Source organism: Pongo pygmaeus, chromosome 12 (genome assembly GCF_028885625.2).
Source record: "Pongo pygmaeus isolate AG05252 chromosome 12, NHGRI_mPonPyg2-v2.0_pri, whole genome shotgun sequence".
Lineage (NCBI taxonomy): Eukaryota > Metazoa > Chordata > Mammalia > Primates > Hominidae > Pongo > Pongo pygmaeus.
The window spans coordinates 57,806,973-58,095,330 of NC_072385.2; the positions used below are offsets into that span (position 1 = coordinate 57,806,973).

The following is a 288,358-nucleotide window of genomic DNA, read 5'->3' on the forward strand; positions in this document are numbered from 1 at the left end:
ATAAAGATCTAAAATAAGATAAATATATTAACAAATATAAAATTCAGTATTACTGTCATACTGTTTTCTAACTCCACTTTTTATTTCCTAAATGATTTAAAAGACAAACTCATACAAATAACTATAAATTATTTATTAGGCAATTTGTGCCATCAATAACATAAGGGGGGCAGGGACAGAGCTTTACAGGAGTAGAGATTTTGTATGCTATTGAAGGTAAATTGGTATCAGTTTAAATTAGATTGCTTTAAGTGTAGGATGTTAACTATAATCCTCATAGCAACCACAAATAAAATATCTAACAAATATACACAAAGGGGAGTGAAAAGAGAATCAGACTAGTTCACTACAAAAAAACAGAAAAGAAGGCCATAAAGAGGAAATGAGGGGCCAAAAAAGTATATGACATATAGAAGAAGTGTTAAATGGTAGAAGAAAGTCCTTCCTTAATTACTTTAAAAGCAAATGGATTAAATTTTCCAATCAAAAGGCAGAAATTGGCAGAATGGACAAAAAAAAAAAAAAAAAAAAAAAACAAGATAGTGATATGCTGTCTACAAGAGACTAGATCCAAAGACACAAATACATGGAACACATAGAAAAAGATACTCTGTGCAAAAATTTTTTTAAAAAAAGAGAATCTCAACACATTATAAACCACCTTGAACTAAGAGACATATAGAACACTACAGTCAACAATAGCATGATACACATTTTGCTCAAGTGTATGAGGAACATTCTCCAGGACAGACCATCTATCAGGCCACATACCAATTCTCAAAAACATTAAAATCATACTAAGTATCTTCTCTAATCACAATGGAATGAACTTGGAAATCAATAACAAAAAAACAGTGGGAAATTCATAAACATGTAGAAATTAACACACTCAACCAGGGGATCGAAGAAGAAATCACAAGAGAAATAAAACATGACATTATCTAGCAATTCTACTCAAGATGTATACCCAAAAGAACTTAGAAACAGGCAATCAAATACATACTTGTTATGTCAGTGTTTATTGCAGCATTATTCACAATAGCCAAAAGGTAGCTATATCCCAGTGTTCATCAGAAGATGGATGAACAAAATGTGTATACATACAATGGAATATTATTTAGTCATAAAAAAAATGAAATTCTGACACATGCCACAATATGGATGAATCTTAAGGACTACCTGAGGCCAGGAACTCAAGACCAGCATGGGAAACATAGCAAGACCACATCTCTACAAAAAACAAAATCAGCCAGGCGCAGTTAATGTGTGCCTATAGTCCTAGCTACTCAAGGAGGCTGAGGTGGGAGGATTGCTTGAGCCCAGGATTTTGAGGCTGCAATGAGCTATGATCACACCACTGCACTCCTACCTGAGTGATAGAATGAGAACTTGTCTCAAAGATAAAAAGAAAGATTTGAGGTTACCTGGGGTTGGGAGAGATACAGGAATGAGGTTATTGCTTAACAGTTACAGAGTTTCAGTTTGGGGTGATGAGAAAATTTTGGAAATAGTAGTAATAATTTCACAACATTGTGATGTAATTAATGCCTCTGACTTGTAAATTTAAAATGTTTACAATGGCAAATTACGTTATATATATATATATGTCCTACCACAATAAAAAAAAACTTTAGATTATGCACATTTAATTTTATTTCTGGGGAAAGATTTGCTTTACTTCTGGGGAAAAATTCACAAGAATTTTAAAGATATTCCTACAGAGTAAAAAGCATGATTGTTTACATGTTTTTGAGCACCTGTACTTACAAGCTGATCATACATTTGCAGAGCTTTAGGTCCTAAAATACACCCATCTACCATTCTACCAAGATTGAAGTGTGTTTATCAAGACAGAAAAAGAACAAGTTTTAATAGCTATCTTCTAACAAGATAAAGAGAAGAAAAATATAAGATATAGGCTCTTGTTAACCTTTTATTTTGAGAGGTTCTTTTGAGAGGTTATCTCAGCAAATAATCTAAACAAGTGAAGGACAGATATCATATCTATTACTTGCTGACAGTAGTTAGATGACTATATAATCATTAGTGAAAAAGATAAAGGAAGTAGCTGAAAGCTGCTGTCTGACAGACCCCTAGACAATCTCCTTCCTGGACAGACCCCTCCAGGAAGGAGATTGGAAGCCTCTATTCTAGGGAATCTGACAAAACCAAAATATTCATGTGGAGGAGGGGACTCCCAAAAAAGCCCATTCAGATAATCCTAAAGACAACCCCTTCCCACAACCCAAAGGCTTTCCAAGCTTTTTAGTCCCTCTTTCAACCATAAGAAGACAGCCAAAGATTATCAGATATCATGGAAAAGTCTGAAATATAGACAACAAAAAATAAATACAGAAAGAAATTTAGAGGAAATAGATGTGCAAACAATTTTAAATGAAAAAAATACACTATATTGAATACCCCTTATCTATGAACAAATCCATAGATAAAGGCTTTTTGGTTATAAGAAAAGGAACTTCTACAAATCAAGAAGGGGTCTTAAGATTTTAAAATACAATAGCAAAGAGTTGGAAGACGGAACTAAAGAGCTAAAAAACAAAGAGACTGGGGTCAAGGGAGGGAGGTAAGAAAATAGATACCCAGTGCTGGATATCCAACATCCAAATAATAGTTTGGAGAACAAAGCAGCAGAGAATAAATCATCAACCAATGCTAAGTGTTTCCCAGAACTGACAGAAATGAGTTACTATCTGGAAGGGTTCACCTAAAACCCAATACAATGGATAAATATAGACCCACACCAAGACACATCATCATGAAATTTATGAGAAATGGAAATCAAAATGGCATTGGATTTCTCAATACAACAATAGAAACAAAGAAAATGGAGCAACAATATTTTTAAAGTCCTGAAGGAAAATTACCTCCTACCTAAACGTATAAAGTATCAATCAAACATGAGACATGCAAGGTCTTAAAAATTTTACCTCCACACAAACTTCCTCTAGAAGCTACCAAAGGATGTGCTCCAGCAAAACAAGTTAGTACTCAATAAAATGAAAAACATGGAATCCAGAAAACAGCTGAGCGCAGGAAAGAAGTTAGTCCCAAGATAGCTAGGAACCAGAGGGCAGATCTGAAGGTAACTCAATGGATAGGCTGAGAGTTGCCTTCAAGATTTAGGATAGTACTGTACTTTTTAACCTGAGGAACAGTATATCCAGGTAGGTGAGTATGGACCAAATTACATGCTTTTCTTTAGCATGTGTGATTATACCCCAGCTTTCCAATCCATGCTGCATGGATCAGCAACAACACTCATATCATGCCAAAGGTATTGTTTTAACCTAATCCTAAGATAGAGTTTGATTCATCATGCTGTGAGCATCAAAAAACAGTTTACTTCCTCTAACCACATTTCTGCAACATCAAGTTACCCAGTATAATCCTGCCAGATACCTTGTGGTGAGCCTTCTGTTTAGCAAAACTCACTCATATCCTTAGCCATGAATTTGCTCAAAATTGGCCTCTGTAAACTCTCAGAGGAAGCTGAAGCCAGACTATGACCCAAAGACTGTAACATTTCCCTTGAAGCCTTCATGCAATAATAGTAATACTGCCCCTTTATACTTGCTAACAGGTTTTTCTTTTTTTTTTTTTTCAGGTTTTTCAAAATTAAATATATTGTCGAAGAATATATGTGTTGGCAGTAAACTAAAAGAAATGCAAGGGAATGATTAACAAGTCAAGATGATATTTACATTTAAAAAGGAGAGAGATACAATTGCAGATATACCGGAGTCTTCTGAGATCTTAATAAATGTTTTATTTCTTAACATTCTTAGATATTAATAAATGTTCTATTTCTTAACCTGATAGTGGGTACCTGAATGTTTATTTTATTATTCTGTAAATCATACATTGTTGTGCTTATGAATTGTTTCACAATTTAAAAAAAATCATCCCACCTATTCCCTTTGCTCAGGTTCCATGCTTATTAGAGACCATTCTAGTGATGCTCTGACTTCTATTGTAGCTTTGCCTCCAATAAGCAAATGGACATCGGACCATTTGGCATGTGTAATTCTCTTTTTAGAGTAATAAACTGGTGTACAAGTTTCATTTTAGAAAAAAATTATTAATAAAACAATGAATGCTTAGTTCACTTAATTACTATGTTCTTATAAAAGAAATTAAATTGGTCTCAAAATATATCCTCTTAGACCCAATGTATCTTCTGCAACTAACCAAATTCATTCTCAGAATCAAGACCTTTTTGACGCTTCAATTTCCTTCCATATTGCAGCTTCAATTTTTGAAGTATCATATTCCCTCATCATATCAAATTCAAGCCATGGCTGACTCCACTTCTGAGCTTCTTTCATTTGCTCTTCAGTTAAACAAAGATCAAATCTGATTCCTTTAATATTAAAATTTGGACGTTCCCAGCGTTTAGACCAGGGCTTAGGCTTCATTTTTACTTTCAGCTAAGGAAGATGAAAAAAAAAAAAAAGCAATAATTAGGCTGATAGGCATGAGCAAAAATTCTTCTGAAGTTTCATTAAGATGATTCTTTCTTCCTTATTTTATACTTGAACTTCTAGTTTCAAATGTATAACCCATACCTCATTAACAGGAACTTCTTGGTTAGGCTCTTGTACTTCTGGCTTCATATTCACATCAAAAGTGCTATATTCAGGAAGGGCATCTCGTAAGTATAGCAAGCTATCATCTAGCCGTTTCTCTAATTTGACCACTTGAATCTCCTGGACCCGAGGATTATAAAGTTCAAAGCAAATCTCGACACCTAAATAGAACAGAAAACATATTCTTACAATCTAAGTCCACATTCCTATACATGTTTCATACTGCAGTAAAAGCATTTCATAAAGGAATTAGCACAAAGTTTTGCATGTAGAAAATGTGCTGTTAATTTGAAATTTTTAAGATAAAGATTACTGAAAGAAATAGAAATAAGCTAAAATTCATTTAAATATAAAGTGAGAAAGTCTGAATTGGAATGATAGTCTAAAAAAGAAAAAATGGCTTCTAGAAATATGTTGAGTCACATATCTCTTCAATCCTCATAGTAGTAACTTCAGAGAAAGTCTGAATTCATCCCTATGTCATGTTTTTTATCTCCCAATTACTTGAAGAAAAATCAATCTTCCATGTTAAGAGTAATAGGATTAATGGTACAAAAGAAGTAAAATATTAAGTTCCAACTTTGGTTAGAAGCTCCTTTGATTAAGGATTAGTGGATTAAAGGGCTGGAGAGAACCAGTTTTGCCTTTTGCCTTTCCACCTTTCACCATGTGAGGGCACAGTACTTGGCCCTTCCAGAGCACACAGCAACAAGGCACCATCTTGGATGCAGGGAAGGAGGCCTCACCAAATACAAAACCTGCCAGCACCTTGAACTTAGATTTCCCAGCCTCCCGAACTGTGAGAAATAAATTTCTGTTCTTTCTAAATTACCCAGCCTGTAGCACTTTGTTACAACAGCATGAACAGAATAAGCCACCAGAAATGTAAACCAGAGAGACCGCACAAATGCAAGCAGATGATGGTGACATGGATGAGGGTGATAGCAATGTAGAGGGAAGAACAGACAAAATTGTGATATATTTTTTGGAGACTGTGCCAAGAAAACTTGATTGACTGCATGTGTGAAAGTAAGTGGGTAGGCAGAGTGGTACCATTTATGGAAATAGAAAAGACTGTGAATGGAACACGCTGCAAGGGGAAATAAAGAGTTCTGCTTTCAACTTATGCTGATAAGACATCCAAATAGAGTGTTGATCAGATGGCTGCATATGCACATCTGGAACTTAAAAAGGGTCAGTCCTGGAGTTATAAATTTGGAAGTTATCATTATACAGATGGTATACAAAGCCACTGAACATGAAGGAAACACTAATGCAGGAAGTAGTGATGGGGAAGGTTGAAGCAGGTTACAATAGTCAGACATACTTTAGAGAATGGCAAGAGGGAGCTAATCCTTTTTGAGTATTCTGTGTCCAGTACTTCAAATACAGTATCTCATAGTTGATTGGCTAGAACCATGTAGAGTAGAAACTATTACTATCTTAATGCTTAAAGAAAATCAAATGACTCATCACTCCTATACTCATTTACTTCTATTACAAGGCCTCTCCAAGTATTTGACCTGACTGAAGGCACAAATCAATTAAGTCCTGCTGAATTCCTGCACGCACAGCCCACTAGGTCATTACAGAATAAGCAAGATAGCAACTGCTTTCACATTTTCAATTTCTTTGAAAATAAGAATACTTTGTTGTTGGAACTTCATGAAGCATACAACTTGATAAACGTAACTGTTTCTGCCATTTTAATTAATAATCTTGCTAGAGTTTTACTCCTTGTTCCTCTGCCTATTAGGCATAGTATATAAACACAATTTTGCCTTTTTAAAATTCCTCCAAAGTCATATAAGACAGTGATAATTTTGTTTTGTGTCATAACATAAAGTAAAATGTGGGTATTCATTTTAGGAGCAAGTAATTCATGAAGACATTATAGGTTTGTCTTAAAGTTTTACTCATGGGTTATTTGCTCCTAAAACGAATATCCCCATACTGCTTTATAGTAATTTATTCCCCCCTTTGATGTTGCCATGGTTTGCAAAGTCTACTTCTAATGACTGTTGTTCCAATAACATAAGAAGCCTTCAAGAGAAAGAAGTCCATCAACCATATTTAATCATTAACTTCAAATCTCAATCCATTCTAAAGCTACAGGCTCCACATCTTCCCTCAGAGTCTCCTTTTACTTTCAAATTTCAGATTTCTTATCTCAGGATGCAGAAACAAAAAGGAATCCTGAGATAACATCTTCTAGACAATGAAAATGATGAAATATAACTTACCTTGTCCTTCGATAACATTCCTAAGAATGAAAGTAGCTCCAAGTCCTCTTCCTGATCTCTGGATGCAAATCCCCAGAAACTGGCTGATTTTTCCACTGGCATATGGGTCAGCCGTAGTAACACGAAGAATACTGCCTACAAATTCAAAAGAGAAGTGAACTTTTTTTTCAGCACACCCAGCTGAGAAGTAAACTTTATATAAGATGCAGAAACAAACAAACAGCATTTCTAGATAACTTAACTTCCTAAATGTTTTAATGTAGGAATAAATACTTCATATGAGCATAACCCAAATATGTAAAAGACAATCTTCTTTTGCTTTTTAAGAAAACTAACCATCCAATCACTAAGCAACTAGCCATCCTAATTACTAATAATAAAAACATACAGCTCTTACTGACCAACATAGAACTCTGGAATGTGGAGTACTTTTCTCCTTTCTAACATATCTTTTCTTTCCATTTGAAATTTCAGAGGATCTGTTCTTCCTCTTGGAGGAATGAATTCAGGACTCAAGAACCTGTGAAAAATACAAACAAATAATTAAAAGTAAACTCAAAAGGCTGCTAGAAGAAAAATTGTTGCTTTTCAAAGAAATTAAAGAATATGATATTGATGTGTTTTATTCTTCATTGTCTAAATAAAAGTCAATCTTATTTCTAAAATTGTTAATGCTCATGAAAATAGCTAACAATTCCTGAGTACTCACCTGGTATTTTGTTAAAAGCTTTATGAAACATCTATAGCATAAATTAATCCTTCTAGCAACCATGTGGGTTTGGTGTCATCTCCTTTTTACAGAGCAAGAAACTGAAGCTTGAAAAAGGTAAATAACTAACCCATTGTTACATTAGCTATAAATCTGTCAAAACAAGATTTAAATGTAGGTATGTTGGTCAGTCTCCAAAGCCTATAACCATTACTACAGGCCTCACACTGAGCTATACATGCTATAAAAATTATATCAGAAAAGACACCAACATATAAATCACTAATTATAAACTGACTTTTCAAATGATCTTCCTGATCAGAGAAGATGGCCCTGGAGATGGTGCTGAAGGACCTGGGGCATCTGCAGGCTTGTTGGCTGTGTTTGCTGGTCAAGACTATAGACCAGTTTGAATATGATGGTTCTGACAGCTGTGACACCTATCTACAGACGAAGAGTAACCGAGATGGTATATGACTGCACTAGCTCTTCCTTTGACGGAATCATTGCAATGATGAGTCCAGAGGACAGTTAGGTCTCCAAGTGGCAGCGAGTCACTAACTTTAAGCCAGGTACATATGCGGTGTCATTCACTGGTCACCTGCCCCAAGGAATCATGTAGGAGCTGAAAAGTCGAGGAGCGACCTACAAATCCAGAGACACAGCTGCAGCACATCATGTCCCTGAACCATTTTCTCTTCCTTGGATGACAGGTGCGGGTGGGAGAGATTTGGGTTGGTGGATTAACAGATTGAACTGAAGAGAAAGTAGGACGCTGATTTTCCTATCCATGGCCCAGGGCGGCACCTTGCCCATGGCAAGGACTCTAGGTCAAATGCCAATAAATATGAACCTCTAGAAAGTTCTTAAGGCCCTGATACATTCCTTGCCTCCCTCTCCCTTTCTCTTAGGCACAGTAAGAGCTTATTTATGCTGTAAGAATCTTCCCAGAGCAGCAGAGGCCCTTCTACTCCCTACTGACTGTTTCTGAGCCTTCTGTACTGCAGCCTTTCTAGTATGCTTCCTTGCTTCCCATGGGAAGGTGCTGTCCAGAGGCTAGGTAATCCCATCAGCTTGGTAGTCCTGGGGTCTTGTGGTTGTATCTTTCTGCCCTCTAGACCTGGCACAGCAGTATCCCTTGAAGAAATCCTGAGGCTTCATAGTGCTCTTTGCTCCTTGACCATGTTTAATAATTCTTGCTTTTCCCCCCCCTCGTCTGTTTTCTTCTGTTTACTGCTCTTCCTATACCTTAGGCCAGTCCCACGTCCTTGCATTTCACATTCTCCTAACTGCAGACCCTTGGGCCTTAGGCAACTGCTGGGTCCTAGTCTGCCTTGTTTGTGCCTCTGTAGAAGGTAAGTCCTTCCTTTTCTCCTCTGCCCTAGTAGGGGACCTTGGGTAATGTCCCATTTTGGCCAAGGTGAGGTATTTGTTTTAGAATAAAAAATTCACCATAAATTCTCATTTACTTAAATTTCCACAGAAATCCTGTTAGTGTCCCCATTTTGATTTCCCTAAGTTGCTGGTTCTCCCTCTGTAAAAAAAGAATGATTAGACCCTGCCTGTTTACCTCAGGATTGTTGTGATTATAGAAATGAAGCTATGTGAAAATTGTGTAAGTCTTACAAAGGTGAAATCCTTTTGCTTAAAAAATAATAATCTTCCTTTTTTCTTCTTTAACTGATTTTAAGCTCATTATGAAATATTTAATCTACATAAAAAGTATAAATGACAGTACAATGAATATTCATGTCTCTACCACCCACCTCAAGAAATAAATTATCAATACTGTGGAAGCCCCTGTGTATCCCCTTCCTACTCCGTAGAGTTCATTACTATCCTGAATTTGGTGATTATTCCCATGAATTTCTTTCTCTTCCTCAATTTTCCACTTTGAAAATTTTAAAGCCTACCAAAAAATAGTAATACAATGAACACCTGTAGATCTTTCATCTACTTTTACCAACTGCTAAAATTTTGCTATATTTGCTTTATATATACATATCATTTTTTTCTGAGCCATTTGAAAATGTCAGCCAGGTGTGGTAGCTTACGTCTGTTATCCCAACACTTGGGAGGCCAAGGAGGGTAGATCGTTTGAGCCCAGGAGTTCCAGACCAGCCTAGGCAACACAGTGAGACCTCATTCTACAACAAAAAATTTTTAAAAATAGCCAGGCATGGTGGCGGGCACCTGTAGTCCCAGCTGCTTGGGAGACTGAGTAGGGAGGGGCCCAGGAGTAGGAGGCTGCAGAGCCAAGATCATGCCACTGCACTCCAGCCTGGATGACAAAGCAAGGCTCTGTCTCAAAAATATGGAACAGCAAGGCATTTCGTTCCTCAATAATTTAGAAGGCTTATGCTAAGAATAAGGACTTGCTCCTATACTATCACGATACCCTTCTGAAACCTATAAAAGTCAGCATTAATTTGATAACATAATCTAATACAGAGGTATCCAATCATCTGGCTTCCCTGGGACACACTGGAGGAATTATCTTGAGCCACACATAAAAGACACCAACAATAGCTGGTAAGCTTAAAAAAAAAAAAGTCACAAAAAAAATCTCATAATATTTTAAGAAAGTTTACAAATTTGTGCTGGGCCACATTTAAAGCTGTCCTGGGCTGTGGGTTGGACAAGCTTGGTCTAATATAGAGTTCATACTCAAATGTATGTCATTATCTTGGGAAGGTATTTTACATCTATTCGTTGCCCAATTCAAAATACAATCAAGCTTCACACGTCATATTTGGTCGTTAGTCTCTCAGACTAGGACTTTTCTCCATCTTTGTATTTTTATAACATTAACTTTTTTGAACAGTCAAGGCCTACTATCTCATCTCTGAATTCTGGATTGTTTCCACATGCCTACACTAAGGTTAAATAATTTTAGTAAGAATATTACAGGGAGACGATGTGAACAACTTATTCTGTCACATCAGGAGACACATAATATCAACTGGTACCATTACTGGTAAAGTTAGGTTTGACTGTTTGGCAAAGTTTCAGAAGGTCCCCCTTACATTTCTTTTTACTTTTCATATGCATGTATGTCTGGGCAACATATATTGTTTAGTATAGTTTTTTTTTTTTTCTGCGATGGAGTCTTGCTCTATCGCCCAGGCTGGAGTGCAGTGGCACGATCTCGGCTCACTGCAACCTCTGCATCCTGGGTTCAAGCAATTCTTCTGCCTCAGCCTCTCGAGTAGCTGGGATTACAGGCACATGCCACCACACCTGGCTAATTTTTTTTTTTTTTTTGTATTTTTAGTAGAGATGGGGATTTCACCATGTTGGCCAGGCTGGTCTTGAACTCCTGACTTCGTGATCTGCCCTCCTCGGCCTCCCAAAGTGCTGGGATAACAGGCGTGAGCCACCGCACCTGGCCTATAGTTTTAAAACTTCATAAAAATAGCATCCTACTACATTAATAATTCTAAAGGTTTTTTTACACACAGATTTGTGAAAATTTTCCATGTTTAAAAGTTAGCTCTAACTCACTCATTTTTCACTGCTATACAATATTCTGTCATATGAATGTATTTGCCTCTTCACCTACTGATGGATATCTAGGCTGTCTCTAAATTTTTGTTACAAAAAATCCTGTTACATTCATTCTCGTGCTTGTCTCCTTGTACATACATGTTAGGAGTTTAAGTTGTGTGCTTTCTGAGTGAGAAGGTATACACAACTTAAACTTAGTAAATTCTGTCAAATTGTTCTCTACAGCATATAATTTACATTCCTATTTAAGTGAATTCTATTAAATGCCACCGTTTAAAAGAGATATTCCATTTCTACCTTCAAAAACAAAGTTTTATAAAGAAATATTTTCTGAATCTCTTAGTTCTCTAACTCCAAGTTTACTTCTATTTAAATCCGTGGAATATTTTAAACGTTAAAAAAAAAAAAAAAAGTCAGACGTGGTACTGGTAGTTCCAGCTACTCAGGAGGCTGAGGCGGGAGGATCACTTGAGCCCAGAATTTGAGGCTGCAGTGAGCTAAAATCACCACTGCACTCCAGCCTGGGTGACTGAGAGAGACTCTAAAAAAATTTAAAAAATAAAAAAATAAAAAATCCCAGAAGTAATCCAATCAACAATCTACAGCCCTTTCAAGAAGCCTATAATCATATCAGGTTTTTCCTCTGAAAACTGGCTTTTTAAAAAGGTTGCTACACAGCTCTCTTTTCAGACCCTAAGTCCTTTAAATTTACATGTACCTCCAAGATTACCACCATTCATATAAGTTTTTATTCACACTGTTTTGATGAGTAAGTTTCAGACACAATTTAGTGGCGGGTTTTACTGTGCTTTGTCTGCCAAAACTTCCAACCTAAACCACACCAAATTTTTTAAGTTGGCCAATCGATTCCTATCCAGGGTTAAGGGTCTTTTGAGAGAAAAGAACAGCTCTTGGACGTAAACAGGTATAAGCAGGATGTACCTCAGAGAAAAACTCTGGTACAGGACAAATACTACAGAGGAAAGAGTTTAAAATATGGGGAATCCCTACTTGAAGTTCTGACTCAATAAAACTGCAAAGAAGTTCAATGCTGGCTTGGGGAGAAGTGAGAAAGACAGAACAGTGTGGTGCGCTGGCTCTTGAATCCTACACACCTGCTCGTGCAGGGGGAGGTGCAGCCCCCACCTTAGAGCCGGGACCTCGAACGCGAACGCCCTCACGCGCGCACCGACCCCAGCTGCCGGTCTAGCGCCAGGGCAGTGCCTCACCTGCGTTCCAGTTCCACGGGGCGGCGCTTGTCCAAGATGACCGGTTTCGGCGGCGGCTGGAACGCACCGGGCTCGGAAGGCCCAGTGCTCTGCTGCCGGACAGGCCCCGCGTGGACCCCTGCGGGAGCGGACGACGGAGGTCAGGACTCTCGTGCCAACCCTGAGATCCCGCAGAGCCCCGCAATCTCCCCCAACCCGGCGTCCCACGGGGGACCAACGCCGGGGTTGCCTCTGATCTCCAGGTTCGCCTCCCCCATCCTGACCCTGGTCCCCTAACGCGCCCCAGCTCGCAAGTCCCGCTCCACTTACTGCAGGCGATAGAGGCCGGCTTGGGGAGCAGAGTCCTGGCGGCTTGGAAACTCCGGCCTAGGCCCATTGCAGCACAGTACCCCGCTGCAATACAGGCCGCCATGCCAGCTAGCTAACGTCAAGACTACAGCTCCCAGTAATCAGTGCGACGAGGTTGCTGCAGTCTGCCACTATATGGCGACTGCTATGGGACAAAATGGATAAGTCTCTCCTCGCTCCTTCCTGATGTCTTAGGAAAAGTGCACATTTCTCTAGTTCCCCGTAATGCGCCAAGTTACACCCCTCCACAGGGGTGTTCTCCCGGCCTAGAAAGCTTTTTCCTCCCTCTATGAATCCACTCTATCTTCTCAGGCAAGCTTTCGCTATGCGAAAATCCCATTGTAGGCCCTCTTTCCCACTAGGTGCCTTCGATTGGCAGCTCTGATCTCATTTGCAATTCTTTCTTGTGTAATTATTAGATTAGTATTTAAATCTGCCATTATACTATAATGAGGCAAGGGAAGGGAGAAAGTCTTCTTTTTGCTCACCATTTTAGCCCAGCACCTAGCACCTACCTGGGCCCTCATTAACTTGTTTTGTTTCGTTTTGTTGAGACAAGGTCTTCCTCTGTTGCCCAGGCTGGAGTGCAGTGGCGCGATCATGGCTCTGCAGCCTCCAACTCCTGAGCTCAGGAGATCCTCTCACCTCAGCCTCCCGAGTAGCAGAGACTACAGTCTCGCACCATCACGCCCAGCTAATTTTTCTAATTCTTTGTTGTATGCACAGAAAGGAGAATAGAATAGTTCCTGAGAGAACTGCTGGCCCATAGTCCTTGAGACTACAGAAAGCATTAACCCTTTGAGGAACCCAAATGAATTTGGGCTGGGCAACTGTGGGTATGGATAGGTGGGAGAAGTAAAGCTGGAAAGGTAAATTGTAAGTCTTGTTAAGAAATTTGGAAAATGACTGGGCGTGGCCAGGCATGCCTGTAATCCCAGCACTTTGGGAGGCCGAGACAGGAGGGTCCCTTGAGCTCATGAGTTGGACCAGCCTGGGCAATATAGTGAGACCTTATCTCTAAGAAACAAACACACAGCCGGGCGCGGTGGCTCACGCCTTTAACCCCAGCATTTTGGGAGGCCGAGGCGGGCGGATCGCCTGAGGTCAGGAGTTTGAGACTAGCCTGGCCAACATGGTGAAACTCCGTTTCTACCAAAAATAAAAAAAATTATCCGGGTATGGTGGCAGCCTCCTGTAATCCCAGCTACTTGGGAGGCTAAGGCAGGAGAATCGCTTGAACCTGGGAGACAGAGGTTGCAGTGAGCCGAGATCGCGCCATTGCAACAAGAGCGAAACTCCGTCTCAAAAAAAAACAGAAAAAGAAACACACAAAAAAAAGAAATTTGGAATTTGTTATTTCAGCAGTGGTTACATAAGGATTGAACACTTAGAGTAATGTGATAATTTAACTACATAATAGTCATTCCAGTTGCATTAATGTCCCAAAGCTACCTCAAATTCAGCATATCCATACTGCGTTCATCTTTTTCAGCTCCAGACTTCCTTCCCAGTATTGGGTATCTCAAGGAATGGATTCAGCATCCACTCTCTTGCCTAAGCCAAAAATCTCAGTGCCATTCTTGATTCCTCCCTATCTCCCCCTGGATGAAGTTCCAAAAACTATGCCTGGCACCATCATATTTCAGGAATCCATATACTTTCTCATCCTCTCATCCATATTTCCAATCTAGGTCAACATTTTTTCTGTCTTCAGGATCCCTGGAGATCCCTGCAACAACCTTCTCATTAGTCTTCTTGCCTCTGGTTACCTCCAGTCCTTCACACAGCAACCAAAAAAAGATGGCTTAGAAATGCATACCCTGTTCTTGTCTTTCCCCAGTTTAAAGCCTTACTGTTTACTTTTGACAGAAGTCAAATGCTCAAAAAAGCAACCAACCTCTGCAGCTTGGCTCCTATGCTCTGGCTTGCCATCCTGAAGAACATAAGCTGTTACATCAGCCTGAGGAACAGCGCCATGTTTCGAGCACAGAATTCAAGATGCTGTGAAGAAAGACAGGGCCTTCTATTTTAACTCTAGCTTCTTTGATTAGAACAAGAATTTATTCTGTAAATGACAAGGAATCTCACAACCAAAATTTCAGATGAGCAATATTTTGGCTTTTCTACCTACCCAAAAAAGTAGACTTCAAGCCCTTAAGAGTAAAAGGAGAGGCAAAGATAATCATGACTGGCAGTAGTGAAGATTTTTCTGTATTAACCATGCCCAGAACACGTGGCCTTCACTCTTGCTAGGATTGGTCCTATGGGTAGGGGCAGAGAAATAAAAGACAGACCTTCACAGGAGGACAGCAGGATTTACTAGACATTGCCAAGCCACGCCTGCTGCCCTCTCCTCTTCTACAAATGAAGGAATAGTTGTGTAGAGTTTTACAAAATTGGAAGAATGAACCTAAAGAATCTTATCTAATTTTCTCCCATATTCTTGCTCACCTAACATCTATCAGGCCGTTTTGACCTTATCTTAATTTGGAGAACAAGCTGGAGTTTAAATTATTCCACCTTAAGTTGTTATTAAACAACTTCATAGAGCAAAATCAAAGAGCACAGAGCTGGCTCAACCATTTTGTGAGCTGATTATAGGAATAGAACTTTAATTATTTACTTCTGTGTTTTACACCCTTGGAAAGGAGATCATGAGCATCATTACATAATGTTCAGCCAAGGGAAGAAAGTATTCCAGGCAAACTGGCTGCTTCAGGTTATTGTGACATCAGGATCCTTCTCGGTTTTGCTCGTTATTACATCCTCTATATTTAGTAGAGTATCTGGCACCCAATAAATATTTCTAAGTAAAATTAGATAGATCACTCTGATTGTACTTTAGAAAATGGCTGGGAAGCAGAAAATTATTGAAATATTCCAAAAGAGAGATGGTGCTAACCTGGAACAGAAAAAAAAAATGGTTCTTAAAGTGTGAACCCTTGACTAACAACATCAGCACAACCAGGGAACATGTTAAAATTACAAATTCTCAGGTCCCACCCCAAGACTTACTGAATTTAAAACTTTGGGCACAGAACCCAGTGATCTATGCTTTAACAAATCCTCCAGGTGATTCTGATAGTTGTTCCAATTTGGGAACAATTGAGGTAGAGGCAATAGAGATAGAAAGTGGTATTTTTTTTTCTGTCTCTCCATCTATTTGTGAGGTAGAGTCAGTAAAAAAAATTTCTGAAATGTACTAACTGGAGTCTGAGAGAGGTTCCCATCTCTGCCTTTTCTTCTTCATGGGTAATAGGATAGAGGTATGCCTACCTCATTGGGTTGGTATAGGGATTAAATTGCAATAATGCATAAAGTTTGCAGATAAATGTATAGATCATAATAAATTCTTTTTTTCCAACTTTACTGAGACATAATTGAAAGATAAAAATTTGTATATATTTAAGGTGTACAACATGATGATTTGATATATGTATGCAATGTGAAATGATTACCACAGTTGAGCTAATTAACATATCCTTCACCTAATTAAAAAAAAAGCTTTTTGTAAAACTTATTTTAAAGATGCCAGCAAGAGGAAACTATAATCTGATTCATGTATTAACACATCCAAAAAAAGAATCTCCTATACCTAGAAAACCGTAAAGATGCTACCAAAAGACACCTAGACCTGATAAACAACTTCAGTAAAGTTTCAGGATACAAAATTAATATGCAAAAATCAGTAGTATGTCTATACACCAACAGTGTTCAAGCTGAGAACCAAATCAAGAATGCAGTCCCATTTACAATAGCCACCAAAAACATAAAATACCTAGGAATACACCTAACCAAGGAGATGAAATCTCTACAACAAGAACTACAAAACACTGCTGAAATAAATTATAGATGACACAAACAAATGGAAAAACATTCCATACTCATGGATTGGAAGAATCAATGTCACTAAAATGTCCATACTGCCCAAAGCAATTTACATATTCAACGACATTCCTATTAAATTACTATCATTTTTCACAGAACTAGAAAAAAAAACAATTCTAAAATTCATATGGAACCAAGAAAGAGTCCAAATAGCCAAAGCAATCCTAAGCAAAAAGAGTAAAGCAGGAGGAATGACGTGATCTGACTTCACACTATACTACAAGGCTACAGTATCCAAAACAGCATGGTACTTGTACAAAAAGAAACAAACAGACCAATGGAACACAATAGAGAACCTACAAATAAAGCCGCATACCTACAACCAACTAATCTTCAACAGAGTCTACAAAAATTAGCAGTGGGGAGATGACATCCTATTCAATAAACAGTGCTGGGAAAACTGGCTGACCATATGCTGAAGAATGAAACTAGACCACTACCTCTTACCACATACAAAAATTAACTCCAAATGGGTTAAAGACTTACATGTACGACCTCAAACTACAAAAATCCTAGAATAAAGCCTAGGGTATACTCTTCTGGACATTCACCTCGACATAGAATTTATGATTAAGTCTCACAAAGCATAGATGGAGTGGTGAGATTAAGCGTGTTTTTCTCTGCTTTTTCAATTTTTCTAGCTACATTTTCTGTAATAGGTACATTTTGGTTTTACAATGAAAAGCAATACTATTTTAAAAACACAGCTGAGCGTGGTGGCTCACACCTGTAATCCCAGCACTTTGGGAGGCCGAGGCAGGCAGATCACAAGGTCAGGAGTTTGAGACCAGCCTGACCAACATGGTGAAACCCCGTCTCTACTAAAAATACAAAAATTAGCAGGGCGTGGTGGCATACCTGTAATCCCAGCTACTTAGGAGGCTGAGGCAGGAGAATCACTTGAACCTAGGAGGTGGAGGTGGCAGTGAGCCAAGATCGCGCCACTAGCGTGCCAGCCTGGGCGACAGAGCGAGACTCCATCTCAAAAAAATAAATAAAATAAATTTTAAAAAATAAAATAAAAACACAAATGCTCTGACTATGATAGTTCTTACTTCCTTTGCTTCACTCCGAGGGAAGCCAGGTACCTGTTACGAGCTGCCCTATGGAAAGGTCCATATGGCAAGGAAACAATGTCCCCAGCCAACAGCCAGCAAGGCTGCTTCTAGCCACAGGAATGAGCTGGCAAGCAGACCTTCCCTTAATTGAGCCTTAAGTTGACCATAGCCCCAGCCAACCTCTTGATTGCAGCATTGTGAAAGACCTGGAGTCAAAATCACTCAGCTAAGCCACTTCTGGGTTTCTGACCCACAGAACCATACAATAATAAATGTTTGTTGTTTTAAGCTGCCTAATTTAGGAGCAATTTGTTAAATAGTAATAGATAGTGAATAAAGGAGTGTATGTGTGGTGGGGGTGAGCTTATGAGGCAACATGAAGTTCCTTCATCCAGGCAAAATATATACTTCAAGGCCTCACAGATAATATTGACTGGAGAATTTGTCATGGCCCTGGGTCTGACTTGATTTTGGAAGCCCAGAACCTGATTTTCAGCACAGCATTAAATAGATACATCATTTAGGGCAGACTTACATGAACCAAATTTTTGAAATTGATATGACAAAACTAAATGCTAGTTTATTAACTTATAAGTGAACAAAAAATAATATGCTGACCAGAATACCAGAACATTTATGTCTTTGTGACCATGACTTTCTCTCTTGGAAGGCAAAATTTAATGTCAAATATGGAAGGGGTTGCTTGATGAACATGGAACAAAGGGAGTTTAATATAGGTTTCAAGTGTTTATTGGCAACAAGCTAAGTCTCCTATTAGGGAGGATTTCATCAATGGAATCAGAGAACTTGACAGCTGTTGTCTACAACTTCCTTCATTTATGTCTGCCCCAGAATGGACTCATCAGTGGGCCTGGAAATTCCCCAAATTACTTGGCTAAGGCTCTTTCCTTTCCTGGCTGGGCACTGGCCAACTTCCTTTGCATTTTTCTCTACAAAATGACTAAAAAGATGCATTGATTTCACATTAAGCAGATACCTGCAATGACAAAAAATGGTGAGACTAACTCACAGGAAACAGTTATAACAATCAACTTATAATGGGTTGGAGATAATGTAATATATTTGACAATGATTTTCTTCCACGTGGCTGGAAGAAAAAAAATTGTTTCTCAGTTGTGTGGAAAACATCGCACCCTCAGGGCTCTGGAAGGCAGAGTTCCATAGCATGTGGTTAGGCTGTCCTCTGGTGGCCACAGCACCACACAGTAATGCTGGACGGTCTAGGTCCCCTCAAGCTTTTCTTTCTTCCCTTATTAAAAAGTCTCTCTCTTTCCTCTCTTTTAAAAATTGGGACATCATAGTATACATTTTGGGGATACATGTGGTATTCTGATACACTTATACAACACGTAATGATCAGATCAGGGTGGTTGGGATATCCGTCACCTCAAACATTTACCTTTATGTTGGGAACATAGCCATTTTGAAATATACAGTAAATTATTGTTAACTGTAGTTTCTCCACTGTACTATTGAGTACTAGAACTTATCCCTTCTATATAACTGTATTTTTATACCCCTCAACCAACTTATCTGTGTCTCCCCGCTCCCTCAACACATACACCCCTCCCGGACTCTGATAAACCACCAGTCTATGCACTACCTCGATGAGACCCACCTTTTTAGCTCCCACATATGGTGATAATATGCGATATTTGTATTTCTCTGCCTGGATTATTTTACTTGATATAATAACCTCCAGTTCCATTCACGTTGCTGCAAATGAGATAATTTTATTCTTTTTCATGACCGAATAGAGGTCCATTGTGGTTGAAATGAGCAGCAGGGATGCAGAGAAGGAGCTGTCTGAAAGAGAGACGAAGGGAGTCGGGAAGGCAGTGAGCTGATGAGAGCGAGGTGGTAGGAGAGGGCTGGCTGACAGCCAAAGATGTCCTGAGATGCCCAGGCAGAGGAAGCTGAAAACTGGCCTTTGGATATATAATTGTTCCCGTCCACATCACTCTTTGAACTGTATGAGTCCAGTTATATGCAAATTTTCTTCTCCCTCTGCTACCCCGTGACAGCAATACTAACCCCTGCGCTTCCTCCATCTCCTCAGCCTACTCCACGTGAAGACAATGAGGATGAAGACTTTTATAATGATCCATTTCCATTTAATGAATTGTAAATATATTTTCTCTTCCTTATGATTTTCTTAATCACATTTTCTTTTCTCTAGCTTACTTTTTTGTAAGAATGCCATATATAATACCTATAACGTGAAATATGTGTTAATTAACTGTTTATGTTATCAGTAAGGCTATTAGTAAAGTTTTTGGGGAGTCAAAAGTTATACACAGATTTTCTTTTTTTCCTTTTTTTTTTTTTTTTGAGATGCAGTTTCACTCTTGTTGCCCAGGTTGGAGTGCAATGGCACACGATCTCGGCTCACCGCAACCTCCGCCTCCCGGGTTCAAGCGATTCTTCTGCCTCAGCCTCCTGAGTAGCTGGGATTACAGGCATGCATCACCACACCCAGCTAATTTTGTGTTTTTAGTAGAGATGGGGTTTCTCCATGTTGGTCAAGCTGGTCTCAAACTGTCTACCTCAGGTGATCTGCCTGCCTCGGCCTCTCAAAGTGCTGGGATTACAAGCGTGAGCCACCGCACCCGGCCTATACACAGACTTTCAACTGTGTGGGAGGGAGTTGGTGTCCCAACCCCCATATTGTTCAAGGTCAACTGTAGTGCCAGAGACTTGAATGATATCATTAGTGTGAGAACTGTTTAGTTTTTAGTGTTGGTACTATTTAGTTTCCATTTATTGCCAGTTTTTATGTATTTATTTATTACCTTTACTTTTTAGGGAGGGCACAGGAGTTGAAGAATAAAACATTGAGTACAGATGTTACAGAGTAACTTGCTGAGATAGAGGTTCATTGGTTTTAGCATTACCCAAGCTGAGCCCTAGGCAGGCCTCCTTCGAGTTTCTAAAAACATGAGTTGGTGGGTTCCTCCTTCCTACCCACCTTCCAGAGCTTATGAGTTTTAGGACCCTGAGAAGATGATGCTTCTGCCTAAGAAGAAACGATAGAGGTCAATGTTTACAGAAGGCAAGGTTGAAGCCCCTGGACCTAGGAAAATTATGCAACTTTAGCTGCCATTGAATAATGAGGGATGGGGGATGAGGAATGCACAGTGTGTGGACAGAGACCTGTGCCCACTATCAGGCATATATGAGGCTAGATGGGGAGCTCACTGCAGATGCCAACCATGGAAAGAGATGGCTGCAGGGCCCACCCTCAGTCTAAGCAGGAGAATTATTTTTACTAGAAAACTGAATTTTGCTGAGAGCTGAGGAATACGAGCTTGAGAAATACAGTATTTTTTAAAATCTGAAATGAAATATTAAATATAATGACTTAGAATCCCATTTTTTGTCTTTTGTTTAGAGAAACATACCAGTGCTTTTTAATCAGGGCTACCAAGAGAATCTTGGAAGGAAATAACAATTTGTTAGAAAAGAATATTTTCTAATTTTGTAATCATAGCGACTGATTTGCTATGATAAAAGTAACACATAATTAAAGGAGCTGGGATTTGATTTTACCCTACTTAAAAGTAAATAAGTTAGCACCTTGTTTCATAAACGCTGGTAGAAGACATAGACTCTTGGGTCGGAGACAAAGCACTTTATTATTCATGACATAGCATGAGCATCAGCATGTTTGCAAAGGTTCCCCTTGTCCTCAAGTCCCAGATGGGTGACACCACAGGCCAAGATGAATGGTGCACAGATAGTAGGTTCACTTCACAGCAAAGGAGCACTAAGCTTAAGGAATACGCTGCTTTTATAGGAAGCAATAAACACACCTATTCTTTGTTTCAAGTGACACAACCTCATCCTTCATGGTTGGCCACAGCAAAGCCACACCTGAGGAATGTCCTAGGTAAAGAGGGCCTTGCATTCTTGGTGTACCCCGCAAGATGTGTGGGAGCTAAACAAACAAATAATATTTACTATAGGAAGAGTGCATAATAATAATAACAATAACAAAACCCACTTCCTACTTATATTGCCCAGAAACTACAAATGGTTAATTTAGTCCTACAAACTAGATCCAGAGTTCAGAGAAGCTTATGGCAGCTGCTGGAGTCACACTTGAAGTTCAGGTGATAATATTATTTTTTTCATGTCAAATGAGTAAGGTGTCAAATGTTGTAATAAGGTTAGAGGGAGGCATATCTCACACAGGAGTGTGAAAACTCAGTCATCATGCTTATGAATCACAAAAGGATCCAGGTGATAATATTTCTGAAGCAAATATTCCTGTTAGGACAGCTGAAGTTCATCAAATACCTTTGAGCTCATACTTGGGGTTCGGATTAGTCTTTCAGGTTGAAGTCACTGAGGAACTATGGTCCATTTCCTTAAATTTCAAGGACTGTCGTTCAGATGTCTCAGAGATAGCACTGTCTGTGAATACAGTGAGGGCTTCCTTGCATAACCGGTCTAAGATTGTCTGCTTCTAAGCCCTTGCCTCTTCCCAAGCATGTAGTGAAATCTGAGCCAGTCACAACAAAATGGGTTAGAATAAGGCTTGATCACCACAGCAGGCAGGCTGTCCACCTCCGTTTTTTTTGTTTGTTTGTTTTGTTTTTTTTTTTTTTGACGGAGTCTTGTTCTGTCCCCAGGCTGGAGTGCAGTGGAGTAATCACGGCTCACTACAACCTCTGCCTCCTGGGCTCAGGGGATTCTCTCATCTCAGCCTGCCGGGTAGCTGGGACTATAGGCACCTGCCACCATGCCCGACTAATTTTTATATTTTGATAGAGACAGGATTTTGCCATGTTGGCAAGGCTGGTCTCAAACTCCTGCCCTCAAGTGATCCACCCACCTCGGCCTCCTAAAGTGCTGGAATTACAGGCATGAGCCACAACACCTGGCCTCTACCTTCAATTCTGAGCTCAGAAAACTCCCTGTTCCTCAAGCTTTGAGGCCTATTTACTTTGCTTCATCATGTGTTCGTTATTAACCCTTCCTTCATCCTGTTTAGTAAATATATACTGAATTACTACTAGGCTGGGAGCTCCGCAAGGCAATGAGGGCACATTCTTCCTGCCCTCGGGACACCAAAGCCGAGGAAATCTCATGCAAGCATTTCTTTGGATGAACTCCGGAATGTTGTGTGGAAGCAAACCAAGTGTTTGCTATGCTGTTAGTCAACTATGATATGTAATTTGTGTGTGTGTGTTTTTAAAAAATAGCCAAATAAAACCCTAAATTACCATGCAAAATTAAATTTGCAGGAAAAATAATTGCTTGATCTGTGTAAAATGCTTGAACATGTTTATATCCCTTGAAATTATTAGCAAAGATGCACTTGCGATTTTAAAAATGTAACAAAAAATGAATTAAATTATACAAGAAAACATCAATAGATCTCTTGATAGTCTTTTTTAAAAAAGGATGAAAAGATTGAACAACTAACTGAAACTTAGATCTTAGAAATTAATGACTTAGGTTGTATTCTCTGCCTTTCACTTGCCCAAAGGAAAAAGAGAACAGTACTTAGATGACAGCCCAGGCTAGCCATGTGCGTGTTCTCAGCATTAATGCTGAGGTATGGGTATTAATGCTGTTGGTATGAGTGAGCTGCAGGTCCAGAAATACCTCTCCAGTAACACACTTTAGAAATAATCCCTCACAGGGTAGCCATGTCACTTGTATTAGTTGTAAAACACACCACTCATGTTTTGATAGTCATAAAGTGATTTCTTCATTGACATTTTGGAAAAACTGCAGCAACATACTGTCTTAGCAAATGCTTTGAAACAACAAGTTTTTTTATTTTTAGAGAAAAGTGTTTTGGACACTATTGATTCGTATTTATTTAAGAAAGTTTTATGGGCATAGTGGCTCATGCCTGTAATCCCAGCACTTTGGGAGGTCAAGGCAAGAGGATTGCTTGAACCCAGGAGTTCGAGACCAGCCTGGGCAACATAGAAAGACCCCCATCTCTACAAATCATTTTTAAAAAATTAGCTGTGTGTGGTGGCATGTGCCTGTGATCCCAACTACTCAGGAGGCTGAGGCAGGAGGATTGCCTGAGGCTGGGAGTTTGAGGCTGCAGTGAGCCATGATTGTGCCACTGCACTCAAGCCTGGGTGACAGGGAGAGACCCTGTCTCAAAAAAAAAAAAAAATAGCTGATTACTTAGCCAATAGCACCAACATTCCTTAGGCCAACTTATCAGAAAAGATGTGAAATGCTGGCAATTGTAGGGACAGAATTTTGTAGTGAATAAACCTTTGACGTGGCAGAAATCTAACTAAACAGTATTTGATTGAGGCTATGCCCCACCCTTTTCTCTACTGAGGAGACAAAAGCTGAGGGCTCCAGTCTGATGGGCCTTGGTACCCAGCCAACCAAGGGAATGCGTTCAGGTCAAGGGCATGCTCGAGAGAACTCTCTGTGTTAGCTATTATTAATGGTTCCCAATTTATAGGAAGAACATTAGTTTGATAACTTGTCCAAGGTCACTTTGCTCAGCTAAATGAGTGATGAGTGTTTGATTCAAACCAGGGCTATCAAATCCCTAAATCTGTGCTTTTCAGGGCCAGGAAGAGAGAAAGTTTGTTAAGGCGGAAATCAGAGGGTGGAACACCAATCCTTATCTCTTCCCTCCCCAGCCAGAGCAGCTCTGGCTGAGATCACATTTGAAGAAATCCTTTTGCTGTTAAGAAGAAAAGAAAAGAAAGAAAATAAGAAAAAAAAAAGGAAAGAAAAGAAAAATTCCAGCCTTGCACTAGTCTGAGAGATTTTGAGGCTGAATTAAATAAAACCAGATGTTAATTTATTGTCAAAATTCTCAGCCTATAACAGTTCTCAAATCTTGTGTACTTAGGGATCTGCTTGAGTGCTTGTTTAACCTGGAGAGTCTTAAGCTCCACCCTCAAGAGATTGGATTGAATAGGTCTGGTCTGGGGTGAAGCACAGGAATTTGCAATTTTCACAGGTGTCCCAGGACAATTGGATACAGATGGTTAGAGAACTGCATTTTTGAAAAACTGAACAAAGATGTTTTGAAAAAAAAGAAAAATGAAAGCAGAGAGCACCAGAAGTGGTTCGATCTCACCCATTTGGCATAAGTGCTACTCCCTTTGGAAAGCCCTCTGTGAATGACTCAGCAAGACCTGTCTTAAATCGTGGGTCTCTTCCCTGGTTTGACATTGGAGAGAGAGTAGTTACCATCACGGAAAGGAGAAAGTGAGTCTTAGGACTCAACCCTTGGCCTGTAAGGGAGACTACTGAACAAGGGAAAAGAAGAAAAAGCTCAAGAGTGCTCCAAAGCCACTGGAAGAATATGTGAGCAGAAACAAAAGAAATGAACAGAGCAATTTTCCTCCTGAACGATATTGAGTAGAATTTCTTAGGAAGGCAGAGGCAGGGGGCACATTGCTACCCATTAAATCATGGCCTGACAGCCAGTCACAGGCCAGTCCCTTTCAGCCAAGAGGAATGTTCTGAGACCCCTTCCTGCTTGGACTCAACATCACATCCCTGGCAAGGCTTCAGGACAAGAATATGGGCTCCAGGAAGCATCAGTGATGGGGTTGGTGGCAGCCTAGATTTTTGTTGCCGAAGAACTAGATGCAGTAGTCTGTAGGTAGGGAGAAGATGAAGGTGAATTTGCTGAGGATTTCGTATAACACTGAAAAAATCAGAATCCATATCAAGTTCATGTCCTTGATGACATTAAGTGAGATCCCATAGTTGTGGCCACCCATGCACATGTGATAGAACTTGAGGATTAGTTGGTTTCACTGTCTTTCCTAATCCCTGCTGTTTTCCCTAGGAGAGACATGGGTTATGAAGGCTCCAGTGTTACTGAATTTGTACTCGGCTTGCCAAGGTTTGATTCAGCTCCACATCAGGGAGGGCCCACATGGAGAGTCAAGATCAGCCTGGACTCTCTGCATGCTGGATTCTCAAGGTCCCAGGTAAGCTGTCTTGGGGAACCATGGCTGGCTTAGGAACCAGGGATCTGTGTGTGTTGCTGGAGCATTTCCCTCAGATGCTACTAATCCATGTGAACATGTAGGCCATGAGTGGTTTCTAAGCCTGCCTGTTCCCTGTCTCTCGTGTGTGAATTTTTTCCATACCTGTTTCTTACATGTGCAGAAACTCTTGGTTTGCTGGGCATCCCCATACAATCTCCCCACAGCGACCTCAAATTCACAATGTTCTAAACTAAATTAACATTTCCCACCTGTGTAGACCTGCTTCTGTATTTCTATCTTGGATGAAACAGCCACCTAGCTGCGCATACCACATCCTCAGGAATCTTCATTGACTCCTCCCTCTTGCTTACCCTGATCATCCAACTGAGACCAAGTCATGTGGAGACTACCCCATAAATAATCCTTCAACCCATTCTCTCCCCTGGAGGCTTTGCCACTGCTCTGGTTCAGTCTTCATTTTCCAGTAGATTTGCAATTGCTTCCTTACCAATCTCTCTTCTGGGGTTTCTCAAAGAACGTGTTCTTGGCATTTTCAGAAGGACAATTGTGCATTTGTGCAAAATGTTTCCGACATTGCATTTTTTTTTTTTCCCCAGACAGAGTCTCCCTCTGTGGAGGCTGGGGTGCAGTGTGCAATAGCGCGATCTGTCACCCAGCCTGGAGTGCAGTGGCACCATCTCAGCTCACTGCAACCTCTGCCCCCTGGGTTCAAGCAATTCTCATGCCCTAGCCTCCCAAGTAGCTGGGACTACGGGCGTGTGCCTTCACGCCCAACTAATTTTTGTATTTTTAGTAGTGACAGGGTTTCAGCATGTTGGTCAAGCTGGTTTTGAACTCCTGACCTCAAGCAATCCACCCACCATGGCCTCCCAAAGTGCTGGGGTTACAGGCATGAGCCACCATGCCCCGGCCCCATATGATTTTTTTGCATCTGTGGCCTGAATGCTGTAAATGTTGATAGTGCCTTTCAATTGTAAGAACCAACCTCTCCTTCCGCAAGTGGTGCTAGAAAGGAGTTAAGTTCTGGTCACGGACTCAGGGATGTGAAAGGACAAATTAGAGCCACCGGAGCCATTGGGGTGATCTGAGCAAAATCTGAAGGCAGGAGCCTGTGCTTTGGGTGCAGCTTCTATACCCTCCTAGCGTAGGAATGCAGCTCCCACAGGGAGCTTTGATGCAGCACACATTGTATCTTTACCCCATGCCCTGTCCTCCTTCAATTGTGTCTTCTATCACCTTTATTTTCTTCTAATTCTACACAGTACCTCTAGGAGACTGATTTCACTTGTTATACCCTCCAAATATCATGTAAATGCCAATTTCTTCCAAACTTGCATATCTACTTCAAGGTGTCTCTTCTCAGGGCTAGGCACAGTGGCTCATGCCTGTAATTCCAGCACTTTGGAAGGCCAAGGCAGGAGGATCGTTTGAGGCCAGGAGTTTGAGACCAGCCTGGGAAATAGAGTGAGACCCTGCCTCTACAAAAAAGAAAAAAAATTGGCAGTTGTAGTGGTGCATGCCTTTAGTCCTTACTTATCAGGAGCCTGAGGTGGGAGAATCACTTGAACCCAAGAGTTTGAGGCTGCAGTGAGCTATGATCGTGCCACTGCCCTCCAGCCTGGCTAACAGAGTGAGAATATGTCTCTAAAAAAATAAAAATTTAAGTTGGGCATGGTGGCTCACGCCTGTAATCCCAGCACTTTGGGAGGCTGAGGCAGGTGGATCACTTGAGGTCAGGAGTTCAAGACCAGCCTGGACAACATGGTGAAACCCCATCTCTACTAAAAATACAAAAATTAGCCAGGTGTGGTGGCACATACTTGTAATCCCAGCTACTCAGGAGGCTGAGACATGAGAATCGTTTGAACCTGGGAGATGGAGGTTGCAGTGAGCCAAGATCACACCACCGCACTCCAGCCTGGGTGACAGAGCGAGACTCTGTCTCGAAAAAAAAATTTTAATAAAAATAAAAATTAAAAAAATAAAAAATTAGATATTTCTTCTCAGCTGAAGACCTTTGAGTATATTAAAATTTAGAATGTGAAAAAAGTGCCTATTCAAATCAGTTCAGAAAGGTAAACTAGTCAACAAATAGTGTTTATACACTCGGGAAAAGGTTAAGATAGATCCTTGAACCATTTATGGAAACATATACTTGATTGTTAAATAAATATAAACATAAAGTCATAGAAAAAATATAAAAGGTACATAAAGTCTTCTTAAAACACAAATTTAAAGAAACATGAAAGAAGAGATTGATAAGCCTGATTCTGTCAATATTGATAACTTCTGAATATCATATCGTAAACAAAATTAAAGACTAGACTGGTCCAACCAAGAATTAATATTCAGAATATACAAAGACCTGCATGCAAAAAAGAAAAGCATACACAATTCAGTATTGAACTGTATACATATATTAATAGACATTTGCAGAAGAAAATAATATGAATGACCATGAAATATAATCATTTCAATCTAGTTAGTAAAAAGGGGAATTAAATTAGAGCAGTAATAAGATGTTATTTCTTCTGTCCAGGTTGAAAGAGAGAAAGAGTGAGATTAAGAGAAAGAGGCAGAGAGAAAGAACGGAAGTGGGGACCAGATATATACTCCACACACTGTTGACGGGGGGTATAAAATCTCAGTGCTGAATTGAAAGACATTTTGGTAGTAGCTTAGAACTTAAAGTATAGATACTCTTTGACCCAGCAATTCCACATCTTATTTACTATTAAGGAAAACTCATGGATGTGCAGAAAACATACAACGACGTTCATTGCAAGCACTGCTTGTTCTAGCAAAGAATTGAAAGCACTGAGAGAAAACCAATGGTTAAATATACTATGGCACATCACTGGCTAAATAAATATACCATAATTTATTCATATCTTAAGATACTATACAGAAGATAAAAACTAATTAGATACATATGTACTAATGTGGATGTTTAGTGAGAAGACATGTTTAAAATTAAAATAGTATCATATATTCTTATATAAAAATAAGCAAAGAACTGACTGCTTTACTTGAAAAAGGAAGTTTTTGGTAAAGGGTGAGCAAGCCAAGAAAGAGATACACCTTCAATTTATCTTTTTGAGAGTTTTGTTGTCAAATACATCCTTAGTATGGCCATAAGAAAACTGAAATAAAGAAGATACTAGATGTTACCCCTTTTCTTTATGGAAAAGTGAAAGGAACAATCCCTGAGAGTGAAGAACAAAATACAAGCAATCACAGCAGCTTGTGTTCTCTCTCTCTCTTATCCTTGTCCAAGGAGCAAAGAACAGTCATCGACAGCAAGCAGTGGCTACCACCAGGTGGCACCACGTGCCAGCTTCATGCTCAGGAGAGCTACTGCAGCTTTTCATCGAGATATCTCCCCACTCTGTTCAGAAACATTTCTCTAGTAACCTACTATAGAATTGATCCCTGAAAGTATAAAGATCTACCCTCTACCTTAGTTGGCACTAGGAATTTTATTCCTATTTTGTTGATGGAGAGATGTCTCCCACCTCCATCCCTACAACCAATATACATATTTTTAAAATGCATAATTACATATATAATAAATATATTATGTATATATAATATATAATTACATAAGTTATGTAACATATTATATACATATACATATATACACATATGTGTATATATGTATATATTATATATAGTATCTATATCATATGTTATATACATATATAATTACATTCCACAAATTTAACATATATAATAAATAATATGTAATATATTTAATTATATTTTATATATTATATGTGCATGTAATTATATGTGTATCTATAATTTATATTTTATATACATGTATGTACATATATTTTTTTTATATATATATAAAATTCCATTCCACAAATTTAACAAATACCTTGGGCTCTTAATTATCATTTCTTGGCTGGGCATGGTGGCTCGCACCTGCAATCCCAGCACTTTGGGAGGCTGAGATGGGAGGATTTCTTGAGGCCAGGTGTTTGAGGCCAGTCTGGGCAACATAGCAAGAACCTGCCTCTACAAATGTTTCTTTAATTTAAAAAAATATTTTTTAAGTTTAAGTCACAAAGTTCCTAATTAGCATAGCACCCTCCAACTGACAATCAGAAGCCATCACTATCCACCTGACAGCACTCCCCTAATGCTTTCAGGACGTTACTCTGTGCACACAGGACCCAGGTCCCCAGTTCGTGTAGGGCTCTTCTCTGTGGTGAGGAGATACTAGAAAGATGATGTTTTCTCCACAGAAACAAACCATATATGTCTTGCTCAAGTGTAGATTTGAGTTATTTCTAATTCTCCTTTGTGTCAGAAGTTCAGTGCCACTGAAAATTTTTAATGCTCAAAAGGGCAAAAATCACATCATATCATGTTCCCTTGGATATCCAAGTGGACATGGTGAGTTGGCAGTTGATATAAGAGTCTGTTTGGGGTACAACAGAGTGATCTGGAGATACAACTAAACACAACTATTAGAATATTTTGAGATACTAATTGATGTTTTCTTCCCTTGCATATTTCATTTAAAAAATTCTGAACTTTCCCCCTTACCACCTCCATTCAAGAAGGTGGACCTGTTTAAATCAACTGCCTTAGGGGAGGAGCACAACAGCAAAAGACCATCTGCTGACCTCTGGCTAAAGCCTACACTCAGATGCCTCTGAGGCTGAACATCATAGCAGAGGGAATGCGTTTGAGTCGAAAATCAGAGTTCTCTTCAGTGGTGTGGGGCTGGGAGGAAGTCTGATGTTGGAGTCTGAAAGGTTAGGAAGATCCCAGAAAGGAATGGCCATAGCCTCCTAGTGATTTCCAAGCCCCAGAGGCGCAGAGCAGTGGGTAGGTCCTGAGGAGACAGGCCATGCATGGTGCTACCTGGGCAGAGTTCTTGGGGGAGTGGGGAAGAGCAAAGGATGATAGGACTCCAGAAGGTCTTAGGGGGCCTGAGGCCAGTGAGCAGGCAGCAAGGGAAAATAAATGTTTTTTGTTTCTTTTTTTTTTTTTTTTTTTTGAGATAGGGTCTCTTTCGGTTGCCCAGGCTGGAGTCTAGTGGCGCAATCTTAGCTGGGACTACAGATGCACGCCACCACGCCTGGCTAATGTTTTAATTTTGTGTAGAGATGGGGGTCTCACCATGTTACCCAGGCTGCTCTCGAACTCCTGGGGTAAACTGATCAGCCCACCTCCACTTCCCAAAGTGCTGGAATTGCAGGCATGAGCCATGCCGCCCAGCAAGATAAAGTTGATGCTCAAGAAAGGCACAGAGGAAGTAGAGGGCTGCTGCCTCAGTTGAAAGGACTAAGGTGACCTCTGTACAGCTGGGGTCAGGGTAAACCTGAAGATATTGGGATTCAATTTCTACTCTTCCCATGGAAAAGAGGCAAAAGTAGGGCTCACATAGAAATTAAGTTAAATATAAATGAAGATATATTCCTTTTACATAAATCTAGGGACTGAGAGTCCTCCTTAAAACAGAGACAGATCTTTTTTCCTTATCAGTGCTGCACAATAATGATAATTTATAGGGAACCTCTCAGAACATTTATGCTTTTTCCATTATGAGGTGGCCAGATGGCTCCCTGGTTTCCTGAATGAAGTCTGGAAAAAAAATTACGATGTGGAAGGAGACAAAACAGTCTAAAACTATGAGCAACAGGAGGCACTGGGCATTGGAGGTTGGCTGCAAGTAAATAATAAACATAGAACGCTTCAATTAAATGATCATATATTCACTCATCCTTTATGCTTTGGCATCTTTTAGAAAGTCTTCCAGTGCTTTCACCGAAGCCTTCTTATCTTCTTAGCAACACATTTCGCTTAGCTGGTATCCTATTCCTATCTTTGGCTTCAACTAATACCTCTTTGCTGGTGGCTTCTTGCTCTACTTCTTCCCAAACACCTAAGCCAAGCTTTAGGTACAGACCTGAAACTGCCTGCTGGCCTCATTCCAGGACACATCCTATGGGCAATACAATTTAGCATGTCCAAATCATAACTCGTGTTGTTTAATTTTTCTGGCCAAATAATAAGACAAAAACCACAAGAGCATTGGAAAAAATAAAACATTTATTAAAGTGCTTGGCAAGGAGTACACATCAGTGAATACATCCACTGAGAACTTTGCAGAGGGGAAAAGTTAGGAGGGTTTGAGTGTTAGGAAAGGGAGAGTTCAGGCTAGGATGCTAATCAAGGATTGAATGAGTCCATGTGTCTCTTCCATTGTTCACTGGTCAGCAAAGATCTTCCAGTAGTTCTGTTAGGTCTGTCTTCTTAGAGTCACTCAATTTCATGGTTCTTTCTCAATCAGTTGGGATGAAATATCTAATTTTATGTTGTCATCTTCTGGGGCAAGTGTAAGTGGAAAATTTCCCTTTGACAATTTTACCTCCTTTTGCCATTAAAATCATTGTTTGTTTTGCATCTAAACACTGCTTGTTTTCTATCTGTAGAATAGATCCTCAAAATGAGATTTCTAGTCCAATAAGTATGTGGATTTGTGATTTTATTAGAAATTGTCCAAGTAACGACTGGAGGCGGTGGCTCCCACCTGTAATCCCAACACTTTCGGAGGCCAAGGTGGGTGGATCACCTGAGGTCAGGAGTTTGAGATCAGCCTGGCCAACATGGTGAAACCCTGTCTCTACTAAAAATAATAATAATAAAAAATTAGCTGGGCATAGTGGCGCGCACCAGTAGTCCCAGATACTCGGGAGGCTAAGCCAGGAGAATCACTTGAACCCGGGAGGCAGAGGTTGCAGTGAGCCAAAATCACGCCACTGCACTCCAGCCTGGGCAACAGAGTGACACTCGTCTCAAAAAAAAAAAAAAAAAAAAGAAGTCCAAGTATCTTTCAGAAGTGTAGGGATTCACTCACCACCAACAATCACAGGCATTTTTATTTCCTTCCTCTTTGTCAGTTCTGCATGTTAGCTCTTTTAAATTTTTGTTACAAATATGCAACTAGAAGAAATAAGATCTGGTGTTCAATAGATCAATAGGGTGACCATATATAGTTAATATTAATCTATTATACATTTCAGAATAGCTAAAAGAGAACAATTCGAATGTTCCTAGCATGAAAAAAAGATAAATGTTTGAGGTGATAGATATCCCAGTTACACTGCTGATTGTATGAACATATCAAATTATCACAAGCACCCTGAAAACATGTACATCTATTATGTATCAACTTAAATCAATACAAATAGAAATCTTTTTTATTAAAATTATTTAAATATTTGCCAATCTTAGATGTGAAAACTATTTCATTTTTGTGTTAATTTACATCTCCCTACTAGTGAGATTGAGTTTCCTATTGTAGGTTTGTTAGTTATCTGCATTTCTTCATTTTATCAATGGCCTGTTCAACTCCTTTGCCCATTTTTCTTTTAGTCTATTTTAAAATAAATTTGTAGGCATTCTTTGTATATTAGGTATACTAACCTGTGTATCACAAGTATTAAAAGTATTTTGTCTGCCCTATCATTTGCATTTTCTTTCTGGTAACTTTTATCATAAACATTAAAAAATGATAGTATAATATACCAATCTAATCATTTATGACTTCTGGATTTTATGTCTTCTTAAGGAGTCCTCATTCTCAAAATTTTACACCAATTCTTCAAATATATAAATAAAATACCCTCATCATATATGATTTTCTTTTTTTTTTTTTTTTTTGTAGTGTTCTTCTTGTCTGTCTTGGTAGGGCACCCAAAGATATGAGTTGATTTCTTCCTGCAGCCTGGTAGCCCCTCGGATTCTTGGAGATGCTTCAGCTGACTGGAGCTTCCTATCTGATTACAGCAGTCCATGTGGGGATGTCAGATGCCAGTGCAGAGCCAGCCTTTGGTGAATGGAGATGTGAATGGGAAAGCAGAGAAGGGAGGCACAAACATGTGGATGTAGCTAGATACTGCATGGAATTCAACCTCCTAGAGTGGAAGTGAAGTGGAATAAAGTGGGTGCTGAGGACCTACTTCAGGAAGGCCTCAGGTGCCTGCTGCATGTGGGGTCAGAGTGACTGATGCTTCGTGTCTCCGAATGATAAACCTCATGGAAGGTAGTGGAAGATCAGAGAGTTCTTCCTCCCGATCTGAGAGAATGACTCCTTTCCTTGCTAATGCCCATAGTGTGGGTGTTTAGATTTTTTCTGCCTTACAGGTGCATGTGATAGAAGAGGCTGCATTTCCTTGTTTCTCTTCATCCCGGATATCAGCAACACCTCTAGCGACTCTCCAAGGTGTTGGAGTTGCACCCTGCCCTCTGGCCGTGTCTACAGTGCTGAGATACTCTTTAGACACTTACTTCTAGATAAAGACCTTGATACATATTGGGCCATTAGGCAGCTTGTGGATTGCTTTTTGCTTCACCCTAGCTGGCCATGTGTGAGATAGGGCACTACTGACGAGCAGCTGTCATTTGGGGGATGCACAAGGGAAGGAACACACAGGCTGCTGTGGTTGGTCACCTATTCCCGGTGTTTTTCCTAGATCTTTGCCTTTCCAACCTGGAAACTCCCACCATCACCTCAATTATCTAGATTCAAACCTTCTGCTGAGCTGTGGAGTAATATAATTCTGCCAAAGACTGTTTGGCTGTATCCTTTGTCTCATTCCTGAAATCCTACACATGAATCTAGCATAGAATGTTTCTGCAGCAGACCTCAGGAGAGCTGCCTTCATCACATAGCAGATGACTAGCCTTGCCTCCCTCACTCTGTCTCTTCTTGCTCAATTCAACTCCCCATTTTGGAAACACTTCTCTTGCTACGCCTTGGAACCCTCTCCAGAACATGATGCTTCTCTATTTTTCCTTCAGCTCCGTTTGCATGGCAAAGTTTGGGCAAGGGTTGCTCATGTAAGTACCTCCTTAGAATCAACTAACCATGTCTACTTCCTGACTAGTTCAGGGAAGGAGTCTATCACATGGAAGGGGGAACTTTGGAAGGAGGCTAAGGAAATACAGGTAGAGGCAGTGGAGAAAAACCAGGAGAGAGTAGTGGCGTAGAAGCCAATGGAAAAAAGAATTCCAGGAAGGAAGAAGTTTTCTATCTTTGGAAAATGAAATCTCCCTGGCAGAGTGGATGAGAACAGTGGACATTTCAAGGTGCCTGCATGTTTTGTGTTCCTAACTGGAGCAGTGCCAACCAAGGTGGAGCAGAGTGGGCAAGGGTACCAGTGGGAGTGGGTCCTACTGGGCAAGGGTAACAGTGGGAGTGGTTCCAGTGGGGAGGAGTATTTTATTGCTGAGATTGTTAGAATTGCTGGTACATGGTGATAATAGAAAGCAGATGAATATTCAGTTGAGTTTATTATTGCTTTTAAATTATTTACACCCAGGCACTCCCTTATTGCACCCAGGGCAGACCACTCCCATCCTCCATCACCCCCTTAGTACACTGCTGAAATGGAGAAACCTAGTATGAACAATTTATTTTGTCCATAATGGATGAGTTTGGGGCAGGCAGAGAGGCCCAGAACTACAAGGAAGGCGAACTCTGCTATTTTCTGCTTAATAAAGCAAGCTATTGATTTTTAAGGCATACCAGAAGAGAAAGGCATGCCTGACCTAGAAAACAGAGAAGCAGATAATATTTAGGACGAAAAGAACAGCTAGACTTATGGTGACATACATCTTCTCCATTATCCCAAATTCTGGGGAAAAGCCTTGTGGATTGGCTTGGGTTGGGGTGAATGACGAATCCTGGAAATGGGGTAAAGAAAAGAGACAACTCATCACAGGAAACAAACACAAGTGATATCACAAGTTCATGAAAAGCTAGGACTTAGAGCCAAAGGGACCATGAAGAACCTCGGGAATCTTGGAGGGGCACTGGACTTCACATGGCATCATGTAGGAGAAGAACCTTTGGAATGTGAGTGTACAGAGGCAGAAATCCATTTGTTTTTTCCTGGCTTCTCTGTAGTAAGAGGGACAGGCGAGTGGGCCCGGGTACACTCAGAGAAAGGAAGTGTAGAGCAGGCAGCCCTGGCCTGGCCTCTCGAGGTCTTAAGCTCACGTATGGAAGATCCTTGAGGCTGATAGACCAAACAAAGAGATTCACAGCGGAAGCCTACCAGCAATGCAGTGTGGGTTTGAATGGTGGGTCCCTTCTGATGAATTTCTTAAGAACCAAACATGGCAGACAGAGCAGTAGAAACAAATTTGGGATCTTGGTTTCAAACATTAACCACAGTATACCTTCAACAAAAGTCAGTTGCATTAATTAAAATGACCCAATAGGAGTGAAAAGTAGTGGGAAAAAATAGGATATAAGAACTCAAATTTATGTATTTAGGGGTGGGTAGAGTTGGGCTCAAATAGGTCCTGGAGCAATTACTCAGTGGACGCATAACAAACAATTACTGAGCAACTACTTTGTGTAAAACATTACACTAGGGACTAGAAATGAAAAATTTCTTAAGACCTTATTCTTAACCTGTGGAGTTTCTGTTACAGAGCATGTCATTCTGACATGGGTTGAGTTGTGCTGTCTCCCCATTTTTTTTCTCTACCAGGATTTCCTGACCATCTTTCAAGATTCAGTTCAAATCTTACTTTCTTGATGAAACTACCCAACAATGCCATGAAAAAAAAATTAGCTCTATCCCTCTTTGCTTCTAAAGACTTCTTTTAAACTTATATCATTTAAACTTTATTGCTGTTTCTGTACTCATCTTCCTTGGTAGACAGTGTAGAAGAGAAACATTTTGTGTTGTTTAGATTTGAATCTGTTAGATTCATGATGTTTATTAACATATGTGCATTGACCCATAAGTGGGGTGTGAAATTGGTAGATTTTTGACTGGTATTTTAAAAAACTGGAGTAGAAAAGAACAGAAACTGTCAAAGTGATTCACACATTAAGAATGAGTAATTCCTCATGAAATTTGTTTCTATTATTTATGTGAGTGTCTTGAGTCACAATGTAAAATATTTTTACCAAGGATCATTTAAAAAATCAATAAAACACTGGAGGCTCAGTAATTTGGGATAGACTATAGGAAGAAAGCTAGACCTAGAGATTCTGAAGTTTTCAGATTATAAACAGATCTATACTATACATGGAAAGCAATCGGTTACACAACTTTATAGCTTAAATAAACAAATAAAATAGCAAACATGTCTACACATTAAGGCAGGAGTCAGCAAACTATTTCTGTAAAGATTGTAAATATTTTAGGTTTATAGACTATAAGTTTCCTGTCACGACTCTGCAACTCTACCATCATAGCACAAAAGCAGCCACAGATGATGTGTAATGGAATGAGTTTGGCTGGGTTCCAATACAATTTGAATTTTACATAATTTTCATGTGTCAGGAAACAGTCTTTTGATTTGTTTCAACCATGTATGAATGTAAAAGCCATTCCTAGCTCATGATGTTTCAAAAGATAGTGTATTAATAGAAAATTTGAGCTCCAGTAAGGCCAACAGATTGAGAGATGATTGCCTTCAAAAACAGTTTGTTGACCAGGTGCAGTGGCTCATCCCAGTAATCCCAGCCCTTTGGGAGGCCAAGGTGGGTGGATCATTTGGGGTCAGGAGTTTCAGACCAGCCTGGCCAACATGGTGAAACCCTGTCTCTACTAAAAATACAAAAGTAGCTGGGTGTGGTGGTGCACACCTGTAGTCCCAGTTACTCAGGAAGCTGAACTAAGAGAATCACTTGAACCTGGGAGATGGAGGTTGCAGTGAGCCAAGATTGCACCACTGCACTCTGTCCTGGGCCACAGAGTGAGACTCTGTCTCAAAACAAACAAACAAAAAAGAAGAGAGAAAACATAGTTTGTTACTTGTTACTCGCAGCTCCCAAGAGAAGGAGGCATGTCACACCTTGGGGGCCCACAAAGGGCCTGTGTGTTGGAAGCACTGGGGCTGGTCAGGAGACAAAGGGAGAGGGAAAGATTGCTAGAGCCTTTATTGTGATTTTTGTGGGAAGGAATGGGGTAAGCTAGATATGCAGGTTTAAGCTTGGCTGGTTTGAATAATTACAGTGGGCTCTGGGGATAAAAGCTATGCCTGCTTGTCTGATACCTGGTCCTGGGATGATTAGGGCAGATGGATAAATGCCTGGAGTGTGAAAGCTCAGTAAAGGAGGTGATTGGGGTTGTGGGCTCTGGATTTGGTTGGTTTGTGTTTGAAAATCACACTCATGGGTGAATTTATCTTTAGGAATTAGCTAATCCTAGGAGAGGCAGTCTCCAGTGTCACCAAGGCTCCAAATGTCAAAGCCTCAGAATATAGAAAAGATGAGGTTAATACACAAGGGCTGTGTACAAATAGGTGATGGGCTGGGTTTGGCTCATGGGCTATAGATTGCCAACCAATGGGCTAAGAGAAGAAAGATAATGTCAAATACCAAACATGCAGTTGTAAAAAATAAATTAAGAGTAAATTAGGAATATCTCATGAAGCTTCTTATCTTTGCCGGTAAACACTGAAGAAATTGTTATTTATCATAAACGTTGAGCATCTCTAATCTGAAAATCCAAAAACCTAAATTCTTTTAGCACTGACATGACACCACAAGTGGAAAATTTCACAGCTCATCTCATGTGGTGGGTCCCAGTCAAAACACAGTCAACACTTTGTTTCATGCACAAAATTACCTAAAATATTGTATCAAATTAACTTCAGGCTAGGTGTACAAGATGTATATGAAACGTAAGTGAATTTTGCATTTAGACTTGGGTCTTATCCCCCAAGATATCTCATTCTGTAAATGTAAATACTTCAGAATCTGAAAAACCTCAAATATGAAACATTTTTGTGCCAGAAATTTCAAATAAGAAATACTCAACCTATAATAAGAAACAGCCTGTATCCACTTAAACTTAAGGAAGACTTTTCCCTGATTTGGCCAATTATTCTGTTCATTCTGCTCCTGTAGCCCCCAAAACATAAATATTTCCTAACCTGCCCTTTTCTTATCTTCACTGAGAAGGGAAATAGCCAGAACAGACACGGAATTCTCTGATTGTTTAGTGTCACCCTGATTATATCTTCCCAAGCCCTGTTTTAAAATAGTAGTATGATCTCTTTTTTGTGTTCTCATCATTTTACCCAAGGCTAAATTAACATTTTTGGAGCTTCTAATCTAATTATACCATTGTGAATTCCTTGAGGGCAAGGATGATTTTTTTTTCATATTACTTCCTTGCTCAAATTCTCTCACTGTCTTCTCATTGCAGTTGGGGGGCAAACCCATGTCTGTTCATGGCCCTACACCCTCCCCAATCTAGTGCCTTTCCCTCCCTGTTGTTTCAGATGCATCTCTTGACAAGTTCTCCCATTTTCAGTAGCCATGTTGTTGGTCTTCTGATGGAGAAATGTGTTGGGCCTTTTTATTGGCCGTTCTTTCCATCTGCAATAACTTCTTCCACCCTGTCCCCATCTCATTCCTAATTCTTGAGGTCTTACCCTTCTCATCAAATTGTTTCCCTGCATGTCTTTCCCTCAGCTGCCTGTGAACTTCCTTCACAGAACATTTTACAGTTTGTATCTGTACAATTATAAATGTCATCACATTCTGATGCTGGTCTTTTCCATTAGGCCTCAGGTCCTTGAGGGCTGAGGGCCTGGTACACAGTAGCGACTCAATAAACATTCATGGAATGAATGAATGAGCAAAAGCAAATGCAGGGCCCCTTGAGGAACAGTGAGGAGTCTGGAGCGCAGGGTGAAGAGTGATCACTGTGCTGTGTATATTGGTTCTCAGATATTTCTATTAGTTTTGCAATCCTCATTCATATTTGACAGCATTTTGAAGCAATAGCAGCCTAGCAGAAAATGCTTCATGCAAACTCGGTGAAAGAATTCTCAACCTGTATAGGAAGATAAGGAATCAGACAGAACTTTAGGGCATTTTAAGGATGATCATAGGTGTGCATGTGGGGGTAGGGCAAGACCCCTCAGTGATGATCTCGCCACTCAGAGAGCAGGGGAAGGTGAGGCTCATAATCCTTATTTAGTGTAGTTTGGCAAAACTCTTAATAAACACTGTTATGGTTTGAATGTGTTCCTCAAATTTTATGTGTTGGAAACTCAATCCCCAAATTTATGTCTTAATGGCATTTGCAGGTGAGGCCTTTGAGAGGTAGTTAGGATTAGATAAGGTCATCAGGGTGGGGCCCCCATCAGGGGAATGGTGGCTTTATAGGAAGGGGAAGAGAGCCCAGAGCGGATACACTCTTGCTCTTTCACTATACAATGCCCTTCCCCATGTTTTAGTGTAGTGAAAAGGCCATTGCCAGATGCCAGTGCCATGCTCTTGGACTTCCCAGCCTCCAGAACTGTAAGAAATAAATTTCTCTTCTTTATAAATTACCCAGTCTGTGTTATTCTGTCATAACAACAAAAAATGGACTAAAACAGACACTTTAGACATTTTCCCCAATAGTATTCTTGCCATATTTACTTCAACATCATCAAGACATCAACTTATGGCTTTACTGATCAGCATAATTGCTCCATTATTATCTTACTGGATGTTGTGAGTAAATGAGAATGTTTACACTGGTTGGTGGACCCAGGGTTCTCCCTGTTTTTCATTATGTTCATATATACATATACATATACACATATGTGTATATATACACATATATACATATATACACATATATATACATACATATATACATATACATATATATATATGCTCATTATAAAATGGAAACTTCATTTCTAAGAAACGAATGCACTGTCAACACCCAGATCTTCACTCCATCATGTACTTTTCTTTGCATAATGCTGATCAGACAGCTGAAGTGTAGTGTGAGCATGTAGGCTCCAGAGCTATGGTGCTAGGGTTTATATGTTGTGATTTGTGGCCTTGAGCACCTCATTTAACTTCTCTGGACCTGTGTCCTCATTGGGAAAACAGGAGTAACAATAGCACCTATTTTCTATAAATGTTATGAAGACTTAATAAGCCGATGTAATACAATATTCAGAATGGTGTCTGAAACATACCAAGGCCAAGGTAAATATTAGCTAACATTACAATTTGTATATGAAGTTAATACCTAAAAAGATAAAACACAGTGAGCCTAACTTGACACACAATGGTTAGAAAACTCATTTACAGTGTTGTATAAATTTACACAGTTTAGAAAGCTTTCTATTCAAAATAATTAAAACAGTTTTGTTGCTCAAAACAGCACCCTGCAGTATTTGGGAAAACCCAGTTCTCCAAACCATGTAGGGGCTCAGAAAGGCCAAGGTTTGACCCTTTGGGCTGCCTCCAGTGGGGATCTCTCAGGAGAGCTGGTGGCTTAAGGATAACTATAATTTTTTTTTAGACAGGGTTTCCCTCTGTCACCTAGGCTGGATAGCTCACTACAGCCTCAAGCTCCCCGGCTCAAGTGATCCTCCCACCTCAGCATCCTGAGTAGCTGGGACTACCAGCATGTGCCACCACAGCTGACAATTTATTTTTAGTTTTTATGGATACAAGGTCTCACAATGTTGCCCAGGTTGGTCTTTAACTCCTGGGCTCAAGCCTCCCAAAGTGCTGGGATTGCAGACATGAGCCACTGTGCCCAGCTCATAATCTTATTTAACACAAGATAAAAACACATACACACAAGTCCTCTTTACTGCTTGTACAAAGTCATTTTTAAAGTGAACTTTCTGTCTTATTAGCAAATAGCCCAGAGCAGGGGCAGGAAGAAGAAACCTGTGGTGTGGACTCCAGGCTTGATGTTCACATCTGCCCTTTCTGTGAGGACCATTGTGTCTCTACAGTGTTCTTCTCTGCACAAAACATTTGTTTAATCCTTACAGCTACTCCTGGAATGGGCACATTTATGCCCTTTTTAATGATGAGGCCAGTGAAATTTATAGAGGGGTGATGATGTGTCCAATGCCACACAGCAAAGTGTTGGGTCATTCATTTATTCAATGTGTCAAGTAGACCTGGGGACAAGGAGCTGAATAACTCCCTCAAAAGGGCTCATACTGTGCTACGAGGAAACCATCACAATACCCTATAGTGGTTGCTGGAGTGTAGGTGCTGTCAGTGGGCTGGGGGAATGCTCGCAAATAACATTTTACTTGAGCAATAAAGGTCCCCAGAAGTGGAGTAATTGTGCTAAGTCTTGAAATAGAAGAGGCACTTTGACACATGATGAAAGTGAGGAATTTAGGCCTCCATACTCAAATTGTAATATATGTAAAGGTGACCCATGACTCACTTACTAAAATATATATATTTAATCTTAAATTACTACTTTTTCCACATATAATTTGCTTATTATTAAAAATTTTGAAAAGTACAGAATAAAGAAAAACAAACATTTTGGTGTACCTATTTTAGCCCTTTTTTCTGCACAGAAAGTCATGTGTGGCTGGGAAGGGTGGCTCATACCTGTAATCCCAGCACTTTAGGAGGCTGAGGCAAGAGGATCTCTGGAGTTCAGGACCTTGAGACCAGCCTGGGCAACATGGCAAAAACCTGTCTCTACAAAAAAAAAAACAAAAAACAAAAAACAAAAAAAAATTAGCCAGGTGTGATGGCGTGCACACCTGTCCCAGCTACTCAAGAGGCTGAGGTGGGAGGATCGCGTAAGTCCAGGAGGTTGAGGCTGCAGTGAGCCATCATGGTACCACTGAACTCCATTCTGAGTGACAGAGGGAGATCTTGTCTCAAATAAATAAAAAGTCACGTGTATGTAACTTAAGAGGCTATCATGAATATTCTCCTGTGTCAGTAATCATGCACCTTCGACACTGTTGTTAATATTTGCCCAGTGTTAAATCATGTGCTTGCACCACACTTCATTTGGCTGAGGCCCTATTGGTGGACATTTAGGCCAGAGAATGAACAACTCTGAAGCTATGCCAAGCTGCACTGGAGAATGTGGCGAGTAGAGGCAACTGGGGACAAATCAGGTATAATTATTTGTGACCCACCTCTGCCTTTCTTATAAGCTATTTGCTTTAGATTTAGCTGCAATTTTGAAAGCTAATCTGGGTGTTTTGCAAGAAAAAAAGATAAGCAGAAGTACCTTCTGGAGCCTGGCAAGGTAGAAATTGGTTGTGTGCAGTGACATCTCAGAGCTTGCTGAAGTGGCCTCTAGGAGCAGGCGGAGATAGGAAAATGCCAGGGAAACATCATCTCCCTGAGGGCGAGTTCATCATGCCATGTGGGTAGATTGTGAAATGCAATATAACCGTGAAAGAAACCATAGAATATTTACGTTGAAGATGAAATTTATATTCACAAAAGTGGTGTGCTTACATCTTAATACAACTTTGAAAAGTTCTCTGCATTCCAACATAAACATGAATATTTTCAAAAGTTGCAGTGGTATGACCTTGAAATCGACATACCTTGGCTGCTTCTTGCCTATCTTCCTCCCTTCTCCACCCTCTTCCAATTTTCTGAGTGCCTACTTTGTGCCGTGTGCTTTGCAGGCACGAAGGATACATAGGGTAAACATGCAGGCATTCCCTCAAGGACCTTATTCATAGGTCCTTGGGAGCAGTCGGCTGAAGAAACAAATCCATAAATACATGCATTAAGTGCAATGTACAAAGGTCCCAGAGGATCATAACTTCACTTAGGGACATCAGAAAAGTTCACAGAGTAGTTGACTTTTGAGCTGAGCCTTACCAGGGAACAAGTGAGAAATGCTTGTGCAAAGGCACTGACAAGAAATAGTGAGCACTATGTGCACAGACAGAAGTATAGGGCGCCTAGAGTCTCAGGGGTAGACTGGAGGTGGAGCTGAGGCTGGAGACAGCAGGGCCTTCTACTACCTGGAGAGGGTCTTAGATTTTCTCCTATATGCAATGAGGAGCCACCAAAGGATTCCTTGTGGAGAAGTCATGATCTTTCTCTGTCCCTTGTCTTCAAGCATCCTCTACCCTAAAATGGTCTTCCCAAACCCACTCTCATTTTCATCTGGTTAACTGATTCATCCTTTGCATTTCAGCTCAGATGTCACCTCCTCTGAGAATCTTTACTTATCTGTCCCCCCTGCAGGCCCTTCCCAGCACCACATAGATCCCTAATCCCTTAACACACTGAACTGGAACTATTGGTATAGCTTATGGGTGTCTCTGGGCTGTGATTGTCCAGTTTGATTTTTTTCTGCCCCAGTTCCCAGCACAGAGCCTGTCCTGGAAAGACCATGTTTGCTTTCAGATCCCCTCAGCTTCTCTGCTCTGCGTCACAGAGGCTCACCCTTGCAAGCTACATTTCCCAGGATCACTTGCGGGTTGGCTTCCTGCTGGGTTTGGCCAATGGGAGGTGCTGGTGGGAGGAAGGGAAAGGTCAGAGTATTTCTCTCCCCTTCACTCTGCTTCGAGAGGCACCACTGACAATTACGGCATCTCCTCTAAGGCTCCAGCTCCTACTGGACAACCCCTGTCTCCAAAGCTCAAGCTCCTGCCAAGTGGCCACTGCTTCCAGCTCTGACAACACATCTTCCTCCTTTTGTCCCTTTAGCATTGGGGATGTTAATGGCCTCCTGCTGTTGCCAATTCTGGCTTCATTGTCCCCTGCTTGGCTTTTTAGCTCTCCCTACACCATTGTAACTAGTTCTTTGTATTCAGTTTCCTCTGTGGAACTCCCTGGCATGGCTCCTGCATCTCGACTAGACATTGATACACGTAGTGCCCAACAGATAGGATTGCTCAGTCAATGCATATTGAGTGAATGCTTAGGGAGGACACTCCTTGGAATGGGGAGCCAGATGAGTGAGGGGAGCAGATTTGATGTAGGAAGAACATTTGGGAGCTACTGTATTTGTTAAAGTGGTGAGGTCTGAGCTGAGGCAGAAGCAGCAGAAACTAAGAGGAAGGGAGAGAATCCAAGAACGCTGATGATGTGAGGGGTAAGAGACAGAGGCAGCAGCTATGACAGCTCTCAGGGTCTGGCTTGGGCCCTTGGGTGTAAGAGTGTGACCATTCACTAGGACATGGAACACACGAGCAGAAGAGCCTTTGCAGGTCTGGAGGTGCTTCAGAAAGGCACTTCACTCTCTCCCCTTCTCTGCGGCCTCATCTCTAAACTGCAAGTCATGCCTCAGCTGTGCAGGGTAGGACCCCGGCCCACTGTGCTGAGTTAGAAATGTGGGGCTACGGTTGATAACTGAAGAAATGTGAACAGTTGAGAAGTAGAACAATTGATGGAGAAGATTTAATAATGGAATGTGTTCTGTTAAGTGAATATACCCCAAGCCAGAGACACCCTTTGTAGTTCTGACACCACTAATCGGCATTCATAAGTCATTGCCCACCCTGAGTAGAAGATCTGGTCTCCCTCACCTGTAACACGAAGATAATGGCAGGGTCCCAACTCTATGCAGGGACAGGATGAGAGGTGGGAGGGAAGATGGACTTCGGATGATGGTGATTACTGATTGATCTGTCCCAGCAGCAGCAGGGAGGATGAAGGAACTAAGTCAGAGAAGAATGGATGCTGGAGAGGCTACAGAGGCAGGGGCGGGATGTGAGCAGAGGGGAGACGTGAGGCACTGGAGAGGGGCTGGTACCACGAAAATGGTTGGAGGATGGTGGTGGGAGATGGTTGGAGGATGGTGGTGGGAGATGGTTGGAGGATGGTGGTGGGAGATGGTTGGAGGATGGTGGTGGGAGATGGTTGGAGGGTGATGGTGGGACATGATGGAGGATAGTGGTGGGAGATTATTGGAGGGTGGTTGTGGGAGATGGTTGGAGGATGGTGGTGGGAGACAGTTGGAGGATGGTGGTGGGAGATGGTTGGAGGGTGATGGTGGGACATGATGGAGGATGGTGGTGGGAGATTGTTGGAGGGTGGTGGTGGGAGATGGTTGGAGGATGGTGGTGGGAGACAGTTGGAGGATGGTGGTGGGAGATGGTTGGAGGGTGATGGTGGGACATGATGGAGGATGGTGGTGGGAGATTGTTGGAGGGTGGTGGTGGGAGATGGTTGGAGGATGGTGGTGGGAGATGGTTGGAGGGTGATGGTGGAAAATGGTTGGAGGGTGATGGTGGAAGATAATGGAGGATTGTGGTGGGAGATGGTTGGAGGATGGTGGTGGGAGATGGTTGGAGGATGGTGGTGGGAGATGGTTGGAGGATGGTGGTGGGAGATGGTTGGAGGATGGTGGTGGGAGATGATTGGAGGATGGTGGTGGGAGATGGTTGGAGGATGGTGGTGGGGGATGGTTGGAGGGTGATGGTGGGAGATGATGGAGGATGATGGTAGGAAATGGTTGGAGGTTGGTGGTGGGAGATGACTGGAGGATGGTGGTGGGAGATGGTTGGAGGATGGTGGTAGGAGATGGTTGGAGGACGGTGGTGGTAATGTAGGGGCTTTATCTTCTCCTTCTCCTCTTCTGTCCTTCAAAGCCTCAGCACAGACAAAATTCCAGAAAAAGATTTGTTGTACATACCACAACCTGAATGCTGAACAAACGTAAGTGTGTCCTAATCAAAACCCATCTTTAGTTTTGGCCTCCTACCATCCTTTCAAAATGTATTTGCCCTGGACTCTTGACTTTTCTGCTCACAATCAGGTAGTAACAATATTGCAGTTACTTAGTTGCAAATAGTCTATAAAAGGCTAGTTTGTGTAATAGTAAGAACTCAGAACCTGGCTGAACCTGTAATTCCAGCACTCTGGGAGGTCAACGTGGGAGGATTGCTTGAGTCCAGGAGTTTGAGACCAGCCTGGGCAAGATGATGAAACCCCTTTCTGCAAAGTAATAATAATTTAGTCAGGCGCAGTGGCATGCACTTGTAGTGCTAGCTACTGGAGAGGCTGACGTGGAAGAATCCTTTGAGCTCAAGAGTTCAAGGCTGCAGTGAGCTATGATTACACCACTGGGTGACAGAACGGGACCCTGTCTCTTAACTGGGAACCTAAATTACCATTCAATCTTGTCCCCTCCTTCTAGCTGGAGAGAGGGCATGGAAAACCCTGCTTTCTGAGAAGACATAATGGTCAGCTTATCTCGTTCTCAGCTCATGTTCCCCAAACTTGCTAAAGAAGGTTGGCAATGAGGCTGGAGGCAAGGTCATTAGGGAACAAGGGCAGGGTCTCCTGCAGTGGGGACCTGTGTCTGATGGAGCCTGCTTGCAAGGCTGATATCTGAAGCTGACTTCTTCTCCAGTGGTTCATTCCTGGGTTCTTTAGAGGCTCCCTGCCAGTGGCTCTGACCACAGCTCTGTGATGTGGGCAGTGCGTTCAGGCTTCTGGATGTCTTCTTCCTCTATTCCTAAACCCCTGATTCATTGATGGCCCATTCAGCACTGAATCTCACTGTTGGGGGCCCCTCAACTCCCCAGGCTGTGCTCTTAGGCAGGTCTTGCAACTGCACCATCTGGCTTTCCCACCTCTTCATGGTCTGGGAAACACACATCCCTGTTCTGAAGAATTCTGGGAGTGCAGCCCAGTTCCAGAGAAGTATTGTCTATCCTATTGCATAGACTTTCTCAGTCGTCTCAATGTGAGTCAGACACACATTTTCTGTGTCCCCAGCCTGTGGGAACACAGTGCAAGGCCGCTTACTGCTCCCAAGGAAGCCCCCTCACTAGGCTTGAGTGAAGGAGGCATTCCCTCCACACTCCTCCAAAGGGAAGTGGGGACTTGGCAACAGTGCACTCCAAAGAACCTCTCACAGCTCCCCTCCCTTCCCTCCTCTATGGATGCTTATACAGATCCTTCTATATTCTCAAGTAGGGGACAGTGTTCAAGTATTGTTTGAGCTGTTCCTGGAAATTTTTTTTGTGAATTGTACATAGTTTGAGCCGTCTCACACTCAAACATACCTGTGCCTCGGTGGAGGCAGGGAAAGTCCCGTCTAACAGATCTGCAGTGGGGATGAAAACCCTAACAGGGTTCCCGATGGCAATTCAGAAAGTCTCAACTCACTCACTCCTTTCCTCGTTCACTGATTTGCTCGCACGACACTTGTTCTTTGAATCAGGAGCCTAGAAACATCCCAGGGCCTGGACATCCCAAATGTTCAAGCAGTCTTTATTTCATTCTATTTGAATTGTCTTTAAGTCATCCATTTTTAGGGTGGGGCTACTACTGCCTGGGACTAAATTCAGCTGCTCCACACACTTGGAGTCAAAATGTGAGCAAACCTCTCTCATTTTTCCAAATTGCATAGCAAATAGTGTCCCGTTACCCCGTTATCAGAAAACCAGCATCTCCTCGAGACTCACCTGTCCTAGAAGGTCCAGGTGTGTGTGAGAGCCGGGATGCGCCGTCTGCCGCTGCCCGGCGCTGCCACACGGTGGCGTCGTTGGACGGTCCCTCAGTCTTCCACAAAGCGGCTTTTGTCCGTATCCCCGCACAGCCGCCGAGGTTCTCTAGGGAGGATGACCCCATTCCCTCAGTTGTAACCTCAGCCAGGGGTGACCCCCCACTAGAGCTCACGAGGTTGCAGCTCAGCTGAGTTCTGCCGCCAGTTTCCTTTCACAGCCGCCTTCCAGGTGCCAGCTCGTCCCAGGAGCCCCAGGGCAGCGCAGGCTCCCACGAATCCCAGGGATCCTTTGTTTTCAACTCAAAACACAAAGGGTCCTGTTACCCCCTCCCCTTCCTGGACAACAGAGCTACTTGCTATCCATCTAGACGTCTGAGAAAAATACCGTCAGTGACCTCTTAGGGGATCTCAGGGTGCTCGACCTCCTCCCCGCCCCTTCTCCTCTCCCCCAGGTTAGCACCCCTCACGGAAGCCAGGCTGATTTTCCCTCCTGGTCTACAAGCCAAAGAAGCTATTCTCACCAGGAAAGGGGACTACAGATTTAATTTTTAAATCTTTTGCAAGCACCCCTCTTGTAAGTCACTTGCCTTAGAGAGAGTAACAATGTGTCTAACATGCTTTGAAATCTAGAACAGTCTGTAGCCCTGACCTTCAGAGTAGACCTCTGGGAGCACATTTGGAAACCGTGTAGGAGGCTGACCCTTCTGACTGTTAAGGAAGTGACTTTGGATTCCAAGAGCTTGTTCATGCATGACAATTAGTTTTTAAAGCTTCTAAGAGCAAAGGGTAAACTCCATGGAGATGCAGAGTGGGGAACCCAGTGTTTTTGCATCAGAGATGGAAGTCACAGAGAGTCCTGGCTGTCACACCAGGCACTAAGCCACATCCCCCCTTCGCTGAGTAAGAGCCAGTCACTGAAGGGAGCAGAGGGCTCTTAGGGTGAGACAATCCAGCTCACAATCAGATAACATGAGCTGCAATCCTTGGACATAAGCTATATGCAAAGCATTTTGAGGAGCACTTTATATCTGTTATTTCTAATCCTCATGACCACACCGTTTGGAAAGTGTTATTATACCTATTTTACACACGAGGAAAACGTGGCTCAGAGAGGTTAAGTAACTAGTCCAATGTCACACAGCTAGTTATTAGCTGAGCTGGGATTCAAGATCTTGAGACTCTAAAACTCATTCTCTTCTCACAGTTAAATGTTGCCTCTGAGAATGGTGTCCATGTTGGAAGAGGAAGGCAAAGAGAAGGTAGTTGGGAATGGATCTCACCAGATAGTAGATTTCCTTGTGAGATTTCTTTTTTTTTTTTTTTTTTCTAATGTGATTTTGTTTTTATTTTGAAGCTAAAGACGTAACCAGTGGCCAACTACCTTAATTGGGAAATTTAACACATTGCAATTGTTGTTGGAAAATAACAAAGTGATCAGTTCTGTTTGGGGTTACTCTTGCTGCTTAATTTAATTGCTTGTAAGAAAGCTTTCATATACTAAACAACTTTAAGTTAATTGCATTGAGTACTTGTGTACTATCTCAACCCGTAATCTAATAATTGCTTTTATTAATAAATATGCATAGCAGTGTATCAAATATTGAATAGAAGCTTATACTGGGCCTAGCTAGTACTAGATTGTGATTATCTCTTTCTATTTTTTTTTTTTTTTTTTTTTTTTAAATTTATGAAGTATTTATTGATCGTTCTTGGGTGTTTCTCGGAGAGGGGGATATGGGAGGGTCATAGGATAATAGTGGAGAGAAGGTCAGGAGATAAACACATGAACAAAGGTCTCTGGTTTTCCTAGGCAGAGGTCCCTGCGGCCTTCTGCAGTGTTTGTGCCCCTGGGTACTTGAGATTAGGGAGTGGTGATGACTCTTAAAGGGCATGCTGCCTTCAAGCATCTGTTTAACAAAGCACATCTTGCACCGCCCTTAATCCATTTAACCCTAAGTTGACACAGCATATGTTTCAGAGAGCATGGGGCTGGGGGAAAGGCCATAGATCAACAGCACCCCAAGGCAGAAGAATTTCTCCTAGTCAGAACAAAATGGAGTCTCCTATGCCCACCCCATTCTACACAGACACAGCAACAATCTGATCTCTCCTTCCTTTCCCCACACTTCCTCCCCTTCTCTTCAACAAAACCGCCATCGTCCTCATGGCCCGCTCCCGATGGTCGCTGTCTCTTTGGAGCTGTTGGGTACACCTCCCAGACAGGGCAGCCAGGCAGAGGCGCTCCTCACGTCCCAGACAGGGCGGCCGGGCAGAGGCGCTCCTCGCTTCCCAGACGGGGCCGCCCGGGCAGAGGCGCTCCTCTCCTCCCAGACGGGGCGGCCGGGCAGAGGCTCTCCTCACATCCCAGACGATGGGCAGCCGGGTAGAGGCGCTCCTCACATCCCAGACGGGGCGGCCGGGCAGAGGTGCTCCTCGCTTCCCAGAAGGGGCCGCCCGGGCAGAGGCGCTCCTCGCTTCCCAGACGGGGCTGCCCGGGCAGAGGTGCTCCTCACTTCCCAGACGGGGCCGCCCGGGCAGAGGCGCTCCTCACTTCCTCCCAGACCGGGTGGCAGCCGGGCAGAGGTGCTCCTCACCTCCCAGACGGGGCGGCCGGGCAGAGGCGCTCCTCACCTCCCAGAGGGGGCGGCCGGGCAGAGGCGCTCCTCACTTCCCAGACGGTGTGGCGGCTGGGCAGAGGCGCTCCTCCCTTCCCAGATGGGGCAGCCAGGCAGAGGCGCTCCCCACTTCCTCCCAGACGGGGTGGCGGCCAGGCAGAGGCGCTCCTCACTTCCCAGAGGGGGCGGCCGGGCAGAGGTGCTCCTCACTTCCTCCCAGACGGGGTGGCAGCCGGGCAGAGGCACTCCTCACCTCCCAGACGGGGCAGCCGGGCAGAGGTGTTCCTCATCTCCCAGACGGGGCGGCCGGGCAGAGGTGCTCCTCATCTCCCAGAGTGGGCGGCCAGGCAGAGGCGCTCCTCCCTTCCCAGACGGAGTGGCCAGGCAGAGGCGCTCCTCACCTCCCAGAGTGGGCGGCCGGGCAGAGGTGCTCCTCACTTCCCAGAGTGGGCGGCCGGGCAGAGGCGCTCCTCACTTCCCAGAGTGGGCGGCCGGGCAGAGGCGCTCCTCACTTCCTCCCAGACGGGGTGGCGGCCAGGCAGAGGCGCTCCTCACCTCCCAGACGGGGCGGCCGGGCAGAGGCACTCCTCACCTCCCAGAGTGGGCGGCCGGGCAGAGGCGCTCCTCACTTCCCATAGGGGGTGGCAGCCGGGCAGAGGCGCTCCTCACTTCCCAGATGGGGCAGCTGGGCAGAGATGCTCCTCACTTCCTCCCAGATGGGGTGGCGGCCAGGCAGAGGCGCTCCTCACCTCCCTGACGGGGCGGCCGGGCAGAGGCACTCCTCACCTCCCAGAGTGGGCGGCCGGGCAGAGGCGCTCCTCACTTCCCAGAGTGGGCGGCCGGGCAGAGGCGCTCATCACTTCCCATAGGGGGTGGCAGCCGGGCAGAGGCGCTCCTCACTTCCCAGATGGGGCAGCTGGGCAGAGGTGCTCCTCACTTCCTCCCAGACGGGGTGGTGGCCAGGCAGAGGCGCTCCTCACCTCCCAGGCGGGGCGGCCGGGCAGAGGCGCTCCTCACCTCCCAGGCGGGGCGGCCGGGCAGAGGCGCTCCTCACCTCCCAGAAGGGGTGGCTGGGCAGAGGCGCTCCTCACTTCCCACATGGGGTGGCAGCCGGGCAGAGGCGCTCCTCACTTCCCAGACGGGGTGGCGGCCAGGCAGAGGCGCTCCTCACTTCCCAGATGGGGCAACCGGGCAGAGGCGCTCCTCACTTCCTCCCAGACGGGGTGGAGGCCAGGCAGAGGCGCTCCTCACTTCCCAGACGGGGCGGCCGGGCAGAGGCGCTCCTCACTTCCTCCCAGACGGGGTGGCGGCCGGGCAGAGGCGCTCCTCACCTCCCAGACGGGGCGGCCGGGCAGAGGTGCTCCTCATCTCCCAGACGGGGCAGCCGGGCAGAGGCGCTCCTCACTTCCTCCCAGACGGGGTGGCAGCCGGGCAGAGGTGCTCCTCACATCCCAGACAATGGGCGGCCGGGCAGAGGCGCTCCTCACTTCCCAGATAGGGCGGCCGGGCAGAGGGGCTCCTCATATCCCAGACGATGGGCGGCCAGGCAGAGACGCTCCTCACTTCCTAGACGGGGTGGCGGCGGGGCAGAGGCTGTAATCTTAGCACTTTAAGAGGCCAAGGCAGGAGGCTGGTAGGTGGAGGTTGCAGCGAGCCGAGATCACACCACTGCACTCCAGCCTGAGCACCATTGAGCGTTGAGTTAGCGAGACTCCGTCTGCAATCCCAGCACCTCGGGAGGCTGAGGCGGGCAGATCACTAGAGGCCAGGAGCTGGAGACCAGCCCGGTCAACACGGCGAAACCCCGTCTCCACCAAAAATACAAAAACCATTCAGGCGTGGCGGCGCGCGCCTGCAATCCCAGGCACTCGGCAGGCCGAGGCAGGAGAATCACAGGAGCCCGAGGCAGGGAGGTTGCAGCGAGCCGAGATCACGGCAGTACAGTCCAGCTTCGATAACAGAGGGAGACCGAAAAAAGGGGAGAGGGAGAGGGGGAGGGGGAGGGGGAGGGGGAGGGGGAGGGGGAGGGGGAGGGGGAGGGGGAGGGGGAGAGGGAGAGGGAGAGGGAGAGGGAGAAGCCCTTGTGAGATTTCAAGTTTTGACAAATGATAACTTTGAATATGTCAGTCATGAAAATGGATCTGACATGCAGTCCCTGGGGAAAGAGAATCAGTGGGTAGGAGCAAAGGGTACAGAATAAACCTGACCACATGTTTTCCTTGGCAGTGGGTGGGTTTCTTGTTCATCTGGCTGTCCTTGTCACATATCCGTGCCTTCATCCTCCCACCCTGATCCCCCTGCAGAAAGTCTGACAAGCCACCTTTTCTGGAGAAGGCTTTCTTCCCCTGATGCCTCCCAGCAAACACACCTCCTCGGCATTCCCATTGTTCTTGCCCGTGCATCAGTACAGCAGGTATTATTCTAGGTACAGTCATTGTTTGTGTAGGCCTGGGGCTGCCACACCTGGAGGGGAATCTTTTACCCAAGACAAGAGCAGATGCCAGGAATCATCAGAGCTCCACTCATTCAAGAACAAGGAGCTCTGAAGGGAATCTGCAGAACCCCACAACCAAAGAGGGCTATGGTCACGGGTGAAGCAGGGACCATGAATAGGAACTTGGACTGGTCAATGGGAGCAATACTAACAAGTTAGGCCTGAAGAGGCAGCATCTAGCATGGCGCCAGCACATGGATGGTCCTCAGGAAGTGAGTGATAAATCGGGGAGGAATGGATGGTACATGATGAACAGTCTTTATTAAGCCGAATCTCAGGCTGTATTTGTTACAGGCAGTTACCGCAGTCTGGGTTGAAGTCATAATTCTCTCAAGAACTTGTCATGCTCCTGGAACTTCCCACTATATTTCTCAACTGATTTCCCCATGAGTTTGACTAAGGATGTGGACCACTTGAGTTGGTAAACCACACTGACCATCCCGGCCACACTACAAGCAGCAGCAGCTCCCTATCCAGGCTTCTGTTTGCAGAGCTGGAAATGGCCGAGCCCTGCATGGTGGTTCAGCATGACTCAACCTCCTTGTTTGGGGGCCAGCCCCCACTCCTGGCCATGAATCTAACTGAGCCTAAAACCCCCTTGTTTTTCTAAGTGGGTGTTGGGAATTTCCTTGGTTAAGCCTCCAGGTCTTCCCTCCTTCCGGATTTAATGAGCTCATTTATTTTACTTTTTCACTTAGCAGGTTTTAGGGCCAGTTAATGAGTGGTGGGGTTCTCTTTAAGAGCCAAGTTGGGCCGGGGCTCAGGGCACTTTTCTTGCCATTTCCCACTCTCAAGTCCCCTGTGTCTCTGGAAGTCTCTCCACAATGCTGGCAATTGCCCTTCCCACTGCAATCCCCGTATATGGAACTTTCTGTAACATAAGGACAGGGAGACCTCCAAATATTTTTGTGGTTGTTGTTTTGTTGTTTATTCTGCTTTGTTTTGTTTTTTCCCTCCACACATTTTTCTGGGATGGTTGTTTCCATATGAGCTTGTGCTTTCTAAAAAAAAAAAAAAGGAGGTGTGGATGTATCAGGAAAAGAGATCCATTTTTAAATGCAGGGCCTCCACTCTTGAGTTCTGTCTGAAGTATTTGGTAGATTTTTGGGGTGGGGCAAGCTGGTTGTGAATTCCAGGGAGACTTGCCAGACGCTGTTTAAACCTCCTTTGTGTAAAGTTGGCTGTAAAGAGCCGTCAGGAGGGCGCACTAGTGGAAAGGAACTTGGAAGCCAACCTTCAGCCCAGAGAGAATGAGAAAGAATCCAGGGTCCACATGGCGAGAATGCATGCCTGCAGCACATCAATCACTGACTCAGTTCCTAGAAGCTCCTCTTGGTAACGCCTTCTCTGCTGCTAGGTTGAATCATATACTGAAGAAAGCTTAGTCCAAAGAGTCTCCTGTTCTTTTGTCCATCCATCCACCCATCCAGTAAATAAAGATTGAGCATTTACTGTGGGTCAGACACTGAGCTAGGCACTAGGGCATCAGGAGGAACAACTGGCCACAGTCCTAACGAATGCCCACAGGTCAGAAGAGTGAGGATTCCTGTGTTGTGGGAATGACAGACAGTGGGGGTGGCACTAGAGGATAAGTCATAGAAACCTCAGCATGTCATGCTTGGATAGCTTGCAGAGCAGTTGCTAACTGCTTGTTTACTGCTGAAGCACCAAAGCTTGGATACGATGCTCCCAACTGGGAAGGCAGAGCCCACGGCTTGCTTCTGCCTGGGGACCAGGCTGTGGGTGGCAATGGGAGCCTGAGTTTCTCTGCTAAACCTTCATACCAGGCAAGAGTCTGGGGCCAGTGTTATTAGCCAAAAATGCATTTTGAAGCTTGTTGTGATCTGACTCCCTACCTGACCCCAGCAAAAAACAGAGAGAAGGGCTCAGGTGGGGGAAGGTAGCCCACCTTCATCTGCATTGGGGTGCTGTGTGTACTGGCTCCCTAGAGCTGCTGCAACAAAGTACTACAGACTATGTGGCTTAAACAACAGAAATTTATTTTCTCACAGTTCTGGAGGCTAGAAGTCCAAGATAAGGTAGCAGTAGGGTTGGTTCCTTTTCAGCACTATGCAAGAGAAGCTGTTCCTTGCCTCTCCCTTAGCTTCTGGCGGTTTGTTAGCAATCTTTGGCATTCTTTGACTTTTAGAAGTGTCACCCCAATCTCTGCCTTCATCTTCATATGGTGTTCCCCCTGTGTGGATGTCTCCATGTTCAAATTTCACCTTTATGTAAGAATACCAGTCATATTGGTTAACCACCCCCCACCACGACTTCATCTTAACTAATTCGATCTGAAATGACTCTATTTCTAAATAAGATCATATTCTGCAGCACTGGGAGTTAGATTTCAATGTATGAATTTTAGGGGTATACAATTCAACCCATAGCACCATGATTCTGACATTATCCTTCTCCTCCAGCCATCAGCAGTACCTATGAGGAGGAGGTCAGGGCTGAGTCCATCTCAAGGAGGATCAGGAGCAGTGTCCTAGGGAAAACCAAAGGGTAGTCTACAAGCAGGGAAACAACTACTAGAAGGAGAGTTTGGGCTAGAGAGGAGTCTGGCACATGGATATCTCATAAGCAGCTGCAGAAACATAGAAGAGCAGTTATCAGGGTGCACAGATTTGGTCCTCTACCCCATTGTGCTTGGAGATAGCAGGAGCCTAAAGGAGAAGAAAGCCCCAAGCAGGCAGCTATTTTTAGTCTGGGACAGAGTTGTCAGAGGATGACAGGGGGCAGAAAGGCCCCTGGGATCTGGGTGAGAAGACCCTGGGACTTGAAAGAAAGGGCAGAATAGTTATCAAGGTCCGGAGCTCCGGAGGACTTCTGAGTCGTTTAGTGTGCAGGAATGCGAATGTGAGACTGTGAGTGAGGGCACCTGGGGTGACTCTGCTTGCATGAATGACTGGGTGTTCATTCATAGCCATCCAGGATTAGTTAAGACTCTTAGCCACTTCCTCTTTGAAACACAAGATTAATTTAATTAAAAAGCATAATTGTGGTGGGATATTGTCATATAGCCTTGTAGACTTTGGCAGATAATTCTGAAAAAGAAAATAGAATACACTTGCCTTACCAAATATTGACATTTAAGATAAAGTGATTTTCATCAAAATAATATGTTCTGGCACATGAACAAGTGGTCCACTGGAACAGGCTAGAATCCAGGAATAGGTACCGTATGTTTGCAAAATTAGTATTTGATAAAGACAACATTTCAATTCAGCAGGAAAGTTAGGATTGATTCAAGAAATGGTGCTGACCTAATTGGCTCTTCATCTGGGCAAAAAAGTGAGATGGGTTTTGGTTAAATATATAAATGTAAATAAGTAAACACAAAGGATTTGAAGAAAATCTAGTGGAAAGTTTCTGTAACTTTGGCATAGAAGGGATAAATTTAATGGTAGTGAGAATTCCAAAATCCAACAAGGAGAAAACAAGTGACACATTTTCTCACTTTTTTTTCAAATTACAAGAAGAAAACATTATAAGCAAAGTCAAAAGACAAGCTATAGTCTCAGATAAACATTTGCAGTATATATGAAAGGATATGATCCTTAACTTACCCAAAGCTCATAAAAATTGGTAATGAAATGGCCAAAAGCAACAGGAAAAAATATGAACAAGCAATTCACAAAAGAAGAAATAAAGATTTAGATGGGATAGAGAAGTCAGAGAAAAGAAAATTTAGTTCTTTATTCTGCATATTGGCAAAAATTAAAAAGACCAGAAACATCCTATGAATGAGCACTTTTGTATCTTGCCAATGGGAATGTGAACTACTCAAGTCTCCAGGGAAAAATAATCTAGCAATGCCTATTAAAGCTCAAAATGCACACCTATTAAATCAGGAACCCTATTGCGGGCAGTTATTCCAGTAGATATAAAGTCATCGGTACCCAAGAATATATTGACAAGGATGTTTACAGTAGCATTGTTCACTGTGGCAGAATACTGGGCAATGCACAATTATTCACCAATAATAAAATGGCCAAATAAGCATGGTAATTCCATGCTGTGGGCTATCCTGTAGTTATCACAAAGAAAAATGAATGAGTTAGATCTATAAGTATATTCAAATAAGCCAGCTGCAGTGGTGGGTGCTTGTGATCCCACTCACTTGGGTAGCTGAAGTGGAAGGATTGCTTGAGTCCAAGAATTCAAGATCAACCTGGGAAAAATAGCAAGATCCTATTAAAAAAATACACACACATTCACACACATATATACATATTCTCAACATGTGAATCTATAATGTTATATATTACATATATATGTTTATGCATGGAGAGACATGCTAGTCTTATATTAAATGAAAAAAGCAAGTTATGAGAAAATGTGTATACTATGACTCAATCGTTATAAAAATGTTGAACAAGCAAAACAAAACTCAACACACATGTCTGTTCTGTGTTTGCATGTATTTATACCAATTTGGATAAGCACAGTTTAATGGTGTAAGTTGCCTCAGGACATAGAAGTAAGAAGTGATTTTAAACTTCCTGTTTCTCTATGTTTGGCTGTTTTGCCTATTACAAGGATTTTTTTTTTTTTTTAATTAAAAGCTATTGGATACAGGCAATTTAAAAGGGAAAAAAAGGACAAAATGCTTAAAACACTCTTATGACTCACTGGGCCCTCAGGATAAAGTCTGCTCTCTTTAGCTGACTGACAAGGCCCTTGGGATCTGGTCCGTGCATACGGCACCAGCCGTTCCCTTGTTCTGCCGTTGCCCTCTGTTCTCCAGCTGTACAGGACCAGGAGCATTCTTGACACAGGGCTGCCCTCTCATACACCTGGACCTCATCCGCCTTGGGAATCTCTGAGGCTCAGCAAGGTACTCCCTACCTATTCCTATAGCACCTTGTACCTATCTCCTTGGTGGTATTGTTGGCTTCCTTGTGATCACCTGTTTACTTTAGTCTTATTCCAGATTAGACTGTATGTTCCAGGAGGGCAGGCGTAGTGTTCCCCATGGTGTTCCCAAAGACATGTTTAGGTAATTGTAGGTGCTAAATGCAACAAATATTTGTTGAATGAATAAATGAAAGAAGAAAGAAATTAATGCCAAACATTAGAGATACAAAAAAAGAAACCCCACAGTCTATTCCCTTAAAATTGTGTAGTGCAGCAGCAAGCATGTAAACAGCCTAGTTAGAGTATAAGATAATTACTGTCATAGAACAGAGGGAATATAACCTACCCAAAATAGCCTGGGGAAAGTCTGGAAGCAGTCACCACGGAGAAAGCACTTAATCAAAGACCTGAAGGATGAATAGATATTTACCAGGAAAATGAGAGGATAGAGTGATGTTTCTGTCATAAGGACCAGCTCCTGCAAGAGCAAAGAGAACGTATTCTGAAAATCTCAAGAAATTTAGTCTTGCTTGAGCATAAAGTTCAAGGTTGAGGGAAGGAGTATATGAAGGATAATAAATGGAAGCAATCATACTGAAACCAAATCATTCAAGTAGGGTCTTGCAGGTAATGCCCATGGGTTTAGAGTTTATATTGAAGGTAGACACAGGGAACTATTGAAAAAAGACTCAAGCAAGGGTGTGACATGAAGGGCTTTGGATCACACTGACAAAATAAAGATGGGTTAGGGTGGGGATAGGAGATGATGTCAGATAAAGGGAAATTGGCCAGGGGCACAAAAGAAAGGAGTTTTCTACAATCTCCCGATGAAGTTATCAGTCTGAACCAGGGCAGAGAGAGAAGTGAGCTCAATAGAGGAAAGATTAGCGAAGTACAAAGGAGAATCAAGTTGGCATGACTGGGTGCTTGATGGGCTGTGGTGGGGATGGGGAATAAAAATGACCCTTACATTTTTGATTTGGCAACGCGTTTCATTTATTATAAGAAACACTGGAAAAGAAGGTACTTTGAGAAAAATAAAAATGAACTCAGCTTAGGCCACTCATTTCATAGGGCTGACATAACAAGGTTACACAAACTGTGTGGCTTAAACAAAATAAATCTTCCCTTTTCTCACAGTTCTGGAGGCTGGAAGTTCAAAATAAAGGTGCCAGCAGGGCTGTGCTCCCTCTGAAACCTGACAGGGAGAAGCCTTCCTTTCTGGCCTCCTCCCTGGCTTCTGGCAGTGGCCGACAGTCCTTGGTGTTCTTGGCTTGCAGCTGCATCACCCCAGCTTCTGCCTCTGTCATCACACAGCCTCCCTGTGCATCTCTGTGCATTTTTGCAAAATGTCATATGACATTTTCTTCTTCTTATAAGGATACTGGGCATGTGTTGGATTAGGACTCACCCTAATGACTTCTTGATTACATCTGCAAAGACCCTATTTTCAAATGAGGTCACATTTACAGGTACAGATCAGGCTCCAACACATCTTTTGGGGAGGGGGTACCAATTCAACACCTAATAACAGTTTAAAGTTCGAGTTTGAAGGGACATGGGACCTTTGGGGGAAGATGTCCAGGAGGCCTTGGATAGATGGGGGAGAGGGCTCAAGGGACAGGTCTGGGCTTCATAGCTTTAGGATCTACAAGCAAGGAGACACAGCATGGGGTACTCACAGCAAGTAGGTGAGTGACCTGAGAAGAGAAGCCTTGAGGAAGGTTGTGGTTAAGAATCCCACATAGGGAGTGACTGTGAAGGAAGAACCAGAGCATGTGTGTCTGCCAAGAACCCTGTGTGCTGGCTGTCACTGAGCCGGGCTGTGTCCCTCCTTTCCTGAGAGCTGACCTTTGCCCCTTAGAGCCCCAGACGCTGTGTTTTCTGGTTCTTCCACATGTGAATTCCTGCCTTAATATTTGACACTGCTTCTCATCCTGTTCAGCAAGCACTGGTGAGACCTGCAGCCACCTCTCAGAGTCAGCAGGGCTATTACAAGATGTTGGGGCCAGCCGCCTCCTTAAACTCAGCACTACAGTACAGCATTGATAAAGCAAACAAGACATGCTTGTTTGTACTTCGTATGTCTTCAGAAATGAGCTGGCAGTTTTGTAATAACACTGAGGAATTACACTTCAGTGCATCACTGAACTATTCCTGCATGTCCATACAAGTGTTGTCCACAGAGTCCACATCTTCCCCATCCTATCCCATACCCCCAACCCCAAGACAGTCTGTCAAGCCAGCTTTCAAGTATCAGAGAAAGCTGCAGATTCTATCTAGAAGGTGAAATAGGAGGTCAGAGCAGACCAGAATGAGTCAGCCAAACGCCTCTATACCCGTGCCTCTGAAAGGGGTGCCTTTCAAGTAGGGTAAAGCAATGGAACATGTTCTCCGTGAGGGCAGGACGCTTGGCTGGCTAGCTCGCTACTGTAGCCTCAGCACATTCAGCATCTGGTGGGCTCTTGGTAGACACTCAACAAATCTGTCCAGGCTCTGGGTGGCCTAGGATATGAGATGTTTGCCCACACTGGGATCAGAAAATGACTGACCAGTGATGCCTGGCTAATGTGGGATTCCCACTCTGATGCTTGGAGAGCAGGAGTGAGATGCTAACTCTGTCAACTTTTCTTTTCTCTGGGGGTGTGGAGGGGGCAGTGGTCAGTGGCCAGGCCTACTGCAGTACGGCAGTTCTGAGCCTCCTACTGCTTGCTCCCACAAGGTCCACTCTCTCTGCCTCCGGGAAGTGAAGAGCAAACAATGGTCAGGATGAATATTGCATTACGACTTAGTAAAAACAATGGCTAACATTTATCAAGTGCCTGTTAGGGAGTAGGCTCTATGCGTCTTATATGCATATCTCAGGTAACCCTTGGTACAACTCTATGAGGTAAATTCTATGTCTATCACCATTTTTTATTTTATTTTACTTTATTTTATTTTATTATTTGTCTAATTTTATTTTTTTGAGACAGAATCTTGCTCTGTTGCCCAGGCTGGAGTGCAGTGGCACAATCTCAGCTCACTACAGCATCCGTCTCTTGGGTTCAAGCAATTCTTCTGCCTCAGCCTCCCAAGTAGCTGCGACTATAAGCATGTGCCATCGCACCTGGCTAATTTTTGTATTTTTAGTAGAGATGGGGTTTCATCATGTTAGCCAGACTGGTCTTGAACTCGTGACCTCAGGTGATCCGCCAACCTCGGCTTCCCAAAGTGCTGGGATTACAGGCCTAAGCCACTGTGCCCAGCTATTTTTATTCTTGAGAAGGAGTCTTGCTCTGTGGCCCAGGCGTGAGTGCAGTGGCGCCATCTTGGCTCACTGCAACCTCCGCCTCCCAGGTTCAAGCAATTGTCCTGCCTCAGCCTCCTGGGATTACAGGCGCGCACAACCACACCCAGCTAATTTTTGTATTTTTAGTCGAAACGGGGTTTCACCACGCTGGCTAGGATCTTGAACTCCTGACCTCAAGTGATCGGCCCACCTGGGCCTCCCATAGTCCTGGGATTACAGGCATGAGTCCCTGTGCCCAGCCTTCTATTACCATTTTAAAAATGGAAAAAATGAAATTTAAAAAGGTGAAGTCACTCTACACCAGGTTTCACAGCTAGGATGTGATGGTGCAGGTGTTTGGACCCAGACTGTCTGGATCTAGAGCCCACTCATTGAACCCTTTCATTCCACTTGCGAGCTGTGTTGATCTCTTTTTGAAATCTCCTCCACTGGTTACACGTTTTGCTTATGAGTTATTACCCATGAGAAAGGGCAAGAATGATGTGGAAGGTTAGCAAACCCTCAGGGCAGGTGTTGTCAGGTTCCAGGAATTAGAAGACGACTTTGGCTTCGTGAAGAAAAACAGCAGTGAGTTTGGAGGCAAATGCAGAGGAGCCTGGGTGCATAGCGTCGTTGCTGCCCGGGACCTCTGTGTGTCTGGCTGGCTGAGATCAGCTGTCACCATGTACAAGCCTACAAAGGATGTGGAGTCACCGACTGTGCTTGTCAGTCAGCAAATTATACATCAGAACTAGTGATTCACAGCCTTTGAAGATTGGTGAGGACCTCAAAGATAATCCAATTTGACTCTGATTTCACAGGTGAGAAGCCTGAGGCCCACAGGTCAGAGCAGGGATTATGGTGGATTAAAGATGACAGCGAATTGGCCCAGGTACACAGGGCTGCCCTACATGGTGGGCGTCCTGTAGGCGTCTCAGTTGGCTTGGAGGACCTGGGGCTTATAATTGGGCGCCAGGGTTGGGGGTGGCTGCTTCTGCGGGGCGCCGCAGCCTTGGAGAGGTGGCTGGTAGTTGGAGGGCAGCGAGTAGGCATTCTGGTGGGCTTTGCGGAAGGAGGGCGGGGGTCATGGAGTGCCGGGCGTTTCTGAAGTCGGCCTGGACGGCTTGCTCTGCCAGGGAGAGGGGCCCCCCACGACGAGGCCATCTACTTGGCCCATAGTCCTACTTGTACTTAACGTGCCGGTTCTGGAACCAAATCTTGATGTGGTGCTGGCTGTAGTACAGCAGGTTGGCCATCTGCAGGCGCGAGGCCCACGCAGGCGGCATGAAAGTGGAACTCGCTGTCCAGCTCCACCCACTGCGCGCTCCTGGGACTCGCTGGGACTCGTGTCCCGCCGCTGTCGTCCCCTGCTGGATGCAAAGGGCAGGGGTGGGAAGGGGAAAAGTAAAATATAATAACTCGGGGGAGGGCCGGGGAGGCGGGGAAAGGTGACTGGAAAACAAACAAGGTGACCGAAAATGCCTTGACATTTCTCTCATTTAGTGGTGGGAACTACATCCCTCCCGCACCACTTCGCCCCACCCCACCCCGATTCTGGATAGGTTCTGTAATTGCTTGGCCTGCCTAAGTGACACTGTGCCAGTTTCTGGCCTCAGGCCTTACGGGACCAGCGGCTTCCACTTCCTGCTCTGGGAACCTGGACTCTCGGAACCCAAATGCCATACTGCGAGGAAGCTTCAGCAGCCCCAGAGACACATGTGGGAAGGAGTTACGGTCCCTGGTCAGTAGCCTCTGCCGACAGTCAGCATTTTGGAGCCAACTAGGAAGTGGATCCTCCAGCTCCGTTCAAGACTTCCTTGTTGGAAATACATGGAACAAGAACAGCCGTCTGCTCAGAGTTCTTCCCAACATGCAGATTAATGAGCAAACTAGATGTTTGTTGCTATGTGAAGCCACTGAGTTTTGGGATTTTTGTTTGTTTGTTTGTTTTGTTTTGTCTTTTGAGACGGAGTCTCACTGTCGCCCAGGCTGGAGTGCAGTGGCGCAACCTCGGCTCACTGCAACCTCTGCCTCCCGGGTTCACGCCATTCTCCTGCCTCAGCCTCCCGAGTAGCTGGGACTACAGGCGCCCACCACCACGCCTGGCTAATTTTTTGTATTTTTACTAGTGACGGGGTTTCACCGTGTTAGCCAGCATGGTCTCGATCTCCTGACCTCGTGATCCGCCCGCGTCGGCCTCCCAAAGTGCTGGGATTACAGGCGTGAGCCACCGCGCCTGGCCGGGATGGTTTTCTACATGACACTAGGTAACCAGAACAAGGACCGAGTTGTGGGCATTCTGACTCTCAGCCAGTGTTTCTTTCACTCTGTTTTGCTGGAGCTCAGTGGTTCCCTGTCAGTCTCCTGGTCACTCAGTAGTCTCAGCGCTCTGTGAGGTTGGACATGCTGGTAAACCACCCTGCATAAGGACGGCTGGAAGGAAGACTCAATGTCTTCAGCAGAAGTCACCAAATCTAATATGATCATGAGAATCCCTGGGGTGTGAAGTAAGAGGTGTCCTCTACTCAACCAATTCTCTGACTCACCTATTAATTCAATTTTGACACTAACTGCCTGGAGTGAGTGTCAGGCCACACAGGGTTAAGGTCTCAGTCCCACAAGACTGCTCTCACTTCAGGAGCCAGTCACAAGTATCAAGCCCCCAAAGTTACCAAATTGGCCACAAACTTGGGGGTTCTCATAGCTTCTCCTGGCCCAAGTTTTGATAATTTGTTAGAACAATTCACAGAACTCAGAAAAATGCTATATTTACTGTTGAAGTTGATTGTAAAGGATACAAATGAACAGCTAGATGAAGAGGTACATAGCACAAGGTTTGAGAGGGTCCCAAGTGCAAGAGCCTTTGGGGATGTGTTTGCCAATTTGGAAGCTCTCTGAGCCCCATCTTTTAGGGTTTGTTTGTTTTTTTTTTTAAATGGAGGTTCTGTTACAAGGGCATAATTGATTAAATTATTGGCCATTTGTAATTTGACTCAATTTCCAGCTCCACTCCCCTCCCAAGAGGTTCAAGAGTGGAACTGTGTAGCTCAAAGTTTCAACCCTCCACTCACATGGCTGATCCCCCTGGAACCCATGAGAAGCTATTTCAGGCCCACCCTGAGTCACCTCATTAGTATAGACTCAGATATGTTTGAAAAGAGCTTGTTATGAATAACGAGACATCCCTAACACTTCTATCAGTCAGAAAATTCCAAGTGTGTTAGAAGCTCAGTGCCAGAAATGGGGGACAAGGACCAAATAAGCCTTTTTATTTTACTACAGAGGATTAAGTATGTAGATTCTTGGGACCTATTCCAATTGTATATTGAATTAAAATTCTTAGGAGTAAGACTCAGACATCTCTTTTTTTCTTTCTTTTTTTTTCCTGCTGGTTTGCTGATCTTGGACATTTCTAGTTTCTAAAGCATCCCCAGTGATTCTCATGACCAGATAGCTTTGAAAACTACTGATCATGAATCATTTGTGAGGAATTTGGAGAAACATCCCAGCATCACCTACATGCACAGATTATTCTAAACTAGACATTACTGGATTTTTCCACTTATGTTAAGATTCTTGGGCAGGATGAATTTTTTCTACTTCTTGGTTAAGCCAACCTGAGGCCTCCAGGTTCTCTCCAGACCTGTACTTCAACTTGGTGTTGGCCTGTGATCCTCAATATAGATGTCTCTGATGCCCCTGGGCCAGGCTAATGTGAGTTATTAATGTTGTTTGCCAACTATTTATAGCTCTTCTCTCTTCTGGGCACATGGCAGAATTGCACTTTCTTGCATCCTGTGATTAAGTAGGCCCATATACCTAGCTCTGGCCAATGATCAGAAGTGATGTGTGTCACTTCTGGGCCAGAACATTTGATTACCAGTGCAAGATCCTCCAGAATTCTCTGTCTTTCTGTCTGCATGGTGGGAGTGGCAACTTTCTGAATGGCAGTTGCTCTGTTAGTATGAGTTCCTGAGTGACTGTGATGTACAGGACCTCCTTGCTGACTTTCGATGGATGTGTAGTATTAGCAATAAAGAGATTTTTATTGTTTGAACCCACTGAGATTTGGGGGATTTTTGTTATGGTAGCATAGTCTAGTCTAGCCTGATTGATCTAGGCAGAGATTGTAGGCTTATCCTCTGAAGCTTTCTCGTTCTTTTGTGGCTTTGGGATTAGGATCATGCCTCTTAACCAATTTGGGTTTTTTTTTTTTCTACTTCAAAGACTTATTAATGACAAAAGTCTCTCCTTATTAATGCAGGAATTAGCACTCTTACCCCCAGTAAACTTGTCAAGGGCCTGTCAGTATTCTCAGAACAACCAGTAACTGTTGAGAAAATGATGCTATCAGTTGAATGGTAGTGGCTTTTGTTTGCTTATCATGTGCAACTCATAATTATGAATGCCAGGACATAAACTAACAAAGAAAATTCTTGTTAACAGTGTTTAAAATACTTCATGGAGTATTGTCTTTTTAAAGGGCTGTCTTATAGACGTGCTTCACAATTTTTCTGAAAAGCCAGTGGTGTGAGATAATCTGTCTGTCAGTGAAATTACTGTCGTTTTCCTACCCTCAGCAAAGGTGATATCTATTAAAACTGTTTTTTAGAGATTATTTTTCTCTCTTATTTTAGTACAGAAGTCAAGACCCCTGGTAATCAAAGAGAGGAAGCACTGCGTTACCTCCTGAGTCAGCACATAGATGGGGCTGCATCTATGCAGCTGTGACTCGTCATTGATTGCCATTCTTTTCCTTGGGGGAAGAACATAAACTTTTTTATGGCTGCTTTCTTTCATCTTTTATGCAAAAATAGCCACCAATGCTTCTTGTGTTGGTATCCCAGGTGATGAGTTTTCTTTATTCAGTTTATAGGTAATTATCTCCCTATTGGATCAATCATTTAATTTTATTTCTACCTATAGAAGTTTTTACCTTTTGTACAAGTAATATGTGCATACATTCTGTTTACAAATAATTCAAATACTGCAAATAATGCTGAAATCCCTGTTTGCCACTTCTCATTTTCCTCTCCAGGGTGAATTGTATGTGTGTATCCCTTTGAATTTTTGCATACATATTTACATGCACATGTGTACTTGTGAAATTATAACATTTTTATGTTTTAATTTTTCACACAAATGGAATTTATTGTATGTACTGTTCTAAAATGGCTTTATTCACTTAACATATCTTAGAGAATTTTCCACATTGGTATAAATGGAGAAAACTCATTCTGTTTATTTTCTATAATATGCATGTGCCATACTATTTAATAATTACCCTACTAACAGACACTAAGGTTATTTCTAAGATTTTATTATTACAATAATGTGGCCACAAAAGTTTTTATACACATGACTCTGTACAGATGTGAATGTTTCTCTAGAATTGATACAGAGCAATGAAATGGCTTTGTCAAAGAATCTAAAACTTTAATTTTAGCAGATATTTCCCCATCTCCCTCCAAATTGTCTGAATCATTATGTAACAACTATTTCCCCTTATTTTTGCCATCATTTTATATTAAGAAACATTTAACTCAAAGGTAAAAATATTTCGTTTCAATTTTCATTTCTTCAATTAGTAGAGAGGTTAAACTGTTTCTATATTTTTATTTCTATTAATTATTTCTTTAGAAAATTTGTCTATTTTCCTATTGCATTGTTTGTCTCCTCATTCTCCTCCTCTGTCTCCTTCTTCTCAACTTAAATAACAGACTTTTATTTCTCACTGTTCTGGAGGCTGGGATGTTTGAGATTAGAGTGCCAGCATGGCTGAGTTCTGATGAGGGCTGTCTTCCTGACTTGTAGATGGCTGTCCTCTCACTGTATTCTAACATGGTGAGGACAGCTTTTTCCTTTTGACTTATTGGAATTCTTTTATATCCTGCATACTATTCCTTTCATATTCATTGCAAATATTTTCTCTGAATATGTCTCCTTTAACTTTGTCTTGTGGTTGTTTTTTCTGCTTGGCTTATTACCTCTGTTTTCCATTAGTCAGATTCATCTATTCACTGAGTTTGAGAGTGCCTCTTTTTAATGGTGCTAGCTTTTCTCAAATGTTTAATGATTTGTGATTGCAAGTGATTCTTTGTATTTGTTTTTTCCTGTAAATTGCTATTCATGCATTATGTACTCACAAGTGTACATAGGATAGGGTGAGAGGCAGGAGAGAGAGGCATTCCGTGATGCTGCACTTATACTTCATGTGTGCACTTATACTTCATGAGCCTAGGGAAGGGCCAATGACTGCCAGCTATGTTACTTTGATAGTTAGACTGCTTCTCTGTCCAAATGCACATACTCATTGCTCATCTCTAAGGGCAAATAGCTCTGTTGCCTAATTGCCTTGGGCAACTGACAACCCTGCAAGTATGAGAAGGAAGGGTGGGAAGGTGGGAAGTTGGAAGGAGAAGAAGATTGCATATACCTGGTGGCTCTTTCTGCAGGACCTTAAATAATAAGCCTGTTAGTGATTCCAGTATACCCTCGTCCTGTGAGTAACTGTTCCTTCCTAGTAGGGTATGCCCGGTAGAGTTGTCTCACCTTTTTTATTTACCCTCTCCTGTGTGCATGTTGCTTGTGGTTTTCTTCTTCAGTCTAATTCTATATATGTTCTATGTTTTAGTGATTTTTTTTCCGATTTTTGGTCCACTGAGGGTACATCTTACTTTCCAGAGTAAGTTACCCTTTCTAAGAATTTGGGGTGAAGAAAGAGGTTGTCACATGTGATCTGTCAGCCGTCTCGAACCAGAAGCTCAGAAGTCATCCTATCTGATTTATATTGCACTATTCAGTCAGATACTTCTGAAATATTAAACACTTCTCTTGGAAAAGAAAGAACAGAAGGAGATTGGAGGGTTTGCCTCATTAATGTAAATATTCTCATCCAGGCCCAGTTCTCATCAGTCCATCTAGGCTGGACTGATTATTTACTTAAGCTAAAGAGGGTAAATAAAAGGAGGAAAACCAGACAAATTAAAAAAAAAATCCATCTTCAAATTTATCTCTGACCGTATTTTCTACTGGAATTTCCCTAAGGCCGCCATCCTGGCTTGCTTATAAGCTGCATTTATCTATTGTGTCTGAATATAATTTGCATATTCATGTCTGAGTCAATTTTCAAGTTGCAACGCTTCCACAGCCTTCATTCACTAATGATTCCTCTGGGTACAAAACTGTCCTTTAACAAACCTGGCTGTTAAGTGGAAACAAACAAGTCATAAATCACACAGAGCAGGTTTGGCTTGTGGCTTATGGCTGAGGGGTAGTATTTTTGTAAGTTGCTCATGCCCATGACAAATATGTGCCCTTGCAACTTCTCCTTCACCAGATCTTTCTGCATGGGGGTAGGGTAAATCCTGCTCATGGCTGTGGGCCTTGGCGAGCAGTCCTTAATTTCTCCTTTGTCTTTTACTTACTATGAGGGGGTCCAAGGTCTCTATTTTCTGATCCTGACTATGAGAATGGGAAAGGATCAAAAATATTTACTCTGTATCTCAGTCAATGTGTTATTTGATCCTGGGGTAATTTCTAGTGGGCTCCCCTTCTCCCTGATAATATATACAATACCTTGGAAAAACTTAGTTTACATGCCACAGGTGAGCCACACCAATTAAAAGAACTGGCATCTACATTTATATCAACAAAGAATATGAGCGACCCCAACTTCCATTGATCTTCTATTCATGAATTTTCTCCTGTGAATGTTTATATCTGTTTTCTCACATGGTTAGATAAGGTAAGCAAGACTGAATTTTTTTCAGGACTATACTTTCATCAGTGCTAGCTTAAGGAATACTTCAATAACTTGAAGCAGAAAATAGAAGTTTATTTTATTTAATGTAGTCAGAGGAGGTTTACTTAACTTTGTTCTCAGATCAATGATTTTGGAAAATGAATATGCCCTGAGAGACCTCATCCATCAGGCTCCCAATGACTCAAACAATTGTATATCTTTAATGATGTGAAAAAACATCTGAACACATTAACCTTGAAATTATGAGGGAAAAGTAAAAAAGATCTGTAATTTTTTTTCAGCACCAAGACAGAATAGAAAGACCTCTAATTTACTAAAGGAAGTTAAGTATTTAGATTCAAACTGGACATATTTTTCTTTATCAAACTGCCCTGAGTTCATTGGAAATACAGATTTGTGGAAATTGTAGATATTTCCTGGAAATGAAGTCATTGTAAAAGAGCATCCCAGAATTTTTAAAAAGATGTATATGAATCATTCTTTAATTTTGTGTAGCTGCTTTTGGAATGGAAACCTCAGGATATTCAGAACTGCTAAACATTAGCTTGAGCAGTGTGGATGTTTGCATTATAAGTACTTCGTATGCCCTCTACTATAAAGACACATGCACACATATGTTTATTGCAGCACTGTTCACAATAGCACAGAGTTGGAACCAACCCATATGCCCATCAATGGTAGACTGGATAAAGAAAATGTGGCACATATACATCATGGAATACTATGCAGCCATAAAAAAGGATGAGTTCATGTCCTTTGCAGGTACAAGGATGAAGTTGGAAACCTTCATTCTCAGCAAACTAGCACAGGAACAGAAAACCAGACACTCCATGTTCTCACTCACAAGTGGGAGTTGAACAATGAGAACACATGGACACAGGGAGGGGGACATCAGGGGCCTGTCAGGGTGTGGGGAGCTAGGGGAGGGATAACATTAAAAGGAATGCCTAATGTAGATGATGGGTTGATGGGTGCAGCAAACCACCATGGCACTTGTATACCTATGTCACAAACCTGCACGTTCTGTACACGTATCCCAGAACTTAAAGTATATATAGATATATACCTATATATATCTATATCTATATATATGTGTATATATATATAGAAGTACTTTGTATGCACCAAGAGCATATATATATATATATGTACTTTGTATGCACCAAGAGCTTCACATACCTGAAGTTTTGGGACAAGGATATACATACTAGACTAAATTGTGAATATATTCCATAGTTTTGATAATGACTTAGTTTGTTGATACCAGTTCTATAATTAACAACACCGAAGGTGAATTGAGACTGATACCAGGCCTATGAATGTTTTGTAGAAGCAACATTTATTAAAATGTGGTTTGATCTGCTTTGGTATTGGAGCTAACAAATTTATGTTTCTAGCTAGCACACAGACCCTCAGTAAAACTTATGAACAGTACACACACACATATGGCCCATCACTGGAAAAATGAAATGCCCAACTGGATAGGGTGTCTTTGAAAGGTTTATGACTCTTGGCTAATCTCTGCAGCCATATTAGGATTTCTAAATATCCAGGACCATTATGGAAGATGGGCACAGGTCCTGGTATCATTTGGCCATACCACCTTTTCCCTATCTAAATAAGATAATGCTCTTTCATCTGTGCATGAGGTTCTGTTTTCATCAGCATTCTCTAAGGAACCCTCATGGGGAGGGAATGACTGGCTCATTCAAGTAAAGTCTCTTCTGGATACAGTTGAAATCCTTGCATACTTTGTGTTCTGTTTTGCCTGTGACATTACAGCTCTCTGACTTGAATTTTCTCTGCTCTGTATTTGACCATTACATGAAGCATTTTTGCTAATGAGACATAAATCTTTATGCTGGATAAATGCCATCTGCCACTATATACTTTTCAGGTTGGATTACTGCCACACTTCTTTTAGAATATTTGCCTGCACTAAGATATAATTTTGGTTTATTGTCCAAAGTCTGGAACAGATTCTAATCCTTCTCCCTCTGGTTTGTTTTCCATCTTTGTGTATAGTACACTTATCTCTCGTTGAGATATCTTTGGCATGCTCCTCTATCTTGCCTCTTAAGTCATTGTGACTGCTTAGAAGCACCAAGAGTTTCTTTCCAGAACTAACAGATTTAGCTATATCCTATGTTCTTAAAAAAAATCCGTCCGAGTTATTTTGTGTTGTGCAATCTTATGGCTTTCATTCTCAGCCTTTTAACATCGTATAGTTAGTCAAAGTCTGGGGGAGAGAGGATAGATTTTGACCTCTAACTATTTACACGATGAAACTAGCTCAAATCCTTTTATGGCTTTTTTTTTTTTTTGGATTATCAAAGTAATATATGCTTGTTAGAGAAAACTATAAAATAGAGAAAAAGAAAAAAGAAACAAAACAGAATCCAGAGAAAATACATATTGTTTTTGAGTATTTTTTTTTTTTTTTTTTGAGGCAGAGTCTGGCTCTGTGGCCAGGCTGGAGTGCAGTGGCACGATCTCAGCTCACTGCAACCTCCACCTCCTGGGTTCCAGAGATTCTTCTGCCTCAGCCTCCCAAGTAGCTGAGACTATAGGTGTGTGCCACTAATTTTTGTATTTTTAGTAGAGATGGGGTTTCACCATGTTGGCCAGAATGGTCTCGATCTCTTGACCTTGTGATTTAAGTAGAACAGCAATTTGGGCTACATTCAGATTTGTATTCTGCTTTTAAATTTCATATTATATCATAAGCATTTCCTCATGTTAATACCAACTTCATAAACATCTGTAATGGCTTTAAGACATTTAATCATAGAGATGTACCGTGATATAAGTACTCATATATTGTTAAACATTTTGCTTCCAAATTTTTACTAGTGTACAACATCTTTGTATGTATGGCTTTTTAAAATGTTTTAAAAATTAGTTTCCTAAGTTGGTGATTTGTTGACTAGAACTTGACTAGAAACTTCAGAAGTATCATCAACATAAAGTTAAAATATTTAAAAGAGAAAAACAGAAAAATCTGAATAAATATATTACATAATCATGGCACATTTATCAAAACTAAGAAATTGATATTGGTACCATACACTGACTAAAGTATAGATTTTTTTCAGATTTCCACAGTTTTTCCCTCATATTATTTTTTTCTTTCCTAGGACGCAATCCAGGATACCATATTGCATTTAAGATTCAACTTTTAAAGCCTGGTGACAAATAGTTTATTCATAAAGGCTGCTGAAGTGTACATTTTCTGGGTTTTTGCATAGCTAACAATGTCTTTCTCATACCTTATAAATGGCAGCCATTTTGTGGGTGGATTCTTGAGTCACAATTTTCCCTCTGTGTTACGTTTTTAAATATTTTAACATCATGATCATGTTCCTTAAACATTTCTTTTTATTCAGTCTAATCATTCTGAGTCCCTTGGATTTTCTCTTTATGATTCAGTTCCTCATATAATCTGGCTCCTCCTGTGATATTTGAAACCTTCACAAATCTGCTTGTGCCTGGTGGAACCTCACTGGTTGTTTGTTGCTGAGACCAGGACTCAACACTCCGGAAGTCTCACTAATACAGAATACATGAGAATTCCCGCTACCTATTCAATACTTGGCTTCTGTCATCAACACTTGGACTTTTGACACAACTCATGACTATAGTACCTCCTTAGCAGCTGTATTTCTCTATTGACTCACACTGATTAGTGAAGAAACCTTAGACTTTACAATGGTTTGTGGCTCTCCAAAGCTCAATCTTACTCAACCAAATCTTCTTCCTTGGTATTTAATTTCTCTCGGGGACAGAGTAAATTAAATTAAAATGTTCTCTTTAGGGGAGGTGATAATGAAAGTTATACAGTTACTGTCTTCCACAGAATACAGGCTGTCTTGATCTGACAGTATAATTTTAATTCTACAGAGGCTTAAATGTTTATGTATCTTTATTATGAATTGATCTAAACCATCAATAAAAAATAAACATGTTAAACAAAGCAGCACCTTGGTTATAAACACCTTGGACACCCTTAAGACTGACATAGTGGTAATGGCTTTGTATGATTATTCACAGACTGAAAGATTCCTCCTCATAAACAACAATATCATTCTGAGTATAAATATGTGATATAATGATTGGCTAAGGCCTGCCTAATTTGAAAATTCACACACTTAACCACTTGAATAGTATCTCTCATTCATATTTCTATTCCCACATTCACTAATATGTTCTAGGCTCCATCTAATTGGCATATAATGACTGGGATTCACTTTTTCCTATTTGAAAATTTGGTTATTTTATCAATCTCTACTTTTTCTAAGGAATTACTGCCTACTGCCTTAATCACATTCTGCAAGTTCCTTCAGCAAACTGGCATGGTATAGATTTGGGCCTGGAGAATTAACTTCACTTAATTGATATCAGCTTACCACTGCCAGCACAATTATAGTTAGAACTTAGTATAGAAAGAGTTTGGGAACCATCCATATTAGGTAATTAAATCCCTTGGGAGACTGAGCATTTACTGGAGAAATAAACCCCTCCTTACTAATCCTGACTCCAAGGGAATTCAGCCAGGTGGATGCAAGCTCTAGTTTAGGAATTAGTATGGCCGCAAATTTTATGTACCACTGGGCTATTTCCTGTATGCATCCCTGGCTGGATTTTCTTAAATTTTGCCCATGGGTTGACCTGAACATGAGTTAGGAAGAATCTAAAGGAAAGAAGACTCCTTTAAGGCAGCTGATGAAGGCAGGTTGGCAGCATTTGACACTGCTCTTCCAGATTGGGGGTCTTCTAACCCCCTCAAGGCCACTAATTCCATCATGGCTGTTTTCTGAAACTCTGGGGCTTCTAGATGAGCTCAGCCTCAGTGTTTGGTGGTATCCTCTTTGACGCTTAGCACATCTCAGACATAAGAAAACATTAAAACATTTTTATGGTTTCACATGTTTTCACAGAAAGGGAAATATCCCTTTGATTTCTTTCTTTTTTTTTTCTTTTTCTTTTTAATTTCTATGGGTATATACAAGGTGTATATATTTAGGGGTACATGAGATATTTTAATACAGGTATACAATGCATAATAATCACATCAGGATAAATGAGGTATCCATTACCTCAAGCATCTATTTCTTTGTGTTACAAACTTTCCAATTATACTGTTTTAGTTATTTTTAAATGTACAATACATTATTGTTGACTATAATCACCCTGTTGAGCTATCAAATACTAGATCTTATCAATTCTAACTATATTTTTGCACAGATTAATTATCCATACTTCCTCCCCAACCCCACTACCTTTCCCAGCCTCTGATAACCACCATTATACTCTCTGTCTCCAGGAGTTCAATTGTTTTAGTTTTTAGCTCCCACAAAGAAGTGAGAACATGTGAAGTTTGTCTTTCTGTTCCTGGCTTATTTCACTTAATGTCCTCCTGTTCCATCCATGCTGTTGCAAATGACATGATCTGATATTTATTATGACTAAGTAGCACACCGTTGTATATACGTATCACATTTTCTTTATCCATTCATCTGTTGATGGAGGTTTAGCTTGATTCCAAATCTTGGCTATTGTGAATAGTATTGCAATAACCATGGTAGTGCAAATATCTCTTTGATATAATAACTTTCTTTCTTTTGAGTATATACCTAGCAGTAGGATTGCTGAACCATATGGTAGTTCTATTTTTGAGTAAGCTCCCTAATGTTCTCCATAGTGGCTGTACCAATTACCTTCCCACCAGCAGTCTATGAGTGTTCCTTTATCCACATTCTCAACAGCATTTGTTACTGCCAGTCTTTGCCATTGGCTTTTTGGATAAAAACCATTTTGACTGGGATGAAATGATATTTCATTGTAGTTTTGATTTGCATTCCTCTGATGATCAGTGATGTTGAGCACATTTTCATATATCTGTTTGCCATTTGTATGTCTTCTTTTGAGAAATGTCTATTCAGATCTTTTGCCTATTTTTAATTGGATTATTATACATTTTTCTATAGAGTTGTTTAACTCCTTATATATTTTGGCTATTAAACCCTTGTCAGATGGATGGTTTGCAAATATTTTCTCCCATGCTGTGGGTTATTTCTTCAATTTGTTGTTTTCTTTGCTGTGTGGAAGTGTTTAGACTTATGTGATCCCACTCGTTCATTTTTGATTTGCTTGCCTGTGCTTATGGGTGTTACTCAAGAAACCGTTGCCCAGACCAATGTCCTGGAGCATTGCCTCAATGTTTTCTTTTAGCAGTTTTATTGTTTGAGCTCTTATATTTAAGTCTTTAATTCATTTTGATTTAATTTTTGTATATGACAAAATAGGGGTCTAGTTTTATTCTTCTGCATGGGATATCCAGTTTTCTAGCACCATTTATTGAAGAGATTATCTTTTTCCCAATATATGTTCTTGAAACCTTTGTCAAAAATGAATTCACTGCAGATGTATGGATTTATTTTTGGGTTTTCTGTCCTGTTCCATTGGTCTATGTGTCTGTTTTTATGCCAGCATTATGCTGTTTCTGTTAGATAGCTCTATAGCATAATTTGAAGTCCAGTAATGCGATTCCTTCAGTTTGTTCTTTTTGCTCAGGATGGCTTTGGCTATTCTGGGTCTTTCATGGTTCCATATAAAAATTTTAGGATTACTTTTCCTATTTCTATGAATAATGTCTTTGGTATTTTGACACGGATTGCACTGAATCTGTAGATTGCTGTGGGTAGTATGGATACTTAAACAATATTGATTCTTCCAATCAATGGATATTAATATATTTCCATTTTTTGTGTCCTCTTCAACTTCTAGCATCACTGTTTCGTAGTTTTCGTTGTAGAAATATTTTATTTCTTTGGCCAAGTTTATTTCTAGGTATCTTATTTTATTTGCAGCTATTTTAAATGGGATTACTTTCTTGACTTCTTTTTCAGATTGTTTGCTGTTGGCATATAGAAATGCTACTGATTTTTCTATGTTGATTTTGTATCCTGCAACTTTACTGACTTTTGTTCATCAGTTCTAACAGTTTTTTGGTGGAGTCTTTAGGTTTTTCCAAATATAACGTTATATCACCTGCAAATAAGGATAATTTGGTTTCTTTCTTTTCAATTTGAATGCCCTTTATTTCTTTCTCTTGTCTGATTGCTCTAGCTAGGACTTCCAGTATTATGTTGAATAACAGTGGTGAAAGTGGGCATCCTTGTCTTGTTCCAGGTCTTAGAGGAAAGGCTTTTAGTTTTTTCCCATTCAGTATGATACTAGCTATGGGTCTGTCACATACATCTTGTCTTGTGTTGAGGTATGTTCCTTCTCTACCTATTTTTTGAGGGTTGGGTTTTTATCATAAAAGAATGTTGAATTTTATCAAATACCTTTTCAGCATCAATTGAAATGATCATATGATTTTTGTCCTTCATTCTGTTGATATGATGACACTGATTGATTCACATATGTTGAACCTTCCTTGCATCCCAGTGATAAATCCAACTTGGTCATGATGAATGATCTTTTTAATGTGTTATTGAATTCAGTTTGCTAGCATTTTGTTAAGGATTTTTGCATTTATGTTTATTAGGGATATTGGCCTGTATTTTTTTTATGTGTCTTTGTCTGTTTTGATATCAGGGTAATACTGGCCTCATAGAATGAGTTTGGAAGTATTCCCTCTTCCTCTATTCCTCAGAATAGTTTGAATCAAATTGATTAATTCTTCTTTAAATGTTTAGTAAAATTGAGCAGTGAAGTAATTGAACACTAGGCTTTTCTTTGCTGGGAAACTTTTTATTATGGCTTTGATTTCATTACTTGCTATCAGTCTATTCAGGTTTTTGACTTCTTCATGGTTCAAGCTTGATAGGTTATATGTATCCAGGAATTTATCCATTTCTTCTAGTCTTTCCAATGTATTGGCATGTAGTTGCTCATAATAGCCTTTAATGATCCTTTTAATTTCTGTGGTATCAGTTGTAATGTCTCCTTTTTCATCTCTGATTTTATTTATTTGGGTCTTCTTAGTCTGGTTAAAGGTTTGTTGATTTTGTTTATGTTTTGAAGAAACCAACTTTTTGTCTTGTTGCTCTTTTGTATTTTTTTATTTCAATTTCACTTTCTTATGCTCTGATCTTTCTTATTTCTTTTTATCTACTAATTTGGAGTTTGGTTTGCTCTTGCATTTCTACTTCTTTAGGATGCATCCATTATGTTGTTTATTTGAAGTTTTTCTACTTTTTTTGATGTAGGTGCTTATTGCTATAAACTTTCTTCTTAGTACTGCTTTCATTGTATCATGCAGGTTTTGGCATGTTGTGCTTCCATTTTCATTTGTTTCAATAAATTTTTAAATTTCCTTCTTAATTTCTTCATTGACCCCCAGGTTATTCAGTAGCACATTGTGTAATTTCCATGTACAGTTTCCAAACTTTGTGTAGTTTCCAAAGTTCTTCTTGTTATTGATTTCTAATTTTATTTCATTATGATCATATATGACTTCAATTTTTTGAATGTTTTAAGACTTGTTTTGTGGCCTAACATATGGACTGTCCTTGAGAGTGATTCATGTGCTGAGGAGAAGAATGTGTGTTCTGTAGCCACTGGACGACATGTTCTGTAAATATCTGCTAAGTTCATTTGGTCCATAGTGCAGATAAAATCTGATGTTTCTTTGTTGATTTTCTGTCTGGATGATCTGTCCAGTGCTGAAACTAGGGTGTTGAAGTGTCCAACTATTAGTGTATTGGGGTGTGAGTCTCTCTTTAGCTCTAATAATATTTGCTTCATACATCTGTGTGGTCCAATGTTGAATGCATATATATTTACAATTGTTATATTCTTTTGCTAAATTGACCACTTTATTATTACATAGTGACCTTATTTGTCTCTTTTTATAGCTTTTTTTTTCTTGAAATCTATTTTGTATAATGTACACATACCTATTCCTGTTTTTTTTGGTTTCTATTTGCATAGAATGCCTTTTTCTATTCCTTTATTTTCAGTCTATGTGTGTCTTTATTAGTAAAGTGTGTTTGTTGTAGGCAACACATTGTTGGGTATTATTTTTATATCCTTTCAGCCACTCTATGATTTTTGATTGAAGAGTTTAGTCCATTTACATTCAATATTATTATTGATAAGTAGGGATTTACTCATGCCAGTTTGTTATTTGTTTTTTGGTTGTTTTGTTGTCTTTTCTTTCCATCCATATTTCTTCCTTCCTGTCTTCCTTTTTGTGAAGGCGATTTTCTCTGGTGGTATGTTCTAATTTCTGCCTTTTTTTGTGTGTGTGTATCTATTGTAGGTTTTTTTATTTCAGGTTATCATGGGGCTTGAAAATCACATTTTATAGCCCATTATTTTAAACTGATGACAATTTAACAAAGATTGAAATACAAACTAAAAAGCAAAGAGAAAACTAATTAAAAAACTCTACACATTAACTTCATCCCCCCACTTTTAAACTTTTTGTTTCTATTTATATCTTATTATATTGTCTATGACTTGAAAAGTTGTTGTAGCTATTATTTTTGAAGTTAATCTTTTAGTCTTTCTACTCAAGATATGAGTAGTTTACACACCACAATTACAATGTTATAATATTTGGTGTTTGTCTGTGTACTTACTATTACCAGTGAGTGTTATACCTTCAGATGATTTCTTATTGCTCATTAATGTCCTTTTCCTTCTGATTGAAGAACTCCCTTTAGCACTTCTTGTAGGACAGATCCGGTGCTGATGAAATCCCTTAGCTTTTGTTTGTCTGGGGAAGTCTTTATTTCACCTTCACGTTTGAAAAATATTTTCTCTGGATATACTATTTTAGGATAAAAGTTCTTTTTCCCCTTCAGCACTTTATATATGTCATAATTCTCTCTCCCGGCCTGCAAAGTTTCCACTGAAAAGTCTACTGCCAGACTTATTGGAGCTCCACTGTATGTTGTTTGTTTCTTTTCGCTTGCTGATTTTAGAATACTTTATTTATCCTCGACATTTGGGAGTTTGATTATTAAATGTCTTGAGGTAGTCTTATTTGGGTTAAGTCTGTTAGGTGTTCTATAACCTTCTTGTATTTGAATGCTGATATTTTTCTCTAGGTTTGGAAAGTTGTCTGTTATCATCCCTTTGAATAAACTTTCTACCCCAATCTCTCTCTTTACCTTCTTTTTAAGACCAATAAGTCTTATATTTGCCTCTTAGAGGCTATTTTCTAGATATTGTAAGCATGCTTTGTTCTTTTTTATTCTTTTTCTTTTGTTTTCTCTGACTGTGTATTTTCAGTTAGCCTGTCTTCAAGCTCACTAATTCTTTCCTCAACTTGATCAATTCTATTGTTGAGACTGATGCATTCTTTTTTTTTTTTTTTTGAGACAGGGTCTCACTCTGTTGACAGACTGGAGTGCAGCGGTGCAATCTCAGCTCACTGTAACCTCTGCCTCCTGGGTTCAAGTGATTCTCCTGCCTCAGCCTCCCAAGTAGCTGGGACTACAGGCACGTGCCACCACGCCCGGCTAATTTTTTGTATTTTTACTAGAGACGGGGTTTCATCACATTAGCCAGGAAGGTCTCGATCTCCTGACCTCATGATCCACCCGCCTCGGCCTCCCAAAATGCTGGGATTACAGGCATGAGCCACCGCGCCCAGCTGTGAGGCATTCTTTAGTATGTCAATTGAATTTTTCAGCTCTAGAATTTCTGCTCAACTTTTTTAAAAAAATATTTGTTTATTTGTTAAATTTATCTGATAGGATTATGCATTTCTTCTGTCTGTTTTCTTGAATTTCATCGAGCTTCCTTGAAACAACCATTTTGAATTATCTGTCTGAAAGTTCACATAGTCACGTATCTCTGTCACTCTGGGATTGGTTACTGTTGCCTCACTGAGTTTGCTTGGTGAGGTCATGTCTTTCTGGATGGTCTTGATGTCGGTGGATGTCATCAATGTCTGGGCATTCAAGAGTTAAGTATTTATTGTAGTTTTCAGTCTGGGCTTGTTTGTACCCTTCCTCTTTGTGAAGGCTTTCCAAGTATTCAAAGTATTGTGATCTAAATCTTTGGTCACTGCAGCTATATCTGCATCGGGGAGCACCCCAAGTCCAGTAATGCTTTGACTCTTACAGATTCATAGAGGTACCACTTTGGTGGTCTTGGGTAAGATCTGTGAGAACTCCCTGGATTACCAGACAGAGACTCTTATTTACTTCTCTTACTTTCTCCCAAATAGTCTCTGCCTCTATGATGAGCTGCCAGGAGCTTGGGGAGGGGTGACACAAGCACTCCTATAGCCACCACCACTGGGACTGTGCTAGGTCCTATCTGAAGCCATTACAACACTGAGTCTTGCCCAAGGCCTGTGGTGACAACTGCCTAGCTATCACTGATGTTCTCTTGAGGCCCAAGGGTTCTTCAGTCATAAGGTGGTAAATCCAGCCAGGCTTATGTCCTCCTCTTCAAGGCAGTGAGATCCCCCCTGTCCCAGGGCAGGTCCAGAAATCCAGAAACCAGGCCTAGAGTTGGGAACCGTAGTAACCTACTCAGTTCTCTATTCTGCTGTGGCTGAGCTGATACCCAAGCCACAAGACAAAGTCCTTCCTCCTCTTCTATATCATTTTCCTATGTAGGAGGCATCTTTCTCCATGGCCACTGGTGTTCCAGGCCCACCATGAGTACTGCCAGACTACCGCCAACGTTCACTCAAGGCCCAAGGGCTCTTCAGTCAGCTTGTGGTAAATGCTGCCAGCCTGGGTCTCTCCCCTCAGAGCAGGAGGCTCTTCTGTGGTTCAGGGTGGGTCCGGAAATGGTATCCAGGAGCCAAGGTCTGAAACTGGGGACTCCAGGAGTATGCATGGTGCTCTACACCACTGTGGCTGCACTGGTGCCCAAGCTTCAAGACAAAGTTCCCTTTACTCTTCCATCTTTTTTCCTCAAGCAGAAGGAGCCTCTCCCCTTAGCCACCACAGCTGGGAATGTTCTGGGTCACTCCTGAAGCCAGCACATCTCTGAATCTTACCTATGGCCTGCAGTGAGTACTATCTAGGTGCCACTGATGTTTACTGAAAGCCGGGCTCTTTAGTCAGGAGTTGGTGAACCCTGTCAGGACTGGGTCCTTCCCTTCAAGGCAGCAGGTTCCTTTGTGGCCAAGGGTGTGTCCAGAAATGTCCAGGAGCTTGGACTTGAATGAGGAACCTCGGGACTCTGCCTGATATCCTATTCTACTGTGGCTGAGCTGGAATCCAAGTTGCAAGACAAAATCCTCTTTACTATCCCCTCTCCTCTCCTCTAGTGGAAAGGAGGAGTCTCTCCTGGAGATGTGAGCTGTACTTCTAGGGGTTGGGGGAGAGGTGACACAAGCACTCCCTTGGCTACTCAGGCTAGTGTCTGACTAGGTTACATGCATCTCACATCCACTGGCTCTTGGCCCAGCACAGCCCAGCAATTACAGTCCCTGTGGCCTAGACTCCCTTTCAGGTTTATTTAGAACCCCAGAGTGCTTTAACCTGTGGTGTGGGACTCAGGCTCCAACTGCTGGAATGGACAACTTCCCTCTGGCTAGGCTTGGTCTAAATGCTGCCTCCATGGATTCTAGCTGAATTCTGGCCTGTGTTGTTTTCTCCTGTGACAAGTCAGCACTGAGTTCCAATGCAAAGTCCCACAGTCACTGAACTTTCTCTCCCCCAAGCACATAGATACTCTCTCTGTACCATGCAGCCACTGCTGGGGAATGGGGTTGGCAATTCAAGATTGTCTTTCCTGCCCTCTTCAGTGCCGCTCAGCTTACTTGATTTTAAAACTAAGTACTGTGATTGCTAGCCTGATTTCTGTTTTTTACCAAGGTACTCTCTTGTGTGGATAGCTATTCCATTTGGTGTTCCTGTGGAGGGTATGATCACTGGAGGGTTCTATTTCGTCATCTTGTTCTACCTCCCTCCCTTATTTTATTTGTAAAACAATTACAAATAATAAAAATCAATATATTCAACTATCTTAGTTTGGGTTGCTATAATAAAATACCGTACACTGGGTGCTTGTAAAGAACAGAAATCTATTTCTCACTGTTCTGGAGGCTGGGAATGCCAAGATTATGGTGCCAGTAGATTCAGGCCTGGTGAAGGCCCATTTTCTAGTTTTCACTGTGTCCTCACATGACAGAAGGGCCAAGGGAGCTCTCTGTGGTCTCTTTTTTCTTTTATTATTTTTTAATTAACATATTAATTGTGCATGTTTATGAGATATGGTATGATATTTTAATACACAATATGTATTGATAAATCAGGGTGATTAACAAATCCATCACTTCAAATGTTTATTTCTTTGTATTGGGAAAATTCAAAATCCTCTCTTCTAACTCTCTGAATAGGAGTTACAATTGTGAATTATAATCACTCTATAGTGCTATAGAACACTAAAACTTATTCTTTGTATCTAGCTGTACTTTTGTTTCCATTAACTAACCTTTGGCTATCCTAGAGTTTCTCTTATAAGGATACTAATCCCACTCATGAAAGTTCTGCCCTCATGACCTAATTACCTTCCAAGGCCCCTATCTCCAAATACTCTCACATTAGGGATTAGGTTTCAACATATGAATTCTGTGAAAACACAAACATTCAAGCTATAATATCAACTCCAAAAATAAATAAATGCCAGCATTTTATCTTATTTGCTTATTTTTAAATAAATAAAACATTACAATAAAGTTGAATTCTCTTTTGCTCCCATCTCCAACTTCATTCACCTTCTACCTTCCCCGTAGCAGCAGTATCATGCATTTGTTATATAAAAGTATAAAAACATATAGTAGCCACGAAGAATATAAAATTATTTTTTGTAAAATATACATAAATGGTATCATATAGTACACAGTGTTAGGCAACTTTTTCTACACAATGTACTTTGTTGGAATTTATTTTCATTGCTATATGAAAATTATAGTTCAGTCATCTTAATTGTATTATGATATTCTGTCATAGGTAGTACACCAATACTTATCTGCTTACTTATCTGGTTTCCTTCTGATGGACATTTGGGATGTTTCAAATATTTTGTGACTCTAAACAGAGCTGAAATAAATACTACTCTGTCTTCTAGAGTACAGGTACAGGACTTTGTCTGATACATTACCCTATAACTGAAATTACTGGATTGCCAAATTCTGGGTTCCAGTTATTATGCAACAGGTATCCAAAGTGACTGAACCAAATCATACTTCTATTTGCAGTGTTTGACAATTCTTGTTTGTTTGGTTTTTTATCCTGGCCAACAGGAATATGTCAGGCTTTCAGCTTTTGTCCTATTGAGAAATGTTAAATGGAAGCTCAGTGTTGTTTTACATTTCATTTTCCTGTTACTTATATTTTCATATGCTAATCATCCATTTATGTTCTCCTGTGAACATAAGGAAAGCTTGCTCCTCTTTTTTTATTGCATTGTTTGTCTTTTTCTTATTTTGTAGAAGCAAGTCTTTCTGAATAAAAAGTAGAGTTTACTTAATTTATTACTCCACTTTAGTAATTAAATATGTTGAAATTGTCTTCTATTGTGTCAGTTTCTCTTTTAAAAAACAGAAACTTTTAAAAAAATGGTCTTTATTGTACTGAAGTTTTAGTGTTAATATAGCCAGATTAATTAAACCTTTACAATTTCTGCTTTTTTGTATCTTGTTTATAAGTTCTTCTTTCCAAGGTCGTATAGGTACAACTATTCTTGTAATGGTATAAAGTGAAGATCTAATGGTATTTTCCAGCTATGGAAATTTCCATATGGAAATAAAGTTCTCCCAATTCCACTTATTAAACACTCTGTCTTTCCCCCAGTGATTTACACTGCCTCATCTACTTTATGCCAAAGACTTTTTTATACTTGGAATTGTTTCTGGGTTTTTAATTTTGTTCCATTGAGCCATGTGTCTGTTGCTGGTCTGTTGCTGTCTTACTTGCTTACTGTCTTATTACTGTACTTCATAGTAAGCCTGTATCACTTGTAGGTAAAGTTCTTTGTTTCTGCTCTTCTTTTTCAGAATTATCTTGGCTAGATCTTGGCCCTATAAACAATTTAAAATCAATTTGCTCATTTCAATGAAAATGCCTATTGATGTTTTGGTCAGAGTTGCATAGAATATATAAATTAATTTGAAAATGATATTGTGTCAAATAGCTTCTATGTCCTCCTTCAGATTCACACTTCTCTATCTTAATCTCTTTTCTAGAAGACTGACTTTTACTCAATTATTTTTCTGTACAGTTTCCTGATCTATAATGTGTGGATAATAAAAGTACTATTATAGAATTGATACTAGGAATTAATATGCCTAGCACATAGTAAACACTACAAAATAGGCTATTAAATTAAGAACACAATATCTCAAAAGTTAAAGGACAGAATAATATCTATTAAAAAGTACAAGGAGTTGTGAAACAAAAACAATTTAGACGTGAATCCTGGACATGAAAAATCCCGGCATAGAAAAAAAAACCAGAATCATCAATCTTGGAAATGTCAATATATCATCCAAAATTTAAAATATAAATCAATACATGGGATAAACTCTAGATTGGAAACTCTTTAGAGATAATTGGTCAGCTGGGATATAGTTTGTTAGGAATCACACAGAACTCTCTAGAGAGCTAAAAAGTTGTTTAAAAAACGAATAAGGTGACATGTAAGGCAAGTAAAAGTTTTCAACACAAATTAATAGGGAATTAAAAAGTACAAAATAAAAGAAATGACACATGGCAGAAAATTGATACTATAAGAAATCATAACAACATGTTAGAATTAAAGTAAAACATGAGCTTTATGAGTATAAGAACACACAGAGTGCTGGGCAGAATGAAATAAACTCACAATCAGAAATATTAATTAATTAATATTAATAGAGCAAGAAGGATAAAGAGAAATTCTTAAAAGTTAATGGAGAAAAAGGAAAGAACAATTAGACTAACAAAAGACATTTCATTAGTAACAACAGATGCCAGGAGATATAGAACAATATCTTCAAAGTTAAGAAGTAATATCACTGTCAACCTAGAATATTATACCCAAATTATTTTACAAGAGGGGAAAAAATAAAGATATTTTCAGAAACATAAAAATTATTAGCATTTACCTTTTATAAACCCTTGAAGGAGTTACGAAAAGATGTACTTTAGCAAGAGGAGATGTAAATTCACAGGGAAGAAATGGGATGTAAAAAACAAGGAGCAAAAATGTCAGTAAAATATGTTGATAAGTCTAATAAAATAATTTGAGGAGAGGGTCAAAAAGGTGAAGCTAATATAAGGAAGTGGTAGATGTCAGTGAGGAAATGATACACATAAGGCCTTTCTCTTTTTCAGACTAGGGATGAACGACAATCACTTGGAATAAGGCCATAAGTATGCCATTTGAACAAGCCATAGCCTTAGCCGGTGGCCTCATCTTTTAGTAACCTTCTTTTCAGGACGGAGCTCCACTCTGATCATTTCTCAGGCACAGGGTGCTTTTAAATCCCATCACCCTTCAGGACTTGACCCACTTAAATGGGTAGAATTCTAAGCATATCTTCCAGTTTTTGGATCTATAGCTTCATAGCTTCATCTCCTGTTCATTACTGTCTTGTTCATGGAAATGCTTTTTTCCATTTTCATATATACATTTATATATTTACAGCTTATTACTATTTTGGAGCAGAGGGAGAATTTCAAGCCAAAATGCATAGCACATACATGCTTCATTGGCTGGAAATTCCCCCAAGTCTGTGCGAGATTACCTGTGCTCAGCTTAGCATCAGCACCACCTACTTCCATAGACTCCCTGCATCACCATTAAGAGGCCAGGAATGACATTTCCTGGAATCTTCTGCTTCTTGTGATCCTAAGTTGATGTCAGTCAATGGAAGGTATTTGCCTGAGAGGGAAAGGCAGAGAAGTGAGAAAGGCCACACTCTCTGGAAGTACTTGTAGGCAGAGGCAGAAGGCAGATATAAGGTTCTTAGCAGCTGATTCAGGATACTTCCTTGTGAATGACCCTCTTTGGTGCTGTGGGAACCTGAGATAGCCCAGCGGTGCCCTCTAGAGAATCTCTCACTTCAGAGCTGCTGGCTGAGATAGATGGTAGGAGTTTCCTAAAATGTTCTGATATTTGAAACAGCTTTCAAATGATTGCTTCAGAATTTCTTAAGTTGGTAATGCAGGCTGGGGTCATCCCAAATGACTTCTTTAACCTTTGTTCCTTAGCCCTACAGACACCTATAAAAACCTCAAATGTCCTGCTTTAAAGCTTCAAAGCCAAAGTACTTAGAATAGATAGAGAAGTATGGTTGCCAGTCTCTAAGATGGCCCCTAATGATTGCTTTCTCCTTGTATTCATGATTTTGTGGAGTCCCCTCCCACATTGAATCAGAGATGACCCTAGGTAATCCATAGAATAAGGTGGAAGGGTTGATGTGTGACTTCTGAGGTTACATTCTAAAAGGCACTGTGGCTTCTGCCTTTTGGAAAACTTGCTCTGGGGGAAGCCAGTTGTCAAGCCATGAAGACACTCAAATAACCCTCTGGAGAGGCCCACCTGATGAAGAACTGGGGCCTCCCACCAACAACGGGCACCAACTTGCCAGATGAAGGCGTGAGCTGCCTTGGAGTGGACCAGTTCCAGGCAAGTCATCAGATGACTTAAACCCCAGCCAACAACTGACTACAACTTCCTGAGAGACCCCAAGCTAAGAACTTCCCAGTTGAGCCACTCCTAAATTCCTGATCCATCAAAACCATGAGACATAATAAGTGATCATTGTTTTTATAAGTTACTGTTTTTGTTTTTATGGGGGTGATTATACAGAAATAGGTAACTAATACAAGTGGCTTCTATTTTCCTCAATAAACTCATCATTTTTATTCATCCCAAATTGTCATATACCTATATAGTCACTGAACAATGAGAGTTAAACCTATTGCCATTGTTTTGCATGGAATTATTTGACAAGCCCAGGCAGCTTGTGGTTTTTCAAACTGGTTGACAATTTGCAGCTGGAGAGTTGTTTGTATCTGTCAAGATTATCAGTACACCCATTGCTTATTCACCTTGTAGAAACAAGACAGCAGATTTGAGAGTGTTAAGAATATAACTGGTTTGAATCCCATCTCTACTATTTTCTGGCTGTAAAATCTTGAGCAAATTTCTAAACCTTTCTAAATTTTAGTTTACTTGACTATTAAATATGAATAATAGTACCTACTTACCTGGTTTATAAGCAGGTTAAATTTTAAAAGTTATAAAAACTTACCTCATAGTGTCTGGCATTTAGTGATCATTTGCTAATAGTTTCTGTGATGATGGTGATGAATTTAGACTATGGTGTTTGATGTTCAATGCCTCCCACAAATCCCTTCCTGTGTCGGTTATCTAGTGTAGTATAATATACCACCGCCAAATTTGTATCTAACAGCAGGTGACATTTTATTATCTCTCAAAATTCTGTGGGTTTACTGGGATCAGTTGGGTGGTTCTTCTGCTCCAAATGGGACTTCAGTCATCTGGGGGCTTGATTGGGTTGGAATATACAACATGGATCACTCACGTGATTGTTCTTATTACTGTCTGTTGGCTGGGAGCTCAGCTGGGCTTTTGATTGAAGAGTCACACATGGATTTTCAATTTGGCTTGGGTTTTTCACAGCATGGTGGCTAGATTCTAAGAGGCAGTGTCTACAGAGCAGAAGTAGCCAGAAGCAGGAAGCAAAAGCTACTGATTCTCCCCAAGGCTAGGTCTGAAATTGGCACAGCATCATTCCTGCCACATACTATTTGTTAAGCAGCCACTGAATCTGCCCAGATTGAAGAAGAGATATAGACTCTATCTGTCAATGGGGAGAGTGATGGAGAATTTTTCATCATCTTTAACTCACCAAACTTCCCAATTTCCTTTCCAGATATCTCCCCAAAATCCCTTAAGATGTACCTACTTAAGTCAAATAAGTGTATTGCCTTTTCCTAACTGTTCCTTGCTGCTCTGTCCAGAGCAAGCCCAGCCCTCTCCACAAAGCTTTACTTAGCTATCTCAATTCTCTGGGGGATTCCTAAGACAGACTGTCAGGACTGGCCATTGATCAGGGTCTCATGTGCAGTTTTATGATATCACATTTGCCTGTTATTTGGCACTTTTCAGGCTTGAATCTTCATTTCGAATGTCATTTCTTATTGAGTGGGTTTCATACTTGGCTTCCTGCATAAGCCTGCTATAAGTCAGTCTTTCCATGAATCAGTGCTTAGTAAGTGTTTTCTGATTTGAATGATGCTATGGGAAGGCAGTGGTGGAAGGGAATTGATATTTGAACACTCAGAGTCAAGCATGATCCTAAATGTTTACATCCATCATCTCATATATTCTTCATGACCATCCTGTAAGAGAAGTATTATTATTCCCATGTGACAGAAGAGGACGCTGAGTACTTAACTTGTCATGCTTAGTACAACTAGTAAGTGGGAAGTGGGAGAACCAAGACTGAATGCAAGTCTATCTGATGGCACGGCTTTCATCTTTCATTGGCATTGCCCTGCCTGCAACTCCCTTGGAATAAAACTATCTGGGAAAAGAAGGGGAAACTATGTGAGTAACTAAGGACTGTGGTTTCTAGAGCACTTGAGCCATAAACTCCCCGTGGTGAGGGCATGCTCTTGTCAGCCTCACTGTGTGCAGGCATTTATTTTGCTTGGGACCAAATCTAAACATTAACCCACTTGAGCTTTGCCTTTCCTTTCCCATTTTCAAACTCCCATGGCTCCCAGTGGCTTTAGTCATGTATACCCTATCTATTATTATTCCCTTTTAAACTGCTTCTGGGCATGATGACTGCATGTTTGCAAACACCGTGGCATATTTGTGGTAATTAAACTTCACACCGACGTCTGGATCCGGGGCTTCCACAGGCCTCACGGCTCCAGCATTGCCTGGGAGCCCCTCTGTATGCCTTCATTTGAGGAATCTCAAGTGAGTGCTTGTGGCTCCTTCTCCCCAGCCTCAGAGGGGAGAAAAATTGCTGGCCAGGCATTTCCAGAGGGCTTCAAGGGGATCAAAGAGAGAAAAGCAAACACTGAGGGAAAATGTGCTATTTATTCTTGGAACAAAGTTACATTGGCAGCTTTCTCCTCTCCAGTAATACTTGTTTTCCTGAAAGGATTACACTTGCATTCGCTTCCTCCCACAGGATTTAGCTGCCACTCAGCTCATGACCTGTAACTTCTATCTCCCGCCCCCTCCCAACCACGCTTTCAGTTTTCTCACAGGCTGGGCAAAAATTAAAGAGATTAAAATCATCCATGAGAAAAAGTGGGTTAGTGCAGCTGCTGCAAATACCCTGCGTCAGCAGCCCAAGTCAGCAGCTCAAATAAACTTGGCCATGTGAGTAGTGTTCCCGGGCCACAGACAGGGAATCCCAGGCCTTTTAGGGCTTCCTCCTTAGGGAAGGAACGAGAAGGAGGATTAGGCTGAGTGGTGAGGGCTGCCAGGTAGAGGTGTCTTTCTTTGAGAGAGCAATTCCATTTGTGTTTTTCATGGCCATTTCTGCTTTTAATTAAGTAATTAAAGAAATTCCTGGGTGGTTATATGGCAGAGTAATTTATCGAGATATTTACCTGTGTCTTGGTTTCTTCACTGAGGGTACTCTTTGCCTCAAAAAGGTAGCAAGACCCTGTCATGCCCTTGTCTTTGAGAGCTGTTTCGTTGCAGGGCTGAAAACAGATTTTCCAGTAGGAGACATCCCTATTTCTGTTATTGTTTCAGCTCCCTATGCACCTTGAGGAGAATCGTGCTGCTCTGTGATGGGCAGGAGTGGGAGCTTTGTATTTCTGAAGGTGTGCACCCTGACTGGAGACTAAAGGAGTCTCTGAAAAAGAGAGAAAGAACAGAGTCACTGGGGTGCCCTTGAAGTATGATCACCTGGACCTTGCTTTCCAACAGCACCAACAATGAGGGCAGCTGAAGGGCTGAAGTTGGCACTAGGGTAGAAATAACTAAACATTAAGGTCTGTGACCTTGAGAACCTCTGTGAAAAGAATCCCCAGGCCCAAGCCTTAGAAGAACTTGCCTCAGGGCTCCATGCTGTTTTGGAAAACAAGCCTGGATGTGGTGACCAGGTAGACAGAGTCTCTTTGCATGCTCCGCATCATGCACCTCTACCTGACCCTGGACTTCCATCTGACTCTGGGGAGGGGACGTGCCCCAGTAATAACTGAAATTAAAGTTTTCTATGAAATGAATAGAAAGCTCAGGGCAAATTATATTAAATTAGAGAAGTAAAAGAAGCATGCATTTCTTGCACCCTAATCATGTGGTAGGTGGAGTGTGCAAACTTGAGACAGAGAGATGAACAAGAACCTATTGCCCTCACAGGACTCAGATCTGGGAGACGTAACAGGGTGCAGAGCTCTACAGTGAAAATGTGTCACAGATGCCCAGGACTCAGGTGGGGCTGCTGCCTCTGTTTGGGGGCAGACAAAGCTTCCCCGAATTGCTCACCTTTGTCCTCAGTCTTAAAAGATGAGCTGGAATTCCTTAGTGGAGGACGGGGGTGGAGTCAAGAACATTCTGTACAAAGGTACAGGAGTGTGAAATAGCATAACCTGTTTGTGAAACTGCAAAAAGGTTGACATGGCTGAAGCAGAAGATGGGTTGGTACCGAATGGTTGGGAGAGATATGTAGGGGCTGACCCTGAAGGACGTTGCATCCCATGCTAAGGAGACCTGATTTTATCTTGTAAGAGGTAGGCAGCCCCTGAAGCATTTTAGTGACGCAAACAGAACAGATGTGTCTGTTACCAAGCAAAGCCAGTTAAAGACGGTCACACAGGAGGAATGATCACAAAGGTAGGAGGGGATCTAGGAAATGGAGAAGCACAGAAGTGAAAGGAGGAGGGGGTGTGAAGAAGGACGTGGCTACAGCAGCAAGTACTGCAGGGAGATGAGGAGCATTAGCAGGAGGCAGCCATGGGGGACTTTAATGAGGGCAGTTTCAGTGGCATGTTGGGGACAAAAACCAGACTACCGTGAGCTGAGGATTGAAGGGGATTAAGAAAGTGAGGCGAGTGAATACCATTTGTCTGAGAAGTTTGGTTATGAAAAGAATGAAGTATAAATAAAAGTATCTGGAAATAATTAAAAATTATTAAAATATTTATTAAATTAAAATTAAATAATTAAAAAGTCAAAAAACAATATATGTTGGCATGGATGTGATGAAAAGGGAACACTTTTACACTGCTGGTGGGAATGTAAATATGGAAAACAGTATGGAGATTCTTTAAAGTTCTAAAAGTAGAACTACCATTCGATCCAGCAATCCCACTACTGGGTATCTACCCAAAGGAAAAGAAGTCATTATGTGAAAAAGACACATGCAATGCATGTTTATAGCAGCAGAATTTGCAGTTGCAAAGATATGAAAGCATAGTTCCATATCTTTGCATGTTTAAGTGCTCATCAACCAACCAGAGGATAAAGAAAATGTGGTGTATGTACATCATGGAATACTACTCAGCCATAAAGAGGAACAGAATAATGTCTTTTGCAGCAACTTGAATGGAGCTGGAGGCCATTATTCTAAGTGAAGTAGCTCAGGAATGGAAAACCAAATATTGTATGCTCTCACTTATGAATGAGAGCCAAACTATGAGGATGCAAAGGCATAGAACAATATAATAAATTTTGGGGTCTTGAGGGGGAAGGTTGGAAGGGAGGTGAGGGAGAAAAGACTACACATTGGGTACAGTGTATACTGCCCGGGTGACAGATGTGCTAACATCTCAGAAATCACCACTGAAGAATGTATCTATGTAACCAAAAATCACCTGTACCCCCAAAATAATAAAATAAAATAAAAAAAAGAACAATATCTAGAAATGGGTCCACAATCTTGAAGGTTTATTTAATAATTATTTATTTATTATTATCTAATAATTATTACTTAATATTAAATAATATCCTTTAATTATTAAATTTTACTTAATTATTTAATAATTATTGATTAGTAACGATTTATTATTGATTATCTAATAACAATACATTATTAACGTAAACATGGGGGAGCTTCAGGTATGTTCAAGGCCGGGGAAGGAGACAGTGGGAAGATTAAAGAGAAGGAGAGAGGAAATAAGGATGAGGAGGAAAGGCCTGGCAAGCAGGGGCTTTGGCACAGAGAAAAGCCCCCCAGACCAAACTTCCCATGTGCCCAGGGAGTTTGAAGTCATAGGAAGCTCTGTTGCCCTGCACATCTCATTACAAGTAAACCTTATGCTTCTGGGAAGTATAGCAAGCCATTTAAAATAAATCAAGAGTATTGTATTGTTAATACATTAATCAAACCTGCTACTTTAACAGATTCCCAGTGTGGACTAAAAATGAAGCAAGTGAATCAACCTTTCATTTATTAGCTCTTCTTCTGTTAGGATCAAAATCTTAGATTTTTCATTTACATCTACAGTAGATCCCAAACTCCATCAGATGTGTTCAGACACAGGAGACCGACTGGTTGCTGGTTGCAGACACTGGTTTAAGCAATAGAAATCACTCCGATTTGGGCACTGGGGACATGAACACATTGCCATCCAGTTGGTTTGATTAGATCTAGCATACCTGTGCATAAGGATACCATGTTCTAGAATTTGCAACCATGAAATCTATGAATCGAAGAATGGATTAAAAGCATGAACTATGCGGGTTTCAGAAATTTGGGGCCCCCTCAATAATCTGTTCTGGTTAGTGTACACTCTTCAGGGAGATTAAGAGCTCGGTGTGATGTGTTGTCTGTCCTGTGTTTTGCCCATTTATTTTTCAAACAAAATCACTCTTAATTTCTCAGGTTGACACCTTTCACAGAGTTACAGAAAATAAGTCTTTGAGGAATTTGGAAGAGTTGCAGGCAGTCTCATAATGGAACCCTAACATAGGGCTCAGTGTCCAGTTCAGGTATGCTATGAGGTTGAGCTATTTTAACTCAAAACTTATACTTTATTCCAAACTCTTATGTATCCTTTTTCTCTAAAAATGTATAGTTTTCTAGACATGCAGGGTAATTTTTCAAACAGGTCATGAGATTAAAATGTAGTGTGATATCTCAATTTTATAATGAGAGTCAATGGTATTTTCAATATAAAAATAGATTTATCTTATTTTAAAAATATTTATCTTATTGACAACTTTTTGCGGCCCATGTATGTTGTGACTTGGGATCTAACTTGAATTTTCTTAAAGAACAACTATTAGCATTTTCTCTAGGCATCTTTCATAGTTCCATTGTCTCATTTTTTATCATTGAAATCTCTCAATTTTACAGTGGCTTCCTGTTGGTTAGAAAGAGGGTGTTGTGTATGGATGATTTGTTTAAATTCTGTTTATGCTTATTTAACCTTGTTAGCCAAGATGAAAAATGTAGAAGAGGTGTCAGCCTGGGCATAAGAATTCCCCTATAGAAAATAGAAAAAAAAATAAAGAAGCAAAATTTATACTAAGCTATGTTTATGGTTTAAATGGTGAATATGTTTTGATTAAAAACCTATCATTAATCAGAAGAAGTGTTGTATTGGGCAGCAGCAACTGGCTAGAGAAATATTTTGATTTCTACTCTATTACCCCAAGCAAGACAAAGTGTTTGATCCAGCAGTATTTAAATCTCTATTCTTCTGACTAGGGCCTGTGAGGAAATAATTCAACAAGATAAACCCCCACTCCACAATAGAACAGATAAAGAGGATACTTAATTGATGCTTTTTACTCAATATTTCATCCTTTTTGGGCACATTACACATTTAAAAAGGTGAGAGAAGTGATGAGGACATGTGGAAACTTAGCTGTGTGGCTTATATTCCCTGGAGGTCTTAGTTCCATGAAAAGTTCTTTTGAACAACTGACGTGTGCTCCTGGCATCCTCTCATATTTCTTTGTACAGGTAAAACTTTGCTTTCTGAAAAAAAAGACAAGGCCTGGAGAACGTAGGTTTTTATAATTTGGTTGTCTACAGCTGGAATCTAGGATTGCAGAGGGGGTATAACTGTCAACATTGATTTATTTGGCAATTAAATGCATCCATTAGACCTTATAAAAAGTTGGCAAAAGGTTGGACTATAAATAAGGCATACTGCATTCTTTGACCTTTGGTGTCTAGGCGATGTTAGTAGCTAATACTATCAAATGACTAGTTTCATTTCAGCAGGCTGTCATGGAATGAATGAATGTAAATGCCACTTGGTTATGACTATCCGTGGACCTTAACAGAAGTCCCATTACTTTGCCAGGAAATGTAATAGCAAAAGTGAGACAACAGGAGAAAGAGAGAGATAGAGAAAGAGAGAGAGAAAAAGAGAAAGGTTGTCCTCATTTCTCCAAACTAACATTTTAAACAAGTATACATTTTCTTTTCAAGTTCACTTTTGTTAAGATGAATAGATAGGAAATAACTGTAGGGCAAAGCATGAAAAAAAATTTTCAGCCTCCTGATTTTCCTAAAGTGACATCATTAATGGTGACACATTGGTGTCTCTGTCTGCACATCCATTAGCCTCTCATCAGGCCATGAGGCAATTTCCTTTGTCTTTCATTATTCGTTTTACATGCCTGCCTTGCTCCATCACTCCTGGAGATCATTTACTACTTCTGGAATTAATAAGAGCTGGAAGTTTGAAGGCTTCTTGTAAATAGCAGTGCCATAGTGGAAGCAGGCAAGTATTCTGGTTTCAATCATTTGTACTTTCTTGGGAAAAAACCAGACTTCCTACCTTGTGGGGTAGGAAAGTCCCCACATCCTACCATATGAGGATGATTTCAGTCACTTACGGCAGAGAAAAGTCCAGGGATTTTTGTCTGTTTGACATTGTCTTAATACTTTGCACACAGGAGAGCAGTTTTGATGTTCTCCTTTTCCTGGTGACGTTTGAAGATCATCTATTACTACACTGAGCTCCTTACTGTTTGGAATTTGTCTCTGCATTTCCTACAGAAGTGGCTTTCAATCCTAACAGCACATTGTAATTATCTGGAAAGTTTTAAAAAAAGCTTTACTCCTAGAGATTCTGATTCAATTGGTCTGATCTGGAGCCCAGCTTGTGATTTCAGAACATGCCCAGCTGAGAGCTGAGTATATAGTGCAGCAAGGTTGCCTATGGTGTCTAGGACAGTTCTCTGTGAAGGGCGGGCAGTCTCCAGGAAATGACAGTTAAGCTGAACTGCGTTGATAGACACACGGGTTACACAGTGTCAGATAATTTTGGGTGAGGACATATCTGGACATATTCTCACTGCAAGCATCTTGTGGTGCCTTTGGCAGCTCATCATTTTTGGGTAAATCATAGGGGTCTAAGGGTTTCACCTTCGCTCAGCTGGTGACTCAGTTTGTTTTTGTTTTTGGCTGCCTTTGGGTGTTGTGCCTTAGTTTATTCATCAGCAAAATGGGGGTAATCAAAGTCTGAGGTTGTATTTCTGTTTGAAGCAAAAACTAGTAAATATTTGCCACAATGAGCTTTGTGTAAAATCATCAAATTACTGCTATGCAAATGCAGATGGAGTTTTGGAAGCAGAAGCAATAGGAATGTGGCTAGAGTCTTGTCTAACAGTAGCTGATCGGTGGTGCTCAGTGGTTCTCACCCACTCTTGGGTGGTTCTCACCCAATCTTGACATGGGTGGAACACGATCCTCCTATCAAATCTTGTCATCACGACATTTGCACCACTGAGGGAATGCCACAGCCTTCACTCACTGAGCATTAAAACTATCACATCTTCTTTGTATTAGCTGAAGGGGCCCTGGCTTCTAGACTTTTTCCATGAACTGGATGTGCTGTTGGCCACAACATCAGTGTGGGGGGATTGTGGTTCCCTGCTCTGACCACCAGCGCCATGGGAGCCCTGTGCACTCTGCTGGCATTACCTGCCCACATCTGCAAGGCTGCTCACACTGAGAGTCCCAGCTCTCAGCCTTGGGCCGAGAACCAGGCATGAAGTGGTTACTTGAGATCCTGAGCTGCAGATCCTGGTTTCCTGGGATGAACCCTTTTCTTCCTCTAATTCTTCATCTCTGGTTAGAATCTGGAGCTGTATGCTGTGCCTGTGCACATGGATTCCCTACTCCTCTGCCCTTCCTGTATCAGCCTGTGCGTTCCAACCTCTCCTGTGTTCCCTGACCACCTGCCTCCACCCTGAAGGCCTATCCAGCAGACCCTATGAGACCAGGATAGGCAGCTTCAAAAGGTAGCCATTGAGAATCTGCCCTAGTCTAGCAGAGGCTTAATGCCCCTTTCTCACATCTGACCTAAAGTCTTAATTGATATTTGGCACTGTTCCATAAATATGTCTCCCTAGAAATGGAAAATAGCTATTTCTCTCTTTTATAATAATTTTGCCATTAATGAAGCAATGGGCCCTCTCATCTTGGAATAAATCACCCCAGTGTTTTCAGTTTCTCTTAACAGTCTATGAGTTATCTCTCCTCATCTCCTCTCAGCCTAGAGTGTCAAGCCACACACGGTATCTTCAAAAAAGAGCAATCAAAGACAACTTATTTTGTGGGTGGAAAGTGAGGCACAGAGAGTTTCGATGACTTGTAACCATAACAAGCGAATGGGACTTGAAGTGAAGATTCTCACCTCCATAGAATGGGGGTGGGCAGAAGTGGTGGACAGGAAAAACGATGCAATAAAATGTATACTTAAGAAACTTGGGCTACAGAGACGAACAGATCTTCATGTTGTTCCAGTTTTCTTATTTATAAAATAACAGAACAAGAATACTTAGCCAATCAAGATGCTGTGTTGATTAAAAGAAATGTATGTGAAAAGGATTGGCATAGAGTTTGGTATCTAAGAGGCTCTCATTAAAAGCATACACACACACATGAACACACGTGTGCATGCAAGCATGAAGTTAGTAGCTTTGAGGGGTTCCTTTCCAAGGTGCAGCCATAACCCATAGGTCCCTGACATAGCTCCTGGTAGAATCTACCTCTGTAGGATACTTAAGTAGTCATTTATCTCAATGTTGGCCTTCATGCAGGGATGCATGTTCTGGAGAATGACCTATAGGAATCCCAAGAGGGGCTCTCAGGCTAGCAATGGATGTACTTCTGTCCTGCTGCATAACCAGAGGCAGAAGATAATCTAGATGGCAGCTCTAGTCTCTCCATACCTGTGATTCCTGAAATCTGTTGAAGTGTAAGGGGTTCAACAGTATCTGCTTCATTTTAATAAAATGAGGCAATGTTTATAAGTGAGACACAGCCCAGTGACTGGCACGTACTAAGTACCAACACATATTAGCAGTTCTTAGTAGTGGTAGTATTTTTAAATCCAAAGCTAGATTGGGTCAGAGTGCTTCCAGGTGTCCTTTCTCCAGCCTGGGGGACAAATAAATAGGCTCAAGATTAGGGCCCATCTATAGAAAGTCTACGCTCACCTATTGGCACCTGTGCCATATTTATTTATTTCTTTACTAATTAGTTCATTCAACACACATTTACTGAGCACTGATTGTATGTGTCCTCCTGTGCTCAGCACACAAACCTCTGATCTCTGATATTCATACAGGGCTGTGCCCTTGGCTAACACATGTAGTATTACATCAGGAAACCCCGCTTCTCAACACAGCCTCTCCATATGCCAGCTGGAAAGCTGGAGAGTTAGGGGGAGCTCTGATGATGGCCCTTGCATGCTAGAGTGTGGAATTTGGAGTCAGGCAAGTGTGTATTCTTTTTACAGATAAGGAAACAGTGGTCGGAGAGGGGAGTACTTTCTCAAGTTCAGAGAGTAATTTAGTGCTGTCTGAGGCTAGAACCTTGTTCCCTGATTAGTTTAGGAAACAAGGGCCGTTTCTACCAGACCAGTTGCCTCTGCATGAGAGTGGGATAACCTGTGTTTACATTTTCATCTACAGATAGGTGTTGTTTTCCTTTTGAAGAGCAGCATTTCAAGGTAAAATGAAGTAGCTCTTGAGTAAGTCTGACACAGTGGCTCTCATCTCTGGCTGTATGAGATCATCTTGACAGCATCTGAAAAAAAACTGATGTGGCAGCTCCACCCCAGACAATTAAAGAAATATTTGTGAGGGTGGAGCTGGGGCCTCCTATTGGTTTTTAAAGCTCCCCAGGTGTTTCTAATATACACCCAGGACTCCATAGTCTAATACACAATCAGTCCAATATACAGCATAATATACAGTCAGTGGTCTAGCGGGCAGTGCTTCCAAATTCTAATGCACATTTGAATCATCTAGGGATCTTGTTAAGCTGCAGATACTAATCCAGTGGTTTAAGTGCGGCCCCAGGGTCTTCATTTCCATCAAGCTTCCATGTGGTGTTAGTACTGCCAGTCTCTGGACCACACTTGGAGTAGCAGCTCCAGAAGGTACTCTGGGATTCTAGTCATCCACGTGGTCACTGCCTACTCTAGCCAGAGGCCTGGGCGTCACCTCTCTCCTTCATCCTCTCCTCATCTTCTCCCTTTGAAGCCCTTGGTCATTAGATCTTGTCAGTTCCATCCCACTGCTTCTAGGAGCTCCTCTCCTCTCCTAACGGACTGGCACAACATTTTCCTCCCTGTTCCCCACCATCACTCACTGCCCTGGCTGTGCTCTTTGCTAGACCGCCTCCTGAAGGCTTTCTTATTCCGTCTTCCCTCTGTCCAAGCTTTTATTTTGATTCTGTAGAAGGCTCTTTCACTCCGTGACCCGTCTCTTAAGAGACCACTGCATCCCGGGACCTGTTCTCTCCCTGCACTCATCCCCTATGACGATTGTCTAGGAACAGGGTGTCCCTCTGGTTGTTTCTGCGTTTCCAGCGCCCAGCTGAGCGCCCATCACTCTCAATAAATACTTGTTGATTTTAACAAACAAAACCCCAACACTGAAAGAGAAAGGCCAAACAGAGGCCTCAGCTACATTTCTTCCGATAAAAATGAACATTCCTTTGAGATTATGCATCCCGGGACCTGTTCTCTCCCTGCACTCATCCCCTATGACGATTGTCTAGGAACAGGGTGTCCCTCTGGTTGTTTCTGCGTTTCCAGCGCCCAGCTGAGCGCCCATCACTCTCAATAAATACTTGTTGATTTTAACAAACAAAACCCCAACACTGAAAGAGAAAGGCCAAACAGAGGCCTCAGCTACATTTCTTCCGATAAAAATGAACATTCCTTTGAGATTATGCATCAGGCTTTAACTTCCCACTCAGGAAAAAAAAAAAAAAAAAAAAAGTTGATCAAATTTAACAAAGTAAGTGGTTATTTCCTGTCTGAGTTGTGTAGCTGAATACAGGCTCAAAGCAGGCGACGGGACAGGAATGAGAGGATGGATGCTGGCAGGGGCTTGGAGGTCTGCTTTCAAATCTGGGCTTGTCCCAGCAGGGGGAAAGCCTGGAGACCGGGATAGGTTGGGGACTGCCGATGAGGAACCTCCCCGGTCCTGCAGACAGTCGGCAGCGCGGGGAGGCAGGCAGGAGTTGGTAGCGTGAACTAACTTGGCGCGGAGGGAGGTCCCGCACGCCGCAGCCGTTCAGGTTTCGCGTCTTGCGGGCGCCCACATGGGCCGCTGGCTTGCAGAAGGGGGCGGGGGAGAGGGAGGGCAGGTCCGGAGCCAAGCGGGTGGAGGAGGGGGGAGATCGAAGGAAATGAGACAACCTTTTCCTCCCACTGACTCGGGCTCCTCCAGCTTCTGCGGGGTTTGGCGCCGCCGCCCGTGAGCACCCAGGCCGGGACACGGCGGCACCTCTGCCGGGATTCCTTTCCTAGGTGCTGGTGCCGGCCCAAGCCCCGGGCAGCGCTTTGTCGCGTCCGCCCCTCAGTGATCAGCTCCGGGTCCCCCTGCTCGGCCCCGCGCGCCCCAAGCGCAGTCCCCGGAAGTGCGCGCCGGGGCCCCAGCAAAGGTAAGAGGCGCCCGAGAGCGCTCCCTGAACTCTGGGGCGCCCGGCATCCCCAGCGGGCTCCGGCTTCTCCGAAGCGCCCTCTTTTCGGAAACACCCAGAGCACTTCTGACCTGAAGCCGCTGCTTTGTTCCCAAGCCCCTGCCCAGGTGTTGTAGGCTGGGTCCCACAGGGAACTCTGCTTCCCAGCGCTTTCTTTTTTTGCCTCCTCTTCATCCCACTTTCCTGTTTCTTCTCTCGTCCCCCTGCTTCTTTCTGGATAGAACAACTCTCAACTCCCTGCCTCTGCAGCCCAGCTTCGGAAAGCAGGTCGTTCCCAATTCTAGCGCTTCTCTCCTGTGCCTCTGGGAGCTGGGCTGAGCCTGACTGCCTGCGGGGGAAGGACCTGCCAGAAATAAACGTACGTGCTGCACCGTGGACTATTTACCTGGTTTGTTTCGGAGGCAACCAACTCGCCGCGCGCATTTGGGGACCCCCAAGACCCCGAAAGCCGAGTGGATCAGGGAGTGAAAGGCTGTTGGCGCCCCCTAAAGTCCCAGTGGGACGCTTTGCTTTTGGAGAGGGGCGCGCAGACAGTCCACGCTGCTCTATCTGGGAGGTCTGCGTGGGGGTCCCCACCCCTACTATTGAGGGGTAAGGGGAGGTGTTGGCACGCAGTACGGAGCGCGTTGGGGCATGGAGGAAATGAGGATGTCCTGGAAGGAGAGGAGTGCCAACCACATCGTGCTGGCTTGCCATGTTGTTCTTATTAACTGCCTGAGTTCTCATAACAAGCCTATGTTTAGGGACTCTTACCCCTATTTCACAAACGGGCAAAATGAGATGGGGCCACACAGCTAGCTAGGAAAGGGCCCAGCCAGGATTTGGGTCCTAGCTGGTCTATACCACACACACATTTCAAGTCCAGCCCTACAGAAGATTCTTCTTTTTAGTCTGAGCAAGAACCGTCACCCCAACTCCCCCCCCACCTCCTTTCTCATGGTACAAGGGACCAGGCTTTTTCCGTTTTGACCTAATACACCTTGATTTTATTCAAACCCAAACTACTTATTATCTACTGTCCTCTGAGTTCAGCGGCAAGCACTGAGGTTTCACCTTTGAACCTTATTAATTCATCCTCCTCTTGTCATCCAGTCTGTCACGAAATGTGTAATACTGTTCAGAAGGCTGGCTTGAATCTCCTTTCCATAAAGGCAGTCAAGCGCAGTGGCTAAGAGCCCAGGCCCTGGAGTGAGAGCACCAGCTTGAATCCTGGCTGGTGCCTTTCTGTACCTTTCTGTAGCTGGATTTCCGCATCTGTAAAGCAGGGATGCTAGGGCTTAAAGTAATGGTTTTCAACTGGAATTTTGATTTTACTTCCCAAGTGACATCTAGCAATGTCTGGACACATATTTGGCTGTCATCATGTAAGTAAAAGAGGATCTTATTCATCTAGTGGGTAGAGGCCAGGGATGCTGCCAAATATCCTGTATAGCACAAGACATCTGCCCCCTCCCCCACTCCGCTTCCAAGATTTAAGAATTATCTAGCCTAAAATGTTAATAGTGCTGAGGTTGAGAAGCCCAGGTTTAATGTATCACTTCATGAAGAGTGCCATTATTTCCAGCTGTCATCCTTTTATCTGCTCTAGTTTGGCTGATGATACCAGTCTCTGTCCCAGTCTTTCCCTCCATTCCAGTGCCAGAATTCTGTTGCCAAATCCACAGCAGGTCATGCTGCTATATTGCCTTAGCACCCTTGCTAGTCCCCTATTGCTAACAGAAGGGATGGGAATTGAGAATCTGCAGGTGTTTTACAAGCACTGAAGGTAATTCCTCTGCATGTTAAAGTTTGAAAATCACTGTCTTTACAGAATAAAATGTAACCCCCGACCTTGTACACATGGCTCTTCACAACTGGCCTCACCTTATGCCACTTCCTCAATGTTCCTGACATTCCCCCAACCCACTATTCTTTTGGTATTCTAGGTCCTGACTTTTTGGAATGCCCTTCTTCCTCCTTGGCTGGCAATCAATCTTTGAGACTAGAAGTTAAGTCACCTTTTGGGTGAAGCATCATTCTTCAGTTCCTACAGACCGTTTTGTTGCTCCCTGCCCTGCCCCAGGTTGGGGGAAAGCCTCAGCCTCAGCCTCAGCCTCCCCTCTCCCCTCCTTTTTTTTAAAAAAAATAAATATGTGTCTCTTATAGTATTTTGTTTATCTCTCCCCTGGTCTTACATACTTAGAATCTAGCTCAGTGCCGTCGATGCTCACAGTGATGGTTTCAGGCTTTGGCGTTAGGCTTCTTGCATTCAAATCTCAGTTCTGCCACTTATTAACTCTGTTAAAAGTTAATTACTTGACCTTGGTCAAGTTGACTCAGTCTCTCAAAGTCTTCTTGGTAAGAAGAAATAGTATACCTTCTCTGCGGACTAGTATGACTAACTAATGGAATAATAATCATTCATCTTAATACTGAGTGCCTACCTAATTCCAGGACATGGTTCAAGTTTAGCATTTTATATGTTTTTACTCATTTAAACCCTATAATGTCCTTTACAGTTACTACTGGTATTGCCCTATTTTCCAGACAAAGAAACAGAGGAACAGAGAGGCTAAGCACTTTCCCCAGAGTCATGGAGCTAATGAGCGGTAGGGCCAAGATTCACGCAGACATCTGGATTTCAAAACACATACTCTTTACACTATGTGGGTAAAGGGCTTAGCCCAGTGCTTGGCATATAATAAGTGCTCAGTTAATGTGAGATAAGGTTTGTTAAGTGCATTAATGAGAGCCTAAGTCCATTGGGTTTTCCACCTGCATCATACTTGTGATTTAAGACTATGCCATCATTTTTACAACTTTTGCTCCTTTCCTTGACTCCTTGCCCTGCCCCCAGCCACAGAGGGGCAGGACATTGGGGTTAGTTCCTAGCACCACTGATCTTGATGCTAAATTGAGCCAATGTACATAGTCAGGGCTAGAAGAGGATTAACTTTTTTGGGATGGGGGGATGGAGTCAACACACACCTGCCTGGAGGAGAGAGGTGCAGACTTGGGGTCAAAAACTCTGTGACCTCAGCTTTGTCCTTACTGAGCATGTGCCCTTTGCAGTGTGCACCTAGCATATAAATATTGGTGAAACCAATTGATGGATGAGGGATAGATGAATAAATGCCACCAGCTGAGTCTCCCACATTATACTTGATCAGATGCAAAGTACACCTTCTCTCCATGTATTGTAAGGCTCATTTATCTATTGAAGGTAAAACTGGCTAAGGGAATTTAATGACCCATATGGGGTGTTGGAGAAGCAGATTTGGAGCCACTCACTGACTCTGGGTAAGTTGTGTTTGACACTGGATACTTGGTTACAACTGATCACTAAACTAACTTGGAATCTTCTATTGCTTCTAATGCAGCCTTGGCTTTGAAAACCGAGCCCACTTGCTAGTCCCTGGGCCACTTGCTCTGTGGGCTAGACTGCCTTACACAAATACCTGCACATTTGTGTACTCTGGCTTCCTCCACAGCTGTCCTGCACAGCTGTAATCCCCCTGAGTTTGCTTGTTTTGGCAGGTTGTCTCCAAAACTTCAGTGGGATGAGGTCACCTAACGTGGCACGTGTAAAGCCTTGTGGATTTTTTAGGGGCCAGGGAAACATTCTAGTAAGTGCTGCTTTTGAGGGTGGAGTAGGGTGAGAACTTTCCTATCCATTGACATCCAAGACTCTTCAGATCCCCATGGTGGGGTCCTCAAACCCCTTGGCTGGTCCCTGGCCTGTTAGGAACAGGGCCATCACCTGAGCTCTGCCTCCTGTCAGATCAACGGCTGCATTAGATTCTCATAGGAGCATGAACCCTATTGCAAACCGCATGTGCAAAGGATCTAGTTTGTGCACTCCTTATGAGAATCTAATGTTTGATGATCTGAGGTGGAACAGTTTCATCCTGAAACCATCTCCCCTTATCCGTGGAAAAATTGTCTTTTAGGAAACTGGTCCCTGGAACCAAAAAGGTTGGGAACCGCTGCCCTATAGCACTGCCTTCCCCTTCCCACACCAGACTCGTACTGTCTCCTGGCATTATCCCCTTTCCTAGGTTACTAGCTGGCTGACCTGAGAAACAAATTCCTGTAGGATATTAATGACTTGAGTGAAAGTTAGACCCAAGATCTTTGGGCATCACTTGTATTTATACTGAGGCTTTTATAGCTTGGCACAGAAGATAAACTAGCCCAGGGTAGAAAGGTCAGGGGAATGTCAGGCTTGGTGCCAGGTCTTGAGGCCTCTGATGTCACACTTTGTTGGCTGCCACTTTGGGTAGCACCTCTTAACTGACCTGCAGCAGACTTTCTAATGAAGCTGGCCCCTGCTTTGTGTGTCTAGTTCTAGGGAGATACACTTTGCCCTGTTTACGTCTTGAGCTGTATTCTCTGTGAAATGCACTCTGTTGTTTGACTCTGTGTGAAACCCTGTTTAGTGCTGTAAAGGGCATTTGGTCTCAGACTAGAGTGGTGGCAGAACCTTGAGGTATTAGCGTGGACTTGGAATACACGTGCAATACGTAGCTCTGTGCAGGTGCCAGAGACACAAAGATGAAGACCTGGTTTGTACCATCAAGATTGCAGTCCATGACATATGATGAACATGTGAATAGATCATCAGAGTGTGTTAAATAGAATAAGAGATCTGAGCAGCGAACTGGGAGCTCAAAGGAACCAGCACCCGTCTCTACTAGAAGAGTTAGGAAAGGCATCAGAGAGAAGAGGATGTTTGAGCTTGGCCTTAACGTGTAGGCGGGAGCTTGGCGGGTTTGAAGGGACTGGTGATTAAAGAGCATTACAGATAGGAAACAGCATGTGTAAGAGTCAAGAAAGGGCCTGGAAGACATGTAGGCATATGGTGGGGACTGGAGGGTGGAGATGGGACTGGGGAGGTGACTTTGACATTTTACCAGTGCAGCAGTATGTCTCTGTACTGTTTTGAGACAATGGAGTGGGCATTTAAAGCTCAGGTTTGCTGAGCTCTTTGAATAGTGGCTCTGCCTCTTGTCTCTGCTGGCCTTGTTTCCTCCTGGGGCAGTGGAACCAGAGCCCATGGGTCAGGGAGGGACACTGTCTCTAGTAAGCAAAGAAATCACAATCAAAAACAAAGCTGAGCTGGGAGATTGTGGGTAGTTGTTTTGTTTTCTTTTCAAAGTCCTAGCTGATGAGCTATGTGAGTGGCCCTTCCAGAGTCTGGGTTTTACCTTTAGAGCATCCAAAAGTCTGTATAAATTGCTAAGCAATTGCTAAATTTCTCCAGACTTAGAAAGGGATGGAGAAACAGAGGGAAGGAAGGGGAGGTGGGAGAGAGAGAGAGAGAGAGAGAGAGAGAGATTGAGTTTTGATGCTAAAGTTTGTTTCACATAAAATCCAGCCTGTGATCCAGCAGATCAACAGCTATTAGGATTGACACATTTCCTGGGAATTGCATTCCCATTTGCAGTCTCTCTTTGAGCCCAAAGCCATTTGCATGTGCTGATTGCATTGAGCTCCCCACAGAGGATGGGTGCATATGCTTATTGATTAGACAATTGATGTAGGTCCTTCTATAGGTCATCCCCAGGCTTTACTCATTTATTCGCCACTTAGTGACCCCCTGACACATAGGAGGCACTTAGTAAGTGATAGATGAGTGAATGAATGCTCTAGCATGGACGTCCCATTCCTGGACCTCAAGATGCTCATGGTCTGAAGGAAGAGATAGACAAAAAAACAGACAACACAGTATGGTGGATTAGTGCCATGACAGAGAAGATATGAGTAGAGAAGAAGACTCAATCCAGCCAGGGATCAGGGAATGGAGACAGGGAGAAGAATCCTCTCTTCTGGGGACCGTCCTTCCTCCAGTGAAGTGGTCCCAGGAGTGGTTCCTAGAGATCAATTATAACCTGGGGTGAGTGCCAGGCACTGTGCTAGGGGCTTTAGCTGCCTTTATTGCATGGATCCTGACAAACATCCTCTGAGGTCTGTATTACAGGAGGAATCAGGGTCATACCAACAACTAAAAGGCAGAGCCAGGATCAAGTCCAGGGCACCAAACTCTGAGCCCTTTATCCCGCTCCAGATAGTCTCCAGAGAGCTGTTATCACCAAAGATACTTTTAGAAAATCTGTTTTCGAAAAAGAAGGTGAAAGAGTGTGGGCTGCTGTGGTTGGGATAGGAATGGCCATTTCCTCCCTGCTTTTCCACCTTTCCTTCTCCCCGTCCTGGCGTCTGAGGCTGTGCCTGGGGGCAGTGAGACACTCTTTGTTCTGGGGTTCAAAAACTCTCTTCCTCCTCTTGCCCCCTCTTTGATCACCAAGGCAGCCTGCACTTTGCCCTCCATGGTGAGAGGAGGGGGAAATGCTGCTTAGTAGAGAAGCAACCATAAACTTGCAAGGAAAAGAAGACTTTTTACAAAACACCTGCTGTAATTTAAGCCTCTCCCCTTTTGCCTTGCCCCCTCCTGCCCTTGTCATTCAGATGGGGCCGGCGGTAGCTGCAGGGAACAGACTTCAGGGGATCTTGTTTCTGCAAGGGGACTTCGATCAAAAGGGCTGCCTAAAGCTGTCTTTCTCTGGGCACCTCCACAAACATGCTCATCTTGTCAAGACAAGACAGGCCATGGCAGCCCATGGGAGGAGGCGGGTAGGGCCTGTTACTGGAAGAAGCGTGCATTTCTTTCCTGAGTTCCCCCATCCTGAGTGCCACTTGGCCAAGCAACCTCTGACAGTGGCATCCTTTGCTGCACTGAGATGTCTCTATGAACCTGAGAGTGGGCGGAATGAGCACTGGAAGAAAGTCAGCAATGCCATTTACTTGCTATGAGGCCTCGGTCCTTTAATCTCCTAGTGGGTCAGTCACACAGGGCAGGAATGGTTGGCCTGGACATTCTCCAGTGTTAGACCCTGCTGCATGTCAAAAGCAGGATGCACTGTAGGATCTCGTGGAACTTCAGAAGACAATGACTTGGGCATTTAGTCTGAAAAAGACACACATGAAAGTAAAAGTGTTCCTGTGGGTATGCTAATGTGCTCACAGAGACAGCTTGGTGGCCTTGGTGTGTCTGCTCAGCTCAAGCTGCCAACACTTACTGACACCCTTGTGTGCCAGGTGTACTTCCAGGCTCTGGAAACAGGGATGAACAAGATACTGTTTGTGCCCAAGGAGCTCAGCAATCCAGTGTGGAGACAGACGAGGAAATCAGAGATAGTAATGCAATGTTTTGCTCTCCATCTCTCATTACAGTAAGCTCTCTGAAATCAGGACATATGTCTTGTTGATTCCCAAATCACCAGAGCCTACTGTAAACTGGCCTATGGTAGATGCTCAATCAGTGAATGTTGTACTACCCTAAAGTACCACACTAGAGGCAATCACAGGGTGCTATGTGCACCCACAGGAGGGACATCTGAACTCAGCTTGGAGAGCAGGTGAGTCCAAGACAACATTCATCAAAGAGGCTGAGATGGGGCATCCAGGCTGCTGAGAGGAGAAGTGGAGCCTAGGCAGACTGGCCGGTGAGAAGTCCAGCATGTCCAGGTGAGCAGGCCAGGGCTGCTTCAAGGAGGGAAGGCAGATAGGCATGGCTGGGGACAAAGGAAGTCAGCCTGTGAAGGGGGCAAGGTAATCACATCTGGATTTGCTAGAGAATTGGGATTTTACTTTGAAGATAGTGGGGAGCTACTGCAGGATTTCACACAGAGGAGAGACTGGGTCAAAGTTTTGTTCTAATACTGTTCTGGCAATAGAGTAAATATTGGAGAAGAATAAGATAGGTGGCAAGAAGACCAGTTAGCATGTTATTGCAGTTGAGGGGATGAAAAAGCCTGGGATTTGGAGTCAGATACATCTCAGCCTCCTTCCCAGCCACACTCCCTATAACTTGGGCTGTTTAGCAAATGTCTCTGAGCCTCTGTCTTATCTGAAAACAGTGGACTCTATTTCCTCCCTTATGGATGGCATGCATGGTAGTCAGGGTTACATACAATGAAGTATGCGAAATGTCTACTACAGTGGTTTATTTGTAATTGGCAAGTCATACTAGTGGCCAGTATTATTTTTAATATTGTTGTGACTTACTGTCATCTAGGTGAGAAATAATGAGTTTCTAATAAGACACTGGTAACTAGGGTGGAGAATTGGGCAGACTCAAGAAAGCCTTTGGCAATAAAGTTGGCATGATTTGGTGACTGACTGAATGGTGGAGTAAGGGAGGGTCAGGAGTCTAGGATGATTCTGACATTTTGGCCTGGCAGCCAGTGGGAAGGATAGTGGGGCTATTCATTAGAAGAGAGAAGGGACGGGGAGGAGGGAGCAGCATTTATAGGAAGGATGATGAACTCAGTTTCAGATATGCTGAGTTTGAAGTATTAAGATAGTCAGGGAGAGATGACTAACGGGCAGATGTTTTCTAGGTTTGACATTCAGGAGAAAAGTCTTCAAGATTTACAAGAAAGCTAACTTTTTTTTTTTTTTTTTAAGAGACAGAGTCTCACTTTGTGCCCAGGCTGGCATGCAGCAGCACAATCATAGCTCACTGCAGTCTTGAACTTGAACCCCTGGGCTCAGGCAATCCTCCTGATTCAGCCTCCTGAGTAGCTGGGACTACAGTCATATGCCACTATGTCCAGCTAATTTGTAACACTTTTTGTAGAGCAGGGTCTCACTATGTTGACCAGGCTGGTTTTGAACTCCTGGCCTCAAGCGATCCTCCTGCCTCAGTCCCCCAAAGTGCCAGAATTACAGGCATGAGCTACTGTGCCCGGCCCACAAACAAACTTTAACCAAAGGTATTGAAGTCATGGCATGGATCAGTTGCTTACAGAGGGTTATGGAGTATGGAAAGAGGAATTATAATAGCTAATGTTTATTAAGTATATACTGTATGTTCTAAACACTTTATGTGTATTAATCCTCTCAACAACCATTGTTAGGAAGGACTACTATTGTTTTACCTATTTTACAGCTGAGTAAACCTAGGCACAGAGATGGTAAGTAATTTTCCCAAGGTCACACAGCTATAAGTCATGGACCCAGGATTTTAAGTCAGCTATCAGGATGCCAGGCCTGTGCCAGATTGCTTCCGAGAGTGGCGGTACTAGGGCACGACACTGACCTCAGGGAAGGAAGGAGAGAACCCAGTGAAGTCAACAGGGAAGGGGATGTGCAGAAAGGCAGGAGGAAATGGGAGACTGGGATGCGAAAGAGGAGAGTTTTCAGGAGAGGGGGATCAACAGCTTCAAATGATATGGAAGAATGAGAGATCTGAAATGTCCATGGATTTGGAAATTCCAAAGCTATTGACGACTTGGTGAGAGGAGTCTAACAGATGAGGGGAGTCTAACAGATGAGAGGAGCTAATGAACAAATGTGAGGTGAGGAAGTGGACATACCAAACTTTAGCAATTGTTTTTCGAAGCTTGTCTATGAAAGTAACATGCGAGAAAAGACAGCAGCTAGAGGTATTAGGTAGAGACAGTGTTTTAAAGATGGAAAAGACCAGCACTTTTTTTTTTTTTTTTTTTTTTTTGAGACAGAGTCTTGCTCTGTCTCCCAGGCTGGAATGCGTGGCGCGATCTTGGCTCACTGCAACCTCTGCCTCCTGGGTTCAAGTGACTATCCTGCCTCAGCATCCCAAGTAGCTGGGATTACAGACACACGCTACTATGCCCGGCTAATTTTTTGTATTTTTAGTAAAGACAGCATTTCACCATGCTGGCCAGGCTGGTCTCAAACTCCTGACTTCGTGATCTGCCCTCCTTGGCCTCCCAAAGTGCTGGGATTACAGGCATGAGCCACCGTGCCTGCTTGAACAGCACATATTATAGAGTGGCCACAAATGGACTATGCACGCTGGGAGAGGTGTCTCCATGTTCGCTTCTGTTTTCCACACAGATTTCTAATATTTCTCTTCATATTCTGGATGGCTTCCATGTTGATAGTTGGACATCATTAAAGAAATTCTGGATAGGTGTTTCAGGTCTTCAGCTTTTATTAGGTGGAGCAGAGAAAATTTCTTTCACAATGCCCAGTGGTGACTTATCACTTGTTGTTAAGTCCAGACCATGTCAAATTCAGGTGCGTTGAGTATATCATCCACACAATTTGCCTTCAAAGTATTCTTCAATAGAGCATGATGTGCTGAAGCTCCACTTCAGGCATGGGGAATTGGCATCTGCTGTGTAGATACCTGGAGGGAAGGATGGCAGCAGCACCAAGGTTTTAGGAGGAAGGAAGAGGACCTAGAGCATAGTGGGTTTGTGGGGAGGAGACACCAGCTTTGGTCTGGAGAAGAGACACCTGCTTCTCTGAGCAAAGGGAAATGTAGTTGGGGATGAAGGCAAATATATGAGAGAAGACAGAGAGTTGTTTAGATCTTGTAGGAAATGAAAGGTCCATTATAAGATTTGCTGGACAGCCCTCTGCTTGGAATAAGAGTGACAACCCTCTGCTTGGAATGACCCTAGAGGATTTGACCACTGCCATTTAAGTTCTTAATGGAAAAATAGGGGCATTTCCTATGAATTCTTTGTTACCAGGCTTAGAGGCTGCATCCCAGAGCCTCCCAGAAGCCATCCCAGAAGATGTTTTTATCTGGGGGCAAAGACAATCTCTGTTTTCATACCTAAGATTCTTTTGTTCAGACCAGAGGCAGATACCATAGAGGGTTAAAAGCTTGACTTAAACAAGAAATTCAGCTTTGCTTTGGTTCATGTTCGTGATGCTGACATCCCTGAGGCTCAGGGCTGGAATTAGAGTTTGGCTGTCAACTTCAAATATTTGTGTTGGTTGAAATGGCATCTTTGCTCTTCTTGGAAACATCTCAGTGAAATGCACACACCTTCACAGAGGGCCTTTATGGAAAGCACTCTCCCAAAGGGCACCATCCTGAATCCAAAAGGCCACACGGGAAATGGCCTTGGGGTATTTTTCTTTCCCCACACAAAGCAGCAGCTCAGCTGAATTATTTGTTTGATCTTGAGCCTTCAGGTATCAGGAAAAGTAAACAGTGCATCATTCAAGAGTCACATTTCCAGCTTGAAGGTTCCCTGGAGGACAGCTTGAAGGTACTGGAGGACACTGTAGGAGGCAAGGAAGGCATCATCCCTGCCAGACCCCTCCCCACTCTCCTCCTAGCCAGGTCTCTCACCTGGATGTGGGCATGTGCAGAGTCCCTTTGGCTGGGTGTGGGTGTGATGGACAGACAGGGCACTCTCCTTAGGGACTCTTTCTTCCATCAGAGGGAAGAAGCTGCAGGTGTTTCGCCCCATTTTTCCTCAGTAGACAAGGAGTGGTGGAAGTGCTTCCCCAGGAAGGTGTGGCTGGGATGCTGTGTGGCTCCGCACAAATGTGGTTCAGTGAAGTTACATAATCCCGTACTTGGCTTTGTTCTTATTCCACTGGGTCTGAATTTTCTGCCATGAAAAAGACCTATGTACATGTTCCACACTGATTCCCACAAATGAGTGCACAGGGCTGTATACATGTGTCAGATATCCACATCTAAGCTATCACTGGTGCTTCTGCCCATCCAACCTTCTGGATTGTGGCAGGGTGCAAAAGGGTTTGGGAGGCAGTACCCTGTGTGCCCATAAAGCAACAGCTGTGATACCTTAGATTATCTTTCAGTTGTATTTGATTTATTAGTAAAATATATATATATATATAGTTTTAATTTAGCCAGTCATCAGTTCATTTAATAATTTGAACAACTATGTGGCTGGCTCAAGGCTAGGTGATGGTAAAGTGAAGGTGATTCTGACAGTCTTAGTTCCTGCCTTCTCGGGGCTCACAGTTATTAGGGGATGGGCATTCAAGAAGTAAATACACAGATAAAAATACATGATGATTGCAAACTGGTAACTGCTATCCTGGACAAGAACAGAGTGCTCTAGGAGGGAATGAGAGAGGTTTAGCTTGGGGGTGTCCAGTAAAGAAGAAAGATCTGTAGACGCATATTCACTCTCTACAACATGCTGTCTATTGAAGGGATGTCACAGGGTGCTAAGGGAGCTCTAAGGAAGAAGTGCCTGACCCTTGAATAGGGCTGAAAGGCTTTGGAGGGAAGGGACATTTAGACATAATCTTGAAGAATATGTGAAATTTTTTCATGCGGAAAGAGAGTAGAAATGTTACAGGTGGAGGCAACACATGGTGTTTGGGGGGACTCAGTCAGCAAGAGTGGGACATAGGGGAGTGGCAAGAAATGAGCAAGGAGGCCAGGCAGGGTGGCTCACGCCTGTAATCTCAGCACTCTGGGAGGTCAAGGCAGGCAGATTGCTTGAGCCCAGGAGTTCAACACCAGCCAGGCCAACATGGCAAAACCTCATCTCTACCAAAAATAACAAAAAAATTAGCCAGGCATGGTGGTGTGAGCCTGTAATTCTAGCTGTTTGGGAGGCTGAAGTGGGAGAATCCCTTGAGCACAGTAGAGCTGGTGGTGAGCCAAGATCACGCTTCTGCATTACAGCCTGAGCGACAGAATGGGACCCTGTCTCAAAAATAAATAAATAAAAGAGAAATGAGCCAGGAAAGAAAGACAGGCAAGGGCCAACTACTCAATGTAGGTTTTGTATGAGAGGCAAGCCACTGAAGGGAATGGCAACTTACCAAGGGCCTGGTAGACTTTTTCTGTAAAGGATCAGATAGTAAGTATTCTAAGCTTTGTGGACCTATAGTCTGTCATAGCTATTCACCTCTGCCACTATAGTGCAAAAGCAGCCACAGACAATATGCAAATGAGTGAGTGTGGCTATGTGATAATAAAACTTTATAAACAAAAACAGGCAGTGGGCTGGATTTACCCATGAGCAGTAGTTTACCAGCCCCTGCTCCAGAGTGATAATTCTGGTGGGTGACTCTCTGAATGCTGAATTGGAGGATGGGGAGAGAATGGAGGTAGGGAGCCAGTTAGGAGCTATTGCTTTAATTCAGGGAACTTAAGGAAGGGACGATGGGGAGAAATGGTTTGTGGTGTGCTCCAAAGTAAAAATGACAGGACTGCAGAACAATTTGATGAGAACATGTCTAGTTGCTTCTTTAATGCTTAGTGGACTGATTCTTCCAGAGAAGGAAAAAAAAGTCTTGGGTATTCTGGGTGTGTGACTCAGAATCATGCGCACATCTGGGAGGTCACCTGCTGGTCACTAGACATCGTGCTTGGTGCATTACATATATTATCTCCTTGTTAAGCATAATTCTTAAGAATTCTTTAGAATGTTACGTTGTATTTCCTATTTCAAATTGAAGTTTGAAAATTGAAAGTCATTTGCCTAAAGCCATATAGCTGGTAAATGGAGCTAAGATTTAACCCGGGTCTTGTGTCAAAGCCTGTACCATTCCTGAGATGCAGAATCTTTTCTCCTCACCTGGTGGGTGGCATGAAGCTCCATCTATGAACCTGTGCAGCTCCCTTCTTTCCCCTCTGTTCCTTCTGAGACCCATCCAGCAAGGAGGACAAGGGAATGCACATAGGGAAGACAAATACCAAAGTCGGCTGCAAGTGTTAATCTGTTTTAACTGCCAGCCTGTGTGCATTTCCTAGGGTTCCTATAATAAAATATCACAAAGTGGGTGGCTTAGAATTAGAATAATAGAAATGTATCGTCTCATGGTTCTGGAGGCCAGAAGGCCAAAATCAGGATGTCAGCAGGGCCATGCCCTCTCTGAAGGCTCTAGGGAAAGATCTGTCCCAGGGTTCTCCCATGGCTTCTGGTAGGCTTAGGTGTTTTTTTTTTGGCCTGTTGATGGCTGTCTTCTGTGTCTTTTCACATCATCTTCGCTGTGTGTGTGTCTGTGTCCAAATTTCCTTTTTATAAGAACACCAGTTATATTGGGTTGAGGCCCGCCCTAATGCCTTTGTCTTAATTTGGTTAAATCTGTAAAGACCCTATTTCCAAATAATGACACATTTTGAGGTGTTGGAAGTTAGGAGTTCCCCATATTTTTAGGGGGAAAGACACAATTCAACCCCTAACGTGACCCTTTCCCAAGAAGAATTCAGGAGCTTCCTCTGACCAAGATCCCTGAGTGGATCTCAGTTCAGTTCCTTCTCCAAGGTGTCTTCATCTATGGTCAGTTTTTCTATCCACTTCCTATATACACTGCATAGGACATGAAGATTTTGTCTATATTTACATATACTTTTATTACTATATTTCAGATGGATTTCTGTTCTAACTCCTTAGCCTTTGCATTTGACAGTGTTCTCTCATCTTCATTTACTGCATTTTCCCCCCAGCCTCTTCTTTCCCTACTTGGCACTTTGCTCATTCATTCATTAGTTCATATAACAATAAGTGCTAAGTTCCTGTTGCGTTCTGGGGACTATGCTAAGCTCCAAGGATATAAAGGTGAAAAGACGAAAAAAATAGTTCTTGCTCTTGGCGAATGTTTATGGGAGGCCACACAAGCAAATAGTGTAGAGAAATTGAATAGGGAAGTGTGAGTGCAGCTTCCCAGCTTAGCATCCTCAGTGGCTCCCTACTGCTGCTAGGAGAGAGTCTGAGCACCCTTGCAGAACACACCAGGCCTCCCATGACCTGGCCCCAGCCCCCTCAACAGTTTCCTCTCTCACTTTCCCTTCGTTTCACTTTGTGCCTCACTCATTTTCATCCACTTGCTCTTCCCCAGCTATACAATTCTCTCTCTCAAATCGTGTCTTTCTCCAGGAATGCTCTTTGAGTTGAGAGGTGCTCCTCCCCCTCCATTCTCAGCTATTATCTGCTTGATTAACTCCTACTTCTTCTTTGAGACTGACCTCTGGGGGTACCTCTTCCAGGAAGCTATGACCCCTTCCTCTGCCATCCTTGTAATTCCTTGGGCTTCCCCTTGGTAACAACCTCTCCTCCCGCTAGAAGACACTGACTGAGGCTTATTTATCTTTGTAACTGCAGTGCCCAGTCAAATGCCTGTATTAATAGGAGCTTCATCAATTAAGAATGATTTCTGTGTCCTGTGCTTTGCTCCTGCCCTCCAGGCTGCACTTTCTCTTTAGCCTCCTTCCGCGGAATCACATGTCTGGTCATCACTTTTTCTCTATCGCAAGTCCAGAAACCTCACTGCACAAGGCCTCCTTTCTGTTATGCTGACGCCTCAGTTACGCTGTCCCTAATGATCAGTGGCTACACTTGGCTACCCACTGACCATCATCTCTTTGGTCTGCCCTGCTTCCCACAGAGAAGCCTTATTTGCCTATGGGAAGATGGTTCTCATCGGGAAAGCAAAACTTCCTCTCTGGCCTTCTCTGTTTCTCCAGTCCCAAAGTTTCCCCTCTCCCAATTCCAGGAGCAAGGGACACACTATTTCTGCTACATTGATTAATTCAAAAAGCATTTTTTTTTAAATTCTCAAGTTTCTATCTGGAGTTGAATTACTCTCACTCTTTTCTACTTCTGCCTTTCTAACCAAAAAGATCTGTTTCTTACATCTTTTCCTGCTTCATATTTTGGGTTTTTCCTATATATTAAATGTTACAGTGATTTTTGGAAACTTTTCAGCATTAAAACTCTTCAATGAAATCTTATGTGGAATATCAATGACTATAACAGAGCAAACCAACATTTTGTTATATATATTAGCTTGATAAATTTAGTTTTTAACATACAGTTAACGCAAACAATGAGAATGTTATGAAAATTTGAAATTGAGGGTTTGGGATGAACATTGCAGCCTCATGACATTCTCACTCTCAAGTGTACCCCTGTATTTTATATTGACTGTACAACATGCAACAACTAGATATTGGAAATTATAGCACTTTTAAACAGATACCTTACAGATTCAGGCTAATCTGATTTCAATGATCTAGAAACATGAAAGATAAATATAGGAAGAATTGGTTTTAATGTTGACTCACTAACACTATGTAAAAATTATTTAATTATAAGAGGTCTAATGGAAAGGAACAGATTCTTTCACTTAGATTCACTAATTTATATCTTTGGCAGAAAATTCTTCCCAAAATTATGTTGTATCATCATGAGAGGTTAATTATGTTATTAATTTTTTTTTTTTAGAAACTCCAGTGTTTCTCTGTAGTAATCACTTAAAGCCTTTAACACAGCAAAACATGTTTAATCTGGCATTTTAAGCTCAAACTTCAGTTGTCAGTTTCGTCAACTGAAGTAATAGAATGGCCCTGCATTGCTGTTGGTCTTGATCAGTCTAAGATCAAAGTAAGCATGCTATTGGTAATACTATTAATACCAATAATAATGCTACTGGTAATACTTACCATGGTACAACATGTTATGTGGTCACATATTACTGTATAGTTTAGTATCATGTCTTTATAAGAGCATACATTCCAGGGAAGTCCCTGAGCCCTTCCTGGCCTTTAATTGAGCATGGCGCTAGGGGGCCAGGGTGATGGTAGTGTACTTGCTCATACAGTTTTACAGCATAAGAATACTTGCATGGATCTGAACTGTTGAAGATCTTTTTGGAACTACAGCTTTCCCAATTAATGACACATCTACATGTGTTCAAACATATTCATGGTTTTGGCAGGAGAACCTTTATTCTGAAGCGGGCATGAGTATATTATAACCCGTGGCTCATGTAAACCACTGGGGTCTATGATTGTTCACATTTGGTATCACACACTTGTCTGTGTTTACCATTTTAAAAACATTTTTAAATGTAATTTGAATCAAACATTTCTAGAACCCTTGAAATGAATAAGTTGACCTCCATTGTGTTAGAATAAGGTGTAAGAAAATTGTGGTCTCAAGTGGGATCTTTAGCAGGGCTGGCTTGGGAAGACCTCCCTGTTTTGATCAGGTAAACATCTGCCCAGGTCAGGGCTTTCACCTCCGGGGAGCTCAGCCATTTCTCTGTGCTGAATTCAATTGAATTGACACAGGGCAGGTCCTATGTGGTTGTAGGACTAGTTCCCCCTGGTGAGGAATGATTAGGAAGGTCTCAGGTAGAAGCCGCCCACCTCCCCAAGAAGCCACACAGGTCCCACCCAGGGAGGCTGGCACAATCCCCACCCAGAACTTCTCTCCCCCCAGCTCCTTGCGGGGTGGGGTGGGGGTGCTGCTCTGGACTTCTAGACTTCCAGGTCAAGGGTTTTTTTGTTTTTTTCTACCCACTCACCTCCTGCTGACTTCCTCAGGGTCCCTGTGCTTGTTCTCTGGTTTTAATAATTGTGATGACCTTAGAAGTCACTTTTGGGACTGGGAAGCCAACACAGAAACAAATCAGATGACCAGGAATGCTCCTTGTTCCCATTCATGTGTTCCTTGGTCAGGCGTTACTTTTGCGAGTTCTACATGTTTGTAGATGTCTCTGGTGTACTGGGCTTGGGAGGCTCCACTGATTAGGAATAGAACGTGGGCAAGTGATTGCCTTTTTAAAATGTCTTGAATTAAGGATCCACATGTCTGTCAGCATGGTCTTCCCTATTTGCAATTCTAGAGAAAAAAAGGCCATACAGGATTCGGTCAGAATTATTCAAGCACATGTATTGTGGCTGACCAACAGGGCTAAAATTCTTTTTATGCCCAGTGTGGTATGGATGTCGTGACTGACTTCCATTCTATACAGCCATTTCCTGCCAGTCTCCATGATATTTTATTTTCCAGTGGACACTTGCAGGCTAATGTTCCCTGTGGTTCCAGGAATGGGCACTTTCCCTTCACATTTGATATTTTTTCTCAGGATTGCCTCATCTAGCTTCATACGTCTGCAGATGACTCCCAAGCAGTTAAAACTATTACCCTGGAGTCACAATATGATTCCAACCTACCTTTCCAAAATTATTCCCCCAAACTTTGTTACATTTCCTACAAACCAGCCAAACTCCAAGTTCTTGGGTCTCCCTACGTCTTCTCCATGAAGGGTGAATCTGTAAGGGCCTTATTTTCAAAGACCTGATCACCCAATGGAAACATATGAAAAGCACATACTTTTACTTAATGCGAAAGAGTGGCACACAGGGTTGCAGGAGTCCAAAAGAGGGAGTGATTATGCATGCAGGAGAGGATCAGAGAATGTTCTTGCAGGAGGTGATGTGACATGAACTTTGAAGGATGGGTAAGACTTGGAAATGCAGTGATGCAGGAAAACACATGCCAAACAGAGCAAAACCCAGAAGTAGAACCAAGTGGAAAATGAACAGAGAAGAGAGTGGTTCTGTTTGCCTGATGTTGGGCTGTGATGGAAACATAGGTTGGGAAGAACTCACGAATCGCTTTGATTTACAGGCTCACATTTGAATTTCACTCTAGGCAGTGTGGATCCTTTGGCAATTTTGGAACAGATGAGTGGCATTGTTAGAACACTGTTTCCAAATGCTCAGCCTGGCACCATGTATTAGTCCGTTTTCACGCTGTTGATAAAGACACACTAGAGACTGGGCAATTTACGAAAGAAAGAGGTTCATTGGACTTACAGTTCCACATGGCTGGGGAGGCCTCACAATCATGGCAGAAGGCAAGGAGGAGCAAGTCGCATCTTACATGGATGGCAGCAGGCAAAGAGAGGGCTTGTGCAGAGAATCTCCCATTTTTAAAACCATCAGATCTCGTGAGACCCATTCACTATCATGAGAACAGCATGGGAAAGACCCACCCCCATGATTCAATCATCTCCCACGGGCTCCCTCCCATAACACATGGGGATTATGGGAACTACAAGATGAGCTTTGGTTGGGGACACAGAGCCAAATCATATCACACCACTATATGAGATTGGGGTGCACGGGGGAAGAAAGGAGAGAAATTTCTGAGTTAGGGGAGTGACAGTGGGATGGAGGGTTAGAAAGGATAGGAGGTAGGATTTTCTGAGCAAGGGAGAGGAAGGGTCCAGGGTGATCCTCAGGTTTGAGCCTGTGTGACTGGAATCTTCAGGATACTATGAACACTGTAGAGAAAAGAGGAGGCAGGTGAGCTTCCTTTGTGTTTATAGTTTGGGGACTGCAGAAATAAACCAAAGTTGGAGAGAGTCTTGGAGCATCCACAGCCTCCATGACTGACTTAGTTAAACATCTTCAATCACTTTCTTCTCATTCTGAAGACTTCACATAATTAAAACCATGCCCAGCCAAACGCTAAATAAATTTTGCACATGCTGCTTGAATTACTGTGCAAGCTTACCCCAGTGTGGCTTTTTTCGAGATTAATATTTCATGAAAACTATTCCTCTGGGTAGGCTGAAGCCAGCAGCTGTGGAAACTCAACATTTGCTTTATACAATGAAACTTTAGGACAGGGCTGCTTTTCACATTTCTCAGATGTGCTGCTCATTTGGAAAAAATAAGTACTCTTGGCAAAGTCTACATGGCATGAGCCCCAGCTTGTGCTTCCGTCTATTCAGATAGGAAATGATGAGAAAATGTGGCTCTAAATGTCATCATGCAACATTGGCACTGAAAAATAATAATTGCCATTTCTTGAGCACCTATTACTTTGTGCCAGGTATCTTACAAGCCCTGCATCCTCACAAACACCCTGTGAGTGTGCCACACCTAGGTGTGTCTATCTTCTGATTCCTGCTTTGCCCTTGAAAACAGGGACTGACCTGGAAGGCTGCCTTCCCCAGGCTCCATATCTGTGTTTTCCTTCTAGAGGAAGGTTGCTGCACGTGTGGAAAGTTGCAAGGTAGTGAAAAGAGGAAACCAGAGTATTTCTTCCCTCTCTCCCTTCTTAAATCATCCCTGCCAGCAATGTCTGCATCTCCTCCATGGCTCCAGCTCCCACTATTAGTGTCCTCCATGATTCCTGGTTCTTCCTGTTGACTCTGGCTCCTGGGCTCTGGCAACATTGCCTCCTACCTTTATGCCTTCAATTACCCACTGCCTACTATTGCTATTATCTGATTACTTCATGACCCCATCCCAAGACCTTACTCCAACTAATTTTATCTTTTTAAAGTCATACAAACTTAATTGTTTTATTTTTCATTTTTTTAAATTATTTAATTTTTTAGTTTTCCCATTTTCCTGATCCTTAGTAAGTATGCAAGGTTATATGAACTTAAGAAGATCTTTATAGTCTTGACTTTGTTATCTATTGCAATAATCTTCAAATCTCAGCTTTTCTATCACCTGTAACCTATATTTCTATCTTCACCACTGCCACCAATTCCCTGCATTAAATTCCTTCTGCTGCAAATACTGAAGCAGTGTCTATTTCTTTACTTAGATGCTGATTGATGGATTGAGGTGGGAATCATTAGCCTCATTTTAAAGATGAGGAAATGGGAGGTCAGGGAGGTTAACTAACTTGTCTAGTCTTAAAGATAGGGCATGGTGGAGCTTGAGTTTAAACCCATGCTTGGTTAATCCTGAAGCTTGTGCACTTTCTTGTACATCAGCCTGTGTTCTGTTTACTGGCACCACACCAAGTTTAATTTCTTGTGTATAGTCACTTCATATTCTGGAAAAAGAAAACTCTCATAGTTTTCTTCAGGATTTCCCAAGATAAAACATTTTCTATCCCTTTAGCTGTTCCTCATGAGAAAGAGGATATTTCCCCTAATATCCTGGTTGAACTTTTAGATCAATATTTCTCAAGATTTAATGTGCAGATTATGGTTCAGGAAGACTCTAAAGATTATGCATTAAAATGTATTTTTAATTAGACTTTTTTTGGAGATAATTTTAAATGTATATGCAGTTGCAAGAAATAATACAGAGCTCCCATGTTCCATTTAGCTAGTTTCCCCAGTGATGACAGCGTGCAAAACTGTGGTACAATATCACAACCAGGATGTTGATATTGATACCGTCAAGATACAGAATATTTGCATCATCAGAAGGATTTCTCATGTTGCCATTTTTTAGCTACAATAACTTTCTTTCTCACCCCAATCCTTCCTTAACCTCTGAAAACTACTAATTTATTCCCTATTTCTGTAATTTTGTCATTTCAAGAATGTTGTATAAATGAAATCATACAATATGCAACCTTTTGGGATTGCATTTTTAAATTCAGAATAATCCTCTGGAATTCATCCAGGTTGCCTTGTGTATCAACAGTTTGTTCTTTTTTTGTTGCTGAGTAGTATTACATGGTATAGATATACTACAGTTTGTTTAAACATTTACTCTTTGAAGGACATATGAATTGTTCCCAGTTTGGGGCTATTGCAAATACATCTGCTATAAATATTCATGTACCCAATCCCAAAAGGTTGCATATTGTGATCTCATTTATACAACATGCTGTCATTGATCAAAACTTCATTAATGTGGTGCAGGACTGTATTTCATTCTTTAGGCAACAGTAAATGGTGTTGTATTTTTTAATTTTAGTGTTCACTCTTAGTATATGGAAATACAGTTGATTTTTGTAAGTTTATGTTGCCTGCAACCTTGCTGAACTCTCTAGTTTTATTTTATTTTATTTTTTATCGGGGGGAATGGAGTCTCGTTCTGTCACCCAGGCTGGAGTGCAGTGGTGTGATCTCGGCTCCCAGTGGTGCAACCTCTGCCTCCCGGGTTCAAGCAATTCTCCTGTCTCAGCCTCCCGAGAAGCTGGGACTACAGGCACGTGCCACCATACCCAGCTAACTTTCATATTTTTAGTAGAGACAGGGTTTCACCATATTGGTCAGGCTGGTCTCGAACTCCTGACCTTAGGTGATCCACCTGCCTCAGTCTCCCAAAGTGCTGGGATTACAGGTGTGAGCCACCACACCCGGCTAAACTCACTAGTTTTAAGAGGTGTATTAGTCTGGTTTGCAGAAGGAACATCTGAGGCTGGGTAATATAAAGAAAAGATGTTTATTTGGCTCATCATTCTGCAGACTGTACAAGCATAGCATCAGCATCTGCTTGGCTTCTGGTGAGGCCTCAGGAAGCTTTTACTCATAGCGGAAGACTAAGGGACAGCAGGCATGTTGTATGGTAAGAAGGAGCAAGAGAGATGCTAGGCTCTTTTAAACAGTCAGCTCTTGCATAAATTAATAGAATGAGAACTCACTCCTTACCACAAGGGCAACACCAAGCCATTCATGAGGGATCCATCTCCATGACCCAAACACCTCCCACCGGGTCCCACTGCAACATTGGAGAACACATTTTAACATGAAATTTGGAAGGACAAACGTCCAGGGCATACCTGGAGGTTTTTTGGGTAGATTCCTTGGGATCTCTATAGACAGCCATATCACCTGCAAATAGGGACGGTTTTATTTCTTCCTTTCTCATCTGTGTGTCTTTTAGTACCTTTTCTTGCCTCAATGTAATGGTTAGAACTTACAGTGTTATGTGCCATGGTGGTTTGCTGCACCTATCAACCCATCATCTAGGTTTTAAGCCCTGCATGCATTAGGTATTTGTCCTAATGTTCTCCCTCCCCTTGCCCCCACCCCCAAAAGGCCCCAGTGTGTGTTGTTTCCCTCCCTGTGTCCATGTGTTCTCGTTGTTCAACTCCCACTTATGAGTGAGAACATATGGTGTTTGGTTTTCTGTTCCTGTGTTAGCTTAATGAGAATGATGGCTTCCAGCTTCATCTATGCCCCTGCAAAGGACATGATCTCATTCTTTTTTATGGCTGCATAGTATTCCATGGTGTATATGTGCCACATTTTCTTTATCCAGTCCATCACTGATGGGCATTTGGGTTGGTTCCCAGCCTTTGCTATTGTGAATAAAACATATGTGTGCATGTGTTTTTATAGTAAAAAAAAAAAAAAAAAAAGAGTGGGGAGGGTGGGCATCTTTACATAGTTTCTGATCTTAAAGAGTAAACATTGAGTATTTCATGATGAAGTATAATGTTAGCTATAGGTCTTTTGTAGATGCTCTTTGTCAAGTTGAGGCAATTCCCCTCTATTCATATTTTTCTGAGAATTTTTAAAAATCATGAATGGGTGTTGAATTTTTGAAAAAATTTTTCTGCATCAATTAACATGACTTTTTTTCTTTAGCTTATTACTAATGGCAGTTTACATCAATTGATTTTTGAATAAGCCTTGCATTCTTGAAATAAGCCCCATATAGTCATGTCATAAAAAGTCATTATGAAAAAAATCCTTTTTATACGTTGCTGACTTCTATTTGCTAATACTGTGCTAAGGATTTTTTTTAATTATATCTATGTTCCTGACGGTTTTGAGTTTTCTTTTTTTGTGCTATCTTTGTCTGGGGTTGGTATCCGTGTAACGCTAGCTTCATGAAATGAATTGGGAAGTATCCCCTCTTTGATTTTCTGGAACAGATTGTGTAGAAGTGGTGTTAATTCTTCTTTAAACATTTGGTAGAATTTTCTAGTGAAACCATCTAGGCCTGAAGTTGTTTTTTTTGGGGGGGTGGGTTTTAAAATTACGAATTCAATTCTTTAATAGCTATAGGGCTATTCAAATTATCTCTGTCATATTGGATGAGTTGTGGTTCTTTGTGTTTTTCAACGAACTGGTTCATTTTGTCTGAATTGTCAAACTTATGTGTATAGGAGTTGTTCCTAGTATTTCCTTACTATTCTGAGTCATCTGCAGGGTCTGTTAGTGATATCTACTGTTTTGTTTCTGATATTGGTAATTTGTAACTTCTTTCTTTTTTGGTCAGTCTTGCTAAAGTTTTGTCAATTTTATAGATTTTTTTTTTCAAAGACCCTCTGGTAATTTTCTTGGCTCTACAGTCTACTTTATAGACTTAATAGATATCAACTTTGACTCATTTTCTTTTGGTTAATGGTTGCATAATATAAAAATTTTATCCTTTTCTTTAAACCTGACAATATTGTTTTTGTGTTTTGTTTTATTTGGGCGGGGGGGTGTTTTTGCTTTGTTTTGTTTTTAAGACAGGGTCTTGCTCTGTCGCCAGGCTGGAGTGCAGTGGCATGCTCTCAGTTCATTGCAACCTCTGCCACCTGGGCTCAAGCCATCCTCCCCCCTCAGCCTCCTGAGTAGCTGGGATTACAGATGTGCACCACCATGCCTGGCTAATTTTTGTATTTTTTATAGAGACGGGGTTTTGCCATGTTGCCCAGGCTGGTCTCTAACTCCTGGGCTCAAGCAATCAGTGCGCCTTGGCTATAAAAAACCATGTCCCAACTATACACTATAAGAAACTAACTTCATATATAACAATACTGGCAATGGCTGGGCGTGGTGGCCCACGCCTTTAATCCCAGCACTGAGAAAATAATCAGAGAAAGGTTTTTTATAGTTTCTTATAGTGTATAGTTGGGACATGGTTTTTAAAAACATTTTATTTCAATAGCTTTAGAGGTACAAGTATCTTTTGGTTACATGGATGAATCGTACAGTGGTAAAGTCTAGGATTTTACTGTACCCATCACCTGAATAGTGTGCGTTGTACCCAGTGGGTAGGTTTTCATCTCTCACTCCCTCTACCCTTCCCCATTCTGAGTCTCCAATGTCTATCATACCACTGTATGCCTTTGTGTACCCATAGCTTAGCTCCTACTTGTAAGTGAGAACACATGGTATTTGGTTTTCCATTCTTGAGTTATTTCACTTAGGATAATGGCCTCCAATTCTATCCAAGTTGCTGCAAAAGACATTATGTTATTCTTTTTATGGCATTCAACTGATGAATGAATTATATACACATCACATTTTCTTTATTTGTTCATTGGTTGATGGTACTTAAGTTGATTCCATATCTTGCAATTGTGAATTGTGCTGCAGTAAACATATGTGTGCAAGTGTCTTTTTATATAATGATCTCTTTTTCTTTGGGTAGATACCCAGTAGTGGGATTCCTTCATCAAATGGTAGATCTGCTTTTAGTTATTTGAGAAATCTCCATATGGTTTTCCATAGAGGTTGTTCTAATTTACCTTCCCATCAGCAGTGTATAAACAAGAGTTTCCCTTTTTTTTTTTTTTTTTTTTTTTGCCATATCCATGCCATCTATTGCTTTTTGACTTTTTAACAATGGCCATTCCAGTGAGGATAAGTGATATCTCATTGTGAGTTTAATTTGCATTTCCCTGATGATAAGTGATGTTGAGCATTTTTTCATATATTTGTTGGCCATTTGTATATCCTCTTTTGAGAAATTTCTATTTATATCATTTGCCCACTTTTTAATGGGATTTTTTTTTCTTGCTGATTTGTTTGACTTCCTTGGAGATTCTGGACTGATCTTTGACAAGGCACACAAAAACATAAACTAGGGAAAGGATACCCTATTCAGTGGATGGTGCTAGGAAAATTGGATAGTCACATGTAGAAGAATTAAACTGGATCCTTATCTCTCACCATGTACAAAATTTAAGTCAAGATGGATTAAAGATTTAAATATAATATCTGAAACCATAAGAATTCTAGAAGAAAACCTAGGAAAACTCTTTTAGACATTGACTGAGGCAAAGAATTTGTGACTAAGACCCCAAAAGCAACAGAAACAAAAGAAATAAATGGGATCCAATTAAACTAAAAGGCTTCTGCAGAGCAAAAGAAATATTAACAGAGTAACAAACAACCTACAGAATGAGAGAAAATATTTGCAAACTATGCATCCAACAAAGGGTCATTTTTAAAATCCACTTTGCCAATAGCTGTCTTTAATTGGTGTATTTAGATTATTTGCACTTAATGTCATTATTGAGATGTTAGGGCTAACGTTTGCCATTTTGTTTTTTGTCTTCTGCTTTTTGTTTGTTTGTTCCTCTGTTTTCTTTTTTTTTAGTTACTTGAACATTGTTTTAGAATTCCATTTTGATTTGTTCGTAGTGTTTTTAAGTGTATTTCTTCATATAGTTTTTCTAGTGGTTGCGCCAGGTGTTACTGCATATATATATTTATCGTCTGCTGGTGCCATTTCACCAGTCTGAGTGAAATATAAAAACCTTACCATGCTTTGCTTCCCTTTGCCCTACTGCAAAGTGGGTCTTAAATATTTCCTTTACATACATTAATTTTTCATTTTAACTTAATTTTATTTTATTTTTGAGACAAGGTCTCTCTCTGTTGCCCAAGCTGGAGTACCATGGCACAATCATAGCTCACTGCAGGCTTGAATTCCTGGACTTAAGCAATCTTACTGTCTCAGCATCCTGAGTAGCTGAGACTATAGGCATTTGCCACCATGCCCTGCTAAGTGCTTTTTTAAATTATTGGGAGGCTGAGGCGGGAGGATCACGAGATCAGGAGATCGAGACCATCCTGTCTAAGACGGTGAAACCCTGTCTCTACTAAAAATACAAAAAAATTAGCCGGGCATGGTGGCGGGTGCCTGTAGTCCCAGCTACTTGGGAGGCTGAGGCAGGAGAATGGCGTGAACCTGAGGCAGGAGAATGGCGTGAACCTGGGAGGCGGAGCTTGCAGTGAGCTGAGATCGTGCCACTGCACTCCAGCCTGGGCGGCAGAGCGAGACTCCAGTCTCAAAAATAAATTTAAAAAAAATAATAATAAAATAAAATAAATTTATTATTATTATTTTTTAGAGATTGGGGTCTCACCATGTTGCCCAGGCTGGTCGAAACTCCTGGTCTCAAGTGACCCTCCTGCCTCTACCTCCCAAATCGCTGGGATTACAGGTGTGAGCAACTGCACCTGGCTTCCTTTATATACATTCAGAACCACATCAGAAAGTGTTAACATTTTTGCTTCAACTGTTAAATACGAAAACTCATGAGGAAAAGGAAAGCCTATTGTATTTACCTATATTTGTGCTTTCTTCTTTTTTGATATTTCATGATATCTTTTAAAAATTCTTTTCTTTCTGTTTAGAGGACTTAGTAATTCTCTTTGGGTAGGTCTGCTGGTGACAATTTCTCTTAGTTTTCCTTCATTGGAGAATGTCTGGTTTCCCCTACATCTCGAAGGGCAGTTTTGCTGGGTATGGATTCTGGATTCACAGTTCATTTCTTTCAGCCCCTGAAACATATGTTGTGCTACTTACTGCCTTTTGACTTCCATGGTTTCCAATGAGAAACCCTCTGTGTTCTGAATTGTTTTTTCCCTATAGCTAAGATGCTGTTTTTCTCAGGCAGCTTTCAATGTTTTTGTCTTTGTTTTTTTTTTCTTTCTTTCTTTTTCTTTCTTTTGTCTTTTTTTTTTAAAGACAGGGTCTCACTCTGTCACTCAGGCTGGAGTGCAGTGCAGTGGGGCAATCTCGGTTCACTGCAGTCTCGACCTCCTAGGCTCAAGTGATCCTCCCACCTCTCAGCCTCCTGAGTAGCTGGGACCCACAGATGCATGCCACCATACCCAGCTAATTTTTGTATTTTTAGTAAAGGTGGGGTTTTGCCATATTACCTAGGCTGGTCTCAAACACCTGAGCTCAAGTAACCTGCCCACCTCGGCTTCCCAAAGTGCTGGGATTACAGGCTTGAGCCACCACACTCAGCCTATTTAGTCTTTAGTTTTCAAAAGTTTAATTACAGTGTGTCTTCACATGGATTTCTTTGGATTTATTTCATTTGAGATTTGCTCAGCTTCTTGAATCTGTAAGTTTATGTTTCTTGACAAATTTGGATTTTTTTAAAGCCATTATTTCTTTGATTACTTTCTCAGTTCCTCTTCTTCCTTTTTTCATTCTGGAGCTCCAGTGACACAAATGTTAGGTCTTTTGTAATAATCTCACAGGTCCCTAAGATTCTATTCATTTTTTTTCCAGTCTATTTTCTCTCTGTAGTTCAACTAAGTAATTTCTATCATTCTGTCTTTCAGATCACTCATTGTTTCCTCTGCCTCCTCCATTTACCATCAAGCCCATCTATTTATTTTGAGCTTTTTATTTTGGTTATTGTATTTTTTTTACTGTGTGGAATGTACTTAATAAATGTTGGCTTTTATTATTGTTGTTAATAAAAATAAACATAACCTTTTCTTTTAATTACCAGACCTACAATACCAAGTTTCACTCACATAAACACTGCCTGTGTTACAAGTATTTCCTTATTCAATTCCTTTATTCCTTTAGTTCTTTTCATATGCCAAGTGTCCTGTCCTTTCTTTATTTTAAAATTTTTTTTTATTTCAATAGTTTTTGGGGAACAGGTGCTGTTTAATTACATGGATAAGCTTTTTTTATTTATTTTTTTTTTTGAGATGGAGTCTCGCTCTGTCGCCCAGGCTGGAGTGCAGTGGCCTGATCTCGGCTCACTGCAAGCTCCGCCTCCTGGGTTCACGCCATTCTCCTGCCTCAGCCTCCCTAGTAGCTGGGACTACAGGCACCCGCCACCACGCCTGGCTAATTTTTTTGTATTTTTAGTAGAGACGGGGTTTCACCGTGTTAGCCAGGATGTTCGCGATCTTGTGACCTCGTGATCCACCCGCCTTGGCCTCCCAAAGTGCTAGGATTACAGGTGTGAGCCACCGCGCTCGGCCATTATGTGGATAAGTTCTTTAATGGTGATTTCTGAGATTTTGGTGCAAGTATCACCCAAGTAGTGTACACTGTACCCAATGTATAGTCTTTTACCCCTTACCCTCCTCCCAGCCTTCCCTGAAGTCCCCAAACTGCATTGTATTGTTCTTATGCCTTTGCGTCCTCATAGCTTAGCTCCCACTTAAAGGTGAGAACATACAATGTATGGTTTTCTATTCCTGAGTTACTTCACCTAGAATAATGAATGGTCTCCAACTCCATCCAGGTTGCTAAGAATGCCATTATTTCTTTCCTTTTTATGGCTGAGTAGTATTCCATCATATATATAATATATATATAACTACATATTCTTTATCCACTCATTGATCGATGGGCATTTGAGCTGGTTCCATATTTTTGCAGTTATGAATTGTGCTGCTACAAACATTCATGTGCAAGTGTCTTTTCCATTTAATGACTTATTTTCCTCTGGATAGATGCTCAGTGGTGAGGTTGCTGGATCAAATGGCAGATCTGCTTTTCATTCTTTAAGGAATCTCTGTACTGTCGTATAGTGGTTGTACCGGTTTACATTCCCACCAGCAGTGTAAGAATGTTCTCTTTTCACCACATCCATGCCAACATCTGTTAATTTTTTATTTTTAAATTATGGCTATTCTTGCAGGAGTAAGGTGAGTACTCCTTGGTTAGGTATATTCCTAAATACTTTATTTTTGTTTTTGCAGCTATTGTAAAGGTGACTGAGTTCTTGATTTGATTCTCAGCTTAGTCACTGTTGGTGTATAGCAGTGCTATTGATTTGTATATATTGATTTTGTATCCTGAAACCTCACTGAATTCATTTATCAGTTCTAGGAGCTTTTTGATGAGTCTTGAGGGTTTTCCAGGCATATGATAACATCATCATCAAACAGTGACCATTTGACTTCCTCTTTCCCAATTTGAATGACCTTTCTTTCTTTCTTTCTCTTTCTGATTGCTCTGGCTAGGACTTCCAATACTATGTTTAATTGAAGTGGTGAAAGTGGGCATTTTTGTCTTGTTTCAGTTCTCAGGGGGACTGCTTTCAACTTTTCCACATTTGGTATAATGTTGGCTGTGAGTTTGTCATAGATGGCTTTTATTACCTTAAGGTATGTCCCTACCATGCTGATTTTGCTGAGGGTTTTAATCATAAAGAGATGCTAGATTTTGTCAAATTTTTTTTCTGCATCTATTGAGATAATCATATAATTTCTGTTTTTAATTCTGTTTATGTGGTGTATCACATTTATTGACTTGTGTATGTTAAACCATCCCTGTATCCCTGGTATAAAACCCACTTGATCATGGTGGACTATTTTTTTTTTATATACTGTTGGATTCAGTTAGCTAGTATTTTGTTGAGGGTTTTTGCATCTATGTTCATCAGGCATATTGGTCTGTAGTTTTCTATTTTGTTACTCCTTTTCCTGGTTTTGGTATTAGGCTGATACTGGCTTCATAGAATGATTTCAAAAGGATTCTCTCTTTCTCTATCTTTTGGAATAGTTTTAGCAATATTGGTACCAATTCTTCTTTGAATGCCTGATAGAATTCAGCTGCCAATCCATCTGGTCCTGGATTTTTTTTTTATTGGCAACTTTTTTGTTATTGTTTCAATCTTGCTACTTGTTATTGATCTATTCAGAGTTACTGTTTCTTCCTGGTTTAATCCAGGAGGGCTGTATATTTCCAGGAATTTACTCATTCCCTCTAGATTTTCTAGTCTGTGCGCATAAAGGTGTTCATAGTAGCCTTGAATGATCCTTTGTATTTCTATTGTATCAGTTGTAATATCTGCTGTTTCTATTCCAATTGAATTTATTTGGATCGTCTCTCTTCTTTTCTTGGTTAATCTCATGAATGGTCTAACAATTTTGTTTATCTTTTCAAATAATCAGCTTTTTGTTTCATTTATCTTTTGTATTGTTTTTTGTTTATTTCAGTTTCTTTTAGTTCTGTTGCGATCCTTGTTACTTCTTTTCATCTCCTATGTTTTGGGTTTGGTTTGTTCTTGTTTCTCTAGTTCCTTAAGGTGTGACCTTAGATTGTCTATTTGAGCTCTTTCAGATTTTTTGATTTAGGCATTTAATGCTGTGAAATTTCCTCTTAGCACCACTTTTGCTGTATCCCAGGGGTTGTGATAGACTGTTTCATTATTATTCAGTTCAGACAATTTTTAAATTTCCATCTTTATTTCATCGTTGACCCAAAGATCATTCAGGAGGTGATTACTTAATTTCCGTATATTTGCATGGTTTTGAGGGTTCCTTTTGGAGTTGATTTCCAATTTTATTCTACTGTGGTCTGAGAGAGTAGTCAATATAATTTTGATTTTATTAAATTAATTGAGACTCGTTTTGTGGTCTATCATATGGTCTATCTTGAATAATGTTCTGTGTGCTGATGAATAGAATGTATATTCTGCTGTTGTTGGGCAGAATATTCTGTAAATATCTGTTAAGTTCCTTTGTTCTAGGGTATAGTTTAAGCCCATTGTTTCTTTGTTGACATTCTGTCTTGATGACCTGTCTAGTGCTGTCAGTGGGGTATTAAAGTTTCCCACTATTATTGTGTTGCTGTCTGTCTCATTTCTTAGGTCAGGTGGTAATTGTCTTATAAATTTGGGATCTCCAGTGTTAGGTGCATATATATTTAAGGTTAGTGTTAGGGTTAGGGTTTGCTGAACTGCGGTGCTCCAGGCTGGTACTGGGGAGTGTCTGCAAATAGTCCTTTGATGCGATCTATCTTCAGGTCTCTCAGCCATGGATACCAGCACCTGTTCTGGTGGAGGTAGCAGGAGAGTGAAGTGGATTCTGTGGGAGTCCTTGGTTGTAGTTTTGTTTAGTGCATTGGTTTTCTTAAATGCTGGTTATGCTTATAGTGAAGCTGTCATATTGACAGATTCAGGACCTCTGGTTAGCCAGGATGTTACAGATAGTGAAATTAGCTGTTGTTTTCTCCTTTCTTGGAGCAGAGTTGTTCTGTCATGAGTTGCTATAATGGCTTGAGTTGGTTGCCCTCCAGCCAGGAGGTGACGCTTTCAAGAGAGCATCAGCTGTGGTTATATTGGGGGATGCAAGCTTACCCTAAGGTCACCTGGAGAACTTCGGGTTTCTCAGGCAATGGGGGGTGCTATAGAGCTCCTGCAAGTTTATGTCTTTTGTCTTTGGCTACCTAGGTGGGTAGGAAAAGACCATCAGGTGGGAGTAGGGCTGGGTGTGTCTGAGCTCAGACTCTTCTTGGGTGGTACCTGCGGAGACCACTTGGGGGGATGGGGCAGTGGTTCTCAGGCCAATGGAGTTATGTTCCAAAGGGGATTATGGCTGCTTCCGATGCTTCGTACAGATTCCCAGGGAAGTCGGGGAAAGCCCGCATTGACAGACCTCACCCAGCTCCCACACAGCCAGCAAGGCCAGTCTCACTCCTGCCAACAGCCAACAGAGCTGAATTTATTTACAGGCCTCTGGTGCACAGGGCTGAGATCTTGCCCCAGGCTACAAGCCTCCCTGCTGAGAAAGCAAGCAGAGCTTTCAGGCCTCACCTCTCCCTGACTGCTGCAGCTTCTGTGCTCATATCTGCACCTCCTATTTGCCCCCACCCCTCAGATTCTGCCTAGGAATCTGAGGAAAATTCATACTTGATCAAAATTATTACAGAGTTCACCTGCAAGTCTCTTTCTCCCCGTGGCCCTTCCCCAATTCCACTGGCTGCCTTCCCCTAGGATCCCTGTGAGATAAAGTGAGAAATGGCTTTGCTGGGCTTCCCTGGGGATCAGGAGTGCCTACAGGGCACTTCCCACTGCTTCTTCTACTTTTATATTTTGCTCAGCTCTCTAAATTCATTTCAGCTCTAGGTAAAGTTAAATCCTTCTTCCATGATCTAGATTTCCAGGTTCCCCAGTGAGGATATATGTTCAGAGGCAGACTTTCCTCCCCTTACACTTCGGGCACTGACTGTGTTTTTGGCTGTTTCATGGAGTTTGCAGTGGCAAGCCACTGCTTTCAAAGGGTCCATGAATTCTTTCAGTTGCCCTGGTATGTTCCTGTGGTGGTTCTTGGAGCAAAAGTTCACAATGTGAGTCTCCAAACGCTCTTCATTATTGTATTTTTTTAATCATAAAATTCTATTTTTTCCTTATATCTTCTCTTTATTTGCAGAGACTTTTTATTTCTTTGCTGAGGCTTTTAATTTCTTTATTTGTTTTAAGCACGTGCATAATTGCTTGTTGAAGTATTTTTAAAATCATGGTGTTTAAAAATCTTTGCCAGATAATTCTATTATCCCTATCATCTTAGTGTTCACATCAATTGATTGACTCCTCATTACTGCTGGATGGAGATGGGAGTTCTGGATCCCATGTGGTCTCCACTGATGTGGGGCTTGTAACCACTGGTAATGATGAGAGTCCTGACTAGGCTGCCTCTGATATCCCAGTGGAGAGGGGGAGGGGGAGGAGTATCTAGTTATTTCTAGAAGGTGGCGGATGTCCAGGCTTCCCATGTAGTCCTTACTGATATTGCCAGGGAAGGTAGCTCATTACTAGCAATCTCAGATGAAAGTCTCATCTCTCCCCTTGGGCCTTCTCTGACATCACTCTGGCAAGGGTGTTGGAGTTTCTTGCTATAGTCTCTTAAGGGTGAAAGTCTAGGCTATTTACTCAGGCTTTGCCCGTGTGGGTGTGGGTGTGGATGAGGCCATGGGTTTTTTGTTTTTTAAAATGATGTTTGGCTGAAGTAAAGTGGCTATTGTCTAAGAGTTTTCTGTCTTGCTAGAACACTCCTTTCCTGGTCCTCTGGCTAGAGAGAGCAGGCATTTGTTGGGAGTCTGTTTGTCTGCACCAGTTGTGTTGGGTTTCTGGATTGCTGGCTTCTTCAGCTACCTCATCTCATTGGTTCTTGGTGTGCATTATCCTTTACCTGGACTACAGAGTTGAACCCCCAATAAATCTTTCAGACCATCTCTGGCTTCTCCAACACATCCTCCACACTTCTGCCAGTGTTTTCTTCCTACAAAGCAGAACTGACCATGTCACTCTCCTGTTAGTATTATTTACTGTCCATAAAATAAAGCTCAACCTCTGTAAGGCACTGCAGATCCACCAAAATGCAATTCCAACTTTGCCTTTGCAGCTTTGACTTCTGTTCAGTTTCTCTGCCTATCCCTTTGCTCCTGTGCTAAAGATGTGCCATGTACTTTAGCTCCTGCTCTTCGTTCTGTTTCCAGTGCTTTTCTTTACTCTAGCAAAGTATAGTTTCAAAGTTAAGAGCACTGGAGTTGGACTAAGTTTAAATTCCAACTTTATCATTTTCTAGCTAGGTGATCTTGGGCAACTTTACGTCTCCATAGCTCAGTTTTCCCATCTGAAAAACAAGGATAATAGCATCTACCTCATGGAACTGTTATGAAACTTAAATTAAATAGCACTTAGCAAATTATCTGGTTGAAGAGAAAGGTCTCAATAAATGTGGGCTATTAGTATAATTCATTATTAAATTAATACTCAGTAGTTAAATTAATATGCAGTTGCTCAACATTCAATTTGAATGTTACTTCTCTATGAAGTCTTTATGGGTCCTCTGCATTGCTACCTTATTGTTGAAATTAATTGTTCTTTTCCCAACTGTCCACTTAATTTACATCGCATTTACACTTGATTCTGTTTGCAGTGCAGGTAGGTAGATAGCTGACCACATTTGCTCATTTCTGGATTTATTCATTCAAAGGAAGCACTATGAGTCAATCATTGGGCACAGAGGTGAGTAAGATGTGGATCTTCCTTCAGAGAATTCTCAGTTCCTTAGTAGCTGCAGATTGCTTGCTAAATAAACGGTTCTGGTGGGGCTTAATAAATATTTATTGATTTAAGACAAGCAAGCTCTACCTTGGGATAGGAAGGTAGGCAGCCTCCAGGCTAAACAGCATCACAGTGTGTTAAAGTTAGAAACTTTTTGTGAACCACCCTTGGTACTGACCTCTGCATAGTGCTAAGTGAAGGCTTCAGGCTCTGTGTTAGAGCCCTGCTGTAACAGCATTGGTATTCCTGTGGTCTGTGGCCACCACCACATGAGTCTTGTCTAGGACCACATCATTTCTTAACCCTGGTCCTTTTATGTTCAAATCAAGACAAAGATTTTTCTTGAGGTCTCAGGAGTTATATCAGTGTCATTGAGGACATTGTTCATTCTGTTTTAAGGCCCATGTCTGACAATCTTAGCCCCACATACCTTGACTCCCATCATTGAGACAGAATTTGTTTTAAAGCACTTGTGTGACAAGAACTGTGTTAGCTACCACAAATGCAGAAGGATGGGACACAAGAGCCCCCTCAACAGCCAGGAGCTCATAGTCTCCATGCTGGAGCAATCGTTAGAAGCACAAAGCTGATTGTTTCACTGTGGCCACCTTACCAACAATGCTTTGGTAGACAGGCTGGATATGAAGCCAGATATTTTAGGCCAAGGAGGGACTGATGGAAGAAATGGAAAGAGGAAATATAAGTTCCTATGAAGATGTATGGCTGTGAAGGGAAGTAGAATGGGTGATAAGAAACTACAGCGGAGATTGAGCAAAGGGAAGATTGCTTAAAGGTGGGGGAAATTAGGTAAGTTTATAGTAGATAAAAGGAGATAAGGGCAGTAGATCAAAAGATAGAGAGATTGAGAGAGTGATTTGGAAAGAATAAGCAAATATTTGAGAAATAACAATAGATATTCATGTACACATACATATATACATGTATGCATACATACATATATACATTGTATATTTATATATGTATGTATATAAGTATAGAATGTATATATGTATGTGTGTTTATATATATGCATTTATATATGGGGCAAGAAGGTGAGGAGAAAGTGAAAGACTAAAATTTTGAGAAAGAGAATTGTACATATATATGTAATCACTCTATATACATATTATCTATTTATCTACCTACCTGTCTATCTATCAATCCATCTATCTGCCTACCTATTTATATAGAGAGATGGAGATCAGCCAGAAAAGGGAAAGTCAAAGAAGAATCATTCATTAATGGAACCATGTCCTGTAGGAAGAAGGAGGAAATAATTTGAAAGCACAGGTGAAAATTCCTTAGAGACAGAAGGAAGGAAGGTCAGAATGAGGTGGAAGGGAGGAAAGTTAGAGTTTGTGTAGGGTGCCCTCTATTTCTCTGAAAAGCTGAGAAGATTGAATGAGAAGATTGAAGAATGAGAAAGTGAGAAAGTAAGATGTCAGGGACATACATGTAGGCTTTCCTAGCAGCACGGGGGGCCTCAATTGATTTTGTAAACTCAGCATTTGCAATGCTGCAAATATGAATGATTATATTTTTTTCAGAAGCACTAGCCTGTAGGGAGGAGAGCAGGCAGTTGAGGGTTGGAGTGCTTTGGGAGTTAGGCCTGAGGTTGAGGAGAGGGCAGCAGAAGGATCCTGGTGAGAGCAGCATGTAGTGTAGTTGTAGTAGCCAGGCTGTGCAGAGAAAAGATGAATCTAGGATGACAGTGATAAACTGAGTGAGCAGGGAGGGGATGAGAAGATAGAAGCCTCAGAGAGCTTGGGGAGCACGTTTACTTTGATCCAGGTAGGGAGAGTACATAGCAGTATTGTCACGCTGCTAATAAAGATAAACCCGTGACTGGGTAATTTATAAAGGAGAGAGGTTTAATTGACTCATAGTTCTGTATGGCGGGGGAGGCCTTAGGATCATGGTGGAAGGGGAAGCAAACATGTCCTTCTTCACATGGTAGCATCAAGAAGTACTGAGCAAAAGGGGGAAATGCCCCTTATAAAACCATCAGATCTCATGAGAACTCACTCACTATTAGGAGAACAGAAGCATGGGGGTAACTGCCCCATGATTCAATTACCCCCCAGCTGGGACCCTCCTACAACAGTTGGGGATTATAGGAACTATATTACAAGATGAGATTTCCGTGGGGACACAGCCAAACCATATCAGAGAGGTAAGATAGAGGTTCTGATTGGAGAGTGAGATTTCTCAGTGTGAGTCATTCATCCAGCAAACAGTCCCTGAGCATTACCTCTATGCACTTATTGTGGGAAACTGTGAGAACAAAGATAAGAATTAAGGCATGGTCCCTGCTCTTAAGGAGTTCACAGCCCAGTATTCAGAGGTAAAACCTTTCCAGGCGATGACAAGGTTCAGGATACATCTCTGGAAATGATTCACTGTGATGGTTTGGAGGGGAATGTTGATGGGGCAGTGGAAGCCAAGTGGCTGGCAGGCTGGCATGTTAGATGTATCATCCCCAGGTGCTTATCAGCGCTACAAAGAAAATCGGGGTTTCTCTCGGCTCAGTTATTTCTCTGGGGCCGTGTGTATCCTCTCCCCAGCCGGTGATATAAGGACTGTTTTTCCATTTGAGCTTTTGCTCTTCAGACTCCATGTGACTGTCCTAGGGTCAGTGCCTGATGGTTTTCACCAGTGTAGAGTGGAAGGTCAATGGGCCTCAAAGACCTACTTCTGCACTTTGGTACATGAGTCTGTAGACAGTTACCCATCCCATGCTTCCAGTTTCCTTTTCTTTCTTGCCCTTATTTTCTTGACCCGTAAAATTAACGTAGGATGGTGCCACCAATCCATTTTGGGGAAGAAGCAGCTGAGATGTGTCTCTATAAAGTAATCAATAAGCAGAAGTCAGAAGCCACAGTAGTTGGCAGGGTGTGATGATGACAAATGAATGAGTGTGCACACGTGAAGTGGGGACAGCTCAATGCTCAGAGCTCCATGACTGATTTCATTCTTCTGCAAGCTTTTAAGTGAAGCTAGACACAGAGAGGAGATTTCCTAGCTGGGCTGAGCAGAGGCCTTGACACTTCAGCAAGGAAGGCACAGGGTGTCAGAATCTACATATCAGCATTTCCAGGATTCTAGTTCCTACAGAGCTGTGTGAGACTTCATTTCATGGCCCATCTGGGCGTTGCTAGAAGGAAACAGAATTCCCTCCCTTCCTGTTCCAGAGAGGCTGGCCTGCAAACTTCACTGATGAGGGGCCAGATTGGGACATCCCACACTAGCTGTTTTGTGGATTTTGGCTGACAGGAGCAGAGAGGAAGCATGTTTCTTTGATCTTTTACCTCTTGCATCCTTTCTGGTATGACCTTGGGAGATTGGTTTATCTGGCTGTCTAGTTCAAATTCCAGATTACACTCTGTCAATGGGCTTTCTCCACTCTGGGGATGCTATTCATCCTTCCAAGGATCCAGACACTAGCCACCAAAGCTTCTCTGCTGGGTTCACACACATACCAGGTCTAAGGTATGATGTGATCTCCTGGGTATGTGATGGTTTTTGTGCTGCTTCTTTTTTCTTTCAGAGTCTGAGAAGCCAACTGGGGCCAAGCAAGTTTTAGAACCTCTACTGGCTGATGCCAACATCATCAGAGATGAACTGTTCTTACCAGAAACTTCTCTGCTCCTGACAGCACACCTCTCCCCAGGTAGCTAAAGGGATAATGAGATTATCACCCCCTGAACACTATGTATGGGGGTGACATACCAGGGGACACTCAGTTCCAATTGCAATATCATAGGCACAATATTAGAAGAATATTTGGACACTTTGATAGCCAAAGAAAGGCATTTGGAAGATTCATAGGGGGCTTCACTGCAGTAGGTCTTTCCTTTGCTTAAATCATAAATTTTTTATTAAATTTTACACAAATACATTTTTTCATCTATTCATACGATCTTTTTCCTGTTAATCTATAAATATGATAGAGTACACTTATTTACAATCTAATTTTTAAAAATAAGTGCAATAACATCTCTTACTTAAAATTAAGCCATATTCATAATGTGATATGAATTAGAATTTTATTGACTTCAAATTTAATACCGCTAAAAGATAACTCTGCCATCATTCTTATTAACTTAAAACCAAAATTTGATTGCAAGATTCGTTAAATAAAGTAACCTTCAAAATTCACTGTTTTACCTCACCAACACAATTTTTAAATTGTGGTAAAATACATATAACAAAATTCATCATCTTAAATTACTTTTAAGTGTATAGTTCAGTGGCATTAAATGTATTTACATTATTGTGCAACCATCACCATCATTCTTCCCCAGAATTCCTTTCATCTTGCAAAACAGAAACTTTGTACCCTGTACCCTGTTCAGTAATTATCTTTTCCCTGCCCCTGCTCCTGACAACTGCTACTCTACTTTCTGTCTCTATGAATATGACCACTGTTGGTGCTTCATACATGTGGAATCATATAATACCTGTCCTTTTTGACTGGCTTATTTCACTTAGCCTAATGTCCTCAAGTTTAATCCATGTTTATGCCTTCCTTTTTAAGGCTGTGCATAATATTGCATTGTATGTGTAGACAACATTTTATTTATTCATCCATCTGTGGATGGACATTTGGGTTACTTCTACCTTTTGGCTATTGTGAATAATGCAGCTCTGAACATTGGTGTACAAATTCTGTTCAAGTCTCTGCTTTAAAATCCTTTGAGTATATACCCAGAGGTGGAATTGCTGGGTCATAGGATAATTCTATTTAAACATTTTTTAAGGAATAGTCATCCTATTTTCCATAGTGGCTGCACAATTTTACTTTCCCATCAACAGTGCACAAGGGTTCCAATACTTATTTTCTGAGTTTTGATAGTAGTCATCCTAATGGGTATGAGATGATATTTCATTGTGGTTTTGATTTTGATTTCATTAATGCTTGGTTATGTGGAACATCTTTTCATGTGCCTATGGACTACTTGTGTATCTTTGGAGAAATATTGCTTCAAGTCTGTTGCCCATTTTTAAATTGAGCTCTTTGTTTTTAGTTGTTGAGTTGTAGGAGTTCTGATATTAGGAATTAGGATAGATAGCAGTCTGCATATTAACTGTTTATCAGATATATTATTTGCAAATATTTTCTCCCATTTTGTGGGTTGCCTTTTTACTCTGTTGTACCCTGTGATGCACAGAGCTTTTTAATTTTAATAGAGTTCTTTTTTTTTTTTACTTTTGTTGCCTGTGCTTTTGGTGTCCTATCCAAGAAATCATTGTCAAATCCAGTGTCATGAATCTTTACCCCTATGTTTTCTTCTAACAGTCTTCTAAAACTTTTAGCTGTTACATTTCGGTCTTTGACATATTTTGAGTTAATTTTTTATATAGTATAAGGTAAGGGTCCAACTTCATCCTTTTGCACTTGGACATCCAGTTTTTCCAACACTATTTGCTGAAAAGGCAGTCTTTTCCCATTGAATGGTCTTGGCACCCTTGCAAAAATAATTTGAACATATATGTAAGGGTTTATTTTTGGATGTTCTATTCTATTCCATTAAGCTACATGTCTGTTTTTATATGCTAGGCCTACACTGTTTTGATTACTATAGATTTATAATAAGTTTTGAAATCAGGAAGAGTGAGATGTCTAACTTTGTTAATTTTCAAGATTGTTTTGACTATTTGGGGTCCCCTGAGATTCCATATGAATTTCAGATTGGATTTTTTAATTTCTGCAAAAAACGTCATTGAGATTTTGGGACTGCCATAAAACTTCTGAATTCTTTCTTATAGGAAACATTTGCCAGACAGATGAAGAGAAGGGGGGCATTTAGGCAAAAGGAAGAGTGTGACCAAAAGCATGAAGAGGTGAAAGAGCTTCCTCTACTTGGGGGAACTAAAAGTAATCTAGTATTGTTGAAGCTCTAAGCATTCTTATTATCTGTGTGTATATGTGTGTGACTGTCAGCTTGGATAGGAGATACATTAGGAGGTAAGGCAGAGGTCAGATATTGTGAAAGTGGATGTGTATTGTGTTAAGAGGTCAATGGAAATTCATTAGAGTTGGGTTGTGGAGTGATGTGATCATATTTGTACTATAGAAAAATGACCCTGTTAATAAGAATGGGTGCTATATTGAGAAGGAAGGAGGTATCAGCAGAAAGACCAGGTAGGAGATTGTTGCAAAACTCCTAGTAATAAAGTGATAAGACTTGCACTCTGGTAACATTAGTGGAGACAGGAAGGAGGGAATGGTTTTGAAATAGACGTGGCTCACTACACACTCAGACATATTCCAGTAGCTTCACTCTTTTCCTGGGTCTTGAAGTCCTCAGATCTGTAGAACAGCCTCTGAACTCAGTGTGATGGTTCTAACCATTCACCTGTATCATCCAGTTGCCACCTTTTAGGACACAAATGACTGTTGAAAGAGGTGCTGCATTCTGGCTCAGCGGCTCAAGGGTCCCTTAACAGCAGCCAGTCTCTTTTCAAAGCCCCTGGAGCTCCCACTCCTTCTCCTGTCACTCTCAGAGCCTCTGGCTGCTCCAAGGACTTTATGGTTGTTTCTTTGTGCCTGTGAGTTGGTTGGTGTTTTCTTGTTTTGGTCTTTCCTGAAGCCTGCTGAAATCTACCAGCCTGAGAGTGTTCTGTTGTAGCCCATTCTATTTACCTCATGGAACTGCCGCTCTCCAGGCCTTCTAATTGTGGCCCATGTTACTCATATCTGTGACCCACTGAGAGCCCAGGTTCATTCTCCAAGCCTTGAGACCCCTCTACACTCTGTGACTCAATTGCCTGCCTTCAGTTCATAGCAGCATCGAATGAGCTGTTCATGAGCAGTTCATAGCAGCATCGAATTGGGTCTTTGCCACCTCTCTCCCACTTCATGCTCAGGAGCTCTCTGTAAAGCCTTTGCTGAGTAACTGGGTAATGCTAATGCCAGGCTTGAGCTGCAGCAGCTGGGGAGAGGATGTGCTCCTCCAGCCAGAGGCTGGAACACTGAGATCCCAAGTCCCTGTTCTGATCCCTGGAGGGATGGTTCTATGGATGGGCAGTCTGGGCCATGTGTGTGTACTACTGGCCCATCACAGTCACAGGTGGAGTCATGGAGCTAGAGGCAGGGAGCAGCTCCAGCTCTCAAATTCCTATAGATATTTTAGAATGGGAACCGCTTTGGCAGTTCTAGGATAGCCAGCTCTGAACCACTGCCAAAGGCACACATTTAGTGACCTGAGGGATGAGGCAAACTGATCAAGGTACACAAGTGTCATCAGTGCAGGCTCCCGGGAAAGCACAGCAGGAGAGGAGAGGGCTGTGGCTTGTAGTTAAAATGCAGTGATGAATGTGATGATGATTTGAACCTGATGGGCTGTGCCTCAAAGGTGAACCAGGGAGAATCAAATAAAGAATTCCAGAAGAGGTAAGGGGGAATTGTTTAGTGGGAATTAGGAAGCTACGGGGAAGAGAAAGGAGAAAGGTCAGGAAAATCAGGGATGTAAGGAGTTTCTACTTCCTTGAAAGCCAGGAAGCTCACTTGAACAAAGAGCACAAGACCCCAAATCTTTGTGGCCCCCCTGGCTGGGAGAGCTCACTGGTCTTTCTTTAGGAGCCTGGCTAGTTTTTGCAAGCATAGTTTTCACAAGCAATTGAAGGATAATTTCCTTAGCTCTATAATGAAGCTATCCCCCAAAATAAAGTGCGGCTGGCCAGAGAGGGTCTGTAGTTTCCAAAGCCCCAAAGGACACCTGCAAATCAGCTGTTGCAAAAATATGTCTTTAGGAGTCCAGGCTACCTGGAACATGGCCTCAGGACAGCAGAATATGCCTTATCACTCACTTTGTGTTCCCAAACAGAAGAGAAGAAGGAGAGTGGCCACGTTGATTCAGCCAAGCACCTCCAGGAGGTCCTCTCTGGATGTCCCATGAGGCTGCCCCTCAGCCACAGCCCAGAGCACGTGGAGATGGCTTTGCTCAGCAACATCCTAGCGGCCTATTCCTTTGTCTCAGGTAGGTGCCTGGTTTCCACTGGGCCAGGACTGAGGTCTGGGGCTGGGTCCAAGGTTGTCTCCTGGGTGGCCATCTCTGGCCTTATTCTCAGTAAAGACACGCTATGTAATCATAGCTACTGCTCTGCTTTGCTGAGCTTTGAGATGAAAGGTCTCCAGGTTGGGAGTTAAGCTTGTCATTCTCTAATTTGAAAAATGAAGGGTTCTAAGAGCTTTGTCTTGCAGAAAATGTTTAGCTGCTCAAGTGAGTGATTGAAGTGGCCCGGGGCTACTGTTGGCTTCTGTCACTATGCATTAACTCTGACCAAGGAGGGGGCTGATGGAGTACCTCAGCCTGGTTATTCTATGCAGTTAACCTCACACAGGCTGCCTGTGTGTGAGACTGTGTGTGTGGGAGAGAGAGTATATGTTTATATATTCTGTGTTTGGGGCCTTTCTGAGGTATTTGATGAAGCTGTAGAAGAGATGAAGACAGAAGGCATGTGGAGTATGGAAGAGTCTGATATTTGTCCCTTCGTTGGTTCAAAATTGTACTCTTTAGTAGGATGGCTGATTTTCTCCTCAAGATAATTTCTTGAAAACGGATGTTGTTCATATAAAAGGAGTCATTTAAAAATACATGAAAATGCTCACTGGTTTGAATGACTAAACTGTTCCTCTGTTGCTTGAATGAGTTTTTAATTTCTTGATACTTTGCTTTTGTTTTTGTTTTGTTTTGTTTTGCCTGATGTCTCTGGATATATTGTATAAAAAGGAAGGGACTAGGGTTTCATTTGGATTTCCTTTGGGCGAGGCCTGGTTTTACTTTCTAATTCTCTAGGCAGGGTTGACACATGGTGGTCTAAGAGTTGAAATGCAAACCTGACATTATGATTTACAGTGGCAATTCTGAGACAAGTGGAGGGTTCCATGAGCCAAGGAAGTTCGTGGCTTCTCTTTGTGAGAGGATCTTGGATGATGCACAACCTGATTTCAGAAAAAAAGGACTGCTCAGGGTCTTGTGCTGGGCGAGCTGCAGCATGTAGTCTGCTTGTGCCTCAGGTCCAGGGCTCTGCCTTCTTTGATCAGTGAAGGCCTAGGTCAACAGTCAGCTCCTCTTTCCCCTTAAGGAAGTCCAGGGCCTCCTTCTCCAGGCACTCACCCATTAGAGGAATCTCATCTTTGCTCTTGCTTCAAGGCAACATTGGAGAGAAAGGACACAAGAGCTGGAAGAGAGGTTTGAAATTCAGACATCGTTTTCACAAGCAATTGAAGCATAATTTACTTAGCTCTGTAGTGAAGCTATCCCCCAAATGAAGTGAGGCTGGCAGAGAGGGTCTGTAGTTTCCAAAGACCCGAAGGATACCTGTGAATCAGCTGTCGCAAAAATATGTCTCGCATGAGAGCAAACAGAGCACCGCACTTTGGACCTCTGCTCAGCACAGGAGGTACCTGGCAATTTTCCATTTCAGTCAACATGACCCTGAATTGTGACCACTGAAAGTGGTAACTCATTGAATCGTCCTGTGTTTGCCATGTGTCTTGTGATCTTGTCAAGGCTGAAAAGTACATGGCCCTGTTTTTCTCTCCCCTCCAAACTTCCTCCTTCCTGCCCCATATTCTTGAATTAAATACTACTTGGGATGCAGGAAGACAACGCTTCTTTAAGTAAGTATGGGCTGAGATAAAAAAGAAAACACAAGGAAATGGAAAAGCAGTGTGGCTAAAATAAAATTTGGATCCAGTGTGTAGACTCAATGACTGAAAATCTATTCTGAAATGGGGAACACTCCTTGATTATAAGTGAAATTAATAAAGAAAATTTCAAATATGTATTTGAATATTCAAGATACAAATAACCATTGTTTTTAGTGAAGAAAATCAAATAAATGGATTGGAAGCAATGATGAAAAGTATGATGGAAGAAAATTGTGGAAAATGTCCTAATCTTGTAGCTGTCTCATGTCCTCATTCTGCTCTATCAGATCTTCAACCCCGCAGGGCCCCGGCCCCTCGTATTTTCTCCCAGCGCATCTGTTGCCTCCTCTCCTATCCACGTGGTCCCTTATTTCAGCAACACATTTGCTAATACCCATAACTGCCTTATTCTTTTGTGTAGCTTCTGAGTAAACCAGTAGGTGAAACCCCAACTCTGAGTAAATCCTGCTCACTTTCTTGTGTGTGTGTGTGTTCTTTGTTAGCGGGGTGTCTAAGGTGCTTGGTAACCTTGTGGGAGAGATGGAGACAGAAGAAGGCATGTGAGTTGGGAGAGTCTTATATTCGCCCCTTTTTTCGTTCAAAGTTGTACTCTTTAGGAAGACAGCTGACTTTCTCCTCAAGATCATTTATTGGAAACAGATATGGTTTATATAAAAGGAACCATTTAAAATTACATGAAAATGCTCAATGGTTTGAATGACCAAACTGCTCCTCTGCTGGTTGAGTTTTAAAATATTTGATATTTTGTTTTTGTTTTGCCTGATGGTCTCCGGATTTTATGTAAAAAGAAGGGGACTGAGGTTCTGATTGGATTTCTCTTTGGGCAAGGACTGGTTTTACTTTCCAGTTCTAATCTAGCCAGGGTTCATATTAGATGACTTAAGAAAAGTGACCCTTTCTCACTCTGTACTAGTTATCAAATGCCAGTATAATTTGCCATTTGAAGCCGCTAGAAATTCATAGTCTCCAATCTTAGCTGAGCTTTTCACATCATACTTTAATCTCCCTATTTATTTCTGGACATATCTTGTGCCCATTCTTCACAACAAACATTTCAAACCTTGACCATTCCAATAATTGTAAATATCTGCTTACCACAATGGACCCTACAAGTAAATGACAAGTGTCAAACTAGGGGAAAATGAAACATTAATGAAGAAGAGTTAAAGTTTATGACAAATAAAGAGCTCTTACAAATCAATAAAAGTGCCCCAAAAGGAAAGTGGACAAAAAACAAGAATCAACAGTTCGCAAAAGAAGAAATACAAATTATCAATAAAACATAAACAACTCAAATTCTGGCAGAAAAATGCAAAATTGAAACTGCAATGAGATTAACATTTTTATTTTATACATTTCTCAAAGACTTGACTGATTAAGTATGTAATTTTGGTCTTGGAGAAAGTCTGGGGAGATGAGTACTTACACATCGTGCTGATGGAATTGTGAATTGCTACAACCTCTCTAAAAAATAATTTGACAATATCCATCAAAGCCCTTAAAAACACATACGCTAGCCAGAAATCTCACTTCTGGAAGTGTCTTCTAAGGAAAGAATTAGGGATATAGGCAGAAATTTTACTATGAGGATGATTCATCTCAGAATTATTTATAATACATGTAGTAAAATACTAGGGAAAATTTGTGAGTATTAATTGAAATAGAAATATGTTTATGACATGCTACTAGGTAAATAAAGCCTGTTGCCACACATCATGTACATTATAATCCCATTTATGTATGTATATTCATATGTATAGGTAACCACTTTTTGTGGGTGAAGGTATATGTATTTTTAATTTTCTTTTGCTTAACTGTATTTTTAATAACAATTCATTGATATTACTTCATAATAAGAAATGTTATTTTATTAAAATATTAAATTTTGAATTATACCATACATATATTAGACAATTATCATGCCTCTGTCTTTTCTAACTTCCTGAGCTTCTTATCTAAGTGTCCTGAAAATAACTATTTGGTTGTGCTATAAGCATTTCAAATTCACTCCAGCCTAGAATAGAATATTGTCCTTCTCTTTAAATATGCTCTTTCTTTTATATACCCATCTAGGGCATCACCTAATCCAGAAATAGGATTTTTAACCTTTGATGCGTCTTCTTTACTGCCCATATCCAACTGGTTTGGGTCGATTCATTTTGCCTCTTAAAATGTATGGCATCCACTTTAGTCCCACCATCATTGATTGACTGGCTCCAAGCCCCATCATGTTTTTGCCTGCCTTATCATAATGGTATTTGCCATGGTCTTGCCTCCACAATCTTGTTTCACAGTCTGCATTTTGTAGCAAAATAATGTTTCCAAAATTCAGATGTGATGATGCAATTCTTTTTATTTTTTAGCATCCCTTAGTGGATTCTCATTATCTCTGGGATAAAATCCAAACAATTTTGTGTGGTTTAAGAGTCAGGATTGTTTTCAACTGCAAAAAATGAAAACCTCAACTTGGTGGCCTAAACACATAGACGTTATCTTACCCACATAATAAGAAGTCTGGAGGTAGGTGGTTGCTAACATTGGCTCATTAGCACAAACATGTAGAGGCCTGTCTTTTTCTTTCTCTCTCTGGCTTATTCTACTCAGTGTAATATATTCCAGCTTTATCCACGTTGTCACAAGTGGCAGTATCTCTTTCTTTGTTAAGGCCGAATAATATTTCATTTTGTAAATATACCACAGTTTTTAAAATCTATTCATCTATTGATGGACACTTTGGTTGTCTGCATATCTTGACTATTGTGAATAGGGCTACAATGAGTATGGGAGTGCAGATATCTCTAAAGATGCTGATTTCACTTCCTTTGGATATATACCCAGTCAGAGACAGAAATAAAAATACTGTATGATCTCACTTACACATAAAACCTAAAAAAAAAAAGTTGAATACATAGAAACAGACAGTAGAATAGTAGTTATCAGGGGCAAGGAGGAGGATATGAGAAGTATGTCCAAAGATACAAACTTGCAGTTTTGTGGGATGAATAAGTCTAGAGTTCTAATGTATAGCATGAGGATGACAGTTAAAAATATTTTATTGTATACTGAAAATTCACTAAGAGAGTAGATTTTAGGTGCTTTTACCACACAAAAAATAAAAAGAAGATGATGAACATGTTTATTCACTTGACTGGAGTAATCATTTAACAATGTGTATATATAGAAAAACATCAGGTTGTACACCTTAAACATATACAACAAAAAATGTAGGGGCCAATATCTCTGTGATTCTCAAAGCCTTTTTTCTATGTTTGTCATCTCATGGCTGCCAAATGGCTGCTGTTGTTCAGGCTGATTCAAGATCAAAAAAGGCAGAAAATGGGAGGAGGTTCCAGTAGATCTCCTCTCAGATTTCATTGGCCAGGACTGTGTCACATGGTCATTTCTAGCTGCAAGGGAGGCTGGAAAAATGAGAATTTTAGCTTTTTCAATCTTTAGATCAGTGGTTCATATCAGATGTGATTTTGCTCTGCAAGGGGACTTCTGGAAATGTCTGGAGGTATTTTGGGGTGTCACAGCTTAGAAATGCAGGCTGCTACTGGCATCTAATGGGTGGAGAAACATCCTACAATGCACAGGACAATCTCTTGCAACAAAGAATTATTGGGGCCAAGACATCAATAGTTCTGAAGTTGAGAAAGCATGCCCTAGAGCAGAGGCAGGCAAGGAAGAAAGGACTTGATGTTTTGAGGCATCCCACTCTGAAGTTCCTTCTGTGGCTTACCAGAGATTTTAATGTCTGACCTTTACTGCTCCATGCTTTTATTTAGTCACTACCCTCCCTGACCAAGACCTCTGCTCCAGTTATTCTAAACCACTTGCCAGGTGTTTTCTTACCTCATTGCTTTTGCACAGTCTTTTCCTTTTCCAAGAATTCTCCCTTTTAGTCCTGGACTGGCTGACTCCCTCCCAGTCTGCAGAACTCTCTTAGGGTCATCTCTCTTCAACCTACCCCACCTCGAATCAATGGGCTTAGGCACCCACCCACACTCTCCCACATATGTTTTATTTCCCTCTATATTAGCACTTGGATTGGAGGACTTAACATTTCTTTTTTAATTGTTTGTAAGGAACTCATTGGGACCAGCATATGATAGTTTATAATGAAGATAATCTCGTTAATAATACTGATCTCATTAATAACTCCTAACAAGGTTGTTAGAAAGAGTAAATGGAATGATTACTCATTTTAATTTAATGATTTGAATATTTAGTATATTTGCCTGTCTCACTCTTCTATTTCCTTTAAGTTTTTTTTTCTCAAAAGTCACCTTTGGGTACCCCAAAAATATGTATAGCTTCTATGTACCCATAAATTTTAAAATAAACAAATAAATAAATCACCTTCTCAGTAAATTTTGCTCATCACTATCCACTTCTCCCCAAAACACACATTCAGCACTTCATATCCTTCTTCCTATTTTTCCCATTTTTTCCTCCTTATCATCTTACCATCATCCACCATACTATATATTTTATTTATTTGTTTAGTATCATCTTCCCTGCTGGAACTCCTAGGAGAAGAGAGATTTTTGTTTCTTTTGTTGACTGCTATATCCTATGCATGTAGAATAGTGCCTGGCACCCATCAGATGCTCAGTTAATCAGTAAATGAATATGGCTCAATAACCAAATAATTATAAAAAGACATGTAGCAAAGAGTCTTACCCAAGAGCTGCTTCCTCCATCCAGTTCCCAAGCTTGACACATCATCAGGCTCTTATGCATCCTTCCAGAGTTCTTTATGCAGATATTAAGAAAATATAAGGATATAGTTTTCTCCTCCTCCGTTTCATGCACAGGTAGCACACCATGCATACTGTTTTGCCCTTCACGTTTTTCACTGAATAATATATTATGGAGATATTTTAGATCAGCATGTGGAGACCTTTCTCATTCTTTTAGACAACTACATATTATTCCATTATACAGATAGACATCCATAGTTTAACCAGTTCTCTACTTATGTCCAGTGAAAATGGTTTAAATCTTTCCAAACTGAGCAACAAACAGAGCTGCAATAAATAACTATGACATCTATGTTCAAGTGCTCTTATAGAATAAGTGCCCCAAAGAAGAACTGTGGGAACAAAGTATGTGTAAATTATCAACTGAGAAAAATATTAATAAATTATCATTTAAATAATTTTACGAATTTACTCTTAAAAGATATATGAGAAGCCCCTGCAGCAGTGTTTTCAAACTTTTGAACTTTGACAATCTGATAGATGAAGAATGATATCTAAGTGCTATTTAATTTCTGCTTCTCTAGATCAGAGGTCAGGAAGCTTTTTCTTTAAAGGGTGAGACAGTAAATATTTTCAGCTTTGTGAGCCAGTCTCTGCTGTAACAACTCAACTTTGCATTGTAGCATGAAAGCAGACATAGACAATGCACAAATGAATGGGCAAAATTGTGTTCAATAAACTTTTATTTACAAAAACATATGGCTGGGCAGACTTGGCTTGTGAGCTATAGTGTGCCAGTCCCCATTTTTCATATGTTGAAGAGCCATTTGTATTTCTTTTTCTGTGAATTGTCCATATCTCTTGTTCATTTTTTATTGATCTTTTTCTTAATGCTCTTTCTAGGCACTTTTCCTATATTAGTCCTTTGTGTCTGTTACATATTACACATATTTTTCTTAATTTATCACTCGTCTTTTGACTTTGCTTATAGTAATATTTTTCAGAGCAGGAGTTTTGGGTGATTATTTTTCCCTGTTTAACCAATATTCATTGAATGTGTAACTGCAAGTACAGTTATGCTAACTGTTTAGTATTTAACCAGAATTCGAATCACGTTTCCCATGACATTGGTATGAGGGAGGCAGTCTCTCAACAGTGAGGGAGCCTCACCCCCAACAACTTAATTGATGATAGTCACAAATTTGGGCATTTGAGAAGGTGTTGTAGTTCTGGATTTTCTCATTCCCCTTTATACTGTGAATCCTGTGAGGGCCGAGGGCCTTTGTGTCCTTAGCCTTTAAGCTATGCCCAAGGCATTGGAGACTTGCAGTAAATGTTTATAGAATGAATATAAGTAACCATGTATTAATATATATAATTTGTAAATTTTTTAATATTTAACTTTTTATTGGTGTATAACATGCATACAGAAACATATGCACAAAACATTTATGGAAAGCTTGATGAATTATTACAAAATAAATACACTTGTGTAACCAAGAAATAGAGTCACACTTGCTCATGCCCCTGATAATCACATTCTCCTTCTCCTTCCAAAGGTAACCAAGATCTTAAGAACTAAGTATAGATCAACTCTGTCATTTCATGTGTTTTATTACGGAACACTAAAAACATATACAAAATACCAAAAAGTATAATAGACCTGTCACCCAGCTTTAACATCTACTAGTCGTATGTTGTTTTTGTTTAATCTGTACTTCAAACCATTTCCCACCCCCCACTTCATTAGGTTTTCGATTATTTTTTAGATAAAATGCATACACATTGAAAGGTACAATCTTAATTGTACCTTGTTGACAAATCAGTATACCCACATAAACTTCCCCTTTTAAGAATTGAATTATCCCCCTTAACAATCATTAATGTGCATAGAAATTACCTCAAAGTATTATTTAAAATCCAGATTTTTATAAAATAGGTGTGAGTTTTGACTGAGAATTTGTATTTCTAACAAAGTACAGATCTGCAGAGCACATAGTAACTACAATGTTTCCTTTATCTACAGTAAATACAACTTGATGAATAAAATTAAGGAATTTTGACCTAGGGTAAAAGGATGGATCGAAATGTCTGTACAATATGCTATATATAGGAGCATTTGGTTAACAATAACATAAACTAACCAAACAATTTTATTATTTTAATAACCAAAATTAGCAACAATCTTACTGTTGTTTTCATAGAAGTGCTCCCTCAGAATAAAAAAATTTTAGTAACATGAGAGGGTATTGGTTAACTGGTTAACTGGTTAACAGCAAATATTTAAAAGTAAATGTCTGATAAAATTAAGTAGCGGGTATCTTTTCAAGCCCATCAATGATCTTACATAGTTATCCAAAATTCAACCATTTACACAGCAAGTGCAGATGATTTTCATAGCTTCCTATTAAAATTATATTTTACTGCCCTTATACATTTTAACTCAGTTTTCTTATAAAATTCCCCAACTTAAATTTTTATATGACATGTGATAAGTTCCCCTTAAATTCAATTTAAATTTACTGAATTTTATTAGGCAGTGTCTGTGTGTCCACCACCCAGTATTATATGAGGTTCCTCCATTTGCACAGGCATCACAGCTAGGGAAACAGGAATCCACAAGACACAAGACACAGGCTGTCTTCTGCATCTCTTTCCTTCTCAGGGCATCAGTTCATCAGTCAATCAAGTCATGTGAGAGTAGAGGTTATATATTTTTTGGCACAGATGGTATCATTCCTCCCCTCAGAGGAGGAAAAGACCAGAAGGTACTCTTAGGAGACACTTACTGGGAGGGCTGAGCCCCCTAAGGTGTGAGGCTCTGATCAGCAGGTATAGACTTTTCAGGAGGGAGGGATGAGGCAGCCATTCTGAACCTGCAGCTCTACTGCCTCTTGTCCCATCTCAAGACAATTCTGAAGGGCTGTTTTGGGCTGTCTGGATGGTGGAGGTTGAGGAACAGTTTGGGCTTTGATGTGGCTCAGATGAGGTGTGTCATAGGGGGCCCCTATACTCAGTATCTGGGCTGGTGCCTTTGAGGTCAGTAGGTTGCCTCTTTGTATCCAAGTCCATTTTCACTAGGGAGGAGGCTGGAGAGTCTAAATGGCTTCCAGAGGCCCCCTCTGATTATCTTTGGAGGATGGGCACTGAAAAGGGCAAAGTCATTATCTTTGGAAATTCTAGAAAGTCTAGTTGGAAACCTGGGAAGACCTCTTGCCTGGTGCCTGAATACTCAATTTGCAGTCCTAGCCACATAGATGGTTGGTAGGCATAGAGCTGGGTTTGCATTTATATCAGCACAACCTTGCGTCGGGTTTGAAGAAGTGGCCAGGACTAATGTCTTGGTTACAGGCTGGAGAACATCATGAAAGCAAACTTCAGGCTGTTGACTTTCATCTTGGCAATGATTGTTGGGTCCTAGGCAAAGTTTTTGAATGCAGCATGAGGCCAATCCATAGATCCACCTCCACACATCAGCTGTCCATAAGCTAAGAGGGAGCCCAGTTTATATCTTGATGGGAGGCTCTGCCAGGTAGAAGAATCACATCTCAGGTTTCTTGACAACTGGCTGACTTGTTGAAACAGATCCAGGACAGATCTACTTTTGGATGTGTGGACAGGCATTAGCCTTTCAGTTTTGCTGATGCTTCACTTGAAGTCTCCTAGGAAACTTCTGTGGTAGGTTCTTCCTCTGCAGTTCTTGCCTTGCCTTTTCCTTCGTTCTTCCTGTGAGTCTTGGTAAATGGCTATGGAGTCTGGAGTTGCTGGGGCTTCCTCAGTCCCAGGTTCTACTTTCCCTTCTTATTTGGCCCAAGGGTTGTGGGACAGGGCCCCACCCCAGCACTTCACTGGGCACCTTTTGGTCCTGGCCATGTGTCCTAAGACTTGATAGTTCTTACATGTTCTCTTGGAAATGAATTAAATTTGTTTCTTCCAAATCTCACAGTAAAATTGCTGCTCCAGAAAGATGTATCATGGATATTCTGCTTTTGTGCATCCTCCCTGCATAGAATTGAGGCTGTGCCTACTCTGGTTTCAGAAGCATGCAGTAGAGTACGTAAAGTTAATCTGCAAAAGGTTTCAGACACTCATCAGGGAGCTTCCTGCATGGGCTGAGAAATGCCAAGACCCCAGGCCTCCAGTACCACCCCTAAGGAGGGGCTCACAATTTGCAACGTTTTTAAACAGTTGGAATATCCTCCACTAGAGAGGGTTTGGTGAAAGTAGTACTTTTGTACACAGATGATAGCAAGATAAATTAGTGTACCACTTTTCAAAACCCACTTGGCAACGTGTATCAAGAGCTATAATAATATGTATCCTGTTTGACACAGAGATTCCTTTCCTGAGAATCCATTGCAAGGCAATAAACAACAAGCAAAAAAGGAAGTAGCATTAAGCACAAAAATATTTCTTGTATTATTTATTTTTCAAAAATATTTCCTCATAACAACCTAAATATCCAAAGGCAGGAAGCAGTTTTTGTAAACTGTGGCACTTTCACTGGGAAGAATACTATGTAGCCATTATTAGGCATGATGGAGGGAGACCATGGAGCAATACTGAACAGTGTTATATGCTGTGTACATGTGAAGTGTACATGTACAGTATATGCAGAGGAAAATATATGAATTATGTATACATGTCTATATATACTCTAAGCAGGTAAATGTGAATAAATATGTGCATGTTTATATGACAGAGAAAGAACAAAGGAATATTCACTATACTACACACTGTATAGTTATATTCAGGTTGTGAAATGATGGTGATTTTATAATTTAAAAAATTCCCTACCCTTTTTTTTTTTCTGAGACAGAGTCTCTGTCGTCCAGGCTGGAGTGCAGTGGCGCGATCTCGGCTCACTGCAACCTCTGCCTTCCAGGTTCAAGTGATTCTTCTGCCTCAGCCTCCCGAGTAGCTGGGATTACAGACGTGCACCACCATGCCCAGCTAATTTTTTTTTTGTATTTTTAGTAGAGACGGGGTTTCACCATATTGGCCAGGCTGGTATTGAACTCCTGACCTTGTGATCCACCTGCCTCGGCCTCCCAAAATTTCCCTACTCTTTTAATGTTATACTGGCACAAATTATACACATATCCACATACATACACATACGTATGTATTTACATATAACAAATGTATTAGCTGAACTTTTGGAAATGGTGTCTTCATAATTTAGTTCAATGAATATTATGAGATATGCACCATGAGCAACACACTGTGCTGAATGCCCAGAGAATCGAAAGTGAATCAATCATATGGATTCTGCCTTCAGATTCCTCACTGTCATGTGGGAAAGATAATGGTTATATAACTAATTATAGCGCAACCACATAAAGTGCTGCCCAGACTGGAGGGGCTAATTAATCACACCCTTCTTCTAAACTGAAGGACCCAGAAAAGCATTCGAATTTTGAAGTTGACCTCATCAGTGTGAATTTCAGCAGTGGTAATGCTGGATGGAATAATGTGTCAGGGCCTTCTACCTAGTCCGTTGAGTTCTAGGGCAGCTATGGGATTGTAGGTCTTTCCCTTGCAGGGGAAGAAAAGTGAGCCAGTGGATTGGGAGGAGGGACAGGGCAATGGATGCTTCCTTGTGGGGTGCCTATTGCCTGTGGAAGGGGATGAAATGAGTGAATTCTTTCTTTTTTTATTTTACTCTAAGTTCTGGGATACGTGTGCAGAACGTGCAGGTTTGTTACATAGGTATACATGTGCCATGGTGGTTTGCTGCACCTAGCAACCTGTTATCTAGGTTTCAAGCCCCACATGCATTAGGTATTTGTCCTAATGCTCTTCCTCCCCTTGCCCCCCACCCCCCGACAAGCCCTGTGTGCCCCTCCCTGTGTCCATGTGTTCTTATTGTTCCACTCCCACTTATGAGTGAGAACACGTGGTGTTTGGTTTTCTGTTCCTGTGTTAGTTTCCTGAGAATGATGGCTTCCAGCTTCATCTATGTCCCTGCGAAGGACATGAACTGAAATGAGTGAATTCAAAGGATCATACATCAGAGCCAGCCAGGTAGGAACACAGATTTCTCAATACTCCTTCCTGGAGAAGAACAAGTCAGAGATGGAAGGAAAAGGAAGGAAGCTTCCTCCAGCATTTTAGAGAGGGCAGTAGTGTTAGTGGAGGTCTTCCCTTTCCTATGGGGTGGGGCAGAATGCCATAAAGAGATTTTGTTTGTTTGTTTGTTTGAGGCAGAGTCTCATCCTGTTGCCCAGGCTGGAGTGCAATGGTACGATCTCATCTCACTGCAACCTCTGCCTCCTGGGTTCAAACTATTCTCCTGCCCCAGCCTCCCTAGTAGCTGGGATTACAGGCGCCCACCACCACGCCCAGCTAATTTTTATATTTTTAGTAGAGACAGGGTTTCACCATGTTGGCCAGGCTGGTCTCAAACTCCTGACCTCATGATCTGCTCTCCTCGACCTCCCAAAGTGCTGGGATTTACAGGCGTGAGCCACCGTGCCTGGCAAGAGATGTTCTTACAGTGCCTAAAGAGTTTGGAGAAGAGATTTTGCTGAGCACTCCCTGACAACACACAAACCCCATGATTCTGTTTAATGCCCACTTTTTTTATTTTATTATTTTGGGGGGTTAAGATAGTTTTTTATTAATGAAAATTTATGGGGCACACGTGAAATTTTGTTACATGTATATAATGTGTAGTGATCAAGTCAGGGCATTTAGGGTGTCTGTCGCCCAAGTACAATACATTTTTATTAACTATAGTCACCCTGCTCTGTTATCAAACATTGAATTTATTTCTTCTATCTAACTATATATTTGTACCGTGTAAACCCACTTCTCTTCATCCTCCCTCCTACCCTCCACTCACCTTTCCCAGCCTGTTATCTGTCTTTCCACTTTCTTTCTGCATATGATCAAACTTTTTAGCTCTCACATTTAAGTGAAAACACGCAATAATATTTTTCAAAACCAATTTTAAAAGCCTTTTGCTTTTCACTCAAGGAATTGGAAGCTTCAGAGCCAAGAAGAAAGCCCAGGCAGAGAGAAGGTTGCACTTGCATGGAGACCAGCTGGCCTGGTCTGGGCTGGCTGCTGCTGCCCTATCCCGCAAGGGGTCTGTTGGGCATGATCTGACCTCTGAGGATGCAAATGAAATTAGCTTCAGGACCTCTACATAGGGCCTCTTCCTGCCTGTGAAAACAATGACCCTGCAGGAAACAAGATACAGCAATACATTTATTTTTATTTACTAAGGGAAAACAACTGACAATAGCCCTCCCCACTCTGCTTCCTGGGTAATTAACAGCTGTCTGGATCTGGTCAAGACCAGGGTGGATCATTGGCCAAGAGGAAGTGACCTGGAGCAGAAAGTATTAGAGGAGAGAAAAAACAATCACCTTGGAGCTCCAGTTTTGAATTTTGTGGGAAAAGGAGGAAGAGGCATGACATAAATTCTATCAGCTGTGAAAATCAGGCCTGAGTCACCAGCTTGGGATCCAGTGAATTCCATTACCCAGTCTGGTTGCTCTTGCTGGGCTTGTCCAGGAATCCACATCTGGATACTAGAGACAAAAGGGGATGTTTTCTGATCTGGGAGGCAGGACAAGGTAGACTCATTAAGCTACAGAGGGAGAACAGTGGTTTCCAAGACGGAGTTCAGAAACTATCTTTGAAGTTAGGCCTATGTAATAGGTGGGGTGAGGGCAGTATACGAAAGCTAGAATGACTTGTTTTTCTGCCTTTAATATCGTTTTCTATTTTGGTCAAAGCATGAACTTTTGAGTATCAGGCAGAATTACATTTGACACCCTCATCTTGGCCTCCACTTTTAAACAAGAGTAACACTACTTACCCTGCTGAACAGTGGTAATGGCTGAAGGTATTACAGATGATCAGCATAAAGGAATTATTCCAGATCTTGGCAAAGAGAAGCACTCAGTGAATGATAGCTCTTTCACTCACTCTATGTATGTATGTATGTATCTATCATCTATCTAATGTCTTCCTCCCTCTTTCCCTCTTTTCCTTCTTGCCTTCCTTCCTGTCCTCATCCCTCCCTTTCTTCCCCATGAGTGCATATCTATGTCTCTTTGTGCATGCATGTATGCAATATGTATATCTGTATATACCCTAATATATATATTTTTTTGCCTTTAGCTGTAGTCTCCCTTTCATTTTTTTAATTACTTTTTTTTCTTTTATTATTATTATACTGTAAGTTTTAGGGTACATGTGCACAATGTGCAGGTTAGTTACATATGTATACATGTGCCATGCTGGTGTGCTGCACCCATTAACTCGTCATTTAGCATTAGGTATATCTCCTACTGCTATCCCTCCCCCCTCCCCCCACCCCACAAAAGTCCCCAGAGTGTAATGTTCCCCTTCCTGTGTCCATGTGTTCTCATTGTTCAATTCCCACCTATGAGTGAGAACATGCAGTGTTTGGTTTTTTGTCCTTGTGATAGTTTACTGAGAATGATGTTTTCCAATTTCATCCATGTCCCTACAAAGGACATGAACTCATCATTTTTTATGGCTGCATAATATTCCATGGTGTATATGTGCCACATTTTCTTAATCCAGTCTATCATTGTTGGACATTTGGGTTGGTTCCAAGTCTTTGCTATACCCTAATATTTTTAAGCATTCTTAGATTCCAGAATAGGTAAAAGGGTGCATGTAGAGATGCCACTTGTGAAGGGCCTGGGAAGTAGAAGGAGTATATAGCTCAAGCTGTGCTATGTCTGTTCAGCATTTATAGGTTTTGACTTTTATTTCACTGGATTATGTGGCCATTGTTATGTTAGAAACCTTCATGGTCTGAAAACTCTTGTAGGGAATATAGGAGTCTCCAAGAAATGGAGATAGATTTATGGAGCTCCAGATTCATACTCCAGGGAGGACAGGGTTATATTTGCTGCCTTAGTGGCTACATGAGCTATCTAGAGGCTTTAAAAGACAGCCTATCCCAAATTTATTTCTAACCTACAAATGTGGATTGGTTAAATTAAGTTCTTTTAATGCTACACACTTATACTAATACAAGAGAGGTTGAGTTATTGCATGAGTTGGGCAATAAAGCAAGTGTAACTGATGTACTCTTTCTCTGTCATGTCCTCTTTCTCTCACTCCGGGATTAAGGCAGGTTTTCTCTTGGTTGGGGAATTGTCTTCCTTGGGTTGAGGGGACTGAGGGAGGATGCAGTATTGGTATCTCCTTCTGAATCATGGCTCCTTCTGAACCTAGGCAGGCTTTCTTCAAGGCTTCATGGTGTAGAAGACAGAGGACAAGACTTTGGTCTGAAGGATCATCCACAGAAAATGGATGTACAGTGCCAATCACGGGAGCTCGCCTGCTGATTCCCACTTACTCTGCCTACAGGGTCACTTCCTCTACCCATGAGAGCAGAGCCAGCTTCCCATTATGCAGCTCCTTCAAGGGCATTATAGCAGAAGTGGGCCAGTCCCTCTCTTTGGCTCATTTCATTCTAGCTCAGAAAAGCTGTGGCGTAACTATAATTGGCTCAATTTCTTTTGCTTGATTAAGGAGGCAAAGCCAAAGTAAGGCCAGAAATCAAAACCTTTTTTGTTGCCAGGGCATACCAAGCAGTATAAACTCATTTCTAATTTATATACTCAAAGCCATACCTCCTAAACCAAAGTATATGAAGGATTACTTTAAATTCTTCTTTTCCTAAGGGGAGAATTTTCACAATAACCTTATGTAGAATTTTTATTTCACACTCATAATAAAGTGATCTTTAACAGAACTCTAAGAAAACTCCTTTAGAATGTTTCATACTAACCAAAGAAGGAATTAAACATTTGTGAAGTTCAAGGCATGTCACTTGAGCACTACATCAATGTAAGAAAGACTCAGTTTTATTGAAGGTTAATTATCCATTGGAAAAAATTCACTAAGGGGCCCACACTCTGGCATTCCAGCAGAGGAGTCAGGGATGAACATGAAGAGGAGGGTGTGTTTATGGGTCAAGAGTGTACAATGAAGTCTTTGGCTTGTCTGGACTAAAGGCTCCTATGGAAGAGTTTGGGGGGATATGATTGAAAGGGAGATTGGAACCAGATTTTTGACAGCCTTAAGTGCCCTCTTTTTTTTTTGTAAAAGTAATAAGGTAAATAATAGGAGTCAGATTTTAAAATGTTGCATTGACAGCCATGTGCAAAATTAAATGAAAGTGGAAGGAAGTGGAATCCAGAGTTAGAAAGCTGCAGGTGCGGGGAAATGGCAGTGAGTGGGAAAGAGATGGAAGAGACATGAGAATGGCTGAGATTAATTAATTTATGGCTAGAAGCCAAAGAGTGAGTCAAAAAATGACTCTGGGCATTGGGGACAATGACTGAAGGGAGCCTCAGGCAGAAAGGGGAAGGTTGAAAAGGGGAGGGAGGGAGGAAGGGAGAGAGGGAAAGAAAAGGATAGAGAGAGAGGTAAGAGAGAGAACTTGTTGTTTGAGATAAAAGAGGATGAGATCGTTGTGAGGTACATTCTGTATGAAGTTGGAAGGTACATGGGAGTTTTTAAAAATTAAAATTAAAATTTACAGGAAATGTATCTCTTAAAGAGATGGATGAATTTCCTCCTTTCCCCTCAATTTGTTTATGTATTTATGTATTCATGAATAAATATCACTTATTGCCAGAAAGAGGCATGATTCAGTGACAGTTCTATTTCTGATTTTTATTTGTATAGCTATGGGTGTTGAGAAACTTTGTTCACATAAATATGCAGACAAAAACAAAAGAAATTTTGTTATAATTAAGTCACTCCAGTCTTTGAATTAAGTTTTCATCGTATGCCAAAAATCAGAGTGATCCGTCATCAAAAGTTATTTTGATTTATCAGCTGACAACCTGATTAGGCCTTCCTTCAGTTTTGTTGAAAACCAAGAATTGGAAACTGACTTGGAAAAGAATGTGTTACCAGTTATTAGGGGTTTTGCCTCCTGTCATTGAAATCAATATTTCAATATTTGGAACTGTTATTTTGCTTGGTGGCCATTTTTGCACTCTGGGCAGTGCACCATAGTAAGATGGGATGTGGGGTGGGGGAAAGGTCTGACTTTAGTGAAATGGGGGAAGCAGTGGGTGGTGTAGAATAGGTAAGACTGTGCCTTCCACCACAGGCACCTTCTCAGGCAGATCCAATATAGGAAAGAACAAAGAAAATGGCTGTGTAAGGTCTAGAAATAGATTTCCTTAAAACCAGCTATGCCTGTTCACCTCTTAGGCACATGTTCCCACTGTGAAGACTGCTCATCTCAAATAAGGCTGAGCAGTGAGATGAAACTCAGGCCCTTTTAGACCAACAGGGACTTAGGCATATGGCCTGATGAGTTTGTGGGCAGAGGCAGCAACCTGGGCTCCCTGACCATCCGTCACCCTGAGTAGAATGACCTGATTCCTTCCTGATGCAACTAGTGGCAGAAAATCAGTTCTGTTAGCAATTGGGAGCAGATTTCTGAGGCAGAGTCAAGGCTCTTTCAGAGGAAAAGGGCTCCTAGGGAATTCTGGACAAAGTAGACCGGTCCAAGACCTGACCCTTGGGAGATATTTTATCTTGATAAACAGCAGAGCCCATTTCTCCAGCAAATGGGCTTCATTTTGCTTTATCCCAGTGATTTTGACTTTTTTATTATCACTAGAACAAGGTTTTGTGAAGACCACTCTGGACTGACCCTTTATGGCTTTTTGGTTTTCCATTTCCTGTACTCACTGACTTTTCTCCAATTCTGCACTCTCTGAGATTGCCCCATTGGTGCCTCATGCCCACTTCCATTATTTCACTCGGTTGTGCTCAATTCCAATTATGTTTATTGCATGTCCTTTTCTCCTATCAGGCTTGAAGGTCCAGTGAGGTTGTGATTGGCTCAAGGTCATTTAACTAATAAATGAGAGTGCCTTCCTCCCACTTTACAAAAGAAAGGCAAATTATTGGATTTAACCCAATCCAGGGAGGCCAAGTCCAGGGTTTTTATTTGCCCCAAGACATGTTCTCTCTATCTGAGGGCTTAAGAATTTTCTAAGTTGCTCTAGAATCTAGATAAGACTCAGGCCCATTCCAGCCTGTCATCAGATAGCATGTTTTTATACACATTGTGCATGTTAATTATAATCAGGCAGACATGAGCAAATCACAAATAAATGCAGATTGGTGTGGAGTTCATGGGCTGTTCTGGTCATTAGTTCCTCTGGGAAAATATAAATCTAAAGATAAAGGTGGGGCCTTTGATGTGATCCCATAGCATCTGGCATAGGAATATGCTATTTGTAAGCAAATGAGTTCTGAGAATACCATCTTTAAAAGAAAAAAAGTGTGTGTGGTGCAAATTTAAACTTACTAAGTCACTCAGTAGTGCTACAACTAGAGATGTACAGATACACTGACAACTTAACATTTGGTTCCTTTTAAAAGTAAACAGCATCTCAATCTAAAGGTGAGACATTAAGCTAATTGTTAAATAATATCTAAAACAGATCTTTTCCTGAAACAGTGTTGCTAGATTTAAAAAAATTAATACACATTATATACAGCTGTTTTGAATCAACATGAAAATTGAAGAGGTAGTGCAGAAGGTTCTCATATCCCCCCCTTAGTTTTTTTGTTTCTGTTTTTTGGGGTTTTTTTACTTTTATTTTAGGTTTGGGGGTACCTTGTAGTTTTGTTACATGGGTAAATTGCGTGTCACTGAGGTTTGGTGTACGAATGATTCCATCACTTAGGTGGTGAGCATAGTACCCGATAGGTAGTTTTCCAACCCATTCCCCCACCCCACCCTGCCCCTCTAATAGTCCCTAATGTCTATTGTTCCCTTCTTTATGTCCATGTTTACCCAGCTTTTAGCTCCCACTTATAAGTGACAACATGCAGTATTTGATTTTCTATTCCTGTGTGAATTTGCTTCAGATAATGGCCTTCAGCTGCATCCATGTTGCTGCAAAAGACATGATTTTATTCCTTTTATGGCTGCTTAGTATTCCATGGTGTATATATACCACATTTCCTTTATCCAGTCCTCTGTTGATGGGCACCTAGGTTGATTCCATGTTTTTGCTATTGTGAATAGTGCTAGTGCTGCAGTAAACATACAAGTGCATGTATCTTTTTTGTAGAAAGATTTATTTTCCTTTAGATATACACCCAGTAGTGGGATTGCTGGGTCAAATCATAGTTCTCTTTTAAGTTCTTTGAGAAATCTCCATGCTGCTTTCCACAGGGGCTGAACTAATTTATATTCCTTTTTTTTTTTTTTTTTTTTTTTTTGAGACAGGATCTCACTTTGTCACCCAGACTGGAGTACAGTGGTACAATCTCGGCTCACTGTAGCCTCTACTTACCTGGCTCAAGCGCTCATCCTGCCTCAGCCCCAGAAGTAGCTGGGACTACAGGTGTGCACCAGCACGCCTGGCTAATTTTTGTGTTTTTTGGAATGATGGGTTTTCCACCATGTTGCCCAGGCTTGTCTCAAGCTCCCTGAACTCAACTGATCTGCCTGCCTCAGCCTCCCAAAGTGTTGAGATTACAGATATGAGCTACCATGCCCAGCCTGGTGTTCCTTTTTATGCACAACTTTGTCAACATGGTATTTTTTTACTTTTAATAATGGCCATTCTGACTGGTGGAAGATGGTATCTCATTGTGATTTTGATTTTGATCATGATTTCTCTGAAGATTAGTGATGCTGAGCATTTTTTCACATATTTGTTGGCTGAATGTATGTCTTCTTTGCAAAGTGTCTTTTCATGTCCTGTGCTCATTTGTAATGAAGTTATATTTTGCTTACCCAATTTTTTTTAAATAGATTCTAGATATTAGGACTTTGTCAGATGCATAATTTAGGAATATTTTCTCCCATTCTGTAGGTTGTTTGTTTACTCTGTTTATAGTTTATTTTACTGTGAAGAGGCTCTTTAGTTTAATTAGCTCCTACTTGTTCGTTTTTCTTTTTGTCACAATTGCATTTGGAAACTTAGTCATAAATTCTTTGCCAAAGCCAGTGTCCAGAATGGTATTTCCTAGGTTTTCTTCTAGGGATTTTATAGTTTTAGGTCTTACACTTAAGTCTTTAACCCCTCTTGAGTTAATTTTTGTGTATGGTAAGAAGAAGGAGTCCAGGTTCAATCTTCTGCATATAGCTAGCCAGTTATCCTAGAACCATTTATTAAATAGAGGATCTTTTCCCCTTTGCTGTTATTGTTGACTTTGTCAAAGATCAGATGGCTATAGGTGTGCAGCTTTATTTCTGGGTTCTTTATCCTGTTCCATTGGTCTATGTGTTGGTTTTTGTACCACTACCATACTGTTTGCTTACTGTAGTCTTACAATATAACTTGAAGTTGGGTAATGTGATGTCTCTGGCTTTTCTTTTTTTCCCCCCTTAGGATTGCTTTGGCTATTTGAACCCTCTTTTGGTTCCATATGAATTTTAGAACCATTTTTTTTCTAATTCTGTGAAAAATGATGTTGGTACTTTGATAGGAATAGCATTGAATCTGTAAATTGCTGTGGGCAGTATGGCCATTTTAACAATGTTGATCCTTCCAATCCAGGAGCATGGAGTATTTTTCTATTTGTTTGTGACATTTCTAATTTCTTTCAGCAATGTTTTGTAATTCTTGTTGTGGAGATCTTTCACCTCCTTGGGTAGCTATTTTTTAGGTATTTTATTATTTTTGTGGCAATTGTAAATGAAATTACCTTTTGATCTGGCTCTCAGCTTGGACATTGTTGGTGCATAGAAATGCTACTGATTTTTGTATTGATTTTGCATCCTAAAACTTTACTGAAGTCAATTATCTGTTTGAGGAGCCTTTTGGCAGAGTTTTTAGGGTTTTCTGGGTATAGAATCGTATTGTCTGTGAAGAGTGATAGTTTCACTTCCTCTCTTGCTATCTGGATGCCTTTTATTTTTTTTCTCTTGCCTAATTGCTTTAGCTAGATCTTACAAGACCACCTTTTATTTACCCAGAAAGGAACGTTTACCAAGCACTTTCACATGCATTATCTACACTGATCCTCCCAACAGCCTTGTGTAATATATGACACCTCAGCATTGACACTGATGCCGTAGAAGCACCAGGAAATGATGAGAAGGGAATAGGCTTTGAAACTGAATAGATTTGGGTTTGTTTGCTTGAGCCTTTCTACCTTGTCATGTGGCCTAGGGATGTAACAGTATCTCTTTTGGCTTCTGCCTTTTATTTCATAAAAGACAACCAACAAAGGAGGAAAGGAGGAGAAGAAAAAGAAATAAGTGGGCTATTTTAAAGATTGGGGCTGATGATATAATGGATTTCATGAAATTTTAGGAACATATTTGGACAATATTTTTTTCTTTTCTTTTTATTTCAATAGTTTTGGGGGTACAGGTGGTTTGTGGTTACATGGATAAGTTCTTCAGTGGTGATTTCTGAGATTTTAGTGTACCCATCACCAGAGCAGTGTACACTCTACCCAATGTGTAGTCAGAGAGATTAATTTGGATGACAACATCAAGATTATAAAAAATTTTAACAATCTGGAACCAGGGTGAAACAAAATGAAGTTTTTGTATTTGAATTGAAAAGAATCCTAATAAGTAGCACACAGAAATAGAAAACACAACTTAATGCCATTACCTTTGTGAGCGTGACCTGGAACAAGCCACTAGACCAGCATGTAGTGCTGGAACAAGCCACTAGACCTGGAACAAGCCCTAGACCAGCATCTAGGGCTGGTTGCCCTCACAATGTGCTTCCATCATTAACAGCCCATTGTTTTATTTTCTGTCCATTGCTTTCATCTGTCCCCCCAGTAGACTAGGTGCATTCTGAGAGCAAGAACTGAATCTTATTTAAGTCTTTGAATTTCCAGAACCTACAAAAATTGTCCAAATATACGCAAAGGCATAAGAAGGATATAATAGACTGTGGGGACTCAGGGGAAATTGGTGGGAAGGGGGTGAGGGATAAAAGACTATACATTGGGTACAGTGTACTCAAGGCCAGGCCTGTTCCTTTGTCCTCGTAGGTACCTAGAATGAAAACTGTTCACTCAAAGACTCCCATTCTGTTAAGCACATCTTACAGGGGTCACAACTAGGCCCACTAAGCATACTGATCGTCAACAGAATGACTGTTATCTTCTCTCACCAAGGAAAGAGCTCAAATTTCTCCTCCCCCTTCAGTTAACCTGCTGAGGCCACTCCTAAATACCTATACTGGCTTTCAATGTGTGACTGATTGCAACTATTGCTTTTTACAAAACTACCCCAAAACATAGTGGCTGAAAACACACATTTATTATCTCCCAGTTTCTACAGGTCAAAAATCTGGGTGTGGCTTAGCTGGGTTCCTTGGTTCAAGGTTTCTCACAGGCTGCTGCAAGTCCAGGACTGTGGTCCCCTCAAGACTAGATGGAGAGATGATTCACAACCAAGCTCATTCACATGGCTGTTGGCACCATTCAGTTCCTCAAAGGGTGTTGGCCAGAGGCCACCCTTAGTTCCTTGCCACTTGGACTTCCCCATAAGGCAGCTCACACATGGCAGCTGGCTTCATCAGAACCAGCAAGTAAGAAGAGCCCCAGAGAGGGAGAGAGTAAGAGAACAAGATAAAAATCACAGTCTTATGTAACCTAATCTTAGAATCACCCATTGCTTTTGCCATATCCTACAGTCGCCCCTCGGTATACGCAAGGGATTTGTTCCAGCATCCCTGTGTATACCCCAATCCGTGCATGCATACTTAAGTTCTGCAGTTGACCCTGCAGAAGCCACATATTTGAAAAGCTGACACTCCTTATATGTGGATTTCTCATCTCGCAAATAACATATTTTCAATCTACACGTTTGTTTGAAAAAAATCCATATATAGGTGTCCTGTGCTGTTCAAACCCATGTTGTTCAAGGGTCAACTGTATTTCTTAGAAGTAAGTCACTAGGTCCACCACTTGAGGGGACAGGATTGCACAAGGGTGTGAATACTAGGAGATGGGGTTCATCTCAGAAGCTGTCTACCACTGTGATGAAAGGGTAATTCAGTGGGGGTGCATGAGCAAATTCACAAGTAAAGATGTTTTGGGCTAGGTGAAAAGAGGTTTTAGATAGATACATCTCTTAAACAAATGACACCTAAGCACAGCTGCTTGCATACAGTAGGTGCTAAATAATTACTGTTATTCTTTCTTTTACTTTTTCATTTGGGAATAATCTCTAAGTTAAAGTTGCAAGAAGAGTGAAAGAATTTCATGTACCTTTTACAGATTCACCGTTTATCAATAATTATATTTTGAATACATTATAAAATATGTCACATGGGAGGACAATATTTGTAACCATCAAAACTTTGGGGCCTGGTGAGAGGTGTAGGCTGGAGTCATATTGGATCTCTGCATATGGAGTTGTCATCTCTCAAATGCTTGCTTCTTCCCCTTCTTCCTCCAGAAAATCCTGAGCGAGCAGCTCTGTACTTTGTTTCTGGTGTGTGCATCGGGCTGGTGCTGACCCTGGCTGCTTTGGTGATAAGGATCTCTTGCCACACAGACTGCAGGCGGCGTCCTGGGAAGAAGTTCCTGCAGGACAGAGAGAGCAGCAGCGACAGCAGCGACAGCGAGGACGGCAGTGAGGACACCGCGTCCGATCTCTCCGTGCGGAGACACCGCCGCTTCGAGAGGACTTTGAACAAGAACGTGTTCACCTCCGCGGAGGAGCTGGAGCGCGCCCAGCGGCTGGAGGAGCGCGAGCGCATCATCAGGGAGATCTGGATGAATGGCCAGCCTGAGGTGCCTGGGACCAGGAGCCTGAACCGCTACTATTAGGGAGCAGCAAGACCCCGGACACCACTGGAGGCCGCCTGGAAAGGAGAGCGTCTGCAGGGACAGTGGGCACAAGGAACTGAACCCAGCTCTGCTAATATTGTGATTTCAGAGAAAAAGCAGGACATGCCCCTTTTCTAGCCAGGAGGATTGCTCCTTTTTGGCCAAATGTGTGGAGAAGTAGAAAAATCAAAGTAGTTCATCAACCTTTCCAGGTCTTGGAATGGTGCTGAAAAACCCTCTCCCACACTGTGGATGGAGATCGGAGAAACGCGACTGTGGTTTCTCTTGATTTCTGAGGATCTCAGAAGTTTCAGCAGACTTCCTTGCTCTGTGTTATTCCTTTGCAAAAGGAAAGATCATTATAGCATGAGGGCTGGGAATAGCAGGGTGAACTTAACCCAATAAATGCAATTTCCTAAATGACTTCATGCTATGGAGGTGATTCTGATTCAAATAGCATGATCCATGCTTATTATTTAAGGCTGATTTTTAAAATCTTGTGTTGCAAGGGCAACCTCGTCCATTTTAACTGACACCTCAGGGATTAAAATCCTATTTTTTAGTGTAGTTCCCACCTCATTCATGAAAATGAATAGAACTATTGTCTTATGGGAGATGTGTCAGTGAACTAGAAACTGTCAATAACCTCAAAGGATGAAGGGTTTTTATTTTAAATAGTTTATAAAATATATATTGACATGCATATTTGAAAATGCTGCACAAAAATAAAAGTGGTGCGTTTTCCCCCTCTTTGGAGACAAGAAAATTTTATTATGACTCTAGATAATTGTGATTTTAAACACTTTTTTTTTTTTTTAATTTGGATTTCAAAGAAAAGAATGGAAATGAGAGGTAAGGATTAAAGCCAAAGTTAGGATGGGAATAAAAAAAATAAAGATTACATAAAATCTTTTTGGTCGCATGTCTGTCTCTGTGGTTACCCTTACCTTAAATGACAACCCTTTTATATACGTGGGTATGGGCTTTTGCTGGGCCCCTCAAGGATTAGAGTGGGGAGATGGTTCCTGTGTGATAATGGGCTTTTCACTTTCTGTAGGTTATATGTATGATTGCTATAGTTGAGTTGTTAAGCAGATAGAGGAATAGAAGACTTACCTAAAGCTAGAAATAAGATGGTAGCCCTTATATGAAAAGAAGTTGGTAGGGAAGGAGGAGAAGCCAGGCTCTGCCAATTTAGAAATCGGTTACAGAGGACAAAACATCCCCTAAGCTGGTAAACAGGAAGAGTGAGACCTGTCTCTGTTGACTCCCTTCTCTTGCCATGGAGTAGATTCCTAATCAGTCTATCTGGGTGCTCCAGGGCCTTCCTGCTCGGAGGATCTCCCCTGTTCATTGACTTCGTCACCATGCTTAAGAGGATGGTCAGGAGACTTCCTTTGGTGAGGTCTCCACTGCTTTAGCAACCCACTTTTTGTTGTAAGGACTCTTGGAGGGCTCTCTTAAGAACTGAACACTCATAATTATAATCTTTGCTTGCCAAGGGGGCAATAAAGTTCACTTGCAACACTCAGTCGCTGGCCTGATTATATAATTTTGGGTGGCTAGCAACATTGGCTAGCTAGCTACCAGTGCCAAAAATCTTGCTGAGTCAGCATCTCTGAATCTAGATCCCTGCCCTTGCGGTTTCAGTCCGTTAGCAACAATTGCAGGAATCATCTGATTCCCCTGGGCTTTAGATTAACGTCATCTATCCTTGTCTCCACCTTTTAGAAAAATGGAACAATTGGGAGCTGATTTCCATCACCAGGGAGCATCAAAGCTGAGTATGGGGTGGGATTACGAGCCTTATTGGGCAGGGACTGCAGTAGCAGAGGTGTTTGGGAGTGCTCCAGGGCAGATGCCTGTCTCAGTTCTCACTCCCATATCCTTTTGACCAAGTCCATAATGTTCTTGTAATTATGGTGGTGGGGACATTGCCTGAGGCATAAAATACACTAGGTAGCAGCTGCTTCACTTTTATATAACAAGGAGTACAGCTTTTCAACCTTCCCTATCTTGATTCAACCAATTCCACATTTTAGGTTTATCACTTCACACCTGGTTTTAGTTTCTGTATTAGAACATTTGCATTTGCAACAGAAAGATATTCCACTTAAGAGCATTTATTGATTCACACAACTGGAAGGTCATGGCTGGATCTGAGGCTTCAGAGATGACTGGATCCAGGATCTTAAATGCTACCAAAAAGTTGGTCTTTCTCAGCTCTCCACTTTGCTTCCTTCTGCTGCTGGTTTCATTGTCTTCTACTGCAGATGAAACTGTAACACACTTGTACAATATAGTGTATTGGGGTGCTTGCTTCTGATCAAGCCCCCACACAGCTCACAGACTATGTATGTGCATATTTGGCACAGGTTCATGGCTTGTTTAGCTCAGAAGTCAGAAGCAAGACACAACGTGGAAGGGATGCTTTTGGTGCCAGTTTCCTGGTCTTTGGAAGTTTCACAGAGAAGCACTAGCTGACAAAATTCTGAGATAACTTTACGAACTAAAGATGACTTAGGAGTCCAAGAAATCCTCTTCAGGCATTAGTGCTCCCACCAACTTCTCTTAAGAGCCTCTTCCTGAGCCGCAAGGGACAGGTGGTCATTTTCAACTCATGGCATCTCTAAACGCACTTAGCTGAACCTTTGCCTTGTGGCAGGGAGCACACCAAAGGGACTTCGGAAATAACACAGTTTCAATAAGGACAGAAGAGAAAAGAAACACCTTGCTCTGTGGCTTAAAATATAAAATCACAGGAAGGACTCTATGGTCTGGCTTGTGTAGGTCCATGGATGAAATCACCGGTCATCGTGTGCCAGAGACTGAGCTTCTCTAAGAAGAAAGTGGAGATAAGATTCTAGGCAGGCACTCGCAGTAGCCACTGCACCACTCTTTTCTGTCTTTCTTGGTTTTCCTACTCTCTCTCTTGGTTTTTCTTTTTTAGTTTTCTTAATGCTTTATCTTCTTTTCCTCAACCCCTTCAATATGGGTCCATCCTTCTAACCTTGAAGAGCTGATCTTCTCACCCTACATCCTGAGATATCTCATATATTGCAGTGACTCTAAGGATAACCTACGCACTGATGACTTGAAAAATCTCATTCCAGTCCTGACGAAGTTTCAGACACATATAGCCCACTGACCTCAACCACAGGAGACAGTTGTCCCACAGGATAAATTTGGCAGTGTCAGGAAGACATTTTGGTTGTTACTGCTGGGTGCATGGGATGCTATTTGTATCTAGTGGCTAGAGGCTAGGAATGCTACTAGACATTTGATAATGCCAAAGCCAGCCTTTCAGTCCTCTCCACCAACACCCCAGCAGTGAGTGAAGAAATCTCCAAGTTATTCCAGCCCCCAGGCATATGACTCTTTCCAACCAAAGCCTTAGACATTGACAAATAGAGATAAATCACCCCTGTTGAGCCCTGTCCAACTTCTTAGTTCATAGAATCCATGAACACAGTAAATTGATGGTATTTTTATGCCTCTAAGTTTATTTTCCCACTTTTATGAAGGAAAAATATGTTACCATACAACCTCTACCATAAGATTGGCCGCCCTGGGGAGTCCTTTTTACATGTAGCATGTTATGAATGTATTACTGTTCCCAAAGGATAGAGGAGCAAACATTTCTACATGCAGTATGCCCCTAAGTTTACAATAGATAGCTGGACAACTTCCCAAAACTGCACTCACCTTCCCCCCAGACCTATGTCTCTACCTATATTTTCTGTCAGTTAATGATACGGTTTGGATCTGTGTCCCTGCCCAAATCTCATGTCGAATTGTAATCTCTAATGTTGGAGGACAGGCCTGGTGGGAGGTGATTGTATCATGGAAGCGGGTTTCCCTCTTTCTGTTCTTATGATAGTGAGTTCTCATGAGATCTTGCTGTTTAAAAGTCTGTAGTACCACCTCTTCTCTCTCTTCCTCCTGCTCCCACCATGTAGGATGTGCCTGCTTCTCCTTTGCCTTCTGCTATCATTGTATGTTTCCAGAGGCCTCCCAACCATGCTTCCTATATAGCCTGTCGGATGATGAGCAAATTATTCCTCTTTTCTTTGTAAATTATCCAGTCTCAGGTAGTTCTTATAGCAATGTGAGAGTGGACTAATACAGTTAATGACAAGGCAAGTTACAAGGTTACCCAAATCAGAAGCCTGGGACCATTCCAGTTTCCTTCTTTTCCTTGAAGCTTCACATATAACAATTAACAATCTTCCCAATTTTAAGTCATTAATATTTCTTGCATTGATTCTTCCTTTACAGCTTAGTTTAAGCCCTTATCATCTCCTGCCTCAACAATTGGAAAAGCCTCCAAATTGTTATCTAAGTCTTGCCACCATCAAAGCCATACTGAATACAGCTACCAAGGTGACCTCTATTAAATGCATGGCTGCTCATATACCAATCTCTCTTTCAAATCTCCCATTTTTTCCCCATTGCCTATTTAAAATGTCCAAATACTTCTACATAACATACTGGGCTCTCCATAGAAGGCTCCTGCAGCTCCATCACCTGCCCCTCCTTGCTCATTCCTTTACATTCTGATAATATCGAATTGCTTATAGTTCTCTTCTACACTTTTTATCCCAATTGTTGCTTCTGTCTAAAATAACTTTCCCTCTTTCTCCCACTTTTCTACCTATCCTCAAGGCTCAGCACAAGTGTTTCCTCCACCAGGAAGCCTTCCAAGACTTCTCCAGGCTGGGCTAAGTATTGTCCTCTAAGTTTCCACATATCCTGTGCTTGTTATGCTCCTTGTTCCTACTATACTGTTGTGAAATTGTTCACTTGTGCCTCAAAGGCAGGGAGTCTGCCTTGTTATTGGGTCCCAGTAGGATGCACACATCATATGCTTTCAGCAACTATTTGTTGAACTGAGGTAAAGACTATATTGTATTCACCAAACCCTGTTCTCTCTGCCTTCTGGACACACAGATGGACTATATTTCCAAGACACTATTTTGGGTATATGTGGCTGTGTGACAGAGTTTTGCCAATGGAAGATGGCAGGCCTACCTAATTGACATTTGCCATTTCAATGTTGGTTGGCTCATATGATCTTCTGTTCTCTCTGCTGGCTGGATGCAGAAGATTCAGAAAAGAATTCTGAGGCTCTAGATGATGGTGGAGCCACAAAAGGGAAGAAGCCTGGGTTTCTGAATGACCACATAGTGGGCCACTCACTGTCCAGGAACATCCACATTGTATTTTGTGTTAGGAGAAATACAACCCTGAATTGAGGGCTGGAAGGGCTCTTGAAGTCTCTGCTTCCAACTCTGTCTTCAGACAGGCTTATTCCTAACTCATTCTTCATGAGTAAAATTGATCCTAAAACTTCAAAGGGAATTCTATAGAGCAGAGTAACCCTCTTTAGGTAACCATTTCCTTTTACTACTTTTAACTTCTTATGCTTCAATTGGAGTTACCTTATGTTCAGAAAGGATATTCATTCATCTCCCCTTATAATAATTCACAATAATGAATATTCAAAGTTAACATGTTTCTTGCCTTTTTGCTCCTTATGCTGAATAGTTTCTAATTTATTTATATGCTTTTCATGGTACTTCTCCCCTTTTATTCTAATATTTTATTTACATATATACATATATTCTACTTTGTTGAAGTAAAGTGAGTCAGGCAATACCTTCCACCTATTTTGAACTTCCAACTATTTTGAACCTAATTTGAACTGTCACAAAAGCTTCAATATCATGCTTATCAGAGTGACAGTTCTGATAAAGGTAGCTAAACTCATTATTCTAATCAGCTTTGAGCAGAGCAAAATTAGCCTTGTTTCCCATGTCTTTCCTTATCTTCTCGACTAATGTTGAGATTGCACAAATTGCAAAATGAACTCCTCTGAAAAATTGTGATCAGATATGCGGTGTCAATCTTTTAATTTTTTGCCAACCTGTATCATTCTGTTTTCACACTCCTAAAAAGAAATACCCGAGATTGGATAATTTATACAGGAAAGAGGTTTAAGTGACTCATAGTTCCACATGGCTGGGGAAGCTTCAGAAAACTTACAATCATGGCAGAAGGGGAAGCAGGCACATCTTACATGACAGCAGGTGAGAGAGTGATTGTGACCTTTGCTACAGTTTGCAATAAATTCCTCATCTCCATGTGAGCCCATCTCAGCCTGGATTTCATTACCCACATGACTATCAGCATTTTGGCCAAAACCATTCAACAAATCTTTAGGAAGGGCCAAACTTTCCTACATCTTCCTATATTCTTCTGAGCTCTCCAAACTCTTCCAACCTCTGCCCATTACCCAGTTCCAAAGTCACTTCCACATTTTCGAGTATCTTTATAGCAGTGCCCCACTCCCAGTACCAATTTGCTGTATTAGTCCATTTTCACACTGCTATAAAGAGATACTCAAGACTGGGTAATTATGAAGGAAAGAGGCTTAATTGACTCATAGTTCTGTATGGCTGGGGAGGTCCCAGGAAACTTACAATCATGGCAGAAGGGGAAGCAGGCACGTCTTACACGGTGGCAGATGAGAGACAGCATGTGTCAGCACAGGAAAAACTACCATTTATAAAGCCATCAGATCTCATGAGAATTAGCTCACTATCTTGAGAACAGCACGTGGAGAACTGCCCCCATAATCCAATCACTTCTCTCCCTCGACACATGGGGATTACAGGTCCCTCTCTTGATAGATAGGGATTACAATTCAAGATGAGATTTGGGTGGGGACACAGAGCCATACCATATCACAGCCCAAATCAGTATATATCAGGATACATTCCTTGTCCTAAATATTAAATTTAACATTAAAAATAGCACCAAAAGTATCAGCCTTCAAAGTGATAGTCTTCCCATGTCAACAGCAAATTTGAAAATTCATGGCTTTTTTGTAAATTTTAAAGATATGAATTTCTTTTTCACCCTGGAATAAGAATATCCTTCTTTCTTTTTCCAGGTAGAGTCAATTATTCATTTGTGTCCCCACTGCTCCTTGTACACTCACACTGTATGTGATTTTTCTGTACCTGTCTTTGTCCCCTAATCTCTGAGCCCCTGAAAACTATACTGTATCTTACTCACCTCTGATTTCTCAGGGTGCATGCAGGGCCTGTTTCATAGTAGTGTCTCCTCATATGTTTTTTGAGTTAATAAAGTAATGCATAAAGTCTCAGAGAATTTGAAATACATCCCGTTGAAGCATGCTGTTCCACAGATCCCCAAGGCATTGATTGTTTGTGATGAAGATAATTTTCTTAAGTGTGTGAAGGTCTCTTTTATCTGATTTCATTTATTCTTTCCTCTACCATTAATCATTTCCTTGTCTCTTTCAATTTTAGAGTCTCTCCCATCTCTCTTACATTAACTTAGATGTGGCTGTGTGATAGAGCTTGCAGTGCATTTTTTCAAGTTCGATTTAGCACTCAGAATGTTACAAAATTCTTACAGGTTTTGAAGGCATGGGTGTTTCTTCTTGAACTGCAATGGCTGTTCTTAACTTCACAAAATACAGGTTCTCAGTCCCTCAAGGGTTGAACAAATAAAGGTAAACTTCTAAAACTTAAACACGGGAAGTATGCCTCTTGTGTCTACAAAATAGTCACATCATATATTCCATTATTTCTGCTTTTAAGACCATCTCAGTCTCACTCATATGGTCTAGACACTTGACCCTCAGACACAATTTATCTCCTATCTATAGGAAAAACCATCATTTAGTTACTGAGATAGGGGACTAATATACAAAATGTCTTGGCTAAGGTGGCTCATGCTTGTTACTCAGCACTTAGGGAGACTCACTTGCAGCCAGGAGATGAGCCTGGGAAACATAGCAAGACCGTGTCTCTACAAAAAAAAGTATAAAATTAGCCAGGTGTTGTGGCGCATGCTTGTAGTCCTAGCGACTCAGGAGGCTGAGGTGGGAAGATTACTTGAGCCCAGGAGTTTGAGGCTGCAGTAAGTTATGATCACACCAATGTACTCCAGCGTATGCAACAGTGCAAGACGCTGTCTCAAAAAGAAAAAAACAAATTAAATGTAATTTAAAAAATAAAATAAGAGAAGAAAAAAAGGAAAGTCTCTTTTCCTAGCCATTTATTACCTTTTCGTTTTCTTTCTTTCAGTGGTAGGTAGAGATGAGGCTACTGGTGGTGACAGTGAAATTAAAAATAACCTTCACTTCCAGCTGTCATTTGAAGAACACAAGGAACCTCTAAGGCTCTCAGAAGAAAGGTTTATCTGGGCCTGAGGCTAGGGCCTATATTAGGGACTCCATTCAGAACCAGAATCATGCAACTAGCTCCACATCATCAAAAAAGACGAGATGATTAACTAAAAATTTTCCGCTATAGTCCTGAAAATTTGTTTTTAGCCAGTCTCTAGTCCTTTTGTAGAAAGTTTCTGATGCCTTGTACCCTGTTACAACACTAAATATGGCAGATACTTTGGAATAGAAAAACTGTGACCATTTAGGGCAATATCTGGGTATTTCCAAGTGAATTTCTCAAATGAGAGAAGTGCATTTCTGAATCAGGAACTTTTTATAGAAAGGCGATACATAAACAAAAATACATTTTCTCTTTATGATGTTACTGTTACTCTGTAGGGTTAGACTTTTGCATATCTGGAACTCAAGAGACTGTTTCTACCTTCTTGGATACGTCTTCCAGTGGGTAATTCATCCTCAATGTGTATTGAAGGGTGACCAGGATACAGATAAGTGACAAAGGCAGGATAAAACATAAGAGATTTAACTGAATGGCATGAGCTTCTAAGGAAGTAGTTTACAAAAGATTGCAGAGCAGAAGTCGGCAAACTATAGCCATGGGCCAAATCCCACCACCACATGTTTGTGTACCACTTGCAAGCCAAGAATGGTTTTTCCATTTTTAAATAGTTACATTTTAAATAGTTATGTAAGCACCTCTATTACACCCTAGATTTTGTCTCTTGGACCACAAAGTCTAAAATTATTTACCATATGACCCTTTATGGAAAAAGTTTGCTGATGCCTATTGTAGAGAAATGACCTGGAGATATCAATAGGGAAAAAGACCAACGCAGAACCTAATCTCCCCCTCCCCAACTGTGGTAGAGTTTGCTGAATAATCCCCCCACATCTGTCCACATCCTAACCTCTGGAGCTTGTGAATGTGTTACCTTATATGGCAAAAGGGACTTTACAAATATAATTGAGTTAAGTATGTTGAGATGCAAAGATGATCCTGAGTTATCTGGTTAGAGCTGATGTAATCACAAGAGTCCTTATAAGGGGGTGGAGGGTCAGGGTCACAGTCAGATAAGGAGGTGTGATGGCAGAAGCGGAGGTTGGAGTAATGTAGCCATGAGCCAAGGAATACAAGCAGCCTCTGAAAAAGGCAAGAAATAGGATTCTCCCATAGTGTTTCCAGACGTAACACAACCCTGAGGACATCTTTCTTTAAGCCCCATAAGATTCATTTCAAACCCCGGCCTCCAGAACTGTAAGATAACACATTGATGTTGTTTTGGGCCACTAAATTTATGGTAATTTGTTGCAGCGGCAATAGATAACAAAAAACTTTTTCAGCCCTACACTCCCAGGGTTGTAGAAGAATCACAGGGTTCCCCCACAGAGTCTCACGATGTATAAAGAATTCCCATAGGCCAGCTGGGTAAGAGGAGAGGTACAGTTGTAAGAGGAAGTTCAGAGTGTAGAACATACAGATAATCATAGAATTCTAGTTTTAGAGAGCACTTTGAAAAAGAAGAGCTCAGTTGTAAGGTCAGCTGTAAAGAGAAGAACTGCAAAGTAGAATATGGCTAAAAGTCAGGGGGACGAAGACGATTGCAAGATGTGGGAGATCAGATATGGTTGCATTAGCTGGCCTCAGGTTCTGTGTGGCCTCTGCCCAGGTGTCTAGCTGAAACTAAATGATATCCACTTTGGCAGAAGAGCAGAAAGAAGAGAGCCCTAAAAATTGTCAGGGTGTGTTTTTATGTCAGCCATATAAACCATGTGACTTTCTGTCCAATTAGAATCTTTAGCTCCACTTACCTCTTAAAATCAGATGAATTTTCCTCCCCTGAAACAAGAATCCATCTGCTTATTATAATTTCTTGGCATTCTTGGCAATCAGTAATTTGTGGCTGATACAACATTTAGAGTTCAAAATTATGTCCTTTTCCCAGAAACTGTTCATTAAACAAACCAGTATCTCTTAAGACATTTCTCAAATTGTGTTCACCAGTGACCACCCCTTGGAACTGAGGAGCTATAGAGCAAACTTCAGGAAGTGCCTCCTTAAAGCATTTAAATTGAGTGCAGAGCACACATTAAAATTCAAATTTGGAGTGAGTTTCTGCTTGTGTTCCTAGCCTTAAAAGAGACACCAGTACATAGAATTCCTGAGGCTTCCTCAGAAATTTGAGCCCATAATGGTACAGGGCTCACAATTAAAAATTATTTGTGAACAATATGAACATAAAAGTGTGAAAATCCAAAGCTAGCTTTGGAAGTTCTCTCCAAATCCCTGAGTAGTTTCTGAACTTTCTGAACCAACTTACATGTATGTGCAATGATCCACAATGTTCCTTTACCCAGGATGTCTTCAACCACAATCACCAGCTCCCTTTAGGTGATGGGGACCACAGACAAGACTTCTTTAGGGACCAGCAAGGCAGCAGATGTTGCTAAAGACCTCCTTGACATGCAGAATGCCCACATCTGCTCCTTTGCCTAATGCTGAAAGGATTCAAGAATGCTGGTGTTTCCTAGGTGGAAATAAAACAGAACCCTGGGAATCAACCTGAATCAATCTTGATAGCCTGCAAATGAAAGAGGCAGGCAGTTTATTAATTGAATTTCACTGCTGTTAATGCACCCAGTACTTAAAGGATATTTAGTCAGGTAATTTCTCATTTGTCTGTCATCACAACTAGATTCTAAGTTTTATGAGGTCAATAAATTTTGTCTTGATACTGCTAGCACAATGCCATACCTTAGCATGTGCTCAGTAAACATGTGCTACATGAACGAAGGAATGTTAAGTTTTCACATCCAAAAGCTTTTTTTTGAAATGCAGAGGAAATTTTGGTGGTGTTGCAATTGCTGTACAAGGTGGTAATACTAATTGTATTGTTTTGAGCTCTTTTCTGCAAAGCTAATTGAAGTTGCCAAAAGAGAATAAAATGCCTTCTTTTGGTGAAAAATGAACAAATAAATACAATTAACTCTTGGTGATGTCTGAAAATTTCTATTATTTAATATGAAAAAAATCTGTGAAAGGGTAAAATGTTTGTAAAGCACACTTTTTTTTTTTAACCCACCAAGATCCCTTGACATAGATTCTGGAGTTTCTACTGGCACTTCAACAAGTGTTTACTGAATAATTACTATGTTCAGAACATCAAAAGGATTATGTCCTCTGCCTCAATCAGTCAGAGAAGATAAAAAAGTGCATAATGGCTATTCAGCAAAGCATAATGTGGTACGAATGAGACTGAAAGATACGAAGTGTTAGGACTTCCAAGAATAAAGACAAAACTGGCAGCTGGAGAACACAGCCCTGGAGCTGCCTCCATTTCCCTGAAGTATTCAGTTTTAGTGAGAATGAAGACTCAGCACACAAAGAAAGCCAAATAAATACACATTAAAAGTAAACATGTATCCATTAGCCGTCTTTCCTCAAAGCTGAACACTTACACTTCCTGTGTCAGTTGGCAAACAGCAGATGGCGAACAGCAGGTACTCACCGTATTTGCCTTCTTTTCTCGGAAAGGCGGCCTTATCAGTACATTCGAGTTATCAGCACACTAGATTATTTATTGTTTACCAAAGCCCTTTGTGGGTAAATAACATATTCTCATATATAAAAGAATCTTCCAAGACCAGAATCTACCATCCTAGATTAACAGAAAATGTCTGTCTGATCCAGGATTTTGTCCATTTGAAATAATCTTAAATTACTATGTCACTATACCTTTCTGAAATATCCACAGGGATCCTAAAGGTGGGCCCAAAATGTGATGAGAACGCTGACAGAAAAGTGGGGAGTGATGCATTTCATCTCTAGGAAAAAGCCAGAGAAAGTTTCAGAGATGGAGTAATTTACAGACAGTGAGTAGTTCCTGCTGGCTACAGGCAGACGGCATGTTAAGGGGAATGGTGGAGAGTACATCTGGCAAGCTAAGTTGGATCTAGTTCCTGGACTTTGAGAACTAACTGGCTGATATGATTGGCTATTTGTCCTTAGGCAATGGAGAGTATGGAAGGTTTATGAGCCAAAATATGATCAGCACTGTGCTTCAAAAAAAGTTAATCTGGATTGGAAAGGGTAGAGTCTGGTCATAAGGGATTTACCAATACTGAAATAGTTTGGTTGCAGAATCAAGAAGCTCTGACAACTGATTAAATGTCGATGAGAGAGGAGGGTGCAGCCAAAGATGGCTCCAAGAGTTCAAGCCTGCATTATTTAAACTTTCAATATTATTAAAATTATACCAGTAGAGGCCAGGCACGGTGGCTCACGCCTGTAATTCCAGAACTTTGGGAGGCCGAGGTAGGTGGGTCACCTGAGGTCAGGAGTTCAAGACCAGCCTGGCCAACATGGTGAAACCCTGTCTCTACTAAAAATACAAAAAATTAGCTGGGTGTGGTGGTGGTTGCCTGTAATCCCAGCCACTCGGGAGGCTGAGGCAGGAGAAACGCTTGAACCTGGGAGGCAGAGGTTGCAGTGAGCTGAGTTCGCACCATTGCACTCTAGCCTGGGCAATAAGAGTGAAAAAAAATTATACCAGTAGAATTAATAACATATGAGGAATACTGTTACATTTACGTAATGTTTTACATTCATTATCTTGTTTAATAGAAATAATGGAGTTGATGGGGGTTTTTTGGGGGCAGTGGGTTATAGCTGAAATCTGTTGCTTTTGCCTACTTAGCATACTTTTCCCTTTTACTCATTTTTTTTTCTATAGATAACTAAGCCTTCCTGCTCTGAGTTTATGTGATTGAAGCTTATCGATAACTCCCCAAATCTTATACTTTAATATAGCATATTTCCACATTTGAGTCATGCTATTGGTTATAGGATGGCCAGTGTCCTGGGTTAGCCCAGTGAAATTCAATTGTAGGATTTTTGATGAAACTATTGGGAAAGACAAGTTCTCCCTTTCTGTAGGTTTACTAAGCCAGTGAAGGAAAACCTGGTGCTTATGGGACCTATAACATGGAGACCCTGACCTAGAAAGTCAGTGAGCACACACACACACACACGTGTGAGAGAGAGAGAGAGAGGACGGTGGGAGGGAGTGATAGAAGAGGTGAAGAGAGCAGACTCGATTTCTGATGATACTGTTTGAGTTCCTGGATGTAGCTCAGGAGTCTTTTGGCTGCACAGGAAAATGTATTCCTCTTTTTTCCCATATAAGCCAGTTTAAGTTGCATTTCCATCATTTGCAATCAGAAGGATGCTAGTAAATACAGTGATGATGTGTTTGACTTGAACATATAGAATTTCAGGTCCCAGAATAATATTCCAGTGGACTATAACTCAGAAGAGAAGTTGTAAGCAGGAATACATATTTGAGACTCAGCTGCATGAAAGTAATATTAAATATCTGAGAGTGACTAAGATCCACAAGAGAAAGAATGCAGAGAAAGATGGAAGAGAACGAAGAGCAAGATAATACATAACAACAGGAACTGAGAAAGGCAACTGGAGTAAAGCAGGAAATGGTCCTCAGGGCTAAGTAGAAATCAAGTAGAATAAAGATTGCCACTGGATTGGCAACTGTAGGTCATTGGTGATCACTGAGGTTGTGATTTGTAGAGTCATGTATCTTAAAAATAATTATAAGAGGATAAGATATGAGTTTCCCCTGTATATAATATGTTATTTTGTTCTCCATTAGCATTTATACAAGACTCAGTAAGACACTATGTCTTATTCATCTTTAATACTCTGTGTCTGACACCCAACAGGTACTCAATAAATGAAAGGATAAAAAGAAAATTGGGAGATGTATGTGTAGAGTGTTTTTATTTATGAAAATAGATTTTGTTAAGGAAAACATGCTACTTACAACACGCTTCAGGTTGAAATCTAAGAATATGCCTATGGCATGACAGCATCCACAATTTAAAGATGGTAGTTAGGACTAATAAAGCTAGGTAGCTGCACAGCCCCATGACTGTGAGAGGGCCATAAACCACTAAAGAGGTGAATTACATACTCAGACATACAAAGTAATCATCACAAAAGAACAAAAACATCTTCTTTTTGACAGGAGAAGAGGAGATGATATGGTTTGGCTGTCTCCCCACCCAAATCTCATCTGGAATTCTAGCTCCCATAATTCCCACATGTTGTGGGAGGGACCTGGTGGGAGATAATCATGGGGGCAGTTTCCCCCCATACGGTTCTCATGGTAGTGAATAAGTATCACGAGATCTGATAATTTTATAAGGGCTTTCCCCTTTCACTTGGCTCTCATTCTCTCTTGCTGCCACCATGTAAGACGTGCCTTTCACCTTTCACCATGATTACGAGGCCTCCCCAGCCACATGGAAGTGTGAGTCCATGAAACCTCTTTTTCTTTATAAATTACCCAGTCTTGGGTATGTCTTTATCAGCAGTGTGAAAACAGACTCATACAGGAGACAGTCCTACATCATTAAGCTCTTAAGTAATGATGGGTAAAATCTTGTCCCTAGATCCATTCTCTATTTTAAATTTTCCTCCTTATTTTAGAAAAGAAATGCATTTTTGGAATAGAATGGAAAATAGACCCAGTCATGCATGTCAATACCAACCAAATGGCAGCGATGGCCTGAAGTACTGAGTGGAGGATTGTACAGCTCCATGAAAAAGAAATGATGGCTCTGGTTGATTACTGATGTCTGCCATGGTCAAGGGAAGTGGAAAGGATCTCTCATTTCATTCAGGTCTCTGCCCAAATAACACCTCATCAAAGGGGACTTTCCTGGTCATTTTACCCAAAATCATCTTATTTTTATTTATAACACTTAACATAATCCAATATTACATCACTTATGTATGCTTTGATGTCTGTCTTCTCTTCACTGGAATACAAGCTCCACCAAAAGTTCACTGCTGTATCCCCAGCTCCTAAAACAGAGCCTATATTGGTCTGTTTTCATGCTGCTGATAAAGACATACCCGAGACTGGGTAATTTATACAGGAAAAGGGGTTTAAAGGACTTACAGTTCCACGTGGCTGGGGAGGTCTCACAATCATGGTGGAAGGCAAGGAGGAGCAAGTAACATCTTACATGAGTGGCAGCAAGCAAAGAGAGAGCTTCTGCAGGTAAGCTCCCTGTTTTAAATCTATCACGTCTTTTGAGACTTACTTACTATCACCAGAAGAACATGAGAAAGACTTGCCCCCATGATTCAATTAGCTCCCACTGGGTGGGAATTCAAGATGAGATTTGGGTGGGGATGCAGCCAAAGCATGTCACAGCCTGCCCAACATTTGTTGAATGAATGAATGATATTCATCCTCTGTATTAGCCAAATTGGGCAAAGCTAAAGTTCATCTTTAAGACTGTGTGTATTAGCCCATTTTCACACTGCTATAAAGACTGGGTAATTTATGAAGGAAAGAGGTTTAATTGACTCACAGTTCTGTATGGCTGGGGAAGCCTCAGGAAACTTACAATCATAATGAAATGCAAAGGGGCAGCAAGTATCTTCTAACTCTTTGATAGAGAGAGAGAGAGAGATTGAGAGAGAGAGAGAGAGAAAGAGAGAAGGAGGAACAGTCAAACCCATATAAAACCATCAGATCTTGTGATAACTCACTCACTATCACAAGAACAGCATGGAGGAAACAGCCCCCATAACACAATCACCTCCCACAGTTCCCTCCCTTGACATTCGGGGATTATGAGGATTACAATTCAAGGTGAGATTTGGGTGGGGACACAGAGCCAAACCTGTAGAACTCAGTGTGGAACACAAACAGCTATACCCCCCTCAAAAATTTTAAACTAGCTTTTACCAGTACTGACTTCCATTGAAAATTAAGTTTTAAGAGCAGACAAACAAGCATGCTTTCCCTTTCTCAGAGGCTATATTTGGAACTAAATCGCAGGACCACCCACAGAGCCGGGGATTGGGGAAGATATATGTGTGTGTTCTGTGTTGGCTCTTTCACCTTAATGGAAGAGCTGTTTAAAAGAAACAACCACAACCTCGAGAAAGAGTGAGAGCAATGAATCATAACATTGCTGTGACGCTAATTTAAGATTCAAAGGGTTTAGGAGGCACAACTGTCAAACAGCAGGATGAGCAATGCTGGGCTGATAAGCCTTCATTATGAATGAGTGAGCACACATTTACCAAGCAGCAGGACAGAAATGCACAAAAGAAGACCTTGGTTAAGTTTATTTCATTGCTCAGGATTTGGGGGCAGGGTGTAAGAATCTCTGAACTAAGTCGCACTTTGGTCAGCCATAACTGAATGCTCAATTTCCCTAGGGGAATCTGCTGTGGAAAGAAAGTTGACACTAATTCTTCTCTAGGGGAATGGGTGTTATGTTAGCCAACATCTGGGAGACAGGGGATGCATCAGAATTAGGGAAGAACAAAGAACACTAAATGTTAGGGGTCAGGACAGAGGTGGGAGCCACAAGCAAGGCCAGTAGGTGGAAATCAAGGAGAAAAATGAAGAGAATGGGGAGGTCTGGCAGGTGTGTTTGTGCCTGTAGTGAATAGTAACAAAAGATTATTATGGAGATTGGGGAAAGACCCTAAGAAGAGATGATTCCACGGCAATGTGACTGCAGTCAGGGAGGGGTAAAGGATTGGTGGGTGGGAGAAAATGGACACATGTGTTTCATTTCATCATAATTTATATCTGCATAAACTTCCAAAAAAGTTAAGACAGCATTCAAGAATAGAAATAAATTGTAGTGCAGCTGTTAAAATAGAAAAAAAAATTAAAACAGGAAGGAACAGGAAACAAATTGACTCAATGCCTAGGAAAATCTGGTTATTTTAACTAGGCATTGACTTTAGCTCTGACTTTCCTAGTAGCAGAGGGAAAAAAGAAGACAATTTTAATAGCTGGCAGTCCAAGAAAAGAAAGCAGCCGGATGAAATGAAACTTTAAAAGAAATTCAAAATAAAAAGAACTGAATCTGCCTATAGGAAGAGACAGAGTACCAAGTTGTAAGGGAAGGTCTGACTATATGGAAGGCAGTGGGGAAAATTGAGTGTGGACGTGTCTAGGGCCACATCATGTCTGCTGCTTGGGTCTTTTTTTCCTCCTGAAGCTGGCTCCCCATGCACCCTTATTTCTCACTGTAGAACTTTCACTCACTGTCTGTCCTTTCCACCAGGCTAGCTGCTGTCTGCAGCATGGTTTGCAGATCTCCCTACACCCCCTTTTCTGCTAGGCTGTATACAAGCCCACCCTCATTTTTACTTTCTGGCTTTTACTGCTTGTTACTCTGGGTGAGGTCACAGATATTGGGAAAGTTTGGCATCTCCCGCTGACATTGAAACCTAAATCATTCCAGACTTTTGTCCTTAACTCCCCACACCATGGATGGTATAGAGCCCCTCTGTACACTGTTTCATCCCTCCTTGTATCCCATGAATACAGCTCAGTCTGTCTCTCATCTTCGCCTTTCTCTGGAAGGCTGTATGGGCTCCCACATGTATATATTAGGACCCGGGGGTGCCATCTGCAGCTGAACCATAAAGGTGGGGGTGTCACACTTTTCCCTCTCTTTAGTGGCCTCCTGAGTCACATTAACAAATTCTGATATTATTCTTGCCACAGTTTATTGTAATGCTCTTTATGCTTTATTATGATTGCTTGTTTAGTCTGCCAACCTTTCTACTATTCCCCTTCCCCTCCCCAAATACCAGAAGCCCTAAGCTGAGAAGGCTGGCCTGTGCCTATGTGGTTTGCTGTGGCATCCCCAGCACTTAGCCTGGGCTTACATTCTCAGGGGCTTTGGTAAGTAAATGACTAAAGGTCGTGGAGGAAATAAAGAGAAATTAATTAAGAAGCAACGAGAGGGGGCAGGACATTCCAACAGAGGTTCCCAAAGTAGAATGTGCCTGAGAGTGTGCTGGGGAACTTGATAAACACGCAGCACCTGGGCAGGGCCTCGCTCCTGTGGGTGGTCCTCAGACCACACTTGGAGAAATGCTGCACTCAAACCTGCCTGGGCTCCTGGTCGGGGAAGCTTGAGAGAATATTGATGAATTGGGTCAGGTTTTACATTCAGGTAAAATAAAAAGGTGACCTATGGAACAGAAAGAAAAATCAACCTATGGAACAGATAAAAAAAGAAAAGAAAAGAAAAGAATAGCAGGTAAGGCTGTCATTTATCACAAGCAAAAATACCCTAGCTGCTTTCTGTTTAAACAGCCACCAGAACTCCTGCACTGAGGCCAAAACTTGAACCACACCACCCACCCTGCTGATATAAATTCCTAGGTATCAGACCAGGCTAGGGGAGGACCAAGAAAAAGTCCTGTGCCATACTTTATTGAGAGACCAGGGTGTACTTACCAGTTTCTGGCTCAAATCTTCAGCTTTCTACTGTCACATGTATGACAGTAGGGAGAGGGCAAATCTGTTTTCTGCTGTTCACATTCTTTGGAACTTGAGGCATGTGATGGGTGGCCTAAAGGCACCATTTTCCCCAGGCTTTTTCTACCCCACACAACTTCTGTGCTTCCTCCTCACCCACCTTGCAACTTGTGGAAAGAACACACATTGAAAATCAGGGGAGAAAAACTCATTTGGCCCTAGTCAGCCCCCACTCACCTCAGCCTCTGAAGATCACACACCAACACCCCCGAACCTCAGCCTAACTAGTCAGAGAGTGCCTGTGCTCAAGTCCTGTGGGATCTGTAGGGTGAGCACCCGACGCTCCACGCCTCGAATGCTGATAATGCAAGCCTTCTTGGTGCCCGTTCCCCTCCTGGCCTCCCTATCTCATATACTTTTTGCTTTTCTTATACTTTTTGCCTCCCATATACTTTTTGCTTTCTTTCCTCTCTCACTTCCAAGGTGCTATGGTTTAAATGTGTCTTCTCCAAAATTCAGGTGTTGCCAATGTGATAATATCAAGTGGTGGGGCCTTTAAGAGGTGATTAGACCATGAAGGCTCCTTCCTCATTCATGACATTAAGGCTTTTATAAAAGAGGCTTCACCCAGCATTTTAATGTCTGCCTGGCACTTTCTCTTTCCACCAAGTTGAGGACTGAGCACTCCTCATCTCTGGAGGATTTGGCCCTCCCCAGACAACCAGACTTTCTGTGGTGCCTTGATCTTGGATTTCTCAGTCTCCAGAACTATGAGAAAACAAGTTCTGTTCTTTAAAAATTACCTAGTCTGGGTCGGGCATGGTGGCTCACACCTGTAACCCCAGCACTCTGGGATGCAGAGGCGGGTGGATCACCTGAGGTCAGGAGTTTGAAATCATCCTGGCCAATATGGCGAAACCCCATCTCTACTAAAAATACAAAAAATTAGCCGGGCACAGTGATGGGTGTCTGTAATCTCAGCTACTCAAGAGGCTGAGGCAGGAGAATCGCTTGAACCCGGGAGGCAGAAGTTGCAGTGAGCCGAGATCACGCCATTGCACTCCAGCCTGGGTGACAGAGGGAGACTCTGTCTCGAAAAAACAAACAAACAAAAAATTACCTAGTCTAGGGTAGTTATTATAGTGGCATGAATGGACTAAGACACATGGCTTTCTATTAAGCTATATGTATGCCCCACTATAAGGTAAGAAACAATTACTCATTTCTTCCCTGGGGGTTTACTCAACATCTTGTTGTAATGGAAATCTGACTAGCGTGGAGCTTCTCCTTGCAACTCTGTGGGTTGGAGGCTCCCCATTCCCCATGTTACACAAAGCACAGGACCTGGTGAGGTCTGCGTTCTACAAGCGCCTCATTGCTGCTTTAAAATAAAAGCCCCATTTTTGTTGAGATGTACACAATCTGGCTAAGGACTGGTCTGGAAAAGCCCTGTTGCTTAACTTCGTCTCAGTATTTATAGGCCACTGATTAAAAACAAAAATCACCCAAATGTGTGGATTGGTGCTTCTACAAATCCCTACTCTCCAATGCTGCTGCCTCACAATATTTTTAACCATTACTGGCTAGGTCTCTCACCCTCCCCAACTCACCCTTCAGTCATCCCCTTCATTCTCATTATTTCAAGTGTTTACCAGATTGGTCAACCTCCCTCCCTTCACTCTGAGTGGATGAGTTCATGCTCTACTGCTAAGGCTGACACAGGGCCCTGGGGTATCTAGCAAGACCCTGATGAGCTCGGAAGTCAGGAGCTGCCTGAGTCTGAACTTGGGTCTGAAATTCTTGGCTGTGCTACTGTGGGGATTTTTTCCCCTTCTCTGTGTTTCACCTTCCTTCTGTAAAGTGGAGGTGATAACATTTATTTTATACTGCTTTTATGAGAATCAAATAAGTTAATGCATGGGAAAATAAAAGCAGTCTAGCATGTAATACAAACTCAAGAAATATTGTTTATCTCTATCAGTACTTTCAAGACTCCTTTTCTCCCAGGAGTGTGGCCTTCCAACCACAGAACCCTCAAGGTGGAGGACAGAGATGGGCCATATTTGAAACAAGGAAGCTTTATCAATTTCTGCACTTATCACAGGATCAGGCCATATGATATCTCAAGTCTAGTTCAAAGGAAATTTACATAAAAGTTTAGGTAGTTTACAACTTTCCACCCCATTGCCTAATCTCCTCCCAGTTCAGTCTTTTTCTATCATTCTAACAACTCAGGTCCTTTAAGGGGAAGGGGCATTTTTAGGAAAATGTAAATGGGTCTACAAATGCATCCTTTTCTGTGTTTCGTAATTATTTGCTCTGCAGGGTTTAATTTTGACATTTTGTGGCATAAAGAACCTGTTCGTGAGCACTGGGAAATCCACCAGGTGGATCTAGGGGATTCGAACTTCTCCATACCAAGAAGATTCCTTTCCCAATGCCCAGAAGATACCAATATTAGACAAATATATCCAATTCACAAGAGATGATGTGAATAAGCAAATAAGACCTCATAAAGGCTTTATTCTAAAGGGCAGAGGGCTGTACTCCAAGGCAGGTGTGGGCTGTCTACTGCATGAGCTTCACCTCTAGATTTGGGTACCTTGTCTAGCTCACCTTCATCCCAAGTACATTTGCATTGTATATAAATCTACCTACCATTGGTACACTCAAAAATCAGGCACCCTTTTCTATACATCCAAATGTCCTTTACACTGAAGTGCAGTAAGTTCCACACAGTCCAGCATTGCTTCAGGGAAGACCAAAGTGACACAGACTAAGGTGCCCAGGGATGGCAACAGTGCTGACTCTACCACATAAACAAGCTGATGTTGCCACTAGCTGCCTGCACAGGACATTTTAGGATGTAACACCTGGAAAAAGACAAAAGCTGGCTCTCCTAAGAGGACGAACATTCTGGGGGGGCAAAGCATCTGATACTGTGAAGGGTGTCACTAATCTCTTCATAATAAGGAATAAGAAAAAAATAGAATAAGAAAAATTGACTAATAGGAGAGTGTTGTTTTTGAAATCCCTCCTTATCACCTTTCTTTTCATGTGAGCTCAAAGGTTTTGCCATTGCTGTCTGGTTGCAAGCAGTGTAGAGCCACTTTCTCTTTTCTATCTTCTTAGGACACATTTGTTGCATCTTCTATTATCTTGCTCACATCCTTTTGTTAGGTTATAGTTAACAGTATCAGAAGGTTCCAGGTAACAGTTCTCTTTTCCATCAACAGTAGTTATGAATCCCATCAGTGAGAGAGATTGGCAAGGTCTATTCACTGAGTGCAGAGCCCAGAGATTTATCCCCATTAGGGTACAGTAAGACAGAGCCAGGAAGCAATGGTCCTAATGGGAGTCTCACCTCTTTTGTGGGTGATTAACTCATCCTGATTTGGGCAGGATTTTTCTAGCTTTGGAAGTGAAACCCCTCAGTTTCAGGCATACTGAATGTTTAGACATCCTATGCCTGGGAACTTTGTATCAGTGGTTTACAACAGCAAACCACTGATGTCCAGACACCCTCTCTAGGCATTATCTTTTAATTATGCTGGGTGAGGGTGGAACATTAATGTCCCCCTGAGGGAAATTTTAGACATCATCTGATATTCAATGAAGGTTGAAAATTATACATGTAGGAGATCATCAATCAGCTTGATCAGGCCAGTGACAAAGGATTCTCTTAGGACATGATAAGATAAATTTCTGATAGATTTCTAGCCTGACCTCAATTCTCAGAGGCCTTTGGGAGATGTATGGTTTAACACTCTCCCTATCCCGAAAACCTTCTCCCCCAAAAGAGAGTTAAACAAGGGAATGAGAAAATCCAATTAGATGAAATATCTAAAAATTATTACCAAGATATGTCTAACTTTATACTTAGACTATTTCCCAGACAATTCGATGAGAACAATTTCTAGGGGCTCATGTATGTTACACAATATTACCTGGGTCCTCAAGAATCCAGTGCCAATGAATTAAAAATTCAAACTGGGCCGGGCGCGGTGGCTCACGCCTATAATCCCAGCACTTTGGGAGGCTGAGGCAGGTGGATCATGAGGTCAGGAGATCGAGACCATCCTGGCTAACAGGGTGAAACCCCATCTCTACTAAAAATACAAAAAAATTAGCTGGCCGTGGTGCCACGCACCTGTAGTCCCAGCTACTCAGGAGGATGAGGCAGGAGAATCGCTTGAACCCGGGAGGTGGAGGTTGCAGTGAGCTGAGATCATGCCACTGCACTCCAGCCTGGGCAACAGAGTGAGACTCTGTCTCAAAAAAAAAAAAAAAAAATTCAAGCTGGCAAGGCCATTACCCAAGCTTAGCTAGTGCTCAGTGGTGTATACCCTTTATTGTTGGCTGCAACACACCCAGCCAGTCACATTCTCATTGTATACAGATATCTTCCAGTATTTCAGTATATTAAAAAGTAAATCCAGCAACCCTTGGCCAAATCCAAAGATGCTTTTCCAGGAGAAAAAAAATGAAACTAAATAAAGAACATCTAAAACCAAACCAAACAAAAAAATTAAGAGCAGGAAATGCAAAACATTATTCTTTAGCATTTCTCAGTAAGTTTTACTACAGCTTGAGACCATTTTCTTTCTCTAATTTTCAGCCCACCCTCTTAGACAAAAACCCAATGGGAACCAGCGTGAGGCTTCAGAAAAGGAAGTTCATTTTGGCATGCCTCCTCCAGAAAGCAGGAGCCCACTGGCATCTGTTTTATCCACTAACTAACCAAGACTAGAATTTCTCATGAGGGTGTGGGATCAGCACAATAACTGAACACTCCTTGGTCTGGCATTGTCTTCTATGTCCTTATGGCTGTTAGAAGGGACCATGACAAGCCTGTTCCGATTCTGGGCCCCAGCCTTCTGTTGATCTTAGTCACAGACACCCATCCACTTTCATCCAGCCAAGAGAAAGATTGTCTGCAAGCTGTGAATAATAAGGCTAGAAAATTATTAAGGCAAGAGATGAAGACACGTTATGTCAGATATATAAGGATTTAAATTTAATGTAAAAAAGACTTTAGCTCCCCGTAAGCTATTTAAAATAGCACAACTGCGAGAGCTCTGGTATTTATTACAAAATTCCATGGGTCTGTGCACCAGAGTAACTTGTAGAGTTTAAAAAAGTGTGTGGACTCTGTGGCCACAACTCTACAGATTTCAAATCAATAATCTGGTGTTAGGACCCAAGAATCTCTGCCTTTCAAGGCTCCCTGGGTGATTTTTGCCCATAGCCAGGTCTGTGATCTTAACTCTGTAATTCTTTTTACTCCATCAGGTGTGTCTTTGAGAAGATGAGAAGATCGCAGACCTGTGTTCTAAACTGACATGGTTCTAAAGAAAAGGTGAGACCCCTGAGGTCTTCAGTTTTCAGATAAAAGATCAGTTGAAGACTGGCTACTCTCCATATTCTTTTTAACTTCTCCTCAGTGTAGCTCTTTATTCATTAATGAGCTCTATAATGAGCTTGTTTCCTACCAGACAAGCCCCTGAATCTGACACTCATAGCCTGCCTCATCAGCCACAGTGATTTATCATTCAGGAGACCATATCATTGATCTTCCAAAGTGAGGCACATTTGAAAGGGAAAGGGATAACTATTAATAATCACACCAGGCAACATACATGAACCAGGACTGTCTGGGGCAAATTAGGATGTGTTGATCTCATTATAAGTGTCAGTCACCTCAGGGCAGCCCCTTATTTCTTGAATCTATTGGTTGGTGACAAAATCTGTCTGAAACTTTCTCCACCCCAGTTCACTACTAAAGCTTAGGACATTCTTGTATTTGATTAAAAATTTGTGACCTTATATCTAACTCTATTCTTTTTTTAAATCCTTCTTTTTACAACAGTTTACTCTTACTAAAAAGTACACAGAATTACATTACAAAGAAAATTCAACCCTATTAGGTGTCTAACAGACATAGACAGGACACCTTGTATCCCCTCCTTCTTTCCTATCCCTTCTTCTCTCATCAGAGAACCAATCATCATCCTGAATTATTGCTGAATTTATCATTCTTTTGCATGTTTTTACTTTACTGCATATGCACACATCCATAAACAATGTCTGGCATTATTGTTCCTGTTTTAAAACTGCATGTGTCATTCTGCAATTTGCCTTTCTCAGTAACGTTATGTTTTTAGATATTTATCTGTACTAACACATGTCACTCTGATTCACTCAGTTTAAAAAGTCCTTTCTAATAGACCACAATTTATTCATTCTCCCTTTCATGCACATTTATGTTTAACTATTTTTTTTCTGTTATAAACAGTGCTGCTATGAAAAATTCTTCCATATATCTTCTTTTGGAACATGTATGAGAATTTATCTAAGGTGTGTTTCCAGACGTTGAATTTGAGGCTGTAGGTTTGTGCCTCTTCAACTTTAACAAGTCTTGCTAAACTTCTGTCTGAAATGGTTATACCAGCTTACACTCTCAGCATCTGCATAGAAGGGTTCCCTTATCTCCCAATCTTCGACAACACATGATATTATCAGCTATTTTAATCTAGTCACAAGCTGGTATATGACTTGGTATCTTGTTATTTGAAATCACATTTCCCTGATATTAATGATATTAAACATCTTTCCCTGTATTTATTGACTTTTTAGCTGTAAGTTCCTCTTTTATGAGTTACCCATTCCTATTGTTTCCCTTTTCCCCCTACTGGGTATTTTTATTTGTTTCTACTGATTTGTGGTAATTCTTTACAAATTCTAGCTACAATCTTTTATTGGTTATATACTTTGTAAATCTCCTGCTTCATGGCTTGAATTTTAATTACATTTGTGATGCTTCTTGTTTAACATAAATATGTTTTTATTTTAGAGGAGTCAGATTTATCAGTCCTTCCCCTTACAATTCATGCTTTCTGTGTCTTATTTAAGAATCTTACCTTATTCTGAAACCAAAAAGATATTTTCTTCTGAAAGTTTAATAATTGTATTCTTCATACTTTATTTATGCTATAATTCATTTTTATTGATGAAGTGAATTAGGGATCTACGTTCATTTCTTATTTAGAGATAACCAGTTGCCCCCGTATCATGTATTGAGTAGTCCATCATCTCTTACATATTATTTTATTCCATTGACCTGTTTGTCTATCCCTGCACCATTATTACAATCTTAATTAACATAGCTTTATGATGAGTTTTGAGATCTGGTAGATAAATCTCCTTTTTTCTTCTTCAGAATTGTCTCAGTCATTCTTGGTCCTGGCCTTTTTTCTTATGTAGTACACTGACAGGAAACAGGAGTGAAGGTGCCTCTACCAGTTCCTCCACATTGTAGAATTTCCTCATGTATTGTTTGTGATCAATGACCACTGACACACAGACCCAGTGAAGGAGCCAATGTCAACTTATGTGAGAAGTATTTATAAAACTTCATTTTCTTCTTGCTTTTTATTGACTAATAATTATATAGAAAGCAGTTCTACTATTTTCTTCCCATACTTTAGTGGCCATATCTATACTTCCCCAGAGTGCAAACCACATTTTGAAGACCTCTTGCCTAAATCAATGAGCTGCTTTAAAAATAATAGATTCCTCACCTAACCACATGACTGAATCAGAATTTCTGGAGGTGGAGCCTAAAAATTTGTATTTCTAAGAAGCACCCTGGATAATTCTGTTGTATTTCCATGGTTGGGAACCACAGAAATGATTTGACTTTCCAAAATGGTTATCCTGGGAGTAACATTAGATTTTCTGGCCTGTAGGTGGTGCTCAGGCTTCTTCCTCCCCATCTGTCACCTCCTCCTTCCTGATTTCCATGAAGGACAAAGGTAGGTGCACCATGGCCCAAGAGCCAAATCATGCCTGCCTGTCTTTGTACAGTCCATGAGCTGAGAATAGTTTTGTAACAGATCAAAATTTTTGTAACATATCAAAAATCAAATTAAATGGTTGAAACAAATCAAAAGAAGAATAATGTTTTCTAATACATGAAAATTATATGAAACTCAAATTTCAATGTTCATAAATAAAGTTTTCTTGGAACATAGTCATGCCTATCCATTTATGTTAGCTGTACATGCTTTAGCACTACAGTGACAGAGCTGAGTGATTGCCATAGAGCCTGAATGGTCTGCAAAGCTTACTGGACCTTTGCAGAAATAGTTTGCCAACCCTTGGTCTAGGGTGGTCAGCAAGAATGTTATTGGCCTATGGAGCAAGAGATGGTGCTTGCATAGAGGCCCTGAGTCTGAGCAGTGAGTTCACTCCTGTGGCTCTCCAGGACCTTCTTCTCAGGTTCTCCAACAAAGCTCTTGCAGCTCTGAGGACCTGGCTTCAGAGCTACTTTAAAACTTTCACAGGACCTAGCCTCTCCTACTTTACTACATCAAACTTTACTAAAATGTTCTACATTGCTAATAAATGTAATTTATATGTAACTGTAAGAGTCGAGTTGGAGGACAGTTTTCTGGTTGACAGAATGCTACATTTTGTAGACATTTAAATGAAAGATGCACTTATTTAGAGAAATGTCACAATTCTGGATCTCTCCTGGCTTAGCGATCCAGAATCAAGGACTCAGGAAGCAGACACTTGGGTTCCAATCTTGACCTTATCATTTATAGCAAAATAACTATTTTGTGACTCAGTTTCTCCAACTGTAACATGAAGATGGAAATAACAGCACCACAGGGATGCTGAAGAGCGAATGAGTCAGTATGAGAGAAGGTCTCAGAATAGAGCCTAGGGCATAGCAAGTACCATGTAGGCATTTGGCAATATTACTACTTTTATTTGTAGTTTTCATTTCATGTGTTAGACCCTACCCAATTTTTGGTTTAGTTCTGAAACACTTTCTTTAAATAAGACTATGAAAAGTCCATTTGTGCTGCTGTGTGGTGGCACCTATGGCTTGGACAAGCTCTGCCCCATGTTCAGGAAGCAGTGATTTCCCTCCTATTTTGAAGGTGTGTTTTCCATGGGCTTACTCTTTGTTTGGCTCACCTTTATTCGTCATCAGAGAAGCATGGCACCTAATGGTTGAATTAGAGTTTTATCTTTTGGGGGAAAGAATTAGGAAAGCCACTGCCTTGTTTTGTTCTAAACTTTGGTTTGGAACTCCCTGAAGTCAGCCTAATTATCAGGAGACCATGTCAAAGAAGTCACATGACTGGAGCAGAAAAGAGCCTGTGTTTGCTTGGCCTGTTCTTCATATTGAATGTAGGCTTCTGTAGGTTGTGTAGGTTCCGAATCCTGGGTTCTAGTTGAGATGTTATCAGTCAAAATGTTTATTCACTGGATCACTTGTTATCACTCAAAATGTTTATTCACAGGATGTATTCTATAGCAAAAGAAGGTGATCAACCACCTCCATCTTTGAAGGTAGACATCTTCTATATGTCACTAGCTTAACTGCTCAGGATGGATACCCTGAGTTTTTCACTAGACTTTCCATGCTCAGACTGGGCCATATATTAACATCTTTCTATAAGCCAGGCAGTCTGGACCAAAGAGAACTTCGTAATGATCTCCAAGAGTTTAATTACTATGATCTATTTTCCTTTTCTGTTTGTTATCTTAGTCAGATTTCAAGTCACCAATAACCCTCCTTGGAGTGGGTCAACTTCTCTTCTGTTCCTGCCAGCTGTTTCAATCACTTACAGATCTACCTCTTCCCTGTAGGCTTTTAAGATTATAACCCTTTATGTCAGGATAAAGTCTAGACTCAGCATACAATCTATTCAATGTGTACCCAGCTCACCTCTCCACTAGTTTCTTCTGCATCCCCTTATCATGCCAATAATCCTTGGCATGATTTTATTTCAAACATTTTTCAAGTTTTTGAAATCTTTTTTTTTTTCCTGCACATTTGAGCATGACTATGTATTGAATGCTATTTTTGTAAGCAGGTGAGAGACCTCCCTCTACTGGGCAGATACACAACTGCTGCCCATACTTAGAACGAAGAAAACTAGTTTTTACATTCTATATAGAAGAAAAGGTAATTTATGTCTTCAATATTTTAAAGTGACTTTGTAATACATCTTATCTTGCCCTAGGATGAGTTGTCACCAAGTCTCTGCCTCTTCTCTGTTTTCCTGTATCTTTTGACAAAGCAGTCGGTTGGATAAGTGTTGCCATGACACATCATGTTGATGACCAACACAACACCAGGCCGTTGTCAGCTTTTTCATTGCAGGGCTGTGAAAAACTGATGCAAAGCCAGCAGGCAAGGTTATAGTGCCCTTAACTTGGTTACCTAATGGAGAAGTTTATTCTAAAGCGAATTCAATGGTAGATTCAGGCTATACATGGGTTCTGCACAGATAGGTGCTAATTTCTGTGGCTTCCTAATGCGGGGTTGCCATTCTAATGCCTTGTCTGAGGAGAAAGTTTGTAGCCTTTCTACCTTTCTATAGCTTGCTCTCCTTTTCCGTGTTTTTAAATCCATAAATCAGGTGTTGGCCATGCAGGGGAAATGAATGTTCATGGGTTGGAAGATAGGAAAAAGCAGGGTATATTATGACCATTTTCTATTCAGAGTAACTAGAATAACGGGATGCAGTAGAAACTATGCTGGAGAGGTGAGCTGGATACACACTGACTAAGTTTTATGCTAGGTCTAGACTTTATTCTGACATAAAGGGTCAAAATCTTCAAAGTCTCCAGGGGACAGGTAGATCTGTAAGTGGGAAGCTGGTGGGAACAGAAGAGAAGTTGACCCATTCAAAGGAGGCAACCACAATTTTAATTAAAATATTTGAATTGGAAGAAGGTTGAAGCAGAGAAATCAATTAGGAGCTTGTTGCAGGATTCCAAGACAGAATTGACAATGGCTGGAAATAGGAGAGTAGCAGTGTGGCTAAATAGAACTACATAGACATGAAGGGTTCTTAACAGATAAGAATCCACATTCCCCCTTGCTTACACACACCCCTCAGGAATTGATCAGATGCTGCAGTGGCAATGGTGGGTGAAGAGGAAATCAGGGATGAAGCTTACATGTGGGTGACATTCGGCCCCTAGAGATAAGAAATGCATAAGCAGATGCAGTTTGGGGGTGGGGAGATCCAATATGCAGTCTATCTTAAATTAGAAGAGCAATCTGTCCTAGAGATACAGATTTTGGAAACATCAGTATTTTGATGATAATTGATGCTATATGAGTGGATGGACAAAGTATTTGAGCAGATGTTCTCTCATCTGTAGATTACCTGTCAAGGTGGACAGGTAATCCAAATTTTGGCTAAGGTGAATGACATAAAGTGCACACCTTTGTGTAAAATAATACAACATTTTCTTAAAATATAAACATATTCACATGACAATCTTTAATATAAAAATATGGCTTTTACAACTTAGGTCCTATGACTGGAGTTCTACATGGTCTTTATTGCTTAGGTCATACTTAGAATACATTATCTGTGATTTCCAGTTTTCATTTCTATAAAGTAGAACGAGAACCAAAAGTTGTTTGCAAAAAAAAAACCTGAATATATATTCCATCTAGATGTTTACTTTTCCTTTTGGTCATTTATAGCTTTCTCACTCAACCTAATTCATTTTTTAAAAGTAGTTTGTCTTTATTAAGTATTTCTAAAGCGTTCGACTCTTTTTGCAATCACATTGTTCAGATTGTGGAATATTTAAGTACAGTGCATATAAAATAACAGTAGAGTTGAATGAGGAACAAATATTCTCTGTAATTAAGTACACTGCTCAACGGGGGCAGTGCGGGGGAGGTGCCAAGGGCCAGGGTGTTCTATAGAGCAAACAAACAGCTGCAGCATGGGTCAGGATTCTTACAGAGAGGATCAGAATATTGGCTTATCTGCTGATTAGCTGAGGCTGTTTAAGAGAACTTCTACTACAAAGTAAATTTTATGTATATACATGTAATGATATTTCCTTTTAAATCCTAAATTCTGCTTTGTAAAATCAAGCTTTAAAATAAAACAAACTTAACCTCTCAGTTTATCAGAATTTCTGTTCTTGTCTTTTTGCTTATTCCAGGGGCAGTAAGGCATGTATAAGCCTATTTTTCTCATTTTTCAAATAAAAAATAGAATTATATTAAAACGGGACTCTTAATGTTACACCAAGCCTTTGTGACTGAGAGCAAATCTCATAGTTAAAGGGAGATTTGCCTTTCTCACTGTTTCTAAAATGTTTTTGCACTTATCCCAAACTGAACCTCACACACAGATGGTAATTAGATTGCTAAGTTTTTTAGTCATCCCTTGGAGCATGGCACCATCGGCCTTTCAGCAGTTTTCCTTCAGCCTGTGGGCCACTCATCAGCAGTGGCTTCCCCTCTATCTCACTTTGGCTGCCTCCAAGTATTTCAGATGAGAAAAACTCATTTCCCAGTCTTCTGAAAATCCTCCAGAATTCCTTCATTTCTTCTACATAAACCAGAAGAGAAAAAAAAAAGATATGCAGGACATTGCTATGTTGACAAAACAAAATTTTTATTCCAGTGACAGGCCTCCTCGCTGAGCTGTTTTGCTTTCTTGATAGAGGAAACAACTTCCCTCTTGAATTCAATATTTCTCATCCCCACCTCACTCCTTGTTCCTCTGTTTTCGTTCTTGTTCTTTGACCCCATCACTTCACCATGCACTTGTGATCCCAAACCATAAATATGAGCTGCGTCCTGATCTCTTCTTTCAACCTCATGCCCAGTTAGTTACCATATATTATCATTTTTCCCTTCTAAATTTATCTTCTCAACTTTGCCCTCATTGCTATTCAATTCTCTCACTCCATCCTGTTGTTCATTCCCTTGAGGACAAAGTCTTAGCTTGTTGCCTTGCTCCTGGTTACCTCTTTGGCCCCCTCTAAACAGTATGAGACTCCTTTGAGTTCTCCCAAACCCACTGTACAGTCTAATGCCCTTGCATTGTGTGTGTCCCTCACTCTAGACAGCTCTTCCTTGCTTAGAAGCATGCCAAACAACTTCCCATCCCTTGAAACCCACGTGCCACTTTCTCCAAGCAGTGCCCTGTCCTACTGCTGCCCTTCACTCTTTCCCCAGTGCCATTTCTGAATATGGATCTGCCTCTAGTGTAGAGATATTTATTGGAAAGTCTGCTTCCCTTATGTGACTATATCTCCTTGACCACTATTCTGTTTCACTTACCTTGCTTTCCTGGCACTGAAGGAAATAAAACCGTATTAATAGTTGTTGTATAAATTAATAAACATGAAGATATTCAAACATGTGAATGAATTAATAAATATATGATAGTATAGCTCTTTTTCTTGTATTAATGGGGGGAAGTGAAGTCCTGAATAAATGAGATATTTATGACATTTAGCCCTAGTGGAATCAGGGATTAGATAAATATAATAAATTTCCATGAGGAATAAAATAAGCTTGTTGGATATCCCAGATATTTGTCATTTCTGGGGAAAAATGCTTAGCATTACTGATCATTGAGGAAATTCAAATGAAAACCACAACAAGTTATCACTTCCTGCCTGTTATAATAGCTATTATCAAAAAGATGAAAGATAAGTGTTGGTGAGGATAGAGAGAAAAGAGAACGCTTATACATTATTGATGGGAATGTAAACTAATACAACTATTATGAAAAAGGTATTGAAGTTTCCTCTAAAAACTAAAAATAGAACTACCATATGAATCTGCAATCCCACTTCTTTGTATATATCTAAGGGAACTCAAATCAATGTATTAAAGGGATATCTGCACTCTCATATTCATTGCAGCACTATTTGCAATAGCTTAGAGAAGGAAACAATCTAAGTGTCCATCAGTAGATGAACGGATTAAGAAAATGTGGTGTCTATACACAGTGGAATACTATTCAGCCCTAAAAAAGGAAGGGACATCCTGTCATTTGTAACAACATGGATGAATTTGGAGGACACTATGCTAAGTGAAATATAAACCAGGTACAGAAGGACAAATATCACATGATCTCACTTAAATGTGGAACCTGAAAGAGTTGAAGTCTTAGAAGTTGAGAGTAGAACAGTGGTTATCAGAGGCTGCGGGGTGGGTGCTGGTGAATAGGGAAGGAATGGGAGTTGTTGATCAAAGCGTGCACCATTTCAGATAGACAGGAGGAATATGTTTTGAGACCTATTGCACAGCAGAGTGACTATAATCCATAATAATGTATATTTCAAAATAACTAAGACTAAATTTGAAATATCTCACCATAAAAATGATAGGTAAGTGAGGTGATGGATATGTTAATGAGCTTGATTTAATCATTCCACATTGTATACATATATCAAAACACTGTATTATACCCCATAAATGCATACAATTATGATTGGTCAATCAAAAATAATATTAATAATTTTAAAAAACAAAAAAGGAAGGAACACTGGTTTCTAGCTATGCTATACCTCCTTTATCCCTACCCCTACCATGGAAGGAAACTTCACTAGCAGACTAGTAACATGGGACTTCTCCTGGCATGCTTTGTGTAAACTATCCCATAAGGTCAGCTAAACTGTGTATAACAATAAATATCACTTAAAATTCCTTTGATTAAATGAGTACTCTGTGTTGTGTGGCAACCGTAGGGAGAGAGACTGCTTGGCAAGTGTTAGACCTTAGTGGGTCAGGAGTTTGGAATGTATGTTTTAGTATCCATGTGGTAAAATCTATAAATGCTGAGGTGATATTATCTGTAAAGTCCACTCCCTCTTATGCTTGTAAAGAGGAAAGCTACCCTCCAGCTCTAGAATAATTAATGCAAAATTCAACTGTAGCAGGACGAGCTGCAGACAAAACTCCTCAGACACCGAGTTAAAGAAGTAAAGGGTTTATTCGGCTGGGGGCATCAGCAAGACTCCTGTCTCAAGAGCCGAGCTCCCCGAGTGAGCAATTCCTGTCCATTTTAAGGGCTCACAGCTCTAAGGGGATGCGCGTGAGAGGGTCGTGATCGATTGAGCAAGCAGAGGGTATGTGACTGGGGGCTGCATGCACTGGTAGTTAGATCGGAACAAAACAGGATAGGGATTTTCACAGTGCTTTTCTATACAATGTCTGTAGTCTATAGATAACATAACCGATTAGGTCAGGGGTTGATCTTTAACTACCAGGCCCAGGGTGTGGTGCCAGGCTGTCTGCTTGTGGATTTCACTTTTGCCTTTTAGTTTTTACTTTTTCTTTATTTGGAGGCAGAAATTAGGCATAAGACAATATGAGGGATGGTCTCCTCCCTTAGAACCAGTGATTACTTACTACATTCGTTAGGATTCTGGATTGCTAATGAACCAGCCTGGCTAAACTAGCTTTAAGCACAAAAGGAAAGTTATTATAAGAGTGTAAGGTTGTGTCATGGAACCCAAGAATGAAATTATAACTGCCCTGAAACAGCTGGATCCAGCAGACTTGGGGTCATCTTTCATATTTTCTTGCTTCTCAACAGTTTTAATCTTCTCTATCTTCTATCTTCTGTAAATCAGCCATCTCTGCTTTCTCTTTAGAGCTAAGTTTTAAAATATAATTTTAAACCATTTTTAAGATTATTATACAATAAAATTGACTTTTTTCTTTGAAAAAAAGTTTGTGAATTTTAATACACGTATAGATTTGTGTAACTACCACTATGATAAGGATACTGAGAAGTTTCAGAGCCACTAAAACTGCCTCCTGCTATTCCACGATAGTAACACTGTTAACCCACTCATAACCTCTAGCACCCACTAATGTTCCTTCTGTCACTAAAGTTTTTCTTTTTGAGAATGTAAGCTATGCCCTGTAACCTTTTGATAGTGGCTTCTCTCATTTAGCGTAGTGTCTTTGAAATTAATGTAATTTGATATATGTATCAATAGTGTCTTTCTTTTTACAGCTGTGTGGTTTTCCATTGTGTGGACATACCAGGGTTTGTTAATCCATTCACCTACTGAAAGAGGGGGTAGAATCTTAATGTTTACCTTTCTCATTGCCAGAAAAAGATTAAATGATGTTCTTAGTTTCAAATCCAGAAACCTTGGTGAGGCACTCAGAGGCTCAACATGTATTAGATCACCACCCCTGGAGAAATAATTCCCTGGATGTGGGGATGAGGTGTTAGAATTGGTCCACCATGAGTCTATGCCCAACCCAGGTGCACCATCTGACCAGGAGTGCATATGATACTAGGGCAACTGCTAACTGAAACCCTAAGAATGAAGAGGGAGAAGAATTTGAAATGGAAAAATAATGTGTTTCTTACTTACTCTCCCATGAACCTGCTCCTCATCAGACCTCTTCCCAGACCGACTAGTCTAACAGGTATGGTTTCCCCACCTGAATTCATAAACTCTTAAAGCTGTGCTGCAAACTGGATTTTGTAGGAGCAGTTACACCCCTTGATTGTCTGAGTGGTAACAGGCAAGGGGAAGTGATTGCCTGTGGGAAAGGTGGCCAGTCCATTTGCCTTTGCTGAACTGGCCCTGCTCCCTCAGACTTGCTTACGTATCCTTAGCAATGAATTGGATTCAAACAGAAAATCAAAGAGGTAGTTCAAGCCTAACCTGGGGCAGACATTTTGCTTATAAGTCATGTTCTCATCTCTCATTTGTCTTTTCTTTCCTCGAAAGAGAAAAGGCTTCTTTTTCTTGCTTTCCACCTTTTTGTTTGTTTTTCCATCTAAGGTATCTTTGTAATCAGTGCTATATTGCCTTCACATTGTGCATTCCTTCTAGCCAGTGCACAATAATGGCTGTGATTGACTAAGAATAGAAGCCAGGCTTCCATTCAGCTTTATCTGTCACCCACATATTACATGCATCAAACAGAGCTGCCTCTGCTGAAATCCATAAAGCTAACAGAAGAGAAAAGAAAAACCAAAACAATTGTTGATCTCACTCTTGGAGGTGTTCCTGGGAAAATGGGAAGATGAGGGAAGAGCACAGCCTCAGGCATGAGTGGAGCACGTGGGACTCAGAGCCTCCTAGCTCTTTCCCAGACAGTGCTCCAGTGATGTCTACCACATACAGGGCATCCACTGAGATTTTATTGGAAGAAAGAATTCCAATGCTGAAAAAAAAAATCCCACACCACTGCCCTAGTTAAACATAAAGAGGAAAATCCTACCCCCTAATACATGCCAGTGGCTAGTCTTACTCCTGTTTCATCTGCTTTGTTTTTATTTTGAGGACTTGTCTTATTTGAAAGCTATTTATCCAGGATATGCCTTATACATAATCAAGTTATCTCTTTTTAGTGTGTTCAGGAAGATTTTTTTTTTAATTTTTAAGTTTTTAAAAGTTTAAGTAATTGATATTCCTTGTAGAAAAATTATAAAATGCATAAAAAAGAGGTAACTAAAAATCAACCTACAATTTCACCACCAGAGACAAATATTTTTAATGCAACACTGTATCCTGTTACTGTCCCTACAATATATATATAGAACATTTGTCCACTCTATTCTGTTCCCAACTCTCCTACCTTAGTACAAGTCTCCAAACTGGTCTCCCTTTTCCACTCTTGTTCCCTGGCAGCCTATTTGCCTTCCAGTAACTAGATTAATCTGTGAAAAATAGAAGTTCACTTAATCACCCCTGGTTAGAACCTCTCAATGGCTCCAATAGACAAGTAAAACACCCTTTCTGTCAGTCACAGGGGCTGCGTGCTCTGGCCCTGGGAACTTCTTTTGCCATATCTATATGGTCTAGTTTCTCTCTGAGGCTGTTTCAGTCCCCAGTGGTTCTTTCTGCACAACACATCTGAGAAATTTCCTCCAGGCATCTGGCATGTGTTGGTACTCAACTCCGAGTTCCAGTGTTAATACAGATAATTTCCTCTTTGGTTATTTCAGTAAGAATGTGAGAAACTAGAGATTAGATACAGAGAAACATGTTGCCCTTTTTCCTCTTTAAGAAAAAGCTCCTTCCCACTCAACAGTCAGCTGTGCTTTCGGTGCAGTGCCAGCTGCATCTCTAAGACATGGTGGTGAAGGTTTAGAATAAACAGATTTGGTCATGTCAGGTGCCTGCTAGCCAGGAAGAACTGCCTTTAACTGTTGCAGAGCAATATCATCAATTTCATTGGATGCCATTTACTTCAACCACACTGATCACCAACTGTGGTTCTTGTATGATTCCTCCACAGCAAGTTAAATGGCACTGTCAAAGCTGAGACTGGAAACCTCTGATCAGTGGGAGGTACATCTCCATCTTACAGCACACAAGGGGGGTAATGCTGGGGCTGAATATGTTATAGAGTCCACTGATGTCTTCACTACCTTATAAGAGGCTGGGACTTACTTGTAGGATAGACCCCAAGGTATCGTCATCTCTGCCACTTCTGTGGTTGCTGCCATGTTTGTGGTGGCAGTGAGTCATAAGATATATGACCACTCCTTCAAGATTGACAGCAGTGCCTCCTGCACCAGCAAACCCATGGCCACCCTGGCCAAGTTCACCATAGCATTGATGTTGTGGAGAGATTAGTCACCACAGTCCATGTTATTACTGCCATACGAAAACTTTAGAGAGCTCCGATGGAAAATTGGCATGATGGCTAGGGTTCCACCCAGAACATCATCCCTACATTCACTGGCACTGTCAAGGCTGTGGGAGGGTCATCCTTGAGCTGAACAGAAAGTTCACTGACATGGCCTTCCAAGTACCCACTCAAAATGTGAGATCTGACTTGACCACTGGAGAAAGATGAAAAATATAACATCAGCGGGGCGTGGTTGCTCACGCCTGTAATCCCAGCACTTTGGGAGGCCGAGGTGGGCGGATCATGAGGTCAGGAGATTGAGACCATCCTGGCTAACACAGTGAAACCCCGTCTCTACTAAGAATACAAAAACAAAATTAGCCGGGCGTGGTGGCGGGTGCTTGTAGTCCCAGCTACTTGGGAGGCTGAGGCAGGAGAATGGCATGAACCCAGGAGGCAGAGCTTGCAGTGAGCTAAGATCACGCCACTGCACTCCAGCCTGGGTGACAGAGTGAGACTCCATCTCAAAAAAAAAAAAGAAAAAGGAAAAAAAGAAAAATATAACAACATCAAAAAAGTGATGAGAAGGCATCAGAGAGACCTCACAGGGGTATCCCAGGCTGCACTGAAGTTTTATAGTGATATCTATCCCTCCACCTTTGATGCAGGGTCTTTCATTGTCCTTACAGCTACTTGGTCAGACGTATTTTCTGGTCTAATGATAAACTTGGCTATTGCATATGTGAGATGAACTTCATAGGCCTTGTGGCCTTAAGGAGTAAGCACCCTGGACCATCAGCCCCAGCCATAGCACATGAAGAGAAAGGTTCTTGGTATCTGGGGATTCACTGGTGGCTATGGACTGAATTGTGTCTCCCTCCCATCCCAATTTAGATGAAGTCCTAGCTTCATCTACCATTTGGTAATGGTATTTGGATATGTGGCCTTTAGGAAGTAATTAGGGTTAAGATGAGGTGATGAGGATGGGGTCTTCATTATGGGATCAGTGCCCTTATATGAAGAGACATCAGAGATCTCGCTCTTTCTCCCCACCATGTAAGAACAAAGTGAGAAGGCGGCCTTCTACAAGTCAAAAGGTGGGCCCTCACCAGAGGCTGAATCTGCCAGCACCTTGATTTTGGACATCCCAGCCTCCAAAACTGTAAGAAATATATTTCTGGTGTTTAAGCCATCAGTGTATGGTATTTTGTTATGGCAGGCTGAGATGACTAAGATAATGGCCCAGCTTTAATTCTTAAAACACTGAGATTCTCTTATCCTTCACACAATTTCCACGTCAGGTCACTTAAAGAAGCAGAGGAGCTTAGAGAGACCTATGTTGTCATGGATCATCAGTCACATCAGAAAAGCCTATAGTGTACCTCTCCATACACTCACACAAAAAACTTGAAGTGAACTAAAACAACAATGAAAAACAAAACCAAAACAACAAAAAAGAAACTCCCTAAACAGAGTACCCTCAAACAGTTCAAACCAGAAAACAAAGCACAACAACACCAATAAAAAAGAAAGGAAAGGAGAGAAGGAAGCAAGGGAGGAGGGGAGGAAAGAGGATAAAGGAGGGAAGGAGATGAAAAGGGAGGGAAAGGGAGGAGAGGGGAGCAGGAGGTAGGTTGTGCATAAATTCCTTGACTTAAATCTCTCATTTGGGGGCAAATGAGATTTTCTGAACAAAAGGGGTGTCCTTGGGTTGGGGCCTGGTGGGAGACTTTATGATAGAGAATTAAGGAACCAAAAGTCAGACCTTAAGCTTCTTCCTTTATGATAGAGAATTAAGGAACCAAAAGTCAGACCTTAAGCTTATTCCTTCCTAAGTAACCTGTCTTGGGGTCAATCTCCCCTCATACTTCATATGCATAATTTTTGCATGACTATGTAGCAGTCAGAACATTTGTGTAGCAACATATAGCTACAACTAATTTTTACATACATTATTACATCTAATTCCAATGTTTCTACTCAAATGCAAATTAGCACCATCTCAGGAATCTTGTCTTGGGGTTCCAACCCCAACATTTTCAACACTTTGCATTGAAATGCTGGAGTGAGTCATCTTTGAGTTTTACTTTCCCTTCTATGCTGCAAGACCCCATTCTCCTCGTCGTGTCCTGTGATCTTTATCTGACAAGCTGCTCACTCAATGTGGGCACAGTGGGTGCTAAATAAGTATTTGTTGAATGAATGAGTGAATGAATACCTCTACATTTAAATCAATAGCTTCATGCATTTTTCCTGTTTGTCTGTGGCCTCTTTGTGAATTCTCCCATAGTTTCATTCTCTTTGTCCATATGTTCACACATCCCACTTGTTTATGTTCAAACTGCAGCAGGCAATGAATTGCCCACCGAACATGCAAAACATTTTCCCTCTTTTGCATTTGCATTTACGCTCTTCTCTCTGCCTGGAATGCCTTTTTTCCTCACACCGTTGTCTAACAAATGAACTCCACTCATCTATCATTGCCCAGTCTAAATACTATGTCTACCCTGTAAATTTCCCAGAACTTCAGATTCATTGAATCAGAATCTCTGGGATAGAGCCTGGGGATCTTTATTTTCATTTAACAAGGACCTTGGTTCAATCTTCTGCATTTCTTTGGGTGGCTTTGGGAAATTGTTGCTTAGACTACATTGGTTCTTAAATCAAGGAATGCATTTTACTCAGCATTGCATCCTAAGCCTAGCACAGTGTTTGTCTGTAAGAGTCATTCAATACATGCTTATTGACCCAAACTGGATTGATTGTAACTTCCTGCCTGCAGCTCTCAAATTCTTGAATTTAACAGAGGAAAAGGCAGTATATAAAAGAGAAAAAATGCTAATAGTGGAATTTTTACCATCAGTTCAAGAGATATTTGAGGGCTGAGCATATTTCTTAATGATTGTGTATAAAGCCCTAAATAAGGCTCTTACCTAAAGGAAGAAGTCTCTCTCTCCTAAATTTACTGGAGGCTTACACCCTGACTTTGATTGAAGGTTATATGAACTGGCTAGGAGACTAATATCGATTAGGTCTGTGCGCTTAAGTTCCTCCCATCCATTTGTGTTGGTTACCAGGATATTGAGTCCTACTAAATGTTAAATTGATCACTGGAGGGAGCAATAGCTATTGCTGCTGATCAGGTTATAAAAAGCATCACAATCTGAAGGCAAGTTATCTCTTGCCACACTTCAGAGAACTTAAACTAAGAGCTTTCGGTAGTTCTTTATCTTTTTTTTCTGTTCAAGAGCAACTAAGTTTCATAATCAATAGAAAGAATTTATTGCTGTAATAAAATGAAACAATACAAGAGAAAGCTTGAGAGTATTGGCAACTTCTAAGACCTCCTTATCAGAATAGCTCAAAAGCACTTTGAGAATATTAGCTTTAAGACCATAAATATCTGTCAAATCTTTGTATCATGTTAAGTTACTATTCAATTGCTTATCTTGGGCAAGATTGACTTGCTGTTGCATCACATGTCGTCAATATGATAAAGTTCTTTAAAGACAGAGTATATGTCTCATTTTCATTTATATCCATCTTACTGCTTTGCCCAGTGCAGGTGACTGACAAGCACTATACTTGTTAATATAACATCATTTGCTTTTATTTTTATTTTGATGTTTTAATTATAAATGTAATACAAACTTTTTAAAAACCCTCAAATATATATGAATATATCAAGTAAAAATTTAAGGTACATAAAGAAAGAGGGAAAACTAGAATGACCCCTGGGGTGGTGGTTTAAAATGGAAGGTATTGAATTCATGAGGTAGGAACTTGTGGCTTTTAAATACATATCCAGAGAGCTAGACATAGAAACTAACATAGATGTGTGTATATATGGGTGTATACATACATATATACATGTATGTTACATACATCTATATTATGCATATATATAATATACATACATATATTTCCTAGTTCTGACCTCTGAGAGGGCCTAGAAACTATGATATCCTAGTAGCAATGAACACACCAAACACGTAAGTCTTGTTTTCTAAACATTCTCTAATAGAAGGATCAAGGGCTCCTTGGAGAAACAGTTGATTGCAAGGCTGGGGAAGGAGAAAACACAAAATTCCTTTGGAGTACCTTGTGGGCCGTAAAATAAAGAAGTGCTTAATAAAGAATGAAGGCACATCAAAAGGGCAGAAACCAGCCTGAAAGAGCTCCCAATGACCATAGTTGAAAAAAAAGAGCCATAAATAAATAATAAGAGTAATGCTGGCTTATTAAACTCACAGAATAAGAAACTATTCATGAATCCTCACTGATATAAATAGTTTAGTAAATTGATAAGTGGGTGAAAAAGGAACAGCTCTTTCTTAATTCCAATTAATAAATGTAGAAGAAGCAATGGGGGAAATATAAAAACTACCACTAAAACACCACAGTAATAATTGTTACAGGCAAGATACACAGATCAATGTCAAAATCACTGCATGAAAGTATGAAAAACAAGATAATTGCCCAGTCTTAAAGTACATATTTATTATAAAACCAAAAAAATTGTGATTTTGTGAGATTGAAACCCTGCAGACACTACCTTAATCAAGTAAGCAGGCTAGCATCACCAGTAATAAGACTTATTAACATCATATTTCCCCTGATATGGTGCATTGGGAAGAGCATATCACCTCTGTGGTACTCTTGCCAAATGTTGCATTTCTGGGATTAGATCATGGGGGCAGACTTCCCCCATGCTGTTCTCATGATAGCGAGTGAGTTCTCATGAGATCTGATGGTTTAAAAGTGTGTGACACTTCCTCCCTTACTTGCTCTCTCTCTCCTTCCACCAAGTAAGATATACCTTGCTTCCCTTTCACCTTCTGCCATGATTGTAAGTTTCCTGAGGTCTCCCCAGCCATGCTTAACTGTGAGCCAATTAAATCGCTTTTCTTTATAAATTACCCAGTCTCAGATAGTTCTTTATAGCAGTGTGAAAACGGACTAATACAGTCATGATGAATGATTCTTTTTTATATTTTTTTAAATTCAATTTGCCTAAAAGTCTGCTTAAAAATTTTCACCTACATTCTTGAGAAAATAACCCTAAAGGCCAGCTACTTGCCTTTAGATATAAATAGCATTTCCCACTATCAGTCTTTCAGAAATAAAGTATTTTGCCTACCTTATGTAATTTTTTTTTGTCTTAATTAGTTCAGAACTTTTATGGGAACTAAGAGTTGTTTCTTGAGGGGTCTCCCCAATATTTCAACCTCTATCAAATTCAGACTTATCAAGAATGGTACACTCTGGGTGTGGTCATCTGAAGGGAATTTTGATTCTCTTTGAGAATATCCCTCAAGAATATAGGTGAAAAATTCACTTTTCTTCTAGTACATTTTTCTGGTTTTGTATCAGGGTAATGCTGGCCTCATACAATAAGTAGCAAAATATTTCCTAATCTTCAACTTCCTAGAAAAAAATTGTATAGAATTGGTACCATCTCTTCCATAAATGTTTGGTAAGATACCCCAGTGAAGCTAGCTAGGTCATATTTTTTTTTTAGAGAAGAGTTTTTTCTTTTATTTTTAATTGATACATAATAACTGTACATATTTATGAGGCACAGAGTGATATCTTAGTACATGCATACAATGTATAATATATAAGAAGGCTTTTAATTTAACAGAAAAATAGTTTCTTACATTTGTTCACATACTTGACATTTCTGGTGGATATTTACCAATTCTGAGGTTCTTGACTATATCCAAATGATCTGAGTTTCTTTTTTCTATAATTTTCCTTCAACCTGAAGAATTTTCTTGGTTGTTCAGTATAGCTGACAATAAATTCTTTCAGTTTTTTTTATCTTGACTCATATTTATTTTGCCCTCATTGTTGAAGGATATTTTTCTGAATAAAGATTTTTGGGTTGACAGTTGTTGTTATTGTTTTTAAAATTTATTTTAGCACTTTCAAGTTGTTCCAGTATCATCTGTCTTCCATAGTTTCTGATGGAAAGTTAGTGGTTTCAAATTATTACTCCCTTGGATGTAATGTGTCACTTGTCTCTGGCTGCTTTCAAATTTTTCTGGTTTTGATTTTTATTAGTTTGACTATAATGTAGCTAGCGAGATGTGTTAGTTTTTTTGGCATTTATTCTGCTTGTATTTTACTGAGTTTTTGAATCTGTAAATTTATATCCTTCCCCAAACTGGGGAAAATTTTAACCACTATTTATTCAAATACTTTCTTCTCTCCAAATTTCTCTCTTCTTTTGTGAGAATTCAACTACACATGAGTTGAACCATTTTATATTACTCATGTAAAAAAATTTTTCTTCTTTGTTTCCAAATTAGATCATTTGACTTATTTATTTTCAACTTCACTGACTCCTTCCTTTGTCATTTCCTTTTGGTTATAAAGCCTACCAGGTGAATTTTTAAGTTTTAGATATAAATTTTTTAGTTCCAGAATTTTCATTTGGTTCTTCCGGTTTTTTTTTTTTTTTTGAGATGGAGTCTCGCTCTTTCGCCCAGGTCAGACTGCAGAGGCGCTATCTCAGCTCACTGCAAGCTCCGCCTCCCGGGTTCACGCCATTCTCCTGCCTCAGCCTCCTGAGTAGTTGGAACTACAGGCGCCCACCACTGCGCCCAGCTAATTTTTTGTATTTTTAATAGAGACGGGGTTTCACCGTGTTAGCCAGGACGGTCTCGATCTCCTGACCTCGTGATCCACCTGCCTCGGCCTCCCAAAGTGCTGGGATTACAGGCGTGAGCCACCGCGCCTGGCCGGTTCTTACTTTTATCATTCTTGTTTTGTTTTGTTTTCGAGACAGGGTCTTGCTCTGTCACCCAGACTGAAGCACAATGGCGTCATCTTGGCTCACTGCACCCTCTGCCTCCCAGGTTCAAGCAATTCTCGTGCCTCAGCCTCCCGAGTAGCTGGGATGACAGGTGTATGCCACCACACCTGGCTAATTTTTTTTATTTTTGGTAAACACAGGGTTTCACCATGTTTTCCAGGCTGGTCTCAAACTCCTGACCTCAAGTGATCTGCCTGCCTGGGCCTCCCAAAGTGCCGAGATTACAGGTGTGAGCCACGACACCTGGCCTTGTTTTATCATTTTTATTGATGCAGTCTTCCTTTGATTGTCTTTTATCTTTAGAAGAAGTCACTTTTTTTTTTTGACTCTTCATATGTTGAAGAAGTTTGGATTATATAATGAATATTGTGACTATTATGTTCTTGATTCTATTTCATGTCTCCAAAAATGCTAATTTTCTCTTGTTTTATCAGGTGGTTAATTTATTTGAATTCATACTGCAAACTCAGTCTCTTGGTAATAGCTCAAATATAAGTCCAGTTCTTTCATTTTTAGCTATTATTCTTGTACTTTGCCTTATGCTTATATGGTTCAGGATTTATACAGAGATTTGGGCAGATTTTAGATGTAGATTGTGTCCTTCCTACTTTAGCTCTCTCCTTTCTGAGATTTCTGCCTTCCTCTCATTTTCTACAGACTGTGCTTCTTCAAACTAGAAGGATTGCAATTTTCTATCACACTGTTAGCCTTTCCTTGTGGCCACCTTCAGACTTAAAAGCTGTAAAGATAGAAAACACACAAATTATTTTGAAGATAAGTCGAATTATCTAATTTGTCCTTCTTCCAAATTTTTATTCTCTTCAAGAATATTCCTACTTTTATTCACTCTTCAATGCCTTCAGTAGTTGTTATTTATATTTAGTTGACATTTGAGGAAGTATTGGCCTGGTAGAGGCTTTGTTTTATATACCATAAGCAGAATCTTATATTTCTTACTTTTAAACATCTGTTATTAGGAGTATATGGCTTTTTTTTTTTAGACGGTGTTTTGCTCTTGTTGTCCAGGCTGGAGTGCAATGGCACGATCTCGGCTCACCGCAACCTCCACCTCCCAGGTTCAAGCAATTCTCCTGCCTCAGCCTCCTGAGTAGCTGAGATTACAGGCATGAACCACTACACCTGGCTAATTTTGTATTTTTAGTAGAGACAGGGTTTCTCCATGTTGAGGCTGGTCTCGAACTCCTGACCTCAGGTGATCCCCCCGCCTCAGCCTCCCAAAGTGCTGGGATTACGGCGTGAGCCACCGCACCCAGCCAGGAGTATATGACTTTTTAATTACACCTGGTATTTCTTACCATATGATAGATCCCTATTAGCATAAAATTCCTGGCTTCTCTTTGCTCATTTTTCTTCTTACAGAAGGTGTGGTGATTTTACTGGTAAATGAGTTTGTGTGGAAAACTGAGAAGGCATAACTTTGTCCATATATTTCCTCTTTTTCCTCTTGCAAGTGAGCCTGTCTACTAAGAGCACACTATTTACTCTATTTCTTTATTCCATATTATGGAGGCAGGCCATAAAGGAGGCTTATCATGGTCCAGGGCTACCTAGGACTCTGGGGATGGGTCTTTCAATGCTGAAATTCAGTATCAGGCAAGCTACTTGCCTTTAGATATAAATAGCATTTCCCAGTATCGGTCTTTCAGAAATAAAGTATTTTGCATACCCTTATTTGATTTTTTTGGTCTTAATTAGTTCAGAACTTTCATGGGGACTAAGAGCTCTATTTCTTGGGGGAGTCTCATCTCCCCAATATTTCAACATCTATCAAATTCAGAATTATCAAGAATGGTACACTCTAGGTTTGGTCATCTGTAGATAATGCCATAAAAACAGCAAGAGTTTAGAATAGAACTTAGGAAAAATATAGACATAGAAGATGGTAAATACTATAGTCTAAATCTGAATCTGAAATCAGTAAATCAGGAATACATCTTATATTCTTATTTGACTGTAGCATATGCCACAGCAGAACAATGTTGGGCTGTGAGACTCACATTCATCCCCATATTTAGCTTACATGACAAAAAATGAAGAATCCCGCAGAAACTGATGCTAGCCAGCTCCCAGTGATCCCTACTTCCCGGTATTCATTCCCTTCTTTCCCACATCATATCGTAATTGCTACATGTGAATAATATAAATATAGAGGAAGTATATGATTTCCTTGTATATGGTTTCTGAGATTATTGAGGATTCTGCCTTGTTTTCTCTCTCCAGGATTAATTGTTTGCAAGGGAATCCATCTGCCATGTAATGAGGACACTCAAGCAGCCCTATGAAGAAGTCAATGAGGTGAGGAACTGTGGCCTCCAGCTCACAGTTGACAAAGAACCATTGGTGTGTGACCTTGAGAGCAAGTCCTCCAGCTCCAATCAGGTCGTCAGATGATTCCAACTTTATGAGAAGTTGGGTGTGGTGGTTCACGCCTGTAATTCCAGTACTTTAGGAAGCTGAGGCAGGTGGATCATCTGAGGTCAGGAGTTCAAGACCAACTTTATGAGAGACACTGGGTCAGACCACCCAGCCAGGCTGCTCCCACAATCCTCACCTAAAGAAACTGTCTTAAGCTGCTAAATTCTGGGGGCAATTTGTTACACAATAGAAAACTAATACAACTGACATGCATAAAGAGGCTATGTATTATCCTACTTACCTCATTGCTATATATCATTTCATAGAGAAGGGAGGAGGCAGAAGGATAGGGGGTTTAAACTGAGAATTAGTTATTCACTCAACTCTGCTTTACCGTGCACCAAATACATGGAGCTAACCTGTTGCTTGGATTGTGCTTGCCAGCATCATCAGGTTTGTGTGTCAATAAGCATGCATGGACTGAGGAACATGCCAGATCTCCCACCGCCTCAACCCTCCACATCTCTCTAGCATAAAGTCCTGCTTTGCACATGCCCATTTTACAGATATGGCTGAGAAATGAAGCACTAAACATTGTGCTCTCTATACTAACATACTCATCACAAAAATGGGATCACTCTCATTTTTTTTCTGGGTGTTGTGACCACATGTTGCTTGCAGATTTTGTTTAGGTAAGTCAAAGAAAGTTGATTAAGTACCAGTGGAAAGATATTTTGATTTTTTGGTTGTTGGCCAGTGACTTGCACAATCATCTCTGAAAAGGAGGCAAAATGTCTTGAGTTATTAGTATATTTTAAAGAGCCAATGAAAAAGAATTTCTGTAGACATGAAACTTTTCCACTGATTAGCACACCATTCATAAAAACTAGCTAACAGTACCTATACACACACACACACACACAGACACACACACACACACACACACACCCTTTAACTTAGAACAAGCTGTACAGACTTTTCCTGCCATAGTTCTCTGCCTTCTACTTCTTTCAGAAGTAGGCCTTTCATTTTCTTGCTCTCTATTATCCAAAAACCTGAGTTTTAGGAAAAAGGGAGATGTCATTTCCAATACTTATTAGTGAACTTGAACATTATATGGTCAAAGAAGCAATACGAATTTAGGAACTGGAATGGAACTGAAGTCAATGCGAGACTTGGAGGATAAAGGGAAAGGCTGGGCACAGCACATTGGAGCTGGAATGAGAATGGAGGCAAGGATGACAGGGTCCAGGAGGGAAACTTGAGTTGCTAGGTTTCCAAAGTTACATCTCTTAAATAAGGCATTCTGGGTCTCCCTCTCCCCGCACATATACGCACAAATCTTAAATGCTTCTACCAAAGTTATTTACAAGAATGTTCTGAGTTTATATGTTTGCCTGTTTCTCTGCCTCTCTGTCTTATTCATCTTTGGTCTGTAAGGCCTGGAATAGTGCCTAGAATGTAGGAAAAAGAATAAAAGGTTTTGGTTGAATGAGGGACTGAGTAATGGTTGAGATGGATAAAGAGTGTGGAAGTGATTATAATCTACTTGGATTATACTTGGATTATACTTGGATTATAATCTACTTGGATTATACTACTTGGATGAGATTAGATCACATGTATCCTAACACTCAAAATGTCATTTTATTGGGTAACTATGATCGTCAGGGGCTAAAGAGAGTCTAGTTCAGAATCTAGAGGTAATAAAAACCCCCCTGACACCTGGGTTAGGCACCAAAATAAACCTGAATCAAGGACTTAATAGAAATCTGAGGACAATAATTAGATCATTTGATATCTTGTTTGAATCCTCATTTCACTACTTCTTAGCTACATGAACTTCAGAAAGTTAGTTCCTGTCTCTGAGCCTCAATTTTCTCATCTGTCAAATAGGGTTATATAGTAACCTACATCATAGAAACTGTGGTGAAGTGTAAAGAAGGTAAGGCATGTAGTGCTTAGAATAGGGCCTGGCACATATTTAGGACTCAGATTACAGTACTTCTCAACTTTCCTGGTGGATTATCCCTGTGGTCCACCATTCAAGGAACATCCAATTGCCACCAAATTTCTTAGGCTGCCATATCTACCTGCTTCACCCTACTTCCTTGTATTACATCTCTTTTGGGAAGACACTGCATAAATCCATCCATGAATCTGGATCCACTTGAATCTGGTCCCTGCAGCCCACCACTCTTTGAGATGGGATTAGTTTCAAGTCCCAGGTCTTATAGCCTTCCCAGTCCTGCTTAGATAACAAGATAGATCAGAAACAAGACGCCCTTTCCAATCTATGCCTACCTGTACAAACTATTCTCTCACTTTGATGCTCTCTCTACTTCTGCAGAATTTATGCTCTGCCCTTTTCAAAACTGGCTCCCCACCCCCAATTTGTATCTTATATGTTTGATGCCTTCTCCAGCTACATACTGAAATTTATCAGAAAGAGCCAGTCCACACATTTTTGTCCTATTTTGTTCAAAGCCCTCTCCTTAAAACAGAATAGTGGTTCTGGAGCCAGATGGAGCTGGACATAGACCTTGACCCTTTGTTTTCTAACTTTGTGATTTGGGGCATGTTAGCCTCTCTCTGTGCCTCAGCAACTACATCTATGTAGTGATAATAATACCCACCTCATAGGGTTGTCATGGTGGTTAAATGGGATAATATGTTTGTAAAATGTTGTGCCTAGCATTTAGTCAACACTCAATAAATCATAGCAACAACTGCTAGTGATAGCAGCACTGCCTATCATGGCCAATACCACTCAGCTGAGTTGGATGAAGGGCCAGGTCATACTGGGCACTCCATGATATGGGCTGAATGCAGGAGGGCAGTTCCAACTGATGGTCAGGTTGAGATGCATTCCCTGCCCCAGCAACTTCCTTCTCAGGTTGTGTTTGGAATAATGGCTTTTTATTCTGACCAGCCCCTTTTTGAGAATCAGGCAGAGCATTTCAATTTCTTTAGCTTTCTGGCTTGTGTTTTCCACATTAAACTGATTCCTTCAGAATATAAGGTAACGGTTGAATGTGCTGTCATTTAATACAAAGTTGTTGATTACGCCACAGCTGATTTCTAACATGGGTGGGATCTTATCCCAATCAGAAGCTATTGTCCCCCACAATCCCCTATTGAAATTGCACCTGTGTGCTTCTCCCAGGCTGCATTTCCAGAATGATAGACTTCAAAGCTGCGGGTCAGTGCATGTTTGGGGCCCAATGCCAGTCAGCTTGGAGGTGTTCACAGCCGTGCATCATGATCTCTACATATGAAAGAAAAGTGACGCTCACAAAACTGGTCTTTGTCGTGATCCAGAGCACCATGAATAGCTGAGTGATTGCATTCTCAAGGAGGTCTCAGAGTCAGACGGGGAGAGTGAGAAATATATGAGAAGAAGAAGACAGAAGAGTTCATTTCAAATGGGAGTACAGTGATGCAGAACTTGTGCATACCTGCTGGGAAGGGTCATTAGGCCATCAACTTTTCAACTCTCATGGCTATCTTACCAAGGAATGAAGTGACTTTGACTCAGCCAAGGTCATGTCATGATGAGGCTGGACCCTGGTTCCCTTGGGCTCCCCCAATACCCACAACATTCTTTGCACTGAAATTGTATCTGGCAAAATTTGGCTTCATTGCCTATGTTGTGGTACTTTAAAAAAATGTTTAGATAGATGAGCAGCAAGTGGCTGAGTGGGAAAAACAAAGTGTTCATCAAGGAGAGGCTGTACAGTGGTTCTCAGACTTGAGCATGCACAGGAATAACTAAGGGAACATGTTGCAAAGACAGATTCTTCCACCCCATCCCAGACCTGCTGGATCAAAAATGTTTGGGTAGGAGGGATGGTGCCTGAAAGTCTGAATTTTAAATATAACCATAAAACTGATTATTGCATAAGCGGTCAACCTCACATAGTCATTCCTATGTGGCAAGCACTGTCCTGAGTGTCCATAGTTATAACTCACCTAATAGTCACATTGGTCTTGTGAGTAGGGTCTATTATTCTCATATTCCCCACTTACAGATGAGGAAACACAGGTGAGTAACTGACTCAAATTCACATGACCCAGCTAGGCAAGATTGGCTCTAGGGTGAGATTCCTGGGCCACAATAATTTTTTTTTTATTACAATAGCTTAAGGGTTACAAGTGGTTTTTGGTTTCATGGATGAATTGTATAGTGGTAAAGTCTGGGATTTTAGTGTACGCATCACCTGAATAGTGTACATTGTACACATAGGTAGTTTTTTCATCCCTCACCCTCTTCCCACCCTTCCCACTTCTGAATCTCCAATGTCCCTTATATTATTCTGTATGCCTTTGAACAGCCATAGCTTAGCTCCCACTTACGAGTGAGAATACGTGGTATTTGATTTTCCACTTCTGAGTTACTTCACTTAGAATAATGGCCTCCTGGCTGGGCGCAGTGGCTAATGCCTGTAATTCCAGCACTTTGGGAGGCCAAGGCCGGCGGATCACCTAAGGTCGGGAGTTTGAAACCAGCCTGACCAACATACAGAAAAACCCATCTCTACTAAAAATACAAAATTAGCTGGGCATGGTGGCACGTGCCTGTAATCCCAGCTACTTGGGAGGATGAGGCAGGAGAATCACTTGTACCCAAAAGGCGGAGGTTGCAGTGAGCCGAGATCACACCATTGCACTCCAGCCTGGGCAACAAGAGCGAAACTCTTTCTCGAAAAAAAAAAAAAAAAAGAGAGAGAGAGAATAATGGCCTCCAGTTCCATCCAAATTGCTGGAAAAGACATTATTTCATTCTTTTTGTGTCTGAGTAGTATTCCATGGTGTATATATACCACATTTTCTTTATCCTCTCATTGGATGGTGGGCACTTAGGTCAATTCCATAACTTTGCAATTGTGAATTGTGCTTCAGTACGCATATGTGTGCAGGTGTCTTTTTGATATAATAATTCCTTTTCCTTTGGGTAGATACCCAGTAGTGGGATTGGTGGATCTACTTTCAGTTCTTTGAGAAATCTCCATATTGCTTTTTATAGAGGCTGTACTAATTTACATTCCCACCAGCAGTGTAGAAGCATTCTCTTTTCACCACATCTGTGCCAACATGTATTGCTTTTTCACGTTTTAATGATGCCTGGGTTGCAATATTGATGATGTCTCACTCCCAAAGTTATGCAAGTGCTCCTCAGGGAGTAAGAGCCTCTTTAAATTGGCTGCCCTAGGGGCCTCCCTTGCCTCCCTCGAGTCCTGGCTTTGGAGCTAGGATTTGAACCCAAGGAGTCTTTTTCCAAATACATTATTTTAACTGTAGTACATGCAAATACCACAGGGAAAGATCTAAGATATGGAGACAATTTTTCCCTTTACCTTCACTTGGCAGCCAAAGATCTCCCTTCTGAAGAACATCCTGCAAGAATTGTAGGTGATGGACAGGCTCCAAGGCTGCACTTCAGGGTCTTCCCCTGGCTTTCATGTCCAGGCTACGCTCTCCCAGGGCTGGGGGCTTAACTTTGCTGGACTATTTCTTCCCAACACCAGACTTCCTTAAACAACAGAGTTTGCTCTGGGTTTCCCATCAGCTTAGCCAAGACTATCTCAGAGCTGCACTACAGTCTAAAGCTCTTTTTGTTCAGTCTGCCTTCCTATCCTCCCCTCTTTCAGGCATTAGGCCCACATCACCGTCTGATGGCTCCTTCTGTCTTCTCCTCTCTCTTTGTCCTTCCTTCACAGTTGTTTCTACAATAAAGCTTCCGCATGTTTAATTCTATCTTGGTGTCTGCTTCTTGGAGAACCTGGGCGGACATAACCATCTCTTGCCTTCTGGATCAGTGACTTTGAAACATTTTTGGCTGAGACCCACAGTAAGAAAAAAAAAGTTTCATCACAGTACATATATGTATTTGAGTGTGTATGCGTGTGTATATATGTGAATATATATCTCACATATTTGAGAAAAGGTTTCAAAAACAATACCTACCTTCACTATATGCAATGCATGATTCTATTCTATCTCATTTTAAGAAAGTGCATCTGGTTATAATTCACAAAATTGCATTCAAGACCAAATACATACTAGAAATGCAATTTATTTTCATCCATTGGCAGCATTTGCTGATGATCACATGATGGTAGCATTTACATTTGATTGCTCCATCAGCCAGTGCAAGAGTTCCTTGCATTGTATTTGACTTTCCCCGTGGTCTCTTTTTCATGTTGGCTTCTTTTTGGTGCAACATAGCCATGTTTAGATGAGTATATACCATTATATTAATAAAATAAATGTCAAATCAAAAGATTTGTATGGGTAATTTTTAAATTGTTTCAATGTCAAGAGCACCTAGAAGTCAGGATACTCTTTTCAGAATACTTTAGATTTCGTAAATTTAAGGTCATGATTGACAAAATGGGTGTGTATTCATTTAATGAAACTACATTCCCTATGCCCCTCAAGAATACTGTTTTTTAAATTGTTCATTTGATATTTTCTAGGTCTCATTGGCAGCAAGCAGAGGCAGTTTCCTATGATTAAGAGATATTTACTGGATGTAAAAAGTAAAATTTAGAAGTTCTATCCATTTAAGTTTTGATTAATGGAGAAAGGCTGATTTGTTGTTGTTGTCTTTTTAATTTTAGCTCTTTTAATTTTAGCTCAAGCAATGCCATTTGTCTTCAGGGCATATTTTGAGAGGCAAATAATGGACACTGTGTTCCTAGCCCCTGGGTTCTACCTGCACATCCCACTCATGCAATTTAAAGACATTTCAGTGCTGTTTGGTTTGTTAGTTCTATTATGAGATATGTATTCTAGAGAAATCATCAGAATTACAGAAAACCATTCATGTGCACGGTGGTCATCATTTCATTATTCATAATGATGTAAAATTGGGAACAACCTTAATTTCCAATGCTGAGGGATGGTTCAGTAAGCCATGATGTGTCCATAAGAATAGAGATGTCCCTGATGTGCTGTTAGAGAATAAAGGCAGGAGGCTGAACTGAGCATAGAATTTACAATCTACATCGTTAAAACATGAAATCTGGCAGTAAATAACCAAAGTGCAAATGGCAATACCTTCTTTATTCTAAAACATTGATTCTCAACTGAGATAACTTTTTTTCTGTCAGGGGGGACATTGGACAATGACTGAAGACAGTTTTTCGATGTCATGAGTGGAGTGAAATGCACTGGCATCTAGTGGGTAGAGACCAGTGATTTTCCTTATCATCCTGCAATGCACAGGATGGACCCCAGAGGATGGCAAAGAATTAACTATCCCAAAATGTCAATACTGCTGAGATTAAGAAACCCTACTCTAGAAGCATGAGCTGTTTTAGTTTTCTTCACCATACTTTCATCAGCATTTTTCAAATGTTTGTTTTTAACAATAAGCATATAGTACTCATTATTAGAAAAATATATGAGTAATATGTGATTAAAAAGTCTCTCTAACTAATAAGTTTAAAAGAGCTCATTTAGTAAGCATAAAGTAAAAATTGTAAGAGATAAATCACTGTGTTCTGAGTCAATGGGCAGAGTTTTGTTTTGTTTTCTGCCTTTGTAGTATATAAATATCTTCCAATTGATGGCATCTTAGATGAATGAAATAAATCATTTTCCAGCTGGGGAGAGGTTTTCTCTGGAGAACTATTCCTACATTCCTAGCACTCCTTTCTTCAGGTTCTGAGTTTCTGTGGTGTTTTTTCCTTTTCTAATTGGTTTTCTTCTTACCTATTTAATGCTATTTTCCAGACTTTCCTCTCTCGGTTTCAGCAGGTGAAGTATCAGAGTTCCCAGGGTTTTGTGCTCAGATCTGTAGGTATATGTTTCTGTGGAGGCTCCTTTGGGACTGTCACCCCTCTCTGGGCTCATTCCTTCATAAAGGCTGCAGAGCTGACATACAACTTCAAGTCTGTGAATTATTCCTTCTGAATATTTTTTTGAATGTATTCTTTCTCTATTGATACTGACCCCATCATGGTTGAGGCTTTTTTCATCATTCTCCCTTACTATACCAATCGGTTTTCTTAATTTAGATTTTTTTAAATTAAAGTTTCTATTTGAAAGTAATAGTAGACTCACATGTAGTTGTATGAAACAATACTGAGAGATCCCATGTACCCTTTACCCAGTTTCCCTAGTGGTAACATCTTGAAAACTAATGTACAGTATCACAACCAGGATATTGACTTTAGAGTCAAGATACAAACCATTCTCCTTACCACGAGGAACCTTCAGGTTGCCCTTTAAGGGCCATATCTCCTCCTTAACCCTGGCAACCACTAATTTGTTACCCACTTCTATAATTTTGTCATTTAAAAAATATTTTATAAGTGGAAATAGAGTATATGACCATTTGAGATGGGCTGTTTTTCTCCACTCATCGTAATTCTCTGGTGATTCATCCAGGTTGTTGAGTGTATCCATAGTTCATTTGTTTTCAGTTGCTGAGTAGTATTCTGTAGTGTTGATGTACCACAGTTTGTTTAAACATCTATCCATTGAAGAATATCTAGGTTGTTTCTAATTTTTGGCTATTATGAATAAAGCAGCTATAAATATTTGTGTACAGGTTTTTTGTGTGAATATATGTTTTCATTTTTCTATAATAAATTTCTGGGAGTACAGTTACTGCACTATATGGTAGTTGCATGCTTAGTTTTTAAAGAAATTGCAAACTATTTTCCAGAGGATTTGTACCAATGGCAATATATCAGTGACCCAGATTCTTCACACCCTTGCCAGCATTTGGTGGTGTCATTCTTTTCTTTTTTTTTTTTTTTTAGAATAGATATATTTTATTTCATGAAGACAATAATTCACTTTACAGCAATGAAAATGAATAAATTATAGCTGGCATGTAACAAAATTGTTAAATTTCAGAAACAATGCTAAACAGAAGACAGAATCAGAATACATACTGTATGATTGCAGTTCAAAAGCAGGCAAATCTGATATACAGGGAACATGTTAGTAAGTGATAAAATTGTGAAGCAAACCACAGCAGTTACATTAAAAGCCAAGAGTGGTTACCTTTATTTTTTAATAGAATATTTTTATTTGTATATTTCTTTAATTTGAAAATTTTCAAAGATGTCTATACTCAAAGAAAATGTCAAAATAGTCTCCAGAATCTTTATCCAAAGCTTCTTGGAAGAGTTCAACAATAGGTTGTGTGTTACTTTTCATTTATATTGCAAACATGGAAGCAAAAAACAAATTATAAAAAGTAGAACATTCAAAAGAATATTGAAATGTTGGAAAGAATTACAAAACTTTTCAGAAATAATTTGAGTTTTGCCTGCCTGAGGCTTCATCTTGCTTGATTAAGTCAATATTTTCTGTATGTTTGTGTGTATATGACTGAGTTCTTATAGACTTAGAAAAACTTTGAAATTGCATTCACAAAAGTAAAAAATTTTAGGTTTGAAGACTTTAATTCAGTTTAACAAATATTTTCAGAATCTGCATAATGTGCCTAGAAATATATTCCAGGGTTGTATTTTCACTGTAGTCTACTAAAATTTCTTTTTAAATTTTTTTTAAAAATTTTTTACTGTTAAGGATGAGTTCATGTCCTTTGTAGGGACATGGATGAAGCTGGAAACCATCACTCTCAGCAAACTATCACAAGGACAGAAAACCAAACACCGCATGTTCTCACTCATTGGTGGAAATTGAACAATGAGAACACTTGGACACAGGATGGGGAACATCACACACTGGGGCCTGTTGTGGGGCGGGGGACGGGGGAGGGATAGCATTAGGAGATATACCTAATGTAAATGACGAGTTAATGGGTGCAGCACACCAACATGGCACATGTATACATATGTAACAAACCTGCACGTTGTGCACATGTACCGTAAAACTTATAATAATAAAAATAAAAATAAAAACATTTTTACCGTTTAATTTTACTTTAAGTTCCAGGATACATTCACAGAACATGCAGGTGTGTTACAGAGGTATACATGTGCCATGGTGGTTTGCTGCATCTAGCAACCCATCATCTGGGTTTTAAGCCCCACATGCATTACGTATTTGTCCTGATGCTCTCACTCCCCCACCCCCCCACCTCCTGACAAGCCCTAGTGTGTGTTGTTCCCCTCCCTGTGTCCATGTGTTCTCCTTGTTCGGCTTCCACTGATGAGTCAGAACATGTGGTGTTTGGTTTTCTGTTCCTCTGTTAATTTGCTGAGGATGGTAGCTTCCAGCTTCATCCATGTCCCTGCAAAAGACATGATCTCATTCCTTTTTATGGCTGCATAGTATTCCATGGTGTATATGTACCACATTTTCTTTATCCAGTCTATCATTGATGAGCATTTGGGTTGGTTTCATGTCTTTGCTATGGTAAGTAGTGCTGCAATAAACATACATGTGCATGTGTCTTTATAGCCAAATGATTTCTATTCTTTTGGGTATATACTTAGTAATGGGATTGCTGGGTCAAATGGTATTTCTGGTTCTAGATCCTTGAGGAATTGCCACACTGTCTTCAACAATGGTTGACCTAATTTACACTCCCACAAACCATGTAAAAGCATTCCTATTTCTTCACAGTCTCACCAGCATCTATTGTTTCTTGACTTTTATTTATTATTGATATTTTAGTAATAGCCGTTCTGACTGGTGTGAGATGGTGTCTCAGTATGGTTTTGATTTGTATTTCCCAAATGATCAGTGATGTTGAGCTTTTTTTCATGTTTGTTGGCTGCATAAATGTCTTCTTTTGAGAAGTGTCTGTTCATATCCTTTGCCTGCTTTTTGATGGGTTTTTTTTTTTTTCTTGCAAATTTGTTTAAGTCCCTGGTAGATTCTGGATATTAGACCTTTGTCAGATGGGTAGATCACAAACATTTTCTACCATTCTATAGGTTGCCTGTTCACTCTGATGGTAGTTTCTTTTGCTGTGCAGAAGCTCTTTAGCTTAATTAGATCCCATTTGTCAGTTTTAGCTTTTGTTGAAATTGCTTTTGGCATTTTCATCATGAAATCTTTGCCTGTGCCCATGTCCTGAATGGTATTGCCTAGGTTTTCTCCTAGGGTTTTTATGGTTTTGCATTTAAGTCTTTTATCTATCTTGAGTTTTTTTTTTATTATATTTTAAGTTCTGGGATACATGTGCAGAACATGCAGGTTTGTTACATAGGTATACACGTGCTGTGGTGGTTTGCTGCATCTAGCAACCCGTCATCTAGGTTTTAAGCCCTGCATGCATTAGGTATTTGTCCTAATGCTCTCCCTCCCCATGCCCCCAATCCCTGACAGGCCCTAGTGTGTGATGTACCCCTCCCTATGTCCATGTGTTTTCATTCTTCAACTCCCACTTATGAGTGAGAACATGTGGTATTTGGTTTTCTGTTCCTGTGTTAGTTTGCTGAGAATGATGGTTTCCAGCTTCATCCATGTCCCTGCAAAGAACACGAATTCATTCTATTTTATGGCTGCATATTATTCCATGGTGTATATGTGACACCTTTTCTTTATCCAGTCTATCATAAATCGGCATTTGAGTTGGTTCCAAGTCTTTGCTATTGTGAATAGTGCTGCAATAATCATATGTGTGCATGTGTCTTTATAGTAGAATAATTTATATTCCTTTGGGTATATACGCAGTAATGGGATTGCTGGGTCAAATGGTATTTCTGGTTCTAGATCCTTGAGGAATTGCCACACTGTCTTCCACAACTCCCACCAACAGTGTAAAAGCATTCCTATTTCTCCACGTCATCTCCAGCATCTGTTGTTTTCTGACTTTTTAATGATCACCACTGTAACTGGTGTGAGATGGTATCTCATTTGGTTTTGATTTGCATTTCTCTAATGACCAGCGATAATAGCTTTTTTCATGTTTGTTGGTCATGTAAATGTCTTCTTTTGAGAAGTGTCTGTTCATGTCCTTTGCCCACTTTTTGATGGGGTTCTTTGTTTTTCTTTCTAGTAAATTTGTTTAAGTTCCTTGTAGATTCTGTATATTAGACCTTTGTCAGATGGACAGATTGCAAAAATTTTCTCCAATCTGTAGGTTGCCTGTTCACTCTGATGATAGTTTCTTTTACTGTGCAGAAGCTCTTTAGTTTAATTAGATCCCATTTGTCAATTTTGGCTTTTGTTGCCATTGCTTTTGGTATTTTAGTTATGAAGTCTTTGCCCATGTCTATGTCCTGAATGGTATCGCCTAGGTTTTCTTCTAGCGTTTTTATGATTTTAGGTCTTATGTTTAAGTCATTAGTGCATCTTGAGTTATTGTTTGTATAAGGTGTAAGGAAAGGGTTCAGTTTCAGTTTTCTGCATATGGCTAGCCAGTTTTCCCAGCACCATTTATTAAATAGGGATTCCTTTCCTCATTACTTGTTTTTGTCAGGTTTGTTGAAGATCAGATGGTTGTAGATGTGTGATGTTATTTCTGTGGCCTCTGTTCTGTTCTGTTGGTCTATACATCTGTTTTGGTACCAGAACCATGCTGTTTTGGTTACTGTAGCCTTGTAGTATAGTTGGAAGTCAGGTAGTGTGACGCTTCCAGCTTTGTTCTTTTTGCTTAGGATTGTCTTGGCTGTATGGGCTCTCTTTTGGTTCCATATGAAATTTAAAGTAGTTTTTTTCTAGTTCTCTGAAGAAAGTCAATAGTAGCTTGATGGGAATAGCATTGAATCTATAAATTACTTTGGGCAGTATGACCGTTTTCACAATATTGATTCTTCCTATCCATGAGCATGAAATGTTTTTCATTTGTTTGTGTCCTCTCTTATTTCCTTGAGAAGTGGTTTGTAGTTCTCCTTGAAGAGGTCCTTCACATCCCTTATAAGTTGGATTCCTAGGCATTTTATTTTCTTTGTAGCATTGTGAATGGGAGTTCACTCATCATTTGGCTCTCTGTCTGTCTATTATTGATGTATAAGAATGCTTGTGATTTTTGCACATTGATTTTTTATCCTGAGACTGCTGAATTTCCTTCTCAGCTTAAGGTGTTTTGGGGCTGAGACGATGGGGTTTTCTAAATATACAATCATGTCATCTGCAAATAGAAACAATTTGACTTTCTCTCTTCCTATTTGAATACCCTTTATTTCTTTCTCTTGCCTGATTGCCCTGGCCAGAACTTCCAATACTATGTTGAATAGGAGTGGTGAGAGAGGGCATCCTTGTCTTGTGCCAGTTTTCAAAGGGAACGCTTCCAGCTTTTGCCCATTCAGTATGATATTGGCTATGGGTTTGTCATAAATAGCTCTTATTGTTTTTAGATATGTTCCCTCAATACCCAGTTTTTTAAGTGTTTTTAGGATGAAGGGGCATTGAATTTTATCGAAGGCCTTTTCTGCATCTATTGAGATAATCATGTGGTTTTTGTCATAAGGTGTAAGGAAGGGGTCCAGTTGAAATTTTCTGCATATGACTAGCCAGTTTTCCCAGCACCATTTATTAAATAGGGATTCCTTTCCCCATTGCTTGCTTTTGTCAGGTTTGTTGAAGATCAGATGGTTGCAGATGTGTGATGTTATTTCTGAGGTCTCTGTTCTGTTCCATTGGTCTATATGTCTATTTTGGTACCAGTACCATGCAGTTTTGGTTACTGTAGCCTTGTAGCATAGTTTGAAGTCAGGTAGCGTGATGCCTTCAGCTTTGTTCTTTTTGCTTAAGTTTGTCTTGGTTATACAGGCTCTTTTTTGGTTCCACATGAAATTTAAATTTATGGCCTCTTTTTCATCCCATATGAAGTAGTTTTTAAAAATTCTTCAAAGAATGTCAGGGGTAGTTTGATGGGAACAGCATTGTATCTATAAATTACTTTGTGCAGTATGGCCACTTTCACAATATCGATTCTTCCTATCCATGAAGATGGAATGTTTTCCATTTGTTTGTGTCCTCTCTTATTTCTTTGAGCAGTGGTTTGTAGTTCTATTTGAAGAGGTCCTTCATATCCCTGTTAGCTGTATTCCTAGGTATTTTATTCTCTTTTTAGCAGTTGTGAATGGGAGTTCATTCATGATTTGGCTGTCTACCTGTCTTTGTTGGTGTATAGCAATGCTTGTGATTTTTGCACATTGATTTTGTATCCTGAAACTTTGCTGAAGTTGCTTATCAGCTTAAAAAGTTTTTGGGCTGAGAAAATGATGTTTTTTAAATATGGAATCATGTCATCTGCAAACAGAAACAATCTGACTTCTCTCTTCCTATTTGGATACCCTTTATTTCTTTCTCTTGCCTGATTGCCCTGGCCAGGACTTTCAATACTATGTTGAATAGGAGTGGTGAGAGAGGGCATCCTTGTCTTGTGCCGGTTTTCAAAGGGAATGCTTCCAGCTTTTGCCCATTCCCTGTGATATTGGCTGTGGGTTTGTCATAAATAGCTCTTATTTTTTTGAGATATGTTCCATCAATACCTAGTTTGTTGAGAGTTTTTAACATGAAGTGATATTGGATTTTATCAAAGGCCTTTTCAGCATCTATTGAGATAATCATGTGGTTTTTGTCATCAGATCTGTTTATGTGATAAATTACATTTATTGATTTGCATATGTTGAACCAGCCTTGTATCCCAGAGATGAAGCCGACTTGATCGTGGTGGATAAATCTTTTGAGGTACTGCCAGATTCGTTTTGCCAGTATTTTATTGAAGATTTTCACTTCAGTGTTCATCAGGGATATCAGCCTGAAGTTTTCTTTCTTTGTTGCATCTCCACCAGGTTTTGGTATCAAGATGATGCTGGCCTCATAAAATGAGTTAGGGAGGAGTCCCTCCTTTTTGATAGTTTGAAATAGTTTCAGAAGAAATGGTATCAGCTCCTCTTTGTACTTCTGGTAGAATTTGGCTGTACATTTGTCTGGTCCTGGGCTTTTTTTGGTTGATAGGCTATTAATTACTGTCAGAATTTCAGAACTTGATATTGGTCTCTTCAGGGATTTGACTTCTTCCTGGTTTAGTCTTAGGAGGGTGTATGTGTCCATGAATTTACCCATTTCTTCTAGATTTTCTAGTTTATTTGCATAGAGGTGTTTATAGTATTCTCTGATGATAGTTTGTGTTACTGTGGGGTCAGTGGTGATATCCCCTTTATCATTTTTTATTGTCTCTATTTGATTCTTTTCTCTTTTCTTCTTTATTAGTCTAGCTGACAGTCTATTTTGTTAAATCTTTTCAAAACATCAGCTCCTGGATTCATTGATTTTTTTAAGGGTTTTTCATGTCTCTATCTACTTCAGTTCTGCTCTGATCTTTGTTATTTCTTGACTTCTGCTAGCTTTTGGATTTGTTTGCTCTTGCTTCTCTAATTCCTTTAACTGTGATGTTAGGGTGTCAATTTGAGATCTTTCTAGCTTTCTGATGTGGGAATTTAGTGCTATAAATTTCCCTCGTAACACTGCTTTATCTATGTCACAGAAATTGTGGTACCTTGTCTCTTTGTTCTTATTGGTTTCAAAGAACTTCTTGATTTCTGCCTTAATTTCATTATTTACCCAAAAGTCATTCAGGAGCAGGTTGTTCAATTTTCATGTAGTTGTGTGATTATGAGTGAGTTTTTTAATCCTGAGTTTTAATTTGATTGCACTTTGGTCAGAGAGACTGTTATAATTTCAGTTTTTTTGCATTTGCTGATGAGTGTTTTAGCTCCAATCATTAATTGATTTTAGAGTAAGTACCATGTGACACTGAGAAGAATGTATATTCTGTTGATTTGGGGTGGAGAGTTCTGTAGATGTCTATTAGGTCCGCTTGATCCAGGGCTGAGTTCATGTCCTGAATATCCTTGTTAATTTTTGTCTCATTGATCTGTCTAATATTGGCAGTAGGGTGTTAAAGTCTCCCACTGTTATTGTGTGGGAGTCTAAGTCTCTTTGTAGGTCTTTAAGAACTTGTTTTATATCTGGGTGCTCCTGAATTGGGTGAATATATATTTAGGATAGTTAGCTCTTTTTGTTGAATTGATCCCTTTACTATTATGTAATGCCCTTCTTTGTCTTTTTTGATCTTTGTTGGTTTAAAGTCTGTTTTGTCAGAGACTAAGATTGCAACTCCTGCCTTTTTTTTTTTTTTTTTTTTTTTTTTGCTTTCCATTTGCTTGGTAAATTTTCTTCCATCCCTTTATTTTGAGCCTATGTGTGTCTTTGCACATGAGATTGGTCTCTTGAATACAGCATATCAATGGGTCTTGACTCTATCCAATTTGCCAATCTGTATCTTTTTATTGGGGCATTTAGTCCATTTACATTTAAGGTTAATATTGTTATGTGTGAATTTGATCCTGTCATCATGATGCTAGCTGGTTATTTTGCACATTAGTTGATGCAGTTTCTTCATAGTCTCTTTGTTCTTTATATTTTGGCATGTTTTTGTAGTGGCTGGTACTAGTTTTTCCTTTGTGTATTTAGTGCTTCCTTCAGGAGCTCTTGCAAGGTGGGCCTGGTGGTGATGAAATCCCTCAGCATTTGCTTGTCTGAGAAGGATTTTATTTCTCCTTCACTTATGAAGCTTAGTTTGGTTGGATATGAAATTCTGGGTTGAAAATTCTTTTCCTTAAGAATGTTGAATATTGGCCCCTACTCTCTTCTGGCTTGTAGGGTTTCTGCTGAGAGATCTGCTGTTAGTCTGATGGGCTTCCCTTTGTAGGTAACCTGGCCTTTCTTCTTGGATGCCCTTAACATTTCTTCCTTCATTTTGACCTTGGAGAATCTGATGATTCTGTGTCTTGGGGTTGATCTTCTCATGGAATATCTTAGTGGTGTTCTCTGTATTTCCTGAATTTGAATGTTGGCCTGTCTTGCTAGGTTGGGGAAGTTCTCCAGGATAATATCTTGAAGTGTGTTTTCCAACTAGGTTCCATTCTCCTTGTCTCTTTCAGGTACTCCAGTCAATCATAGGTTCAGTCTTTTTACATAGCCACATATTTCTCAGAGGTTTTGTTTGTTCCTTTTCATTCTTTTCTATCTAATCTTGTCTGCCTGCATTATTTCAGCAAGATGGTCTTCAAATTCTAATATTCTTTCTTCTGCTTAATCGATTTGGCTATTGATACTTGTGTAGGCTTCACGAAGTTCTCATGCTGTGTTTTTCAGCCCCATCAGGTCGTTTATATTCCTCTCTAAACTGGTTATTCTGGTTAGCAGCTCCTGTAACCTTTTATCAAGGTTCTTAGCTTCTTTGCATTCAGTTAGAACATGCTCCTTTAGCTCAGCGGAGTTTGTTATTACCCACCTTCTGAAGCCTACTTCTGTCAATTCATCCATCTCATCCTCTGTCCAGTTCTGTGTCCTTGCTGGAGAGGTGTTGCAATCATTTGGAGGAGAAGAGGCACTCTGATCTCTTAGGTTTTCAGCTTTTTTTGCTGATTCTTTCTCATCTTCATGAGTTTGTCTAGTTTCAATCTTTAAGGCTGCTAACCCTTGGATGAGATTTTTGTGGGGACTTTCTATGTTGATGCTGTTGTTGCTTTCTGTTTGCTTTTCTTACAATGGTCAGGTTCCTATTTTGTAGGGATGATGTGGGGGTTCACTTCAGGCCCTATTCATCTGGTTCTGCCTGGAGATGTCACTTGAGGAGGCTGGAGAACAGCAAAGATGGGTGTCGGCTCCTTCCTCTGAGATATCTGACCTCGAGGGCACTGACCTGATGCCAGTAGGAATGCTTCTGTATAGGGTGTTTGACAACCCCTGTGGGAGGGTCTCACCCAGTTGGGTGGCATGGGGAGCAGGACCCATTTAACAAAGCACTTTGGCTGTCCCTTGGTGGAGGGGGTGTGCCATGCTGGGGGAAACTCACTTGTCTGAGCTGTCCGGATTACTCAGAACTAGCAGGAGGAAAGACTAAGTCTGCTGGTCTGCAGAGAATATGGCCACTCCTCCCGCTAGGAGCTCAGGCCCAGGGACATCAGAGTTCTGTCCCTGAGCCCCTGAATGGAGTTGTTGGAGTTCCTGCAGGGAGGCACCCCAGTGAGGAGGGATGGGTCAGGGTCAGGCCTGAAGGTGCACTCTGGCTGCAGTCTGCCACAGCCTGTGTGTTGGGCTGTAAGGAATAACCTCTTAAGACCAAGCCTTCCAGCCTCCCTGGCTCCAGCCAGGGAAAAGCGCAGCCTGGAGCTATAGAGATGGCTGCCACCCTTCCTCTACCCCGAGAGCTTAGTGTATTAGACAGCTAGCAGTCCCATTGTTGGCTGCTGCCCTTCCTCCAAGTCTCTTGGAAGGCTTAGACAGTAGGCGGCTGCCCCTCCCCACCAGGAACTCGGCCTGTTTAAGCAGTTTCTAGCTGAGTGGCTGTTGAGAATCTGCTCAGCTCCGTGGTTTTCTAGGCCCCAGTGGTGTGAGCTCACTAGTGGGATTTTCTAATCTCTGGGTTACACAGTTCCATGGGAAAAGCACAGTTTCCCAGGCTGGATAGCACTCTCACTCACCACCTCCCTTGGCTGGGGGGTGGAAGCTCCCCTGTCCTGTGTGGCTCTCAGGTGGGCCACTGCACCGTACTGCTCTTCCTTTCTTTCTGTGGGTCACGCCAGCTGCCTAGGGTCAGTCCTGATGACAGAACCTGCATACCTTGGTTGCTGGTGCTGGATTTGCATGCTGTTTTGGTTCTTTTCAGTGGGAGCATCTGATCACTGCTGCTTCTAGTTGGCCATCTTGACTGCAGTCATTCTTTCTATCTTAGAGCTTCTGATAGATGGGTAGTAGTATCTCACTATGGCTTTAATTTGCATTTTCCTAATGGCTAAAAACATAGAACATCTTTTCATGTGCTTATTTATCTTCTGTATTTGTTTTTTGATGAAATGTCTTTTCATGCCTCCTGCCCATTTTCTAATTGGATTGTTAGCTTTTTCGCTATTGGATTTGGAGAATTTAAAATATATATATTCTTGACATTAGTCCTTTGTTGGGCATATGGTTTTAAAATATTTTATTCTCCTCCATAGTTTGCATTCTTATCCACTGTTACAGTTTTTTGTGATTCATTCTAATTGCTAGCCTCTTTCCTTCAATGCTGTCTTCAGAGGTGTTTTAGTACAAGGAACTCCTAATATGAAAATCCTTGTAGGATTCCAGTAGAGACTGGAAAATTGTTTATACAACTGGTAAAATTTACATAAATATCTGGATCCTAGCTTCTCCAAAAGAATCAGGTAAGCAGGCAACACTGGTTTGCATTTATTTTGATAACACTCAGAACTCACTTTAGATAGTTCTCTCTGAGTTTTCACTTTCTTCACTTTTTCCTGTTGGCTAATAACCAGACTGCTTTGTTCACTTCTGTTAGAGTTTGTATATGGTTGGTCCCACCAAATCTTACATTGAAATTTGATCCCAGTGTTGGAGGTGGAACCTACTGGGAGGTATTTGTGTCATTGGGGGTGGATCCCTCATGAATAGATTAATCCTCTCTGGGGAGGGGTTGAGATGAATGAGTTCTCATACTATTAGTTCCCATGAGAGCTGGTTGTTAAAAAAGAACCTAGAGGTTCCTTCTCTCTCTCACTTCCTCTCTTACTAGGTGATCTCTGTACACATTGGCTCCCCTTTGCCTTCTGCCATGAGTGAAAGCAGCCTGAGGCTTTTGCCAGATGCAGATGCCCAATCCTGAACTTTTCAGCCCTCCAGAATTGTGAGCCAAATAAACCTTTTTCCTTTATAAATTGCCCAGCCTCAAGTATTCTTTTATAGCAAGACAAAATGGACTAAGATGCTTCTTTACCTGCCTGGCCCTGGTAGGCATTGAGATTTTAACCCCTGGCTGACATAGTACAGTTTAAGTTCTCTTGCATGATATGGTAGGCTGAATTATGTTCCCCAAAAACACCTAAGTCCTTGTAAAACAAAAATAAAATTCTAACCGCCCCCCCCACCGCCACCCCAACAGTCTGAATGGACTTCCTCCTCAGCCAGGACACTCTTAAAATTTAACCTGAAAGATTGGTTCAGGCCATTACAGGAAGTGGGGCTCAGACATGCCTCATTACACCTCTCTGGCATTAACATCAACACAGACCTTAAGTCTGATAAGAAGTATTTACAATCTATTATCTCTGAAGCCTGCTACCTGAAGTCTTCCTCTGCACACTAAGAACTTTAGTCTCCACAATCCTTTATCTTAACCCAGACATTATCTATTTTCTTTCTATTGATCCCAGGTCTTTATATAAACTCAACCAATTGGCAACCAAAAAATTTAAAAATCATCTATAATCTGGAAGCTCCCCCCAGCCCCCCACTTCAAATTGTCCTGCCTTTCTGAACTGGACCCATGTATTTCTTAAATGTATTTGATTCAAGTCTCATGTCTCCCTAACATGTATAAAACCAAGCTGCACCCCAACTTACACAGCGTCCGTGTGAAGAGACCACCAAACAGGCTTTGTGTGAGCAACAAGGCTGTTTATTCCACCTGGGTGCAGGGGGGCTTAGTCCGAAAAGAGAGTCAGCGAAGGCAGATTGGGGTGGGGCCGTTTTATGGGATTTGGGTAGGTAGTGGGAAATTACAATCAAAGGGGGTTGTTCTCTGGCTGGCAGGGGCAGGGGACACAAGATGCTCAGTGGGGGAGCTTTTGAGCCAGGATGAGCCAGGAGAAGGAATTTCACAAGGTAATGTCATCAGTTAAGGCAGGAACAGGCCATTTTCACTTCTTTTGTGATTCTTCAGTTACTTCAGGCCATTTGGATGTATACATGCAGGTCACAGGGGATATGATGGCTTAGCTTGGGCTCAGAGGCCTGACACAACCACCTTGGGCACATGTTCTCAGGACTTCCTGAGGGCTGTGTCACAGGCTGTGGTCACTCATATTTGGCACAGAATAAATCTCTTCAAATATTTTAGAGAATTTGCCTCTTTTTGTTGACATCCTGATTCCTAGAACCTGCAAATACGTTACCTTATATAGCAAAAGGGACTTTGTTGTGGTTAAGTTAAGGATCTTGAGACGGGGAATTATCCTGGATTATCTGGATAGGCTTGATGTGATCACAAGAGTTCTTACAAAACAAGAGCAGAAGGGACAGGGTCAGAGACGAGATGTGGACAGAAGCAGAAGCTGAAATTATGCACTTTGTAGACAAAGGTAGAGGCTGCAAGTCAAGGAATGCAAATGGCCTCTAGAAACTAGAAAAGGCAAGAAAACAGATTTCCCGTAGAATCTCCAGAAGCAGTGCAGTTCTTCTGATACCTTGGTTTTCGCCTGTAAGATCTATTTTGGATTTCTGACCTGCAGAATTGTAAGCTAATACATCTGTGCTGTTTAAGCCACTAAGCGTATGGTAATTTGCTACAACAGCAACAGGAAACTAGCACTCACAGTGTTTATTTACTACCTGACTTCAACAAATCCCTTAATGCTGGTTTCTTTCCCCTTTGCTCCATTCTCTGTATACCCTATAGTCTCCACATGAAATTATTCATCATTCCCCAGGACACCATGTTTTTCACATCTCCATGTTTTTGAGTCACGCTTTTTGCCTAAAATTCTATCTCTCTCCATAAAACTTCTAGAAAAGAAAGGGGGAAGCCTACTTTAATATTAGTAACTACTAAAGATATTTCTACCACTTGTAGTGCAGACAAGCTGAAGTTGATGAAAGATGCCACAGATCATTCCACAAGTTTCCCACCTGAGAAAGTACACCCTATTATAAAAGTCCCATTAAGATACCCTGATTTGGAAGGATTCAAGCTGGAAAAGAAGGCAGTTCTCTGTGGATCAGGTGGGGAGTTCTTGGCTTGATGTCCTTTTAGCATTGTAGAATAACACTGGGAAACCAATGTGATGGGAGGTGCAAAGGCAGGTACGGGCATGGCAAATGGAAAGGTGACAAATGGTGGGACCTCCTAAAGATGCAGCTTCTTTGTGCCTTTCTGTTGATCCCAGTTTTAGTATTTAGCATGCCATGCATTTGTAGTTAAAATCTAAAGCTAACTTAAGAAAAGAGTTGAGACTGTAGTCAGCCAGGTTCAGCTTTGCTTGAAGCACTGGTAGTCCCAGGAAACAGAGCAGCTGTCTCCCAGTGGAACAGAAAGAACTGCTCTAGCTGACAGCAGTCACATTTGCACCGACTCAACCAAGGCAGTGAGTGGTTCCCACCACATGCCTATGGAGATGGGCTGCTCCCAGGCTGCTAGGCACCACTCAGTCTGATTCCTGGCTGGGCTCACTGCCAAGTCTGCTTAACCACTTTGTTTTCCAAGATCTACAACGCCACCAGTATGACCAATTAATATTGCCAAGGCACCTGCCACAGTTGGCTATGGCTTCTGGGAATGGTAATGACAACAGATACATAGGCAGGACACAAACCAAGCTTTGTGGGTAGTTCCCAGCATTTTACCAAAACTGCCTCTTTTGCTGCAGGGAGATATTTTCCCTTTCAGATCTGCAACTTTCCATTCGAGACGCCCATACTCTTTACCCCAGCCAGCCTCCTCTTCCATAGGCATAAAGAGCAGCCCTTAAGTATGGCCTACACAGCACAGCAGAGCTTTCCTCTTAAGCCTGAGGTCTTTCACGGCACCTCTTCCTCTGGCACTGCACTAGCAGGGCAGTGAGATTTCAGAATCCTGACATTCTGCTGCCACTGCTCATCGGCTTGATTCGCATGCAGGGCAGAACCCTGTCTAAAAGTGACAACTAGAAAGTATTTTAAGATGCCGGCTCCTAGCATTATTAATCCACCTAATATGTCTCTGAGGGACTAGGGGGCAATCTTGTAACTCCATGCTGGTTTTTCAACAGTGTTAGCATGGGCTTTTATCAGAGACTTTAGAATTTTCAATTGCTTCTATGTACCTACCTCCAGGATTTCTTCACCATAATTAGTTCTTGTCACATGTTTAACCTGTTGTTTTCAGAAACTGATGAAACCTAATGAATTCTTTTAGAACTACATTGTTTACGGAAAGGTAGAGGTGTGGGATGAAGAGAAACAAAGCATTACAGATGCTCAAAAATCAGCCCCAGCTCTAAAGAGATAATGCAGCTTGGGTTTTCTGATACTCTCCTTGAACTTTCCAATCAGGAAACAAGCACTGAGAGAGAGAAACCACATTTTCCTCTCTTTTTCAAAAAAAGTCTTGGCCAACAGGTTTGTGCTATTTCTGATAACAAAGCCCATGTGGGCTGTGTCATCCAATTATATCCCTGTAAGATCTTTGTGATAGATTGATTTTCACTCCCAGTTGATGAAATTGTTGTCTTTTTTCACCTTATGTCTTCACAGGCTTTTTAGTGGAAAGCTGAAAAATGCTGCATTTGCGCCTGCTAGTTGGATTGCTTGCTAAATCAAACTTCTAGATGTAACTTTCAAAAGTCTGTTTTGTTCTTTTTTTTTTGGTCTATTCAGAGAAGCCCATTTTATGGATTATAGAACAGGGCTAAGTGGAGGTGGTTATTTTGGAGAATGAGGAGCTGCATTCAGTCTTTAAAAAAACTTTGATTTAAATGGAAAGCTCAGAAACCCTAAGCTTTCTCATTTCCGTACTTGCTGGAGTCCTGGTGCTAATTTTTATTTCCTTTGGATGAGAGACAGGTAATTTGTAGTTTATTGTGCCTTTACAATGAAATGCCTGATGCTTTGTTAACAAACAAAACAACAAATTGCATCATGTGTCAGTTAATGATATCTTCTCTCCCAGTGTATGGCTTTCTTGAATACTCAGAAATTGTCTTAAAATTTGAGGAGTTTTCTTTTGAAATATAGCTGTCACTCTAATTCCCTATCCCCCTTTCAGTCTTCATCTTTGGAAGAAAAATTTGCACTTGTCACCACATTCTCGCCTGCTCCCCGCCCCCCAGGCCCCCAACAATTCCCCCAACCTCTCCCCAGTCACTCCTTTGCTTACTGGATTCTGGGCCACCATCAGTCCGTGGCAACTCATCTTGAAGGCTACCACTGAATTGCTAACAGCCAAATTCAACCTCCAAACTTTTTTTTTTTACCTGATTTCACCTCCTGCTTCATTTTTTTAAATAGGAAAAATGAATGTGAACAAGTTTGAATTTTCTCAGCCTGAAATCACCCATTCTTACTCCCTTCCCTGTTGAGTGAGCCTGAGCCTATCTGTTGTTCAAACTCCATTCTTGAGACCCTTTCATTTCCTCTAGAATCTTACTCCATCAATAGCTTCTCTAGTATATTCGGATTTCCTCTTTCTACTGGCCATTTCCAAATTAGCCTATGAATGTGTTTGAGTATGTCTCATCTAATACACACACACACACACACACACACACACACACACACTTTGTCCCTTGATCCTGTGTCCTCCTTCAGCTCTTAGATTATCTTTCCTTGAAAAGCCAAATTGGTTAGCAAAACAGTTTCCACTTGCTATCTCCAAATTCTTACCTATCATTTTCTCTTGAAAGCTTCAAACACTTTTTGTGGCATCTAATGGGATGATTATACGTTTGTATGGTTTTCTTTTGTTATCTGATCAATGAATGTCATGAATTATTTTTTTAAAAATGTTGATCAATCCTTGGAGTGCCTTTTTTTTTTAATTCAACCTGCTAATGTTTTATTTGGCAGTTTGCATGTCACAAATACTTACCCCTGTTTTCTTCTAAGAGTTTTATAGGTTTAGCTCTTACATTTAGGTTTTTGGTTTTCAATTTATTCTTAAGTTAAACTTAGGAATCTATATTTAGAATCTAGGCAGTGGTTCTGAAAGTACTGCTCCCACACCAGCAGTGTCAGTACCTCCATAAACTTGTTAGAAATGCAACTGCTCATAGGAATGCTTTCACACTGTTGGTGGGAATGTAAATTAGTTCAACCATTGTTGAAGACAGTATGATGATTCCTCAAATACCTAGAACCAGAGATAACATTTGACCCAGCAATCCCATTACTGGGTATATACCCAAAGGAATATAAATCATTTTATTATAAAGATACATGCATACGTATGTTCATTGTAGCACTATTCACAATAGCAGACAGGAAATCAACCCAAATGCCCAACAAAGATAGACTGGATAAAGAAAATGTGGTACATGTACTCCATGGAATACTATGCATCCATAAAAATGAATGAGATTATGTCCTTTGCAGAAACATAGATGGAGCTGGAAGCCATTATCTTCAGCAAACTAATGCAGGAATAGAAAACCAAACACTGCATGTTCTCTCTTATAAGTGGGAGCTGAACAATGAGAACACATGGACACAGGGAGGGAACAACACACACTGGGGCCTTTGGGGTGAGGGAGGTGAGGGAAGGGAAAGCACCAAGATGAAGAGCTAATGCGTGCGGGGCTGAAACCCAGGTGATGGGTTGATAGGTGCAGCAAACCACCATGGCACACGCCTACCTATATAACAAACCTGCATGTCCTGCACGTGTATCCCAGAACTTAAAATTAAATTAAATTAAATTTTAAAAAAAGAAATGCAACTTCTCAAGTTGTAACCCCAGATCACTGAGTCAGAAACTCTGGGAGTGGAGCACAGTGATAGTGGCAGGAGGCAGCCAAATGCCTGAAGCCAAGCCTGAAGCCAAGCTACAAGTCAAATTCACAGACTGAATTGAGAACCTGTCTTCCCATTTGGTGCACTTTCCTCTGATTGCTCCCTACCCTTCACCTATTTAAATATACCTACCCTTCCCTAATTGGTTTTTTACACTGTCATGCCCACCTTTGAGTGGTGCCTTTATTTTAACCTTTTTCACATACTCCCAAACCAATCAGCACACACTCCCTGTTCTGAGCCCATAAAAGCCCTGGACCCAGACACACTGAGAGAGAAACCACCCAATTTCGGGTGAGGGACCACCCTCATGTTCACCCTCTGCTGGGAGCTGTTTCATTGCTCAATAAAATTCTTCTCCACCCTCCTCAGTCTTCAATTGCCAGTGTGACCTCATTCTTCTTGGATGCAGGACAAGAATTTGGGACCCAGTGAATGTGGGTACACAGAAGGCTGTAACAACTGTAGCCCTCTGCCCTCACCAGTGGAGGGCAACCTCCTCACATGACAGGAAGCAGTGGTGAGGCTGAGCCAACCCTGGAGCCGTGAGCCGGAGCAGGGTAAGGGGCTGACAGAGCTGTTAACATACCATTGTTCATCATGCTGCAGATGATGCGACTAAAAGAGTTAATTATCATGCTGTAGCACCCCCTCTGGGGCTTCAGGGTCAAGGGCACCCCTGCCTGGGTGCCACTGTGTTCCCCTTCTCTGGACACCAGAGTCCACTATGGGAGTGGCTTGTGACATGCCTGGTCCAGCCACAAGCACCACACAGAGCCCATTTCTGTGCCAGCACTTGGAGAGGCCAGCTGGACCCTGTACTCTCTTGCTCACACACACCCTGTCACCAGGGGCTGAGTGTGCAGTTGCAGCAACAGGAGAATCTGCACCAGAGTGCAGATTGGACTCTGCCAAGCAGGCTGAGTGGATGGTGCATCTCCTGCAGTGATCGGGTGCCTGAGTAAGTCCCAGACAGGGGCATTGCCAGCTGGAGGTCTCCACCTGAGAAAGTGACTGAGAAAAGTCCTACATCAACAGTAATTTGTGTTTTAACGAAACTTCCAGGAGGTTGTGATACATGGTCAAATTTGAGAAACATTTTACTGGAAATGCATCCTTTTCATCCAAAAACATCCATCACCTCCAAAAGTTTCTTCCTGCCCTCTTTATTTATTATTGTGCTAAGAACACTTAATATAAAATTTACCATTTTAGCAAAATTTTGCAATATAGTATTGTATACAAAATTATGCAAAAGTATCTATTATCTTTTGTGATAAGAACACAACATAAAATTTACTTTCTTAGCAAACATATGCAATACAATATTGTTAATTGTAGACATTATGCTTTTTCAAGTAGATCTCTAGGACTTATTCACCTTATACGAGGGACACCTTGTACCCTTGGACTAATACCTCCTAATTTCCCCCTCCCCGCAGCCCCTGGGGACCACCATTCTACTCTCTGCTTCTATGAGTTTGACCATTTTATGTTCATTATATAAGTGATATTATGTAGTATTTTTTCTTCTGTGTCTGGCTAATTTCACTTAGCATAATGTCCTCCAGGTTCATCTGTGCTGTCATAAATAACATGATTTCCTTCTTTTTTAAGGCTGAATTATATTCCACTTTCTCAGTCTGTTTGAACTGTTATAACAAAATACTCTGTGGCTTATAAACAAAGGGAATTTATTTCATTCAGTTCTGGAGTCAGGCAAGTCCAAGATCAAGGTGCCAGCAAATCTGATGCCTGGTAAGTGTCATCTTTTCACTGTAACCTCAGGAGAAGAAGGGCGATGAATTTCTCTGGGATCTCTTTTATAGGGGCACTAATCCTGCTTATGAGGCATCTGCCCTCATGATCTGATGACCTCCCAAATTTCCCACCTTCTAATACCATCTCCTTGGGGTTAGGATTTCAACATATGAATTTTGGGGCACACAAACGTTCAGACCATAGCTCCATAGGGTATATATATTTATACACCACATTTTCTTTATCCATTCATCTGTTGATGGACATTTAGATTGCTTGCATATCTTGGCTATTGTGAATAATGTGGGAATAAACATGGGAATGCAGGTATATTTTTAAAATCCTGACTTCAGTTCCTTTGGATGTATACCCAGAAGTGAGATTGCAGGATTATATGGTGGTTCTATTTTTAATATTTTGAGAAAACTCCATAGTGTTTTCTTTAGTGACTACAACAATTTCCATTTCCACCAACAGTGTCCAAAGATTCCCCTTCCTCCACATCCTCACCAACACCTGTTATCTTTTTTTGGTACATATATATATATACATATATATGTGTGTGTGTGTGCGTGTGTGTGTGTGTGTATAAAATAGCCATTCTAACAGGTGTCAGGTGACATCTCATTGTGGAAAAATCATATTCAAATAGATGTTAAATAGACATTCATATGCAATTTACTCTTGAACCCATCCATATACAATTTACCCAATTTACATGTTTGAACTGTGCAAGTCCACTTATACCTAGATTTTCTTCCACCCCTGCTACCCTTGAGCGAGACCAACACCTCTTCTTTCTCCTCCTCAGCCTACTCAATGTAAAGATGATGAGAATGAAGATCTTTATGATGATCCATTTCCCCTTAATGAACAGTAAATATATGTTCTCTTCCTTAAGATTTTGTTAATAGCATTTTATTTTCTCTAGCTTGCTTTATTGCAATAATACAATATATAGTACATATACAAAATATGTGCTAATTGACTATGTTATTCATAAGGCTTACAGTCAACAGTAGGCTATCAGTAGTTAAGTTTTAGGGGAGTCAAAAGTTATGTGTGAATTTGAGACTGCATGGGGGGATAGCATTGCTAACCCCAGCATTGTTCAAGAGGCAGCTGTAATTTAATATTAGTTCTGGACAGAATTTTTTTAGAAATAGGATGATAATTTTGTTTGTTTAACATGAGAAACATGCACACACTATCATAAAATCCTAGGGGATTCCCATTAAAGAGAAGTAGAGAAGGATAACCACTGTGACAACTATGGTTTAACACTGTTCTGAAAGTTTTAGAAGAAACAAGCCATGGAAATGAATTAAGTTGGGTAACCATTGGAAATAACATAACAAAGTTATGATTTCCTTGTGATCTTTTCCTAGAAAACCAAAGGAAATAAACTAATAAAAATTTACTAAGATGATGAGTTAAAAATGACATATACAACATTAAAGATTTTGTATATATTCAACAATGCAGAACATATAATTGTAAAAAGAGACCACTGACAAAAGCAATTGAAATATGCAGGATTAAACTTAATTTGAAATATTCAGAACCAACTGAAATAAAGCTCCAAAAGTAACAAAAATAGATAATTTAATAAAAATAGATACCATGCTTCTGGATACAGAATTCTCAATATCATAAAAGTTGCCTACAAATAAATGTATACATTCAGTAGAATTAGTAATGGGAAGGTGTACAATATTGAGATGCTAAAGTTCATGTGGATAAATAGGCAATAACAGTTTATAAATTTTTTAAAACAAAACTGGAACGGGGATCTATAATACTAGATATTAATGCATGTACATTTTCAGTAATTAAGAGTGGAGGCTTTGACTTGCAGTTCTGATAGGGTAGCTTGCTATAGACAAATGCTCCTGCCAAGAAAACAAGAAAAGCCAAATAAAACACAGAAACCATCTGTTTGAAGGCACTGGTGAGCTGCCAAGCAAAGAGAAGATAATGGAGTGACATCTTTAAGTGCTGAAAGAAAATAACTAGAACCCTACAGTGTTAAGCAAATAACAATGTGGAGCAGAAGAACTGAATAAAGCAGATAATGTCCATACAGAGAACCTTTCCCCCTTGCAAGCTTCTCTCACTACAATTATGATCCCAAAGGCCTTTGGATTAAACTTTTATTTAGGACTCATCCTTAGGGTGGAGTAAAAGGGAGATGGACAGGAGAAGGATTTAGTGTTGCTTCTGTGCCTTACCCCCTGGAAACCAATATCCCCTTCCCCTGCTCCCAGTTTTTGTTCTTTCTCTTTTTAACCCCAATTGGGATACAGGGAAAACTACAGTCCCCAGGGTTGTGGCCATGCCCTATGCAAAAACATCTCTGGAAAATCAGGTCAATTCTGCTGGCTTGTAGAGCTGCTTCCTTAATTCTTGTCTGTTTTTGCACATCCCCCTGGGATAAGTAACATGGGGACTTCAGTAGCTCAGTCTTTGGAATCATCTGCTAAGTATTTTTAAATGGATTAGAGGGTGTGACTTATCTTTACTCAACTTCTGACACAAGAATTCAACTCAGTATTCCATTTTCCATCTTAAATGGGGTTCAGTGACTCTGATTAGCCAAGGCGACAGATTATACAGTATGCATCAAAAGATGCTATCACCCTAATTATACAGTGCCAAGTATATGTAATGCCTCACAGGGCTGCTTCTTTCAAAAATGGCCTCTCCATCTCTTCTCAGCACCTTTCTCACTCCTAACTAAAGATGAATCAAGAGCAAGTTTCTCTCTCCTCTCTTCACTCCACCTGCATGAGAGGCTACTTCTTCTGGACAGTCAGAAGTTTTTTTATTATTATATGTTTTTTCCCAAAGAGATTCACTTGTCTTGCTATTTCAAAGCTCTCTCTTAATTACTTTCTTTTTAAGAAAACTATATTTAAAGAAGATATTTTTGGCTTGAAACAACAATGCCTCTTTAAACTGCTTAGACATATGCATTTATTCTTTGAATCAACAATCTCAATTCTAAGAATCTATCCCAAATAGACACTTGCAAAAGTATAAAAACATGCATGCACATGGCTATTCTTTAAAGCATTTTTTTTTAGATAGGAAAAGACTGGAAATGACACAAATGTCTATCAATGGGTGATTGCTTGACTATTGAGAAGGAATTTGTGGGGAAATTGCTACAAAGGAATTAGAAGAGATAAAGAGCAAATGAGTTGGTGGGGAAACCCAGAGATAACAACCTCAGGTAGCCCTTCCATCTCTAGGGCCAGAAGGACAAAAGGAAAAGCTGGTATTAGCAGCTAGGGCTTTCCAGTGAGACTGGAACCTCATAGGAGATGTGGCGAGAGACACGGCCTAAACAGAGGAGAATAGAAACCTGCTTCTTTCCTCTGTGCCTCTGTGCCTCTGTCTCCTACACTGTCTAACTCTACCTACCAAGAAAGGCTGGTTTGCAGAGGTCAGATCAAGAAAAGCTGGGGAAGGCAGAGGATACAAATGAGACATCAGATTCAGTTTCTACTAACTGTTTTTTTTCCCCTCCCTTGAATATGAGTCCTATTTCTTTGTATATCCCATAACGTTGTTTATTGAAAATTAGAGCCGGGTGCTGTGGCTCATGCCTGTAATCCCAGTACTTTGGGAGGCTGAGGCTGGTGGATCACCTGAGGTTGGGAGTTCGAGACCAGCCTGACCAACATGGAGAAACCCTGTCTCTACTAAAAATACAAAATTAGCCAGGTGTGGTGGCACATGCCTGTAATCCAGCTACTCAGGAGGCTGAGGCAGGGGAATCTCATTCCAGCCTGGGCAACAAGAGCAAAACTCTGTCTCAAAAAAAAAAAAAAAAGAAAAAGAAAGAAAGAAAGAAAGAAAATTTAGACATTTTGATAATACAGCAACTGTGGGTCATGGTTTTCTTTTCTGACATTTGTTTTTGTTGTTTTGTTTGTTGAGTAGCTTGCCTGGGCCAAACGTGTGAAACTGGTCTTCCCAATGGCTGCTTATGTCTCTGTTCCTTTTTGTTTTTTTTACATTATTGTTTTTTTTTATGTTGGACTTATGAGGGATCATTCTTCTTTCTGTGTAGCATAGTGGTCGGCCAATGATTGGGCAGACGCTGTACTCAAAACACTTGAGCCAATAAGGTTTCTGTTCTCTTCTGATGGACTTCTATGTAGGAAGAGTACAAATTTCAGGCTGTTTTCCATTTTCCTCCAGATTTTTCTTCCCACCAGGCTCTTCTGCACGTCTTCTCTGTGTGTGCAACCTCGGTGTTGGCCAGTAGTATGTAGAGGGGCTTGGGCCATCTTGGTCTCTGTCGTGGATATGTGTAGCCTTAGCTGATATTATGCTTGTCCCAACAAAAACCTCAGATTAGAAAAACCATTGGTCAATTCCACTGACCCTCTGCCAAGACTGTCACTTTTACTGACATTGCTGCATGGGCATGGCCCACCTCTCCAAATCAAGTGTGCCCAGCATGACCATGGTAGCAAAACTACTAGTTGTCACAACCTGTTCCACTCTCACAAAACATCCATGCCAACCAGGCTGGCAGGAGCTTTGGAGTTGTCCCAGTAAAAAATGCCCTAAGCTCCCACTAATCTTCACAATTCCACAGGTTTTCAAGCATAAATGCTTCTTCAATTGGCTATGCCTTTGGCAGATTCCAAGAGCATAGACATAGTTGTTTTTGTCATTTTTGTTTAGCTTCGCAGTTGCTTTTGGGGAGAGGATTTGCCAACCTTCTTACTAAGCCATACCCTGAAGTTCTACTTCATTCATCTAATAAATATCTATTTCATACTTTCTTGTAAAAGGTATTTTTCTGGGCATTGAGATTCCTTAATAAATAATACATACCTAGTTCCTGTTCTTATGGAGCTTATGTTTTTACAAGGGAGATGACAAGTGACCATATAATCATTATTTAATTACAAATGTAGTGAGTGCTACAATGGAAAAGCACTTAGACTTCTGTTTTTGTTTCATGTCTTATTGAATCAGCCATAACTTCTAGAAAATCATTACCATAACTTTGTAATAGCAATGATGTGTGTAATTTTCATGTTTCTGATTTTGATAAACATGCTTCTAATGTGTAACCACTAAGATAAATGTTTTTAGAGATCATGTTGTAGAATTACATATTTATTCCTCATTTTCTAGTATGTTTTCCCCTCAAAAAATTTATGTTGAGATCCTTTTGTGATTCGTAAACATGATGATTAGGTTTTTATGCTTAGGTGTGAGATGTGCCTCCCTCACATCTTGTTACAACATCTGTACATTACCCATCTGATGTGAGAAAAATAAAGAAGAAAAAAATTTATGTTGAAAGTTATCAGATACTTTTTCAGCATCTTTTGAGATTTTTATATAAGTTTTCATATTAGGCCCATTTGTATCACATTTTATGTATTGAGATATTCTAATAGCAAAGTACTTTGCAGGACTCGAGTAAAATAAACTAGATGGAGATGGTGATCATTTAAATTTACCTGAATTTCATTGGCTTGTACTTTGTTTAGTATTTTATTGAAAGTGAGCTGGCACCACTATTTTGGTCCTATTATTTTTCAGTCTTTAATCATTTTTAATATTTTTCTGCGACCTGCAATTGTTCATGTAAATGTGTGACAATTTAAACAAAAAGAAGGGAAATAAATTTGGTAATTTATAATATTATATTAGTTATAGGACAGGAATGCTACCTAGGCCCCAGACTCATAAAACCAAAATGTTTTACTAATGTATCTTGAAGGACTTTTTAAAAGATTATCTGGTTTATAATCTTAAGTTCTCTTGCCTTAAAAAATATATAAACCTATGTCATAACAAGTTAATCTGACTGGCTTTTATTTAGTACTTTGAATTTAGTCCTAAATCATAATAATGACAACTCCTTAGGTTGAGAAAGATGGAGAAGTCCCACTAGGCAGAGAACTGTGATTCCCATGGCACCAGTAAGTATATGTTCATTATAGTACTTGTCCCATTGAATTAAAATTATTTACTTACGTGTAGATAATCCCCACTAGCCAGTAGCATCTTAGAGTGAGGACTTAATCAGCTATCTGTCCCTACATCCTGGTGCAGCTCCCAGCACATGCAGTTACTTCAAATCTTTATTGTAGGAAGGAATGTATGGGGCCATAGAGGACACCCCAAAATCTAAATGCCAATTCTTACTCTTCCAATGTCCCAATAAAATACCTAAAGAAGAGATATTATATAGGCATAGAAATGATTTAAAGATTAGGTTGAAGGAGGAAAACATGCAAATGTCAGGGACTTTCACTGATGGATAGACAGTCGTTACAATGTACACAGTGCTTCTGCAATGATCTCTTACCAAGAAGAAAGGCAGCCTGTTTTCCTAGAGATGCCATCAGATTCACAGAGACCTATACAAAATGTGTTTTCTTGAGGGTCCACATCTAGCTACACAAGCTCAGGAAAGTCACATAATTTTTCTGGATCTCTGTCTTTCCAGCTGTAACATACAGGGGTGATAAGCCTGTTTGAGAGTCTCTTCTGTGCCTCGTATCTTTTGATTCCAAGATGAATGAAAAACAAGCACTGGTTTTCTGAAAGATTTATTATAAAATATAAAATCAAATTCTACCTTTTTATAATAATAAAAGTGAGTTGGAGATTGCCAATCCACTGACCATCCCCATAAGCAGAAATTTCTCCTAAAGGAAACAGAAACACAATACAGTCCCAAAATATCAAGACTTTTTATCTGTCAGAAGGAGAAATGATTATTTGCTCTTGGTAATATGGGACAGTTATTCTAGCCAAATAAGTTAAATATGTTTGTCTTTCCAATATTTGAGACCTGGAGCTTGCTTTCTTATTTCTGCTCTGAGAGTGTTTCATTTGGTTAATGTTTAGCAGAAGGAAAAAGAAGAGAGAGAGTGTGTGTGTGCATGTTTGAAAATTGCAGTCACTTTTCTTCTAAAGCCAGAGGCTACGATGTCAAGAAGTAAATGATAGAAGATATCAGCTCTCCTATCTATAACCTCAGCTTTGCAGTTTCTCTGGGGGCCTCATGCACTCTTACAGCTTCTTAAACAGGAAGTAGATCTGGCAAAAAATTTAAGTGCGTTTTACAGTTGATATACCACAGACTCAGCCAGAACAGTTCTAAACAGAAGACTTCACAGAAATCCTGACACTTTGTTTTTTGCCAAAGAACAGTGTCTTTTTCAGAAATGCTGATTTTGGGATCATGGACATTCTCCTTAATTTCTCTTTAGCAAGTCTGTTGGAAGGAGGAAATTGGTGCCTTTGAACAGATTATCCCCCCCACACAATAGCGCTTGATAAGGGACGGTAAGCAGCACAGGTGAGTGCTGTTAGAAGGTGGGGGTGGGAAAGAGGAAGAAGGCACAGGAGGAGTCAATAAGAGGTTAAATAGAAAGACCAGAGCAACCCGAGAGAGCCTGAGAGCACTGGGTGACGAGAAGACCTGCAGGAAGGGAATGGTGAGTTAAGAATATTATAATGAAAACTCCTTTTGACTACTTCATATCTTTGTCTACTATAGACAGCTAGGGTTTTGTACAAACTGTGTTCTCATGAGAATCCAGAGCTGACTGCTCTGAGCATTTCATGGTACATACTGTGGGATTTTGACTAACGCTGGCAAAGATCTTTAATTTCTTCCAAGGATTGGAGTATACAGGAATTTGGTTTTTATTACATAGATCAATCATTAGAAACAGCTTAGATGATATTATTCATGCAGTTAACCTGAAACGAGTATGATAATAGTTGCAGGAAACAACCATTACCCTCATAAACTTGGAGATTAAATTAAATCATTTTTGTTAAACTCATTTTTTGAAAAAAATTATCGATTCTCTCAGTAATAATGTGATTCTGTGAATTGAATTTTATGTTATTTACGAACTTCAGAGTAAAATTATTCCAAGGCTTGTTTCTCTTGGATGAAGGGCTGTAAAATCTCATTTTGGATGTAGAATATTATAATTGCATGAATTACTCAGGGTTTATGATGTGAAGTTTTTAAGAAAAGCAAATAGTTTTTGTTTTGTTTTGTTTTTTTTTTTTTTTTTTTTTTTTGCTTTTAAAAATTCTGGGAGTATGTGGCTCCCTGAAGAGATGTTTCTTTTCAACCTCAAATCAACTTTATTTCTTGGCTCTTTCATGAACTTTCCTTCCTGTGCTACAAGTATTTCCAAGGGAGATTGTGTCATGTGTTTTTAGATTCTGCCAAGAAAAAGTACTCCATTGCTCATAGTTGCATTTATATCATCTGGTTATTGTCTGTGATAGAACATAGCTAAGGAAAGAGGTCAATACTGACTTCTTCTTAATACTGTATCCATAAATGTTGACTATGTAGTTGAATTGGCCTTATAAACAGATAAGTTAAACAATTAAATTTGCAGTGAAAATTTCTACATCTGTTCACTAATTTCTGAAATTCTTAAATGGGTAATATCTCTCATAAGTGTAAATTGTTTAAGTTGCCTCAATATGTCAAATCTAACACAACAACTTGCAATACAGATAGTTTATTCTGGAAAACGATCACAAAGAATGAAAGTAAAGAATAGGGAAGAGAGGAAAAATAATCCAAGGGTGTGTTATTAAAAGTTTTTACTGCTGTAGGCAGCTGAAACTCAAGCCACATGGGAACATCTGAGGAGCCAATGATAATTCACCTGAGAGTTATTCACTCAAGGGCTGCAAGGGGAGAATATTTATCAAGCAAATTCTGTTCCCCATTGGTGAATGCTTCATGGGATATTAACTCCATCTTACTTCCAGGTTTGCCTGGAGACCAGAATAGCTGAACAAGTTTCGGCAGGTATTAGGGAGGCAGTGGTGGAGAAGTGCTAAGAGGCAGAAATCAAGAGATACATGGTGGAGCTGAACAGAGGTGCTGTCAGGCTACATTCTCAGGCATTGGTAGCCATACCAAGGGCTAGAGTGAAAAAGGAGCCTAGAGAATATGAGGCAGAGCCCAAGAAGTCCAGAGATAAAGCTTAAAAGAGAAACATTTATATTCCATTTAGTATAAGAAGGTCTCATTAGGGCATATCTGTGGAAGGTCAGTGATACACAGAGGACAGTGAGTATCTGAGGGAGGAGAAGTGCTAAGCCACGGCACATAAGGAAGATCATACTGGGGGTAGGTAGAGGGTTTCAAATGACCAGCTTGGCCTACTTTGGATTTTCAACTAAGGCTAAGACTGCCTGAATTTCACTGAAGAGTCTGCAGAATTATAGTGAATTCAGGGTCATCTAGTTAACTTCCCATCTGTAGCTTAGACCCTCTGTCAGCAGGCATTGACCTTTGCCTAAAATTCTCTCATGTCAAAGCACTCACGGTCTTCTGAGTTAATAGCTTGAGACATTCCTAACTACTAGATGTTGTGGCAAAAACTTATCTTTCTGAGATTCCTGCTGATGAGTTCTGGATCTTTGGGGCCATGCACAACTATTAAGATCTGAAGAGTTATCATGGCTTCCTGAATCTTTAATCATTAGGCTAAACGTCTCTAATTTCTACAGACACTTATTCCTCAGTTAATAGTATTTATAGGTCTTGCTCCTCCGAAATCTTCTCTATTGAGGTGTCCCAAATAAAGTGCTAGACAATGCATTGTAAACTGATGAAGACTGGAGGGGTATCATTTCCTCCCTATGGCTAGGTGACACCGTTCTAGTAATATATGCTGAAACTGACAGAACTTTCTTCGAAGCTGCTACGCACTGCTATGTGTAACTGAGTTCACTGTTGACCAAAGCCCCTGACTCTTTTTCATATGAGCTACAGCTAAACCATATCTTAATCTACTTTTGTACTTTTATTAGTTGGTTTGATTTTTTGGAGGGGTGGGGCAAGGGAAGAATCTTACATAAATCTTTATTGAAATTAATCTTGTTAGATCAGTCAATTATTTTGACGTGATAAGGCCTTTCCTAGCCATAATTTGACATTCAACATGTTTGTTATTGTTTTTAGCTTCTTATCACTGGCAAAGAAAAGGAAAAAAAGATTTATTAAGACAGGACTTGCTTTACTGCAAGTAGAAATGTCTGTCTGGTAATGGCCATTCAGCCAGTTATTAAACCTGTCAAATGTACTAGCATACAAGCCAGGGAGAATTGGAAAAGTTGTAGGTCTTTATCTTTGAACAGGTGAAGCCAGTTGATATGGTTAGGCTTTGTGTCCACACCCATATCTCATCTTGAATTATAATCCTCATAACCCCCACAATCCCCACGTGTCAAGGAAGAGACCAGGTGGAGTTAATTGGATCATGGAGATGGTTTCTCCCATGCTGTTCTTGTGATAGTGAGTGAGTTCTCTCGAGGTCTGATGATTTTATAAGCATTGAGTAGTTCCTCCTGCATTCATTCTCCTTCCTGCTGCCTTGTGAAGAAGGTACCTTGCTTCCCCTTTACCTTCTGCCATGATTGTGAGCTTCCTGTGGCCTTCCTAGCCATGCTGAACTGTGAGTCACTTAAACCTTTTTCCTTATAAATTACCCAGTCTCAAGCAGCGGGAAAACAGACTAATACACCAGTAATCCTCAGAAAATGCATCCCAGCAAGTAAGATAAGACTCTAGCCCAATTCCAGCATTCATCAGTGTCTAAGGAAGAGTTCAGTTGGTGGTGGCAAAGTGAAGATAGCACTTTTGTATTTCTGAGAAGAAGCATTGTATAGTGGCATGTATAGTTGAGGTCATTAACTAGAAGTTATTTTGGTGGGAATCATCAGGAAAATCTAATAGAGCTCACTGCTTGGAGAAAGGGCTATTAGGAATAAAGCAAGAAAAACACCCTCCTTTTCCTTCCCCCATCATACAGGATGGGATGGAAAGTACAATTTTCAAATTGTCACAGGTTTCTAAGGAATATTTTTGTATGACCCATGAGTTTTGCCTTTAAGAGCGGACAACAACAACAACAACAAAATGTTTCCAAATTCCATTTGCCTTTTAGCATTCTTCTGCCAGGCTACTTCACTTTGCCTACTTTGGGGCAGGGCCAATGGAGTCAGGACTGAGCAGGAACTAGCACCTAAGTGCGTACAAAATATGTCAATATGGGCATGAATTTTTGTCATTATCCTCACCCAACAAAAACAGCTCCCCAACTCCCTCTGTGAGTTCCCAAAACACGTAATAAGGATCACTTTTAGTTCTGAATCTACATTCTATTTCCTCACTAGAACCAGAGCTCTGCCAGGCACCCCAGTTCATTTTCCTGGGGCCATGATACCTTGCCTGTCTCTTTTTCAATAATCTACGCTTGGGACACAATATAGACAGAATAATGGCCTCCCAGTGACGTTCGCATCCTAAGCTCTAGAATCTATTACATTATACAGCAAAGGGGAATTAATTAACATGGCAAATGGAATTAAGGTTGGTATTCAGCTGCCTTCAAGTTAGAGAGATTATCCTGGATTATCAAGAGAAGCCTTGTGTAATTATAAGCGTCCTTGAAAGTGGAGGAGACAGGCAGAAGAAATCACAGAAGGAGATGTGATAATGAAAGGAAAGTCAGAGTAAGGTGTTATGAGAAGGACTCAATAGACCGTTGCTGGCTTTGAAGATGAAGGAAGGGGCTATGGGCCGAGGAATTCAGGTAGCCTGTAGACACAGGAAAAAAACAAGGAAACAGATTCTTCCATAGAGATTACAGAAGGGAATGCATTTTTGCCTGATACCTTGATTCTAGCCCAGTGAAACCAATGTCAGAGATCTAACCTTCAGATAATAAGAGAATACATTTGTGTGGTGTAGTGTAAGTAGGTAAATTTCTGGTAATTTGATTCAGCAATAATAAGGAACTAATACAAAACTACATAATGTTTCTTTCCCTTTCAAATAATTGTTGGGATTCAACCTGAAACCACATCTCTTCAAATCATGACCAATCTTTGTTAAAATAAAAAAATTAAATTAACAAAATTATATATATTTATCTTAGACAGCATGATGTTTTAAAATATATAGATTGTAGAATAGCTAAGTCATCCTAATTAATATATGCATTACATTGCATAACTTATTTTTTGTGATGAGAACACAAAATGTATTCTTAGCAATTTTCAAGAATAAAATACATTGTTATTAACTATAGTCACCATGTTGTACAATAGATCCTTTGAGCTTATTTCTATCTAACTGAAATTTTTGATCCTTTCACCAACATCTCCCTAAATTGCTTCCCACCCACCTCTTAGTAACCACCATTCTACTCTCTGTTTCTATGAGTTTAATTTTTTAGATTCTACATGTAAGTGAGATCATACAGTATTTGTCTTTCTGTGCTTAGCTTATTTCACTTAGCATAAGAACCTCTGAGTTCATCTATGTTGTTGCAAATGACAGAATTTCCTTCTTGTTTAAGGCTGAAGAGCATTCCATTATGTACATATACAACGTTTTCTTTATCCATTCATCAGTTGATGTTCACTTAAGTTGATTGCATAGCTTGGACACTGTGAATCATGCTGCAATGAACATAAGAGTGCAAATATTTTTTTCTCTGATTGTATATTTTCAAATAACCTGTTTTTAACTTCACAGATTCTTTTTCTTCTGCTTTATCAATTCTGTTGTTAATGCTCTCTGTTACATTTTAAAAATTTTTATTTATTGTGTTTTTCAGCTCCATAATTTGTTTGTTGTTTTTAAAAAATAATTTCAATCTCTCTGTTACATTTATAATTTTGGTCATTTATTGTTTTCCTGACTTAATTAAATTCTTTCTATTTTCTTGAGGTTCACTGGACCTCCTTAACACAATTATTTTAAATTCCTTATCAGGTACTTTTTGTATCTCCATTTTCTTGGGGTCAGCTACTGGAAATTATAGTGTTCTTTTGGTGATGTTATATCTCATTGATTTTTCATGTTTCTTGTTGCCTTACACTGATATCTGCACATTTGAAAAAGTAGAGACTTATTCTAATATTTGCAGACTGGTTTTGTCTGGGAAAGCTTTCATCAGTCAGCCCGTGTAGAGATTTTGGGCAGGGGCAGGCTATCTGGTGTGGTCTGTGGGGAGGCTTGCTGCTGGAGCCTTTGGGGAGGTTTGGTCAGCAGGTGGATGCCTGGCACCTAAGTTCTCAGGGGCTTATCCAGTGCTGGGGTGGGCCTTGAACCTAAGTCTGCAGTGGCCAGCCTGGTACTAGGATGGGCCTGATAGCTGTGTTCACTGGGACAGGCCTGGAGCCTGAGTCCACTGGGATGGGCCTAGAGCCTGAGTCCATAGGCGCTAGCTTGGGACTGGGGAAGATCTGGAGCCTGAGCAAATGAAGATAGGTCTGTGTTCTGGGTCTTCAGGTGTGGATCTGGACCCTGGGTCTGCTGGAACATGAGGCAATAAGGGCCAATATGGAGGATGCAGCTGCAGGGACCAGCCTCGACAGACCTGGAGTCTGTGTTTATATGTGGCAGCCTGGTGCCTGAGACCAGAGATGTGCCTCTGGTACTAGAAAAATAAATAAAAAGAAATTTACAACTGAACATAGTGCAGTTAAAGAAAACCTAAAGGTAAAGCGAACACCTCAAAAGTAGTCAGAGAAAAAAGGACAGAGTTTCCCAAAAGAGCAAGGTTTAGACTAACAATTGGCTTTTCAACAACAGCAACAGAGGACATAAAACAGTTATGTGATATATTCAACTTGCTGGAAGAAAAGAACTGCCAATCCAGGCGGTAAAAATATTCTTATAATATTCTTATTCTCAAAAAATTCTTAAAAAATCAAGACAATTAGGAACATTTCCAGGCAAATAAAAATAGATTTCACTATTAGTAGACCCATGCTAAAGAAAATTCTAAAACATATTCTTAAGAGGAAAATGATCAGATAGAAAGATTCAGGAGAAAAATAAAAAGTCATAACATTGACTGTTAAGTTCCATAATGGCAGGGCTGGGCTCCATCCTGTCCACTGCTGACCTTAGCCATTTAAAGGATGAATGAGATAATAAAATAAGCTTGACATAAAGATGAGATTTCCAGTCATCAGAGCTGCTTACAGATGGAATAAGCTGTCCCAAAAAATGTGATATAGAAGCAGAAACAAACTAACTTGATGTATTCCAGGCCTTGACTTTAATCCAGGAACTTCTGGATATTTAACTTAACTATCATTGACTGAGCTCCAGTGAGCTAAATATTTTTGCATGCATTATCTCACTAAATGCTTATATCTACACCATGAAGTAGGTAAAATTATCTTTATTTTACAAATAATGAACTAAAGCTCAAAGAGGCCACAATCAGGGGAAAGAGGTGTACAATTGGGGAAAGAGGTGCAATTAGGGTTCTATAAAGCTCAAACTAAAGCTCAAAGAGGGTATAGTTGGGGAAAGCGGTGAAATTAGGGTTCCATAAAGTTTGTATACAAGGAGCGTTAAGCCTATGGCAAGGTCCATACCTGTCATGCCCCTTGTATGTCTCAGCATCAAGTGACAACCCCACAAACTTACGCATACTATAGGTTGTTATGGAGTTTCATCTGTGAGTTCTTATGAATTATCATAGCTTTGTTGAACCATCCTATGAATAAAATTCACTGTTACTGTTGTGAGTGAGACCTGTCACCTACTTCCTAAGATGTGAACCTCATTTATCATGAGAACCCCCTTTGCAAATGTCTTCGTAAAACATACATCTGTGTCTTATTAAACTATTAGGAACTTCTTGTTAAATATGTTTACTTCTACTCCCTTCCCAACTTCTATAAAACTGACAACAAAGGAATGAAAAAGTACAACTCAATGTTTTTAAAAAAGAAGAAAAGATGTCAGTCACAGTAGATTGTAAAGATCTATAATATTTAGAAGATGAATTGAGAATAGATGAGTCTTAAATTACCAAAGAGATTAAAGAACAGTGATACTCAAATGCCTGGTATTGGTGGTAGTGCGAGGGGAAGAAGTATTGGTTTTTAGGGATGACACAGGGAAGCAAAAAAAAAAAAAAAAAAAAAAAAAAAATCAAGGGGAGTTTATTGAAGAAGACTAAAGTTATGGGTACAAGTCAGCACTGGAAATAGAAGAATTTGCCAAAAGTCAGTAAAACAAACAGTTAGCCACCCCCATCCTCACAGTACACTCACAAGACCATTCCTCCCACACTGGGATAAAAAAACTAGAGAAGTTATAACTCTTTGCAGAAATCGAAGTCTCAGATTTAGCTAAGAGTTGGAGTGCCATGCCAGAAACACAAGAGCTAAACAAAGTCAGAATACTAAGTGATGAGGCCCTTTTTGGCTCCCAGAAGTCTGAAATCCAAGCTTCTACCTCTGCTGCCATAGCCTCTCTCCATGACAGGCAAGATATTGGAAGTTTCCTCTCAATGAAACTGACTGGTGTAACAAGACTTAAGCATATTAATATTTAGGGTGTCTTCCAAAGAAACAGCCCAATCCCCACCCCTCTTTGCTGAAACTCACACATCAACAAGCCTCTCTCATGCACAGAAAACACCCAATCAGCTTTGTAATACTTTACTCTCAAAATTGAATGGAGAGCCAATGATTGCCAAACTATTGAGAAAATCCTTAACTTATTTTTTCTTTTTCTCTCTTTTTATTAAAAAATGCCATCATGAAAGCAACATTTTTGCTATGAGTCATACCTTACCTTGTAAAAACCCATTTATGCCATTGGAGTAAATTTATTGTTGCTCTGGTGTAAGGTTTTAGTCCTTAGTTCTTTAAAAAGTGTTTCTATTTCTTTCTATGAGACCAGTCTACCTCTTCCTGCTCTCGTCTAATCTCCTCAATGACAGATTTTTCACTTTGACATTTATTGAGCCTTGGAACTACTTTATGGGGTATGACAGCCCCAATTCCCATTGTGCATTGTTTGTTTTTAGTTTAGTTATTTCACTGGGTGTTTTACTGGGTTGATATTTTTTCCTATTTTATTCTATTTTGTCTCTTTACTATGCTATAGATGTATATATTGAGAATAACGAATATTTTAAAACTTAAAAAATTAAACCTCTCACCTAGTTTTATAGTTAGCTGTATTTTGTTGAACTTATTTTATTGGTGCTGTGGTCATCACAATATGTCTTGTCAACTGGCACCTTCCATTAGGGTCTGGAAGACTTAACAATTTCATGTCATTAGTTTATTTTGGGATGCAATTCAGTAGCTGATATAGTGTGCTTTGATAAATAAGAAGTTTAGGTAATTTTAGAAAGTTCAGTAAGACATAAATTTTTTACCTAGTTTATGCTTCATGGGAAAATAAACTTCAGAAACATTCTCATTTACTTTCTATTTCTTTTTTGTTACACATATGTAGAATGTTCATCTACAGAGAGCTGTTTCTTATGTGCATTTAAATGTGGTTATAAATTTTTGTTTATTAATTTAATAAAAGAAAGAAAAATAGACAACGATGTACAGAAGGAGACGGAGCATGGCACAGAGCACTACAAATAGGAAAGATTTTTCTGTGCCCAGAGATAAGGAGAAAAGAGCTATCATACACTGAGAGCATGTTTCACTGAGAATAATGAGCCATATAACTACTCTCATGTGATTTTCAAAACATAAATCTTCAGGATGCAAGGGCAGGTGGTGATGAATTATTGGAATAGAAAATAGTTGAAGGGAAAGGGCAGCAACATCAAAGTTATGCATATTTATGCAAATTCAACTTCCAAAATATGAAAGGGTTTTCTCTGTACTATGAAAGTGACTGAAATTAATGGATGAGAAGCAGGGAGATTTTGTATGTCTGCTTAACTCTGCCTATACAGTCCTTTTGAAAGGATGTCTATAACACAAAAGACTGAGCCATCTTTCACAGGCTCCACACTATTGTGGGTTTAGGCTGACAGCCCAGATAGCAAGAGTCAAAAGGCAGATGTGTTGCGTGAAGACTTGAGTGGAATAAAAGAAAATAATGCCAGGCTCAGAAGAGAAACTTCTCATGGATGGAAATGGGTAAAAAATACTCAGAAAATACAATTCTAGTGAGCGGTGGGAAACTTTAGTAACCTTGAAAACACTCAGAACTCTCCTGTAGTATGTAGAATGCCTTTAGAATCCTAGATAAGTCAGAAAAGACCCCAAAAAGCTAGATTATATTAATATAGAAAATGTATTATGATAAAGATAAGAGCCTCCACATAAAGGTCAATGAAAGATTTTAAGTTCATCTCGAAGTATTTCATTTTGGCCTGGATTTACATTGACATAAAATCTCAGAGACTCATTCCAGCCTTTCTGGGGCCAAGATGATTATCTCCTCCTGCAGATCCCCCAATATAGTTAACTTTTCCATGAGGTGAAGTGTGATATAAGCCTTCATAAGAGCCAGAAGCACACAGTTAGAGATATGGCAATTGACAGGGATATTCTGGAACACTTACTTAAAAAGTTTGAAAATACAAAAGGGAAATCTACATGCAGATAAGCATTCTAGTTTTTATTCTGCCTTCAGATGATGCCAAAATCCTTGGCAATACATGGAAATGGGTGAGTGAAGTTCTAATATTTTTCTTCTTGTTTATAGTTTATTACTTCTCATTTTAGTATTAATCACCTATAATTACACCACATGTTAACAATAACATGTGGAAAACTAAGGAAAGGGCAGATAGCCAAAGAAAAGCTATTTGAACCCAGAGGGAGATTTTCAGGAAAGAAAAGATAGTTCAGCAGTTAGAGTTTATAAGACATGTGTGCTCAAGAGAAAGAGCTATGACCCAGATAAGAAAAATAAAGAGTATGCCTTAGACTGGGGGGAAAAAAAGAGAAAGAGCTTACATCTCAAATGAGAGAGAAAAAAAAGAGACAGAGAGAAGGAGATTTATGATGGATGGATGCTCTTTAGCTGTCTGGTACAGTAAAATTTTGCCATCAAATGTGACAACAGGAAGCTTCTAACAAATTGATATGTGATGCCTTAATGATATTTCCACCCAACCTGAATGGGTCACATAGCCTCTCTCTGGCTCGAAATTCTTTAATCTATCCTGGAGTATTTTGCAATTTCTTCTGCCTCCAGTTGTACTGCTTAGTCAGTGATAGGCAATCGTTTTGCATAGATCTTAATAATGGAACATCATAACAGACAGTCACCTACTCGTGCATACCATTCTTTCTTAGGCCCTATAAAGCATTTGGTTGTTGCTTTGTAAGAAAATATGGAAATGCAGTTGTCCTTACAACAATGAGTATGTGCATTACTAATATAAAATTTATGCCCTGAGATACTATTTTCATACCTTTCTGTGTACTTAATAACATTTTGTTTCAGTGATTAATCAGTGTATTCAATTTGGGTACATTGCACATGTCAATTAAATTTAATGCATAGAACATCAACAACGAGCATAATTCTTTTGAAGTGGTAACAATATGAACAGCTATGAGGAAGCTCCTGCATGCACAGGAGCTTTGGTTATTCGAGATCTTTGGTGGTTTCATACAAATTTTAGAATTGTTCTTTCTATTTTGTGAAGAATGTCACTAGTATTTTGATAGAGATTTTATTGAATCTGTAGTTAACTTTGAGCACTATGGTAATTTTCACGATATTAATTCTTTCAATCCATAAACATGAATGTTGTTCCACTTTTTTGTGTCCACTTTAATTTTGTATTAGATTTATAATAACAACTATATCACAATACCGTTAACAATTGTATGATTCCATTGATTATAAGATGTAGTCTTATTTTAGAGATGTTAGTACGTGAATAAAAGTTTCAGAACCATTGCAGTATGGTAATGTGATGTATAAGATAGAGTGACAAACCCCATTTTATTATATCTTCATGTGTTCACACAATCATGAGGAATTTGGGAAATTTACTCCACTGGGTTAAAAGAATTTTTGCCTGGGACCCTGATAGGCATGATATACAGAGAAATTGTTGCAATTCTCAGGATAAACCAGTAGAGGGAGGAATTCTCCACAGTCAGGAGCACACTCAGCAAGCAAGAAGCAACATAACCTAATTTAGACCAACGAGTAGATGTTGTAGGGTCTAGCTATGGGAGTGTAAAGTATGTCTGTGGAGGCGGAGGTCGCAGTGAGCCGAGATCATGCCACTGCACTCCAGCCTGGGCAACAAGAGCGAAAGTCTGTCTCAAAAAATAAAAATTTTTAAAAAAAGATTGGGTTACACTGGAGTACAGTGGTTTGCTAACTCAATATAACTAGTATCCTTAAAACGAGAACGCCATATGAAGAGAACAGATATGCATACAAAGAGAATACATGCAAACATGAAGGCAGGGGTTGGGATGACGCATCTACAATCACGGTACGCCAAAGATCATCAGCAAATCACCAAAAGCTAGAAGAGAGGCACAGAACAGATTCTCCCTTACAACGTTCAGAATGAACCAACCTTACTTACATGTTAAAATTATACTTCTAGCCTCCAGAACGGTAAGACAATAAATTTCTGCTGTTTTAAGCTACCCAGTTTGTGGTAGTTTGTTGTGGCAGTCCTAGGAAACTAATACACTCAGTAAGAGACAAAAAAGCAGGATCAGAAACAAAAAAAGCAAAATGAAATATAAATGAACAAAGTTTAAAAGATTACAGAAGAAATTTTCCTTTCTCCAATGTCAAAAATCAGTTAGTTCTAAATCTGTGGAATTATTTCTGGGTTCTCTATTCTGTCTCATTGGTCTATGTGTCTATCTTTGTGCCAGTACAATGCTGCTTTGGTTACTATAGGTTTGTAGATATTTTGAGGTCAGGTAGTGTAATTCCTCCGGGTTTGTTCTTTCCCCACCCCCACCCCCGCTCAGGATTGCTTTGGTTATTCGAGATCTTTGGTGGTGGTTTCATACAAATTTTAGAACTGTTCTTTCTATTTTGTGAAGAATGTCACTAGTATTTTGATAGAGATTCTATTGAATCTGTAGTTAACTTTGAGCACTATGGTAATTTTCACGATATTAATTCTTTCAATCCATAAACATGAATGTTGTTCCACTTTTTTGTGTCCATTTTAATTTTTTATTATATTTATAATATTCATTGTACAGATCTTTGACATCCATGTTTATATTTATTCCTAAGTTTATATTTTTTGTGTGACTATTGTAAATGAGATGGGTTTCTTAATTTTTTCTTATTTTTTGCTTTTATGATTATTTTTAATTGACACAGTAAATTTACATATTTATGTGATATAGTGTGATATTTTGATACATGTATACAATGTGTAATGATTGAATCAGGGTAATTAGCATACCTATCACCTCAACCATTTACGGATGAGAACATTCAAAATCTGCTGGAGAGGATGTGGAAGAAAGGGAACTTGTGTGCTGTTTGTGGGAATGAAATTAGTATAGCCATTATGGAAAGCAGTATGGAGGTGCCTCAAAAATCTAAAAATAGTACTACCACAGGATCCAGCAATCCCACGACTGGGTGTATGTTCAAAGGGAAGGAAATCAATATGTCAAAGGGGGATATCTGCACCCCCATGTTTATTTCAACACTTTTCAAAATGGCCAAGGTATGAAATAAACCTAAGTGTTTATCAACAGATTAACGAATAAAGCAAATGTGGCATATATTCGCAATGTATTACTATTCAGCCTCAAAAAAGAATGAAATCCTGTGGCAATATGGGTGAGTCTGGAGGACATTATATTAAATAAAATAAGTCTGGCAAAGAAAGATAAATACCACATGTTCCCACTCATATGTGGAAGTGAAATAAGTTGATCTCATGGAAGTAGAGAATATAATAGTGTTAACTAGAAACTGAGAAGGGTAGTGAGGAGGAAGAGATAGCCGAAGGCTGGTTAACAGATGTAAAATTACAGCTAGGTAGGAGGAATTCTTTCTGGTGTTCTTTAGCACTGCAGGGCGGCTGTGGTTAATAATAACTTATTCTATATTTTCAAATAGCTAGAAGAGCAGATTTTGAATGTTCCCAATACAAAGAAATGATAAATTTTAAGGTGATTTATATACTAATTACCCTGATTTGGTCATTATACATTGTATGTATGTATCAAAATATCACACTGTATCCCCATAGCATGTAAAACTATTACATGCTAATTTTAAAAAGATTACAGAAAGAAGGAGAGGAATTAGGAAAAAATAATAGCAATAGATTGGAAATAAGAATGAAGGTCTTATGAGATTAAACCTATGCGTAGTTAATGTTCTTCAAAAGAGAACAAAGCAAATGTAACAAAAAAGAATTTGAAAGGTATCATTCAAGAAAATTTCCCAAAGGTGTAAGAGGACCTGACAGGGTAAGTCTTAGATTGAGTAGACAAAAAAGTGTATACAGAGATTTTCAGAACAATTAATATTAGGACATGTCCTACAAAATTTTGGGATCTCATAGACAATGAAAAGAAAAAGCTATTGTGTATCCATTCAAACCTATCAACTTAAATGAGAAAAAAGAATCAGTGTGGTTTCAGGTTTCTCTAAGAACCATTCAATGTTAAAAGACACCAGTGTCTATGAAATCTTCAGGTTTAGGTGAAAAAAAGTATTGCCCAAGAATTTTATATCCAATTAAACTGTAGTTCAAATATAAAGGAAAACAGAGTTCCCATAAAAGCTTCTTGAAGAAATAACCAAATGAATTTTAGCCAACAGATAGATGAATGAAGAAACCAGCAAACAGATTGACAGTGAGCATAAAGTCGATTTAATTGTAAGGCTGAGATTAAAACAACTCTACAAGTTATGGTTGTAACTGTAAATATTATGAAATACAATAATTTAGAAATTATAAAACTAACAACTTGGAAGGTTGTATTAGTCCATTTTCATGCTGTTGATAAACACATACCTGAGACTGGGTAATTTATTAAAGAGGTTTAGTGGACTTACAGTTCCATGTGGCTGGGGAAGCCTCACAATCATAGTGGAAGGTCTTACATGACTACAGACAAGAGAGAATGAGAGAGCCAAGCAAAAGGGGAAACCTCTTGTTTTAAAAAACCATCTGATCTCTTGAGGCTTGTTCGCTACCACGAGAACAGTATGGGGGAAACTGCCCCCATTATTCGGTATCTCCCACTGGGTCCCTCCCACAACACATGGGAATTATGGGAGCTATAATTCAAGATGAGATATGGGGGGAGGGGACACAGCCAGACTATATCAAAAGTTAAGGAGGAAATAATTTACAAGGTAATGTAAGTATAGACATTAAATTAGCTTTTAAAAACAGATATGTATAAACCAATTAGAGCATTAAATACAGTTAGAATTAAAAATAAACACTAGATAAGCTAAGAATAATATGATATAATCAGCAAAGACCAAGCAACAGAGGAAAGGAAAGGGTAGTAAGGGAGTGAAATATGATAATTTTATCAATACAATGGATCTGTTTTTTAATGAAAGAGTTAAAATACATGAAGATATATTTTAAATAATCTCTAAAATATCAAGAACAGAATATACTAAAAATTTCTAGAAGGAGTGCACATAGAAAACACAGGCCACAGAATGAAATACATAAAATGAAAGATTAGGAGATCAACTTCCAGCATTATAGCGTAAGGAGCACAAGACAGGGTGGAAAAAAGCTGACATTCTGCTCCTTAGGATAATAGCCCTCCCACAGGGAGCTGAAGGAGTACTGTGTCCTTGGCTATACCAGTATGAAGTGGAGTTTCCAACTTGCTGATAGGAATTATATTGAATCTGTAGATCACTTTGGGTAGTATGGACACTTTAAGAATATTAATTCTTCTACTCCGTAAACATAGGACATCCTTCCATTTATTTGTGTCTTCTACAATTTATTTCATCAATGCCTTACAGTTTTAGGCATAGAGATATTTCACCTCCTTGGTTAAATTTATTTCTAAGCATTTTACTTTTTTGATACTACTGTAAATGTGATCATTTTCTTTATTTTTTTTCAGATAATTCACTTTTAGTGTATAGAAACATCACAAATTTCTATTTAATTTTTATTTCAATAGTTTTGGGGATGTAGGTGGTTTTTGGAAACACAGATAAATTTTTTCGTGGTGCTTTCTGAGATTTTGGAGCACTCATCACCTGAGCAGTGTACACTGTACCCCATATGTAGTCTTTTATTCCTCACCTTCTCCAAACCTCCCTGCTGAGTCCCCGAAGTCCATTATATCAATCTTATAACTTTGCATCCCCATAGCTTAGCTACCACTTATAACTTACAAGTGAGAACACAGGATATTTGGTTTTCCATTCCTGAGTTACTTCACCTAGAATAATAGACTCCAGCTTCATCCAAGTTGCTATAAAAGACATTATTTTATTCTTTTTTATGGCTGAGTAGTATTCCATGGGGTATATATACCACATTTTCTTCTTTCACTTGTTTGTTGATGGGCACTGAGGTTGGTTCCATATCTTTGCAATTGCAAACTGTGCTGCTATAAATATGCATGTGCATCTGTCTTTTTCATTTAATTACTTATTTTCCTTTGGGTAGACATCCAGCAGTAGGATTGCTGCATCCAATGGTAGTTCTACTTTTAGTTCTTTAAGGAATTTCCATACTGTTTTTCCATAGTGGTTGTACTAGTTTACATTCCCACCAGCAGTGTAGAAGCATTCCCTTTTCACCACATCCACACCAACATCTATTAATTTTTGACTTTTGAATTATGGCCATTCTTGCAGGAGTAAGGTGGTATCTCATTGTGGTTTTAATTTGCATTTCCCTGATAATTAATGACGTTGAGCATTTTTTCATATGTTCGTTGGCCATTTGTATATCTTCTTTTGAGAATTGTCTGTTTATATCCTTTGCCCACTTTTTGATGGTATTATTTGTTTTTTTTCTTGCTGATTTGTTTGAGTTCCTTGTAGATTCTGTACGTAAGTCTTTTGTTGGATGCACAGTTTGCAAATATTTTCTCCCACCCTGTGGGTGGTCTGTTTACTCTGCTGATTATTTCTTTTGCCATGCAGAAGCTTTTTGGTTTAATTAGGTCCCATTAATTTATTTTTGTTTTGTTGTATATTAGTCTGTTCTCACACTGCTAATAAAGATGTATCTAAGACTGGGTAATTTATAAAGAAAAAAAGGTTTAATGAACTCACAGTTCCACATGGCTGGGGAGGCCTCACAATCATGGCGAAAGATGAAGAACAACAGGACTTCTTATATGGCAGCAGGTGAGAGAGAACTTGTGCAAAGGAGCTCCTCTTTATAAACCCATCAGATCTCATGAGACTTATTCACTATCATTAGAACAGCAGGGGAAAGACCCACCCCCATAATCCAGTCACCTCCCATCGGGTTCCTCCCACCTGGGAATTGTGGGAACTACAATTCAAGATGAAATTTGGGTGGGGACACAGCCAAACCGTATCAGTTGCATTTGCCTTTGCATTCTAAGTCATGAATTCTTTACCTAAACCATGTTTAGAAGAATTTTTCTGATGTTATCTTCTAGAATTTTTATGGTTTCAGGTCTTAGATTTAAGTCTTTGATCCATCTTGAGTTGATTTTTGTATAAGGTGAGAAATGAAGATCCAGTTTCTCTTCTACATGTGGCTTGCCACTTTTCCCAGCACCATTTATTGAATAGTATGTTCTTTCTCTAATTTATGTTTTTGTATGCTTTGTGAAAGATCAGTTGACTGCGAGTATTTGGCTTTATTTCTGGGTTCTCTATTCTGTTCCATTGGTCTATGTGCCTATTTGTATACCAGTACCATGCTTTTTTGGTAACTATTGCCTTGTAGTGTAATTTGAAGTGGGGTAATGTGATGCCTCCAAATGTGTTTTGTTGTTGTTTTGTTTTTTCCTTAATATTGCTGTGGCTATGTGGATTTTTTTTGTTCCATATGAATTTTAGGATTGTTTTTCATAGTTCTGTGAAGAATGATGATGGTATTTTGAATTGCATGGAACCTGTAGATTCCTTTGGGCAGTATGCAATTGTCGCAATATTGATTCTATCCATCCATGAACATGGCATGTGTTTCCATTTGTTTGTGTCATCTATGATATATTTCAGCAGTGTTTTGTAGTTTTCCTTGTATAGATCTTTCACCTCCTTGGATAAGTAGACTTCTTCTAAGTATTTTGTTTTTTTGCAGCTGTTGTAAAGGAATTGAGTTATCAATTTTATGCTCAGCTTAACCATTGTTGTATAGCAGTGCTACTGATTTGTGTACATTGATTTTGTATCCTGAGACTTTACTGAATTCATTTATTGGATCTGGGAGCTTCTTGGATGAGTCTTTAGGGTTTTCTAGATATACAGTCATATCATCAGCATTTAGGTTTTTCTAGATATACGATCATATCATCAGCAAACAGTGACAGTTTGACTTCTTCTTTACCGATTTGAATGCCCTTTATTTCTTTCTCTTGTCTGATTGCTCTTGCCAGGACTTCCAATACTATGTTGAATAGAAGTGGTGAAAGTGGGCATCCTCATCTTTTTCCAGTTCTCGAGGGAGTGCTTTCAACTTATCCCCATTCAGTACGGTGTTGGTGGTGGGTTTGTCATATATGGCTTTTATTACTTTGAGGTATGTCCCTTATATGCCTATTTTGTTAAAGGCTTTTATTATAAAGGATGCTGGATTTTATCAAATGCTTTTTCTGCATCTATTGAGATGATCATATGGTTTTTGTTTTTAATTATGTTTATGTGTTGTATCATATTCATTGACCTGTGTATGTTGAAGCATCCCTGCATCCCTGGTATAAAATCCACTTGATCATGACATATTCTTTTTGATATACTATTGGATTCAGTTAGCTAGTTTCTTGCTCAAGGTTTTTGCATCTATGTTCATCAGGAATATTGGTCTGTAGTTTTCTTTTTTTTGTTATGTTCTTCCCTGGGTTTGCTATTAGGGTGATACTGGATTCATAGAATGATTTAGGGGAGGTGTGATGGTTAATACTGAGTGTCAACTTGATTTGACTGAAGGGTGCAAAGTATCGTCCCTGAGTGTGTCTGTGAGGGTGTTGCCAAAGGAGACGAATATTTGAGTCAGGTGACTGGGAAAGACAGACTCACCCTTGATCTGGGTGGGCACAATCTAGCTGGCAGTGCAGCCAGAATAAAAAGCAGGCAAAAGAACATGAAAAGACTAGACTGGCTTAGCCTCCCAGCCTACATCTTTCTCCATGCTGGATGCTTCCTCCTCTTCAACATCGGACTTCAAGTTCTTCAGGTTTGGGACTATGGAATGGCTTGCTTGCTCCTCAGCTTGCTGATGGCCTATTGTGGGACCTTGCGATCATGTGAGTTAATACACCTTAATAAACTCCCATATATATCCGATTAGTTTTGTTCCTCTAGAGAACCCTGACTAATACAGGTTTTGGTACCAGGAGTGGTTCTAGAGGAACAGAATATTAAGGATGGAGTTCTTTCGTTGGTTTGGGAGTTTCTGGAGTTGGCTGCTTAATAAGATTAGACCCAAAAATGCTAAGGACTCTACTTCTAATAGTATGGAGGACATACTACACATACTACATACTATGCATAAACACACAGTTTAGAGTTTATGCAAAATAAACTGTGTTTAGAGTTATGCAAAATAAATGTATTTGACACTCCTGATTCACAGCTGGTGACAGGCAGGGAGTTTAATGACTCTATACATAATACTTTTGACTATATGTAGAGAACCAAGGAACATAATGAAGTTGGCTGGTTACTCCTAAGTTCACTAGACAAAATGATGAAAGAAAATGATGAACACAGGGATTCTAACTCCCAGTTTCAGAAGCAGATACTGAGCCTCAAATCTACTAAGATTGCCCTGAGCAAGAGTCTTATCTCCTGTATAGAAAGCAGAAATTGTGGAAAATCAGACACAAGCTCTTATCACACGAGTGGCTGACCGCTGACCTACAATGGAAGTTGCATGCACAGCCTTGCCCAGGTATCAACTGTTGAAGTGAGGGCATTGATTGGAAAGGAATGGGACTCTGCAACTGGGAATAGGGATGTGTGGGAGGACCCTGATGAAGCCGGGGACACTGAGCTTGTAAACTCTGATGAACCTTTTTTGTCAGAAGAAACAGCTTCCCCATCCCCAATTGTGGCATCATCCGCTCCCCGACCCATGCTGCTATCAGCTTTCCACCTTTGTCTAAGGCGATAAATGCTGTGCTGCCTGAGGCAAGAGTGATGCCCTCCCCTGAGGCAGTTGCGAGGCAAGAAAATGTTGATTCTCCTCAGGGGCCATCGCCAACACCCTTGTTTGCTTGTAGACCTATAACTAGACTAAAGTCCTAGCAGGCCCTCAGAGGTGAGATTCAGAGTGTGACTCATGAGGAGGTGCGCTACACTCAGAAAGAACTGCTTAAGTGTTCTAATTTATTTAAGGAGAAATCTGGAGAACAGGCATGGGAATGGATATTAAGGGTATAAAATAATGGTGGAAGGAACATAGAGTTGGATCAGGCTGAATTTATTGATCTGGGCCCACTAAATATTGATTCTGCATTTAATATTGCAGTTCAAGGAGTTAAAATTTTTTCTAATAGTTTATTTCCTTGGTTAGCTGAAATATGGATTAAAAGATGGAACTTCCTGTCAAGATATTCCTTTTAAGGTAAAGGATAAGTTGCAGCATTTGGCTCCTCCTACAACCAAGAAAGAAGCACAATGCCTAGTGGGCCTATTTGGATTTTGGAGGCAACACATTCCTCATTTGAATGTGTTACCCTAGCGTATTTATCAAGTGACCCTAAAGGCTGCCAGTTTTTAGTAGGGTCCAGAACAGGAGTAGACTCTGCAACAGGTCTAGGCTGCTCTGCAAGCTGCTCTGCCACTTGGGCCATATGATCCAGCAGATCCAATGGTACTTAAGGTGTCAGTGGCAGATAGGGATGCTGTTTGTAGCCTCTGGCAGCCCCCCACACGTAAATCACAGCAGAGGCCTCTAGGATTTTGGAGCAACTATCTGCCATCTTCTGCAGGTAACTACTCTCCTTTTGAGAGACAGCTCCTGGCCTGTTACTGGGCTTTGGTGGAAACTGAATGTTTGAATATGGGTCATCAAGTCACCAGGCAACCTGAACTGCCTATCATGAACTGGGTGCTTTCTGACTCATCTAGCCATAAAGTGGATCATGCACAGCAGCATTCTGTCATGAAATGGAAGTGGTACATGTGTGATCAGGTTCGAGCAGGTCCTGAAGGCACAAGTAAATTACATGAGGAAGTGGCTCAAATGCCCATGGTCTCTACTCCTGGCACCCTGCCTTCTCTCCCCCAGCCTGCACCAATGGCTTCATGGAGAGTTCCCTATGATCAATTGACAGAGGAATAGAACACTGGAGCCTGGTTCACAGATGGTTCTGCATGATATGCAGGCACCACCCAAAAGTGGACAGCTGCATCACTACAGCCCCTTTCTAGGACATCCCTGAAGGAAAGCGGGGATGGGAAATTTTCCCAGTGGGCAGAGCTATGAGCAGTGGACCTGGTTGTGTACTTTGCCTGGAAAGAGGAAATGGACAGATGTGCAATTATATACTGATTCATGGGCTGTAGCCAATGGTTTGGCTGGATGGTCAGGGACTTGGAAGAAGCATGATTGGAAAATTGGTGAAAAATCTGGGGAAGAGGTATGTGGATAGACCTCTCTGAGTGGTCAAAATCTGTGAAGATATTTGTATCCTGTGTGAGTGCTCACCAACAGGTGACCTCAGCAGAGGAGGATTTTAATAATCAAGTGAATAGGATGACCCGTTCTGTGGGCACCACTCAGCCTCTTTACCCAGCCAACCCTGTCATCACCCAATGGGCCCATGACCAAAGTGGCCATGGTGGCAGGGATGGAGGTTATACATGGGCTCAGCAACATGGACTTCCACTCACCAAGGCTGACCTGGCTACGGCCACTGCTGAGTGCCCAGTTTGCCAGCAGTAGAGACCAACACTGAGCCCTTGATATGGCACCATTCCTCAGGGTGATCAGCCAGCTATGTGGTGGCAGGTGGATTATATTGGACCTCTTCCATCATGGAACGGGCAGAGGTTTGTCCTCACCAGAATGGACACCTATTCTGGATATGAGTTTGCCTATTCTGCACGCAGTGCTTCTGCCAAGACTACCATCCGTGGACTCATGGAATGCCTTATCCACCATCATGGTATTCCACACAGCATTGCCTCTGACCAAGGCACACACTTTACGGCTAAAGAAGTGTGGCAGTGGGCTCATGTTCATGGAATTCACTGATCTTACCATGTTCTCCAACATCCTGAAGCAGCTGGATTGATAGAATGGTGAAATGGCCTTTTGAAGTCACAACTACAATGCCAACTAGGTGACAATACTTTGCAGGGCTGGGGCAAAGTTCTCCAGAAGGCTGAGCATGCTCCAAATTGCATCCAGTATATGGAACTGTTTCTCCCATAGCCAGGATTCATGGGTCCAGGAATCAAGGGGTAGAAGTGGAAGTGGCAACACTCACCATCACCCCTAGTGACCCACTAGCAAAATTTTTGCCTCCTGTTCCTGTGACACTATGTTCTGCTGGCCTAGAGGTCTTAGTTCCAGAGGGTGGAACACTGCCACCAGGGGATACAACATTTCCATTAAACTGTAAATTAAGGTTGCCACCTGGACACTTTGGGCTCTTCCTACCTTTAAGCCAACAGGCTAAGAAAGTGTTACAGTGTTGGCTGGGGTGATTGACCCAGACTATCAAGATAAAATCAGTCTACTACTCCACAACAGAGCTAAAGAAGAATATACATGGAATACAGGAGATCCATTAGGGCATCTCTTAGCATTACCATGCCCTGTGATTAAGGTCAATGGGAAACTACAAAGCCCAATCAAGGCAGGACTACAAATGGCACAGACCTTTCAGGAATGAAGGTTTGGGTCACTCCACCAGGAAAAAAAACACAACCTGCTGAGGTGCTTGCTGAAGGCAAAGGGAATACAGAATAGGTAGCAGAAGAAGGTAGTCATTAATGCCAGCTATGACCATGTGACCAGTTGCAGAAATGAGGACTATAATTGTCATGAGCATTTCCTACTTCTTTTTTTAAAAAATGTGTTTGTGCACGTATACACTTGTACTAAGAAAATATCTTCATTTTATTTTCTTTTTTCCTTTATCATATGACAGAAGATTTATTGACTTCATGTCAGCATTTAAGTGTTAACTTTATGTAATAACATTTAGGTTGGGGATTGGTGTATTTCCAGTTGTATGAAGGATAGTTGTATTATGTTTGGCATAATTAAGACCTTATCATTGTCTTTATTTGAATATTATGTGTGATCTCAGGACATGTGTATGGGTTCAAGTTGACAAGGGGTGGACTTGTGATGGTTAATACTGAGTGTCAACTTGATTGGATTGAAGGATGCAAAGTATTGATCCTGGGTGTTTCTCTGAGGGTGCTGCCAAAGGAGATTAACATTTGAGTAAGTTGACTAGGAAAAGCAGACCCACTCAATCTGGGTGGACACAATCTAATCAGCTGTCAGCAAGGCCAGAATAAAAAGCAGGCAGAAGCATGTGAAAAGACTAGGCTGGCTTAGTCTCCCAGCCTACATCTTTCTCCCATGCTGGATGCTTCCTGCCCTTGAACATCAAACTTCAAGTTCTTCTGCTTTGTCCTCCTTGCTCCTCAGCTTGCAGATGGCCTATTGTGGGACCTTGTGATTATGTGAGTTAATATTCCTTAATAAATTCATATATATATATATATATACACATACATATACATATCATATTAGTTCTGTCCCTCTAGAGAACCCTGACTAATACAGGAGGATTCCCTCTTTCTCTATCATTGGAATAGTTTCAGCAAAATTGGTATCAATTCTTCTTTGAACGTCTGATAGAATTCAGCTGTGAATCCATATGGTCCTAGACTTTTTTTGGTTGGCAGTTTTATAAGTTACTGATTCAATCTCATTGCTTGTTATTAGACTATTTGAGGTTTCTATTTCTTCCTGATTTAATCTAGGAGGGTTGTATATTTCCAGGAATCTATCCATCTTCTCTAAATTTTCTAGTTTGTGCATGTAAAGGTGTTCATAGTAGCCTTGAATGGTCTTTTGTATTTCTGTGATATCAGTTTTAATATCTCCAGTTTTATTTCTAATTGAGCTTATTTGGATCTTCTCTCTTCTTTTCTTGGTTAATCTCACTAATGTTCTGTCAATTTTGTTTATCTTTTCAAAGAACCAGCTTTTTGTTTCATTTATCGTTTGTATTTTTTGTTTGTTTTAATTTCATTTAGTTCTGCTCTGATCTTTGCTATTTCTCTTCTTCTGCTGGGTTTGGGTTTAGTTCTTGTTTCTCTGTTCCTTGAGGTATGACAGTAGGTTGTCTATTCGCACTCTTCCAGACTTTTTGATGTAGGCATTAAATATGAACTTTTCTCTCGGCACCACTTTTGCTTATCCCAGAGGTTTAGATAAGTTGTGTCACTATTATTATTGATTTAAAATTTTTTTTAATTTCCATCTTGATTTCATTGTTAATCCCAAAATCATTCAAGAGCAGATTATTTAATTTCTGTTACAGTAGGTAGTTAGGCATAAGCAAGACAGAAGAGGGCTCCCCCCACCCACCAGGTATGTCAGGCAATTATCAGGTGATGGTCATGCAGTTGTCATACTGCCTGTCTAAAATAACAGTTGGTCACAGCAATGCTAGGGAGAGGCCATTTTCCAGTACATCAGAAGCATCTGAAATTGGTAATTAACAGCTTTCAGGAATTGGGTAGGTAGGCTCAAGCACATGCATTAAGAGGCAAAATGGCAGAGTATGACCTTCCGGGGGCATTCCACCAAAAAAAGGGAAGAAAGCCTCAGGTGAGCATGTGTACAACTCCAGTAAACCCACTGTGCATGCTCACCTCCTAAGTACTAGCAGGCCATCATGCATGCAGGCAGCTCACCCTAAGGGAGAAATCTAGGGAAAAAGGGTGCAAAACACCAGATGGCAGTTAGCATATAAAATCCTAGGTTCAAGGTCAAACTGGGCACTTGACCTCCAAGATGCCCACTTGGGCCTCTTCCAAGTGTACTTTTGTTTCCTTCCTTTTGTTCCTGCTCTAAAGCTTTTTAATAAACTGTCACTCCTGCTCTGAAACTTGCCTTGGTCTCTTTTTCTGCCTTATGCCCCTCAGTCAAATTGTTTCTTCTGAGGAACAAGAATTGAGGTTGCTGCAGTTCCAAAGGAATTCACCACCAGTAACATATTTTGGTGCCAGGTGACAAGGATAACTTCCACCACTTTCCTAGTGGTAAGAGATCTCTACACCTCACCTTCTTCGGCTAGAGGCATTCAACCCCTGTATGCAGTTTTCTTCTCCCCTTTCTCTCTCCTCTTTACTAACCAACCTCCAGAACAATTCTTCTTGACTGTAAGTGACTCTGCCCACCTCCTGGTGGGTTTCTCAGCTCATTCTGATGGGTGGCTCACAGGGGTGGAAAGGAAATTAGGGTCTGCACCAAATAGATCTAAGGTACTAAAATGACCCTCCTGGACAGGAGGCTCAAGTGGTAGGACTAAGGCCTAAAACCATGCAATGTTTTGGGTTTCCTCTGCTTTTTCTACTAAAATCGTTTCCCAAAGACCTGCACCTCCCATTCTCCTCTTTTCAATGTGTGTGTTCTGAGATGGCCTTGCGTACTTGCCAGATCATCCATTTCCAGGGGCAAGTCTCTGTCTTTGCTTTCACTTTGCATGCCATGTGACTTCTTAAACAAATACTCCTTGTTGTTCTTGTGCCCACAGCTGTCTGCATATATGCGGCAGCAGAGACATGGGCTCTCTTGTAGATATCCCCTGAAATTGATACTTGTTTTTACCCTAGCAGCTCAAATGACCTCCAGCCATTCTCCTGCCCGTTGACATATGGCTGGGACAGACACTAACTGGAACTCTGCCTTTGCCAGTTCCTTATGACTTAGCATATGCTTTTTGTTCCTGTTATGCCCCAGGACTGAGTTTTTTGGTGGCTTTCACAGCAGATTGCCAGCATGCATACTGGACTTAAATCCTTAAAGGACTCTGGTCCTATGAGGATTCCACCTATTTTCTTTTCTTCTTTTTTTTTATGAGACGGAGTCTCACTCTGTCACCTAGGCTGGAGTGCAGTGGTGCGATCTCAGCTCACTGCAAACTCTGCCTCCTGAGTTGATGCCATTCTCCTGCCTCAGCCTCCCGAGTAGCTGGGACTACAGGTGCATGCCACCATGCCAGGATAATTTTTTTTGTATTTTTAGTAGAGAAGGGGTTTCACTGTGTTAGCCAGGATGGTCTTGATCTCCTGACCTCATGATCCACCCACCTTGGCCTCCCAAAGTGCTGGGATTATAGGCATGAACCACTGTGCCTGGCCTTTTTTTTTTTTTTTTTTTTTTTCAAGTAAGCACCCCTTTGGGAAGAGGGGAAATTCTTCCTTTGCCATTTTCGAGTTCTTATCCCACACCTCAAGTCCTCCAGACATTACTACTTTATGTCCAGAGGGCAAATAAATGTTTCCCTCTTGAATCCAAGGGCTGCTGTTTTCACGAGCATGTGAAGACTTTCCATGAGTATTGCTCTTACTTTCTCTCACTTCCTCCTGTAGACTCCACTTCTCTTAATCACTTACACACCCTTATCATGCATCACAACCTCCAAGGTCATATGCCAAGGGAGTGGAGAGGGAAGTACAGCCTCCTTTTGGCAGTTAGCTTAAAAAAACTGGCTTCTCATCTACTTAAAAGAACATAGGAAATGGAAATCTAAGAAAAGAGATAATCGTCTTATTACCAAAATGCTGTGAGTGAGAGTCACTATAAGGCCAAGGAGATAAGGCTGTAGTCTGGCCCAAGGCTGCACGTGCAGGAGACTCACAGAATAGAAATGAAGGGTGGTCTCAGGCTAATGGATTCCCATTGGAACACAGATGAAATATTAGGCGGAGTAACCAGTAAGACCAGTTATTTAGGAACCCCAAGGATGAAGAGGGAACCAAATCTTCACTCCAGATCTCCTCTGTTGTCAAGTAATTGTGATGAGATGGGACCAAGGGTACACAGTAAAGCCAGTTCATTGCAGAACTCAAGGACGATGGGAGATGCCCCATTCAGGATAATAAAAAAAAGGGGGAGGGACACCTTCTTTTTTCTTTTTCCTTTTTTTCTTCCTCTGTTTTTTCTTCACAGATTGGTAATTGTGTCTCCATCCCACAAAACATGCCCCTCAAATCCATCCCCCAAAACTGCAGTTTAATTCCCCCAAACCTTAAAAAAAAAAACTAGATTTCCTTTGTAATATTGTTTGGCTTAAAAATGAACTGGGAGGAAATTACAAAAGCCAGCCTTGGAACCCAGTGTCTTTGTGCAGGAGCTCCTCAGATTAGCCTCCTCATCTTATTTATTTATTTATTTATTTATTATTATATTTTAAGTTTTAGGGTACATGTGCACAATGTGCAGGTTAGTTACATATGTATACATGTGCCATGCTGGTGCGCTACACCCATTAACTCGTCATTTAGCATTAGGTATATCGGCTAATACTATCCCTCCCCCCTCCCCCCACCCCACAACAGTCCCCAGAGTGTGATGTTCCCCTTCCTGTGTCCATGTGTTCTCATTGTTCAATTCCCATCTATGAGTGAGAACATGCGGTGTTTGGTTTTTTGTCCTTGTGATAGTTTACTGAGAATGATGATTTCCAATTTCATCCATGTCCCTACAAAGGACATGAACTCATCATTTTTTATGGCTGCATAGTATTCCATGGTGTATATGTGCCACATTTTCTTAATCCAGTCTATCATTGTTGGACATTTGGGTTGGTTCCAAGTCTTTGCTATTGTGAATAGTGCCACAATAAACATACGTGTGCATGTGTCTTTATAGCAGCATGATTTATAGTCCTTTGGGTATATACCCAGTAATGGAATGGCTGGGTCAAATGGTATTTCTAGTTCTAGATCCCTGAGGAATCGCCACACTGACTTCCACAATGGTTGAACTAGTTTACAGTCTAGTTTACAGCCTCCTCATCTTTTATAACTGAGAGCAGAATAAGGAGGACAAGGCTAAACCTGTTGGGTAATTGGAGAAAATGGCATCCTCTCCCTCCAAAGGAAAAGATTCACACCTCTTTATTTTGCTTAAGGGACCAATTATCATTCTCCCACCAGTCCCTGGTAATGTCTAAATACCCCACACCTCTTCGGGGCAAGACTGTGTATTCCAAGATCAGTGCTCACTTAATATTTACCTGACCTCTGAATTCATCTTTCTAATAGCCCTATTTCTACAAGGAAAGCTACCTAAATTCTTAGCCAATAACTCCAATACTACCTGGACAATACTACCTCAGGGGTTTAGAAGTAGCCCAAACTTATTTGGGCAAGCCCTAGCAAAAATCTAACTGAGCAATCTCTTGAAGGGGGATAACTTCTACAGGATGTAGATAACCTCCTTATCTGCTCCCCCTTCACAGGACATGCACAGAAACATGCAGTTAAATCCTTAACTCTTTAATAGAAGGAAGATGACTTTCATCTAATTCAAAGCTTATAAAAGTAAAGAGGAATTTTTGGTAAAGAAGGTTATAAAGAAAAGAGATTCCACTTGAAAACCAGTACAAGAAAAGGATGCCCTCTCTCACCACTCCTATTCAACATAGTACTGGAAGTACCAGCCAGGGAAATCAGGCAAGAGAAAGAAATAAAGGGTATTCGAATAGGAAGAGAGGAAGTCAAGTTGTCTCTATTTGCAGATGACATGACTGTATATTTAGAAAACCCCAATGTCTCAACCCAAAAACTCCTTAAGCTGATAAGCAACTTCAGCAAAGTCTCAGGTTACAAAATTGAAATGCAAAAATCACAAGCATTCCTATACACCAGCAATAGACAAGCAGAGACCCAAATCATGAGTCCCATCAAACTACCATTGATATTCTTCAAATAATTTTTAAAAACTACTTTAAATTTCATATGGAACCAAAACAGAGCCCATATACCCAAGACAATCCTAAGCAAAAATAACAAAGCTGGAGGCATCACTCTTCCTGACGTCACACTATGCTACAAGGCTACAGTAACAACAACAGCATGGTACTGGTACCAAAACAGAAATATAGACCAATGGAACAGAAAAGAGGCCTTAGAAATAACACTGCGCATCTACAGCCATCTGATCTTCAACAAACCTGACAAAAACAAGCAATGGGGAAAGGATTCCCTATTTAATAAATGATGTTGGGAAAACTGGCTAGCCATATGCAGAAAACTGAAACTGGATCCCTTCCTTACACACTATACAAAAATTAACTCAAAATGGATTAAAGACTTAAATGTAAAACCTAAAACCATAAAAACCCTAGAAGAAAATCTAGGCATTACCATTCAGGACATAGGTACAGGCAAAGATTTCATGACAAAAACACCAAAAGCAATTGCAACAAAAGCTATGATTGACAAATGGGATCTAATTAAACTAAAGAGCTTCTGCACAGCAAAAGAAACTATCATCAGAGTGAACAGGCAACCTACAGAATGGGGGAAAGTTTTGCAATCTATCCATCTGACAAAGCTCTAATATCCAGAATCTACAAGGAACTTAAACAAATTTACAAAAAAAAAAAAAAACCCCACTAAAAAGTGACCAAAGGATATGAACAGACACTTCTCAAAAGAAGACATTTAGGCAGCCAACAAACAGATAAAAAAAATCTCAACATCACTGATCATTAGAGAAATACAAATCAAAACCACAGTGAAATACCATCTCACACCAGTCAGAATGGTGATTATTAAAAAGTTAAGAAACAATAGATGCTGGTGAGTCTGGAGAAATAGGAATGCTTTTACATTGTTGGTGGGAATGTAAATTAGTTCAACCATTGTGGAAGACAGTGTGGTGCTTCCTCAAGATCTAGAACCAGAAATATCATTTGATCCAGCAATCCTATTATTAGTTATACACCCAAAGGAATATAAATCATTGTACTATAAAGATACATGCACATGTATGTTTATTGCTGCACTATTTACAATAGCAAAGACGTGAAACCAACCCAAATGACCATCCATGACAGACTGGATAAAGAAAATATGGTATATATACACCATGGAATACTATGCAGCTGTAAAACGGAATGAGATCCTGTCCTTTGCAGGGACATAGATGAAGCTGGAAGCCATCATCTTCAGCACACTAACACAGGAACAGAGAACCAAACACTGCATGTTCTCACTCATAAGTAGGAGTTGAACAATGAGAACACATGGACACAGGGAGAACAACACACACTGTGGCCTGTCAGGGGGTAGGGTCAAGGGGAGGGAGAGCATTATTAAGACAAATACCTAATGCATGCGGGGCTTAAAACCCAGATGATGGGTTGATAGATGCAGCAAACCATCATGACACATGTATACCTATGTAACAAACCTGCACATGTATCCCAGAACTTAAAGTAAAATTAAAATTAAAAATTAAAAAAAAATAAAAAATCTTGCATGGTAAATTCCTGTCCTAAAATAAAATGTCTGGTTGTTTAAAAAGAAGAATATTTAGAACAAGTCAGAACATTCAAGCATGTCATAGAGGGTCTGTGTAATTTTTGAGACAAGACCCATGAAGAGAATTTATGAAAAAAAAGTTGTACAATTTAAAAGCTATTAGGTATACTAAATGCTTTATAAAATGCCACTATGACTCTTAACTGTACAAGTTGCCTGCTCTACAGCTAGTTAAGTCCTTGGGACATAGAGTTATCCATGCCCTAGCTATGCTGGAAAGAGTCATACTTTATCTGCACTTCTGTCTGGTGTCCTGGGCTCCACGTCTAGTACATAAGTAAAATTATGTACTTACCAGGTTTTTCACCAAAAGTCAAAGTTGCTAAGAGTTAACAGTGTAACATGTATTTAAGACTACTGGAAAGACAATTTTACATCTTTTTCCCATGTGTATTATGTTACCTGTGGGCTTGTAATATATGGCCTTTATTGCATGGAAGTACATTCTTTCTATTCCTAGTTTGTTGAGAATTTTTATTGTAAAAGGATGTTGAATTTTGTCAAATGCTTTTTCTGTATCAATTGAGCTGATCATATGGCTTTTGTCATTCATCTTGTTAATGTGGTGTATCATATTTATTAACTTGCTATGTTGAGCCATCCTTGAATCCCAGGTATAAACCCCATTTAGTCATGGCGTATAATCTTAATGTGCTATTGAATTCAGTTTGCTACTATTTGAGCTGTGAGAGTGGGAGATGGAGCAGTCCTGATTCAAATACCAAAGACTTTTGCTGTTATTATTAAATTTTAGTAAATTTTTTGGAATATATATTTCTTCATTTGTTCTATAATATAGGGCCATTTCCAGAGACTTTAAATTGTTGTTTTAAGACAGTCATATTCACCAGTTTTGCTAGTTTGTTAGTTTGCAGAGCTCCTCAGGCTATGCTGCAGAACACAAAGAAGTTTAAACTTAAGGGGGCTCTCAAAAACAGTGGAGATTGTAGTGAACAAAATTGGAAGAATATTGGGGTAAGAAATCGGTAGAATATTATCAGATATGGGCTAAATTGCAGGCAAGAAAATTTATAGGACAGAATCAGAAAAAAGAGACAGCTGGGAGAAACTTTTCTGGGCCTAGAACATATCTCAAATATTGACCTCAGAAACTATCCCTTCAAAGGAACTTGAGTTTGATTGGATTATTCTATAGAGCAATTTATGCCCCAGGATATTGTTGAAAACAATAGAGCCATCAGCCAGTTAGTTGTAGAGTTATAGCTGGGTATGGTCAGGAAAAAAGATGGTCAAAGAGAGCCCTGCTAAATCCCATTGTCATCCCAAGATGACTAGGCTAACCAAGGCTTTGTCTCCCAGGGAGTAAATTCAGCAGTTTAGCATTGAAGAAGGGAAACAGATCTCACTAAATAATCCAGCCAGTCATCAAACAAATAAGCAAAGAACTTTAACAGGTGCTAGGAAGAAGTAACAAGCACCCAGAGTTGCTACAAGATATTACCTAAAATGTCCCCTTTCCAAAAAGAAAATTTTAAAGATATGAAAAGAAACAGGAAAGTATGATCCACACATTAGGAAAAATATAGGCAACAGAAACTGCCTGGGAGAGACACAAATGTTAGATTTAAGAGGCAAAAACTTCGAAGTAGCCATCATATATATGATCAAAGAACTAAAGAAAATCATAATTAAGGAAGTAAAGGAAGATCTGATGATAATGTTGAATCAAGTAGAGAAAATTAATGAAGAGATAGAAATTATTTTTCGAAAACCATCAAATGGAAATTCTGTACTTAAAGCATACGATACCTAAAGTTAAAATTCACTAGTAGGAAGTTTGGCAACTCATTGTATAATATCAGTATAACTCTAATACTCTGACCAAACCAAGGCTTCAAGAGAAATCTACAGACCAATACCTGTTATTTATATGGACCCCCCCAATCCTCAGCAAAATTCTAGCAAATATAATGCAGCAAATACAAAAATAATTATTTAACATAATGAGGTAGAATTTATCCAGGTATGCAAGCTTAGTTTAACATCTGAAAATCAATTAATGTAATGCACCATTAAGTGACCAATAGAGCACAAACAAAAACTACAATTTCAATAGATGCAGAAAAAACATTTGATAAAATTCAGCATTCTTTCATGGTAAAAACACTCAAGAATAAGAGGGAACTTCCTCATCTTGATAAACAGTATCCCCAAAAAATCCACAGGTAAATCATGTTTAAGGGTGGAAGACTGAATTCTTTCTTCCTAAAAATCAGAAAATCTGTAGCAGCAAGTAGATTAGTTAGCAGTAGATTTCTTAGGGCTGAGGGGCATGGAAGGCTAGGGAGGTGTCCTAAAGGGCACATGTTTTCTTTTTGAGGTGATAACAAATGTTATAAAATTGACTGTGGCAATGGTTGTACATATCTGGAATATACTAAAGACTATTGAATTGTTTACTTAAAATGGGCAAATTATATCATATGAGAATTACAGCTCAATAAAACTGTTAACAAAAATGAAAGATAAGATCAGACCTACCTTTTATAGCAATGCATGTAAATAGAAACTCTCCATTACAGAAAAAGATCTCTGAAAGTCACACTGCAAAATCTTGCTCTGTATAGAGAACTGTTTTATATAATGAACCTATCTAAGCAAAGTTGAAAGTTAAGGGATATTGAGGGTCTACCAGATAATTGCAAACAAAAAGAGAACATGTTCACAGTATTAATATTAGACATTATTAAATTTAGTGGAAAAGCAATAAATGAAACAAATAGAATCACCATATAATAATAAAAGGTAAAATCCACAATAAAGATCCAGTAGCTATGAATACCTATGTAAACATAGTAATATCAAAATTCATAAATAAAAATATTAAATATACATTAGAAGCAGGAGACTTTAATTTGCCATGTTCAGCCCCCCAAAAAAGAAATATACATATGGATATAGATGATCTGATTGAATTTTATACTTGGACATGGAATATTGCTATCTTCAATGTAATAGAATACCCACAAATAGACCACAAAAAAGACATCTATAATTTCCAAAAAAGTCAAAATTTATTCCTTTTTATTGCAAGATATTTCAACGCTAGATAATAATAGTAAAACAAGAAACAGAAGAAAACAACATTATGCTACTTGGAAACTTGAAAAAAGGCTCATAAGGAATTCTTGGGTCAAAGAGTAAGTAAAAATTGAAATGGATAAATAAATATGAATTAACAATAAAATATTACATATCAAAACCTATGGAATATAACTAAAGCTCTTCTCAGTAAATTTCATAACTTAAATACTCATATTACTAATCAAGAGAGTATAAAAATAAACAGCAAGGCATCCAAATCAAGAAGTTAGAAAAATAAAGCTAAAATAATTAATAACTATAATGCAGAGTTACAGATTTAATAAGTTTGATGAGGAGGAATAAGCAGGTATATTCATAAGAAATAAAATGGGACCAAGAGAAGTAGAGAAAAGAATTATGAGATTATTTAATGTAACATTAATCAGATGAACCTGAAATTCCTATAAAGTAGATAATTTTTGAAAACAAACATAAAAATTGACCCTGAAAAAATTACAAAATTAAATAGACAAATTAATGCAGAGGACTCAGAGCTGCAATGGGATTCTTTTCTAGTATACTATTAGATAATAAAATCAAACCAAAAAGGGCACAAAAATACAAATTATTAAAGAATTTTTATGTAAAAATACAAAGGAAAATCTTGGCAAACAGAATCCTGCAGCACATTTAAAGCATGATATGCTCAGTGGGCCTCACAAAGAATTCAGGGATAGTTTACTTTGTGGCAATATAGGAACATATTAAATTAGTAGATTACAGGATAAAGGTATAATAATTAGCTTTATAGATATTTGTCTTGGTTTAGGCTGCTGTAAACATACTATAAACTGGGTGGCTTTTAAGCAATAGAAATTCACTTTCTCACTGTTCTGAAGGCTAGAAGTCCAAGATAAAAATGCTACCATAGTCAGTTTCTGGGTTCTTATCGTGGCTTGTAGATGGCTACCTTCTCACTGTGTCGTCACAGGGGGGAGAGGAAGCAAGTGAGTTCTCTGGTGTTTCTTTTTATAAAGCCATAGTCCCATCATGAGGACCCCGCCCTCGTGTCCACATCTAAACCTTATTACCACCCAAAGGCCCGTGAATTTCCAAATACTATCCAGATTTCCAAATACCATCACATTGTAGGTTAGTGCTTCAACAAATGAATTTTAGGGAGAAATAATTCAGTCCATAGCAACGTTCAAAATGCATTTCATAAATTTAGTATACACTTTTATTAAAGACAATTAAATGAATTTATCTCAAAACAAAAGTCAGCATCACATTTAACGAGGAAACTAAGATAATTCCAATTGTAGATGAGAATAGAAATTGAATTTTCAATATCACCACTATTCTTTTTTTAAACCAACTAAGAAGAAAGAAAATTTACATACCTTGTATGTAATGCTTATATTTTAAGTTCACTATTTGATAAAGTTTGACAAATGTATACACCTGTGTAACCACAATGCCCCCAAAGTTTTGATTACTTCAAAAAGATTCTTTCTGCTTTTTTTAATTGGTCATAAATTCTACTTAATTTTATGATTGTTCCCTATTATTTCATATAGTTTTGGAGATTAACCCTAAACAATTAGAAAATAAATAATAAGTGTAAAATTTAGAAAGGAAGAGATAAAATAATCATTATTTATAGCTAATATAATTGTAAATCTGGAAATCAACTGAAAACCAATGAAGAATATTAAGATGGTTGGTAAAAATATAATATACCAAAGTCAGTAGTGACACAGAAATTTTCTTGGTCACTTTATCAGCCGGGACCTCCAGCCAGTGACACACCCTTGCCCCCACCCCCTTGCTCCGCCCCAGGCCTGCCGCTGGAGGCACCCCACCCAGCCGCCTGAGCCGAGTCTGGCTTGCAGGCCAGCTCAGCCCGCAGCTGGGCCGGGTGCACCCTAGCCCACTGTATTATAGCTTATAAAAGCGTTAGGAGGTTCCCAAGCTCTTGTCCTGCACCCAAGAAAAGTGAAGATATGCTGACAGTTGAAGGGTGAGGATGGGTGGAGAAGAATTTTATTGAGCAATGGAACGCTCTCAGTGGGGAAGGACGAGGAGGGGTTATGGGGGGGGGGTGGTCCTCCTCCCCCACATTTGGGTAGTTTTTTCCTTTTTCAGTGTTCTTGGGTCTGGGGCTTTTTATGGACTCAGAATTGGGAGTGCATGCTGATTGGTTTGTGAGTATGCAAAAAAGTTAAAGACACCTCTCAAAGGTGGGCATCACAGTGCAGAAAACCAATTAGGAAAGGGTAGGCATATGTAAAATAGGTGAAAGGTGGGGATGAATCAGAGGAAAGTGCACCAAACAGGAAAACAGGTTCTCAATCTTGTCCAAGGATTTACCTTGTAGTTTGGCTTTCAGGCCAATTTTCCTTGCCACCAATCTCCAATCTTTTTCCTTAATATCTCTGAAAAAATCTAGCTTTCAGGCTTTCAGGCTTTAAACTGTCTTCGGCTTGGAGGTGGAGCTTCACCAGGGACCCACCCCTTTCCGCCTAAGCATTTGACTGCCTTCTTTCACCGTCAGTAGCTTTCCTATATTCAGATAACAACTAACTGAGAAACCTTGCAACATATATTTCTTAACCTTTTAGAGGATCTATAAAATGAGTGATTCTTAAGTTTCCCTGGTTCTACTTTGGATTTTAATTTTCTGTTCTGTACTATTGGCTTTCCAGCTTCCAAAATGTTGCATCTTGTCCATTCTTCCTATCCTTGTGAATTTATGCCCTTCTAAAATTGTTTACTCTAAGTTCATTTGTGATATAGGAGGAAATGTAAGTAGGTGTTTGTGTTCAATTTATCATCTTTACTTGGAAGTTTCCTAGGAAAGATTTCTAAGGGGATATGACTCTACTTATTTATCAATTATCATTTGAAAAAAATAAACTACCTCCCTAACTTAGGGGCTTACAACAACAACCATTTATTCAGCTCATGAGTCTGTAGGTCAGCAGTTTAGGCTAGGCTCAGGTGAGTGGTTTTTCTAATTTTGATTGTGCTCCCTTATGTGGTTATCCTAGGATCACCTACATAAATCGGCTTCTGGGATTTGGCTGGCTGTTGGCTGAGGCATGCTTATACATGTAGCAGTAGCAGAGTTCCAGAAGAGTTCATGGAAGCACACAGACCTTCTAAGGCTTAGACTGGCAATGGACACATCACCACTTTCACTGCATTCTGTTGGCCAAAGCAACTGGTCATAGGCTCAGTCGGATTCAAAAGGTGGGGAAATAGACTCCATCTCTTAATCAGAGGATTTGCAACATTGTAGTCCTATTATAAGGGGTGTGGATTCAGGGAAGGATAAGTAATTGGAAACAATTTCGCAATTAGTCTATCATAGCAGGCATGCAATATCAGCCTCTTTCAGTTTCCCTCCTCTGCCTGATTAGAATGAGGATGTGCCTGAAAATGTAGCAATTATGTTATGACCATAAAGACAAAGCCCCATGATAAGAAGAATGGAGGAACACTGTGTTAGCCTGGAACTCTCTTTCCTTAGACTTTTTGTTGCATGAGATCAGTACATCCCCATCTATTTAAGTCATTGTAGTAGATTTTACTGTTGTTTGCCATTACATGCAAGCAACAAATATTTCTTCAGTCCATGGGGCAAAATATATTTTCTTATTGTCCTCCTGCTTCTCTGACCATTTCTTCCTTGACTTTAAGAGCTCTAATATGTCTACCTTTTAAATGTGTTTTTCACAAGGATTTTGTCCTCAGCCCACAGATATGTATATATTCACAAGGGTTTTGTCCTCAGCCCACAGGGGTGTGTGTGTGTGTGTGTGTGTATGTGTGTGTATATATATATATGTGTGTGTATATATATATATGTGTGTATATATATGTGTATATATGTGTATATATGTGTATATATGTGTATATATGTGTATATATGTATATATGTGTGTATATGTATATATGTGTGTATATGTATATATGTGTGTATATGTATATATGTGTGTATATGTATATATGTGTGTATATATGTGTATATATGTGTGTATATATATGTGTATATATATGTGTGTATATATATATGTGTATATATATGTGTGTATATATATATATATATAAAAAATCATCAGGATCACGTGGAATGGTTTCAATGCATGACCTGCATGGCCACATGTGGCAGCCATACTCCCTACATGCTTCCCTTTGTTATTTAATCTATTATGATCAGTTGAATTCCACCAAATAATTCACTATTCTTACATCAACAGGCAAGTCTAGTTATCTATCCTGCATTCAGGTGCATTGCTCAAGATAATTGTTGGACATTTACACCTGGATGCACCATATATATGCAGTCTCAACATATTTCAAAAGATCTTATCATCTTTTCTTCTAAATGGAGCCCTCCTCTGTTTCCCTAGTGGGCTATTGGTATTAATAATATCAACTGAATTAGAATACACCATTATTACCAATAGCCTACTGGGGAAACAGAATTTCTGTGACTCTCTTGCCTTCAAATACCTAGTCTTGGTAATTTTACCACTAAAAGGTCTCCTAAATTTATCTCCTCAGTTCTGTCTGGATGAATATTACTCTGTTTAGACCCTTATCATTTCTCATGTGAACTACCAAAAGAACTTGCTAATAACACTTGCTGCTTCCATTTATATCTCAGCCAAACCCATTCTCCACACAGCTGCCAATGTGATCTATTTAAAATGCAAATGAGACCATGTCATCCCCCTGCTGAAAACCATTTAATGACATTCCATCATCTATGTGATAAAGTTCAAGCTCCTTAATATAACACATAAGATCCTACATTATCTGTCTCCTGCAGACTCTTCCAGCTTAAACTTTAGTGAGTCTCTGCTTTGAAATTCATGTTCTATCCACACCCAAATATTTGCCATTATTCTCATCTAGCATCCTTTCCTGCCCTGTGTCTCCTGTTTTCTTTGTAATGGCTTTTTTAGACACAGCTCAGGCATTACCTTCTCTAGGACATTTCCCTAAGCCCTTCTTTATCAGGCATCATTTTAGCTGCAATCAACAAAAATCAAATATGGCTTATGTAAGAAAAAATTTTATTTAATTAATATTTGGTTTCTTATGGAGTTTCCAGGATTCTGAGAAAATCAGATTCAGGTCTATGCAGTCAGGACCAATAGGTAAAAAGCACGGAACTGGTCCATTAGGACAACATTGCTGCATAGTAAGGAACCAGAGGTTGGAGATGCCAAACTTTCTCACTGCATTTTATATCACTTACCACTTCCCCCAATGGTATTAACCCAGTTACTGGATTTACCTTCAAGTCCAGGACCTCTAGCTGTGTTTATAACTTCTCTAGGTTTGTAACAATCCCTACCTTAATATTTCATAAGCTATGGATCAGAGTGTTAAGCTAACCATTACTAACATACTCATAAAAATGTGAAATTATGGGGCAAAGGAAAAGGGAAAATTATTTTATTTTTGAGTTTTAAAATCAGCTGATGTGTAACTTACATGTAATCAAATGAACACATTTTAAAGGAACACTTTAATGAGGTTTGACTAATAAGTACCTCAATCAGGAAACCATAGAACATATCCATTATCCCAGGAATTTCCCCAAGACTCCTTTATTTATGGTGAACTCCCATGCCCTCCCTCAAGCAGTCATTGATCTGATATTTATCTGATTAATCTTGCCTGTTCTAGAACGTCCCATAAATGGTATCAGTTATTGTATACTCTTTTCGTGCTCGACTTCTTTGAATCAGCAGGTTTTTTAGGTTCATTCTTGCTTTTGTCTGTTTCACTAGTTCATACATATTGCTGATTAGCATTCCTTTATATGAATATGCCTAATTTGTTTATCCACTCAACTTGCTAATGAATATTTAGATTTTTTTACTATTATGAATAAAACTTCTTTTTACTTACCTAGGAGTGGAACGCTAGGTTATATGGTAAATCTATATTCAACTTTATAAGAAACTGTCAGACTATTTTTCAAGGCTGTTGGACTATATGGCACTCCTACCAACAATGTATGAGAGTTCCAGTTGCCCCAAATCCTCATAAACACTTGGTATTGGTCATTTGTTTTGAACTCTAACCATTTTAGCCAGCATACAGTAGTATCTCCTTGTATTCTAAGTTTATATTGCATAACTAAATATATAGAACGTCTTTTCATCCATTTATTTGTCATTTTCAAAATGTCTCCTTTTGTAAAACATCTTTTCACGTCTTTTGACCATTTAAAAAATTTAATTTTATAGAATTTCTAAGAGTAAATACATATTTTTCCCAGCTCCTGCAGTGATAAGATTACTCACCCCCTTTTTTTTTTTAACCTTTTTGCCTAATGACATGAAAAACTCAGAACAGTCTGAAGGAATATTGGTTTACTAGGTTAGGTTTCCTTCCTTGGGTAGTAAGACCTCTAGAGCCCAAAGTCATAGGGAGAGAAAAGAGAAAAGAGAAAAGTTTTGTAAGTGGCTCATTAGGTATAATAATGAGGCATGCAGCTTCACTGCATTTCCTCTTCTTAGCTCCTGGAACCACATTTCCTGATTATAGGAGAACAAATACCATATAGAACAGCATATCATCCTCACTAAGTGTGGTCTTCCAATGACATTCCAAGTCTTCAATAGACTGTCCCATCATTTGCTAAAAACCAACTAATTTTAGGACATGAAATACATGGTATAACAGTGAATACATGGGCATCAGTTTCTTTCTTTCTCATTGTAAAATGAATTTTCTTGTTAGAAATCATGTTGTGTTGAGTCTCACATGGTGAATAAGATGATTAGTAAATTCACACATGGTGTTGCTAGCAGAATATTGGCAGGCAGAAAAAAGAAAAGCTTTGTTAAGTGGCTCAACAATAAATGTTTATTGCAGAGGGGGATATCATTTTCCACCCCATGATGAAAAGAGTCCAGTGCAATCAACTTACTGCCAGCTGGCTGGCCGATCCCTGAGCCATGGCAGTCTATTAAAGACTAAGCATTGGTCATTGCTGCTGGCACAGTAAAGACCCAGCTATGGCGATGGCCGGCTGGGTCAGTCTTGGTGAAGTAAAGTGCTTATGCTGAGCCCAGGCTTAACCCTCATGCCTGTCACCATGGGTGCTTTGTTATTGAGCATACTGAACAAGGACTTGGGGAAACTGGAGAAGGAGGCTGACTGGCATCTTCAAGTCAGTGATTTCATCCACCTGACTACTGACAATTTCCACCAAAGCTGGGACCTTTTGTTGTGTATTCAATGTTGAACCCAATATGGGCCAATTTTGAAAGTTTTATTCATATAACTCATACCCAATTTTCCTTGCCACCAATCTCCAATCTTTTTCCTTTAATATCTCTGAAAAATCTAGCCAAGCCATTAGTCACTTCCCATGAATCACTATAGATGGATACTTCAGGCCATCTTTCTCTTCATGAATTAAATTCTGCCTCGTGGGAGGTAGAATCCTGGGAGGACTATCCTGAGTAAATCTATATTACAACAACATATCATTCAGAGCGTTTGCAAACGAGGCTTAAGTTTTCTTCTTCTCTCTGAAGGAATTATAAGACGTTCTCTGGAGGACTCGATTTGGGTGAGGAAGAGATTGCAGTGTGGTAGCAGCAGGCACACTAGGGATGCAATTCATCTGCTTATGGAACCTAATTGGGCCTTCAGGATGTTCTTGATCCCCTCTCTGTCTGTAACATTTCCACTTGTTTGTGGGGTATTGTTGGACATGAACAATCTTATAATTTGACGAATCACATAAAATCCTACACATGATGGGCAGCTCAGATTGTATGATGGTCAAGTGTTTCATACTTATACATGCAGTCTCTACTAGGGCTCAGAAGCAATCACGGTAGCTATTTCTGGAAAGGAATATAGTTATACAGAGAGAAGGCATACCCTAATTCAAGAGGAAACTCTGCTTTGCCTTTTCAATTCTGGCTTGCCACAGACTTTATTTAACACATGAATCTTCTACAGAATATCTGCTAGGTCTTAAGCACCAAATGTCCACCTGGATCAGTTGGAGACCCACTTCTTCCTCTGAGCCTGAGTCAAAGTTTTCAGGCTTTTGATTCCCTTGATAAGTAGGTTGGGACAGCACATACATCTATGTTGTTACTTTCAAACCTCAGAGACTTGGTTACTTCCAACATGGCCAAATAGGAACAGCTCTGGTCTGCTGCTCCCAGTGAGATTGACGCAGAAGACAGGCGATTTCTGTGTTTCCAACTGGGTACCTGTTTTATCTCATTGGGACTGGTTGGACAGTGGATGCAGCCCACGGAGGGCAAGCTGAAGCAGGGAAGGGCGTCACCTCACCCAGGAAGTGCAAGGATTGGAGGATTTCCCTTTCTGAGCCAAGGGAAGTCGTGACAGACTGTATCTGGAGAAACAGTATACTCCTGACCAAATACTGTGCTATTCCCACAGTCTTAGCAACTGGCAGACTAGGAGATACCCTCCCTTGCCTGGCTCGGCAGGTCCCATGCCCATGTAGCCTTGCTCGCTGCTAGCTCAGCGGTCAGAG

The 288,358-nt window shown here is 40.5% G+C and overlaps 3 protein-coding genes and 4 non-coding genes across 14 annotated transcripts; 3 read left to right on the forward strand and 4 right to left on the reverse strand.

Annotated features, from left to right (window-relative positions):
* Positions 1–3,767: 3,767 nt before the first annotated feature.
* On the reverse strand, positions 3,768–12,934 carry MRPL19 (mitochondrial ribosomal protein L19). The gene is made up of 6 exons (XM_054474890.2): positions 12,605–12,934; positions 12,296–12,413; positions 7,252–7,370; positions 6,851–6,985; positions 4,587–4,768; positions 3,768–4,448 (listed from the first exon to the last, which is right to left on the reverse strand). Exons 1-6 carry the CDS (start codon positions 12,705–12,707, stop codon positions 4,227–4,229), a joined length of 879 nt encoding a protein of 292 aa, XP_054330865.1. The 5' UTR covers positions 12,708–12,934; the 3' UTR covers positions 3,768–4,226.
* On the forward strand, positions 7,887–8,429 carry LOC129030738 (transcription elongation factor SPT4-A). Its single transcript, XM_054476384.1, is given in 3 exon segments — positions 7,887–8,020; positions 8,022–8,272; positions 8,359–8,429. Coding segments are annotated over 3 exon segments (456 nt in total).
* EVA1A (eva-1 homolog A, regulator of programmed cell death) lies at positions 12,321–166,793 on the forward strand. 8 transcript variants are annotated; one of them, XM_054474887.2, is made up of 6 exons: positions 99,112–99,262; positions 99,495–99,628; positions 133,577–133,665; positions 137,252–137,374; positions 141,534–141,686; positions 165,509–166,793. In XM_054474887.2, the coding sequence occupies exons 5-6, from the start codon at positions 141,602–141,604 to the stop codon at positions 165,880–165,882; spliced, it is 459 nt and encodes a 152-aa protein (XP_054330862.1). In that variant the 5' UTR covers positions 99,112–99,262; positions 99,495–99,628; positions 133,577–133,665; positions 137,252–137,374; positions 141,534–141,601; the 3' UTR covers positions 165,883–166,793. The 8 variants fall into 8 exon arrangements, with proteins under 8 accessions (XP_063504646.1, XP_054330861.1, XP_054330858.1 ...); XM_063648576.1 differs by lacking the exons at positions 99,112–99,262; positions 99,495–99,628; positions 133,577–133,665 and adding exons at positions 12,321–12,434; positions 25,409–25,553; XM_054474886.2 differs by lacking the exons at positions 99,112–99,262; positions 99,495–99,628; positions 133,577–133,665 and adding exons at positions 12,322–12,537; positions 25,409–25,553.
* On the reverse strand, positions 21,744–21,848 carry LOC129030993 (small nucleolar RNA U13). Its single transcript, XR_008500882.1, has one exon. It is a non-coding gene; the product is annotated as a small nucleolar RNA U13 (small nucleolar RNA).
* Positions 28,808–29,025, reverse strand: LOC129031031 (small nucleolar RNA U3). Its single transcript, XR_008500910.1, has one exon. It is a non-coding gene; the product is annotated as a small nucleolar RNA U3 (small nucleolar RNA).
* A 2,605-nt stretch (positions 166,794–169,398) lies between the features above and the next one.
* Positions 169,399–169,533, reverse strand: LOC129031009 (small nucleolar RNA U109). The gene has a single exon (XR_008500892.1). It is a non-coding gene; the product is annotated as a small nucleolar RNA U109 (small nucleolar RNA).
* A 74,889-nt stretch (positions 169,534–244,422) lies between these two features.
* LOC129030991 (small nucleolar RNA U13) lies at positions 244,423–244,526 on the forward strand. The gene has a single exon (XR_008500880.1). It is a non-coding gene; the product is annotated as a small nucleolar RNA U13 (small nucleolar RNA).
* Positions 244,527–288,358: the final 43,832 nt, after the last annotated feature.

What these genes read in the sequence shown, in the direction of transcription:
- MRPL19 (XM_054474890.2), bottom strand. Translation starts at nt 12,707, where the DNA reads ATGGCGGCCTGTATTGCAGCGGGGTACTGTGCTGCAATGGGCCTAGGC. An exon ending in CATTCCAGAGTTCTATGTTG is followed by an intron (nt 6,986 to 7,251) that starts GTCAGTAAGAGC and finishes TTGAATTTGTAG; the next exon opens with GCAGTATTCTTCGTGTTACT. An exon ending in AAGAAGTTCCTGTTAATGAG is followed by an intron (nt 4,449 to 4,586) that starts GTATGGGTTATA and finishes CATCTTCCTTAG; the next exon opens with CTGAAAGTAAAAATGAAGCC.
- EVA1A (XM_054474883.2), top strand. Translation starts at nt 99,055, where the DNA reads ATGGATGCTGGCAGGGGCTTGGAG. An exon ending in GCGCCGGGGCCCCAGCAAAG is followed by an intron (nt 99,629 to 137,251) that starts GTAAGAGGCGCC and finishes TTTTTCTTTCAG; the next exon opens with AGTCTGAGAAGCCAACTGGG. An exon ending in GACAGCACACCTCTCCCCAG is followed by an intron (nt 137,375 to 141,533) that starts GTAGCTAAAGGG and finishes GTTCCCAAACAG; the next exon opens with AAGAGAAGAAGGAGAGTGGC.